This window comes from Bufo bufo, chromosome 2 (assembly GCF_905171765.1).
Source record: "Bufo bufo chromosome 2, aBufBuf1.1, whole genome shotgun sequence".
NCBI lineage: Eukaryota > Metazoa > Chordata > Amphibia > Anura > Bufonidae > Bufo > Bufo bufo.
Window position 1 is genome coordinate 462,207,215 of NC_053390.1, and position 288,358 is coordinate 462,495,572.

The window sequence follows — 288,358 nt, forward strand, 5'->3', positions numbered from 1 at the left end:
AACAAAAACATGAAAGGTAGCACAGACAAAACATGAGCTCTATGTACCGTCAGCACAGTGGGAGAAAACCCCCACTGCGCCACTGTCTAGTAATACTCCAGAGGGGCATGACTAAGCAACTCCTGGTTTTCACAAGAGCCCTAGATGGTAGGGTTAGACTTTGCCGCAGGAAGTTGCCAGGGTCCACTCTGGAGCGTGAACTAGACAGTGACAGCAGGAGCGAATGGACAACAGGTACCAGAAGGTACCGACGGCACATAGGCATACATAACATACAGGCAAATACAAAACAGGGCAACTAATAATACAAGCAGGAGTTCACGCAAGGGAGCAGGAGTGGCAATGAGCAGAGAAGGACTTGCTCCACCAGTAGTAAACTGCATGGCCTTGTCATGCCACTCTGCTGCAAAGGCTTGCTGAACACAGACATATGAATACAAAACAGGGCAACTAATAGTACAAGCAGGAGTTCACGCAAGGGAGCAGGAGTGGCAATGAGCAGAGAAGGACTTGCTCCACCAGTAGTAAACTGCATGGCCTTGTCATGCCACTCTGCTGCAAAGGCTTGCTGAACACAGACATATGAATACAAAACAGGGCAACTAATAATACAAGCAGGAGTTCACGCAAGGGAGCAGGAGTGGCAATGAGCAGAGAAGGACTTGCTCCACCAGTAGTAAACTGCATGGCCTTGTCATGCCACTCTGCTGCAAAAGCTTGCTGAACACAGACATCAGAATAAACATAAAGTAACTAAAACATAACTGGCAGAACAGATATCAGAAAGACAGGAAAGAGGACATCAGAGAACGTAAATGAACAAGTAGGGAAACCCACAGAGCACAGGCAGACAGACACGGATCCCATGGGTCAGCAGCATGGGAGAGAGAGTACAAACCAGGAGCAGGACAGGATAACACACACCAGGAGAGCTGACACAGAACTGAGGAAACCTCAGCCTTATATACAGGTTCCATGGGTGCAGCAGAGAGACCACACCCATGGAGCAGACAGAGGATTAACTCCTAATAGGAACACAGGGGAGTTAACCCATACAGAACCACAAATAATACAGAGGAACGGAGCTGCAGCGAGAGCATAGACAGAAGGTCACAGCCAGCGGTAATGACTGTGACACTGCCGTGCTAAACATACTCCTGTTTAATCTGGAGGAAACTAAACTACTGTATGGGAAGAGATCCCTAAGGGGGATATACAAGTAGCCAAGGTGGCCAAAAAAAAACACAATTCCGTTTGAGGACTCATCTCAGATGAGAGATTCAATGGATAGGAAGATTGATGGATTTTTAAAGAAAGCGTGGAAGTCCTTGGCAGTGGCGATAAACACTAATATTGCAGCCACTTCTGTAGCAAGGGCAATGAACCTCTGGCTAGACCAGCTTGAAAATCATCTTAAATTAAAGACATCTAGAGATGAGAATCTAAGATCATTACCGCTGTTGAAAATGGCCACAGCTTTTATGGTGGATGCTTCGGCAGAAACAATTCGCTTCTCAGCAAGGAATGAAACATTGACCAACACCGAAAGGCGAGCTGTGTGGATAAAATCATGGTCAGGGGACATTGCTTCTAAAAATAAACTTTGCGCAATTCACTTTTCTGGATCTTATCTATTTGGACCTATTCTGGATACTATTCTGGAGAAGGCGGCGGACAAGAAGAAGGGGTTTCCAGAAGAAAAACCAAAGAAGCTGCAGCCATTTTGGAGGTCATCCAGACCATTTCAGAATACAACGCCCAGAGGTAAAGGCAAGACAAGGAGATGGAGCTATCCAAAAGGTGGAAGAGGAAGAGGATTCTTCCTTAACCCGAACTCCAGTAACGCCAGGCCAAGAGGAGGAATACTTCAGTTCTTGTGGCAGAAGTGGATGCGGATTACGTGCAACCAGTGGATACTAGATTCTATCCGCAAGGGATTCAGGCTGGAATTTTGCTCTCCTCCTCCTCACAAATTTCAGATTACGGAATTCCAGTCCCCGACTCTACAGAATCAGCCGATAACAGATGTACAGAAGCTGAGCAATCTAGGAGCAATAATTCCGGTCCCTTATCCCCAGGAGTTCAAGAAGCATTATTCAAGGCTGTTCCTGATAAAAATAAAAAAAAGCCAGATAGTTCATTCAGGATGATAATAAACTTGAAGGCCCTGAACAGATGGATTGTATACCACCAGTTCAAGATGGAGTCGATAAGATCTACAACTCCTCATGTGCACCATAGATCTGAACGATGCATACAATCAGATCCCCATCCATCAGCAATTCCAACAATACTTAAGGTTAGAGCAGAAGGATAGTCTTCCATTAACAATTTCAGTGCCTTCCATTTAGTATATCCATTGCTCCTCGGATATTTACAAAGGTGATTGCAGAAATGATGACATTGAGTCATATAGTAATAGTCCCCTACTTGGATGATTTTCTTCTTATAGGAGGATCAGAAGAGCTTCTGAAGATTTATCTTCAACAAACCCTCTCTCTACTAGAGGAGTTGGGGTGGATGTTAAATTAGGAGAAATCAGACCTTAACCCAGATACCAAGAAAATATTTCTGGGGGCACTGCTAAACTCAGAAGAGCAACGATCCTACCTACCTCCAGTAAAACAGGACAAGATAATACAAAGGATAGTCTCCTTCAGGACAAAAAGGAGATGCACCTTAAGAGAGTCCATGCAGATTCTCAGATTAATGACGTTCTGCATTCCAGTAGTTCCACGGGCGTAGTTCCATTCAAGGCCATTACAGGAGATAATTCTATCATCATGGGACAGAGATCACCATTCCCTAAATTTCTAATTCAGTCTTCCAGAGAAAGTAAAGAACTCCCTATCTTAGTGGTTGGTTCCAAGGTACCTTCAGAAATGGGTTCCCTGGAATTTGACTCCAGCTTCTGTGATAACCACGTATGCCAGTCAGGAAGGTTGGGGGGCCCATTTAAAAGGCTCCTTTCTTCAGGGAACGTGGTCCATCCAGGACAGTCAAAGATCTTTAAATTTCAGAGAACTAAAGGCGGTCCTGGAAACCCTGAAGGCAACAGGGCATTTACTGGAAAACCAACACATAAGAATTATTTTAGACAATATGATGGCTGTCTGTTATCTCAAGCGTCAAGGGGGGACAATGAGTCCTCTTCTTCAGGGTCTGGCAGACCAGATCTTTACATGGGCGGAGAAGAAAGTACTGTTCATATCGGCCATCCATTTAAAAGGGACGTGCAACATGACAGTGGAATTTTTAAACTGACACAAGTTCAATCCGGGGGAGTGGATGCTCAACAAGGAGATATTCCATCTGATTTGTCTCAGGTGGGGCATCCCACAAGTGGACCTATTTGCATCAAGAAAGAATGTGCAGACTAAATATTTCTTCTCTCTAGAGACAAAACCATTGGGGGTAGACCCTCTCTCCCAAATGGAATATGGACCTGGGGTATGCATTCCCCTCTTTCCACTAATTCCGGCAGTGTTAAGGAAGTTAAGATCAAGTCCTACAACCCTAATCTTAATAGCACCAGCATGGCCCAAGAGGTGTTAGTTCCCAGTGCTGAGGGACATTGGTGCTGATAAGACAGGATCTCCTTCTTTGGGGTCCACTGAGTCATCCAGACCTTAACAGACTGAAGCTGACATCCTGGATCCTGAGAGGCAGATGTTAAAGAGACAGGATTTCTCAGACAAGGTAATATCGACTTTACAGTACAGTTGTAAACCAGTAACTTCAACCATTTACAAAAAGATATGGAAGAAGTTTATGTCTTGGCTATCTCTTTAATGTAAAAGAAATCTGCAGCATACGCCAGTATGAAAAATCCAATAGTGGTTTTATTCCAAAAACATCAGGACAATGCCTGATGTTTTTGGAATAAAACCACTATTGGATTTTTCATACTGGCGAGTGCTGCAGATTTCTTTTACATTGAATTGACGCTGGGACCATTTGCCAAGATCCCCATCTGCTCTGCACCACCACTACCTGTAAGGTATTTATTCATGGTTGACCCTATTCTTGGGTTCAGTAGTGCTGCCAAACCTTTGCATATATTGGCTATCTCTCTATCATCCAGAAATCTCTTCCCCTCAATTGGCCAGATTCTGGATTTTCTTCAGAGAGGTTTTGACATGGGGTTAAGACCTAGTACCCTAAAGATTCAAATTTCGGCTTTATCCTGTTTCCTAGATACTCCATTGGCTGAGCATAAGTGGATAAGAAGATTTGTTAAAACAGTATCTAGGATGAGACCTACTCTGAGGCAATCTGTTCCAGCCTGGGATTTAAACCTAGTCCTAAATGCTCTGTGTAATTCACCATTTGAACCAGTAGAGCAAATATCAGAAATATTTCTGTCCTTCAAAGCCTCGTTCCTAGTTGCTATAACCACAGCCCGTAGAATAGGAGTGATCCAGGCCCTTTCCATTTCTGAACCATACTTAAAGATCTTAGATGACCGTATAGTACTTAGACGATCCATTCTTTTTACAAAAAGTGGTTTCCACATTTCATAGAGAACAGGAAATAATTCTTCCCTCTTTTTGTGCCTCCGCCAAAAAGGTTCTGGAGGAGCGGTTCCATTGTTTAGATGTCAGAAGAATAATCTAGGTTTATCTTCAGAGAACAGAGTCCTGGAGGAATTCTTCTAATCTTTTTCTGCAGTTCAGGGGAAGGAACAGAGGCAACAAGGCATCGAAACAGACTTTGGCTAGGTGGATAAAAGGCAATCGAGGAAGCATACAGACTTCAGGATGTAGTATGCCCTTTGACTGTAAGAGCCCATTCGACCAGAGCCATGGCCACTTCTTGGGCAGAGAGAGCGGAGGTCTCGGTAGATCAGATCTGCAAGGCAGCTATATGGTCAAGCTTTCACACATTCTTCAGACATTATAGGCTAGATGTTTTAGGCAAAGACCTGGCATTTGGATAAAAAATCCAACAGGCAGTGGTCCCTCCCTAAGTTCTGTCTACTTTGGTAGTTCTCCAGTGGTGCTGTCATGCAGGAACATCCTGGAAACTAGATTTTTTTTTCCTACCGGTAAATGGTTTTCCAGGATTCTGACATGACAGCACCTGGTATTACCATTGTGATGTTAAACATTGTGAGTCTATAATAAATAAGTTGCATTAATCCGGTGTAGTAATTTGGAAGACACTGGAGAGTGGGGGTGGGGAGTAGTGATGAGCAGCATAGGCAATATTCATTTTTCACGACATTTCGCAAATTTTTGGCCTAATATTCGCAAATTCTAGAATTCGTGATCTCCAGTCATTTTCTTGATTGCGAAAATCGTCAATGTAATATGCATCTATTGCACACACAATACAGGCGTGGCTCACTTTTGCAAAATTTTTCAAGCTGCTAAAAGTTTCCTGAGACTGGAGAAAATGCACAGTACAGTAATTCCTATCACACTACCTAACACCCTGCACTGAAATCTAACAGCTAAACTATATCACTATCTAACCTACACTAACTATCCGTATATATATATATATATATATATATATATATATATATATATGAGCTAACTATCTAATGTAATTGGATAAGGAATAGGATCCAGATGAAAGCAAAGAGCACAGCAATGTCACTGCTCTCTCTCTCAGAACTGCAAAAAACAGCAGAAAATGGATGCTGGGGAGTTTCTTATATAGTAAGGAGTAAGCAACTTTCCTATTGGTTGCTAGGGATGTTGCTAAGCTCAGACAAAGATATTGCAGCCTTCTCATTGGCCCACAAGCAAGAAGCAGTGAGGCTACTGATGAAAAAAAAATCTAGAATATTCTCGATTACAAAGATATAGCAATATATTCTACATCTTTGCGAATTCTCGAAGTGCCGATATTCGCGATCAATACTAGTGGGGAGGGGCCTTTTAATCTCTCTCTCGCTTCCTGTCCCTACACAGATGAATAGGACATCCTCCAGTGGTGCTGTCATGTCGGACTCCTGGAAAACCATTTACCAGTAGGACTAAATCCTATTTTTTTCAATTTATCAAAACAAAACTGCATTACAAAGCATCTGTCTGTGAAATGAACATATATAACACAGATATAAAGGTCATGTACCAGTGTTCCAACCCACAAACCAAAAATCACATAGTGATGATGTGCATGTTGTACACCGTATTTGATGTGTATGCAGGGACTGGGACTGCAATGTGTGAGTGTGGTGGCCTGATGGGTGTAGTAATTGTGCAGCATCCTGGACCGGCGTGCAGTGATGGGAAGGATAGCGCTAGATTCCTTTAGGGCACACTCTGGTGTTGAGGGTTCTCCTGCCAGATGTTAGTTAAGGAGTCTATTTAAATAAATAACTGGAACATTTACTGGTAGGGGCAGGTTCACATCAGCATTATGAATTCTGTAATTGTTTTCCAGGACTATAACGGAAATTAATGGAATTTGTAAGACGGAATTCAAAACGGAAACCTTTAGAGGCATTCTGTTTTGATCCGTCATAATAGAGGTCTATGGGAAAGCATAGCGGATCCATCTGGTTTCCATTATCCAAGACGGAAAACAAAGTCCTGTTGAGCCTCCTTCTTTCACACCATATGCCAAGGGGTTGGTATGACAACCAGGGGCCTAACGATGACCCAAAGAGGCTTAATAGTGCTTTTACTTTAACTGATATTCAGCAACACGTCAGTATTTAGACCTTCAAAACCAGGCAAAGCTTCGTTGTACCTGTTAGTTTAACAGTTTTTTTTTGTTACATTAATAACATATTTGCTTTTTTTTCTTTTATGACCAATATTGCCTTATTTTCTAATAATTTCCATACAAGGTTTCCCTTTTTTTTTTTTTTTAAACCCTGGCAGTTCTGTAAACATAGTAACATCAACTGTTCCATACACTTTTATGTGGTTTTTGTAAAGATACTAGCCGCATTCCTGTGTTGTCCTCGGCTGTCAGCCTCCACCATTGTGAGAATCTCTTTGGGTCCGATACTAGAAATGGGCGAAGTTCTGAAAAATTTGATTCGGCAACTTCGACAAAGCTAGCCAAGAAATTCCATTTTTTACGAATTAATTCATCAGAAATCACTATAATTCAGGTATACCCAGGCCACTCTGCCTGGAATCGCATGGCTAATTAGCCCGCAGCTGCCTTTCATGCAATAATGAAGACCCCACTGTATAGTCGGTCTTCATTGTTAATGGCTGTGCAGCACCTTTAATGCACCTTTAAACAGGGGCTGTTGATGGTATGGGGTTTGGCTGGATAGGTCGGGGACAATATGTATATTATTGCTGTTTGGCTTGCAGTCTCAGGTTATTTGACAGTAAACACAGAATATTAATCACCTCTGGCATACCCACTTCTCCAACCCCAGTGCTCTCCTGCCCTATAGGTGGGAGCCCTTCTCCCATCTGCTTTTCCTCCTTTTCCGCATCATCTAATATTGATGTGAATATGTCATCAGGGACATCCAGCTCCTCCTCTCTGCATCTTGCTGACTTTTCTAGGACATGGAGACTTTGAAGGATGATTTGGAAGAGATAAAGCCAGCAAAAGATGAGGACCTGCCCCCCTAAGAGGTACAGACTGGATAGTATTGGTTGACACGCTGGCACTGGAATAATAAAAGCTTCCATCTTATTGGTATTGAAAAACATATCTTAGTTTAGGGCTGATGTAGGAATAAGTAAATGTTGGAATAAATAAATAAATAAAACTGCCGCAGCATAAGTCTCCTTGCACTCTCCCTCTCCAATTGTTACGACTATGGTTATGGTCGTGAGTCCTAGATCCGCATGCAGTTGCCAGCGGCCAGGATTGTTGGTTTGCCGCAGGTGAGGGCTGTGAGCTTGTTGCCTCATGTGTGGTTGCCGCTGGCAACATGATGTTGTTGGCAGTGTAGCAGCCTGAGCTGGTTGCTAGGCGGCTCGCTGTCAATGCATGCAGTTGCCTCTATTAACCTGCAGTCCTTGTTGTACTGGCTCCAGTGTATGCTGGTCTGGGATGCATGCTGGCAGCGACTTGGGCTGAACCGTGGCTGAGAGTGGACGCAGTGATCAGTGCGGTCTCTCCGGGCTGTTTGTTGGCTGGCGCCCTGGTTCCTGTGTGTTGCTCCAGGGGCTGGCAGCTGGCAACCTGGTTCCTGTGTGTTGCTCCAGGGGCTGGCAGCAGTTCTGGGGAGACTTGCTTGCACTGACACTGGTTCTGCTACTTTTTCCCTTCTCCCATCCCTGTTTTTGCTTTCCTCACTAGTTTCCCTTCTTTTTTTTTTTTTGGTGGGGGGGCTTTGAGGGGTGGGAGTGTCACGACTATGGTTATGGTCGTGACTCCTAGATCCGCATGCAGTTGCCAGCGGCCAGGATTGTTGGTTTGCCGCAGGTGAGTGCTGTGAGCTTATTGCCTCACGTGTGGTTGCCGCTGGCAACATGATGTTGTTGGCAGTGTAGCAGCCTGAGCTGGTTGCTAGGTGGCTCGCTGTCAATGCATGTGGTTGCCTCTATTAACCTGTGTTTGTATGTGTGCACTTTCCCTGTTTGGTGTGCACGGGGCTTTAGTTGTGTGTTGCTTCCCCTTTAAGTGGCTTCACTACTCTGTTTGTTTGGTGTTGGAAGGGTTAACTCCCTTCCTAGTGTGTCTGAGTGGGTGTGGCTGCTTGGGCTATTTAGCTTCCTCTGGAGACCTGATGCTGAGGGGTACTCCAGCCATGATGTATGCTGGAGTCATCCTCCTGGTCTTCTTATCCCAACTGTCCAGTGTGGGCCACCCTTGTGGTCATAAGTAATGTTTAGATGTTAAGATTATGTTCCTGTTATGTCTCACCTTATTGCAGCTATGGTGTCCTGGTTTCCTGTGTGATTTGTGGTGTGTGCTGTGTCCTTTTGTGTTGGTGTGGACATCAGCACTTGTGCACGGGTTCCAGTCTGTGTGTCTGTGGCAGGTAGGAGTGGAACTGCTTTCACTTACCTGCCATATCCATATGCTGTATATGTACTCCTCTCCTTGCAGCTTGGCCAGTTGAGACTCCTGTTCACCCGTGATGTGGAGGAACAGGTCGTCTTACTCTGCTCCTACTCCAGGGATTTCCAGAGGGCTAGTAGGGACCCGAGGTGTCAGAGTATGAGTCCTCCTACCATCTGGGTTGGCTCATACGGTTAGGAGTCAGGGTCAGAATTAGGGACGTATTAGGAGGTGACCTGCTCCCTGATCCTGTCGTCCTGGCCTAGCAGCTTCCCTTTATCCCTTTATCCCTTTAACATCGCACGGTGGGGGGTTTCCCCCACTCTCCGACGTGACACCAATATTCTTCTATTAAATCGTATTAATCAGCAAAACACTGTCCCTGGCGCATGAGCGCTTGCCATGTCTCTCCCTATGCTCAGCTCACAAGACAATGGTGCACGGGATGAGGGTTTTATAGACTTGTGACATCACAGGGGATGGCTATCTGTGGATTAGCTGTCTGCATGGCATTATGGGTGATCTTGTGTTCCTAGGCTTCTTAATTTCACTTTGTAACTCATGCAGCTAGGGAAATCCATTTTAGGAAAAACTCATTCGTTACCATGAGGAAATTCGGATTCATTGAGAATCGAAGTTTTCATAAACTTTGGACCGAATTCCACTTCGAATGCTTTGCTCAATACTAGCCGATACCATGGTTGGGCAGTGCGCGGGCAGAATGCATGGCCTCTCGGCTAATCACAGAGCTCAGGCGCTCAGTCAATCAGGATGTCTGTCTATCAGCCAATCAGACGTCTAGATGTTCTATATGATCTCCCTGTGCAGGGACAGTACAGTCTAGATATTGGTACGGTACATTGTGCTCTGTGCTATTTTTCTCTGACTCATCTTGATTTACATAGTCTCCACTCATCAGTTTAGCCTGCAGAATCCATTACAGAGATCCGCTGTTGTTCTCTACTAGGCCTCAACTGAAGCCTGTGCTGCCATAACACCTGAGTGCTTCACAGTCAGTATAAGAAATATATGCAGACAGCAATGATGACTACCAGTATATTAACAGGACACCAGTGATCATGAGGTTTGGATAAAATTAAATAAAGATGGAAAATTACCTCAGATTTATAACTCTCGGGCTCCACGGTGCATTTCCAACTCCAGTTCACATTTTAACATCCATGGGAGGGGTTTAGTTGACATCTATATACTGAGGTTTAATTGCTATACAAATGACTCAATTTCTGGCCTTGGAGTCATTGAGATATCAGCTGCTTGATGCTGCAATGTGGAAAATATGTATTAATAAGAAATAAAGGGGAGTAGAAAGCCTGTGTAATGTAAATGTAAAAAAAACAACAACACATAAATACCGAGTGATGGCTGATTTTTCATTTTCGACCAGAGAGGTCCCTTATTATACAGGTGAACAAGTGTTGCAGCACATGTACAAAACCAACCTCATTCAGATGTATAGAACATATTTTTAGTTGCACAAATTTCTGCAACAGATCTGACACATGAAAATACCCTTAAGGTTGCACTGGCCTCCAGGGTCTATCTATAGTACACACAGCAAAGTTTTACAATGAAAAATTAAAGCAACAGTTTTTGAAGTGACCATACCTCCTAGTAAGAAGACCTTAATAGATGTTGACGATGCCACTCAACATACTTGAACTGTAATATGCAGGGCTTTGTAATTCACAATTAAATATTTACAAGGACATATTTGCATAGTTTTTCAGTTTAAATCATGTGGCTATTTAGTTCACTGTAATTATTATAACCATTGTATTATAAAAAAGTCCCTGGTAGTCCAAAACACTCCCTCAGTCTCATCTACTGTCGTCCCTCATGGGGTGCTGCTCTGATTCTTCAGATCTACAGTGTTGCAAAATGTACCCCAAAAGGCATCATCAAAAAGAAAAATGTGCCAACCGAGCAGACAATTATCGGTAAGCACTGTTCCTTGCTGAGACCTGCCTGCTCATCAATAGAGGAAAGAGCTACATTTACATGAATTCACATGAAGAAAGAGCCTTTTGCTCGTTCACTGGGTTATCTGAGTCATCTTTACATGAGCGTTCATATTAACATTCATTCCAGATATTCAGTCAGACATCTTATCTGTGTAAATCTGGCTCAACGTAAAAAAATAAATAAATCAAGGCAGTATAGTTGTGTAGAATGTATAGGCCACCCAGAGAGTTTCGCTTGGGGGGCACATGGGGGCAATGGCACCATTAGTTTAGATAGGTAGGGTTATTCTCCCCCCCCCCCCTCACCTTTCTGTTGTCTCCCCCATTTCCCGCCATTTATTTCAGATTTACCTCAAAGAAGAAGTTATGGACTGGTTCCAGCTGGTTTATCCAGGCTCTTCTCAAGCATTTTTAGCTCCATTTCTGATTGGAGGACGCCGTTGCTGGGGGAGAATTCCTGTCCCTGATTTGTTGTCCTGCATATGGCGGGAAAACATTTGCCCTTTAAATTGTGGAGTTTGGCGGCGCTTGTGGGCCAGTTTGAAAAGACCAGATCATCGCCCTGCCCTCCCTCCCCATTTATTTGCATTCTATCTGTCGCTTTACTTTATTAGTGAGACTGTATCACTCAGTGTTTCTGAGAGGATTTCGGTAATTAACTGACGATTTCTGATGGTTCTTTAATTTATGATGCTTGATGATTTTAATTATTTATTAATGTATTTATTATGGATTTAACCTTAATAAAGCATTGCGGCCATTTTATTCCAATGGAGAAGTTGTTGTGTGTTTATTATTAGTGCAGCGTCCCACTATCCTCGTGGGTACTGCAAAGTTGTCGTATTGTACTTTTTATGCCTTTTATATAGCCTGTTGTTAAGCTGCAATATGTCCTTATGCATCATCCCTGCTAACAGGTGTATTAGAATGCATTTACACTTAGCTTACCACTAGGGGGAGATAATACCTCCCATATATATAGTCCAGCTCAGGCCTAGCCAGTAGATTCTAGTTCAGTCTAGTTTCCAGACAACTTCCTATTGAGACTAGAGTTACAGTTGAGCACAGCCTAGTAGTGTATGCAGCCTGTTATCCTCATCCCTCAGCCATATCTCAGCCCAGAGCTGAAGTACTTTATCTATTCAGAGAATACTACAGAAAGGAGACCCCCAAAGGGTTATTGGACACTTCTTCTTGGTGCCTTAGGACCTTTGGACTCCACCGTGAAGGATTTACTAGTTTTGGCGATTTCACAAGCCTGAACCAGGATTACCAGGACCATTCCTGAAATCATCTAACAGTAAGGCTACAATTTCCTATTACTTAACATCGAGAGAGGGACATCTTACTGGATGTGTTATTATCAAAAGTCATCTTCAGTAAAGTTCCCTTCTGAGTTCCATCCTGCTTGCCTCAGACTCAGTTCCTCTATTAACACTATAGTAAATGGTTGTACCTCCATACAAAAGGTACTGGCGTCACGACTACAGGGAACCTTGCCGCTAGCACATTATTACAGACCACCGAGGGCACCTCAAACCAACATCTGGCCAGTGTCCCTTACACCAGAGTGTGCCCCAGAGAATCCTTGTGCCGTTCTCCTTTTCACTTTTATGCGAGCCTGCCCAGGGACGACATAACCATGAGTAACCAGAACTGTATTTACCTCGGCCCACCTATTGCTCACACTGTGACCTCACACATAATACCCCTGCAAGGTCTGGCATACCGCATTAGTTTTAAGTTATGGTAAGTTTAAAGGGTGCCATTTGCCTCCATGAAAAATAACTTCTAGTCAATACATGATGCTGCACAGGGGATACATATGGCAGCACACAGCCATGTTTTGGGGCCTTACAGTGTGTTTTTTATCTTTTATTACATTTAGGAATAATTAAGAACAGTCCAATATTTACAGCAAATGCTTTGCTCTTCAGATATTGACTAATCTTGCTTTAAGATGTCTCCTTTATTAATCGTGCTGTGAAGCACCTAATAATAACTGAATAAGAAAAATAGTCACAGCCATGTCCTTCAAATTATGTAACAATTGAGAAAAAGAACATTTCTATTATAGCCCCTCTCCTAGGTACTTTAAGAGCACAGAATGGTAATGCTATGATTAATGAGCAGACACGAGGTTGATGTACAATGTTAGACTTCAAGTGACAGAAGAAAATAAAAATAGTCTGTGGGGAGGTATTGAGAGCTCCTGGCAGCATTACAACAGCATAAATTAATCAACAGTTCCAGTAATAAGAAATCCAGAGCGAGCACAGTGGGACTTTGTTTCCTTATTATTCAAATGTTCTGAGATGTAGTATTCATGCATTGGATGTTTCCAGAATACAATTTAAAAATAATTGAAAAAGAGAAGCAATGAGTTTCTGTACAATTTTGTCTTCCCAATACTAATTCTCTGTTTCCTTTCTGTGTAGGTTGTAATGGTATCAAGCCTGGCTAAGTGGCCTATATTCTATCGTAGTGGATGACTTGAAAGTGCTATTTGTTTTCTAAAAACAAACTATCTACATATTATGCCCTGTATACATAAACACATGTATTTTTAAAAGATATATGTTTTTGACTTTATATTTCAAGAAAAAGCTGTTGGGAATCGAAGGAATTAATGCTAACACTAATTTGGCAAGTTAAAAGGGTTTTCTGAGATTTTACTTCTGATTATCTATCCTCAGGATAGGTCATCAGTATCTGATCGTGGGGGGTCCAAAAGCCGGGACCCCTGTCGATCAGATGTTTGAGAAGGCTTTTCCTAGGCCAGTCACGAAACGTTCATTGGTCATGTGGCCAGCGCAGCCCCATAGAAGTGATTGGAGCTGAGCTGCGATACCAAGCACAGCCTCTATACAAAGTACGACGCTATACTTGGTAAGCGCAGAGAAGGCAGCAGTACTCACAGGAGAGCCGCGATAGGTCATCAGTTGTAAGGTCTTAGAAAACCTTTTAATGGCGACCTGAGTAAGGCTTTGTCTACAAGGAACCCTTTGTAGTCAGAATAAATTATGATAAAGTGGAAATGTAGAATTAGGTATACTTTCTTTTGGTATATATCTACTTTGGCATTTGTGTGCTTGGGTGCTTTTTAGAGGTGATAGACTTTTTAGGATAGATAAGATCAAAGGTAAGCTTACAATGCCAGATATAAATACTGTCATAAAAAAAATCATCACTCTTTGATGATTTTAGAAGCTGTTGCTAAGGTTGATTGTACACCTTAGATAGCTGTTGGCCAAATGCTCATTTGGATGACCGTTATTTATTCTAATCCTCCCACACACATATATTGGTTGGCTTGGTCAAGACGCTTACTCATGATTAAGGATGAAACTGAAACTGAAATGCATTATAAGCGTCTGTTTTGCTGATTGCATGTTTTTTAAAAAGTATTTAATAAAGGATTATTTTTCTGACGAGTTCAGATTAATTATCTTGAACTAGAACTCTATTATGGTAGAGCTGACACAGCAAGTTCCCTTTGGAGCACCATTCATATGGGCAGGATAAAGTGAGCGTCAACGGTGAACCAGTCTTTACCTGTGAGTTTCTCTGATATTTGGGGGATAAAAAAAAATATAGTTTTTTTTAATACTAAAGCTAATTGCCTTTGTAATTAGCACTTAGCAACCAATGAATGAATATGTACATCATTGGTTACCAAGTAATATATGAAGGGGGCCCAGGAGTACTACACTGCTGTCATCTGCCGACTGCTATCTCCAATCTCATCCATGCAACCCCTCAGATGCCACAGTCTTTCTGTAGACCAGTAGAATTTAATCCCATGGCGCAAAAAACAGCCAATTGTTCCATAAGTATTGTTGGAAAGACCGGTATTTATTAGCAGGTAATACAATGCATTTCGGGGAGTGACTCCCCTTCTTTAGGTATAGACTGCTTGTACACAACATAACATATCATATACAGACATATAGTGATGAGCGGCAAAGGCAATATTTGAATTTGCAATATTTCGCTAATTTTTTGCTGAATATTCGCCATAAATTCGCAAATTCAAGAATTTATGATTGAAAGAAAATTTGGTAATGTAATATATGCATATTGCACGTGCAATTTCATAACCTATAACAAACAAACACACAAAGGCTGTATGCAAAAAGCCAGGTATGTACAAGCCAACAACCTATCCATGAGACAGGTACAGTCAGCATACCTTACAATGGCAGCCTTGTGCATTATGAGACATAGAAGACCAGCTCTCTATCCAAAAGGAGAAAGCCAGCACGCCTCAAAGTTGCTTGATTTGCGTTGGATGGCTTGGGGGACCTGCGCACCCAGATCATTATCATTAGGGTGACAAAAATGTAAAAAAAAATTGGGATGCCAGCTAACTCTCACTGCTTAGGAAGGCTGCATTAAAATTTTCAGTTTTCTAATTGTCATAACATTATATTCAATAACCTTTCTAAACTGTTTTGTCATGTAAACTCATTTGCATAAACTTGGGTATATGGGAAAGACATGCAAATTAACAGAATCTGCCTTGTTTTTCAGCTGAAACACTATTTGCATGTCTTTCCCATATGTCCAAGTTTATGAAGATCTATAGAGGTGATATCACCGTTACATATGAAAATCAAATCATCGATATACAGACGATAAAATGCAATTTTTTTTTTCCAGTACCCAGAACCATAGATGAAAGTCTTCTCAAACACCCCCATAAATACGTTTGCAAAACTTGGCGTAAATCCCGTGCCCATTGGGGTACCCTTGGTCTGCAAATATAGGGAATCCTCAAACCTGAACATGTTGTGAGTCAGGATGAATCTAATAGATTTCAGAAGAACAGAAAAGGTTCATTTTGGAATGTGAGTGTCCATTTAGTGCACTCGATTTCCAGGTTATGCTGAATGTTTAAATATAAAGCAGTCACCTCCAGAGTCAACAAATCGTAAGTATCCTTCTATTCAATGTCTTTCAATAACTGTATCAGGGAAGTGGAATCTTTGAGGTAAGATAGTAGTTGAACGACGTGTTCTTGTAAAAAGATGTCAACATAGTGAGACAAATTGCAGGTGAGAGAGGATATCCCTGAGATGATCGGTCGGTCTGGTGGATTAATGGTATCTTTATGAGTTTTTGGCAAATGATAAAAAATAGCAGTTACCTGATTCGTAATTGTCATATATTCTTGTTCTTTCTTATTCAATATATGGGAGGCGGAGTTAATGAGGGTCTTAAAGGTTGCTTGGTGCTCTATCATTGGGTTCTCTGTGAGCGGTTGGTAGTACTCAGTATCAGACAGTATACGGAGTGCCTCTTTAATGTAATCATCCCTATTTTGAATGACAATCCCACCTCCTTTATCTGCCTTCTAAATAACTAATTCAGTGTTTTCCAATCTTGTGTTTATTAACACCGAAAAAGATAGCAACGTTTCGACACCAAAGTCTTTTTCAAGCTATTGATAATGTTACAAGTGAACACTAATACATATATATATATATACACCCTATTCAAACAGGATTGGTTGGGGGGCTGTCCCAAGGGACCAAAAGTAACCCCTCCCCTTAGAAAATTCCACCAGTGATATCCACAGTGACCTCATTACCAAAAACCTACATATGTGACAAGAATCCAAGTATAAATTAGCACTTGCATCGCAGCTGAGCCCAAGGAAAAGACTAATTGAGTGAGGTGAACAGCGTCGCGAGCATGCTACTGCGCATGCGTGACTCTCATTTCCTGGTTTCCGCAGCAGGCCGGCATCTTCAGCGATCATGTGCTCGATCCTGTTTGAATAGGGTATATATATATATGTATTAGTGTTCACTTGTAACATTATCTATATCTTGAAAAAGACTTTGGTGTCGAAACGTTGCTATCTTTTTTGGTGTTAATAAACACAAGATTGGATTTAAGACTGGGAGTGCTGCAGTTTTTCATATCTTCTTTGGTTACCAAGGGGGCCCTTAGGTCGGGGCCTGACACTGCGAGCACCGCCGCCATTTTTTTTATTGAAATCGACTAACAAGTGGTGCTGTCCTGTCTTCACTAAATCATAAAAAGTACCGTATTTTTCACTTTATAAGACGCACCTGATGATAAGTCGCACCTAGGTTTTAGAGGAGGAAGATAGGGGAAAAAATATTTTTAACCAAAAGGTGTGCTAAAATATTTAATAAAATAACAGTTCACACTGTTATGGGAGATCTACGGATGACACACTGTAATGAGGATATTTGGGAGATCTTTGGATGATGCACTGTTGTGACTATAACCCCACTCATCCTTTAGATTAGAATACACCCATGTACTGCAGTACATTGGTGTATTCTTAAAGATGAGGGGGGTTATAGTCCCATTTAATATTAGCACTGTCCAGAGACAGTAATGTAATTGGCCTGTGTTGATATAAAAATAACTATAACCCTCCTCATACATAAGAATGCATCTATTTACTGAAGTACATGGGTGTATGAGGGGGGGTTATAGTCCTGTTTTACACACAGTAATTTTTTTAGGTCAGTCCCTGAGCTGTCACTTGCCAGGGACTTTAGGTGACAGGGAATAGAACAGGGCGATGGTCTCACAGCAGTTCCACTGGTGGTCTGTGGCAATGGCGCTCATGGCCGCACTGGAGGGAGGGGGTAAGCTTATTGGTGGAGGCAGCAGTTCCCGCCACGCTCACCACCAAACAGCGCGACATGCAGGGCGGCAGTGCAGAGGAGAGGGAGAATGACTTTCGTCTCTCTTCCTCCTGTGGAACGGACATGTAGATAGACGTGTGGCCTGGCGGCATTCAGCTGAATGTTTCACTGCTGCCGCCCACTCCTGAGTGCTTCATACCCGCTGTCTGCCCCACACTTCTTCCTTCTAGGTGGCCGGCTCATTATTAAAGCTCCTGCAATGTGCCAGCCACCTTGATTTTGGCACATGCGCTTTATAGAATTGTACTTCAGGTGTCCTAGGTGGATGGCTACGGTAGTAGCAGGTGTGGTGGGTATAGAATGGAGTAGCTTGGAGTTGGATTGATGTTTGGGTGTGTGAGTGTGATGTCTCTGTGTCTTTTGAGGACAACGTCTACTGCTATGAGTGAATGTAACACTATGCTTGGCTCTGGACTGGACAGGACGTAGTAGTTGCTCAATTGTGCTAAAAGAGGTCGGCAATGTACGCTTGGACCCTGGCTCGGCGTTTATAGCCCTTGATTCCTCCATAAGTGGAGAATCGGCAGTGGTACGTTCTTTGAGCCAGAACTTAATATTGTTGGTATTGAAATCTGTCCTGTCTCTGGATAGTTTGCCTGCCTTCTTATTCAAAATGTCTTTCTCATGTGATATAACCCGTGTGGTGATCATACGGTCAAGTTTGAGAAATTAATGATGCTCCTTGTGAGAAAGGATGTTATTGTAACAATCTGTGATTTTAGTCCCTTAGTTCAAAGCTATAGCTTTTCTTTTAGTAAGTAGTCTAGACATAAGAACTTTAGCACAATCAAGAAGATAGTTGTCCCAATCCTTACAAAAGTCTATGTCATCTTCAAACGAATGTTTATACCGCAGACATAGACCACTATGGACGAGGTTTTCTGCAAGATATATTTCAAGGAATTTGGCATCGAGTTGATGTTGGATCTCGATGATCATATTCCTTTCAAGTTCAAAAAACAGTGATGTTTCGTCAATACCTACATAAGCAGGATTCGCTTCTAATGCGGTGTCGGTGGTAGTTTGAGCTTGAGCTTGTACACATTGTGTGACGAGTCACTCTCTGTTCGAGGCGATTATGGACGTATTCCATATTGCTGGGTGATCACCTGTCCTTATGTGCTGCCGTAATGTCCGGAAAAACGGGTATAAGAGTCAAAACCGCAGGCAGTGTTTACTCGAAAACACAAAATAGGCGCACCATAGGGTAATAACGTATGGATAATAATAAAATGTAGCCAAATGGAGGCTCACCTTGTTAGGTTGTGCTAAACATAGACACAACAGTAGTGTAGATTCATCAGGGTGTAATCTCAAACCCAAAGGCTGATTGGTATGCAGCCACGGATACAGGTACTTCTTGCACGGGATGCCTGGGGTCTTCAAGAAGTAAGTAGATCAGTAGAATTTCATCCCACGGTGCAAAAACAAGCCGATTGTTCTGTAAATATTGTTGAAAAGACTTCGGTATTTATTAGCAGGAAATAAAACGCGTTTCGGGGACTGCTTGTACACAAAATAACATACCATATACAGACATATATAATAACATAGTAACATAGTATATAAGGCCGATAAAAGACATTTGTCCATCCAGTTCGGCCTGTTATCCTGCCAGTTGATCCAGAGGAAGGCAAAAAAAAAAAAGGGTGAGGTAGAAGCCAATTTTCCCCACTTAAGGGGGAAAAAATTCCTTCCCGACTCCTTTTAGGCAATTAGATAACTCCCTGGATCAACGACCCATGTCTACTAGCTATAGCCTGTAATATTATTACACTCTAGAAATACATTCAGGCCCAGCTTGAACTCTTTTAGTGAACTTACCATCACCACCTCCTCAGGCAGAGAATTCCATAGTCTCACTGCTCTTACCGTAAAGAAACCTCTTCTATGTTTGTGTACAAATCTTCTTTCCTCCAGACGCAGAGTATGTCCTCTTGTCACAGTCACAGTCCTGGGGATAAATAGATGATGGGAGAGATCTCTGTACTGACCCCTGATATATTTATGCATAGTAATTAAATCTCCCCTCAGTCGTCCTTTTTCTAAAGTGAATAACCCTAATTTTGATAATCTTTCAGGGTACTGTTATTCCCTCATTGCCGTAATTACTTTAGTTGCCCTCCTCTGAAACTTCTCCAGCTCTGCTATGTCTGCCTTGTTCACAGGAGCCCAGAACTGTACACAGTACTCCATGGGTGGTTTGACCAGTGATTTGTAAAGTGGTAGGACTATGTTCTCATCACGGGCATCTATGCCCCTTTTGATGCAACCCATTATCTTATTGGCCTTCGCAGCAGCTGCCTGACACTGGTTTTTACAGCTTAGTTTGCTGTTCACTAAAATTCCTAGGTCCTTTTCCATGTCAGTGCTACCCAGTGTTTTACCATTTGTCAGTGTTAAACCTCATCTGCCACTTCTCTGTCCAAGTCTTCAATCTATCCAAATCCATTTGTAGCAGTATACTGTCCTCTTCCGTGTCAATTACTTTGCACAGTTTAGTGTCATCTGCAAAAATGTATATTTTACTGTGCAAGCCTTCTACAAGATCATTAATAAATATATTGAAAAGGATAGGGCCCTGAGGTACTCCACTAGTGACAGTGACCCAATCTGAGTGTCTACCATTAATAACCACCCTCTGTTTTATATTACTGAGCCAGTTACTTACCCACATACAGACATTTTCTCCCAGTCTGAGCATTTTCATTTTATATACTAACCTATTATGCGGTACTGTGTCAAATGCTTTGGAGAAGTCCATATATACGACATCCATTGATTTGCCGCTGTCAAGTCTAGAACTTACCTCCTCATAGAAACTGATTTAATTAGTTTGACATGACCGATCTCTCATGAAGCCATGATGATAGGGCGTTGTTTGCTTATTTTCATTGAGGTGCTCCAAGATAGCATCTCTTAGAAAACCTTCAAACAGTTTACCCACGACAGATGGTAAACTTACCGGCCTATAGTTTCCGTGCTCTGTTTTTGGACCCTTTAAATATTGGCACCACATTTGCTATGCGCCAATCCTGTGGAACACTCCCTGTCAGTATAGAGTCCCTAAATATCAGAAATAAGGGTCTGGCTATGACATTACTTAATTCTCTTAGAATACGGGGGGTGTGCCATCTGGTCCTGGCGATTTGTCTATTTTATTATTTTTAAGACGCCGCTGTACTTCTTCCTGGGTCAGACAGGGCACTTTTAATGGGAAATTCACTTTTACATTCTGCATTTCATCTGACAGTCTATTTTCCTCAGTGAATACAGTGGAGAAAAAAATATTTAATAGCTTTGCTTTCTCCATCACTCGCTCTCTGCAACTCCCCCCTTATCACTCTGTAAAGGGCCGACACCTACAGAATTAAACTTTTTACCATTTTTATAATTGAAGAACATTTTAGAAGTAAATAACAGGAATAGCTCACTCCTAAGCAATCAGGACCAGGTGCTCTAAGCCAAAAACTGTATCACCCATACAGGAGAAAATTGGATTAAGTGAATGGACTAGGCTGGCACTCTGTATGTGTGGAGTAATATGGATAAATACAATAAAATGAAAATAAAATCAATATAAAGTGATCACACAATTTAATTCAAATAACAATAATAAAATCACCAAAAATACATGGCTAAAAATGAACGCTGCGCGGCAAAATAAGACACTGCAATGACAATCATAAAATAATCATAGAAAATGTTCCCATAAAAAGTCTTTAAAATCGATGGTATTTGATAATATTCCTATATATATGGGTCTAATGATAGAAAAAATGAATGAAAAAATGCAGATAATGTGTCCTTCCTTTCAGCTGCTGTATGGAGAGGAATGCCGCATTAGGTGTGCGGTAATAGATTGTATCTATATTTTGAAAAGGACTTTTAAAAGAAACAGGTTCCCAAAGCGACTTAATACATTGTCTCTAGTCCAATTTGATGTACAGGTGAAATGCTGTATGCTCTAAGGTAACAGTAAGTCTTACCTTTGCCCAGATGGTATTTAAAGTAAGTGTAGATGCCGCATACCTGATTATGCACGGTCTTGTATTTGTATGTGGGGACAAACGCTGGAGTAGCGTGGTCTATGGCGTGCTCCTGGCTTGGTCCGCAGCAGAGTATCGTAGAGACTGATGACCGGACTGTTCGTATCCCAGGACGCCGCCTCTAACGTGATCTCTGACGTGTCTCTAGTCCGTGACTATGTCCGGGTATCACGAGAACTATGCTCGGCGGTTTCTGTGTAGAAAGATTTACGTGCTGGAGCGCTCCAATTTTTAAGAAAAGATCACAGACTTTGTGTCATCTGAATCATCTGTAGAAAAGGCCTTTAGGTTAAGTGGGAGCTATCAGCTGGTTACGCCAAACGCGTTTCGGGGACCTCCCCTTCTTCAGTGGCAGCTGATCTCCCAATCCTAAGTTAGCTTTATATAGGTCCATCAGAGAAATCCAAAACCTGGCCTGGATTTAAAATTTCCAAATAACCAGTTGTTTGTGGGAAATTTTTGTATGCGGTTTCAATGCGTTATTTCCACTCCTTTTGCGTTTTTCTAATATAACATACATAATATTTGATCTAGTTCACCCAATGAAAAAGAAATAAATATTGCAGCTCATATGTTTTAATAAAATTGCACAAATAGTGACTAAAACAATAAATATATATAATGATAAAACTTCATATTAAAATATAAATAAATAAAACATATTTGTAGATACATTTATTCGATGCAATGCATAGTAAAAAGATATTCTGTGATGGTAGAAAGTGTTGCTGGATGGTAAAATGTTGTGTGGTGAAAAAGGGGATGTATGTCCGATTCCAAAAGAGAGACTCAGTGCTGGTAAACAGCCTAACATGAGGCTCTCTGTCGAAAACCGGACATGCAGCCCATGTCTTATAGAAAACCAAAAATTTCTAGGTCAGCATTTAAGACCATCGGAATCAGGCTCCCAAAGTCAAAAATCATTCGTGATTCGGCCCTGGACATCTTGTCTATATGTTTGCCTCCTCGCCAATGTGTATCAATTTTTTGCAATGCCATGAAAAACATGCCTTTTGGGTCTTTGTTGTGAACTTCTTTAAAATGTTTTGATAATGAATGTTTCATGTATCCATTCCTAATATTGCGTAAATGTTCGCTTATTCTTATTTTCAGGCACCGTTTTGTCCTACCAATGTACTGTTTTCCACAGGGACATTGGATAAGATAAACTACACTGGAGGTATCACAGCTAAGGAAACTCTTGATGGTCAAAGAGAAATTATTTTGGGATGATTTAATTTCAATAGTTCTTTTCGGAAATTTTGTTATTTTGCATCTTTGGCATTTGCCACATCTATAGAATCCCTTGAGGCTCATCCAATTTCCAATAAACGAAGGTTTTTTAGGATTAGATTTTATTGAAGGTGCAATTTTCAAACCTAAGTTTTGTGCTCGTGTGTAAGTGATCTGTGCTTTTGTCGGTAATAGCGGACCGATTATCTTATCTTGTGTTAATAAGTGCCAGTATTTGTTAATAATTCGTTCAATATTTTTATGTTGAGTAGAAAAAGGTAGTATGATCCTAAAGTCTGTTTGTTTATGGCTTTTTATATTATTCTCCTCTGAGTCTTTGGAATCTTTTTTACACAACATTTTACCATCCAGCAACACTTTCTACCATCACAGAATATCTTTTTACTATGCATTGCATCGAATAAATGTATCTACAAATATGTTTTATTTATTTATATTTTAATATGAAGTTTTATCATTATATATATTTATTGTTTTAGTCACTATTTGTGCAATTTTATTAAAACATATGAGCTGCAATATTTATTTCTTTTTCATTGGGTGAACTAGATCAAATATTATGTATGTTATATTAGAAAAACGCAAAAGGAGTGGAAATAACGCATTGAAACCGCATACAAAAATTTCCCACAAACAACTGGTTATTTGGAAATTTTAAATCCAGGCCAGGTTTTGGATTTCTCTGATGGACCTATATAAAGCTAACTTAGGATTGGGAGATCAGCTGCCACTGAAGAAGGGGAAGAGGTCCCCGAAACGCGTTTGGCGTAACCAGCTGATAGCTCCCACTTCACCTAAAGGCCTTTTCTACAGATGATTCAGATGACACAAAGTCTGTGATCTTTTCTTAAAAATTGGAGCGCTCCAGCACGTAAATCTTTCTACACAGAAACCGCCGAGCATAGTTCTCGTGATACCCGGACATAGTCACGGACTAGAGACACGTCAGAGATCACGTGAGAGGCGGCGTCCTGGGATACGAACAGTCCGGTCATCAGTCTCTACGATACTCTGCTGCGGACCAAGCCAGGAGCACGCCATAGACCACGCTACTCCAGCGTTTGTCCCCACATACAAATACAAGACCGTGCATAATCAGGTATGCGGCATCTACACTTACTTTAAATACCATCTGGGCAAAGGTAAGACTTACTGTTACCTTAGAGCATACAGCATTTCACCTGTACATCAAATTGGACTAGAGACAATGTATTAAGTCGCTTTGGGAACCTGTTTCTTTTAAAAGTCCTTTTCAAAATATAGATACAATCTATTACCGCACACCTAATGCGGCATTCCTCTCCATACAGCAGCTGAAAGGAAGGACACATTATCTGCATTTTTTCATTCATTTTTTCTATCATTAGACCCATATATATAGGAATATTATCAAATACCATCGATTTTAAAGACTTTTTATGGGAACATTTTCTATGATTATTTTATGATTGTCATTGCAGTGTCTTATTTTGCCGCGCAGCGTTCATTTTTAGCCATGTATTTTTGGTGATTTTATTATTGTTATTTGAATTAAATTGTGTGATCACTTTATATTGATTTTATTTTAATTTTATTGTATTTATCCATATTACTCCACACATACAGAGTGCCAGCCTAGTCCATTCACTTAATCCAATTTTCTCCTGTATGGGTGATACAGTTTTTGGCTTAGAGCACCTGGTCCTGATTGCTTAGGAGTGAGCTATTCCTGTTATTTACTTCTATTTAGTCCACTTTGGTTCACCCTATTTGGAATTTAGCCCCTCCAACCGCAAATATGGATGTGTGGAATCATATGGAGCATAAAATTAAGAAAGTGGATACATTTATATTTGATGTTTTGGATGATTTTAGTTCACCACCAACTAGAGAAAAATCCACATCTGAGATTTTTAGAGAACTAGAGACTTTACTGTTAAAACAATTGAGACAGTATTGGGAGATCAAATCCCTAAAGCAGTATTTGAGCCAAAATACAATACCAAAAGGTTTACAACTGACAAAAATACCAGCTCAAGACTTATGGAATGAAGAATTTAATCAAGAATGGGATAATTTTTTAAATATACAATCACGGGGATTAATCGAATTAATAATCAAACGCAGAACACAAATTTTAGCCACAATAGCTGAAAAAATCAACCAAATAAAAGGGAATATGGAACATCTGGTAAAAGATGAACTATATAATAGTTGGCAAGACAAAATTTGTAGGAGTTTAGATAAAACTGAACAAGATATTATATACAAAAAAAGTAAAAAATTAAGAAAATTCGATACGCAAGAATCTAAAACAAAACCAAATGAGATAATAACAGATATTGAAAGCACTGCAGAAACAATTCCCATTGAAAGACAAAGATATAATATACCAGTGAGAAATCGATTTGAAAATTTCGCAGAACAAGCTTTTTTAGACCGGACTCCACCTCACCATTCAACACGAATAAGACACAAAAGATCAGTATCTCCGACACACAAGAAAACTCCCCCTCCACCACCAAAACACTCTTACAACCTGAGACATCACAACCCACACTTAGAGAATTATCACCAACAAAGACACTCTCGAGCACCGAGATACGCAGAACAACAGTTCACAACACCGATACACCAACAACATCATTTGGATCAAAGAGACCAAAGAAAACACTATAGAGGACGGAAAAGACACAAAGACTACAGGAGAGACTACTAGATAACAATGATAACATCATGAATTTAAGTGATGTAGATCTCACACAAACACAAATTTCACTTTTAAACAAAGGGCTGAAATTTGCCCCATCTGCGAAATTGAACAAATTCGATACCTACATTGGTATACAAAAATTTATAAAAAACATTTGTCTAAAAAAATATTTTTTAAAAAACCCTCTAGTTCCACAAATACAGACAATCGAAAAATTCCCACATACCAATCTTAAAAATAAGTCCAAAAAATTTCCTAGAAACGAAATAGGTCCAGAAATGGCAGGATTTCAAAAATGCGTTGAGATGGACTTAAGGAAGCTAAAAGAAAAACAAATATATAACAATAATCTATCAAAGAAAGAAATTTTGGCAATAAGGGAATTTCAGGATAAAAAAGAAATCACCATACGCCCTGCAGATAAGGGGGGCGCTATAGTGATCCTGAATACCCAAGATTATAATAGAGAATGCTTAAGACATCTATCCGACACAGACACCTACAAGATACTCAAGGGAGACCCAACTGTTCTGTTTAAAGAAAAATTGTTAGAATATAGCACGAAAGGATTATATTCAGAAATCCTGAATAAAACAGAATTTAACTTCATTATGGGAACACCTGGTAGACTTCCACTATTATATTGCCTACCAAAAGTTCATAAGAACGCCACATGTCCACCAGGTCGTCCCATAATATCTGGCATAGGATCTCTAACTGCAAATCTTTCAAAATATATAGACTCATGGCTGCAACCGCTAGTTAAAAAAACAAAATCATACCTGAAGGATACAACAGAAGTTATTGAAATATTGGAGAAATTAAAAGTCGAAGATGATTGGATTTTAGCCACCTTAGATATAAAATCATTATATACAGTGATCAACCATGATCAAGGCATTCATGCCCTTAAAGTTTAATTAGAAAAAGAAAATTTTAAACAGGAACAATTAGATTTTATTACGGAAGGAGTAAGACATATATTAGAACATAATTATTTCTTCTTTGAAGATAATTATTATCTCCAGATCATGGGGACCGCCATGGGCACCAGGTTCGCCCCCAGCTATGCAAATTTATTTTTGGCATATTGGGAAGATCTATTTATTGATCCCAATATAGGGGGCAACCTGGTGCTCTGGCGTAGATATATTGATGACGTCATCTTGATCTGGAGAGGTAACGAAACTAGCCTACACTCCTTTATTTCAGAATTAAATAATAATATCTATAATTTGAACTTTACAGCAAATATAAATCAACTCGAAACCGAATTTCTAGACTTAAATATAACTAAAAAGGAAAGCAAATATATATGTCGTACTTTTCAGAAAACAACCGCGAAAAACGGTTACATATTATATTCAAGTTGCCACCTGCCCCAATGGCTGATAAATGTTCCCTTTGGACAATTCCGCCGTTTAAAAAGAAATTGTACTGAAGAATCACAATATCAGAAAGAAGCCGAATCATTAAAAAATAAATTCATAGAGAAAAAATATCCTACACATATTTTGGAAACAGCATCCCAGAAGGTTAATAAAATATCTAGAGAAACCTTTTTTAAAAAAGATTCCAAAGACTCAGAGGAGAATAATATAAAAAGCCATAAACAAACAGACTTTAGGATCATACTACCTTTTTCTACTCAACATAAAAATATTGAACGAATTATTAACAAATACTGGCACTTATTAACACAAGATAAGATAATCGGTCCGCTATTACCGACAAAAGCACAGATCACTTACACACGAGCACAAAACTTAGGTTTGAAAATTGCACCTTCAATAAAATCTAATCCTAAAAAACCTTCGTTTATTGGAAATTGGATGAGCCTCAAGGGATTCTATAGATGTGGCAAATGCCAAGGATGCAAAATAACAAAATTTCCGAAAAGAACTATTGAAATTAAATCATCCCAAAATAATTTCTCTTTGACCATCAAGAGTTTCCTTAGCTGTGATACCTCCAGTGTAGTTTATCTTATCCAATGTCCCTGTGGAAAACAGTACATTGGTAGGACAAAACGGTGCCTGAAAATAAGAATAAGCGAACATTTACGCAATATTAGGAATGGATACATGAAACATTCATTATCAAAACATTTTAAAGAAGTTCACAACAAAGACCCAAAAGGCATGTTTTTCATGGCATTGCAAAAAATTGATACACATTGGCGAGGAGGCAAACATATAGACAAGATGTCCAGGGCCGAATCACGAATGATTTTTGACTTTGGGAGCCTGATTCCGATGGGCTTAAATGCTGACCTAGAAATTTTTGGTTTTCTATAAGACATGGGCTGCATGTCCGGTTTTCGACAGAGAGCCTCATGTTAGGCTGTTTACCAGCACTGAGTCTCTCTTTTGGAATCGGACATACATCCCCTTTTTCACCACACAACATTTTACCATCCAGCAACACTTTCTACCATCACAGAATATCTTTTTACTATGCATTGCATCGAATAAATGTATCTACAAATATGTTTTATTTATTTATATTTTAATATGAAGTTTTATCATTATATATATTTATTGTTTTAGTCACTATTTGTGCAATTTTATTAAAACATATGAGCTGCAATATTTATTTCTTTTTCATTGGGTGAACTAGATCAAATATTATGTATGTTATATTAGAAAAACGCAAAAGGAGTGGAAATAACGCATTGAAACCGCATACAAAAATTTCCCACAAACAACTGGTTATTTGGAAATTTTTAATCCAGGCCAGGTTTTGGATTTCTCTGATGGACCTATATAAAGCTAACTTAGGATTGGGAGATCAGCTGCCACTGAAGAAGGGGAAGAGGTCCCCGAAACGCGTTTGGCGTAACCAGCTGATAGCTCCCACTTCACCTAAAGGCCTTTTCTACAGATGATTCAGATGACACAAAGTCTGTGATCTTTTCTTAAAAATTGGAGCGCTCCAGCACGTAAATCTTTCTACACAGAAACCGCCGAGCATAGTTCTCGTGATACCCGGACATAGTCACGGACTAGAGACACGTCAGAGATCACGTGAGAGGCGGCGTCCTGGGATACGAACAGTCCGGTCATCAGTCTCTACGATACTCTGCTGCGGACCAAGCCAGGAGCACGCCATAGACCACGCTACTCCAGCGTTTGTCCCCACATACAAATACAAGACCGTGCATAATCAGGTATGCGGCATCTACACTTACTTTAAATACCATCTGGGCAAAGGTAAGACTTACTGTTACCTTAGAGCATACAGCATTTCACCTGTACATCAAATTGGACTAGAGACAATGTATTAAGTCGCTTTGGGAACCTGTTTCTTTTAAAAGTCCTTTTCAAAATATAGATACAATCTATTACCGCACACCTAATGCGGCATTCCTCTCCATACAGCAGCTGAAAGGAAGGACACATTATCTGCATTTTTTCATTCATTTTTTCTATCATTAGACCCATATATATAGGAATATTATCAAATACCATCGATTTTAAAGACTTTTTATGGGAACATTTTCTATGATTATTTTTTGATTGTCATTGCAGTGTCTTATTTTGCCGCGCAGCGTTCATTTTTAGCCATGTATTTTTGGTGATTTTATTATTGTTATTTGAATTAAATTGTGTGATCACTTTATATTGATTTTATTTTCATTTTATTGTATTTATCCATATTACTCCACACATACAGAGTGCCAGCCTAGTCCATTCACTTAATCCAATTTTCTCCTGTATGGGTGATACAGTTTTTGGCTTAGAGCACCTGGTCCTGATTGCTTAGGAGTGAGCTATTCCTGTTATTTACTTCTATTTAGTCCACTTTGGTTCACCCTATTTGGAATTTAGCCCCTCCAACCGCAAATATGGATGTGTGGAATCATATGGAGCATAAAATTAAGAAAGTGGATACATTTATATTTGATGTTTTGGATGATTTTAGTTCACCACCAACTAGAGAAAAATCCACATCTGAGATTTTTAGAGAACTAGAGACTTTACTGTTAAAACAATTGAGACAGTATTGGGAGATCAAATCCCTAAAGCAGTATTTGAGCCAAAATACAATACCAAAAGGTTTACAACTGACAAAAATACCAGCTCAAGACTTATGGAATGAAGAATTTAATCAAGAATGGGATAATTTTTTAAATATACAATCACGGGGATTAATCGAATTAATAATCAAACGCAGAACACAAATTTTAGCCACAATAGCTGAAAAAATCAACCAAATAAAAGGGAATATGGAACATCTGGTAAAAGATGAACTATATAATAGTTGGCAAGACAAAATTTGTAGGAGTTTAGATAAAACTGAACAAGATATTATATACAAAAAAAGTAAAAAATTAAGAAAATTCGATACGCAAGAATCTAAAACAAAACCAAATGAGATAATAACAGATATTGAAAGCACTGCAGAAACAATTCCCATTGAAAGACAAAGATATAATATACCAGTGAGAAATCGATTTGAAAATTTCGCAGAACAAGCTTTTTTAGACCGGACTCCACCTCACCATTCAACACGAATAAGACACAAAAGATCAGTATCTCCGACACACAAGAAAACTCCCCCTCCACCACCAAAACACTCTTACAACCTGAGACATCACAACCCACACTTAGAGAATTATCACCAACAAAGACACTCTCGAGCACCGAGATACGCAGAACAACAGTTCACAACACCGATACACCAACAACATCATTTGGATCAAAGAGACCAAAGAAAACACTATAGAGGACGGAAAAGACACAAAGACTACAGGAGAGACTACTAGATAACAATGATAACATCATGAATTTAAGTGATGTAGATCTCACACAAACACAAATTTCACTTTTAAACAAAGGGCTGAAATTTGCCCCATCTGCGAAATTGAACAAATTCGATACCTACATTGGTATACAAAAATTTATAAAAAACATTTGTCTAAAAAAATATTTTTTAAAAAACCCTCTAGTTCCACAAATACAGACAATCGAAAAATTCCCACATACCAATCTTAAAAATAAGTCCAAAAAATTTCCTAGAAACGAAATAGGTCCAGAAATGGCAGGATTTCAAAAATGCGTTGAGATGGACTTAAGGAAGCTAAAAGAAAAACAAATATATAACAATAATCTATCAAAGAAAGAAATTTTGGCAATAAGGGAATTTCAGGATAAAAAAGAAATCACCATACGCCCTGCAGATAAGGGGGGCGCTATAGTGATCCTGAATACCCAAGATTATAATAGAGAATGCTTAAGACATCTATCCGACACAGACACCTACAAGATACTCAAGGGAGACCCAACTGTTCTGTTTAAAGAAAAATTGTTAGAATATAGCACGAAAGGATTATATTCAGAAATCCTGAATAAGACAGAATTTAACTTCATTATGGGAACACCTGGTAGACTTCCGGTATTATATTGCCTACCAAAAGTTCATAAGAACGCCACATGTCCACCAGGTCGTCCCATAATATCTGGCATAGGATCTCTAACTGCAAATCTTTCAAAATATATAGACTCATGGCTGCAACCGCTAGTTAAAAAAACAAAATCATACCTGAAGGATACAACAGAAGTTATTGAAATATTGGAGAAATTAAAAGTCGAAGATGATTGGATTTTAGCCACCTTAGATATAAAATCATTATATACAGTGATCAACCATGATCAAGGCATTCATGCCCTTAAAGTTTAATTAGAAAAAGAAAATTTTAAACAGGAACAATTAGATTTTATTACGGAAGGAGTAAGACATATATTAGAACATAATTATTTCTTCTTTGAAGATAATTATTATCTCCAGATCATGGGGACCGCCATGGGCACCAGGTTCGCCCCCAGCTATGCAAATTTATTTTTGGCATATTGGGAAGATCTATTTATTGATCCCAATATAGGGGGCAACCTGGTGCTCTGGCGTAGATATATTGATGACGTCATCTTGATCTGGAGAGGTAACGAAACTAGCCTACACTCCTTTATTTCAGAATTAAATAATAATATCTATAATTTGAACTTTACAGCAAATATAAATCAACTCGAAACCGAATTTCTAGACTTAAATATAACTAAAAAGGAAAGCAAATATATATGTCGTACTTTTCAGAAAACAACCGCGAAAAACGGTTACATATTATATTCAAGTTGCCACCTGCCCCAATGGCTGATAAATGTTCCCTTTGGACAATTCCGTCGTTTAAAAAGAAATTGTACTGAAGAATCACAATATCAGAAAGAAGCCGAATCATTAAAAAATAAATTCATAGAGAAAAAATATCCTACACATATTTTGGAAACAGCATCCCAGAAGGTTAATAAAATATCTAGAGAAACCTTTTTTAAAAAAGATTCCAAAGACTCAGAGGAGAATAATATAAAAAGCCATAAACAAACAGACTTTAGGATCATACTACCTTTTTCTACTCAACATAAAAATATTGAACGAATTATTAACAAATACTGGCACTTATTAACACAAGATAAGATAATCGGTCCGCTATTACCGACAAAAGCACAGATCACTTACACACGAGCACAAAACTTAGGTTTGAAAATTGCACCTTCAATAAAATCTAATCCTAAAAAACCTTCGTTTATTGGAAATTGGATGAGCCTCAAGGGATTCTATAGATGTGGCAAATGCCAAGGATGCAAAATAACAAAATTTCCGAAAAGAACTATTGAAATTAAATCATCCCAAAATAATTTCTCTTTGACCATCAAGAGTTTCCTTAGCTGTGATACCTCCAGTGTAGTTTATCTTATCCAATGTCCCTGTGGAAAACAGTACATTGGTAGGACAAAACGGTGCCTGAAAATAAGAATAAGCGAACATTTACGCAATATTAGGAATGGATACATGAAACATTCATTATCAAAACATTTTAAAGAAGTTCACAACAAAGACCCAAAAGGCATGTTTTTCATGGCATTGCAAAAAATTGATACACATTGGCGAGGAGGCAAACATATAGACAAGATGTCCAGGGCCGAATCACGAATGATTTTTGACTTTGGGAGCCTGATTCCGATGGGCTTAAATGCTGACCTAGAAATTTTTGGTTTTCTATAAGACATGGGCTGCATGTCCGGTTTTCGACAGAGAGCCTCATGTTAGGCTGTTTACCAGCACTGAGTCTCTCTTTTGGAATCGGACATACATCCCCTTTTTCACCACACAACATTTTACCATCCAGCAACACTTTCTACCATCACAGAATATCTTTTTACTATGCATTGCATCGAATAAATGTATCTACAAATATGTTTTATTTATTTATATTTTAATATGAAGTTTTATCATTATATATATTTATTGTTTTAGTCACTATTTGTGCAATTTTATTAAAACATATGAGCTGCAATATTTATTTCTTTTTCATTGGGTGAACTAGATCAAATATTATGTATGTTATATTAGAAAAACGCAAAAGGAGTGGAAATAACGCATTGAAACCGCATACAAAAATTTCCCACAAACAACTGGTTATTTGGAAATTTTTAATCCAGGCCAGGTTTTGGATTTCTCTGATGGACCTATATAAAGCTAACTTAGGATTGGGAGATCAGCTGCCACTGAAGAAGGGGAAGAGGTCCCCGAAACGCGTTTGGCGTAACCAGCTGATAGCTCCCACTTCACCTAAAGGCCTTTTCTACAGATGATTCAGATGACACAAAGTCTGTGATCTTTTCTTAAAAATTGGAGCGCTCCAGCACGTAAATCTTTCTACACAGAAACCGCCGAGCATAGTTCTCGTGATACCCGGACATAGTCACGGACTAGAGACACGTCAGAGATCACGTGAGAGGCGGCGTCCTGGGATACGAACAGTCCGGTCATCAGTCTCTACGATACTCTGCTGCGGACCAAGCCAGGAGCACGCCATAGACCACGCTACTCCAGCGTTTGTCCCCACATACAAATACAAGACCGTGCATAATCAGGTATGCGGCATCTACACTTACTTTAAATACCATCTGGGCAAAGGTAAGACTTACTGTTACCTTAGAGCATACAGCATTTCACCTGTACATCAAATTGGACTAGAGACAATGTATTAAGTCGCTTTGGGAACCTGTTTCTTTTAAAAGTCCTTTTCAAAATATAGATACAATCTATTACCGCACACCTAATGCGGCATTCCTCTCCATACAGCAGCTGAAAGGAAGGACACATTATCTGCATTTTTTCATTCATTTTTTCTATCATTAGACCCATATATATAGGAATATTATCAAATACCATCGATTTTAAAGACTTTTTATGGGAACATTTTCTATGATTATTTTATGATTGTCATTGCAGTGTCTTATTTTGCCGCGCAGCGTTCATTTTTAGCCATGTATTTTTGGTGATTTTATTATTGTTATTTGAATTAAATTGTGTGATCACTTTATATTGATTTTATTTTCATTTTATTGTATTTATCCATATTACTCCACACATACAGAGTGCCAGCCTAGTCCATTCACTTAATCGAAGAACATTTTAGGGTTAGTTTTACTCTCTTTGTCAATTAATCTCTCGGTCTCTAGTTTGGCCGCTTTTATTTGTTTTTTACATATTCAATTTTTTTCCTTATAGTTTTTCAGTGCTTCCTTACTACCCTCCTGTTTTAGTGATTTAAATGCTTTCTTTTTGTCATTTATTGCCTTCTTTACAGTTCTATTTATCCACATTGGTTTCTTCTTGTTCTTTAACCTTTTATTCCCATAAGGTATGTACCTCTCACAATTAGATTTTAGGATGTTTTTAAAAATATCCAATTTTGTGGCTGTATTTTTATTTTTGAGGACTTTGTCCCAGTTAGTTAGGCCTATGGCCTCTCTTAGTTAGCTAAATTTAGCTTTTTTGAAGTTTGGTATTTTTGTTCTTCACTGAAGAAACACTCTTTTGACTGATAATTGGAAGGTTATTACTTTATGGTCGCTATTTCCCAGGTGTCCCCCAACCTGCACATCTGTTGTTCTGTCAGGTCTATTTGTTAATACTAAGTCCAGTATGGTCGTCCCTCTAGTCGGGTCCTGGGAAAGGTAATTGTCTTTGGTTATTGCCAAGAACCTGTTTCCTTTATGAGATGTACAGGTTTCAGTTTCTCAGTCTATATCTCGGTAGTTGAAGTCCCCCATAATAACAACCTTATGATTTGCCGCCTCGTCTATCTCGTTTAGTAGCAGATTTTCTGTGGACTCTGGTATATTAGGTGGTTTATAATAAACTCCTATTAATAATTTATTATTGTTTTTGCCTCCAGGCATTTCTACCCACAGTGACTCCACATGTTCATGTCCCTCACTTATATCTTCTGGGACTTTCGGCTTTAGACAGGACTTTACATAAAGGCAGACCCCTCCCCCTCTCCGGTTTTGGCGATCCTTTCTAAACAGACTGTAACCCTGTACATTAACCGCCCAACCATAGCTATCATCCAGCCATGTCTCAGTTATTCCCACTATGTCATAGTCCTCCTCACACATCACTAATTCCAGTTCCCCAGTTTTATTAGTAAGGCTTCTGGCATTAGTATACATACATTTAAGAGGTTTATGTATATTTTTTACGCTACAACATTCCTTCTGAACTGTTCTAGTCCCTCCATCCATTCCTTCCCCAGTCCCATTACCTTGAACCCGGTCTCTATCTGCACTATCTTCCCCTCCTATAATGTAATTACCTCCCTAGTCCCTATTTTAAACACTCCTCCAACCTTCTAGCCATCTTCTGCCCCAACACAGCTGCCCCTTTCCCCATTGGGGCGCAGCCCATCCCTACGATAGAGCCTGTAGCCGAGAAAGAAGTCGGCCCAGTTCTCCAGGTACCCAAACCCCTCCTTCCTACACCAGTTCTTGAGCCACTTGTTTACCTCCATAATCTCCCGCTGCCTTTCTTGTGTGGCTCGTGGTACTGGCAGTATTTTGGAAAATACTACCTTTGAGGTCCTTGCCCTAAGCTTTTGACCTAAATACCTAAAATCTTTTTTAAGGACGCTCCACCTACCTCTAACTTTGTCATTGGTTCCAATATGGACCATTACCGCTCAATCTTCTCTAGCCCCTCCCAATAATCTGTCAACCCAATCTGCGATTTGTCGAACTCGAGTGCCAGGAAGACATCACACCATTCGATGATCCGGGTCTTTGTGACAGATTGCCCTATCTGTACCCCTAAAAAACGAGTTTCCAACTTCCTCCACCTGTCTGGCCTGCCCTGCTCTTCTGGTCCCCTGCTTACTGGAGCCGACATTCCCCTGACTGGCAGAGGAAGTGTCCAGCTGCAGCAGTGCTCTCTCTGAACTGACATCCCCCTCATCTGCCAACCCTGCAAACTTGTTGGGGTGTGTCAGATCAGGGCTAGCCTCCCTGGCACTCTTCCCTCTATCCCACTTTCTAACTGTTACCCAGCTAGCTACCTCTCTTTCCTCAGCCTCCTCGCTACCACCCTCCCCCCATCTACCCCAAAGAGTGCTTGCTCAGTGAGCAGCAAACTCTTTTCCAAATTGTCAATGCCTCTCAGTGTTGAAACTCGCCCGTTTAGATACTCAATGTGCGATTCCAAACTAGCAATTTGCTCACATTTTGAACAAATATATGCACCCTCAAACGGCTGTTCCAGGACTACATACATTAGACACAATGTGCACTGGACTGCACTGTCAATAATGGAACATATACTAAATGGGGATTATGCAAGAAAAATAAAATACAATATAGTGCATTGATAATAAATCAAATTTACTGTAGTCCCCTCCTAAAGTCCCTGAATCTGAAGTCACGTAATCTAAAGTCACACACTTAATACAAACACACACTGGAAATCAAACACGCGAACGTTCACAAACTCGCGTTATTTGCTTGTATAAAAGGAGCTCTTTAACCAGTCTGCTTTTTTTCTCTGGATTCAAAGGATTGAGCTGCCCTCAAGGCTGGATATTTAACTTCTCTTAATTAGATAGCCACACCCTAATTACTCACCTTTGCAAGACTCTGGACAAGGAAGAAAAAAAAAAGAAAAAAAAAAGAAATTTAAAACACAGAATACTCTCAGTTGCTTTGCAATAAACAGCAAAAGCAATGCACACAAATAAGTTAGCTCTCACAGATACTCCCTTACGTAATCTAAAGTCACACACTTAATATAAACACACTTGAAATAAAACACTCGAACGAACAAACTTGCGTTATTTGCCTGCTTGTATAAATGGAGCTCTCAAACCAGTCTGCTTCTTTTTCTCTGGATACACAAAAAAAAACGCCAAAACAAAGGTCAGTCCCCTTACCCCCTGACCTTTGTTTTGGATTTTTGTTTTTGTGTATATATGTCTGTAAATGGTATGATATGTTGTGTACAAGCAGTCTATACCTGAAGAAGGGGAGTCACACCTTGAAACGCGGTGTGACTCTGCATTGAATAACTAACTACACTACTCCCAAAAAGTTAGGGATATTTGGCTTTCGGGTGAAATTTATGGAAAACTTAAAAAGTTAACTCTACACTAATATTATATCATGAAAGTAGGGGTTCCTTCCTTGTCCATTTTCACCCAGGCAGCCCCCCTGACTTGAGCATCGGAGCAGTTCATGCTCCGATGCTCTCCTTTGTCCTGCGCTAAATTGCGCAGGGCAAAGGCATTTTTAGGAGTTCCGGTGACGAACTGAACCGGGCTCTCCATGGGGCTGCCAGGAAGACCGGTGATGTCACCGGCACTGATGTGAGGGCTTTAGTGCTGCCCTAGCCAGTAAAACAGCTAAAGCAGCGCTAAAGCACGCCCATCTGAAGCTTCCGCCCGGCAGTGTGTTATTGTAAACAAAAGAGCCCTTGCTCTGCGTGATGTAGCGCAGCGCAAGGCAGTTCATCGGAGCATGAGATGCTCCGATGCTAACATCAGGGGGGCTGCCTGGGTGAAAATATTGGTATGTCCGGGTTCAGCTCTGAACCCGGACAACCCCTTTAAGTATAAGCATACAATGGTGAATTCCTCATCTTAAACAATTTATTGAAATAAAAGCCAACATCGGTGGGTGTACCCCCACAAAAAATGTCAATGTCTCAATAACTTGTCATGAGGCCTTGAGCATCAATTACAGCTTGACAACAACGTGTCATGCTTTTCACAAGTTGACTTTTTTTCTGCTGAGGCATGACATCACACTTTTCTTGAAGGGCAGCCCTAAGGTCATTAAGGTTCTGGGCTACAGAGTTGCAGACCTCTACTCGGAGACTTACAGTAGTTGATCCCATAGGTTTTCAATGGGATTCAGGTCTGGAGAATCGATAGAGGTATCTGGTCCAAGAAAATTGCCAAACAGCATCATGAGAGTGCCATGACAGTTTGAAGAATATGAAATGAAGTCCACACATCCATTCTAAATCCAAGAAATGGACATCCAGGCCAAATATCGGCATCAATAATTTAGCTCATCACAAGGTCTATCAGTTCTAGCACGACAAACACGGCAGTGGAGGTTGCCCATATTTTTCGTAATAGGGAGATCACAGATGTCCATGCAAGCATCGCATTAAACAAGTCTGGAATGGTGAAGAAGCCTCAACTTCAATATCGTCATAAGAAGTGCCGGCTCGAGTTTGCAAAAAAGTACGAACACCGGACAATAGAAGATTGGAAATGCGTGATTAGGAGCGATGAGACAAAAGTCAATAGACTGGGCTCTGTTGGGTGCAAATGGATCTGAAAGAAACAAGGGAAAAGGGTTCTAACAGATCGAGAAATTGAAGGAACTGTTAAGTTCTGTGGAGGAAGCCTGATGATATGGGGTTGTTTCACAGCCAAAGGCGTTAGATACTTGAAAAGGATCGATGGTGGTCTCAATGTTGGTACAGTAATGTGGGCACACAGGGCAGCAGCAGACACAGTATTGGTGGAAGCTGCAGGGTGGCAGTGGGGGGTTCTTTGCTATAGAGGGTTGAGATGGACTGCAGAACCAATGAAACAAGTCAGAGGTGTAACCTAATCTCCTGGGCCCTAATGAAAATCTGTAACAGCCCCGATCTACCAATTGCTATTTATAAGTGATGGCCAGTTCACCATGTTCGCCCGCGAACACATGCGGGCTGCCATCTTAACTCACAATTCCGGCGATGCACAGGTAAGCCCTTACCTGTGCCTGTGCCGCGAGCCGGTCTGAAACAAATGCGGTCACCGGGAGCAGGCAATTCCGAGAACAGTCGCCGGGGGTCTTCATCGAGCTGTTCTCGGAACTCTCTGCTCCCGGTGACCGCCTTTGTTTCAGACCAGCTCGCGGAACAGGCACAGGTAAGGGCTCACCTGTGCATCGCCGGACTTGTGAGTTAAGATGGCAGCCCACATGCGTTCGCGGTCGAACATGGCGAACTGGCCATCACTGCTATTTATTAATACTGGTGTCTTCTTATATAGCAGAGGGGGTAGTATACCCCTGGCCACCCCTCTGTACTGCACACCTATCAATAGTACACCTATACCAGTCCTTAAAAGGACTTTTGTGGACCTATTTGATAGCGTTTTTGTCCCTAACAGTCTGTCCCTGCTCCACACAACAACCTTTCCCTACACTGACAAAAGACTGAATGTAAAATGGCGGCCAGATCGGGTCTATTTATAAGGTAGGGGGTATGTCCATGTGCTGAAACTTTTCAATTGGCTGTACTGTACCAGCTGATGGATGTGTCATGGGTCAAAGTTCTTCACAATGTAAAAGAATATGGCGGGCACGAATATCGCCATATGTTCACGAGTTCGGCGAATCGCGAACTAGCAAAATTTGCCGTGAACCGACTGCCAGGCAAACCGCAAGGCCATCACTAATCACAGGCTGTTACCATGCATTCCACACTTCCAACACTAGAGGTCACTATAACATCATTTATATAGGTCGGCCATAGGAAGTTAGATAGGAGAGGAGTTGAGGGAGGAGAGGAGTGAGGAGTCTAGGAGACAGACTCTGTCTCTGTCCTCCTGGGCCTTGCCCCAGGAGTTAATCTACTTGAACTTGTGGAGATTAGAGCAGTCCCAGCTTATGGACTCCACAGCATTAAGTGACCGGGAGAAGCCTAAAAGCACCTGGATACAGCCTGACAACTAAGTACAAAGTTGTGAGTTATCATTCTTCCTTTATGGACTATAGTTTAGACAACCTTTTCAAAGAATGGAGCAGAAGACTGATGCCTGCCATTGGAAAGAACGCCCTTGGGTTGTATACTATTAGTACCAGAGGATCTATATTATTGCAAGACTAGAAAGCCTGAGCAAGTTCAGGAACCAAGTAGAGTATTATTACCACTCCTGCATAAGTTCAGCTGAAACCTATATACTGCACTTCACAAAGCCTGCTAATTGGGATTTGCAGCTTTATCATTTTTGACAACTTCATGTAACACAAAGTACTGCTATCAATTGCTATTTACTGCAAGACTACAATTGACAAGTAAAGTTCCTGTTTGGTTCAACTACTGCCTCCCTCACCATTCCATTTCATCTCCTCATTGCACCTCACGATGCTGGCGTCATGAACACAGGGTTCCAGCCGCCAAAGCACCCTATGCGTTACCCAATTACCATCAAGGACACCTCAACCAACAACTGGCTGGTGTTCCCTGCAACAGAGAGTGCCCCGGAGGATTTAGTGCTGTCTTCCCATCCACTGCACGCCGGCCCAGGGGACAACTGAACTGTGGGAATTACTATCCTCGGCACCTCATCACTAGTACGCTCACACTATACCCCTAGGGTGTCCGGTCTGCTGCAAAAATTGGCATCACGAACAGGATGCTAAATCCCTTGCTCCTTATATGAACAGGATACGAACAGGATTAAAAATCCCTTGCGCCTTATGCGAACGGTATATGAACAGGTTTTCAAAATGCCTCTGTGCCTTTAAGAGAACCGTGTTAGCATAAACCTACATCTTACATAGCAGAAGAAAAATTTATGACACTGTGTATTGAAAATATCGATGAGAGAAACTTTAAGTGCCTTTAATCCACTGAATACCCTGTTTGCATTAAAAAGTACATGTGGACATTATACAAGACCTTTATTATTAATTTGCATGGCCAAAAGTGAGAAAACTGAATATTTTTGTGTCAATAGCTCTGATTGCTGTCACTAACTGGACTTTTCTTATGTACCTAAAATGGCCGCCTGACGCTTCTTTATTAATTTTACTGCGCCATCACTGTGCAGAAGGCCCCATTCGGTGGGGAAATTAGGTGCCACCCCTTTTGAAAGTGCAGGAAAAGAATTACTGCTGCGCCACCATAGACCTTGCATCATGCCTCTCGGTCTTGGTCTCGCCCACTCTCTGCCAGTGAACCTTGGGGGTGGACCGGAAGGAGGAGTTTGCAGGGGCCAAATCGAGAGGGAGGATGTGCGCTACTGTGAAGAGATTTTTGAAGGACCGGTGCCCAAAAATATGGCTGACCGTCCTACTGTCACGGATGGTGTACCGGAAACAAGACAATGCAATACAATCAATGACTCACTGGATCCACAACTAAGGAACAAAAGGGAGACCCCTGCATGAGACCTGCCACTCTCCCTGACTGCTCAGCCTATGCGAACACCCCAAAGGTGGATGGGCGCATATCCACGTACCTCGGCTATCTAATACCTGAAGACCCTACAATAGTGAGGGGACACGACCACCGGCTCCCTACACTAGACACGGAGGGAGTCAGGGTCTCCTGAGATCCAGCAGACAGAAAATCACAAATAAAGGAACAGCACTTATCTTGCAGAGGACTGGGAAATAGGAACAGCATGCACACACACTCCAGGAAGTTGTATAAGCCGCACACTACTGCATTATGAGGAGGAACTTAAAGGGAAGCAATCAGTCCAACTGCATGACAGCTGAGATAGACTAACGAGATGAGGAACTGAAACCAAAACAAAGAAACTCAAGGAGGAGGATCTGAAAGGCTCCTGTCAGAGCTTCTCAGCTGTCTGGTTGTGACAGTACCCCTCCCTCTACGAGTGGACTCAGGACACTCAGTGCCCACCTTCTTAGGATGGGACCTATGGAAAGCCCTGATGAGACGAGTGGCCTTAATGTCCGTCACTGGGACCCACATCCTCTCCTCAGGACCATAACCCTCCCAATGAACGAGGTACTGGAGGGAACCGCGGACAAGACGAGAATCCACAATCCTAGAGACCTGAAATTCAAGATTTCTATCAACCATAATCGGAGGAGGAGGCAAAGGCGAGGGTACAATAGGTTGAACATAAGGTTTCAATAAGGACTTATGGAAAACATTATGGATCTTCCAAGTCTGAGGAAGATCAAGACGGTAGGCAACAGGATTGATGACAGACAGGATCTTGTAAGGCCCAATAAACCTAGGACCCAACTTCCAGGAGGGAACCTTCAATTTGATATTTTTGGTAGACAACCACACCAGATCACCAACATTCAGGTCCGGACCAGGCACACGTCTCTTATCTGCCACACGCTTATATCTCTCACTCATGCTCTTTAGATTATCCTGAATCTTTTGCCAAATAGATGACAAAGACGAGGAGAATCTGTCCTCATCAGGTTAACCAGAAGACCCCTCTCCCGAGAAAGTCCCAAACTGCGGATGAAACCCATATGCACCAAAAAATGGTGACTTATCAGAGGACTCCTGACGACGGTTATTTAAAGCAAACTCAGCAAGGGACAAAAAAGAACACCAATCCTCCTGATTCTCCGCCACAAAACAGCGCAGATATGTCTCCAGATTCTGATTGACGCGCTCTGTCTGGCCATTCGACTGCGGGTGGAAAGCAGAAGAGAATGACAACCGAACCCCCAAGCGAGAACAGAAAGCCTTCCAGAATCTGGAAACAAACTGCGTGCCCCTATCAGAGACTATGTCTGAAGGAATACCATGCAATTTGACAATGTGGTCAATAAATGCCTGCGCCAGCGTCTTAGCATTGGGCAAACCAGGAAAAGGGATGAAATGCACCATTTTGCTAAAACGGTCCACCACCACCAGAATCACAGTCTTCCCCGAGGAACGAGGCAAGCCCGTTATGAAGTCCATGGACAGATGTGTCCAAGGACGGGAAGGAATGGGTAAGGGAAGGAGAGGACCTGATGGCCGTGAATGAGGGACTTTGGCACGAGCGCAAGTCTCGCAAGCTGCCACAAAACCCTCAACCGACTTACGAAGCGCAGGCCACCAGAATCTCTGAGCGATGAGATCCAGGGTGGCTCTTGCCCCCGGGTGCCCAGCAAGGACCGTATCGTGGTGTTCCTTAAAAATCTTGTGTCTCAAAGCGAGAGGCACAAACAACCTCCCAGGAGGACAAAGATCAGGAGCCTCTGACTGGGCTGCCTGCACCTCTGCCTCCAATTCAGGAAAAAGAGCATAGACCACCACACCTTCAGCCAAAATGGGACCCGGGTCTTCAAAATTCCCACCTCCCGGAAAACAACGTGACAGGGCATCTGCCTTCACATTCTTAACCCGAGGGCGGAACGTGACAACAAAATTAAACCTTGAAAAGAACAAAGATCATCTGGCCTGTCTCGGGTTCAGACGCTTGGCTGACTCCAAGTAGGCCAGATTTTTATGGTCAGTAAACACGGTAATAGGGTGTCTGGCTCCCTCTAGCCAATGGCACCATTCCTCAAAAGCCAACTTGATGGCCAACAATTCCCTATCTCCCACATCATAATTTCTCTCTGCGGAGGAGAGTTTCTTCGAGAAAAAGGCACATGGTTGCCATTTGGCAGGAGAGGAACCCTGAGACAAGACCGCACCCACCCCTACCTCAGAAGCATCAACCTCAACTATAAAGGGTAACGAAATATCAGGTTGTACCAGGATGGGAGCGGAAGCAAAACTCTCCTTGATATTAGAAAAGGCCTTACGCGCCTCTACCGACCAGGAAGAAAAATCTACCCCCTTTCTGGTCATATCGGTGAGTGGTTTAACAACAGAGGAATAATTCAAAATAAATTTCCTGTAATAATTGGCAAAGCCCAAAAAACGCATCAGCGCCTTCTGATTCTCAGGAAGCTCCCACTCAAGCACAGCGCGGACCTTCTCGGGGTCAATGCGAAAACCAGAAGCGGAGAGAAGAAACCCCAGAAATTGAATTTCTGGAACCGCAAACACACATTTTTCCAGTTTCGCGTACAATTTATTCTCCCGCAGGATGAGCAAGACCTGACGTAAGTGTTCCTTATGAGTCTTGAAATCAGGAGAAAAAATCAAAATGTCATCCAAATACACTAATACAAATTTTCCCATTAAATGATAAAAAATGCTGTTCACGAAATGCTGAAAAACGGCTGGGGCATTCATCAAACCAAAAGGCATAACCAAATTCTCAAAATGGCCCTTAGGAGTATTGAAAGCCGTCTTCCATTCTTCTCCTTCTCTGACCCTGACCAAGTTGTATGCCCCTCTTAGGTCTAATTTGGAAAAGACTTTAGCCCCAACAACCTGGTTAAACAGGTCCGCGATCAGAGGAAGTGGATAAGGGTCACGAATAGTGATACTGTTCAGCTCCCTGAAATCCAGACAAGGTCTTAAAGAACCATCTTTTTTCTTAACAAAGAAAAAACCAGCGGCAACAGGTGACTTCGAGGGTCGTATGTGTCCTTTTCTCAGACTCTCAGAGATATAAGCACGCATAGCGACCCTCTAAGGTTGGGAAAGATTGTATAAACGAGATTAAGGCAGCTTGGCGCCTGGGATGAGATTAATAGGGCAATCGTACTCCCTGTGCGGACGCAAATCCTGAACTCCACTCTCAGAGAAGACATCCGAAAATTCAGAGAGGAAAGGTGGTACAGTCTTAGTAGAAACCTCAGAAACAGATGTCATGAGGCAATTCTCTCTGCAAAAGTCACTCCAACCATTTATTTGCCTCGCTTGCCAATCAATGGTGGGGTTATGTTTAGTGAGCCAGGGTAGCCCCAACACTAGAGGAGTAGGCAAACCGCTAAGGACGAAACATGACACATCCTCAACATGAGCATCACTCACAATTAAACGGATATTGTGAACTATGCCCTTTAATGATTTCTGAGAAAGTGGAGCGGAATCAATAGCAAAAACAAGAATATCCTTTCCCAAAGTGCATACCTGGAAACCATGAGTTATTGCAAATTGATTATCAATGAGATTGACAGCTGCTCCACTATCCACAAAAATCTCACAAAAAATGCTCTTGCTCAGGCAGGACAAAACGGGAACTACAAGCAAACGGAAAACCTTCAATTTCCGCCTCAACCCTGCCAATAGTAACAGACGGAGCATTTTTAAAAGATTTTTTCCTTTTGGTTTCTTTATTACTCCCAGAAGACTGCCTGAATCTCCTAGAGGGACAAACATTTGCCAAATGATTTATACCTCCACAACAAAAACAAACCCTCCCATGCGGGCTGAATCCTCTATTGTCAGAGGCAATCAACCCCAGCTGCATGGGCTCCTGCTCAGAAAAGGCTGACAGCGACTGAGGCCCCTGCGCACAGAATTAGACCGCTGCACTGTCCCGGGACTGAGTATGACAGGAAGGAGAGATCTCTCCTCTCTCTCTAAGACGCCTGTCAATACGAACGGCCTGAGACATAGCAGAATCCAAAGAGGTAGGTCTCTCATGAAAGGCAAATGCATCCTTCAATCCCTCTGAAAGATCATGGCAAAATTGACTTCAGAGTGCAGCATCATTCCAACCAGTATCAGCTGCCCATCTCCGAAATTCTGAGCAGTATATCTCTGCGGATTGTTTACCCTGGCATAACAGACGTAGTCTAGACTCAGCCAGAGCAATACGATCCGAATCATCATATATCTGACCCAGGGCTAAAAAGAATTCATCCACTGAACGGAGGGGCCGTGCCCCCTCCGGCAGCGAAAAGGCCCAGGACTGAGCGTTACCCCTGAGCAGCGATATAATGATCCCCACCCTCCGTTCCTCATCACCAGAGGAATGGGGAAGAAGGCGAAAATGGAGTTTGCAAGCCTCTCTAAAACGCTCAAAATACTCACTACCCCCGGAGAACGTATCCGGGAGCGAGATCTTAGGCTCAGAACAAACTCCATGAACGCAAGCTGAACCGGTCACTTGAAACTGAGAAAAAGTCTTACGGAGATCAGCTACCTCCAATGAAAGACCCTGGAAGCGTTCAGCCAAAAGTGAAACCGGATCCATGCTTGAGACGGTTTAGGCGGCTTATAATGTCACGGATGGTGTACCGGAAACAAGACAATGCAATACAATCAATGACTCACTGGATCCACAACTAAGGAACAAAAGGGAGACCCCTGCATGAGACCTGCCACTCTCCCTGACTGCTCAGCCTATGCGAACACCCCAAAGGTGGATGGGCGCATATCCACGTACCTCGGCTATCTAATACCTGAAGACCCTACAATAGTGAGGGGACACGACCACCGGCTCCCTACACTAGACACGGAGGGAGTCAGGGTCTCCTGAGATCCAGCAGACAGAAAATCACAAATAAAGGAACAGCACTTATCTTGCAGAGGACTGGGAAATAGGAACAGCATGCACACACACTCCAGGAAGTTGTATAAGCCGCACACTACTGCATTATGAGGAGGAACTTAAAGGGAAGCAATCAGTCCAACTGCATGACAGCTGAGATAGACTAACGAGATGAGGAACTGAAACCAAAACAAAGAAACTCAAGGAGGAGGATCTGAAAGGCTCCTGTCAGAGCTTCTCAGCTGTCTGGTTGTGACACCTACTCCCCAGCCTGACAGAGGCAAGAACGAGGCTGAGAGAAGTCTGCTCTGACAGTCAGATCTGTGCCGACGCTCCGGAGATATGGAAGTCACAGAGGCGCAACGGAACTATCAGGATTACCAGGAAGGGCAATGCCAGTTAGCTGTGCAGCAGCAAATGGGTGCTGGGCGTGGCTGCCCAGAACATGACAACGATCCCCAAGGGCTGGCGCCTATACCTCCTAAGCCGAAGCAAGAGCCGGATTCCGCCACAGCCGATGTAACTGAACCGAAACTGAGCGCAAGTGGAGACCGGAGAGACTGTCCTATTTCCTGAGCTCTGTGACTCGTGCTCAGTTGGGTGAATTGGCGGCGTTCCTGACAAACTACAAGCCATAGCCTCCATCTGATGATCTCCCATGGTGGATGATACCTATCGCCATCCAACTTGAGGAAGACGATGCTGAGGAGGATACTTATCTGTAAGTAGGCCGGATGGCCACTTCTAAGAAAAGTATATGTGTTTTCTGCCCACGTAGAACTTGTGCTTGTTGCACCCCCTAGTGGCAGTTACTCAGGTCACTACAGAGACTACTGGGCCCTCCACAGCATTATCCAGGTGGACATTAGCAGGATAATATATCCCAGTTGCGCCTTTTTTTTTGCGCCATTTCCCTTTTTACCTCCTTCTCAGGTTGTCTGGGACTTTAAATACAAAAGTTCTAAGCAATGTACCCAGAAGGACATTTTCTGTGCCTATTTTATGCAATACTCATGTTTAGTGATGGACGAACATCGTCCGAGATTATTCGCAAACTCGCGCTCGCAATCAAATGTTCGCGAACCCTGTGTTTGCGGCGGGCCCCATTCACTTTAATGGCAGGCGAACTTGAAAAACCTTCAGGTCATATTTGCAGCCAGCAAACACTTACTAGAAGTACACAAATAGTCCCACAACATGGACAGTGATATACCAGAGGGGGATCATTGGAAAAAATTCCCACAAAAAGTATGTATTTTAATCATGGGCCATTTGTATGCGTCTTAAAGGGAAACTCTCAAAAATGTGCCCTGCTGGAGCCTAGAAAATTTTTATTTCCTATCAGGTTTGATGTATACAAATGTGCAGCACTCCACGTTTTAGTATCCTACAGAGTCCATTAAGAAAATGACCACGTTAATGTAATTATTTTTTATACCATGGAACTGTATGGTGAATGGACGCCACTGTACGGCATCAGTCTGAGGCATCTGTTAACGCATACATTTTTGGAGCATTAAATGAATGGAAAAAATAGGATGTGAACCCAGCCCTAGTGTCAGAATAAGCACAAGTACACAGCGGAGCGGTGTGGAGGAGAGGGGAGGCCGCCATGTACTGACAGAGCGCTACCTAGTCCTGGTGGTCAGGGATGAGGACTGTGTTTCCCAAGGATCATTTTCTACTGGGAAATACAGTGCACAGTATAATACACTAGAATCTACAAACCGGATTCCAAAAAAGTTGGGACACTATACAAATGGTGAATAAAAACTGAATGCAATGATGTGGAGGTGCCAACTTCTAATATTTCATTCAGAATAGAACATAAATCACGGAACAAAAGTTTAAACTGAGAAAATGTACCATTTTAAGGGAAAAGTATGTTGAATCAGAATTTCATGGTGTCAACAAATCCCCAAAAAGTTGGGACAAGGCAATTTTCACCACTGTGTGGCATCTCCCCTTCTTCTTACAACACTCATGTCGTCGCAATTCATGCGACTCTCCTTCTTCTTTGTGTGGTGCCAAATCAATTAGAAGAATAAGTATGTGTACAGCATACTGCTTTATAATGAGACCAGACACTAGGTGGTTTCATGAAAGCATCTTCTCATCCTCTTTACATTGTAGTCGCTGAACCAGTTCCCAAAACATTATTCTGGCCATGATATTAATTTCAGAATCAGTTCATTTGATAAAGTTCATCAGTTTCTTCAGATCCTTGGTGATCCTTCCATCAGTTTCTTCAGATCCTTGGTGATCCTTCCATCAGGGGCAGTGTTGTCCGGGATGTAGATGCAGCAGTTCCTGTTGACCCCTCCTTTTTCTGCTGTCAAGGACCAGTCGGTTCTGTAGAGTCATCACTGGAAAAGAGCTCAGTTGTTCCACCATTCCCTTAACAGCATCACAGATATAATTCACAAATCTCTGTTGATGACAATAGAGATGTTAATCCAATCAAAAAAATTATTATTATTTTTATTTTTTTTTATACTACTAATCATGGGAATTAATGACTCGAATCCTGCAACTATCTGACTTTTTGCTTTAAATTAATCAGAAACTCTACTACAGACTCCTATGGCATCCATGTATCCATGTATAAACGTGAGTCAAAGGATGTAGGCAGTGACCTCCTTAGTCGTGACCAGACAATGTTTTCTGATTTGATCCCACTCAGGAGGTGAGAATAGAACAAATGGCATCAGTACCCGATCAGGACTTGATCAGGGTACATTGACCACTTCATTCCACCTGCATCCTGGGTCAGAGTTTCAAATCTCCACACAATCACCAGATATCTGCGTTTTGATAATTTTGGTTGATAAGCCAACTGTCAGAGTAAACGTTAGAGTCACTACTTGTCTTCTTCAGCTGAATTATGTAAGAACAATATCCTGGAGGGAAAACACCAAAGGGCTTTCCTGTATAAATCCTGTCTCTAAGGTCAGTTTGTCATTATATTTTAAATTTGGCCAAATATTTAATGTCAATTATAGGTAAGGATGTAGGAGCCACAGAAGCAACTAAACTTTGAGGTTTCTCCCTTACCAACATTCTAAATTTGCCTAGGGGATCTTGGTCACTTACACATGCTCCTAACACATATATCCCCGAATCCTGTTGTATAGGATTTCTAATGGACAGGAACATAGGATTACACTCATCATGTTTACAACTGTTTGGTGGGGTTCCCTTCAGAATAGTCATTCTATGGGACAAACCTTCACCTTTACTGACTCTAGAAGTAGTTTCCACTGGTATATATTCACAACACTTCAGATTAGTACTCCATTCTGTTAATTTCCAATATCCACAGTTGGTATGGTCATATTTAAATACAATTACCATAGACTGGGTCAGTTCCAGTCACACAGATGTACTTATCAGACCAAAACCAAGTGTCCTATCTGTCATCTGTCTTACAGTCCACTATACTGCAAAAGTCAACTTAGTTGTTCCTGACTCATCTTGATAATATAACACCGTTGGAATTTGATATGACTGTGATTTTCCCTTTGTACAATATGGAACAAACAATAAGGCATGAAACAACATTATGGCTCTTATAGTCCTGGCACTTGATTGCAATACGATCAGTTTTTCCTTGCAATTCGACAGCAGTGGCGGCGGTTATCAGGACTTGATGTAGATCTTCAAACCGTAGTTCTAGGACTTTCCGCCCGTCTCTTGTTTCACCACTATCCAATCTCCTGATTGTGAAGAATGAATCGCTTCTATACAGTCTGGATTCTAGGAAACAACTAAAACTTGGAAATACACATTAGACAATAATTTGTGTAACAGACAACATAATTTGGAAAACTACTATGCTGCATCTGGAACTATTGGGGAAATAGACACCTAATCCAGGAGCATTCCCAAAGAGTACTTCATAAGGACTTAGGCCTATCTTCCGGTTAGATGTATATCGGAGGAAGAAAAACCCCAGGGATAGGTACTCTCACCTCAGTCAGTATCTTTTAGCTGTAGCCTTTGCTACAGGCCAAATCTCTGAATATCCTGGAAAGAGATCAATATAGACACAGACATATTCACACTGTTCCAACTTTGTTCTGAATGTAGTCAATCCGCAGTCTCTGAAATGGGTAAGATGACCTTGGCATATGCCTTCCTGGAACTCCCATAGTTCTCCCATCATTATTACAGCATTTACCTAGTGGCAGCATTGTTGAACCCAGGAGCCGTCCACCACAGAACCCAATCACACCTTCTCTCTCTCGATTTGCCCATGTTCTAAATCCATCCTCTTTAGGTAGAGTGCCCTCTGAAGGAAGAGTTTATTACCAACTCTCCAGAGTCCTATTATCACTTCTACCTTTATCCTTTGATGTTTCCTTTCAGCCTCTGTAACCTGTATCTGAAAAAGGCAAACTTTTTGGAAGTCCACTGGCCCTAAGCCATCCTATATCACACAGATTTCCACTTAGGGTAGACTTCAGGTAATAATGTAGCCTCTACCTCCTCAGGCAGTATCAGGGCATCAAACATCTTTCATACACTCAGCATTCATTATTGATGGGCTTACCAATGGATCAAACAAAATCTCTGCTTCACTAGATTAGACTATAATAACGAGTGATACCAAAGGCATACCTGGATGTTAGCAGTCTTACCCTCAGCCATCTTACCAACCTCAGCGAGTGTCTTCAGCTCTGTCTCCTGCACTACCATTGCTGGACGGAGTGGTTCTTTCTTGACAACATCGGATTAAGTAGGAACAGCATATCCTGTCCGAAATGATCCATCTTCCAGGAACCTGAAATGATCTACCAGAAACTCAAAAATGTGGTTATTAATTGGAGATATTAAATTTGAATTTGAATTTTTATATTTGTATTTACTACTCCCAGACTCCCCCCTTCCAGATGCAGCAGAGTGATCGGATCTAATTTTGCACACCCTTAAGACGGTGATTAATTGGTGAGAGGAGTAGGAAATGCATTACTAGATGCTCCTATACATGTGATACTACCCTTAGCCATGAGAGATCATCGAACATGTTTGCTATGAGGCAATGTAATTAGATCCTAAGGATTATATAAATAATAGGGATCCAGTATTTGATTCTGGGTTGTTAATTTCCTATGGGTGTTTCATTTGAAGGGGCTGAACATTTGTCTTCCTCCCACAGGCGAGGAAGTGGGCAAGTACATACAAAGTCTTCCTCCCCCCCCTTGTGGGGAGGACTGATAGGCAGCCACCCCCGCCTTAGGTCTTTGTTTGATTTAACTTTAACAATATGACAAAATAGGGACAAAATTAACTTCTCTCAAGCCTAGCCAACACTAGACCTTTCTAGATGATTCTCAAGATCATACACAAAGGCAGCACTTAGGATTTTCTCATGCATAGCTAAAGTAATCTCAAAAATCCAAATCCACCCAACTTTTCTGGAGTCTAGTGAAAACTTTCTCCACACTCTCTGTACTGATGACAATGTGACTGACTGATGATCTAAACACTTCATCACAGACTCACTGATCTTCACTATGCATTAAATCCCCAGCTCTACATTGGACTCAATTTTCCAAATCTCATACATAATATGAGAAAACTCTCCATATTTTAACTAATTTTCTATAAAGCAGCATAAGTAAGTCCTCTGAATTGGGAATTCTATTCATCATGGCAAAATTGATGTTACTACTGGGTGTAATATATGTCATATATCATATAATGATGCAGATATCCCTACACTTTCACTCATACCTGAATAAGAACTTAGAATGGGTGCATCCTTAGATTGATAGGACACTTCCAACTAGCATCATGGGAATAATTACTGCAGGTACATTTTTAACTGATGGGACATACAATTGGGAAGGGTTATTTTCAGACATCACTGGATATAATCCAGTGTTGGAAACTGATAGGATTGTGTCCTGTCTTTGGAATCCACAAACAAACAACATGTTACTCGTGCTTGCACACACACTCCCATCCCCCATAAGGCCTAAGGAAAGAGTTTTTGGAGGATGGGGAAAGGCTAGAGGGAGCAGAAAGGCACTCTGGGTGGTGCTGATTAGCACATTCCAGCACCTGGTGTAGAGGAGTGGCTGACAGAAAAAGCAATAGGTAGTCTTTGATGGACCACAAGACCCAGGATTACTTAGTTACAACACATGTGGTGGGGGGAAGGGAATGCCGCATGGCCAACTCTCTTTGTTCCCTTACCACACCCAAATCCTCCATTTTACTATAGCAATATTGTCCATTATTCTCAATTACTTTCAACTTTCCATCTACACTTTTCCACAACTTTAATTTAATCTATTTCCTACTGCATTTGCAACATCTAGGGGGAACTTTTACACAAAACTGCATATTTACGGATAATACCGGAAATCGCTGCTACTTAGTATGACAGAATGCTTTCAACTTTTATTTTCTAACTGAAACTTTTCCTTTCTTTTTCTCTCATCAACTGAGCCGCTGTTAATATCTCTTTTCACTCTGTCCTGCAACATTAGAATTTCCCATTATTGTAGTTGCACAAAGCTCTAACAATTGCTACTTATCAAACCCGCAAACTTAAGTGTAGTTGCACAAAGATCAAACGGAATCCGATTACTATAAGTAATCGCCACCGAACCCACAAACTTAAGCGCAGTTGCACACAGCTCAAATGATATAATAGTATTGACCCCACAATCTCTCAAAGTGAAGACCCCTAGTCAATTCACCGGGATACAAAATCTTAATAACTTCCAATTGCCTATGGCAATTGGTATTAACCCTTTCTCCAAATATTCTCGTCAGAATATTGGCTGGGAAACAATTCTACGTCACAGGATATCCGGCTCAGCTGTCTAACAATTTCCGTTTAGTTTCAGCACGTTCTACCACACAAAGAAGGAATATTTCAATAGGTTCTTTCTAACAGACAGATCAGCTATAATTTGAACCCTTATATCGCGATAACACCAATTCAACTCTTGAGAACCCACAAAAGCGGAAGTTTCAGAGGAGATTCGTAAGAAATAAAGCTTTCTTACCTTGCCGGCATGTGATCTCGTCTGATGGTTCCGTTTAAGTCGCTCTCGTGGCGTTTGAATCGGAAGTTACACAAGCTGTCTGCCCCACGTTGGGCGCCATTTTGTCGTCGCAATTCATGCGACTCTCCTTCTTCTTTGTGTGGTGCCAAATCAATTAGAAGAATAAGTATGTGTACAGCATACTGCTTTATAATGAGACCAGACACTAGGTGGTTTCATGAAAGCATCTTCTCATCCTCTTTGAGCCATGGTAGAAGAGAGCAGGTGAGAGCGCCTTTTATTCACAGTACATTCACTTAAATAGCAGACATGACATCACAAAAGGGGTGTTCCTTAAGAAGAGACTATTGGCTCCTTAACCTGATAGGAGTGGTTTCAGAATCCCCTCTCCCCCCCCCCCCTTATTGACCTTCTCATACATATGGTTTGCGGCCATCTAGTGGACAAAAATGTGTACTATAGAATGTTCTAATTATATATGGATAAAACAATAAATCCTTCTCTCACACTCAACAGACGTCTGGGGACCGAGGAGACCAGTTTCTCAAGTTTAGAAATAGGAATGCTCTCCCATTCTTGTCTAATACAGGCCTCTAACTGTTCAATCGTCTTGGGCCTTCTTTGTTGCACCTTCCTCTTTATGATGCGCCAAATGTTCTCTATAGGTGAAAGATCTGGACTGCAGACTGGCCATTTCAGTACCCGGATCCTTCTCCTACGCAGCCATGATGTTGTGATTGATGCAGAATGTGGTCTGGCATTATCTTGTTGAAAAATGCAGGGTCTTCCCTGAAAGAGATGAGTCTGGATGGGAGCATATGTTGTTCTAGAACCTGAATATATTTTTCTGCATTGATGGTGCCTTTCCAGACATGCAAGCTGCCCATGCCACACGCACTCATGCAACCCCATACCATCAGAGATGCAGGCTTCTGAACTGAGCGTTGATAACAACTTGGGTTCTCCTTGTCCTCTTTGGTCGGGATGACATGGCGTCCCAGATTTCCAAAAAGAACTTCGAATCGTGACTCGTCTGACCACAGAACAGTTTTCCATTTTGCCACACTCCATTTTAAATGATCCCTGGCCCAGTGAAAACGCCTGAGCTTGTGGATCTTGCTTAGAAATGGCTTCTTCTTTGCACTGTAGAGTTTCAGCTGGCAACGGAGGATGGCACGGTGGATTGTGTTCACTGACAATGGTTTCTGGAAGTATTCCTGAGCCCATTCTGTGATTTCCTTTACAGTAGCATTCCTGTTTGTGGTGCAGTGTCGTTTAAGGGCCCGGAGATCACGGGCATCCAGTATGGTTTTACGGCCTTGACCCTTACGCACAGAGATTGTTCCAGATTCTCTGAATCTTCGGATGATGTTATGAACAGTTGATGATGATAGATGCAAAGTCTTTGCAATTTTTCGCTGGGTAACACCTTTCTGATATTGCTCCACTATATTTCTGCGCAACATTGTGGGAATTGGTGATCCTCTAACCATCTTGGCTTCTGAGAGACACTGCCACTCTGAGAAGCTCTTTTTATACCCAATCATGTTGCCAATTGACCGAATTAGTGTTAATTGGTCTTCCAGCTCTTCGTTATGCTCAAATTTACTTTTTCCAGCCTCTTATTGCTACTTGTCCCAACTTTTTGGGGATTTGTTGACACCGTGAAAATTGGAATCAACGTATTTTTCCTTTAAAATGATAAATTTACTCGGATTAAACGTTTGATCTGTCATGTACGTTCTATTACAAATAAAATATTGACATTTGCCATCTCCTCATCATTGCATTCAGTTTTTATTCACAATTTGTTTAGTGTCCCAACTTTTTTGGAATCCGGTTTGTATATAATTTAAAGATATTAGCCCTACCCCTGAATAATAATACAATTAGGTGGTCATTTATTATATAGAAATACATCTATGTTAGGCGTATTTCTGACACAGATTGTGGTGCAAAGGTCCTTAGCACCGCAATCTGCATATTTTTCACGCTCATGCCAGGTCTAAAAAAGGATGGCGTGGGCAGGGAAAGGGATACAGTTATGGCCATCCAGCTATTGGATACCACCATCATACATTCACTTTAATGGCAGGCGAACCTGAAAAACCTTCAGCTCATATTTGCAGCCACCAAATACTTAGTAGAAGTGCACAAATAGTCCCACAACATGGACAGTGACATACTAAAGGGGGATTAATGACAAAAATTCCAACAAAAAATATGTATCTTAATCAGGGGACATTTTTATGCGTCTTAAAAGGGAAATTCTCTGAAATATGCCCTGTCGGAGCCTAGAAAATTTATATTTTAGGCCACAGGAGTACGGGCCTTAAAAATTAGGCATTCACCTGACAAAAAAAGAAATTCTGATTATGTGGCTCGAGGTACAATATGCGGTCAATGGATAACAATTTTACTGTAGGCCACTGGACTACAGGCCCCAAACATTAGGCATTCACCGGACAGAAAAGATCAAGTGATTATGTGGCCGGAGGTATATTACACGGTCAATGGATATCAATTTTACAGCAGGCCAGTACAAATACAGGTTTATTTTCTGTCCGCCGCCACAAAACAATGGTGCTTATAGAACAGACTACACAGTGTAGAGGTATACTGTATATTGTGTGGCACTGTGTATGCTATATGTGTATAACAAACATATTTCACATGAAAACTTACAATTACTTGGCTTGGCCCTTGGGAATCTCGGACACCACTTCAACACTTTGGCTGGGGGGCTCACCGGAGCTAATGTTGTGTTTTATCCTAATGAGAAATATTTCATAATAAGGATTTGGAGAAGGGGCAGAGGGATAGCAGAGCAGGGAGAGACTGGTGCTGCTACTAGGGGGCTCATACCATGGGGGAGTAATAAAGCCCACCATAATGCCCCCCCAGTAAAAATAATACTCCATATAATGTGACAGTGCAAAAAATACCCCCTTGTAATGCCCCCAGGTGAGCTAATGTCGCCATAGTGCCCCCATAATGTGCCAGTATAAAATAACCCTATACAATGCCCCAAGTAAATTCCCCCATAGTGCTCCTCTCCCCCCCTAATGTACCAGTATAAAATGCCCCATATATAGTGCCCCAGTAGATGCCCTCAGTGTCCCCCATAATTTGCAAGTATAAAATACCCCTTCTTAGTGCCCCCCCGTAGATGACCCCATAGTACTCCTCTCCCCCCTTCCCCATAGTACCCACCATAATGTGTCCCAGTATAAAATGCTACTGTACAGAGCCCCCCATATAAAATATCCCTTCTTTGTGGCCTCAGTAGATGCCCCTATAGTGCCCACCAATAATGTGCCAAGTGCCCCCAATCATGTGCCAGTAAAATGTGCCCCCATAGATGCCCCCAATCATGTGCCAGTAATAAGAGCCCCCAATCATGTGCCAGTAATAATAGCCCCCCCATTATGTGCCAGTAATAAGAGCCACCCCATCATGTGCCAGTAATAAGAGCCCCCCCAATGTGCCAGTAAAAAGAGGCTCCCCCCCCAATGTGCCAGTAAAACTATTGTACACAAATGAAAAAAAAACCGACATATATACTTACCTCCATGTCAGCAATGTGATGCACGCCTCTTCCGGCCCGTGTCCCGCGCTGTACGGCTCAGGAGGCGTGATGACGTCATTGCGCCACCTGCGTCGGCCTAGTACCTGCAGTTGTCACGGGTGAAGTTTGCAGATAGCTGGAACTTATGAATAAACGAGCGACTGGCTTGATCCCAAACTAAGGAGCTTATAGGTGAGCCCTATAAAACCCTAAGAGCTCTCCCTGACTGCTATGCACATGCAAGGTTCTCGATGGTAGACGATTGCATGCCTACGTACCTAAGTCTGTGTGACACCTGAAAACCCTATGCACTTAATACGGATGGAGTCAGGGTCACCTAGAATCAAGCCAGCAAGGAAACACAATAAAGTAAAGGACTTATCTGAGCAAACAGCAGAAGCAGCCTCCAGCAGTGAACACTTCATCCAGGAAGTAGTATAAACCGCAAAGTGAGGCAGTATGGGAGGGAATATAAAGGAAGACGATTAGTCTAAATAAGTGACACCTGGCAGAAGGAAAGGAGATGAGAAAGTGAAACCAAAACAAAGAACATCATACAAGAGGTAGAGAAGAACGTCTGCCAGACCTTCTCACAGAACTGGCGGTGACAGCAGTCTATCAGAGGAAGGGACACGCCTCTCCCTCCCCTGCCCCACAGCACAGGCATCTGTATCGCTGTCCTGAGGACGGCGATACAGATGACTATGGAGATGAGCGCTTCCACAATTAAAGCGCTCATCTCCCTGTGGCCTGCCGCCGCAGCCCCCCACTTCTGAGCATCTTGGGGGGGGGGCAATTGCCCCATTGCCCCCCTTCCCCCCGGATCCACCAGTGGCTGGAGATAGATTAAACGGTCATTGGATATCAGTTTTCCAGCAGGCCAGTGTATTACGGGCCCCAAAAATTATGCATTCAGCTTACAGAAAAGATCAAGTGATTATATGGCTGGAGGTCTATTAGACGGTCAATGGATATCAATTTTACTGAAGGACAGTACAAATACAGGTCAAATACATATGTTTAAAAGAAATAAAAATATAAAATTGGATTAAAAACATGGCTAACGAAATGCCCCCTCTTGAAAAAAACCCTAATGATAATAGTTGAAATTCGATAACACTTGGTCATCACTGGTGTTGAATACCTCCGAGGCCTAAAACATTAGGCATTCACCGGACAGAAAAGGCCTTTTATGCCGCTGTATTTGCCTAAAACAGGGACCATTATTTGTTCTGGGTGGTGGCGGATATTTGTGGGCTGTCATGAGGAAATAAATTTAAACGTGGTCGTCACATGTGATGAATTCCTCCGAGATCCATGCCTCATTCATTTTTAGAAATGTGAGGTAGTCCACACTGTCTTGAACTACGCAAGTGCGCTTATCGGTCACGATCCCCCCTGCTGCGCTGAACGTCCTTTCGGACAGGACACTGGACGAAGGGCAAGCCAAAAGTTCCATGGCAAATTGTGCCAGCTCTGGCCACAGGTCAAGCCTGCTCACCCAGTAGTCCAGGGGTTTCTCGCTTCTCAGAGCGTCCACATCGGCCGTTAACCCGATGTAGTCGGTCACCTGTCGGTCTAGGCATTCCCTGAGGCTGGATCCGGAGGACACTGTCGATGGGTTGGCGGCAAGAATGATCTCATATCTGAAGTAACCAACACATCTTCAAACCGCCCTCTTCTTGCATGCGCTGTTGGATTGGTACCCGCAACTGATTCTTTGTGAGTGGAAATTCCTCTGCCAGCACCCGCAAAAGCAGAATGCAGCATTTCTCGAAGCAACGCCTGGAAGTGCTGCATTCTGACAGCCCTCTGTGATGCTGGTAACATGTCCACCATTTTGTGTTTGTACCGGGGGTCTAAGTACGTTGCCACCCAGTACTGGTCCTTGCCCTTTATACATTTTATACGGGGGTCGCTCTTCAAACACTGGAGCATGAAGGCCCCCAAACTGGAAGCAGTGGAGTGGCCTGGCTCCTGCTCATCGTCCAGGATAATGTCGTCCTCGGTCTTCTCCCCCCAGTCACGGACAATACAAGGGATCCCCGAAAAGTTTAAAGCATGCTCTTCTTGATCCTCCTCCGCCCCGGCACCATCATCCTCTGACTCCTCTTCAGACTCCTGTTGACTTGTCTCAGGTGGAGTAGTTCCCCTGGGAAGTCATCCAGCATTGCGACTTCCTCATCTTCCTGCTGCTGCTCTTCGACGACTTGATCATTGACACGACGCAATGCACGCTCCAGAAAGAAGCCGTAAGGTATGATGTCACTGATGGCTGCGACTGACCAGTTTGGTGATCTCATCAAATGGCCGCAGAAGTCTGCATGTGTCGTGCATGAGCAGCCACTGGCACGGTGAAAAAAAAACAAGCTCCCAGAAACTGTCCTGCCGCAGAGTTCGTACAGGTAGTCGTTACCGACACGTTTCTGCTGGAGCAGCCGATCAAACATATACAAGGTGGAGTTCTAGCGCGTCGGGCTGTCACAAATCAGATGTCTGACGGGCAGGTGGTGTCGCCGCTGAACCTCAGCAAGGCGAGCCATGGCCGTGTAAGATCTTCTAAAATGGCCAGAGATTTTCCTGGCCTGCCGCAAGACGTCCTGAACCCCGGGGTATTTGACAATGAATCGCTGCATAACTATGTCCAGGACATGTGCCATGCACGTCACGTGTGTCATTTTGCCCTGTTTCAGCAGATTTGCACCGTTGTCACACACCACTTTACCAACTGTCAAATTGAGCCGGGTTAGCCACTGATTGGCCTGTGACCGCAAAGCTGAAAAGAGTGCAGGACCGGTGTGGCTCTTGGCTTCCAGGCACAACAGCTGCAGCACAGCATGGCAACATCTCACCTGGCACGTCGAATAGGTTCTGGGGAGCTTGAGGGGCGCAGCGGAAGAAGCGTAGCAGTGGAAAAGGAGGAGTCAGCCGAGGAGGAGATGAAGGATGGAGTAGGAGGAGGAGAAGAAGAGGCAGGACTGCATGCAATCCGTGGCAGTAACACCAAATCCACACGGGTGCCACGGGTTGCATGCTTGATGGCAGTCAGAAGGTTCACCCAGTGGGCAGAAAAATTTATGTACCTTCCCTGCCCGTGTTTGCTAGACCACGTGTCTGGTCAGATGTATCTTGGCACCGACACTGTGCGCCAGAGATACATTCACTTGCCGCTGAACGTGGGATGCCCTTCTGGGAGAAATATTTCCTTCCGGGGACCTTCCATTGCGGTGTATCACTGGCCACAAATTTTCTAAAGTCCTCACAGTCCACCAGTTTATATGCCAGTAGTTGGCGAGCTAGCAGTTCCGAAAAGCCAGCGGTCAGCCGTTGGGCAAGAGGGTTATCCGGCGTCATCATGTTTTTACGCTCGAACATTTGGCCTCGTAAACCGGCCTTTTGCGAGATGAACGCGACGACGGCACGGTGGAAGGTAGAGTAGACACATGGGAGAAGGAAAAGAGGCAGGACGTAGAGCGCTAGGAGTGTGGCTTTGTGGGTTCTGATGGTGTTTCTCCCGCTCAGCTCGGTGATGGGAAGCCAGGTGCCTTCTTAAGGCGGTCGTCCCTAGGTGGGTTTTGGGCTTACCGCGACTTATGTGTTGACAGCACAGGCTGCAGATGGCAACACTATTGTTAGCAGTGCACACATAAAAAAAAAAACACACTGCAGAGCCATGTGCCAGCGTCCTGGGAGCGCCAGATGTGACCGTGCATGGTGGATGGCTCGTTCCAGATACATTAGCAGTCTGCTTTTTGCCTCTTGTGCCTCCTCCTTCTGCCTTCTTCTCCTCCTTCTCCTCCCTGTCTGCTACTCCATCTCTCCCTGTGAACTCCCCTCCTCTTCCTCTCTTGTGGGAACCCACGTGACATCCATCGACATGTCACCATCGTCACCTTCACCACCACTGACATTAGAGATCTTGGAGGAGGCAGCAACAGCGGGGACCACCCTCCTCGGGCTGATCTGGGCACTGTCGTCAGACTGCTGGGTGGCGACCATTGATACCTCCTTTTCATGATCCAATGCCAAGAATGGCTGCGCATCGGTAAGGTCTTGGAATAGATGGGGAAATAATTCCTATGACTCGAGTGGAGGGGATATGGTGGTGATGGTGGTGGTGTCTTTGGAGGTGCACACAGCAGAGAGTGAAGAGGGTGCAGATAAAGAGGATGAGGAGGCTGCAGAAGCGGAAGACTGAGTGAGCCACTCAACCAACTCTGGTGCGTCCTTTGACGTAATCGCACGCACCTTCTGCAACTTCCCACTTAGGCTCCAGCCTGGTGCATCTGTCCAACCCCTACCACCCCTGTGGAATGGCCTGCCTCTTCCTCTGCCTGTCATTTTCAAAATGACCCTGTGACAAAAGTCCCTATAGAAGAGCAGTATTTGTGGAAGAAGGTATATCACACCCCTGCCTCAATCAGTATTTTTGGGGGGCAACTGGTATATCACACCAGTAGAAATGATTTGTTCCAATAGAGTTTGTCACTCTGTGTCGCTGCGGTAATGCAGCAAAACGCAAACAAATGCTGCACTATCCAAATGCACTATATAGAAAGTATACTATTGGTATATCACACCCCTGCCTCAATCAGTTTTTTTGGGGGGCAACTGGTATATCACACCAATTGAAATTATTTGTTCCAATAGCATTTGTCACTCTGTATAGCTGCAGTATCACAGCAGAAACACACACAAGTGCTGCACAATACAAATGCACCATAATATACTTATAAGTATAAGTATATCACACCCCTCTGTAAGTCACACCTATAGATAGCACACCTATACCAGTCTTTAAAAGGACTTTTGTGGCCCTTTTAGCTAGCGTTTTGTGTCCCTAATAGTCCGTCCCTGCTCCACACAGCAACCTCTCCCTACACTAGCAAAAAACTGAATTTAAAATGGCGGCCAGATCAGGTTTATTTATAAGGTAGAGGGGTATGTCCATGTGCTAAAACATCTCAATTGGCTGTCCTGTACCACCTGATGGATGTGTCATGGGTCAAAGTTCTTCACAATGTAAAAGAATATGGCGCCGGCGGACATCGCCATATGTTCGCCCGTCCGGCAAACCGCAAACAAGCAAAGTTTGCCACAAAATGACCGTCGGGCGAACCGCAAGGCCATCTCTAGGCACCGTTACAGGCGACTGACCTGTGCAATAGGTGGGTGGCCTAGGTGGCGGATCCACTCCGCGTTCCCTCCAGTAGCGCTCCCACACCTCCTGGATGTGGGCCTGCAGCTCCTTTTCATCATGGGCCACAGTTGAGACCAGCCTGACAACTACGAGGGGTGCAGCGAGTGGCATTCCTTCCGCTCTCCGTAGCGCTGCCTCAGGCGTGAGGTTCACGCTCTCCTCCGGCGCTGTTTCAGGGCTCCACTCCGCCATGCTGTCTTTTTCTCTCAGTTCAGCGTCTCTAGGCGTGTTCAGCGTGCGCATGTACGTCACGCTCTTCTGGAGCGTGACCCTCCCCCTGGGTTCACTTTGCTTAGAGGAGGCGCCGGCTCTTGGGCAATACGACATTGGAGGTAGGTACATTATCAATCACTTTCCAAAAAGGGGGTGGCACAATAGATTTTCCCGACGCTAGCAGCGCATAACTCAAAGCAATGGCACAGTAAATTAATCAAGAAGGCCTCCTGCAGCCATTTTAGGTTCAATCCAAAAGTCCATTCACTGACAGCAAACAGTGGTAGTAACACAAACATGCAATTTTTCCACTTTTGATACAGCAATTCCGTAGCACGTGACTTGTATCATACATCCATGCAATTTTAAGCAATTGAAACAGTTCTGGACTATAGTTTAGACAACCTTTTCAAAGAATGGAGCAGAAGACAAGAAGATCTATGTTATTGCAACACTAGAAAGCCTGAGCAAGTTCAGGAACCAAGTAGAGTATTATTACCACTACTGCATAAGTGGAGCTGGAACCTACATACTGCACCTCACAAAGCCTGCTAATTGGGATTTGCAGATTTATAATTTTTGACAACTTCATGTAACACAAAGTACTACAATTGACAAGTAAAATTCCTGTTTGGTTCAACTACTGCCTCCCTCTTCATTCCATTTCATTTCCTCATTGCACCTCATGGTGCTGGCGTTACGAACACAGGGGTCCAGCCGCCAAAGCACCCTATGCGTTACCCAATTACCATCAAGGACACCTCAACCAACAACTGGCTGGTGTTCCCTGCAACAGAGAGTGCCCCGGAGGATTTAGTGCTGTCTTCCCATCCACTGCACGCCGGCCCAGGGGACAACTGAACTGTGAGTACTACTATCCTCGGCACCTCATCACTAGTACACTCACACTATACCCCGGTCCGCTGCAGAAGGAGCAAGAGAAGTCACTTGTGCAGGACGACAAGGCTTTTAAAGAGGATGACGATGACACTGGCTATGAAGACAAATCATTGCAGTGGGTGGGTGGAGCCAGAAAGAACTGGGGCACATTGGCAAGCATTGGAAACTGTTTGCTTGCTTATGTATTTCCAGGTGTATCATTAGCATGAAGCAAGCTTATGATTACTGGTTAACCATGCTTTCTGGCTGCCGAAATCGCTGTATTACCAGGATAAACCGTCTACACAGCTTGCTGCAGCTCTTGGCAAGCAGACACTTGCTGCGTGTCTCACCAGTAGGCACCTCTCCACCCCACACCTCTCACTGTTCTGCTACCACAAGTGGCTGCAACCAGTTCAGTCTCATTAACACGGTGGAGCAGGTTATTCATGTGCCAGACTGACTCAAATCAGCAAACAGAGGTGTGCAGCAACCCATGGGGAGGAGAGCAGGAGAGGGGATAGAAATAATAGTAGCAATAATGGAAGTTGTAGTGAAGCTGTAGATGTCAGTGCATTGCAGCAATGCAGGAATTATGAAGCCAGAATAACAGCAAAATGGTTCTTTATATTTATGCAAGAATGGGGGTGGGGGGCAGAGCTGTAAAGGAAATATGACTTACCTGCTTCCCGTTGTCGGTGATCGCTGGTCACTTGACGCAAGGGGACCCGTCACCGCCATGGCCAATGATTGGCTGTGCTAATGTCAAACTGTATGTTGACATCAAGGAGCCCAGCAGAGCATCACAAGCCTGGAAGAAAAGAAGTGGGGAATTGGCACTGGGAAGCAAGCAAGTCATCTTTCCTTTACAGGTCTGTCTGAGTTGAGAGGTTTACCCAAACTACCCCTTCATTCTTTCACAACCCCTATAAGTATTTCAGTTACAGTTCTCAGTAGACAATGGTCTGGCAGATGTTACACAAATGCACTTTCCACAGTTCTTATAGGTGACACAACTGCACAGGTAGTTAATATGTAAAGATATTCATTTAAAGCAATTCTCCTTACAGTGCATTTCTTTAGCTGAATCTTGCACAAGTATCCAGGCATGGGGTGTAACACTTCTTTTTCTGCAATGCAACCTGAGGACAGACCATATTTTCAGACTATGCACTGCACCTTTTTTGTACAGGTTGCGATACTTACACTGCATGCATCCACAATGTCCTCTGCGGGACGTGGATATTTTTATCCAGGTGATCAATTGTCCTCTCAAGTATGTCCAGGCACCGGAAGACTTTAATCTCCTTAACACATAGCAGTGGAGACTCTGTGAATTCCGACAGCAATTCTCCAAATACTTTCTCTCTAGAACTCCTCTCATACATTTGGCCTTCTTTGGACCTGGCCCTGGTTGATGTCTAGCCCAGAGGTGGCTCTTCTGTCAGCTACCCTTACCATGTGCTCACCCTTCAGAGTCTAAGCTCAGACTGCTCTAGATCTATGCTACAGAAGGGAAACATTCCTCCCTGTTTGTTGTTAGGTCTTACTATGAACTCCTTGATCAGATTAAAACAGTAAATGCACAAACCACACAAAAGTGCATTTGAATCCCTTTGCAGTGGGATGTATGCCTGAACAACCAGGTTTAGTCGTACCTGGACTGTGGCCTTTTTCTGGAAAATACCATGTTTCAATGGGCTTCTGGGCAGGCAGGTTAGAACTGTGGCTGGAACTGGCCCAGTTTGCTCTTGCTGTAGTGTCCTTTACTGTCCAACCTACAGTCAGGGGTGGACCTAGCCTTTCTGCTGCCTGCACCAAAAATTGAAATTCCCCCTTCCCCCAATGCCAAATTCTCAACCTAACCCCCTCCCTACAGCCCTGTTAAATACATACTTAAAAAACATTACATCATTACATATAGTGCTACAAAACATAAAGGAGAATGCAGCTCTACATACCTATTAAATGTACATCTAGTGAAGTCTCATCTGACATTCTCTTTCCTCATCTTCTTCATTTGGAGCAGACCACCATAATACTTTATTTCATCCATCTCTTGTCTCAGTGCACACAGACATCTACTTTTCCATCATCCTCCCACATTCTAAACACCCCATCCTGCCACCTCCAATGCAGTGCTCCCCAATACTATACAGATAATCCCCCTGAAAATATTAGTACCACACAGATAGTGCCACTTCCAATAATTATTGGCATACAGCGTCCTAAAAAATAACTGCCCCAGGCAAATTGTGTCCCTGACACAAAACATACCGTACCTCAAAAATAATTGTGCTAAACTAATACTGTCTGTGCCAGGTTGCCACCCACAGTATTAGTGCTCCCAAAAGTCTCACCAATAGAAATAGTTCTCTAAATTAAAAATATTTATTCATTTATTACAATCATATAAACCCATCATACATAAAAAAAATTGACAAAAAATAAATATATGCATATGTAAATATGCAGTCACGGTTCCTTTAATTGCAGATTAGCAGAGCTTGAGCATATTCAGCTATATTATATACGACAAGACAGCTATTACTTGCATCAGCATTACTTACATTCTGTATTTGAGGTCTATATACTTTACTGCATGCGTTAATTATGAAATGCTGAATACATTAGATTGTATTAGATTGTCGTTTTGCCTAGATATTAGTTTGTTGCAAATTAAGTATCCATCCCTCTTATAGGGCAACCAAGTGATACAGTACCACAGAGCATTGATACAAGTGACACAGTTCTTATTCATCCGCTTGCATATACAGCCTCCTTGTTATTCACTTGTTATGTCCCGTATACCGTCCGACTTCACCGGGTATCTCAGTATGTATATTGCAACTTTTGTACTAACAGCACGCCTTACCCACCTCAATAGTTTTCTGTGGTCTGCTGTGTACTGTAGTTCCATGGATCGCTGGCTCAATTCTCTTCAGATCGCTGGCTTCTTGGATTTAGGCGTGGTATCTTGTAAGTTGGATCTTCATACTTGAAAGATACCTCCTCACAGTTATCTTATCGTCTTTACACCAGACACATTTCAGAACAGAAGTTCCTTCCTCAGTGGTGGCCACTGATTGCCACCTAATTGTTTATTCCTTAGAAATATTTCTCTGCCAGAGTGCCATTGGTGTTAACAGTGCTCTCAATATTAATAATGTACCCCTTTGCCGAGCAATGGTCTAATGTCACTCAAAAGGGAGTCAGTTGTGTGGCACATCAGGCTTCCACTCTTGGACAAAAGCTCAGTCCTAATTTATTTCTTGAAAAAATAAAAACCCCACCCACCTGGTTACACTATCCCGGCAGCTATAAATGTGGACATAATATTTGCATTTGTTGTCAGTATATGCGACCTGAGCAGTCTATGCGGTCCACAGTGAACAGACAGGAATTTCAGATTAAATAATACATGAACTATAATACTTCATATGTCATTTACTGTGTTACATGCACAGCCTGTAACCTTCAAAACATTGGTTGTACTACCAACGAGTTGAAGGTTAGAATCAGGAAACACTTATCTGACATACCCCACTATACACTATGTTTCTGCGGCCAGTCTGCACTTCGCGGTAGTCCATCAGGGCAATACCGCTCATTTCTCAGTGCAGGTGGTGGAACATGTGTCATTACCGATCTAGGGAGGAGATCAAAATTTTGAATCGTGAATCCTTCTGGACTTTTGAGCTTGATACTCGCACACCCAATGGGATGAATAAAAGACAAGACATAATGTTATATTATCTGGTGTTTATTTAATTGTCTTTTTTCTCTACCAATGTTGTGTTTTTATTTTTGCTCTTTGTATGTGCATGTTGCTTTAAATCACAGGTGCTTGTTTCAGAGGTGCTTGTTATACATATCTTGAAATAAACTCACAACAACCCATCCACGTATAATTGGTGGGTGGTTGTATTTAAACACCTGTTTAATCTGTAACCATTGTGTCATGAGTAAGGGCTTCCATAAATGGTGCAGGTGAGCTCAGCTATTTTTTTCTTTTCTACTTATCACAATGTCCCCCTTTGTGTCCCAGAATTAATAGTGCCCCCATGGTACCCATATCAGTAATCGTGTTCCCCATTGCCCTCCAGTAGTAATAAAGCCCACCATAATGCCATCAGTAGTAATAATTCACCTTATAATGTGTGGAAGTACAGAAAATACCCCCTGGTAATGTATGCCAGTCTAAAAAAAATGTCTCCTTACCTGTACCAGTATACAAAATAACCCTAATATGTGCTGGTACAAAAATACCCCCTTACAATGGGTGCCAGTACAAAAAATACCCCTGCACAATGTGTGCCAATACAAAAAACCCTTACATTGTGTACCAGTACAAAAAATACTAATTTACAATGTGTGCCAGTACAAAAATACTACCTTACAATGTGTGCCAATACAAGAAATATCCCCTAATATTTACCCATAGCTTTATATGTCAGTGTCACTCTGACACTATTTACCATTACTGTCATTGCATTAAATAACTTAAAGGGGGAGAGCGCAAAAATTCGAAAAAGTAAAAACATAAAAGAAAAATGTGAGTCCTAGGAGACCTCAGAGTGTCATATACCTATTTTCAGGCCAATCAGAGCACTTTTGGATTTAGACCTGAATCACATTTTTTGACCCAGTGATTCCTAAGAAGATACAAAACGAATTTCAAGAAATTCGCTCATCTCTAACCTAAGTATATCTGCATAATCTTACAACCAAAGGTAAACTAATTGTAAATCATCTAAACTATCACTGAAGTATATAGTGTGGTCACTTAAATACATTGAGGTTTTCTGCAGAAAAGCTTAAATGCATTTGAAAGAAGTTGCTGCCACTGTCCTGAGCCTGGATCCTTATCTCAGCAGAATCATGATCTTTAGTTTCCGCTCTGTTGAGTATGTCAGAAAAACTCTGAATTAAAAAAACTGGATACAAACTACAAAATAGAAAACATTGCAGTTGTAGAGGTGACCACTAGCTGAGGAAGCACAAAGCTACATTAAAGAAGCCTGACAGGTGGAGGACATGTGTTCAGTTCCCTTCTGCTGGAAAAAGAGAAGAGGTAGAACTTAAAGGACTTTTTTTTTACCAGTTGTAACTAGATATTGACACCTATCCTTTCTTGTAATCTGTTTTTATTTTCTGATTGCAGATTTTAATTATATTTCTTGGACATTTTTATGGGGGCTTCCATCTTGCCTGAGCTCTTCTTGACAGCATTTAGAAGCATTAGGAAAATTGCTATACGGCAACCCCATGGGCCATAGACATGCAGCGTCCCACTAGCGTACATGGGCACTGCAAAAGCTTGTTTTGTCATCTGTAATGTCATGCTGTATTTCATCCTATTGTGAAATCCCTGTTACCAGGCTGTCAGGTGCACTACATACATTCCACCACTAGATGGGGTAGCACCACAGTATATATAGGACAGTTCAGGCCTAGTTGGTCAGTTGAGAGAAGGAGTAGGAGGTGAAGGAGTGAGAGTGCAGCTGGTAGCTGTGTTTAATGCAAGTCAGTTCATGGGAAAAAGAGTGGATAAAGACACAAAGGACAACAGCCATTTTACCAGGCTTTGGGGAACTTTGGATTCAGGTAAAAGGATTTATTCAGTGATGACCAGTTCGCAGTGTTCGCCGACGAACACATGCGATCTGCCATCTTCACTCCCAAGTCCGGCGATGCAGAGGTAAGTCCTTACCTGTGCCTGCGCGGCGAGCCGCTCTGAAACACATGCGGTCTCCGGGAGCAGGCAGTTCCGAGAACAGCCCGATGAAGGCCATCACTGGATTTATTAGCTTCCGGCAGCCTCACCATTAAAGAGCTGGAGAAACAGAACCAGGCAAGGAGCTGAATATCAGTGAGTACCTAACTAACTACCCTAGCCTGACACATTACCACCAGCACAGCCTGTTACTGGGATTTATCACATCCAACTTGCATGTGTATCAGAGACTGCTTTATTACTGGATGTAAACTGTTATCAAGAACCTGGTTATGGTAAAGTTTACAGTTAGATTCAAACCTGCCTCATTCTTCTAACTTCATACTACTACCATTCTCAACATTTTGCACCATCAAGGTGCTGGCGTCACAACATTACTTAATTCAGGGGCCCAGCCACACAAGCACTCAGAAACAGAAATCCAATCACCATTAAGGGCACCTCAATCACCACCTGGCCGGTGTCCCCTGTAATCAAGTGTGCCCTGGAGAATCCAGTGCAGTTCTCCCCTTCACTGCACTGCTGGCCCAGGGAGGCGACTGCTAAACCGTGAGTAACCGATGAACTGTTTGTACACTTCAGCCCACCGTGAACCTCACGTGTTCTACCCCTGCGGAATGGCATGTTGCAGACACAATGGTCAGGACCTCATTGACTTCTATGAGAGAGTTTTCTAGGCTGTGACCTGTGTAGAGGTCATTGTACAAGGAAAGAATAGATATGCTTTGAATGGTGGATCTTGTCTTAACTTTCATTCTAATCTTGCCTGTAATTATATCACCTCTGTGTATATATAAGTAGGAAACTGCAGTAATGTGATCTGTATAGACCAAGAGGTGGAACCTATTATTAGGCTTAGTGCCCAATACAAAAACGACAGGATTTTATGTTTTTTGTTAAAAAAAATAGACATTGACATAATGCACAAAGTGAAGACCAATATAATAATAACTTTTTAATTTGATTAGCTTTCATGAAAATAGGTTCAATATGTTTGCCTATAGGGATAACATGATAAAATTTTATGACACTGACAAATATTGTTTCCCTCTCGTGGGAAAAATCAAAACAGTATATGTTGCTTAAATGAGAGTATGTAGGAACTCACTATATCTTCTTTGATAAATGTGCTTCTTCTGCAGATTCAGAAAATTATGTGTAGTGATTAATGTTGGCTAGAGCCATCAAGGCCAGTAAACTCAGTTCCTAATACCGTATCTGAAATTTTCTACAAGTAATGGTGTCCATACATATTAGTCTAAAGTTGCTGGAAAAAAAATGGATGAATTCTACCAAAATTATTTCTTATTTGGTGGAATTTAGCAACTAACAATAGTTTAAGTCAGGCATGCTCAACCTGCGGCCCTCCAGCTGTTGGAAAACTACAACTCCCATAATTCCCAGACAGACTACAGCTATAAGCCTACAGAAGGACATGGTGGGAGTTGTAGTTTTACAACAGCTGGAGAGCCGCAGGTTGAGCATCTCTGGTTTAAGTCAACAGATGACAGTGTTGTCAGTGTTTAAGATTTTCAACAAGTAGTCAGGATAAAGTTCTTTCAAAGAAAGATCTTACAAACATGAATTATTTCTTGAAAGAATGTTCACTGAAAGAGGATTCATTTTGACTTTTAACATGACTTTCACTTGACTGATTGTTACAGCTAAAATTAGTATGACTGCACCTTCCAAGCAATTGTTCATGAGACGATTGTTTGTTTAACAGCAGTCCAACTATGAACCTACTTTATCTAATGTGTATGCCCACCATGTCTCGGTATACCCATCTTTGTAACTATGCAATTCATCCTCTGCCAGTCCCCACAAATAGCGATACTTTCTGGCAGACCTCTGGTCTTCATTCTTTAACCCCTATACAGGGATCTGGACTCTGCTGCAGTAACTGCTGACTCATGGAGAACAAGAAATACCAGTTGCTGAGTGTCAAGGGATCCGGCAAAACCATAGTCAGTGACAAGCTGAGGTTAGGGCAGGTAGAGTTCATGTAATCCAGTTATCAGTCCAAGGGTGATGGCAGGCAGCTCAGGGTCAAATCAGGAAACAAGCAGAGTTCAGAACGTGGAAAGGCAAACTGGGCAATGGATCATCTTTGCAGAACACTAGACAACTAAAACCTATTGCTCAGGCACCTTCTAAAAAGGGGAAGGTGCCTTAAATACCCTAAGGCAGACTGAGACACATGTACATTGGCCCTTTAAGAGCCAGAAGAGGCATGTGCAAGCATTATACGTGGAAAGAGGCAGACCAAACAAGCAGGAGGCCTCAACATGTGTGAAGTGGACAGAGCTGTACTGCTTTAGTGGTGGGAGCATGGAACATGGTAGCAGAGAGAGGCGGCAGCAGGCACAGACCAAGGGCAAATTCTCTCTGAATTGCCTGTCAGTTTAAAAGTATTCTAAGACCAGTTGTCCTCTTTTTTTTTAAGGCCTTCAATTATATATCTAAGTTGAAGTACTTTTCTTTGTTGATAGTGGCACTAGAACGCCTTCATAACTTGTTTTATTGTGTTCGGCTGTACTTTGAAAACTGTTCATAAATACTAGTGATGAGCGAGCATGCTCGGCCAAATACCTGTTCGGCTCGAGCATCGCTATGCTCGGCACATGGCGGTACTCGGCCAAGTACCGCATGTGCTCGAGCGCCATGCTCGAGTCTCCTTCCCGCACGTTTCGTGGCTGCTAAGCAGCCAATAAACATGCAGGTAAGTACTGCCATCACTGAAATACCAGTAGCCATGTTGGTTACTGGCATTACAGTGATTGGCTGGCCGGAACGCATCATTGGGTGCTATATAGCACCCGATGATGCCGGTTCGGTTCATTGCGAGTCAGTGAGAGCTGCGCTTAGGAAGGGACAGATAGTGTAGGGAGATTGTGATCGCAATATATTCCAGTGAATAGAGTTTCAAAGAACCAAAAGTCCTTTTAAGGACTATTGTGTGTGGTGGCAACAATTTAATTGTGCAAAGTAGTACTCAATTTTTTTTTTTAATACTTTGCGAAATAGCGATTCCTTTGCTATATAGAAGGTGTCTGCAGTGATTTGTGACATCTGTGCAGCAATACCTTCTATGTGTCAGGGGCAGAGATAGGAAGAATCATAGTGAAAACACCATTTTTTTTCCCCATAATCTATCCACATTTTTGCTGTCAACTGTATAATCCGTAAATTGCTTGATCTGTGCTTCAACACCTTGTGTGGTTGTCAGACCCATATATAGGGAAAAAAAATTAATACAGAAAGCCGGTAATTACTCACCCGTAATTCTGTTTCCTCATAGTCACGGCAGCACCACCAGAGAGATGGACTCCTCCCCTAGGAACAGGAAACATAGAGTACAAAAGGAAGTACTTCCCTCCTATACATCAGTGAATTACAGAGATCTAGGAAGCCTTCCAGTTAGTTAGCATCTGAAATAATACAACTTAAGCAAGACAAGAATATAACAAACATCTTTTTTTTTTTTTTTGCAACACCCCGTGAACACCAATTATTATAATCAAGGTACAAAGGGTGGGAAGCCGTGGTGCTGTCGTGACCATGAGGAAACAGAATTACCGGTGAGAAAATTCCCGGCTTTCCCCCATGTCACGACAGCACCACCAGAGAGAATACCAGAGAAGAAATTTAGGGTGGGACCATGGCCTGAAGCACCTTACGCCCAAAAGCTAAGGAAGAAAAAGAGCCCACATCAAGTCTATAGTGACGAAAAATAAGTGTGTGGAGACGACCAAGTAGCCGCCTTACAAATCTGATCAATGGAGGCACCTCTCCTTTCTGCCCAGGAAGATGCCACCGCCCGTGTTGAATGGGCTTTCAGATTATCTGAGGGAGATAAACCTGCTGAAACATAAGCAGCAGAAATACCCTGCCTGATCCATCTAGAGATGGTATCTCCCCTCACTTTATCCCCTTTATTTGGCCCAGACACCTGAATAAAGAGTCTATCAGATTTCCTGAAGTCTTTAGTCCTGTCTATGTACTCCAGAACACATCTGTGTACATTCAACATATGAAATTTCCTTTCTCCGTCAGAAGAGGGATTAGCACAGAAAGAGGGCAGCACAACCTCTTAGGACATATGGAAGGTGTCAACCACTTTGGGTAAAAATGCTGGATCCAGCTTAAGGATAATTCTATGCTCTAAAAACTGGGTATAGGGCTCCCTAACGGATAAGGCTGCTAACTCCCCTATCCTACGCGCTGATGTTATAGCAACTAACAGGGCAGTTTTCTGAGCCAACACTTTGAGGGGTATATCAGATAAGGGTTCAAAGGGAACTATACATAAGGACTGGAGAACAACTGAAAGGTCCCAAGATGGAGAACACATTGGTACGGATAACTGCAGTCTCTTGGCAGACTTAAGGAATCTGATGATCCAGGGATGATCAGCAATCTTCTGGCCAAACAATGCCCCTAAGGCTGACACATGAACTTTGAGTGTGGCCCCTTTCAACCCCTTCTCCAGACCTTTCTGCAGAAAGTCCAAGATGTCCGCCATGTTAGGTCTGTCTAGGTCAAGGTAAGCAAGATTTATCATAGAAAAGATTTTTTTCCAAATTCTAAATTAAATTTTAGACTTAACATCTCTCTTACTGGCTTGTAAGGTGGAGATTAGAGTTAAGCGTACACCTGGATGTTCGGGTTCGACTGGTTCGGCCGAACTTCACAAAAAAGTTCGAGTTTGGAACCCTAAATTGACCCCGAACCCCATTGAAGTCAATAGGGACCCGAACTTTTGAGCACTATAATGGCTCTAAAAATGTCATGGAAAGGGCTAGAGGGCTGCAAATGCCAGCAAAATGTGGTTAAGAGCATGGCAAGTGCTCTGCAAACAAATGTGGATAGGGAAATGACTTCAAATAACATAAAATACGTAAAAAAATTAAATAATCTTGATCTAGGAGGACAAGGTCCATATGGAGTAGGAGGTTGAGGAGGCAGTGGATGTGGCGGTGTAGGTGGAAGCGGCAGTGGAGGAGGAGGAGGAAGTAGCCTACACTGGTTTTTGGTTTTACATTTTTTATTTTATTTTAACATTAGGGTACACCCTAAAACATTGGTAAATATAACCTGTGATAACCCCCTCCAGCCGTGTTAAACAAACGTTCAGACAATACACTGCTTGCAGGGCAGGCCAGCACCTCCAAGGTGTAAAGGGCAAGCTCAGGCCATGTGCCCAATTTGGAGACCCAGAAGTTGAAGGGGGCAGACCCGTCATTCAGTACGTGTAGGCGTGTGCACACATACTGCCCCACCATGTTGCTGAAATGCTGCCTCCTGCTAAGACGTTCCTGGTGGACGTTGCTGTGGCATGCTGACAAAGCTTTTCCACATTTCGGCCATGCGAACCCTGCCTTCTGAGGTGCTGGTGGTGCCTCAGCTGCGTTGGCGACCTCTTCCTCCTCCTCTGCCTTTGCCTTGTGCTTCCACTGTGCCCCCGCTGTCAGGTGGGAATGCAACCAGCAGCGCGTCTACCAGCGTGCGCTTGTACTCGCGCATCTTACGATCACGCTCCAGTGACGGAATTAAGGACAGTACGTTGTCCTTGTAACGGGGATCCAACAGCGTGGCCACCCAGTAATCAGCACAAGTTAAAATGTGGGCAACTCAGCGGTCATTGCGGAGACACTGCAGCATGTAATGGCTCATGTGTGCCAGGCTGCCCAGGGGCAACAAAAAGCTGTCCTCTGTGGGAGGTGTATCGTCTGTGTCCTCTGTATACCCCCAGCCACGCACCACTGATGGCCATGAGCTGGTTTAGATGCCACCCTGCTGTGAACACGGTTCCTCCTCCTCCATCTCCTTGTCATGCCGTGCTCAGGCTATGTGCGGAGCTCTGCCAGATTAGCAGCACGTGTGTAGCCTTTTGTCTTTGTTTGGAGTTGAGCTATATCCGCCTCCCTTCAGGTGCACTGGGTGGGGTCGTTGGGTTGAGTTTAAATTACGCCCACTCCCAGTGTCCTGTGCGGGTTATAGCTTCTGTCTGGCTCTGTGAAAGGAAGGAAGGAAGGATTTGCTGTTCCTACTCAGAAAAGATAAGTTGTTTTTTGTTTTCTTGTGGTTGGCTGTCTGGGCTGTTAGAGAGACGCCTGCCCCCTCCAGGTTCTGAGGGAGCAGGCTGCCTCTTTCCCCCTTTCACCATCTTAGGGATTTTAGGGAATTTTTAGCCCAGGCACGAGGACACGTTATTCCCATCTTCAGGGTCTGAATGTGGGCATAGAAGTATAGGGAGAGCTGGTAGGGATTTGTCAGGAGGTGACCTTGATCCCCAGCTTCTCGCCTAGACACTTGTTTGCTTATTTTTTGTGTATCTGGTATCCTGTCTGCCGTGACATTATAACCCGCCAATACTTTGACTGCCATTTCTCAGCTGTTTTGAGATGGAGTCAATTGATGCGCTAGTTGATCGCATGCAGGGATTATCCCTAGAGGTTGCAGATCTGCGTAATTCAGTCACACAGTGTCAGAATGCGCTGGCATCAGGTGCAATAGGAGGAAGTAAAATTTATGGGGAGCCTAAGCTCGCTCTCCCTGATAGATTTGCAAGGGGGTGTGGATGACTTTATCCGCTTTAAAGAGTCATGCAAGTTGTATTTTCGGCTGCGTCCATCTTCGTCTGGTGATGAGAGTCAGAGGGTAGGGATAATCATTTCCCTGCTTAAAGGGGATGTGCAATCCTGGACCTTTTCTCTGCCGTCCGGTTCTCTGGCCCTCCGGTCGGTGGAAGAATTTTTTAAAGCCTTGGGATTAATTTATGATGACCCAGATCGGGTCTCGATGGCGGAATCTAAATTGCGGCTTACTGCGTTGAGTTTAGGAGATGGGCAACCGAGTCAGAGTGGAATGACCCCGCGTTACGTAGTCAGTTTTGTCAGGGGATATGCTTTTTATGAGTACCCGGATACATTGGAGAATGCTATGTCTTTGGCAATACGGTTAGATAGACGTATTAGAGAGAGGTGTAAGGTTCCCTCCGCGCAAGGGATCCCTTCTGCAAGTGGTTTCGTCTCACCTGCTCCCCAGGGTGATATGACATGTAACTCTGGGGTAGGGGAGGAACCCATGCAGCTGGGTCAGGTATCTATCCGTTCTGGTAGTAGGAACTTTTGGAGGTTGCATAAACTATGTTATTACTGTGGAAAAAGTGTTCATTTTATTTTTGCTTGTCCTTTTGTTAAACCGCATGTTGATGAGAAAGAATCCCAAAGAGGTTTACTTAAAGAAAAAAAAACATCCCTGACTCTTGGTAGTGTGAATAGGGTGGTGGAGCAAGCAGGTATGCAAGCTCCCTGTAATACTCGTTTTCTCCTTCCAGCTATGGTGGCGCTAGACTCAAGAATTTTTTGTTGTTGAAGTATTCATTGACTGTGGTGCTGGGGTAAACCTTATTGATTTTCTTTTTCTTCAAAATCTGGGTCTTAGTACGTGCACTTTAGAAAGAGAGATTCCGGTTTTCACAATTGATTCTTCCCCTCTTTCTCAAAGGAGTCTCACTCATATTGCTCACGGTATTCTGTTAAGGGTGGGTGATTCACATGTTGAGATCATGTCTTGTTTTGTCATGATGGACTTGCCCGCTCCTATAGTCTTAGGGTTACCGTGGTTGACAAAACATAACCCAATTATAGATTGGCAAGCAAGACAGATCATTGGTTGGAGTGAATTTTGTTCGGACAATTGTCTTGGCACATCTATCTCTGGTGTGTCTACTTCGGCCTTACCTCAGTATCTCTCAGATTTTGCGGATGTCTTTTCGGAGGGTGGGGCTCAGGAATTGCCCCCTCATCGTGACTATGATTGTCCAGTTAATCTCATCCCAGGGGCTAAATTGCCAAAGTCTCGGCTCTACAATCTTTCTCAACCTGAAAGAGAGGTCATGCAGAAGTATATTGCCGAGAGTTTGGCAAAAGGTCATATTAGGCCATCTAAGTCTCCGATTGCAGTGGGTTTATTCTTTGTAAAGAAAAAGGATGGATCGCTGAGACCTTGTTTGGATTTCCGGGAATTGAACCGTATTACGGTCCGTGATCCGTATGCCCTTCCTTTGATCTTCGATCTTTTTGATCAGATTGCTGGAGCCAAAGTGTTCTCCAAGTTGGATTTAAGAGGGGCCTACAATCTGATCAGAATCAAGGAAGGGGATGAGTGGAAAACGGCCTTCAACATGCATGAGGGTCATTTCGAGAATCTGGTTATGCCTTTTGGGTTAACTAATGACATTTTCCATCATTTTGTGGGGAGGTTCGTGGTATTTTACTTGGATGACATTCTAATTTACTCTCCTGATCTGAAGACCCATCAGGATCACGTGAGACAGGTTTTGTCAATCCTTCGGGAGAATAAATTATATGCCAAATTGGAGAAATGTGTGTTTTCTGTGCAGGAGCTTCCGTTTCTAGGTTATCTGCTTTCTGACTCTGGTTTTCGTATGGACCCCGGAAAAGGTCCGGGCAGTTCTGGAATGGGACCGACCGGAGAATCAGAAAGCTTTGATGCGGTTTTTGGGGTTTACTAATTATTATAGAAAATTTATCTTGAACTATTCTACTATTGTAAAACCTCTGAACGATATGAGTAAGAAGGGCGCCGACGTCTCTGTCTGGTCGGATGAGGCATTGCAGGCCTTTTTCGGCTATTAAGGAATGTTTTGCGTCTGCTCCCATTCTGGTGCAGCCCGATGTCTCAACCATTCGTGGTGGAGGTTGATGCATTAGAAGTGGGGGTTGGAGCAGTGCTGTCGCAGGGTTCATCTCCTGGCAAATGGGTTCCGTGCGCTTTTTTTTCCAAGAAGCTCTCGGTCGCCGAGAGGAATTATGATGTAGGAGATAGGGAATTGCTGGCCATCAAATTGGCCTTTGAGGAATGGCGTCACTGGTTGGAGGGGGCGTCTCATCCCGTTACAGTATATACGGATCATAAGAATTTGGCTTATCTACAATCTGCCAAGCGTCTGAATCCTAGACAGGCCAGATGGTCACTGTTCTTTACCAAGTTCAATTTCGTGGTTACTTTTCGCCCAGGGGTTAAAAAAACATCAAGGCTGATGCGTTGTCTCAGTTTTCCTGGGGGATGTGATTCAGAGGATCCTGCTCCGATTTTGGCTGATGGGGTGGTGGTCTCCGCTCTGTACCCCGAATTGGAGATGGAGGTGTTGGGAGCCCAGGAGGGGGCTCCTGGTTCTTGTCCCCCAGGGAGGTTGTTTGTTCCTGATGGACTGCGATACAAGGTATTCAAAGAACATCACGATACTGTCCTTGCTGGACATCCTGGTGGTAAGTCCACCTTTGATCTTGTGTCCCGGAGATTCTGGTGGCCCGGGTTACGTAAGAGTGTTAAGGATTACGTAGCAGCTTGTGAAACCTGTGCACGGTCAAAGGTTGCTCACACTCAACATGCTGGTTCACTGCTTCCTTTGTCTATTCCGTCTCGTCCTTGGACGCACTTGTCTATGGACTTTATTACGGATCTGCCGAGTTCCTCCGGGGAAACAGTTATTTTATGTGGTTGTTGACCGTTTTAGTATGGTTAGCCAGTCTGCCCAATGCCAAGGCTCAGATTTTTGTTGATAATATCGTGAAATTGCATGGCATTCCCTCGGATGTGGTTTCTGATAGGGGCACGCAGTTTGTCTCCAGGTTTTGGAGGGCATTCTGCTCTCGGCTTGGCATTCAACTTTCGTTCTCTTCGGCTTTTCGTCCGCAGTCGAATGGGCAGAGCGTACTAATCAAAACCTGAAGACCTACTTGAGGTGCTTTGTGGCTGAGAATCAGGAGGACTGGTCCTCATTCTTGTCCCTAGCAGAGTTTGCTTTGAATAACCGTAGGCAGGAGTCCACGGGTAAGTCGCCATTTTTTGGCGCATATGGTTTTCATCCTCAGTTTGGTACCTTTTCTGGGACTGGTTCCTCTGGGATGACAGAGGAGGAGAGATTTTCTTCTGCCTTGTCTTCTATCTGGCGGAAGATCAAAGTGAATTTGGAGAAGATGGGAGAGAGGTATAGGCGAATGGCTGACAAGAGACGTGTGACTGGTCCGGACCTGTGTGTGTGGGTGATCTGGTGTGGTTGTCTTCTAAAAATATTAAACTGAGAGTACCATCTTGGAAACTGGGTCCAAGATTTATTGGACCTTACAAAATATCTGCGGTGGTCAATCCAGTAGCGTTTCGTCTGGATCTTCCGCAGACTTGGAGGATCCATGATGTGTTCCACAGGTCTTTACTGAAGAAATGTGTGAGACCGGTGGAATCATCCCCATTGCCTCCTCCCCCTGTTCTGGTTGATGGAAATTTAGAGTTCGAGATCTCCAGGGTTCTCGACTCAAGAGTTCTTCGGGGTTCCCTTCATTACCTGGTACACTGGAGGGAATATGGCCCTGAGGAGAGGATGTGGGTTCCGGCTATGGATGTTAGTGCCAGCCGACTGGTGAGGGCTTTTCACAGATCCCACCTGGATAAAGTTGGGCCGGGGTGTCCGGAGGTCACCCGTAGAAGGGGGGTACTGTCATGCCCTGATCAGGCTATGTGCGGAGGTCTGCCAGATTAGCAGCACGTGTGTAGCCTTTTGTTTTTGTTTGGAGTTGAGCTATATCCGCCTCCCTTCAGGTGCACTGGGTGGGGTTGTTGGGTTGAGTTTAAATTACGCCCACTCCCAGTGTCCTGTGCGGGTTATAGCTTCTGTCTGGCTCTGTGAAAGGAAGGAAGGATTTGCTGTTCCTGCTCAGAAAAGATAAGTTGGTTTTTGTTTTCTTGTGGTTGGCTGTCTGGGCTGTTTGGGTAGACGCCTGCCCCCTCCAGGGAATTTTCAGCCCAGGCACGAGGACACATTATTTCCACCTTCAGGGTCTGAACGTGGACATAGAAGTATAGGGAGAGCTGGTAGGGATTTGTCAGGAGGTGAACATGATCCCCAGCTTCTCGTCTAGACACTTGTTTGCTTATTTTCTGTGTATCTGGTATCCTGTCCGCCGTGACCCTCCTCCTCCTCATTCTCCACCTCATAATCCTCCAGAACTGTGCCCTGGCTGGACAATTGTGTACCTGGCGTTTGTTGGTTTAGGAACCCACCCTCGGAGCCACTTGTGAATGACTGGCCGGAAACCCTATGAAATGATCCCACTTCCTCCTCCTCCTCCTGTGCCACATCCTCTTCCATCATCTTCCATCATCACCAGAAGCGTTTTTTCAATGAGGCATAGAAGTGGTATAGTAACGCTGAGAACGGCATTATCGGCACTGGCCATGTTGGTGGAGTACTCAAAACAGCCTGTTCCGCAGAGCGACTCACCCGTGCGTGCTGCAGCTGAAACTCCACTATCGCCTGCTGTTGCTCGCACAGTCATGCCAGCATGTGCAAGATGGGGTTCCACCTTGTGGGCACGTCGCATACGAGGCGATGAGCTGTAAGTTACGCTGCAGCGCTGACAGGCAATCAGCAGCAGGGTGAGAACTCTGAAAGTGAGCACAGCCGGCCCGCACTTTATGCAGCAGCTCAGACATATCGGGGTAATTTCTAAGGAACCTCTGCACCACCAAATCCAGCACATGCGCCAGGCAAGGGATGTGCGTCAAACCGGCTAGTCCCAGAGCTGCTACGAGATTTCGCCCATTATCGCACACCACCAGGCCAGGGTTGAGACTCACTGGCACCAACCACTCATTGGTCTGTTGTTCAAGGCCCACCCATAGCTCCTGCAATCCTCTGTGTGGAAGGACATGCGCCAAACTGCTACCCGCCTCAGGCCCAGCCACCACTGCATTTACCCAGTGTGCTGTTCGGGAGATATAACGTCCCTGACCGTGCTTACTGGTCCACGTATCGATAGTTAGGTGGACCTTGCCACAGATGGCGTTGCGCAGTGCACACCTGATTTTGTCCCCCACTTGGTTGAGCAGGGAAGGGGTGGCACACCTGGAAAAGTAGTGGCGGCTGGGCACGACATACTGTGGGACAGCCACTGCCATAAGGCTTTTAAAACTCTCTGTCTCCACCAGACAGAATGACAGCATTTCAAAGGCCAGTAATTTAGAAATGCTGGCATTCAGGGCTAGGGATCGCGGGTGGGTAGGGGGGTACTTCCTCTTCCTCTCCAGTGTTTGGAGATGGAGAGCTGAACGCTTCCGTGGGACATTGTGGAGGCGCTTGGTGACCCAGATGGTGGTGTTACTGGCAGTTCAATATAACAAAACAATAACAAACATAGGTGCACTCTGCAGTCTCACTAATTCTCAAACTGATTTTAAAATTGAGAGATTAGTCAACATGTCCTACGGTGTAGAACATGTCTTAAGCCCGGACACCACGACAAGGTTTCTCAAGTAGCCCGGGACCCTACACTCTCCTACCTGAGCCATATGGGCAATACCAGGAGCCAGTGGGCAAATTACAGGAGCATAGGGCCGACTCGCAAACAACTCACCAGTTACCTCCAGCATGTGGCCATGCTTGCAATGGGAGGAGGGAGGAGTCTGTGAGTCCCACTCAAGACTTGCTGATATAGCCCAGGCTTCACAGGTGCACCTAAATGTGACCTGTAGATGGAAAACAGGCACATTTAAATAGGAGTTTATACACCTCCAGGAATCTATATATACAAACTAAGAAGACAGGTTGGCATCAGCAGGAGCTGCTCAAACCCACATGCAGTTGTGCATATATATAGGGGAGCAAATCCTGCACTTGTGGCCCGTTGCTAATGGCAATCCCCAGCAAAATGCATACAATGGAGGATGCCCGCGGCGAACCACAAGTACCACAATAGACATCCTACACAAGGTAACAAGTGCGGATGTGATAATTAATATAACAATATAACAAAACAATAACAAACATAGGTGCACTCTGCAGTCTCACTAATTCTCAAACTGATTTAAAATTGAGAGATTAGTCAACATGTCCTACGGTGTAGAACATGTCTTAAGCCCGGACACCACGACAAGGTTTCTCAAGTAGCCCGGGACCCTACACTCTCCTACCTGAGCCATATGGGCAATACCAGGAGCCAGTGGGCAAATTACAGGAGCATAGGGCCGACTCGCAAACAACTCACCAGTTACCTCCAGCATGTGGCCATGCTTGCAATGGGAGGAGGGAGGAGTCTGTGAGTCCCACTCAAGACTTGCTGATATAGCCCAGGCTTCACAGGTGCACCTAAATGTGACCTGTAGATGGAAAACAGGCACATTTAAATAGGAGTTTATACACCTCCAGGAATCTATATATACAAACTAAGAAGACAGGTTGGCATCAGCAGGAGCTGCTCAAACCCACATGCAGTTGTGCATATATATAGGGGAGCAAATCCTGCACTTGTGGCCCGTTGCTAATGGCAATCCCCAGCAAAATGCATACAATGGAGGATGCCCGCGGCGAACCACAAGTACCACAATAGACATCCTACACAAGGTAACAAGTGCGGATGTGATAATTAATATAACAATATAACAAAACAATAACAAACATAGGTGCACTCTGCAGTCTCACTAATTCTCAAACTGATTTTAAAATTGAGAGATTAGTCAACATGTCCTACGGTGTAGAACATGTCTTAAGCCCGGACACCACGACAAGGTTTCTCAAGTAGCCCGGGACCCTACACTCTCCTACCTGAGCCATATGGGCAATACCAGGAGCCAGTGGGCAAATTACAGGAGCATAGGGCCGACTCGCAAACAACTCACCAGTTACCTCCAGCATGTGGCCATGCTTGCAATGGGAGGAGGGAGGAGTCTGTGAGTCCCACTCAAGACTTGCTGATATAGCCCAGGCTTCACAGGTGCACCTAAATGTGACCTGTAGATGGAAAACAGGCACATTTAAATAGGAGTTTATACACCTCCAGGAATCTATATATACAAACTAAGAAGACAGGTTGGCATCAGCAGGAGCTGCTCAAACCCACATGCAGTTGTGCATATATATAGGGGAGCAAATCCTGCACTTGTGGCCCGTTGCTAATGGCAATCCCCAGCAAAATGCATACAATGGAGGATGCCCGCGGCGAACCACAAGTACCACAATAGACATCCTACACAAGGTAACAAGTGCGGATGTGATAATTAATATAACAATATAACAAAACAATAACAAACATAGGTGCACTCTGCAGTCTCACTAATTCTCAAACTGATTTTAAAATTGAGAGATTAGTCAACATGTCCTACGGTGTAGAACATGTCTTAAGCCCGGACACCACGACAAGGTTTCTCAAGTAGCCCGGGACCCTACACTCTCCTACCTGAGCCATATGGGCAATACCAGGAGCCAGTGGGCAAATTACAGGAGCATAGGGCCGACTCGCAAACAACTCACCAGGGCGAGTCGGCCCTATGCTCCTGTAATTTGCCCACTGGCTCCTGGTATTGCCCATATGGCTCAGGTAGGAGAGTGTAGGGTCCCGGGCTACTTGAGAAACCTTGTCGTGGTGTCCGGGCTTAAGACATGTTCTACACCGTAGGACATGTTGACTAATCTCTCAATTTTAAAATCAGTTTGAGAATTAGTGAGACTGCAGAGTGCACCTATGTTTGTTATTGTTTTGTTATATTGTTATATTAATTATCACATCCGCACTTGTTACCTTGTGTAGGATGTCTATTGTGGTTCGCCGCGGGCATCCTCCATTGTATGCATTTTGCTGGGGATTGCCATTAGCAACGGGCCACAAGTGCAGGATTTGCTCCCCTATATATATGCACAACTGCATGTGGGTTTGAGCAGCTCCTGCTGATGCCAACCTGTCTTCTTAGTTTGTATATATAGATTCCTGGAGGTGTATAAACTCCTATTTAAATGTGCCTGTTTTCCATCTACAGGTCACATTTAGGTGCACCTGTGAAGCCTGGGCTATATCAGCAAGTCTTGAGTGGGACTCACAGACTCCTCCCTCCTCCCATTGCAAGCATGGCCACATGCTGGAGGTAACTGGTGAGTTGTTTGCGAGTCGGCCCTATGCTCCTGTAATTTGCCCACTGGCTCCTGGTATTGCCCATATGGCTCAGGTAGGAGAGTGTAGGGTCCCGGGCTACTTGAGAAACCTTGTCGTGGTGTCCGGGCTTAAGACATGTTCTACACCGTAGGACATGTTGACTAATCTCTCAATTTTAAAATCAGTTTGAGAATTAGTGAGACTGCAGAGTGCACCTATGTTTGTTATTGTTTTGTTATATTGTTATATTAATTATCACATCCGCACTTGTTACCTTGTGTAGGATGTCTATTGTGGTACTTGTGGTTCGCCGCGGGCATCCTCCATTGTATGCATTTTGCTGGGGATTGCCATTAGCAACGGGCCACAAGTGCAGGATTTGCTCCCCTATATATATGCACAACTGCATGTGGGTTTGAGCAGCTCCTGCTGATGCCAACCTGTCTTCTTAGTTTGTATATATAGATTCCTGGAGGTGTATAAACTCCTATTTAAATGTGCCTGTTTTCCATCTACAGGTCACATTTAGGTGCACCTGTGAAGCCTGGGCTATATCAGCAAGTCTTGAGTGGGACTCACAGACTCCTCCCTCCTCCCATTGCAAGCATGGCCACATGCTGGAGGTAACTGGTGAGTTGTTTGCGAGTCGGCCCTATGCTCCTGTAATTTGCCCACTGGCTCCTGGTATTGCCCATATGGCTCAGGTAGGAGAGTGTAGGGTCCCGGGCTACTTGAGAAACCTTGTCGTGGTGTCCGGGCTTAAGACATGTTCTACACCGTAGGACATGTTGACTAATCTCTCAATTTTAAAATCAGTTTGAGAATTAGTGAGACTGCAGAGTGCACCTATGTTTGTTATTGGTTTGTTATATTGTTATATTAATTATCACATCCGCACTTGTTACCTTGTGTAGGATGTCTATTGTGGTACTTGTGGTTCGCCGCGGGCATCCTCCATTGTATGCATTTTGCTGGGGATTGCCATTAGCAACGGGCCACAAGTGCAGGATTTGCTCCCCTATATATATGCACAACTGCATGTGGGTTTGAGCAGCTCCTGCTGATGCCAACCTGTCTTCTTAGTTTGTATATATAGATTCCTGGAGGTGTATAAACTCCTATTTAAATGTGCCTGTTTTCCATCTACAGGTCACATTTAGGTGCACCTGTGAAGCCTGGGCTATATCAGCAAGTCTTGAGTGGGACTCACAGACTCCTCCCTCCTCCCATTGCAAGCATGGCCACATGCTGGAGGTAACTGGTGAGTTGTTTGCGAGTCGGCCCTATGCTCCTGTAATTTGCCCACTGGCTCCTGGTATTGCCCATATGGCTCAGGTAGGAGAGTGTAGGGTCCCGGGCTACTTGAGAAACCTTGTCGTGGTGTCCGGGCTTAAGACATGTTCTACACCGTAGGACATGTTGACTAATCTCTCAATTTTAAAATCAGTTTGAGAATTAGTGAGACTGCAGAGTGCACCTATGTTTGTTATTGTTTTGTTATATTGTTATATTAATTATCACATCCGCACTTGTTACCTTGTGTAGGATGTCTATTGTGGTACTTGTGGTTCGCCGCGGGCATCCTCCATTGTATGCATTTTGCTGGGGATTGCCATTAGCAACGGGCCACAAGTGCAGGATTTGCTCCCCTATATATATGCACAACTGCATGTGGGTTTGAGCAGCTCCTGCTGATGCCAACCTGTCTTCTTAGTTTGTATATATAGATTCCTGGAGGTGTATAAACTCCTATTTAAATGTGCCTGTTTTCCATCTACAGGTCACATTTAGGTGCACCTGTGAAGCCTGGGCTATATCAGCAAGTCTTGAGTGGGACTCACAGACTCCTCCCTCCTCCCATTGCAAGCATGGCCACATGCTGGAGGTAACTGGTGAGTTGTTTGCGAGTCGGCCCTATGCTCCTGTAATTTGCCCACTGGCTCCTGGTATTGCCCATATGGCTCAGGTAGGAGAGTGTAGGGTCCCGGGCTACTTGAGAAACCTTGTCGTGGTGTCCGGACTTAAGACATGTTCTACACCGTAGGACATGTTGACTAATCTCTCAATTTTAAAATCAGTTTGAGAATTAGTGAGACTGCAGAGTGCACCTATGTTTGTTATTGTATTGTTATATTAATTATCACATCCGCACTTGTTACCTTGTGTAGGATGTCTATTGTGGTACTTGTGGTTCGCCGCGGGCATCCTCCATTGTATGCATTTTGCTGGGGATTGCCATTAGCAACGGGCCACAAGTGCAGGATTTGCTCCCCTATATATATGCACAACTGCATGTGGGTTTGAGCAGCTCCTGCTGATGCCAACCTGTCTTCTTAGTTTGTTACTGGCAGTTCCTCTGTTTGCGGGGTGGCAGGTGGCACTGTCACTCCAGAGGTGGATGAAGAGGCCGAGACTGCAGCAGAAGAGGAAGCAGGAGGAGCCAGAGACCTTTATTGGTTTTTGAGGTGTCTACTCCACTGCAGCTCGTGCTTTGCACTTAGATGCCTGGTCATCCAGGTTGTGCTCAAGTTGAGAATGGTTATGCCTCGCTTCAGGCTCTGATTGCACAGCGTGCAAACCACTCGTGTCTTGTCATCAGCACATTGTCTGAAGAAATGCCACGCCAGGGAACTCCTTGTACCTGGCTTTGGTGTGCTCGGTCCCTTGGTGTGGTGGGCAGTAGCAGACGTACTGTCTAGGGGACGGCCGCTCCGCCTTTGCACCCTACTCCCTCTTCTGCTATGCTTGTGGCTCTGTTCGACCACTGCCTCTTCCTCCGAACTACAGAGGTCACTCGCATGACCCTGATTCCATGTGGGGTCGAGGACCTCATTGTCTTCCACATCATCTTCCACCCAGCCTTTACGCCTGCCCTCCTTGTCGGTCTGCACACTTTCGAAAGCCACAGCAGTTGGCACCTGTGTTTCGTCATCATCCGAGATGTTCTGCAGTGGTCCTCCCATGTACTCATCTTGAAAAATAAGTGGTTGGGCATCGGTGCACTCAATCTCTTCCACTTCTGGGGCAGGGCTAGGTGGATGACCCTGGGAAACCCTGCTAGCAGAGTCATCAAAACGCAGAAGAGACTGCTGCATGACTTGGGGCTCAGACTGCTTGGCTGATTTGCAAGGGGGTGAGATGAAAGACTGATGGACATTGGCTGCAGGTGCCAACTCTGATCTTTCAGCAGGAGACTGGGTGGGAGACAATGTAAATGAACTGCAGGCACTGTCAGCAACCCAATCTACTATTGCCTGTACTTTTTCTGGCCTCACCATTCGTAGAGCCGCATTAGGCCCGACCAAATACCGCTGAAAGTTATGTTGCCTACTTGCACTTGAGGAAGGTGTTTCACTTGTGTGTGTAGCTGGCACAGATCAACCACGTCTTCTCCCTGCAACAGGAGCTCCACCAGCAGCACCACGATCGGGCCACGTCCGTTATTTGACGCTCTCCTAATGTTTCTCAAATTTAGGATCTTGCCCAAATTGGGTGTTTTTTTAATAACAGAATAATTAACCAGTATCTAACGCGTGTATCTCACACTGACAGATGCAACAAATGCTGCAAATTTAGTTTTTTGCACAAAATGGGTGTTTTTTTAATAACAGAATAGAACACCAGTATCTAATGCATGTATTTCACACTGACAGATGCAGCAAAGGCCGCAGATTAATTTTTTTGCCCAAAATGGGTGTTTTTTTAATAACATAATAGAACACCAGTATCTAGTGCGTGTATCTCACACTGACAGATGAAGCATAGGCCTCTGATGTAGGGTATTGCCAAAAATGGGTGTTTTATTAAACCCAGAATATTATTGCAGTATTTCAAGCTTTTATGTCACACTAACAAATGCAGCATAGGCTCCAGATGTAGGGGATTGCCAAAAATGGGTGGTTTTTTTAGACCCAGAATATTATTGCAGTATTTCAAGCTTGTATCTCACACTGACAGATGCAGCAAAGGCAGCAAGTTTTGTTTTTTGTCCAAAATTGGTGTTTTTTCAAACAGAAAATTATTGTATATAGTATTTCAAGCTTGTCTTTCACACTGACAAATGCTGCAAAGGCACCAGATGTAGGATATTGCCAAAAATGGGTGTTTTTTTAAACCCAGATTATTATTGCAGTATTTCAAGCTTGTATTTCACACAAAAAAAATGCAGCATAGGCCCCAGATCAAGGGTATTGCCAAAAATTGGTGTTTTTTAAACCCAGAAAATTATTGCAGTATTTCAAGATCGGATTTCACACTGACAAATGCTGCAAAAAATTGGTGATTTTTTAAACCCAGAAAATTATTGTATAAAGTATTGCAAGCTTCTATTTGACACTGACAAATGCTGCAAAGGCACCAGATGTAAGATATTGCCAAAAATGGGTGTTTTTTTAAACACAGATTATTATTGCAGTATTTCAAGCTTGGATTTGAATGTCACAAAAGCACATATGTTATGCTACTGCACTGAGCTTGCATAAAATGGCCGCCGCCCACCTAACTAACAGACGGATAAAAGTTATTTTTCTGTGTCACTGGGCTCAGGGCAGGGTAAAAAGATTGTGCACTGCACCCACAAAACTAAATCTAGGTAGATCGCTGAGTTAACAAGCACTTCTGATTAAAGATTATTTTCTATTTTCTCCCTCACAGCAGCAGCATCCTCTCCCTACACTAGTAACGGCAGAGTGACGTGCAGCGCTACATGACTCCAGCTTATATAGAGGCTGGGTCACATGCTGCACTGGCCAATCACAACCATGCCATTAGTAGGCATCAGGGGCGTAACTAGAAGTGACTGGGCCCCACAGCAAATATTTGTAAGGGCCCCTCCAGCGCGCTTCGCACCTCCCTCCTCCTGTGTAAACCCCACTCCTTTGGCACAGTGTAGAGGTATACTGTATATTGTGTGGCACAGTGGATGCTATATGCTATATAACCCTTGGGGATCTCGGACACCACTTCAACACTTGGCTGGGGGGCTCGGCGGAGCTGATGTTGTGCTTTATCCTAATGAGAAAGATTGCATAATAAGGATTTGGAGAAGGGGCAGAGGGATAGCAGAGCAGGGAGAGGCTGGTGCTGCTACTAGGGGGTCATACCATGGGGGAGTAATAAAGCCCACTATAATGCCCCCCCCCAGTAGTAATAATTCTCCTTATAATGTGACAGTGCAAAAATACCCCCTTGTAATGCCCCCAGTTGAGCTAATGTCCCCATAGTGCCCCCATAATGTCCCAGTATCAAATAACCCTATATAGTGCCCCCAGTAAATTCCCCCATAGTGCTCCTCTCCCCCCTTCCTGCTAGTGCCCCCCATAATGTACCAGTATAAAATGCCCCATATATAGTGCCCCAGTAGATGCCCCTCAGTGTCCGGCCTCTGATAGGCTGCCGGCCTAGTGTCCCCCATAATGCCCCCCAATAATGTGCCAGTAAGTGTCCCCATATATGCCCCCCCATCATGTGCCAGTATCAAGTGCCTCTCTCCTCCCCCCCACATGTCCCAGTATCATAGTGCCATCTCCCCCCCCAATGTGCCAGTATCAAGTGCCTCTCTCCTTCCCACCCCCCATGTGCCAGTATCATAGTGCCAAACCCCCCCATGTGCCAGTATCAAGTGCCTCTCTCTTCCCCCCCATGTCCCAGTATCATAGTGCCATCTCCCCCCCAAAAAAGTGGCATTATCAAGTGCCTTTCCCCCATGTGCCAGTATCATAGTGCCAAACCCACCCATGTGCCAGTATCAAGTGCCAAACCTCCCCCCCCACATGCCAGTATCAAGTGCCTCTCTCCTCCCCCCCCATGTCCCAGTATCATAGTGCCATCTCCCCCCCAATGTGCCAGTATCAAGTGCCTCTCTCCTTCTCACCCCCCATGTGCCAGTATCATAGTGCCAAACCCCCCCATGTGCCAGTATCAAGTGCCTCTCTCTTCCCCCCATGTCCCAGTATCATAGTGCCATCTCCCCCCCAAAAAAAGTTCCAGTATCAAGTGCCTCTCCCCCCCCCATGTGCCAGTATCATAGTGCCAAACCCACCCATGTGCCAGTATCAAGTGCCAACCCCCCCCCCACATGTCAGTATCAAGTGCCTCTCTCCTCCCCCCCCCCATGTCCCAGTATCATAGTGCCATCTCCTCCCCCCCACAAAAAAAGTGCCAGTATCAAGTGCCTCTCTCCCTCCCCCCCCCATGGGCCAGTATCAGGTGCCAACCCCTCTCCCCCCCCCCCTCATGTGCCAGTATCAGGTGCCTCCCCCCCATGTGCCAGTATCAGGTGCCAACCCCCCTCCCCCCCAGGTGCCAGTATCAGGTGCCTCTCCCCCCCCATGTGCCAGTATCAGGTGCCAACCCCCCCCTCCCCCCCAGGTGTCAGTATCAAGTGCCTCTCTCCTCCCCCCCATGTCCCAGTATCATAGTGCCATCTCCCCCCCCCCCCCCACAAAAAAAAGTGCCAGTATCAAGTGCCTCTCTCCCTCCCCCCCATGTGCCAGTATCAGGTGCCTCTCTCCCCCCCATGTGCCAGTATCAGGTGCCAACCCCCCCCTCCAGGTGCCAGTATCAGGTGCCAACCCCTCTCCCCCACCCCATGTGCCAGTATCAGGTGCCTCTCTCCCCCCCCCATGTGCCAGTATCAGGTGCCAACCCCCCTCCCCCTGGTGCCAGTATCAGGTGCCAACCCCCCTCCCCCCATGTGCCAGTATCAAATGCCTCCCGCTCCCCCCATGGCAGTAACAGTCGGGTATTAAAAAATAAAATAAACACTTCTACTTACCTCCATGTCAGCGATGCGATGCAGCCTCTTCCTGTGTCCCGCCCTGTATGTCCATATATGGAGTCAGTGCTTGTATTTCAGAAAAGTTTCTGCTGAGATTCGAACCCATGACCTTCTGTATCAGAGGCAAAGCACTTAACCACAAGACCATAAGAGCTGTCTTGCTGCTGCTGACTGAAAAAATATGAGACGTCTACTGTTATAGCTGGCTAAGTGTACATCTATACACATGACAGCTGCTCATATATAGAGATATAGCAGAGCTGAGTGTGCTGGGACAGCAGTCATATAGAGATATAGTAGTGCTGGGTGTGTTGGGGCAGCTGTCATGTGTATAGATGTACACTTAGCCAGCTATAACAGTAGAAGTCTCATATTTTTTCAATCAGTTCCAAGCTAAACTCATTATCAGCGACCCACTTAAAAGGAGATCTGAACTTCAGGGCGGACTATCTCAGCAGACATCTGATCCGTCAAGGAGAGTGGCAGTTAAATCCAGAAGTGTTCCGGAAGATCTCGGCCTTATGGGGCAGGCCTCAAGTTGATCTTTTCGTAACAAGGAGAAACAGACAGGTCAGCAATTTCTACTCCTTATTGCCAGCAGACAGGCCTCTAGCAGTGGACGTTCTATCTCAAAGTTGGGATTGGGTAAATGCTTTGCCTCTGATACACTGATACATTGGAGGTTGTGGGTTCGAATCCCAGACACATCAGGAGACTTTAGGAGACAGTAAGATTAGATCACATTAGCGAGGGCTGCTGCTGCTGTGAAGGGGCCCTGAACATTAAGACAAGAATCGATATTTAACTAACTTGAAAATAATCTGTCACACACGCTGCCGGGGCGCCGAGCCCCGAGGCAGCTGCTTCCCCGGTAGTTACGCCACTGGTAGGCATGGCTGTGATGGCTTCTAAGGGCACAGAGTTAAACGCTTGATGATTGGCTGCTCTGCAGCCTTTCAAAAAGCACCATAAAATAGCCGAATACCGAACCCGAACTTTTACTGAAAACTTTACAGTTCGGTATCGCTCAACCCTAGTAGAGATAACAGCATCAGACAACCCTTTAGCCCTCAAAGTCAACCTCTCAAAAGCCAAGCAGTCAAATGGAGATTTCGTACCTCTGGATGACATATTGGGCCCTGCATGAGTAGATTGGGAAGCTCCGGAAGGACCCAGGGATCCCCCAGAGACATGACCCTCAGACAGGAGAACCAAGCCTCCCGCGGCCAGAAGGGAGCCACCAGGATGACTCTTGCTCTCTCTTCCTTTATCTTCTTGATTACCCTGGGAATAAGTGCCAGCAGGGGAAGAAGGCGTACGCTAGGTCCCAATCCCAACTTTGAGATAGAGCGTCCACTGCTAGAGGCCTGTCTGCTGGCGATAAGGAGTAGAAATTGCTGACCTGTCTGTTTCTCCTTGTTACGAAAAGATCCACTTAAGGCCTGCCCCATAAGGCCGAGATCTTCCGGAACACTTCTGGATTTAACTGCCACTCTCCTTGACGGATCAGATGTCTGCTGAGATAGTCCGCCCTGAAGTTCAGATCTCCTTTTAAGTGGGTCGCTGATAATGAGTTTAGCTGGGATTCTGCCGGAAAGAAAAACTGAAAAGACAACAACATTAGACTTGGACACCTGGTAGTTCCTTGTCTGTTGATCAGGGATACTGTAGTGGTATTATCGGACAAAATCCTTACATCTTTTCCCTGGATAGAAGAGGCTAAGGACTGAAGGGCCCATAAACTGCAAGGGTTTCTTTGTAATTTGAGGATCTAGCTCGAACCTCTGGTTCCCAGGACCCCTGGCAATCTAAACTGCCCATGTGCGCCCCCCAACCATAGGGGATAGCATCTGTGGTTATTGCCACTGAACACTGGGGGCTCCAATCAAGACCCCTGGATACATTATCTTCCTGTAACCACCAATCTAAGGACGAGATTACATCATTAGACAACCTACTGTAATTTCCCTATCCAGGTCTAGCTGAGTACCAACCCAGGTATTTAACAATTCTAATTGCAATCTCCTAGAATGCAGCTGACCCCATGGAACTGCAGGGAAAGCGGCGGTAAAAAGACCCAACAGAGACATCCCTTTCCTAATAGTAATAAACTGGGCAGAGGAAACTTACTGAATTAAAGTAAAAATCTTTTAAATTTTCTGCCTGGGAAGGAAGGACTTCTAAGCCGCAGAATCTAATAAGATTCCCCAAAAAAACGTTTGTTTTGTAGGGAGAAGAGAAGATTTTTCCCAGTTGATTACCCAACTCAGCTTTTCTACAATTCCCTGGGCATGAACTAGGAAATTTTGTACTTTTTCCTTGGATTCTGCCACCAGCAAAAAATCGTACAAGTACGGGATAAAGATGCCATCTCCTTCCCTGATGTGAGCCGCCATCTCGGCTATGATCATTGTGAAGACTCTTGGAGCGACAGCAATCCCAAATGGCAGGGCACAATATTGTAGGTGCATCAGACGGGAATTTATATGAACTGCTAACCTCAGGAACTTTTGGAAGTCTTTGTGGATGGGTAGATGGAAATAAGCGTTTCAAGTCTAGAGACGCCATATAACAGTTCTTTGTCAATAGATTTATTGCTGACCTTAGGGACTCCATTTTGAACCTATGGTAAACAAGAAACTGATTCAAAGGTTTCAGGTTTATAATGACTCTGAACGTTCCATTTGTTTTTTTTTTACAAGCAAAAGAGTGGAATAAAACCCTTGACCTATTTCCTCTACTGGAACCGGAAACAGAACCGCCTTTTTTATCAGGGACAAAACCTCCGACTCCAGAGAAGACTGACCTGAGGGGCCCGAAGAGCATTTTGTGACTATGTAACGGGTAGGTGGCAGACTGATGAATTTGAGACAGAGACCCTCTTTTATGGTCTCTAGAACCCACGAACTTCCTGCTATCAACTGCCACTCTGCAAAGAAGTTTTTCAGTCTGCCACCCACCCGCAAGGCCCCGTCATTGGGAACTGGGTTTCTTGAAGGCCCCTGCTTGGCCTTTGTCTCTAGCCTGACCCCCCCCCCCCCCCCCTTCCCTTAGCACGAAAGGGCCGATACTGTCTAGAGGACTGCGGGACAGGGAATCCTTTATTTTTATCTCCTGCTTTCTCCAATAAATCAGTGAGTACGAACCAAAAAGGAACTCGCCCTCACATGGGATAGAGCATAATTTATTCTTGGAGCTGAGATCCCCTGACCAGCTCTTCACCCAGAGAGCTCGCCTAGCAGAGTTCGTTAAGGCCACAGCCCTAGCTGACAGTCTCAAGGTATCAGATGAGGCATTTGCCATAAAAGCGGCTGCCTTCATAATTGCAGGGAGGGAGGCCAACAGCTGATCCCCAGGCACATTATTTCGGATATCTGTTGAGAGCTGATCAATCCATAACATCATGGACCTAACCACTGAGGTACCTGCTATGCTTGGTTTAAGAGCTGCCCCAGCGGTCTCCTAAGCTCTCTTAAGGAACCCTTCCACCTTCTTATCCAAGGGCTCTTTAAGAGTCCCCAAGTCTTCAAAAGGCAAGGAACCCTTTCTAGAAATTTTGGCTATTGCCACATCAATTTTAGGCGGATGATCCCAAGTTTTGGTCTCCATTTCATCAAAGGGATATTTCCTTTTGATGGCCCTGGGGATAAACAACTTCCTGTCTGGGTTCTCCCATTCTGATTTAATAAGCTGGGACACAGTCCGGTAAATAGGAAAAACTTTCCTTTTCTTTATCTCGAGTCCTTCAAACATGATGTCCTGGATAGACCTCTGTTCCCTAGCTTCTTCTAGCCCCATAGCTGATCTTACTGCCTTGACCAACTGATCCGTATCTTCCTACTGAAATAACGGTCTTCCTGATAAATCATCCTCGGACCCATCAGACCCCTCTTCTGAATCTGAATGAACCATAATTAAACTGTCTTCTTCAACGTCAGATTGTACTGCGACAGAGGGAGCAACCACCGGCTGAGGTGTATATGTTACAGTCGCTGACCGTAAACCTCTTAAGGAGGCCTCCACCAGATTTTTGACCATCTCCTGCAGCACCAGTGAAGGAGTTTCTTGTGCCATAACCTTATTAGTACAACTGATACAATTAGGCTTGCTATAGTCAGCAGCAAGACTGACTCCGCACATGGCGCACTCCTTACTTCTAGACCTTTTAGATTTTCTGGAAACCTCATCTGTAGATGGGACCTTGGAAGAATATTCAGAGCGAACCTTCTTGGAGCTTGTATCCTCACTGGAAGCACGATCTGGCCGCGGCGGTGGAAAGGAGCAGCCGGAGGGGGCAGGAGGCAGGCGGCAAGTACTAGGACCTGCTGGGGTTGAAGGAACCGACTCCTCACCGGGAGCCATACAGGGGACCCAGCCACCCTGAACCACAGGGATTTCCTGCCTCCCAGGTCCCCCAGCCATATACTAAACACAGTCACCAGGACAGGAAACCACTGATGTATAGGAGTAAAAAGAGAAAAAGGTCCAGCTCGGTCAAAATGTTACCTTTATTTTCAGTGCAGATAAAAGCCAATTACAGTCCAGTCTACATGTTTCGGATCAGAGACAATAGCGATCCTTGCTGATGACATACACATACTGAGGAGGGGGTTAGATATATAGCGCCTCCACTTGAAAGCAGGTGGACACACTAACTACAAGCCCCTCCTTCAAATGAAATTGACAACATGTGCTAAAAAGCATGGTTAATTAAAACAAAAGAACACACACAAGTCATGGATCAAAAATTCAATAATGTAATATCAGGTCATGTTTCCGATTTAGTCCACTTGGTGTAGTGGACCCCATTTTAAAGATCCAAAAGGACTCACGATTCAAAAGCTTCTTCTTGTAATTACCACCCCTAGGTGGCAGAGTAACCCTTTCCAGGCCTTGCACTGTTAAACCCTCTGTGTTGCCACCATGCACCACTGAAAAATGCAGGCTAACTGCAGACACATTTCTGGCATGTGAATGAGGAATGTCAGAGATGTGCCTGCACAGTCTAACCTTAAGGCCATTGGTGGTGCAACCAATATGCTGGAGGGAACAAAGAGTACATGAAATACAATACACCACATGAGTGGTGTTACAGTTGATGTATTGTTTGATGGAAAAACTTTCATTCATGGCATAGGAAAAAACTTCCTTGCCAGGTCGCATATAAGAGCAACACATACAAATTTTATGCCCACATTTGTAGCTTCCGAGAAACCGCAACCACACTGGAGAGGCTCGTGCCCCCTCAGAATACAAAGAGGGGCAGAGTCTGTTGCCACCCTTCAAGACACTGCGCCATTGGTCATATGTTGAAAGTACAGGTAAGTGTTTTCTTACCATATTACAGATCTGCGAGTATTGTGCACTATAAGTAGTGACAAAAACAGGCAGGCGGGAATGCCGTGACTGATCTAAGTTCTCAGAGCGACGTGTGCGGTTGTGGTGGGTAAATAATACATCACCCGACCATATGAACAGCAGGTTGTCGATGTAACGACCATACCACTCCAGTGAGGATAGAGTTAAGTAGTGGCGGAACTGCTGTAAAGGGTAGCCTAAAGGGGCGAAAAATACAAGACACGGTAGTAAAGAAAACAACGAACTGTATTACAAACACATTATGACAGCAAATTCTGAAAAGCCAAAGACATCTCTCATTTAGGGTTGGGTATGTAACGAGCATAACACATGGATTTCCAACGACCCAGTTTCTTTATGATGTGAACCGGTACGTTGTTCTTTGAGGCGGCTGAGGCGGCTCCTATTCTGAATGAATGGCCAGTTATGCTTAATGGATCGACATCTAGTTTAGGCAGTAAGACACGTATGTACTTTAAGAATGTTTGAATGCTTAGTGGGCCGGAGTTGTATGCTAAAAGAGGGGAGTCGGGTGGAGAGCATTTGATCAACACCGACCATTGGTTGAAGACTGCCACTGGACACCACTCATTACCCGTAGGGAAATATTTTACCTTTGTAGTCTCACCTGATCTTGTGGTCTTAGTATGATCAAGTGTAAGGACATAGCGGGAGCCTTGGCATTTTAGTTGTTGTTTCTGCACGAAGCCACTGCTAGTGATAGGGCACGTAAATTCCCCAGGTTGTAGGAACCCGCAAAAACATAAATACAGGGCTGTTTTGATCAAAGCGCTAGTCTTCAAACCGAAGGGGTTTGCACTTAACAGCTTCGAAATGGATTTAAACATTTCGCCTGAGAATGGTTTCCTGGAAATCTTACTAACAGCTGATGTATTATGTATTCCTTTCAGAATCGCTTTAATAGGGTGCGCTAAGAATAAAGATGACCTGTCTGGATAGGAAATATGCCAATAGTGTTGTATACTGGCTAAATATAACTTGATCGTCCCGTGGGAAATTTTTAAATTGAGTGGCAAAATGCTATGAACGCTAGTAGGTATGTGATGTGATCCAAACCCTGTTGCGGACAAGACTGCTGAAACCTAGTGAAATGGGACCAAGCCGTCTAGTAACTACTTGCCGTGTTCTTGGATAATGACTTCTGAATAAGAACCCTGGCTGTATCCAGGTGCACCCTCAATCCATGACTAACAGGTTGTGCGATGGTGTTGGAGTTGGTGTTGGGTCCGCTTCTGGTGAAATCTGAAAGAAAAACTGAAACTTAGTGCGTCTGCTGCTAAATTTACCTTCCCGGGAATGTGTACACATTCAAAATGGAATTGGTGTTCCAAAGCCAACCAGATGAATCGCCTCATGAAGGACGTGATCTCTCTGGACGCTGATCTACCCTTATTTAGCAGGGTGGCCAGACCTGCATTATCAGTTAAGATTAATACTGTGTGCTTGCTCCAGTAAGCTCCCCATGCCTGTGCTGCAGCGACAATAGGGTAGATTTTGAATAATGAGGAAGATCGGGAAAACCCAGGAATGGTCGTGACCTCGGACGGCCAAGAGCTGCCTGTGCACATGAATCGAAGGTAGCTGACAGGGGGGAGGGCGCAGCGGTGCTTTAAATAGGACGTGCGGGAGCCTCCCCTCCCACAAATACGGCAACTGCGTTGCCTACACTAACCATGCTTTTTAGCACATGTTGTCAATTTCATGAAGGAGGGGCTTGTAGTTAGTGTGTTCACCTGCTTTCAAGTGGAGGCGCTATATATCTAACCCCCTCCTCAGGATGTGTATGTCATGAGGAAGGATCGCTATTGTCTCTGATCCGAAACATGTAGACTGGACTGTAACTGGCTTTTATCTGCACTGAAAAATAAAGGTAACATTTTAACCGAGCTGGACCTTTTTCTCTTTTTACTTAAGCAACGCGTGGTCCGTGCTTGATGTGACAGGGTTTGAGCACGCCTATACTCTCTCTTTGCCTACTGATGTATAGGAGGGAAGTATTTTCCTTTGTACTCTAGGTTTCCTGTCCCTAGGGGAGGAGTCCATCTCTCTGGTGGTGCTGTCATGACATGGGGGAAAACAATTTTTCTCCCATAATCTGTCCACATTTTTTATGTCAATGGTGTAATCCGTGAATTGCGTGATCTGTGCTTCTACACCTTGTGTGGTTGTCAGGCCCAGATATAGTGAAAAATATAAATATAAACGACATCAGAAAACAGTGTCTGTACTGCAGACTCCAATAATCTGGGCCTAAAATAGTGTCCATATTATGTGGTGTTCTGTGACATATACTGTCCTGCATCCGAAAACGGTGTCTTTAGCGTACAGTAAACAAATCTGCGCCACATCTAGTGACAAAACCATTAATATGAAGAAGGCAAGCATTAAGGGATAGGGAATTGGGCGTGATGCTGATGGTGCGCACAGAGCCCGTGGCCCTGGGGGCAATGAAACTGTGCCTGCTGCCAGTGCACCAGAAAAAATAATAATAATTCACCGTACCCTGCTTCATGTCCAACTTAGTTGGGCGGCACAGGACAACACTGTCCAAGTGGAACCAGTGCGAACAGTTGGTCGGTTGGATTGCTGAAGATAATGCTTCCAGTGCGTTAAGCACCACTCTCTCTTCCACCAAGTCCAGTCTCTGTAGCCAAGAGTCTGGTCAACCGAATCCTCACTCTGATCATCCTTCCTCCCACCATGGAGAGGCTTGCCAAACGAGTGATCCCACACTCGGATATTCTGAGGAGCTCTTTCCAGCGCCACTATTACATTTGGCCCTCGCGACCAGCACGCTTGAAGAGGAACCTGAGATATTGTGCCCCGATTCCCAACCTCTTGAGCCTTCACAGTCTCAAGAAGATGACGGTGGTGAACGGCAATCATTCGTTCACGAGGTGGATGATGATGAGACACAGTTGTCAATCACTGAGGTTGTGGTTAGGTCAAGTCAGAAGGATGAGCAGAGTGAGGAAGTGAAAGAGGAGGTGGTTGATGATGAGGTCACTGACCCAACATGGGAAGGTGAAAAGCCAAGCGAGGACAGCAGTACAGAGGGGGAGGGATCCGCAGCACCGCAACAGGCTGAAAGAGGCAGTGGGGTTGCAAAAGGGAGAAGTCGGCCAACACCAAACAGGCCCGCAACTTTTACACCGAGCACCCCTATGCGTAAATCTACCTTGCCAAGGAGTAGGTGTTCCGCAGTATGGCGCTTTTTTGATGAAAAAAGAGTGGTAGTTTGCAACCTGTGCCGTACCAAAATAGGCCGGGGCGTGAACACTAGCAACCTCATAACCACTAACATGATCCACCACATGGCATCCAAGCACCCTAAGAAGTGGGCCGAACACCTGGGTCCACAATCTGGGTCTGTGGGTCACACCACTGCCTCCTCTTCCCCTGTGTTACGCACTGCTGGCCAATCCCCTGTCAAAGGTGCAGGCCTGGATTCCCCTCGCCCTGCACCTGGACCTTCGCATGAACCATCAGCAACAACATCCACTTCCCTGTCCCAGAGCAGCATCCAAATGTCCATAACACAGTCATTTAAACGTAAGCGCAAATACCCACCCACCCACAGGCCATAGCACTAAATGTGCAACTTGAAATGTTGCCATTTAGGCTTGTGGACACTGAGGCCTTCCGCAGCCTGATGTCGGCGGCCGTCCCTCGGTACGCAGTCCCCAGCCGCCACTATTTTTCACTGTGTGCCGTGCCCGCCATACACCAGCATGTTTCCCAGAACATCACCCATGCCCTAACCAGCGCAGTTACTGGGAAGGTCCACTTAACCACGGACACATGGACAAGTTCTGGTGGCCAGGGACGCTACATTTCCCTGACCGCACACTAGGTGAATGTTGGAGGCCAGGAGTGAGTCGTACCCTGGGATGGCACAGTTGCTAGCCACGCCCAGCTATGTTACTGGCTCCGACCCCCATTTCTCCTCCTCCGCCGCCTCCTCCTCCACTTCCACCTCCAGCAGCAGTCAGTCATCAGTCGCTAGCTGAAAGCAGTGTAGCACTGCTGTGAGTAAGCGTCAACAGGCCGTGCTGAAGCTGATCTGCTTAGGGGACAAACAGCACACCAAGGCAGAGCTGTGGCAGGGTATAAGGGACCAGACCGAGCTGTGGCTCTAGCCACTCAACCAACAACCAGGCATGGTTGTGTCTGACAATGGCCGTAACTTGGTGGCAGCTTTGGAGCTCGGCAACCTTACACACATCCCATGCCTAGCCCACGTCTTAAACTTAGTGGTTCAGTGGTTAATCAAAACCTACCCCAATTTGCTAGAGCTACTAGTGAAGGCGCGCTGCGTGTGTGCCCATTTCCGCAAGTCGTCCACAGCTTCAGCCGGTCTGTCAATGCTGCAGCAGTGCTTGCGGCTTTCAGCTCACCGACTGTTGTGCGACGTGATCACGCACTGGAACTCTACGTTCCACATGTTGGCCAGGCTTTGTGAGCAGCAGAGGGCAGTTGTGGAATACCAGCTGCAACATGGTCGTCGCCTTTCGAGTCAACTGCCACTATTCACAAGCGAGGAGTGTGCATTGATGTCAGACCTCTGTGAGGTTTTAAAAAACTTTGAATCAACACAGATGGTTAGTGGCGATAACGCTATTATCAGCGTAACCATCCCACTGATGTGTCTACTCAAACGATCGCTGCTCACAATTAAGGACGACGCTCTGAATGTGGCAGATGAGGAAATGAGGGAGGACACTACACAGGGTGATAGCCAGCACACCCTCAGTTAGTCTTCTCAGCGTGAATTGGACCATGAAGAGGAGGAGGAGGAGGAGCTGGAGACAGTTGCCTCTGCTACAAAGGGTAATACCCATGGAACTTTAATTCCATCTGTTCAGCGTGGATGGGCAGAAGAGGAGGAGGAGGAGGAGGAGGAGGAGATGGAGAGTCATCCTGATGTCAACATTGACATCTTGCCTGTTGGTACTCTGGCACACATGGCTGACTTCATGTTAGGCTGCCTTTCCAGCGACACTTGCGTTATACGCATTTTAGATAACACGGATTACTGGGTGTTCACCCTTCTCGACCCCCGCTACAAAGAGAACTTCTCATGTCTCATTCCTCTAGTGGAGAGGATGAGCAAAATGGTGCATTACCAGAAGATCCTTGTTGGAAAATTGATCCAAAATTTTCCATCTGACAACTCTGGCGGCAGAGTCCGTACTTCCTTGGCCAACCGAGGAGACAAGGGGAACACACAGCAGTTCCAATAGAGGCAGGGCAACACTCTACAAAGCCTGGGACAGTTTCATGACACCCTGCCAGCACCAGATGTGCGGCCTACTGCCACAAGGAGAGAAAATTTTTGGAAGATGGTGAAGCAGTACATGGCAGACCGTGTCAGCGTCCTCAATAATCCCTCAGTGCCTTACAATTACTGGGTGTCCAAGCTGGACACGTGGCACGAACTTGCGATCTATGCTTTGGAGGTGCTGGCCTGCCCTGCCGTCAGCGTTTTGTCTGAGTGTGTTTTTAGTGCTGCTAGTGGCATTATAACATAAGCGTATCCGCCTGTCAACTGAAAATGCTGACAGGTTGACTCATAAAAATGAACAAGGCTTGGATTGACCATGACTTCTCGACTCCACCAGAGGAATTTTGATAAACATAAAGGCACTTTACATGTGTTGTTTTTAATGTAGTTAATAGACTGTATTCCCATGCACCCATTCCACCACAAACAAGGGTATATGGTTGAATCTTCCTTTTCTCATCCTCATCCATCATATCAACATGCATTGCTTATTCGTCACATATAATGCCCTCGCATATATGGCCTTCAAATATAATTTTTTAGAGGGTCAGCTCACCAGCAGGCCCGCAACTCAATGTGAATAAGGCCCTCCTTTATGTGGTATACAGGTTGTATCGGAGTGCCTCTTCCTTGTAATTTTTGGCAGCACTTGCACTTTAAATACAAGTAAATATACAGGAAAGAATGTTTTCAATCAATTTTTCCTATAAAATCCATTTTTTGCTTTGGTTTTGTGCATAAAACCTTAATTAGATTGTGGGCCTGGTGATCATTTTAAGCCCTTTTAAGCTGCATCAGCAGCAGCATGGTAATAAAAATGAGTGGCAAGGTGACATGGGGTGGAGATGGCAGCATGAGGAGGCCACATAGTGGCACAATGACTGAGTCTGGATAAAAGACTAAGGCCACAGATTGTTGAGAAAGATGCAGATGGAAAGAAATCTGTGGAGCTGTATGATGGTCATCTGCAGATTAATGCAGGGGAAGCTGCAGCTTTGGGGCCCTGACCCAGAAGGGACCTATCCAGGAGGAGGAGGACTAAAGGATTTGGTCAGGGGCCCCTCAACAGTATTACACAATGAAAATATATACAGTGACAGTATAGACAGTGTATAAAATGGATGGAACAGCTGTCGGCCCTGGTCTGAGAGAGCAATCTTTACTAGCCACAGAAATGGGGGCGGCATGAAAGGAAGGGGGCACTAAAAAAATTTCTGTGGGATGGTGCCCCATTCAAAAATTTGCTGTAGGGCCCAGTCATTTCTAGCTACGCCGCTGATGCAGCCCACAAAAGCAAGTTGGGTTTATCGATTACAAAACCATATTTAGCTTGTGGGCCTGGTGATCACTTTAAGCCCTTTTAAGCTGCATCAGCAGCAGCATGGTGATAAAAATGAGTGGCAAGGTGACATGGTGTGGAGTTTGCAGCATGAGGAGGCCACATAGTGGCACAATGACTGAGTCTGGATAAAACACTAAGGCCACAGATTGTTGAGAAAGATGCAGATGGAAACAAATCTGTAGAGCTGTATGACGGTCACCTGCAAATTAATCCAGCCATCAAAATCAAGTTGGGTTTGTCGGTTCCACCTCAGCTCACCAGCAGCCCCGCAACTCAAATATTTTACTGGGTCACATGCAGGCCCTCGTATACAATCTTTTACAGGGTCAGCTCACCCGCAGGCACTAGCATATAATATTTTACAGGGTCAGCTCACCAGCAGGCCCGAACCTAAAATCTTTTACAGGGTCAGCTCACTTGCAGGCCCGCAACTCAAATCTTTCACATGGTCAGCTCACTTGCAGGCCCACAACTCATGCTGCCTTGCTTTGAAGTAGTAGCTGTAGCCATTTATAAGGCTCCCTCTCCGAAATCGAACAATGATTCCCCGTTACCGGTGGTCACCATGTTAGGCGCATAAAAGAACATCGAACGTTGATAGGGAAGATATCCAAATGGATCGTGGACGTCACGGGAACGTGCTATCAGGCAGAAGTTATCTAGAGTCAACAAAGCGGCAGCAGAGCCTGTAATAGTGACATTCCCTGTAATATTTTAGCACTCATTCCAATAACAGGGCATCTTAAGAGTCCTGTATTGTTATTTATCGTCACTACCTCCACAAGTCGGGAGTGTGTGACTTGAGCGACACCCGCTTACCCTCCTTGGATTAACCGAAATAGATACCTCAACCGTTAATTGAATCCACATTTAAGTAATGCCCTAGCCTATGGCAATAAATACATATAAATAACCTACATAGAAAATGCCAGACCGCTGGTACTAAATAGTTCTTTATTACAAAATCACATTAAACACATACATGATTAAAAGAATCAGTGCAGGAGATAAAAAGCAACATCACTGGAGGAGACATACAATGAACGGGGTCCCTATCCTTCAACAAGTTAGTTCAGAGAAATGGTTATGCATACATGAAATCATACAAAGTGGGGGAAAAAGGGACATTTACCCATACAGAGTCTCCTCCAGGTTGCGGCAGCCGGCAGGGGAGGGAGAGGTGTGTCCCCTCCCTGTTCCTCTGATTGGCTGCCAGCACTAGGCCGGCAGCCTATCAGAGGCCGGTGCAGGCGGCGCGATAACGTCATCGTGCAGTCTGAGCCAGCGAGGGACACAGGCCGGAAGAGGCCTGCATCGCATCCTGGAGGAGGTAAGTATAATTATTTTTATTATATATATATATATATATATATATATATATATATATATGTACAAATTACAATACTGGCACATAAGGGGGGCTGCTGGCACATAAGGGGGGCTACTGGCACATAAGGGGGGCTACTGGCACATGATAGGAGGCTACTGGCATATAAGGGGGGCTACTGGCACTTGATAGGGGGGCTGCTGGCACATGATAGGGGGGTGACTGGCACATAAGGGGGGGCTACTGGCACATAAGGGGGGCTACTGGCACTTGATAGGGGGGGGCGACTGGCACATAAGGGGGCTACTGGCACATGATAGGGGGGCACTCTGACTACTGGCACAGGATGGTGGGGGGGCTCTTATTACTGGCACATGATTGGGGGGCATCTATGGGGGCTCTTATTACTGGCACATGATTGGGGGCATCTATGGGAGCACATCTTACTGGCACATGATTAGGGGGCATCTATGGGGGCACATCTTACTGGCACATTATTGGGTGGCACTATAGGGGCATCTACTGAGGCTAAAAAGAAGGGGTATTTTATATGGGGGGCTCTGTATAGGGGCATTTTATACTGGGACACATTATAGTGGGTACTATGGGGAAGGGGGGAGAGGAGCACTATGGGGTCATCTACGGGGGCACTAAGAAGGGGTATTTTATATTGGCACATTATGGGAACATTAGCTCAACTATGGGCATTACAAGGGGGTATGTTTTGCACATTATAAGGAGAATTATTTCTACTGGGGGGGGCATTATGGTGGGCTTTATTACTCCCCCATGGTATGACCCTCTAGTAGCAGCACCAGCCTCTCCCTGCTCTGCTATCCCTCTGCCCATTCTCCAAATCCTTATTATGAAATCTTTCTCATTAGGATAAAACACAACATCAGCTCCGCCGAGCCCTCGGCCAAAGTGTTGAAGTGGTGTCCGAGATCCCCAAGGGCCAAGCCAAGTAACTGTAAGTTTTCATGTAAAATATGTTTATGTTATACACATATAGCCTATACTGTGCCCCACAATATACAGTATACGTCTACACTGTGCCACACAATGTACAGTATACCGCTATGCTGTGCCACACAATGCACAGTATACCTCTACACTGTGCCCCACAATATACAGTATACCTCTACACTGTGCTACACAATATACAGTATACCTCTACACTGTGCCACACAATATACAGTATACCTCTACACTGTGTAGGGGTTATACTGTTTATTGTACAGCATGGCACAGAGGTTATATTGTCCGGCATGGTGTAACCTCCATACATTTTATGTACAGTATACAGTAATCCGCCTTGCCATCTATGCTTTGAATCTGGTTTTATATGTTACTTGGTTTTTGTACATTTACTTGCGTGTGCTAGTTGAGACGTGCTGTGATTGGGTTTTAGTTAGTTATTAAATGCTAACATGACAGTTTTTTGGTTTTGCACATTATTGATGATTGTATTTCATGACTACTCTTCTAAGGGTATTGCTTTCCTTTATACTGCAGTTCTCCTGTACCACTCTGCCTGAGACTTTTAGCAGTTTAACCGCCTCCGGACCGCCTAAGGTGGAGGTGGCAGCTGGAGGCACAGTCACGCATATATGCGTCATCTCGCGAGACGCGAGATTTCCTGTGAACGCGCGCACACAGGCGCTCGCGTTCACAGGATCGGAAGGTAAGCAAGTGGATCTCCAGCCTGCCAGCGGCGATCGTTCGCTGGCAGGCTGGAGATGCAATTTTTTTAACCCCTAACAGGTATATTAGACGCTGTTTTGATAACAGCCTCTAATATACCTGCTACCTGGTCCTCTGGTGGTCCCTTTTGCTTGGATCGAGCACCAGAGGACACAGGTAGCTCAGTAAACACCACTACAGTAATAAGTAGCACCAAACACCACTACACTACACCACTACCCCTTATTAACCCCTGATCACCCCTGATCACCCCATATAGACTCCCTGATCACCCAACTGTCATTGATCACCCCCTTGTAAGGCTCCATTCAGAGGTCCGTATGTTTTTTACGGATCACGGATACATGGATCGGATCCGCAAAACACATACGGACGTCTGAATGGAGCCTTACAGGGGGGTGATCAATGACAGGGGGGTGATCACCCCATATAGACTCCCTGATCACCCCCTGTCATTGATCACCCCCCTGTCATTGATCACCCCCCTGTAAGGCTCCATTCAGACGTCCGTATGTGTTTTGCGGATCCGTGGATCCGCAAAATATGGACACAGCGGATCCGCAAAACACATACGGACATCTGAATGGAGCCTTACAGGGGGGTGATCAATGAGAGGGGGGTGATAACCCCATATACACTCCCTGATCACCCCCCTGTCATTGATCACCCCCCTGTAAGGCTCCATTCAGACTTTTTTTGGGCCCAAGTTAGCAGAAATTATTTTTATTTTTTTCTTATATAGTCTCATATTCCACTAACTTGAGACAAAAAATTAAATCTCACATGAACTCACCCTACCCCTCACGGAATCCAAATGCGTAAAATTTTTTAGACATTTATATTCCAGACTTCTTCTCACGCTTTAGGGCCGCTAAAATGCCAGGGCAGTATAAATACCCCACATGTGACCCCATTTCGGAAAGAAGACACCCCAAGGTATTCCGTGAGGGGCATATTGAGTCCATGAAAGATTGAAATTTTTGTCCCAAGTTAGCGGAAAGGGAGACTTTGTGAGAAAAAATAAAAAATAAAAAATTTCCGTTAACTTGTGGCAAAAATTTTGTTTTTCTATGAACTCGCCATGCCCCTCATTGAATACCTTGGGGTGTCTTCTTTCCAAAATGGGGTCACTTGTGGGGTATTTATACTGCCCTGGCATTTTAGGGGCCCTAAAGCGTGAGAAGAAGTCTGGGATCCAAATGTCTAAAAATGCCCTCCTAAAAGGAATTTGGCCCCCTTTGCGCATCTAGGCTGCAAAAAAGTGTCACACATCTGGTATCGCCGTACTCAGGAGAAGTTGGGCAATGTGTTTTGGGGTGTCATTTTACATATACCCATGCTGGGTGAGATAAATATCTTGGTCAAATGCTAACTTTGTATAAAAAAATGGGAAAAGTTGTCTTTTGCCGAGATATTTCTCTCACTCAGCATGGGTATATGTAAAAAGACACCCCAAAACACATTGCCCTACTTCTTCTGAGTACGGCGATACCAGATGTGTGGCACTTTTTTGCAGCCTAGGTGGGCAAAGGGGCCCACATTCCAAAGAGCACCTTTCGAATTTCACAGGGCATTTTTTACAGATTTTGATTTCAAACTACTTCTCACACATTAGGGCCCCTAAAATGCCAGGGCAGTATAACTACCCCACAAGTGACCCCATTTTGGAAATAAGACACCCCAAGGAATTCCGTGAGGGGCATGGCGAGTTCCTAGAATTTTTATTTTTTTGTCAAAAGTTAGTGGAAAATTATGATTTTTATATATTTTTTTTCTTACAAAGTCTCATATTCCACTAACTTGTGACAAAAAATAAAAACTTCCATGAACTCACTATGCCCATCACGAAATACCTTGGGGTGTCTTCTTTCCAAAATGGGTCACTTGTGGGGAAGTTATACTGCCCTGGCATTCTAGGGGCCCTAATGTGTGGTAAGTAGTTTGAAATCAAAATCTGTAAAAAAAATTACCTGTGATATCCTAAAGGTGCTCTTTTGAATGTGGGCCCCTTTGCCCACCTAGGCTGCAAAAAAGTGTCACACATCTGGTATCGCCGTACTCAGGGGAAGTTGGGCAATGTGTTTTGGGGTGTCATTTTACATATACCCATCCTGGGTGAGAGAAATATCTTGGTCAAATGCCAACTTTGTATAAAAAAATGGGAAAAGTTGTCTTTTGCCGAGATATTTCTCTCACCCAGCATGGGTATATGTAAAAAGACACCCCAAAACACATTGCCCAACTTCTCCTGAGTACGGCGATACCAGATGTGTGACACTTTTTTGCAGCCTAGGTGGGCAAAGGGGCCCACATTCCAAAGAGCACCTTTCGGATTTCACAGGTCATTTTTTACACATTTTGATTTCAAACTACTTACCACACATTAGGGCCCCTAGAATGCCAGGGCAGTATAACTACCCCACAAGTGACCCCATTTTGGAAAGAAGACACCCCAAGGTATTTGGTGATGGGCATAGTGAGTTCATGGAAGTTTTTATTTTTTGTCACAAGTTAGTGGAATATGAGACTTTGTAAGGAAATAAAAAAAATCATCATTTTCCGCTAACTTGTGACAAAAAATACAAAGTTCTATGAACTCACTATGCCAATCAGTGAATACCTTAGGGTGTCTACTTTCCGAAATGGGGTCATTTGTGAGGTTTTTCTACTGTCTGGGCATTGTAGAACCTCAGGAAACATGACAGGTGCTCAGAAAGTCAGAGATGCTTCAAAAAGCGGAAATTCACATTTTTGTACCATAGTTTGTAAACGCTATAACTTTTACCCAAACCATTTTTTTTTACCCAAAAATTTTTTTTTTATCAAAGACATGTAGAACAATAAATTTAGAGAAAAATGTATATATGGATGTTGTTTTTTTAAAAAAAAAATTACAACTGAAAGTGAAAAATGAAATTTTTTTACAAAAATTTCGTTAAATTTCGATTAATAACAAAAAAAGTAAAAATGTCAGCAGCAATGAAATACCACCAAATGAAAGCTCTATTAGTGAGAAGAAAATGAGGTAAAATTCATTTGGGTGGTAAGTTGCATGACCGAGCAATAAACGGTGAAAGTAGTGTAGTGCAGAAGTGTAAAAAGTGTCCTGGTCATTAAGGGTGTTTAAGCTAGGGGGGCTGAGGTGGTTAAGCAGTAATTTATGATTTTCTTTTGCTCTCAATAAATCTTGTGTTGAGCATAAAAAAAAAGAAAAAAATATGGTGAGACGGTTGCAAGTACTCTTCTGATAAGATTTTATCGAGCAGTTTTGATGGGGGGGGGGGGGAGTTTTTTTGACACTTGCCCTGAGAGAAATTTTACCTAGAAACTGCACTGAGTGTGTATATAGATATACAGTTGCAAGAAAAAGTATGTGAACCCTTTGGAATTATATGGATTTCTGCACAAATTGGTCATAAAATGTGATCTGATCTTCATCTAAGTCACAAAAATAGACAATCACAGTCTGCTTAAACTAATAACACACAAAGAATTAAATGTTACCATGTTTTTATTGAACACACTATGTAAACATTCACAGGGCAGGTGGAAAAAGTATGTGAACCCCTAGACTAATGACATCTCCAAGAGTTAATTGGAGTGAGGTGTCAGCCAACTGGAGTCCAATCAATGAGATCAGATTGGAGATATTGGTTACAGCTGACCTGCCCTATAAAAAACACACACACCAGTTCTGGGTTTGCTTTTCACAAGAAGCATTGCCTGATGTGAATGATGCCTCACACAAAGGAGCTTTCAGAAGACCTACGATTAAGAATTGTTGACTTGCATAAAGCTGGAAAGGGTTATAAAACTATCTCCAAAAGCCTTGCTGTTCATCAGTCCACGGTAAGAGAAATTGTCTATAACTGTAGAAAGTTCAGCATTGCTGATACTCTCCCTAGGAGTGGCCATCCTGTAAATATGATTGCAAGAGCACAGCGCAGACTGCTCAATGAGGTGAAGAAGAATCCTAGAGTGTCAGCTTAAGACTTACAAAAGTCTCTGGCATATGCTAACATCCCTGTTAGCGAGTCTACGATACGTAAAACACTAAACAAGAATGGATTTCATAGGAGGATACCACAGAGGAAGCCACTGCTGTGCAAAAAAAAACATTGCTGCAGATTTACAGTTTGCACAAGAGCACCTGGATGTAGGGATGACCGAACCCGAACTGGTTATTTTTTGGCCATATACTACATCAGCTGCAGGCTGAGCCTGCCTGTGTCACCGAAGTGCATTTAACCATCAACAGTCTGATTATTTTTTGGCCATATACTACATCTGGTGCAGGCTGAGCCTGTGTCACCCAAGTGCATTTAACCATCAACAGTGTGGTTATTTTTTGGCCATATACTACATCAGGGGCAAGTTGAGCCTGTCACCCAGCGCCTAAAAAATAGACCTGACATTTCTATTCAACCAAATCTGTACTGTTTTAGCTGGTCAAGTTATTTGTAGTGACCGTAAAAGCACACTTTTTGTTCTGGGTTGAAAAACTATTCCCAAATTTGCCATTCTCAAAATAACTAGTTTCTGGTATATGAGGCCTACTTGAAATCTATCCCAAAAAGGATATCTTACATTGAAGGTGCTGATAGTGTCATTCAGAAAAACCTAAGACACACGCTAGCGTGCAGATAGAAGTCTGATTCTGTGATTAAACCTATACCTGTCACACAGCGCAAAAAAAAAACAGGCCTCACATCTCTATTCAACCAAATCTGTACTGTTTTAGCTGGTCAAGTTATTTGTAGTGACCGTAAAAGCACACTTTTTTTTCTGCATTGAAAAACTATTCCCAAATTTGCCATTCTCAAAATAACTAGTTTGTGGTATTTGAGGCCTACTTGAAATCCATCCCAAAAAGGATATCTTACATTGAAGGTACTGATAGTGTCATTCAGAAAAACCTAAGACACACGCTAGCGTGCAGATAGAAGTCTGATTCTGTGATTAAACCTATACCTGTCACACAGCGCAAAAAAAAAACAGGCCTCACATCTCTATTCAACCAAATCTGTACTGTTTTAGCTGGTCAAGTTATTTGTAGTGACCGTAAAAGCACTTTTTTATTTTCTGGATTGAAAAACTATTCCCAAATTTGCCATTCTCAAAATAACTAGTTTGTGGTATTTGAGGCCTACTTGAAATCTATCCCAAAAAGGATATCTTACATTGAAGGTACTGATAGTGTCATTCAGAAAAACCTAAGACACACGCTAGCGTGCAGATAGAAGTCTGATTCTGTGATTAAACCTATACCTGTCACACAGCGCAAAAAAAAAACAGGCCTCACATCTCTATTCAACCAAATCTGTACTGCTTTAGCTGGTCAAGTTATTTGTAGTGACCGTAAAAGCACACTTTTTGTTCTGGGTTGAAAAACTATTACCAAATTTGCCATTCTCAAAATTGTGGTGAACGGGAACAATGAGGAAAACATCTAAAAAAGGGACGCGAACGCGGACGTGGACATGGTCGTGGTGGTGTTAGTGGACCATCTGGTGCTGGGAGAGGACGTGGCCATTCTGCCACACGTCCTAGTGTACCAACTACCTCAGGTCCCAGTAGCCGCCAGAATTTACAGGGATATTTGGTGGGGCCCAATGCCGTTCTAAGGATGGTAAGGCCTGAGCAGGTACAGGCATTAGTCAATTGGGTGGCCGACAGTGCATCCAGCACGTTCACATTATCTCCCACCCAGTCTTCTGCAGAAAGCGCACAGATGGCGCATGAAAACCAAGCCCATCAGTCTGTCACATCACCCCCATGCATATCAGGGAAACTGTCTGAGCCTCAAGTTATGCAGCAGTCTCTTATGCTGTTTGAAGACTCTGCTGCCAGGGTTTCCCAAGGGCATCCACCTAGCCCTTCACTAGGGCTGGAAGAGATAGAATGCACTAACGCACAACCACTTATGTTTCCTGATGATGAGGACATGGGAATACCACCTCAGCACGTCTCTGATGATGATGAAACACAGGTGCCAACTGCTGCGTCTTTCTGCAGTGTGCAGACTGAACAGGAGGTCAGGGGTCAAGACTGGGTGGAAGACGATGCAGGGGACGATGAGGTCCTAGACCCCACATGGAATGAAGGTCGTGCCACTGACTTTCAGAGTTCGGAGGAAGAGGCAGTGGTGAGACCGAGCCAACAGCGTAGCAAAAGAGGGAGCAGTGGGCAAAATCAGAACACCCGCCGCCAAGAGACTCCGCCTGCTACCTACCGCCGCCATCTGGGACCGAGCACCCCAAAGGCAGCTTCAAGGAGTTCCCTGGCATGGCACTTCTTCAAACAATGTGCTGACGACAAGACCCGAGTGGTTTGCACGCTGTGCCATTAGAGCCTGAAGCGAGGCATTAACGTTCTGAACCTTAGCACAACCTGCATGATCAGGCACCTGCATGCAAAGCATGAACTGCAGTGGAGTAAACACCTTAAAAACAAGGAAGTCACTCAGGCTCCCCCTGCTGCCTCTTCTGCTGCTGCCGCCTAGGCCTCTTCTGCTGCTGCCGCCGCCTCGGCCTCTTCCGCTGCTGCTGCCGCCGCCTCGGCCTCTTCCTCTGCCTCTGGAGGAACGTTGGCACCTGCCGCCCAGCAAACATGGGATGTACCACCAACACCACCACCTGCGTCACCAAGCATCTCAACCATGTCACACGGCAGCGTTCAGCTCTCCATCTCACAAACATTTGAGAGAAAGCGTAAATTCCAACCTAGCCACCCTCGATCCCTGGCCCTGAATGCCAGCATTTCTAAACTACTGGCCTATGAAATGTTGTCATTTAGGCTGGTGGACACACACAGCTTCAAACAGCTCATGTCACTTGCTGTCCCACAGTATGTTGTTCCCAGCCGCCACTACTTCTCCAAGAGAGCCGTGCCTTCCCTGCACAAACAAGTGTCCGATAAAATCAAGTGTGCACTGCGCAACGCCATCTGTGGCAAGGTCCACCTAACCACAGATACGTGGACCAGTAAGCACGGCCAGGGACGCTATATCTCCCTAACTGCACACTGGGTAAATGTAGTGGCGGCTGGGCCCCAGGCGAGAGCTGTTTGGCGCCCGTCCTTCCGCCGCCAAGGATCGCAGGGCAACATTCTTTGCCTCCTGTCTCCTCCTCCTCCTACTCAGCTTCCTCCTCCTCTTCTTCGACCTGCTCATCCAGTCAGCCACACACCTTCACCACCAACTTCAGCACAGCACGGGGTAAACGTCAGCAGGCCATTCTGAAACTCATATGTTTGGGGGACAGGCCCCACACCGCACAGGAGTTGTGGCGGGGTATAGAACAACAGACCGACGAGTGGTTGCTGCCGGTGAGCCTCAAGCCCGGCCTCGTGGTGTGCGATAATGGCCGAAATCTCGTTTCAGCTCTGGGACTAGCCGGTTTGACGCACATCCCTTGCCTGGCGCATGTGCTGAATTTGGTGGTGCAGAAGTTCATTCGCAACTACCCCGACATGTCAGAGCTGCTGCATAAAGTGCGGGCCGTCTGTTCGCGCTTCCGGCGTTCACACCCTGCCGCTGCTCGCCTGTCTGCGCTACAGTGTAACTTCGGCCTTCCCGCTCACCGCCTCATATGCGACGTACCCACCAGGTGGAACTCCACCTTGCATATGCTGGACAGACTGTGCGAGCAGCAGCAGGCCATAGTGGAGTTTCAGCTGCAGCACGCACGGGTCAGTCGCACTGTGGATCAGACACACTTCACCACCAATGACTGGGCCTCCATGCGAGACCTGTGTGCCCTGTTGCGCTGTTTCGAGTACTCCACCAACATGGCCAGTGTCGATGACGCCGTTATCAGCGTTACAATACCACTTCTATGTCTCCTTGAGAAAACACTTAGGGCGATGATGGAAGAGGAGGTGGCCCAGGAGTAAGAGGAGGAAGAGGGGTCATTTTTAGCACTTTCAGGCCAGTCTCTTCGAAGTGACTCAGAGGGAGGTTTTTTGCAACACCAGAGGCCAGGTACAAATGTGGCCAGACAGGGCCCACTACTGGAGGACGAGGAGGACGAGGATGAGGAGGAGGTGGAGGAGGATGAGGATGAAGCATGTTCACAGCGGGGTGGCACCCAAAGCAGCTCGGGCCCATCACTGGTGCGTGGCTGGGGGGAAACACAGGACGATGACGATACGCCTCCCACAGAGGACAGCTTGTCCTGACCTCTGGGCAGCCTGGCACACATGAGCGACTACATGCTGCAGTGCCTGCGCAACGACAGCAGAGTTGCCCACATTTTAACGTGTGCGGACTACTGGGTTGCCACCCTGCTGGATCCCCGGTACAAAGACAATGTGCCCACCTTACTTCCTACACTGGAGCGTGATAGGAAGATGCGCGAGTACAAGCGCACGTTGGTAGACGCGCTACTGAGAGCATTCCCAAATGTCACAGGGGAACCAGTGGAAGCCCAAGGCGAAGGCAGAGGAGGAGCAAGAGGTCGCCAACACAGCTGTGTCACGCCCAGCTCCTCTGAGGGCAGGGTTAGCATGGCAGAGATGAGGAAAAGTTTTGTCAACACGCCACAGCTAAGTGCACCACCACCTGATACGGAACGTGTTAGCAGGAGGCAACATTTCACTAACATGGTGGAACAGTACCTGTGCACACCCCTCCACGTACTGACTGATGGTTCGGCCCCATTCAACTTCTGGGTCTCCAAATTGTCCACGTGGCCAGAGCTAGCCTTTTATGCCTTGGAGGTGCTGGCCTGCCCGGCGGCCAGCGTTTTGCCTGAACGTGTATTCAGCACGGCAGGGGGCGTCATTACAGACAAACGCAGCCGCCTGTCTACAGCCAATGTGGACAAGCTGACGTTCATAAAAATGAACCAGGCATGGATCCCACAGGACCTGTCCATCCCTTGTGCAGATTAGATATTAACTACCTCCCCTTAACAATATATTATTCTACTCCAGGGCACTTCCTCATTCAATACTATTTTTAATTTCATTTTACCATTATATTGCGGGGCAACCCAAAGTTGAATGAACCTCTCCTCTGTCTTGGTGCCGGGGCCTAAATGTGTGACAGTGGCCTGTTCCAGTGGTGGGTGACGTGAAGCCTGATTCTCTGCTATGACATGAAGACTGATTCTGCGCTGACATAAGGCCAGATTCTCTGTTACGGGACCTCTCTCCTCTGCCTGGGTGCCTGGGCCTAAATGTGTGACAGTGGCCTGTTCCAGTGGTGGGTGACGTGATGCCTGATTCTCTGATATGACATGAAGACAGATTCTGTGCTGACATAAGGCCAGATTCTCTGTTACAGGACCTCTCTCCTCTGTCTGGGTGCCTGGGCCTAAATGTGTGACAGTGGCCTGTTCCAGTGGTGGGTGACGTGAAGCCTGATTCTCTGCTATGACATGAAGACTTATTCTGTGCTGACATGAAGCCAGATTCTCTGTTACGCGATCTCTCTCCTGTGCCTGGGTGCCTGGGCCTAAATATGTGACAGTGGCCTGTTCCAGTGGTGGGTGACGTGAAGCCTGATTCTCTGCTATGACATGAAGACTGATTCTGCGCTGACATAAGGCCAGATTCTCTGTTACGGGACCTCTCTCCTCTGCCTGTGTGCCTGGGCCTAAATGTGTGACAGTGGCCTGTTCCAGTGGTGGGTGACGTGATGCCTGATTCTCTGCTATGACATGAAGACTTATTCTGTGCTGACATGAAGCCAGATTCTCTGTTACGCGACCTCTCTCCTCGGCCTGGGTGCCTGGGCCTAAATATGGGACAGTGGCCTGTTCCAGTGGTGGGTGACGTGAAGCCTGATTCTCTGCTATGACATGAAGACTGATTCTGCGCTGACATAAGGCCAGATTCTCTGTTACGGGACCTCTCTCCTCTGCCTGGGTACCTGGGCCTAAATGTGTGACAGTGGCCTGTTATAGTGGTGGGTGACGTGATGCCTTATTCTCTGCTATGACATGAAGACAGATTCTGTGCTGACATAAGGCCAGATTCTCTGTTACAGGACCTCTCTCCTCTGTCTGGGTGCCGAGGCCTAAATGTGTGACAGTGGCCTGTTCCAGTGGTGGGTGACGTGAAGCCTGATTCTCTGCTATGACATGAAGACAGATTCTGCGCTGACATAAGGCCAGATTCTCTGTTACGGGACCGCTCTTCTCTGTCTGGGTGCCGGGGCCTAAATGTGTAACAGTGGCCTGTTCCAGTGGTGGGTGACGTGAAGCCTGATTCTCTGCTATGACATGAAGACTGATTCTGCGCTGACATAAGGCCAGATTCTCTGTTACGGGACCTCTCTCCTCTGTCTGGGTGCCGGGGCCTAAATGTGTGACAGTGGCCTGTTCCAGTGGTGGGTGACGTGAAGCCTGATTCTGTGCTATGACATGAAGACAGATTCTGCGCTGACATAAGGCCAGATTCTCTGTTACGGGACCGCTCTCCTCTGTCTGGGTGCCGGGGCCTAAATGTGTGACAGTGGCCTGTTCCAGTGGTGGGTGACGTGAAGCCTGATTCTCTGCTATGACATGAAGACTGATTCTGCGCTGACATAAGGCCAGATTCTCTGTTACGGGACCTCTCTCCTCTGCCTGGGTGCCTGGGCCTAAATGTGTGACAGTGGCCTGTTCCAGTGGTGGGTGACGTGATGCCTGATTCTCTGATATGACATGAAGACAGATTCTGTGCTGACATAAGGCCAGATTCTCTGTTACAGGACCTCTCTCCTCTGTCTGGGTGCCGGGGCCTAAATGTGTGACAGTGGCCTGTTCCTTTGGTGGGTGACGTGAAGCCTGATTCTCTGCTATGACATGAAGACAGATTCTGCGCTGACATAAGGCCAGATTCTCTCTTACGGGACCGCTCTCCTCTGTCTGGGTGCCGGGGCCTAAATGTGTGACAGTGGCCTGTTCCAGTGGTGGGTGACGTGAAGCCTGATTCTCTGCTATGACATGAAGACTGATTCTGCGCTGACATAAGGCCAGATTCTCTGTTACGGGACCTCTCTCCTCTGCCTGGGTGCCTGGGCCTAAATGTGTGACAGTGGCCTGTTCCAGTGGTGGGTGACGTGATGCCTGATTCTCTGCTATGACATGAAGACAGATTCTGTGCTGACATAAGGCCAGATTCTCTGTTACGGGACCTCTCTCCTCTGCCTGGGTGCCTGGGCCTAAATGTGTGACAGTGGCCTGTTCCAGTGGTGGGTGACGTGAAGCCTGATTCTCTGCTATGACATGAAGACTGATTCTGTGCTGACATAAGGCCAGATTCTCTGTTACGGGACCTCTCTCCTCTGCCTGGGTGCCCGGGCCTAAATGTGTGACAGTGGCCTGTTCCAGTGGTGGGTGACGTGAAGCCTGATTCTCTGCTATGACATGAAGACTGATTCTGCGCTGACATAAGGCCAGATTCTCTGTTACGGGACCTCTCTCCTCTGCCTGGGTGCCTGGGCCTAAATGTGTGACAGTGGCCTGTTCCAGTGGTGGGTGACGTGAAGCCTGATTCTCTGCTATGACATGAAGACAGATTCTGCGCTGACATAAGGCCAGATTCTCTGTTACGGGACCGCTCTCCTCTGTCTGGGTGCCGGGGCCTAAATGTGTGACAGTGGCCTGTTTCAGTGGTGGGTGACGTGAAGCCTGATTCTCTGCTATGACATGAAGACTGATTCTGCGCTGACATAAGGCCAGATTCTCTGTTACGGGACCTCTCTCCTCTGCCTGGGTACCTGGGCCTAAATGTGTGACAGTGGCCTGTTATAGTGGTGGGTGACGTGATGCCTGATTCTCTGCTATGACATGAAGACAGATTCTGTGCTGACATAAGGCCAGATTCTCTGTTACAGGACCTCTCTCCTCTGTCTGGGTGCCGGGGCCTAAATGTGTGACAGTGGCCTGTTCCAGTGGTGGGTGACGTGAAGCCTGATTCTCTGCTATGACATGAAGACAGATTCTGCGCTCACATAAGGCCAGATTCTCTGTTACGGGACCGCTCTTCTCTGTCTGGGTGCCGGGGCCTAAATGTGTGACAGTGGCCTGTTCCAGTGGTGGGTGACGTGAATCCTGATTCTCTGCTATGACATGAAGACTGATTCTGCGCTGACATAAGGCCAGATTCTCTGTTACGGGACCTCTCTCCTCTGTCTGGGTGCCGGGGCCTAAATGTGTGACAGTGGCCTGTTCCAGTGGTGGGTGACGTGAAGCCTGATTCTGTGCTATGACATGAAGACAGATTCTGCGCTGACATAAGGCCAGATTCTCTGTTACGGGACCGCTCTCCTCTGTCTGGGTGCCGGGGCCTAAATGTGTGACAGTGGCCTGTTCCAGTGGTGGGTGACGTGAAGCCTGATTCTCTGCTATGACATGAAGACTGATTCTGCGCTGACATACGGCCAGATTCTCTGTTACGGGACCTCTCTCCTCTGCCTGGGTGCCTGGGCGCCTGGGCCTAAATGTGTGACAGTGGCCTGTTCCAGTGGTGGGTGACGTGATGCCTGATTCTCTGCTATGACATGAAGACAGATTCTGTGCTGACATAAGGCCAGATTCTCTGTTACAGGACCTCTCTCCTCTGTCTGGGTGCCGGGGCCTAAATGTGTGACAGTGGCCTGTTCCTTTGGTGGGTGACGTGAAGCCTGATTCTCTGCTATGACATGAAGACAGATTCTGTGCTGACATAAGGCCAGATTCTCTGTTACGTGACCTCTCTCCTCTGCCTGGGTGCCTGGGCCTAAATGTGTGACAGTGGCCTGTTCCAGTGGTGGGTGACGTGAAGCCTGATTCTCTGCTATGACATGAAGACTGATTCTGTGCTGACATAAGGCCAGATTCTCTCTTACGGGACCGCTCTCCTCTGTCTGGGTGCCGGGGCCTAAATGTGTGACAGTGGCCTGTTCCAGTGGTGGGTGACGTGAAGCCTGATTCTCTGCTATGACATGAAGACTGATTCTGCGCTGACATAAGGCCAGATTCTCTGTTACGGGACCTCTCTCCTCTGCCTGGGTGCCTGGGCCTAAATGTGTGACAGTGGCCTGTGACAGTGGTGGGTGACGTGATGCCTGATTCTCTGCTATGACATGAAGACAGATTCTGTGCTGACATAAGGCCAGATTCTCTGTTACGTGACCTCTCTCCTCTGCCTGGGTGCCTGGGCCTAAATGTGTGACAGTGGCCTGTTCCAGTGGTGGGTGACGTGAAGCCTGATTCTCTGCTATGACATGAAGACTGATTCTGTGCTGACATAAGGCCAGATTCTCTGTTACGGGACCTCTCTCCTCTGCCTGGGTGCCCGGGCCTATATGTGTGACAGTGGCCTGTTCCAGTGGTGGGTGACGTGAAGCCTGATTCTCTGCTATGACATGAAGACTGATTCTGCGCTGACATAAGGCCAGATTCTCTGTTACGGGACCTCTCTCCTCTGCCTGGGTGCCTGGGCCTAAATGTGTGACAGTGGCCTGTTCCAGTGGTGGGTGACGTGAAGCCTGATTCTCTGCTATGACATGAAGACAGATTCTGCGCTGACATAAGGCCAGATTCTCTGTTACGGGACCGCTCTCCTCTGTCTGGGTGCCGGGGCCTAAATGTGTGACAGTGGCCTGTTCCAGTGGTGGGTGACGTGAAGCCTGATTCTCTGCTATGACATGAAGACTGATTCTGCGCTGACATAAGGCCAGATTCTCTGTTACGGGACCTCTCTCCTCTGCCTGGGTGCCTGGGCCTAAATGTGTGACAGTGGCCTGTTCCAGTGGTGGGTGACTTGATGCCTGATTCTCTGCTATGACATGAAGACAGATTCTGTGCTGACATAAGGCCAGATTCTCTGTTACAGGACCTCTCTCCTCTGTCTGGGTGCCGGGGCCTAAATGTGTGACAGTGGCCTGTTCCAGTGGTGGGTGACGTGATGCCTGATTCTCTGCTATGACATGAAGACAGATTCTGTGCTGACATAAGGCCAGATTCTCTGTTACAGGACCTCTCTCCTCTGTCTGGGTGCCGGGGCCTAAATGTGTGACAGTGGCCTGTTCCAGTGGTGGGTGACGTGAAGCCTGATTCTCTGCTATGACATGAAGACAGATTCTGCGCTGACATAAGGCCAGATTCTCTGTTACGGGACCGCTCTCCTCTGTCTGGGTGCCGGGGCCTAAATGTGTGACAGTGGCCTGTTCCAGTGGTGGGTGACGTGAAGCCTGATTCTCTGCTATGACATGAAGACTGATTCTGCGCTGACATAAGGCTAGATTCTCTGTTACAGGACCTCTCTCCTCTGTCTGGGTGCCGGGGCCTAAATGTGTGACAGTGGCCTGTTCCAGTGGTGGGTGACGTGAAGCCTGATTCTCTGCTATGACATGAAGACTGATTCTGCGCTGACATAAGGCCAGATTCTCTGTTACGGGACCTCTCTCCTCTGCCTGGGTGCCTGGGCCTAAATGTGTGACAGTGGCCTGTTCCAGTGGTGGGTGACGTGATGCCTGATTCTCTGATATGACATGAAGACAGATTCTGTGCTGACATAAGGCCAGATTCTCTGTTACAGGACCTCTCTCCTCTGTCTGGGTGCCGGGGCCTAAATGTGTGACAGTGGCCTGTTCCTTTGGTGGGTGACGTGAAGCCTGATTCTCTGCTATGACATGAAGACAGATTCTGCGCTGACATAAGGCCAGATTCTCTGTTACGCGATCTCTCTCCTCTGCCTGGGTGCCTGGGCCTAAATGTGTGACAGTGGCCTGTTCCAGTGGTGGGTGACGTGAATCCTGATTCTCTGCTATGATATGAAGACTGATTCTGCGCTGACATAAGGCCAGATTTTCTGTTACGGGACCTCTCTCCTCTGCCTGGGTGCCTGGGCCTAAATGTGTGACATTGGACTGTTCCAGTGGTGGGTGACGTGATGCCTGATTCTGTGCTATGACATGAAGACTGATTCTGCGCTGACATAAGGCCAGATTCTCTGTTACGGGACCTCTCTCCTCTGCCTGGGTGCCTGGGCCTAAATGTGTGACAGTGGCCTGTTCCAGTGGTGGGTGACGTGAAGCCTGATTCTCTGCTATGACATGAAGACTGATTCTGCGCTGACATAAGGCCAGATTCTCTGTTACGGGACCTCTCTCCTCTGCCTGGGTGCCTGGGCCTAAATGTGTGACAGTGGCCTGTTCCAGTGGTGGGTGACGTGATGCCTGATTCTCTGCTATGACATGAAGACAGATTCTGTGCTGACATAAGGCCAGATTCTCGGTTACAGGACCTCTCTCCTCTGTCTGGGTGCCTGAGCCTAAATGTGTGACAGTGGCCTGTTCCAGTGGTGGGTGACGTGAAGCCTGATTCTCTGCTATGACATGAAGACTGATTCTGCGCTGACATAAGGCCATATTCTCTGTTACGGGACCTCTCTCCTCTGCCTGGGTGCCTGGGCCTAAATGTGTGACAGTGGCCTGTTCCAGTGGTGGGTGACGTGAAGCCTGATTCTCTGCTATGACATGAAGACTGATTCTGCGCTGACATAAGGCCAGATTCTCTGTTACGGGACCTCTCTCCTCTGTCTGGGTGCCTGGGCCTAAATGTGTGACAGTGGCCTGTTCCAGTGGTGGGTGACGTGATGCCTGATTCTCTGCTATGACATGATGACAGATTCTGTGCTGACATAAGGCCAGATTCTCTGTTACAGGACCTCTCTCCTCTGTCTGGGTTCTGGGGCCTAAATGTGTGACAGTGGCCTGTTCCAGTGGTGGGTGACGTGATGCCTGATTCTCTGCTATGACATGAAGACAGATTCTGTGCTGACATAAGGCCAGATTCTCTGTTACAGGACCTCTCTCCTCTGTCTGGGTGCCGGGGCCTAAATGTGTGACAGTGGCCTGTTCCAGTGGTGGGTGACGTGAAGCCTGATTCTCTGCTATGACATGAAGACAGATTCTGTGCTGACATAAGGCCAGATTCTCTGTTACGGGACCGCTCTCCTCTGTCTGGGTGCCGGGGCCTAAATGTGTGACAGTGGCCTGTTCCAGTGGTGGGTGACGTGAAGCCTGATTCTCTGCTATGACATGAAGACTGATTCTGTGCTGACATGAAGCCAGATTCTCTGCTATGGCATGAAGAGACTGATTCTGTGCTGACATGAAGCCAGATTCTTTGCTATGGCATGAAGAGACTGATTCTCTGCTGACGTGAAGCCAGATTCTCTGCTATGGGACCTCTGTCCAATTGATATTGGGTCATTTTTATTTTTTTTATTTTAATTTTAATTCATTTCCCTATCCACATTTGTTTGCAGGGGATTTACCTACATGTTGCTGCCTTTTGCGGCCCTCTAGCTCTTTCCTGGGCTGTTTTACTGCCTTTTTAGTGCCCAAAAGTTCGGGTCCCCATTGACTTCAATGGGGTTCGGGTTCGGGACGAAGTTCGGTTCGGGTTCGGATCCCGAACCCGAACATTTCCGCGAAGTTCGGCCGAACTTCTCGAACCCGAACATCCAGGTGTTCGCTCAACTCTACCTGGATGTTTCCCAGCAGTACTGGCAAAATATTCTGTGGACAGATGAAACCAAAGTTGAGTTGTTTGGAAGAAACACACAACACTATGTGTGAAGAAAAAGAGGCACAGCACACCAACATCAAAACCTCATCCCAACTGTGAGGTATGGTGGTGGGGGCATCATGGTTTGGGGCTGCTTTGCTGCATCAGGGCCTGGATGGATTGCTATCATCGAAGGAAAAATGAATTCCCTAGTTTATCAAGACATTTTGCAGGAGAACTTAAGGCCACCTGTCCACCAGCTGAAGCTCAACAGAAGATGGGTGTTGCAACAGGACAACGACCCAAACCATAGAAGTAAATCAACAACAGAATGGCTTTTTTTTTTTAAATTAATTATCTTTATTAATTAATATATCAAACAAGTTACAATACAAGAAAGAATATAGAAAATAATTTTTTCCCTTCCCTTTTACCCACCCCCCTCCACCTACCTGTGGTGCGACAAAAAAAAATAAAAATATATATATATATATATATATAAAATATAATAATAATAATAATAGTTATCACAGCTAATCTAATCAAATCAAATCCTCCAACCACCCCATATCTTAGTCCACTTCTCATCAGCTTCCCTCTGTTTATACATGATTTTCTCATAGTTTTTTACCTTATCAATTAGATTTATCCATATATTTACATCTGGAGTATATCGAGCAAACCAGGTCCGACTGACCAAAACTCTGGCCAACATCAGTATCCTACCTAGGAAGATCTTTTGGTACTTATGGTTATTTATTTTGGAAAGATCATTAAGCAAGAATACTTGTGGTTCAAAAGGGATTCGTATTTTTAGTTTATACGTAATAAAATTATTAATGGTATTCCAATAATTTATGAGTTCTGGGCAGGTCCAGATCATATGAAGGTAGTCCGCTCCTGGGGTATCGCATTTAGGGCAGTTAGACGTGTCTCTTAGTCCACATTTATTCATCCATAAAGGGGTGATATATAATCTGTGGCAAATATTAAAATGTACTAGAATATGGTTAAAGTTCTGGGATAGTGAGCCTAAATTCCCAAAAATATTCTCCCACCCTTCTGATTGTAAATTCGGACAATCCATCTCCCATGCTCTTTGTCCTGGTGACTGTATATCACTAAACCGTGCCTTGAGTAATAGCTTATATATATTTGAAATCTTCATTCTAGACGGTGTCCCCCCTACCCAGTCATTCAAGAAAGATGAACTGTCTATATCCAACACCAGTTTATCGTCCAGACTAGATAGTGCTGAACGCAATTGAAAATATCTAAGCCATGAAAAGTTTTCTATATTATGTGTCATCTCTATAAATGGCTTAATGTCTCTATCCTTAACTACCTGTGAAATATAGAGAATTTTATTCTTTTGCCAAAATGTGTCAACTGCAATATCATCTAACCTATGTAAGTGCACATTGTGCCAAAGAGGCGTGAATGTAAGTGAACCCTTTACCTTCAACCATGTCCTAGTAGTAGCCCACATTTTCAGGAGAAGTTTTATAGTCTCTCCGTAGCCCGGCTCATAGCTCTCCAGTAGCCCGGATTCCAACAAAGTGAATATGTTATTATGAGCATGGCTACCTACCAACTTCCCCAACAGTGCACTATTTTCTGATTCGTAGCACATCAATAGCTGGGCAGCAAAAAAATACCCTTTAAAGTAAGGGAGATTTAAACCCCCGCACTCCAATGATTTATACAAGTATTCCAACTTTATCCGAACTCGTTTTCTTCCCCATATTAAATCATTAATTATTCTTTCCATGAGTTTAAAGTATTTATCTTGTATCCAGATAGGTGTATTTCTAAGCACATAGAGAAGTTGTGGTAGTATCACCATTTTGACCAGTGAAACTCGGTCAGCTCTAGATAAGGGAAGTCTCAGCCAGATTCCTATTTTAGCTCTAATCTTTGCCATTATGGGGATCAAATTAAGTTGTACAAAATTTTCAACCCGGGGTGATATAATCAAACCCAAGTATTGAAAAGTGTCAACGATATCCAACTGTGTCACAAGAGCCTCTTTCTGTGGCAGGGGGTCTATTGGCATCAAACTGGTCTTAGACCAGTTTATAAGAAGACCGGACACCTCACCAAATGCTTTAACCATTTGAATAATTCTAGGAAGAGTTATTTCCGTTTGGTCTATAAAAAAAAGAATATCATCCGCATATAAAGAGATACGGTCTTGCACTCCTAGCGTACCAAATCCTTTAACCCGATCGTCCTGCCTGATGGCCATCGCAAGGGGTTCAATGTAAATATCAAATAACAATGGGGATAGTGGGCAACCCTGCCGCGTGCCTCTATTTAAATCAAAACTAGTAGTCAGGGGGGGCGGAGCTTGCGCCGGATGAAGATGGTCGCATAGCTCTGTGCTCTGTGAAGAGATTCGTCCCTAACGCCAGCTAAAATAAGCTTACAGAGGCAGAGATGGTGAAGATCGGGACTGCCAGACACGGTGACACCCCTGCTCCCTCCAAAACACAGATTGCTGGAGGAGATATGGAGAAATTTCTAAAGAAAGCCGCCGCAACGGTTGCTGCCAGGGAACCCAAGATGGCGCCGACACCACAGGCTAAAGCGCCGAAGCGCGCCCCTGCACAGTCTGATGCAGAAAGCGATTCAGACGACGCACAAGCCAGTTCTGACCTGCCGGTCACAAGAAAATACCTTGACCGTGCTCTCAGCAGGATAATGGAGCCGATTCTTGCAGAGTTATCAGCATGCAGGAACGAGGTGAGACATATTGGGGACCGTGTAGAGGGCCTTGAACAACACCAAGCGGAAATCTTGAATCACCAGTCTGCGGTGTCAGATTCCTTTCGCCACTGCGCCCTATATTTAAACGACCTTCACTGTTCACTAGAAGATCAAGAAAACAGGGGGCGCCGTAACAATCTGAGATTCAGGGGTGTACCTGAGTCGATTTCCCCTGGAGATATCTCAGCTTCCATTATTGAAATATGCGAAACACTGCTGGGCCCTAACTTTCCCCAAGAAATAATCATAGAACGTGCACATAGAGCCCTCAGACCTAAGCCTAAACCGGCCGAACCACCCAGGGACATCATTTGCAAGTTTCTGAACTTTCAAGTGAAATCTGCCATCCTGGAAGCCGCACGTAACCATCCTGATTTAACACATGAAGAATCCAAGATTGAAATATTTCAGGATTTGGCCCCCTCAACTCTGAAGAAGCGTAGAGCCCTCAAGCCCCTCACAGATTGGCTACGCTCCAAAAAAGTTTTATACCGGTGGTCCTTTCCATTTGGCTTATCCTTTTCATATGCGGGCAAGAGAGTGAATATATCGTCATTTACAGATCTCACATCTGGTTTTGAAGTTCTAAACGTGCCGCCTATGCCGATTGAAAATTGGGAACTTTTCCAAGACCTCAGCACCCTGCCTGAAATACCCAAGGTGGCTCCCTTTGAAATATTACGCACTCCAAAGTCCTCCCGTTCCAAGAAGAGGGGTCTCCAGCTCACCCCAAGAAGCCTGTCACAAGAACAGTAGAAGGTCTTATGTGTCTATAATATGTTAGCCTTAGGCTATGCTGATATTTTGAGATCTTATTCTATTAATCGCCTATAGTCTTTGATTCTACTGTTACTATGATCCCTAATAGTATACGCATATGTCTCTGAATGCTTCCTTCACATTTCTGCCTTACTATTGCCCCTTTCCGGGCGTTATACGATCTCAAAAACGGTCTACAGACCAATTAACCCCCTCCTGTCTATGGCATATTATACTATGTCTATGTTTATATTTTTTGTTGGTTTTATAAGTTGTGCTCTGTTCTTTTCCCCTACCCCTAACACAAGGTATTCGCCTATCACTTTGAAATGGATCGATTCTTATAAGTGCACAACCTCCATGGTACACGAGATCGGGGACTACAATAAACCTGATACACCTCTTAAAAAGAGTCTACACCAGCTACAAGGTAAACCCACACACAACACAAATAATGGCTGATTTGTTTGTGGCCTCTTACAATGTCATGGGTTTTCACTTTCCATCTAAACGGAGTCAAATCTTTGCCATTCTGAGAAAAGCTAAAGCAAATGTCATATTTCTACAAGAGACCCACTTCCGCTTCAATCATTACCCAGATATGCGGTTTTCTCACTTTTCCAATTGGTACCACTGTGGGAGTAACTCCTCGGCTTCTAGTGGGGTTAGTATAGGGCTACAGAGGAAAATCCCCTTCAAATTTGTCAGCCAAACCTTAGACCCAGACGGCAGGTATATCCTACTCAAAGGCACCATAGGGCCACAAACATACACCTTTGTTAATTTATATGCCCCTAATTCCAATCAATCCCGCTGGCTGGCTGATGTCTCCCCTATTATAGATTCCTTTAAGGAGGGCATAGTAATCGCTGGGGGCGACTTAAATGTGGCTCTATATCCTCAACTAGATGTCTCCTCCCATAAATCGTCTCATTCTAGAAGGTTTTTAAAAAGTGTCAGAAACACCCTTTGGGGTCTACACCTTATTGATGTTTGGCGATCTTTTCACCCGAATTCACTAGACTTCACTTTTTACTCCCCAACACATAAAACTTACCACAGATTAGACTATCTGTTTATCTCCAAAGAACACATACACTTGTGTAGAGAAGCATCTATCGGTGCCATTCATATATCAGACCACTCCCCAATATATATTGCAGTTTCGGCCCCTAGTGAAGCGCCCTCATGCTTCAATTGGCGGCTAAATGAAACCCTCCTGGGATATCAGGATTCGGTCGAGCGAATTTCCAAGCATATTAAAGAATATTTCTCCCTAAATAAAAGTTCTGATATAACGGCTAATACTCTCTGGGATGCTCATAAGCCTGTTGTCAGAGGACAATTTATTAGCATTGGCACGCACCTCAAGAGAGAGAGAGACAGAGAAATAGATGATACACTTAAAAACATTCAGAAGTTAGAATCACATCACAAAACTAAACCCACGGACACACAATTCCAAAAGCTTTCAGAATACAGGGCCAAATTAAGATCTCTCTTAGCTACTAGAGCTGCCAAATATCACATGAGCTCTCAATACAAATTTTTTGCACATGGGGATAAGGCCACCAGATTTGTAATGAACAGGATTAAGGGGAGAAGGTCCACAAATTTTGTTCACAAACTATCCTCACAAGATGGGTCTTCTATTTTCTCTGTCAATCAGATTGCCGCCCAATTTCGATCATTCTATAATGATTTATACAATATCCCCTCAACAATTGAGCCGAAAACTCGGGCTTCTGTCATATCTTCCTTCCTGGAAGCCGCTAAACTTCCTAGCATAGATCCGGAACAGAAGTCGGGCCTTACAGCTCCCTTTTCCTTAAATGAACTAAAGAAAGCAATGAATCAAATGCCGACAGGCAAGAGTCCAGGCCCCGACGGTCTCCCACTAGCATATTACAAAATGTTCCAGGAATTACTTCTTCCCTATCTTCTAGAAGTTTGCAACCAGACCCTTGAGGGAGTTCCTCTTTCAAGAGATATGACGGTAGCTCATATTACTCTCATCCCCAAAGAAGGGAAAGACGTCAGCTTATGCTCCAATTACAGACCCATTTCCCTCCTAAACATAGACCTCAAACTCCTGGCCAAGATGCTAGCAAATAGATTAGCTATTCTCCTCCCTCAAATTGTTCATGGGGATCAGGTAGGCTTTGTCCGCAACAGAGAAGGCAAAGACAATACCACGAGGGTGATTAATACTCTTTGCCATGCTAAAAGAATTTCCTCCCCTTTGCTTTTACTCAGCACAGATGCTGAAAAAGCATTTGATAGAGTTAATTGGCCATACTTAAAACAAGTGCTACTGGGATTTGGCATACCTGATCCCTATGTTAAAGCAGTCTTCTCGATGTATGAACAAGCAACAGCTTCAGTCTTAGTTAATGGTATTAAATCCGCCCCTTTCCCTATTAGAAATGGGACTCGCCAGGGTTGCCCCCTGTCTCCCCTTTTATTTATCCTGGCTCTTGAGCCTTTTCTAGCAAACATAAGACTGGACCAGGAGGTAATGGGTCTATGTTTGGGAGGCAGGGAACAGAAAATTGCCGCATTCGCGGACGATGTACTTATAATGACGACCAACCCAAAAACGTCCCTACCCCGAATCCAGTCTCACTTGGAAACATATAGCATAATGTCAGATTTCAAAATCAATGCTAATAAATCACTAGTCCTATGCAGGGGTATTCCCCAGGCATCCAAAAGCCTCTTAATGATAGATTCCCCATTCAATTGGTCCTCCCCCAATATTACATACTTAGGGGTCAAAATTAGCCCAGAAATAACAGAACTTTTCTCTCTTAACTATGTTCCCCTGAAAGAGTCTATTTTCGAATCTATTGACAATTTGGCCAAATCCAATCCAATTCTGTCCTGGTTTGGCCGGAAAAACCTTCTTTCCTCCCTAATACTTCCCAGACTTACATATTTACAGCAAGTTCTCCCCATTCCTGTCCCCAAACACTATTATGACTTGATTATGAAAAAATTTAGGTCCTTTATCTGGAACGGGAAGAGGGCGCGACTTTCTTCCAATCTCCTCACTAGACCTAGACACCCCGAGCTGTATGGGAAGGCCATTCTTTTATCACGTTCATTGGCTTGGCTAAGCGCCTCTCCACCTTCCGCTGTGGTCCGGATGGAACTAGATATTCTGAAAGGACCAGCTAGAGCACTTCTCTTGGGTCACGAGACGGTCTTCTCTAGCCATATGTCTCATTATCCGATTGTCCGAGCCACATTGGAAGCATGGAAATGGCTATCCTCCACACATTGTTCTATCCCTTTTCCTTCGCCTTTATTGACGGTAGCGGATGTACTAAACACAGGCCCTCCCACATTAAGAGAATCCACCTCAGTAGGACTATTGTCTTCCTCAACCCCATTAATCTCTCTAGCTCTTCCTACTAGAATATGGATGGACTCAAGGGACACAAATACACTGCTCAACCCCCACCCACGAGATTTTATTTCAGTTGCTTACCTTAGGGCCTATCTAAAACAACATATTATAGTAGGAGATCTCCTCCGCCCCTTAGTTTGGCTAGAAGCTATGATTTCTCTACAAACATTACCCAAAAAACTCATCTCACGGATATACAGCAAACTGCGACTACCCTCTATGATGGCTAAACCACATTTTGTTATGCAATGGGAATCAGACCTAAATACCACATTTCCTCTTGAAATTCTGCCTAAATTACTTGATTCCCCACATGGGGCCTCCCGCTGCGTCAGAATCCAGGAAAATAGCTACAAAATACTGACAAGATGGTACAATACGCCAGATAAGATATCGAGATTCTGCTGGATCCGCTTCTGACGTGTGCTGGAGGTGCCTTGAAGAGAGAGGAACCTTCCTACATATCTGGTGGGCATGCCCTCTCATCCAAAAATGGTGGCGTGAAATTTTTTCTATTGCTAATAGTGTTTGTGGTACAATGATTCAACCCTCTCCGCAAATTGCCCTTCTCTCTATTAATCAAGAAAAGGCGAATGCCAAACCTCCATTTATATTTACACAGATGATTTTGGCGGCTCGTCTTCAACTCCCTAAATTTTGGCTCTTGACTACTGTGCCATCCCTAGACCAATGGATTCAAAAAATTGATCAGATCCACAGGTTCGAGGAATTATCTTCTTGGGAATCTCGTACACATCTGGCTTTCCTCAAAAAATGGTCATTATGGTCTGAATAAAGATCTCCTAAACCTTAGCTTATCTTCCGGAACTCAATTCAACTGGGATACCTTTGTAACCTTAGTAACTTCTGTAACTATTTTACACAAACATGCATCTTGTCATATGCCTGCTCTGATAACTTCACACCCCAAACAATAAATTACAATGCCTCCCCTTATGGTCTTAAAACCCGGTTTAGGCTTGGATTTCCAAGCCTCACAAATGTCTTATGTATAGGATACCTTCTCTCTGATGATAGAAATGATTTGTATCCCAGTTTGTGTACTGTGCATTATTCTGGAATCTAATTTGTATCCACTCTATGCTCATTTGTACTTCGGTACGGCCTGCGAGCCTATACCTTTGAAACGTTGTAATTCCCTGTTATACCTTGAAAATTTACAATAAAAATATAATAAAAATAATAAAAAATAAAAAAACTAGTAGTCAGGATCCCATTGAGACTTAGTTTTGCCCTGGGAGATCCATACAAAAGTTTGAGAATGCCTATAAATCTCTCCCCAAAGCCCATCCTTGCCAGAACCTTCCAGAGGAAGCGCCACTCCACCCTGTCAAAGGCCTTAGAGGCATCCAGTGACAGGATGGAGCGAGCGGTCCCCCCAGGGGCCTGTATATTGGCAAAGAGCCGATGCAGATTATGATGGGTGCCCTTGTTTTAAATAAAGCCATTCTGATCTGGGTGGACAATGGAGGAAATAACCCTAGACAGCCTTGTGGCTAAAACCCTCGCAAGAAGCTTTACATCTGCATTAAGCAGTGAGATTGGTCTATACGATTCTAGATCTACAGGATCCTTGCCTTTTTTTGGAATTAATGTTATTACGGCTTCCATCATTGAATCTGGCAGCTTCCCATCCTCCACTGATTCAGAAAAAACCTCCAGCAATCTGGGGAGAATACAATCCCCATATTTACTATAGAATTCATATGGGAGTCCATCTGAACCAGGGGTGGAGTTGGCCGAGCATAGTTTAATAGCTCCCTCAAGTTCCTGAATTGAAACCTCCACTTCAAGTGCTTTCTTTTGCGCCTCAGTAATAGTTGGAAAAACAATCCCATCAAGATAAGAATCCATCTTATCATCTGTGATCTTAGATTCAGCTTTATACAGATCCAGGAAGTAGTCCACAAAGGCCTTCTCTACCGGACCCTGTCCCCTAACCATCCTACCATTAATCAGTCGAACATTATCTATATATTTTTTAGATTGTTGGCTTGAGATCACTCTGGACAGAAGTTTACCAGGTCGCCCTGACTCCGTAAAGTGTTTTTGCCCTTTAAAAAAAAGGCTCTGTTGGGCCTTATCCAATAGGAAGTTAGAGTATACTTGTGTGGCCCTTTGCATACTTTCCCTATTCTCCTCCGTCTTATTCATATAGAAGGATTCTGTCGCCAGTGATGCAAGTTCTTCTAGGTTTTTCTGTTTTTTCCCATACTCCTTTCTAAGGTTTGCGATATTACTGACCATCATTCCCCTCATATACGCCTTAAAGGTGTCCCATACCACTTGAATTTTTGCTGAGCCATAGTTGTTATCCAAAAATCGGCCAATTTCATTCTGGATTATTTCATGTGTCTTTATTACTGATAACCAATAAGGGTTTAATCTAAAAGGGGGTTTTTGTATATGTCTTTCCTGGGTTAAGCAGAGTTCAAGGAGTAACGGTGAATGGTCCGATATTGACCTTGTTTCATATTTCATTCGCTTTACCATTTTCACATATTTACTACTTATCAATGCAAGATCTATTCTAGACATGGATTTACCTGCTTTACTAAAACATGAAAAAGCCCTTTTCCCCTGTCCTAAGTATCCCCAAACATCTTCAAAACCAGCCTCCAAGCAAAACCGTGCCAGGGGAGACCCCTGAACCCGACTATCTCCCTTGACGCTCGTAGAGACCCTATCACATAGAGGATCAATGACACAGTTGAAATCACCAATAATCAATGTTGGACACTCTGGCCATCTATCCATAAATAATAACAAAGATTTAAGAACCGAAAAGGAAAATGGCGGTGGAATATAGACAAAGGCCAAAATACATGTCTTCCCCCTTAACCTACAATATAGGAAGATAAATCTCCCCTGCTGGTCGACAGAGGATGCCTCGCAGACAAAGTCAATCAGTCTATGTATCAAGACAGTAACACCTCTGGAGTGGCTGGAAAAAGTAGAATGATACTTATGCGCAGCCCATCCCCTGCCGACCATCCTAGTGGTCTCTTCAGTAAGATGGGTTTCTAACAAACATACTATTGCTGGTAAGTGGACCTGTGTAAAATCGAAAACTGCTTGTCTTTTTCCTCTGTCCCCCAAACCGCGTATATTCCAAGCAATAATTCTAGTCGACATTATCAAAAGCGGTTAGGTGGGACAAGGAAAAAAAATAAATAAAAAATTTAGACGCACCACAGCCTAACTCCCACCCCAAACCCCCCCCCCCCCCCCATACAGGTAATCCACCACATATTGTAGTAGATTTCTCTCCTATGACCATCCCTCCCACACTCCCCCCACTCGGCCCTCCCTATTAAGAAGCAGAAAAAGAAAAAAAGAGAATTGGGGGCATAAGCCCTTAATAGCAGTTATTGTTCCCACCAAATCTCAAAAAAATAAAAATAAAAATTAAGTCACAGATCATTTCGTTCGAGCCAGTCCACGGCTTCATCCGAGGTATCGAAAAAAAGGATTTTGTCATTGAAAATAATCCGCAATTTTGCTGGGAACATAAGGGAGTATTTAATGTCCCTTTCTCTTAGCTTCTTTTTAACCGTCACAAATGTGCGTCTCTTTTCTTGTATATCTTTTGAGAAATCCGGAAAAAAAGCCAATCTATTATCATTATATACAACCGGTGAGCATTCCCTCGCGCTTCTCAATAACATATCTTTGTCCCCTATGGCCAGTAACTTAACAAGAAATGTCCGAGGTTGTCTCCCTGGGATTGGTTTGCCCCCTGGGACCCGATGAGCTTTTTCTATCATAAATAGTGGGGAGAACGAGTCCTTTCCAAAATTCTCAAAAATTAGCTTCTGTATGAATTGAGTAGAATTCTTCTCTTCAGCACCCTCTGGGATCCCAATTATTCTCACATTGTATCTTCGCGATCTATCCTCAAGGTCCGCCACCTTTTTCTTCAGAAAGTTGCACTCTAATTTCAGTGTGGAAACTTCAGAGTTTGTTTTTTGGGATCCGTTCTCTATCAGGGCGACAGAGCTCTCAAGATTGTTAACTCTGTCTCGCATTTTTGACAAATCGTCTCTTATTAATCCCACATCAGCTTGGATAAACCCGAGTTGGGTTGTAACACCTGTATTAAATCCCCATTTTATTTGACCGCTAACAATATTTCTTCTAGCGGGGAGGAATTGTCATTAGGCATAACTTCCCCCATTATACCCTCTTCCTCTTCAGGGTGTCTACACTGCGTGCAGAATTATTAGGCAAATGAGTATTTTGACCACATCATCCTCTTTATGCATGTTGTCTTACTCCAAGCTGTATAGGCTCGAAAGCCTACTACCAATTAAGCATATTAGGTGATGTGCATCTCTGTAATGAGAAGGGGTGTGGTCTAATGACATCAACACCCTATATCAGGGGTGCATAATTATTAGGCAACTTCCTTTCCTTTGGCAAAATGGGTCAAAAGAAGGACTTGACAGGCTCAGAAAAGTCAAAAATAGTGAGATATCTTGCAGAGGGATGCAGCACTCTTAAAATTGCAAAGCTTCTGAAGCGTGATCATCGAACAATCAAGCGTTTCATTCAAAATAGTCAACAGGGTCGCAAGAAGCGTGTGGAAAAACCAAGGCGCAAAATAACTGCCCATGAACTGAGAAAAGTCAAGCGTGCAGCTGCCAAGATGCCACTTGCCACCAGTTTGGCCATATTTCAGAGCTGCAACATCACTGGAGTGCCCAAAAGCACAAGGTGTGCAATACTCAGAGACATGGCCAAGGTAAGAAAGGCTGAAAGACGACCACCACTGAACAAGACACACAAGCTGAAATGTCAAGACTGGGCCAAGAAATATCTCAAGACTGATTTTTCTAAGGTTTTATGGACTGATGAAATGAGAGTGAGTCTTGATGGGCCAGATGGATGGGCCCGTGGCTGGATTGGTAAAGGGCAGAGAGCTCCAGTCCGACTCAGACGCCAGCAAGGTGGAGGTGGAGTACTGGTTTGGGCTGGTATCATCAAAGATGAGCTTGTGGGGCCTTTTCGGGTTGAGGATGGAGTCAAGCTCAACTCCCAGTCCTACTGCCAGTTTCTGGAAGACACCTTCTTCAAGCAGTGGTACAGGAAGAAGTCTGCATCCTTCAAGAAAAACATGATTTTCATGCAGGACAATGCTCCATCACACGCGTCCAAGTACTCCACAGCGTGGCTGGCAAGAAAGGGTATAAAAGAAGAAAATCTAATGACATGGCCTCCTTGTTCACCTGATCTGAACCCCATTGAGAACCTGTGGTCCATCATCAAATGTGAGATTTACAAGGAGGGAAAACAGTACACCTCTCTGAACAGTGTCTGGGAGGCTGTGGTTGCTGCTGCACGCAATGTTGATGGTGAACAGATCAAAACACTGACAGAATCCATGGATGGCAGGCTTTTGAGTGTCCTTGCAAAGAAAGGTGGCTATATTGGTCACTGATTTGTTTTTGTTTTGTTTTTGAATGTCAGAAATGTATATTTGTGAATGTTGAGATGTTATATTGGTTTCACTGGTAAAAATAAATAATTGAAATGGGTATATATTTGTTTTTTGTTAAGTTGCCTAATAATTATGTACAGTAATAGTCACCTGCACACACAGATATCCCCCTAAAATAGCTAAAACTAAAAACAAACTAAAAACTACTTCCAAAAATATTCAGCTTTGATATTAATGAGTTTTTTGGGTTCATTGAGAACATGGTTGTTGTTCAATAATAAAATTAATCCTCAAAAATACAACTTGCCTAATAATTCTGCACTCCCTGTAGAGGCTTTTTGTGTTTCTATCTCAGTCACCTCAGAGTCGTCATTTTTTTTAGAGGCAAAGTCCTTTTGTCCGCCCCTCGTAATCACCCTCGGAGACCTCAGGAACTGGTCTATTTTTGTTGTTTCAAAAGTTTTTGGCCCCGGTTTCTGACCGGACAGGTCGACCGAGCGCCTACTAGCTTTTGGAGCCATGCCCTGTTCCTGTATTTCCCTTTTCTTTTTTTTTTTTCTCCTCTTTCCCCCTTTCCTTCCTCCTCTTTTCCTGCTTTCCTCTTTACCTTTCACCTTTTTCTCTTATATATTTGTTGTTTTCTTTATTTTTTTTTTCTCTGCCCCTTTCTTCCTTTCTCTCCTCTCCTCTTTTCCCCTTTCTTCTTCGTCTTATTTCCTTCACCTTTTTCTTCTTTGTCCCCTTTTTTTTTCTTTTTTTTCTCTCCTTTTCTTCTCTTTCTTCCCTTTTTTTAACTTTGTGCTTGTAGTTTGTTCCTTTTATATTTATGTTTGTAGTTTACTTTTATTTTGCATTTTTAGCCACCTCACTTTTTTCCTCAACAGTAAGGGCGAGCAACAACAAACCTTTAAATATGTTTTAGAATGCTGGAACAGTTTTGATTAGTAATTGATATCAGAGGGAGAGGACATAGGGGACGCAAGGGGGGCAAAAAAAAGGGAACAGTCTCACCAGCTCCAACGCTTTAACGCTCCCCGACACATGGAAAGCTCCGTCGCCGACCAGGGCCGGAGAGCCAGGAAACGCACCGGCAGCCAAAAAGGAGAGACCGCAATCTCAGACACAGCGGAAACCAGCCGACCGCACCTGGCCCGCCACCCACACAGCAGACGAAGACAGAACTGCCGACACACGAGGAGAAGGCCAGGCAGAGCCCCTAGGCAAAGTCCAGCAGCCCATCAGCCGAAGCGATCACAGCAAGGTTAATCGCGATGGTGCACTAGAGGAGGGAAGAAGGGTCGACAGAGGTTGGAGACACGAGGAGGAGGTCAGGTATGACAAGGGGATCAGGCAAAGCCCCCAGGCGAAGTTCATCCAGCAACCCGTCAGTCGCAGCGGAGTTAGTCACAATCACAGCGAAGTTAGTCAACAACAGAATGGCTTAAACAGAAGAAAATACGCCTTCTGGAGTGGCCCAGTCAGAGTCCTGACCTCAACCCGATTAAGATGCTGTGGCATGACCTCAAGAAAGCAATTCACACCAGACATCCCAAGAATATTGCTGAACTAAAACAGTTCTGTAAAGAGGAATGAATTACTCCTGACCGTTGTGCACATCTGATCTGCAACTACAGGAAATGTTTAGTTGAAGTTATTGCTGCCAAAGGAGGTTCAACCAGTTATTAAATCCAAGGGTTCACATACTTTTTCTACCTGCACTGTGAATGTTTACATGGTGTGTTCAATAAAAACATGGTAACATTTAATTCTTTGTGCATTATTAGTTTAAGCAGACTGTGATTGTCTATTGTTGTGACTTAGATGAAGATCAGATCACATTTTATGACCAATTTGTGCAGAAATCCATATAATTCCAAAGGGTTCACATACTTTTTCTTGCAACTATATATATATATATATATATATATATATATATATATATATACAGTACAGTCCAAAAGTTTGGACACACCTTCTCATTCAAAGAGTTTTCTTTATTTTCATGACTATGAAGGCATCAAAACTATGAATTAACACATGTGGAATTATATACATAACAAACAAGTGTGAAACAACTGAAAATATGTCATATTCTAGGTTCTTCAAGTAGCCACCTTTTGCTTTGATTACTGCTTTGCACACTCTTGGCATTCTCTTGATGAGCTTCAAGAGGTAGTCCCCTGAAATGGTCTTCCAACAGTCTTGAAGGAGTTCCCAGAGATGCTTAGCACTTGTTGGCCCTTTTGCCTTCACTCTGCGGTCCAGCTCACCCCAAACCATCTCGATTGGGTTCAGGTCCGGTGACTGTGGAGGCCAGGTCATCTGGCGCAGCACCCCATCACTCTCCTTCATGGTCAAATAGCCCTTACTTTCAAAGTTTTCCTAATTTTTCGGCTGACTGACTGACCTTTATTTCTTAAAGTAATGATGGCCACTCGTTTTTCTTTACTTAGCTGCTTTTTTCTTGCCATAATACAAATTCTAACAGTCTATTCAGTAGGACTATCAGCTGTGTATCCACCTGACTTCTCCTCAACGCAACTGATGGTCCCAACCCCATTTATAAGGCAAGAAATCCCACTTATTAAACCTGACAGGGCACACCTGTGAAGTGAAAACCATTTCAGGGGACTACCTCTTGAAGCTCATCAAGAGAATGCCAAGAGTGTGCAAAGCAGTATTCAAAGCAAAAGGTGGCTACTTTGAAGAACCTAGAATATTACATATTTTCAGTTGTTTCACACTTGTTTGTTATGTATATAATTCCATATGTGTTAATTCATAGTTTTGATGCCTTCATAGTCATGAAAATAAAGAAAATAAAGAAAACTCTTGAATGAGAAGGTGTGTCCAAACTTTTGGTCTGTACTGTATATATTGTGGGGATTCACTCTGGTAGACAGGTTAGCGGACACAGTATACAGGCAATCACAAAGTCTTTAACTTAAATAGTTCACTGTTTATTCACACAGAAGGCAAAACAAAATAACAGATCGCAGTCTTGGTGTTTGTTCACACCATGGAAAGTCCACAGAACGCAAACATTCACCTTGTTAGCAGTTTTTAATCAGCGGTCCCCAGCAGGCTTTAGGGGCCTGATTTCCAGCATGCGGCTCTCAGCCCTTTTGCACGGCACACACCTTAAGATCCCAAACCACAGAGACTCCACGGCTTCACTGTGAGATGGAGGATAATCCACCACACCTGACAGTGCTGACTGCTTTTTATAAGCCTCCCAAGACCCGGCCTGGGAGTAGCCACCCACCCAGCACTTTGGCTACTCCCAGTAAGAGTCATCCCGGATCAGCTTTACAGCCATACTAACCAGCTGAAGTGTCAGACTGCAATCTGCAATACTGACACTTCAGGGGAAAAAAACTGCATTTACCTCACCGAGGCCAGGAACCTCGGTGACACGTATCGACCGTATCCTACCATCAATTATGGCCCCTTGTTCCTTCCTACATACCTCCCCCTTTGTTCAACCCTGAGGGGGTGGACACACATTAAACAGTGTACCTGGGACAGGGCATCCGCGTTTCCTAGTAACCGGCCTGCCCTGTGTTCCACCGATAACTTGAAATTTTGTAAAGACAGAAACCACTGGGTGACCGGGGCATTTCTGTCCTTGGCCTGGCTTATCCATTTGAGAGGGGAGTGGTCGGTCACCAGACAAAACTTTCTCCCCAACAGATAGCGGAGAGACTCGAGTGCCCACTTGATAGCCAGGCACTCTCTCTCCATTATACTATACCTGGTCTCGGCTGGGGTAAGCTTCCAGCTGAGGAAGACAACGGGATGCTCCTCCTTCTCGTTGACTTCCTGAGACAGTACAGCACCGAGACCTCACTTCGGAGGCATCGGTCTGTACTATAAACTCCCTTTTGAAGTCAGGCATCACCAAAACTGGAGACCCTTACAGGGCCAACTTCAAAGCGGAGAAAGCCTTTTCCGCCTGCTCATTCCGGTGGACCGTTACTGACTTGCATCCCTTCAAAAGGCCTGTTAATGGTGCAGCCATTGTAGCAAAGTGGGGGACAAACCTCATAGTATCCCACCATTCCAAGGAACAACTTTACTTGCCGAGTAGGTGACAGATCGGGGCCAATTCCGAATTGCCTCAATTTTGTTCACCTGAGGTTTGATAACTCTGCGTCCAACTACCCCAGGTATTCCCATCATAACAAGGCTTCATCCTTCATATCCGTGCACCTTGCAAGAAAAGGCGGGTGAGCTGGAATCCAATTACCTAGAGACTATACCCCAGGTACTTGGTCTCTAACACTATCGCGCACTTTTTTGGGTTTGCGGTCAAGCCAGCCTTCCTAAGGTAGTCCACTACAGCCTGTACTTTAGGTAGGTGACTTTCCCATTTGGTGCTGTGGATAACGATATCGTCCAGGTACGCCGAAGCGTACCGATGATGTGGACGGAGTACAATGTCCATTAGCCTTTGAAACGTGGTGGGAGCGCCATATAGACCAAATGGTAATGATGCTGTGATGAAAGCTGTTTTTTCCTTGGCAGCCTCCATCAAGGGTACCTGCCAGTACCCTTTGGTCAGGTCCAATACAGAAAAATACCGGGCTTGGCCTAACTTCTCAATAAGCTCCTCCACACGGGGCATGGGACTTTGCGTCAAACTTGGAAACCTCATTAAGTTTGCGGAAGTCGTTATAGAATCGTAATGTCCCGTCCGACTTGGGTATTAAGACTATCGGACTGGCCCATTCACTTTTTGACTCCTCGATGACACCTAGCTGTAACATCAGCTGCACTTCTTCCGAGATGGCTTGTACTCAGGTACTCAGGCATGGTTTCAACCGGATTCTGGCCTGGGGCTCAGTGACAATGTCATGTCAGATGATAGAAGTGTGTCCAGGGAGGTCCGAAAACACATCCGTGTTTCTGCTTATGAACTCCCTGACCTCCTATGTTTAGAGGAAAGGTTGTCAGCAATATTTACTGTGGCAACTGCTTCCCTCATATCAGACTGCGGGACTGGAAACTCTACCCCCAGAAAACCTGGCCAGGGGCTGTTGTCCGTACTCTCTGGTGGGCCCAGGCTCTGGTACCATAATGGGCCCCAAAGATCCAGAAGCATTTGGCTGCTTTTTTAGCAAGTGACTTGCCACTAGGGTCTATTTCTTTGATTTAAAACCTATTCGATTATATTGAGCCTCAAAAATAATTTCCTTTGGAAGCCCCAAAGGAGACAAGTTCCACACAGATTAGTGTGTTGAGTTACTGGCTGCACAGGGTTATAGTATTATGTCTTATGAGCCACAGTTCTGGGTGGAGCTCAGTTTTACTTTTACTTCTCCCCACCTGGCTTAGGTACGGGTTGGGTTAAGAATTTGGCAGCGGGTGTTGCAGTTTCAATTTTCGCCAGCAGAAAGGCTAGGAGGATCCCTGCAAGCCCAGGCTAAGCCCATTTGGCTCTGGGCCACACCACACCAAAGGCAAGAACAGCTATGAAGTACTGTGCCATGTGAAGAGATCACAAAAGCTAACCTTTCCATGTGGTAATCAAGTATTAATCCATATGCAGTTTCCTACTAATTCAAAATGTCTGTGACAAATGGGTGGGGGGCTAATACCATGAAAAAAAGAGGAGACAGAGGCCTAGGTTTACAAACCGGATTCCAAAAAAGTTGGGACACTAAACAAATTGTGAATAAAAACTGAATGCAATGATGTGGAGATGGCAAATGTCAATATTTTATTTGTAATAGAACGTAGATGACAGATCAAACGTTTAATCCGAGTAAATGTATCATTTTAAAGGAAAAATACGTTGATTCAAAATTTCACGGTGTCAACAAATCCCAAAAAAGTTGGGACAAGTAGCAATAAGAGGCTGGAAAAAGTAAATTTGAGCATAACGAAGAGCTGGAAGACCAATTAACACTAATTTGTGGTCGTGGCTAAAATACGAACTTGGGCAGCGCGCCTGCCTAGAACCTAAACCGGCTGGTGTGTGCCTGGAGCCGGGTACGAGAGCAGCCTAAAAGGGGGCTGCCCTAAGGAGGACCCTTGGAATGAAGGGAATGGGTGGGTGGGTCCATGAACCGGAACGCCTACTAAGGTGAGGGAAGAGGGGTTTATAAAGGCTCAAGCCCCTCCCACAAATGCAGGCTGAACTTCAGCCTTACCAACTTGTGGTCGTGGCTAAAATACGAACTTGGGCAGCGCGCCTGCCTAGAACCTAAACCGGCTGGTGTGTGCCTGGAGCCGGGTACGAGAGCAGCCTAAAAGGGGGCAAAAAGGAAATCAACATAGTTAAGGTACAAGACTTTATTACCTTATAATACCAATGACCGAAACGCCAGCGAAATCTCCACCTGTGGGTTAGGTATGTATCTGGTGAAGCAAGACGAACGCCACCTTCCCATCTTTCGGATGACATGGGAGGGGACCCCATGCCGGGAAGCCGCGGAAGCGGCTCCAATGCGGAAGGAATGGCCGGATATAGCGCCGGGGTCAAACCCCAAGCCAGCAGCAACCGTGCGGATGTGGCTGATGAACTGCGCCGCGGTGAGAGCGCCATCGAGATGTGGTAGTAGAGGGCTGTGAGGTGGAGCATCCTGGAGGGCGAGCATGAGCTGGCCAAACACCTGTACCGGGCACCATTTATTACCAGTCGGGAAAAACTGAACCTCCACCGGGGGGCCTGTTTGACTAGTCTTGGTGGAAATTAACTTCAGCATGTAATGGTCTAGATTCCGCACCAGCTGTTCTCTGTGCAGACTGCACCGCCCTGCCGTACTGCAAGTGAACTCGCCTGGCCTAAGGAAGCCGTAAAAGCCCAAATACATGGCAGCTTTAAAGACCAAGCTGGAGAAGGACCCAAAAGGAGCACCATCCAGGGCTGAAGACAATCTCCGGAACATCTCCCCAGTGACGCCCTGTCTAGGGGGAAAGGGGATTGGGCCTACCCTTCTGGACCCCTCGCAAGGTGGCCTTAATCGCGTGCGCATAAAAAATGGATCCTGGGTTGCGGAGCATGGTGTGGTGTTGGACGCCCGCCAGGTACAACTTAATGGTATTGTAGGAGAGGTGTAACTGGTGGTGGCAATGAAGGCCATGATGAAAGGAATGTCCGCTAGACCACCCTGCGGGTGCAGACGCGAAGACTCCTGGAAGGTTCTCAGGCCTGAAAGATAGTTCCTGGCCCTACTGGGGGCGAGGGACTGCTGCGCCAGGTCTCTTGCCGAAGAGACGAGCATGCCTAGTCCATTGTCAGGGAACTGAAAGCCGGGGTGGGATATCTGAGCGGCTCGGCCTCTGGCATGACCTGAAAAAAGAGTGTGAAATTAAACCGGGATAGTGCGTCAGCTGCCACATTTTGCTGACCCAGAATGTGGCTACAATGCACATGAAAGTTGTGTGACAGGGCCAGCCAAAACAGCTGGCGCAATAGTGCCATGATTTTGGGGGACTTGGCCCTGCCCTTGGCTAAGATGTCGACCAAGGCCTGGTTGTCTGTCACGAACATCACTGGCAAGTTAGCCCAGAGGTGACCCCATGCCTGGGCTGCTGCAACGATGGGGTACAACTCCAACAGGGAGGAGGTGCGGATGGACTCGGCCTCCTCTAGGATAGAAGTGAGCCAACGGTTCGCTAGCCAACGGGGACCCCAAATAGCCGCGTAGCCGCAAGATGCAGCAGCGTCCGAAAAAATTGTCGGGCAGGAGGGAGACCAAGGAGACACAAAAAAGGAGATGCCGTTCCATCGGGACAGGAACAATTCCCACATGGGCAGGTCTGCTATGGCCTGGCCGTCCAACCGGATGACGCTGTCCTGCTTGGGTGCTGAGGGAAGAAGCTGGAGCAGCCTCGACACGAAAGTACTCCCCTGGTGCATGATCCCAGAGGCAAAATTGAGCCGCCCCAGAAGAGATTGCAACTCGACTCTAGTGAGGCACCCCGTGGAAGCCGCCTGGGAAATGACCTCCCGACACTGAGCGAGTTTCTCTTCTGGGAGGCTGGCCTGCAATAGAACCAAATCTAGGACGATGCCCAGGAACGAGACCCTCGTGGCGGGACCCTCAGTCTTTGACTCCGCGACCGGAATAGCCAGACTGGCGAAGATCTCCAGGAGGACGGTGAGAATGCCAGACCCGCCCTGCGGGTCCTCCACGACTAGAAAGTCATCGAGGTAGTGGATGACTGACCTGAGGCCCCCGTGATGGACCAAGATCCAATGTAGCGCCTTGGCCAGTTGGTCGAATAACCAGGGGCTACTCTTGGATCCAAACGTGAGTCTGTTGGCGAAAATATATTGCCCGGCCCACTCAATGCCGTAGAACTGCCACAACTGAGGTTGGATGGGAAGGAGCTTAAACGCATCGGCGATGTCCACCTTTGCCAACCAAGCGCCCTTACCATGCAACAGGATGGCCTGAATTGCGTCGTCCACTGAGGAGTAACGCATGGCAAATTCCTCTGAGGGAATCAGGGAATTAAGGCTAGGGATTCCGGAAACATGAGGGGCGGACAGGTCATAAATCAACCTTTTTTTATTGGTATTTTTCTTCGATACTAAGCCGATGGGGTTGATTCGCCATGAAGAAAACGGGATGAGCGGGAAAGGGCCTATGAGAAACCCTTTAGCCACTTCCGACTGGAGCAACTCGCTAGTTGCTGGAGGGTCCAGGGTGGCCGACAGCAGATTCCTGCCTTCCCAGGGAACCTGTGGCAGCGCGATGAGCCCTGTGTGGAACCCCTGGCGGAAGCCCGCCAACAGGAACGCCACAAAGTCCTGATCATGGTGATCCTGAAGGAGCGCAGCCAAGAGGTCCACATTAATGTCGGCTAGTCAGGACCCATTAGCAGACTTTTTGGGGCAGGCGGACCGTGGATGGGCCCTGAAGCACAGGGAGCAGATGTGGAGGGATCTGCAGCTGGCATAAGAGCACCCCCCTGAGTTGAAATTGTTGCAGACCTGGCTTTTTCCCAAGTAGACAATGGGTCTGCCCAGTTTGTCAGTGGAGGGATTAGACGGAAAAGACCCGGAGGTGCCCGGGAGGGCCCTGTCCTGAGACGGGTGGGCGCTATTTGGGCACCATTCAGAAGAGTGGAAGATTGATTGACACGTCGCACAGTTGGGTGCCCTGAGGCCAGCGAAGTGACGACAGAAGAGCTCCGTGTCAATCAAAGACCAGCTGGTGACATACTGGAATTGCGCGAACGCTGCCACCGCCTTAGCCGAAAGTGAACGATGGTAGTCGTTGAAGGCCGACCCACCATACTTGTGCCCCAGGTCAGTGACCAGGTACAAGTAGCTGTCCAGCTCTTCTCTCCTCTCCGGCTGTGCGGTGCAGATGATGTCTCTGAAGAGGCTGAAAGCCAAGACAAACTCAGGGATTGTCAACTTGCGGTTAAGCCGCGAGTCCTTGGCCCGGAGGACCACCGACACATCGCCACAGTTGATGACCCTGTTCTCGGGTACGTCTTGAGCGGCAATGAGGATTGACGCCAGGTTGACATCTTTCCCTGCCAGAATGTCTCTTTTGAGGTTGTCGGGAATGAAGTGAGAGGGGGACACCTGGGGAATGGGCCTTGGCGTACCTGTAGCCAGCCAACCCGATGTAGATGGTGCCATCAGCGGGACGGGTGCCGGGGGTGCCATGGGTGGCCGGGATTCCAGCTCTGAAACCCTTGCCCGAACGTCTGCTACCGAGTCGACCAAGGAGTTTAGGGTCGACTGTAGCTGCACCAGTGACAACTGGATGGATGACGCCTCCTGCTGCACTGCCGAAGTGCTGGGGCTGGTCATGAGCAGCTTGTACAGCTCTGCCTTCCTTGCGGTGGCCGGGTGCGGAATGCCTCTTCGGTTCAGCTCAGCCAATAGCTTTGGTATGGTCCAGCTCCGAAGGGATGATGGACCCGCCTGGCCTGATATGATCGAGCCGGAGACGGACAGGCCGTCCTCCATATCCGAAGCACGAGACATGGCAGTGCTGCTAGAAAACAAAAGGCATGACAAAAAAAAAACAGAGGGTGATGACGGAATGGTATTTGAATTGGTGCACGATAGAGAAACACGTACCAGAATAAGAACCCGTAGGATGGCTCAGTAGAACCTGACCTAGCCGGACAGATAAAGGGACAATTAAAAGCGTGAACATGATCTGACCGGGACCCCGGCGGAGTCAGTACGAACTTACCTGAATAGGACCGATTGGAACGGAAAAATAGAAAAAACCCCTGTAAATAAAGTAACAGGCGAGAATTTGAAAGTGCAGAGGAAACGAGTGACCTCAAACCTGTTGAAACCAGGCGAACTGGCCAGGATGGGGCGCACCCCTAGGTCAAGTAACCATCTGAGCGCATCGGACCAGATACTTGACCGGAGAGAGCCGCCTGAGCGTACCAGGCGGTTTGACAGAAGAGAAGGCACGTAGCCATGAGATATAAGCTGCGCGTAGCAGCGGCCCGCGGAGGGCGGCAGACTGACATGGTAACTTGGAGCCATGGTAAGCAAAGAACGACCGGGGGAGCCGCCGAAGGATGGCCCCTTAGAAAGACTCGGATAAGACAAAGGACAGATGCGTGAAACCCATGTGTTAGAGAGGAAACATGAAGACCTGGGCGTACCAGGAATGTACCATGCCCTGGGCGAACCAGGGGAGACAATGTGACAAAACCAGAACCGTGACAAGACCACCGACAGTGCCCTGGCGACAAAATAAGCGGCTATGACATGACAACAACAGTGGCCTGGGCGAACCAGGAAGACGAGACAATCCTGGGCGTGACCAGGTGCCAGAAAGCGCGAGGGAAGCCGAGCGAGTCCTGCGCAGGATACCCACCCTGCTAGGTTACAGATGGTGCACCCCAATGCGGTGCCCCTGTTTTCTTTTTTTTTTTACTGATATTGCGGGTTTTGTACTTCCATTGTTTTTTTTGTTTTTTTACTAATGCAGGTTTTTTTTTTGTTTTTTTTACTGATATTGCGTTTTTTTTTTACTGATATTGCGGGTTTTGTACTTCCATGTTTTTGTTTTTTTTTTCTACTGATATTGCGTTTTTTTGTTTTTTTTTTACCATGACAGGGATGGTCGGACTGGGAGACTCATGCCCAGGGGCCCACCCCTAGCGGGACCAGGACCGCGCAGCGACCTGGAGATCGTAAACCCTCATGCCTGGGTGTTTGCTAGCAGACTGGCTACCAGCTTGTGTGGTCCGAGCGAAGGACTGTACAGGGACCCATGGGTGGTATGAAGACCTACGTGGAATGATAACATGAGGGCCAGCATGCGGGGAGAAGCCCGACAAGTACCAGTTATTCTCCCCCCTTTCCCTATCAGGCCTGGCTGCCTGTGAGCCTGCGCTCCACGTGGAACGCAAGCCGACATAGCAGACAAGGAGCCCGGCCAGGGGGTGAGTGACAGCAATGCCTGTGCCGGAAGGCGAGTGCGCCGTCCTCTTGGCAGAAGGAGCGAGCCGGCCAACCAGCCTCCCCCACGAATTTCCCCCCCCCCCCCGAGGATGGAGAAAGCCGAGCCAGCTCCAAGGTGCGTCCCCCACCGCCGAGCTGCCAGCCGCCGGAAGGCAGGGGGAACGGGCGGTGACCAGAACCAGGAAGCGCGTGCTGTCCTCTACTCCGCGAAAGTGCCTCATACTTACCCACTAGAAGAGAAGAACTCTGCGCGAGGCGGCCGGAGGAACAAGGAGACACACGTAGCAAACACAAGTGCAAAATCCATGAACCGGAATGCCTACTAAGGTGAGGGAAGAGGGGTTTATAAAGGCTCAAGCCCCTCCCACAAATGCAGGCTGAACTTCAGTCTTACCAACTAGGTCAATTGGCAACATGATTGGGTATAAAAAGAGCTTCTTAGAGTGTCAGTGTCTCTCAGAAGCCAAGATGGGTAGAGGATCACCAATTCCCACAATGTTGCACAGAAAGATAGTGGAGCAATATCAGAAAGGTGTTACCCAGCGAAAAATTGCAAAAACTTTGCATCTATCATCATCAACTGTGCATAACATCATCCGAAGATTCAGACAATCTGGAACAATCTCTGTGCGTAAGGGTCAAGGCCGTAAAACCATACTGGATGCCCGTGATCTCCGGGCCCTTAAACGACACTGCACCACAAACAGGAATGCTACTGTAAAGGAAATCACAGAATGGGCTCAGGAATACTTCCAGAAACCATTGTCAGTGAACACAATCCCCCGTGCCATCCGCAGTTGCCAGCTGAAACTCTACAGTGCAATGAAGAAGCCATTTCTAAGCAAGATCCACAAGCTCAGGCGTTTTCACTGGGCCAGGGATCATTTAAAATGGAGTGTGGCAAAATGGAAGACTGTTCTGTGGTCAGACGAGTCACGATTCGAAGTTCTTTTTGGAAATCTGGGACGCCATGTCATCCGGACCAAAGAGGACAAGGACAACCCAAGTTGTTATCAACGCTCAGTTCAGAAGCCTGCATCTCTGATGGTATGGGGTTGCATGAGTGCGTGTAGCATGGGCAGCTTGCATGTCTGGAAAGGCACCATCAATGCAGAAAAATATATTCAGGTTCTAGAACAACATATGCTCCCATCCAGACGTCATCTCTTTCAGGGAAGACCCTGCATTTTTTAACAAGATAATGCCAGACCACATTCTGCATCAATCACAACATCATGGCTGCGTAGGAGAAGGATCCGGGTACTGAAATGGCCAGTCTTCAGTCCAGATCTTTCACCTATAGAGAACATTTGGCGCATCATAAAGAGGAAGGTGCAACAAAGAAGGCCCAAGACGGTTGAACAGTTAGAGGCCTGTATTAGACAAGAATGGGAGAGCATTCTTATTTCTAAACTTGAGAAACTGGTCTCCTCGGTCCCCAGACGTCTGTTGAGTGTTGTAAGAAGAAGGGGAGATGCCACACAGTGGTGAAAATGGCCTTGTCCCAACTTTTGGGGGATTTGTTGACACCATGAAATTCTGATTCAACATATTTTTCCCTTAAAATGGTAAATTTTCTCAGTTTAAACTTTTGTTCCGTGATTTATGTTCTATTCTGAATAAAATATTAGAAGTTGGCACCTCCACATTATTGCATTCAGTTTTTATTCACGATTTGTATAGTGTCCCAACTTTTTTGGAATCCGGTTTGTACTATTCGTAAAGATGGCAAAGCTTTGACACTTTTCTCTGACTCTATACCAAATATTGGTTGGCTTACTTTGAGACAGAGTTTTATGCCAGAATTGTGGCAAGGTGGCTGATCTTACCCTCCTTCCCTTTCATCAAAGCTCCACGCCCTTCCACTAAGTCCTGCCTCCTCCAAATTGTGCCAATTTGAGCCACTTTTAAGACAGTTTTTTGTTGCAGAGTCACATTAGTAAGTCTGAACCAGAACGTACAAATGCAACAACTGTAAATAAAAAAAATGAGCATCCACATTATTCAAGTAAAGGGGTTGGCCAGTTTATATTACTAGCTGCACATGTGCTGGGTACAGCACATACAAACAGTTAGTAATAACTATTATTAAACTATTGTCACTAATTTCTGATAATTTAATATGAATACTTCCGCTGACCTGCATGACAGCGCTGTGCTAGGAATCTGCCCACCCATGGAGGATTCCATCCATCAGCGGCCTCTATTCATTTACACTGGGGATGGACTGTGCATGCTATAGTTTCCCTGTCAATTCCCAGTTTAAAATGAACAGAAGTCACGGAAGGACAGAATTCAGTGGCCATGTTCCGAGCACAGCTTCAGCATGCAGGTCAGTGGACCTATGTGTAAACATGAATTATTCATATTATACTGTCAGACATCAGTGCCAATAGTCTAATATTACTTATTAATATCTGCACATGTGCACCTCGTAACAAACTGGCTGAACTCTTGAATATTTAAAGGGTTTCTGTCACCCTGCAAAACTCATTATTTTTTTTTTGGATAGTTAGATTGCTCATAGTGCGATATAGCAGAATATAAGTCTCTTACTTACTTTCATGCGGCCGATTCTTTATAAAACGAACTTTTATAATATGTAAATGAGGGCTCTACCAGCAAGTAGGGCGTCTACTTGCTGGTAGCTGCTGCAGAAATCCGCCCCCTCGCCGTGTTGATTGACAGGGCCAGCCGTGATCTCCTCCTCCGGCCGGCCCTGTCAGTAATTCAAAAATCGCGCGCCTCGCGTCATTCGGCGCAGGCGCTCTGAGATGAGGAGGCTCGTATCCTCAGCACTCCCTCAGTGCGCCTGCGCCGATGACATCACCGAAAGAGAAGACGTCATCGGCGCAGGCGCACTGAGTGAGTGCTGAGGAGACGAGCCTCCTCATCTCAGAGCGCCTGCGCCGAATGACGCGAGGCGCGCGATTTTTGAATTACTGACAGGGCCGGCCGGAGGAGGAGATCACGGCTGGCCCTGTCAATCAACACGGCGAGGGGGCGGATTTCTGCAGCAGCTACCAGCAAGTAGACGCCCTACTTGCTGGTAGAGCCCTCATTTACATATTATAAAAGTTCGTTTTATAAAGAATCGGCCGCATGAAAGTAAGTAAGAGCATTATATTCTGCTATATCGCACTATGAGCAATCTAACTATCCAAAAAAAAAATAATGAGTTTTGCAGGGTGACAGAAACCCTTTAACTTTTTTTACATAATAAAAATGCTTGTTAAAAAAAAACATTTTGTGTCATGGGGGATTAACTGGCAAGTTTTTGTTTTCTGCACTGTGCAGAATAAGTAACATGAATGGGTCATTAGTGTTGCAGCTATACCAATTGTGTGTAGGTTTTTTTTTTTTTTCCTTTTTTTCAGTATAATAAAAGGGAAGACTTTTTTCTTAGATTTTTTATATAGTATATAACTTTTCTGCTACTTTTTTAGTCCCACTCAGGGACATGATCCTCTTATTGCTTCATTAATACATCACCATATGTCTTTATTGCAGTGTACTATGCCTTTCAGTCTTATACTGATAGCCTATTAGGTCCTAACTCAGTCCATATTATGGTATAACTGGAAACCATTGTAAGGCTCCTGGCTGCCATGGCAACCCATCAGCACCACACGATCGCATCGCAGGGCCCTGATGGGCTTACAGAAGGAGCGCCCTCCCTCTGTAACATCACTTAGATGCTTAACCTCTTTTGCCGTGTCATCAGAGGGATTAAATGTCTAGGATCAAAGTTACTTCAGATGACAGCTATTACTGTGGGGGGTCAGATGTATAATGTAGCCAGGACCTACCTGTAATGGTACAGGCACAGTTCCATAACGGTACTGTAACCTGCTCACCGCGACTCACTATTAAAAGTCAGGGTGCTGAGAGGTTAAAGATATTACTGTTCAATCATTATTTTATTAAAGCATATAAATGAATAATGAATAAGTATATCCAATACATGTACAAAAGAAATACAGAGGCCGACAACTGGCCATACAAATAAATCGGAGGTAGTAATACAGTCTATAATTAGCTATACAAAACATGACTGGCAAGTAACAAGCCAATGGGGACTTCTGGAATTGAGGATAAGAGCACATATGGTATACATTCTCTAATTCCTAGACAAACAACCACATAAGACAAGGACGAACATCACAAGACATGACAGACCAAGACATGACATAGACAAAAGGAAGGGGAGAGGAGGGGTATAGAATAGAAGGGCCCTACCGTGTGTATTACTTCAGGAACCACTACCCGGAATGATACCCGTTGTCAACCAATCATGGAAGGACGTGGAGGTGCGAAACTGAGTCCATGGGTCCCAAATCCTCCAGAAAAGGTTAAAGATATTAATATCAACAGCCTATATTCCATGAATGGAAAGGCCTAGAAGCTCTTTAACCTGCCTGCTAGCACTTTTATCGTTTTCCATGATAAGGCAAGCATTTACTACTGCACGGATGTTGTAATATATGTATACAAACTTATCTACATACAGATTTCTTTCATTATCTGGGCTAAATGTCCTAACAGTTATCTCAGTTTTATGTAACTTTGTGCACACCGTTGAACTGCATCATAATATTAGTAATTGTGTTCCGATCTTTGCCACTAGTTAGTTCTGATCATGACGAATGAGAACTCTTATCAATCTAGAAGATTCTGCTGCATTTTATTAACACATGGAGATAAAGGATAAGCATGTAAAGTATGATTAACCCCTTATTACCCATGTTATTTTGGGCCTTAATGACCAAATCTTTTTTCATTGTACTTGTATTGTACATGTATTGGTCAAATGGCTATGAATTTTTTATTGAAGTGCTGTTGTGTCTTTTTTCATGACAAATAAACGTTATTTTTTTTACATATGTTACCAAAAAGCAATTGCGAACAGGACTACCCAATGACAGGGGTCACTGTCAGGGTGGCTGGGCCTAATTGCCATCAATAGGCATATTAGTTTTTGTAGGGGGGCTGGAGAGAGCCTACGGCTAGCATGCAGACTGCATAAACACACAGGATCAACAAGTGTCATGTTGTAGGGCGTCATTAGCTATTATGGCCATTCCCGTCTGGTATTCGTAGAAGGAAAATTGGCCAGACAGAATATTTGGGACTGGATGGGGCAACAGATCTTCCATGCACAGGAGCCAACAACCACCTTGGCTGAGCTAAGGGTCCAAGTTGAAAGAGCTTGGAATGACATACTGTCACGGCCTTTGGTGTGCGCTGTGACACTTATGCCACACTTGCTGTTGCCTGTGGCAACATGTTGCTGTTTCAGCATGCGGGGGCAGTGTCACAGCCTTTGTGGTGTGTGCCGTGACATGGTTGCCTTGCATGTTGTTGCCTGCGGCAACGTGTAGCTTTTTATGCTGGTGTGTGCACTTCCCCTGTCAGTTGTTTCCTCCTCTGTCTGGTGCTGGAGGGGTTAACCACCTTGTTGGGCGTGGTCACTAGGTGCTTCATCTTACCTGTGGCTTGAGGCCACGAGTCAGTGGTACTTCAGCCATGGTGTGTGCTGGAGTAATGCTCCTGGTCTTCATGTTCCATCTCCCAGAGTGAGGGCCTCCTAGTGGGACATCGAGGTCTCCAGCGATGTCTTCCCTCCCTTACATGTGTTGTATGTCTGGGAGTTTGTAGGCATCCTTCTCAGGTAAGTCCTGTCTGCCACTCCCAGCTACTATATTAGTTTCACTTTCACTTGCAGTCATTGCCAGATATAGTCCTTACTTCCAGTTCTATTCTGACCTTTGAAGGAGATCGTTTGATGGTGTTGCTGTGGAGCTCTTGTCCGGCGTGGACTGTCGTGATTGGGATCGCCTTCTCTGCTCGTGACTGGATAAGTCTATCTCTGATATAGTTTGTTTGTTGCTGTCTTCCCCTGCTGTTCTCCTAGACATGAGTGATGGTGACTAGTGCTCCCATCGGCCTTTCCCCACTCTAGGCCTTTTTAGGGTGACTGAGGGTTTAGGCATCCTGCTCGCCGCACGGGTTCACACCCCTTCTAGGGTATCAGGGCAGACAGGTGCCAGCTTAGGGTTAGTCAGGGGTGGCCATACTATTCCCATCCGTAGATAAGGGTCCCCCTTCCCCTCCGTCTGGTGCGACACGACTGCTGCTGGGGTAGCGGTCATGACAGTATATCTGGCCTTTTAAAAAAAAATATATATATATATAAAAAAAAAAAAAAAAGTGACATTTCCTTTTTTTTTTTTTTTTTGCTTGCTGTTTTGCTTTGTATTTTTCTGTTCCACTATGGATCCGGTTACGGTTTTGGCGAAACAATTACAGGGATTATCCCTTGAAGTGGCAGGATTAAATGCAACAGTGCTGCAGCAGCAGCATCCATCCTTGGGTTCCACCGTTGCTACGGGAAACCAAGGTACTCCTGAGCCAAAAGTGGCTTTACCTGATAGGTTCTCAGGAGGGAGAGACCAATTTGTAACCTTCAGAGAAGCTTGCAAATTGTTCTTCAGGTTACGCCCTAGATCCGCCGGCGGTGAAGAACAACGGGTGGGTATTGTAATTTCTCTCCTGCAAGGAGATCCGCAGGCTTGGGCTTTCTCCCTACCATCAGACTCTCTGGCCTTACGATCAGTGGAGGAGTTTTTTGAAGCCCTGGGTCTCGTATATGATGACCCAGACAGGGTCTCACTGGCTGAGTCTAAGCTACGTAGACTTCGGCAAGAGAACCGGTCTGCTGAACTATATTGTTCCGAATTCCGTAGGTGGGCTACTGATACGTTATGGAACGACTCGGCCCTTAGGAGTCAGTTCTGCCAGGGGTTGTCTGAAAAATTAAAAGACGCGCTGGCGGTATACGAGGTCCCTGGGTCTCTGGAGGCTGCTATGTCTCTGTCCATAAGAATCGACAGACGACTCAGGGAGAGACTATTACATTTTACGGAGGCCTCTATAGGGCAGGGATCGGTTTGTTATGATCCAGTCGAACCAATGCAAATAGGGGGCGCCACTAGACGGGTGAATCCTCCTAAGTTCCTCTGTAGGTCAGAGGTTTGTTTTCGTTGTGAGGGGAGGGGTCATTTTGTAAAGGTTTGTCCCTCAGAACCCAAGAGACCACAAACAAAGGAGCCGCCGGAAAACTAGAGTCCCCAGATTGTGCGGAGGATAACAGTCTGGGCGTATTCATTTCCTCCATACGCATGTCTCAGTTTTTGTTGTCCGCTACCGTTGAGGCGGGCAATAAGACTGAGATCTGTTCCGTCTTTTTGGACAGTGGGGCGGGGGTCAACTTGGTGGATTCACGGTTTGCTCAGGCTCTGGGTTTTACTCCAGAACCGATACGCAGAACTATTGCTGTTTTTGCCATCGACTCCTCCCCTCTTACTCAGAAAGAGTTAACTCAGATCATTCATAATATCCATCTGCAGGTAGGGGACCTCCATAAAGAGCATATCTCGTGTTATGTCCTGGACGGTCTTCCGGCTCCTATGGTATTGGGGCTTCCCTGGCTGGTGACTCACAATCCAGTGGTGGATTGGCAGGCCGGGGAGATTATGGAGTGGAGTGAACATTGTAAGGACAACTGCTTGAGTAGTAGGTGCTCTACACTCTCTGTAACATCTTTACCTGCCTTTCTGTCAGATTTTATGGATGTGTTCTCTGAGAAGTGTTGTCAGGGGTTACCACCTCATCGTCCATATGATTGCCCAATTAATCTACTACCTGGGGCCAAACTACCTAAAACCCAGTTATACAATCTTTCCGGCCCGGAGAGGAAGGCTATGAAAGATTATATTTCGGAGAGTTTGGCTAAGGGACACATCAGACCCTCTTCTTCACCTGTGGCTGCAGGGTTCTTTTTCGTTAAAAAGAAAGATGGGGGCCTACGTCCTTGCCTGGATTTCCGGGAATTAAACCGGATAACTATCCGAGATCCCCATCCTCTTCCTCTCATTCCCGACCTCTTTAATCAGGTTGCTGGTGCTAAATGGTTCTCCAAAATGGATCTCAGAGGAGCCTATAACCTGGTTCGCATCAAAGAGGGGGATGAGTGGAAGACGGCTTTTAATACTCCGGAAGGGCATTATGAAAATCTGGTCATGCCATTTGGTCTTACTAATGCGCCTGCGGTATTCCAACATTTTGTCAACGATATTTTTAGTCACCTTATCGGGAGATTTGTTGTGATATATCTTGATGACATCCTGGTCTATTCCCCGGATCTGGATACACATAAGATCCATGTGATACAAGTGCTGCAGATATTAAGGGCCAACAAATTGTTTGCTAAGTTAGAAAAATGTGTGTTCGCCGTAAAAGAACTGCCATTTCTGGGGTATGTGTTGTCAGATTCAGGTTTCCGCATGGATCCAGAGAAAGTCCGGGCGATTATAGACTGGGATCTGCCTGAGAACCTGAAGGCATTGCAATGCTTCCTGGGGTTTGCCAATTTTTATAGAAAGTTTATAAAAAACTATTCCTTGGTGGTCAAACCACTGACGGACATGACCCGAAAGGGATCCGATTTTTCCAAATGGTCACATGCAGCCAAAACTGCCTTCGCATCTCTGAAGGAGAGATTCACCTCGGCCCCTATTCTCGTACAGCCAGATGTCTCGCTTCCTTTTATTGTAGAGGTTGACGCATCAGAGGTGGGGGTGGGAGCGGTACTATCTCAGGGCCCGTCCCCTGGTGAATGGCGTCCGTGTGCTTTCTTTTCGAAGAAATTGTCTACTGCAGAAAGGAACTATGATATTGGCAACAGGGAACTTTTGGCTATTAAGTTGGCTTTTGAGGAGTGGCGTCATTTTTTGGAGGGGGCGGTTCATCCCGTCACGGTGATTACTGATCACAAAAACTTATTATATCTAGAGTCTGCTAAACGTCTCACCCCTAGACAGGCTCGGTGGTCGTTATTTTTTACTAGGTTTAATTTTGTAATAACCTATCGCCCGGGGGCAAAAAATACTAAGGCGGATGCATTGTCTCGAAGTTTTCCTGGAGGGGGTGATGTTGAGGTACCAGAGCCCATTTTGCAAAAGGGGGTGGTGGTCTCAGCATTACACTCAGGTTTGGAGGGGAGGGTGTTGGAAGCTCAGGGGGACGCCCCGGCCTCCTGCCCCTCGGGTAAACTGTTTGTGCCAGAAAATTTACGACTGGAGATACTAAAAGAACACCATAACTTCACACTGGCAGGACACCCAGGTAGTAGGGCAACCTCTGAGTTAGTGTCTCGTCGGTTCTGGTGGCCTAACTGGCGCCAGGAGGTGTTGAATTTTGTGTCTGCATGTGCTACCTGTGCTCGTTCTAAGGTAGATCATACTCGTCCGGCAGGGCGTCTTTTACCTCTGGCCATCCCCAACAGGCCTTGGACGCACCTGTCAATGGATTTCATTACGGATCTACCAGTATCAGCGGGGAAGACTGTTATTCTTGAAGTTGTTGACAGATTCAGTAAAATGGTGCACTTTATTGCTCTTGCCGCATTGCCTAATGCTAACACACTGGCTCAGGTTTTTATTGACCACATCGTGAAGCTTCACGGGGTCCCTTCCGATATTGTTTCGGATCGTGGTACCCAATTCGTTTCTAAATTTTGGAAAGCTTTTTGTTCTTGTTTAGGGGTTCATCTGTCGTTTTCTTCATCTTTCCATCCACAGTCCAACGGTCAGACTGAACGTACCAATCAAAACCTAGAGACATATTTGAGATGCTTTGTTTCCGAAAATCAGGAGGAATGGTCATCTTATTTACCGTTAGCCGAGTTTGTCATTAATAATCGTCGTCAAGAATCCACCGATAAGTCACCATTTTTTGGTGCGTATGGTTTCCATCCTCAGTTTTGTACGTTTAGTGAGGGGGGGCCGTCTGCGATTCCCGAGGAGGAACGATTTGCGTCTTCACTTTCTTCAGTGTGGCAGAGTGTGCAAGAAAGTTTGAAGAGAATTGGTGGTAGATACAAACGTGCGGCTGATAGGAAGCGCTCTGAAGGTCCGGACCTTGGGGTGAATGACTTGGTGTGGTTGTCTACCAGAAATATCAAGTTGAAGGTTCCCTCGTGGAAATTAGGTCCGAGATTTATTGGTCCTTATAGGCCAATTAAGATCATTAACCCGATGGCTTTTCGTCTGGAGCTACCTCAGACTCTAAGGATCCATAATGTCTTCCACAGATCTCTGCTTAAGAGATATGTAGAACCTCCTGAACCATTGCCACTACCGCCTCCACCGGTGGTTGTTGATGGCAGTCTTGAGTTTCAGGTAGAAAAGATTGTTGATTCACGATATGTTCGCCGCTCTCTTCAGTACCTGGTGCACTGGAAAGGTTATGGTTCCGAAGAGAGAATGTGGGTTCCAGCATCAGAGATAAAAGCGGACAGACTCATTCGGGCTTTTCATAGCTCCCATCCGGAGAGGCCTGGTCTTGAGGGTCCAGGGGCCCCTCGTAGAAAGGGGGGTACTGTCACGACTGTGACTGATCCAGACAGGTCTGGGAGGAGAAGGTCGCAGCGACTTGCTACTCGCGATAGCTTGTGAGTTTGCTCCGTGGTTCAGGGTATGTCATCTGGGTTTTGCCTTGTGAACCTTTTTGTCCTGACTGGGAGTTTGTAGGCATCCTTCTCAGGTGAGTCCTGTCTGCCATTCCCAGCTACTATATTAGTTTCACTTTCACTTGCAGTCATTGCCAGATATAGTCCTTACTTCCAGTTCTATTCTGACCTTTGAAGGAGATCGTTTGATGGTGTTGCTGTGGAGCTCTTGTCCGGCGTGGACTGTCGTGATTGGGATCGCCTTCTCTGCTCGTGACTGGATAAGTCTATCTCTGATATAGTTTGTTTGTTGCTGTCTTCCCCTGCTGTTCTCCTAGACATGAGTGATGGTGACTAGTGCTCCCATCGGCCTTTCCCCACTCTAGGCCTTTTTAGGGTGACTGAGGGTTTAGGCATCCTGCTCGCCGCACGGGTTCACACCCCGTCTAGGGTATCAGGGCAGACAGGTGCCAGCTTAGGGTTAGTCAGGGGTGGCCATACTATTCCCATCCGTAGATAAGGGTCCCCCTTCCCCTCCGTCTGGTGCGACACGACTGCTGCTGGGGTAGCGGTCGTGACAGGTAGTAGTTGAAATGATGATATAAAATAAGGGAGACTAGAGCTTTTAACAAACACCCAGTACTTTACTGAATCTGTTCCACATATCATCAAGGTATGTAACAGTCATTTACATAAAGGCAGCTTTCACAGTGATTCACATTAGTTCCCAGAAGTTGCATAAGGAATTGTCTTCTATAACAATCGGTCTTTCTCCCTCTTGTTTCTCCAGGCTGGAGGGATGAATTATCTCTGCTGTCCAGTATAATCCTATACTTCTGTATCCTCCTCTAGGAATACTATACCAAAACAAATGGCCTTTTTGTCTTTAATTATGGTGGATAGCTTGTAGCTTGAGATCTCTCCACCTGATGCAAAGGAATCTGGAGTCTGATAAATGACAGTTACCTTCCTTTGTCAATATCCTCATCCCTCTCTGGGTTGCCTGTAGATACTGTAATCTTTTCCCTTTTATGGGCTGGTACATGGAACTAAGTATGGAGTTTGGATAACTCTCCGCAATGGCTGCTAAGGTTCAGTTTGTCCTCAGACATCACACACTGACCTTCTTCCTGCAATGTGCACTAAGTGAGTGGCGGATTTAGCCCTGGGAGGCTTGTTAGAACCTCCCCCTCCCTATACAACTTTATAAGAACACATTTACAAGTACAGTATACATGAAACACAATCACAACATTAAGCAGTGTGTTTCAGGACACTGCACATATCCAAAAGCCTTTTTCCCTTTGTTAGATGATCCCTTTTCAATATGTAAAATATGAAACCATGAATCAGATTCAAACTGTTGTCCCCTTCCCAGAATGTCTGGCCATAGGCCATTTACCTCAGCACACTTGGAGCACTGTTGTACAAAACCCCTAATATACTTTTCAAGCCGTAGATTAAAGGCATAAACAGCTTAATGTACACTGCTCAAAAAAATAAAGGGAACACAAAAATAACACATCCTAGATCTGAATTAATTAAATATTCTTCTGAAATACTTTGTTCTTTACATAGTTGAATGTGCTGACAACAAAATCACACGAAAATAAAAAAATGGAAATCAAATTTTTCAACCCATGGAGGTCTGGATTTGGAGTCACACTCAAAATTAAAGTGGAAAAACACACTACAGGCTGATCCAACTTTGATGTAATGTCCTTAAAACAAGTCAAAATGAGGCTCAGTAGTGTGTGTGGCCTCCACGTGCCTGTATGACCTCCCTACAACGCCTGTGCATGCTCCTGATGAGGTGGCAGATGGTCTCCTGAGGGATCTCCTCCCAGACCTGGACTAAAGTATCTGCCAACTCCTGGACAGTCTGTGGTGCAACGTGACGTTGGTGGATAGAGTGAGACATGATGTCCCAGATGTGCTCAATTGGATTCAGGTCTGGGGAACGGGCGGGCCAGTCCATAGCATCAATACTTTCGTCTTGCAGGAACTGCTGACACACTCCAGCCACATGAGGTCTAGCATTGTCTTGCATTAGGAGGAACCCAGGGCCAACCGCACCAGCACATGGTCTCACAAGGGGTCTGAGGATCTCATCTCACTACCTAATGGCAGTCAGGCTACCTCTGGCGAGCACATGGAGGGCTGTGCGGCCCTCCAAAGAAATGCCACCCCACACCATTACTGACCCAATGCCAAACCGGTCATGCTGGAGGATGTTTCAGGCAGCAAAACGTTCTCCATGGCGTCTCCAGACTCTGTCACGTCTGTCACATGTGCTCAGTGTGAACCTGCTTTCATCTGTGAAGAGCACAGGGTGCCAGTGGCGAATTTGCCAATCTTGGTGTTCTCTGGCAAATGCCAAACGTCCTGCACGGTGTTGGGCTGTAAGCACAACCCCCACCTGTGGACGTCGGGCCCTCATATCACCCTCATGGAGTCTGTTTCTGACCGTTTGAGCAGACACATGCACATTTGTGGCCTGCTGAAGGTCATTTTGCAGGGCTCTGGCAGTGCTCCTCCTGTTCCTCCTTGCACAAAGGTGGAGGTAGCGGTTCTGCTGCTGGGTTGTTGCCCTCCTATGGCCTCCTCCACGTCTCCTGATGTACTGGCCTGTCTCCTGGTAGCGCCTCCATGCTCTGGACACTACGCTGACAGACACAGCAAACCTTCTTGCCACAGCTCGCATTGATGTGCCATCCTGGATAAGCTGCACTACCTGAGCCACTTGTGTGGGTTGTAGACTCCGTCTCATGCTTCCACTAGAGTGAAAGCACCGCCAGCATTCAAAAGTGACCAAAACATCAGCCAGGAAGCATAGGAACTGAGAAGTGGTCTGGTCTGCAGAACCACTACTTTATTGGGGGTATCTTGCTAATTGCCTATAATTTCCACCTGTTGTCTATTCCATTTGCACAACAGCATGTGAAATTGATTGTCACTCAGTGTTGCTTCCTAAGTGGACAGTTTGATTTCACAGAAGTGTGATTGACTTGGAGTTACATTGTGTTGTTTAAGTGTTCCCTTTATTTTTTTGAGAAGTGTATTATTCTCCAATACATCTCTCTCCAGGTTTAAGTTGACATTCAGAATTTTTGCTTGTATTTCTTCAGTTGCTACCTACTACTCCCTTAAAACTTTTTCTTGTATATCATGTCTAAAGTGTTTATATCAATGTGATATTTTGGGTTAATGTCTTGCTCCTCCCGTCTATGACAGACGATAAATCATTAGTAAATCACACTAATATATAAACTCCTACTATAAAGGAGTGCACAACCACTAGGTAAGGGTTCATGAACACGAAAGTATTTTCTTTCCGTGTACGTTACGTTTCTTTTTAGGACCGTATGCAGAACCATCCATTTCAATGGGCAAAAAAACGGAAGTTACTCCATGTACATTTCATTTCCATATGTCCGCATTTACTGGATTGACTTATATGGAGAGTTTTCAAGGCATGTTCTGTGACTTGTGCAGAAGACAAGAAGAAGATGATGGATCATTTCTTATCAATATAGAGATATTAGGGCTCTTTCACACTTGCGCTTTTGTTTTCCGGCATAGAGTTCCGTCGTCGGGGCTCTATGCCGGAAAAATCCTGATCAGGATTATCCCAATGCATTCTGAATGGAGAGAAATCCGTTCAGGATGCATCAGGATGTCTTCAGTTCAGGACCGCAACGTTTTTGCGCTTTTTGCTCCGGTTAAAAATCCTGAACACTTGCCACATCGCCGGATCTGGAATAATAGCCCATTGAAATGTATTATTCCGGATCCGTCCTAACATCTTCAATTGTTACGACGCAACAACGGATCCGGAAGTTGCGTCTGCGCCTGCGCCAGGAAGTAGGAAGGACTTGGCTGGCGCGAAAAGAGACTGATCTGGAAATCCTGAAGCCAACATCAACGTTTTTTTTTTCCAGATCCGTCGTACGGATCCGTCCCCATACCGGATCCGTGCGACGAATCCGGAAAAAAAAGTTGATGTTGGCTTCAGGATTTTCAGATCAGTCTCTTACCAAAAAAGCAGATAAGATGCATCCGGAAAGAAAAAATTATGCGTTCTTACACGTTTTCCGGATCCGGCGTGTAATTCCGGCAAATGGAGTACACGACGGATCCGGACAACGCAAGTGTGAAAGAGCCCACTTGTCATTGTAGTTCTGCTTGTGGCAATAATGATAATAGCTTGTCACTAGCCGGCAGAGGCGCCCTGATAGCAGGAAGAGACACTGGCACTTCGGTCTGAATGCAATAGCAGATGCACTCTCTTGGTCCTGTGCTGCCGGTGTCCCATTGCCAATTAACTATCTTTCCTGCATTCTGCTTGTTACCACTCTGCCGGCCTTTCAATCCTACTATGTATTGCTGGCAGGTGTGCTCCACTGCAGGCTGTGCTGCTGGTATCTTGTTGCCTAGCAATGGGCCAGGCTCCATGAACTGGAGCGTTGGCCAATCAGGGGTGTTGGGGTCTGTGTATGATGTCACAGGTCACATGGGTCGATATCCCATGTGAGATAGGAAGTACCCTAGTTAAACAGGCAACTGCTGGCCATAGTTGTCTATGATTAAGGTGTTATTCTGTTACTCTGCTTATTGTGTTTTTGACCTCTGGATTCCATGGACCTTGGCATGTTCTGTATACAACCCTTTTGCCTGAAGATTTGGACGTGACTTCCCGGTTTGACATCTTGGAGTGGTACGTTTCTGCATCCTGGATTCTGATTTGGCTTTTGATTTGATTCTCCTGGTGTTCACTTTGGTTTGTACAACTGCTTTTATCCGTTTGGCTCCATTCTAATCCATTCCGTCAGCATCTGCTGTGTCACTACGTTTGTTATTTTCTCACAATTTTTTTCCCTGTTGGCCCCTGCACTTAGTAAAGAAGAGATTACCATCCAGTTTCGGGCCATCATTTATGGCGGATTGTGCAAGCAGGTAGGGACAGTGGTGCGGGCAAAGTTCAGGGCCTTATAGATCCCTAATGTGACATAGCAACTGAAATCAAAAATATGGGTGGACAGCACTCCTAAGTAATGATGTGTCGGGTGCTCGTCTCCAGGAGGGGTGGTAACAGGCCCCTAGTAAAGCAACTTGTAGATATCCAGAAAAATAAAAAAATGGAGACAGCACGTCCAAAAGGTGCAGAAAGTGGACCCCGGAAGGCACCCGGAATAAATTCCACCTTCTGCACCTTTTGGACGTGCTGTCTCCATTTTTTTATTTTTCTGGATAGCAACTGAAATGTCACCTGTACAGAACAGGAAATCATGACCTATTATTAGGCCTAGTGGCCTTTTATTTAAACATAGATAGTGACATGTAAAAAAAAAAACAACTCACAAACAATCTTAAAAAAAAAAAAATATGTTCAACATAAAGCATGATTTACACAATGGGTCATTTTCTGATGACACATTCCCAAACTGTGACACATCTCACATGAAAAATGGGCCTGCCATGAAAGCCAAAACTGGCTGTACCGTCAAGCTGTAAACAATGTACCGTATATTTTTTATTCCACAGTATGTCAACGCCAGTTCTGTGAGAAGGTCTGACAGACGTTCTTCTCTACCTCTTGTATGACGTTCTTTGTTTTGGTTTCACTTTGTCATCTCCTTTCCTTCTGCCAGGTGTCACTTATTTAGACTAATCGTCTTCCTTTATATTCCCTCCCATACTGCCTCACTTTGCGGTTTATACTAGTTCCTGGATGAAGTGTTCACTGCTGGAGGCTGCTGCTGCTGTTTGCTCAGATAAGTCTTTCCCCTTTTTGTGTTACCTTGCTGGCTTGATTCTAGGTGACCCTGACTCCGTCAATATTAAGTGCAGGGAGCCGGTGGTCGTGTCCCCTCACTAGTATAGGGTTTTCAGGTGACACACAGTCTTAGGTACGTGGGCATGCAATCGTCTACCATTGAGACCCTTGCATGTGCATAGCAGTCAGGGAGAGCTCTTAGGCCCCTTTCACACGGGTGAGTATTCCGCGCAGACGCGATGCGTGAGGTGAACGCATTGCACCCGCATCGAATACCGACCCATTCATTTCTATGGGGCTGTTCAGATGAGCGATGATTTTCACGCATCACTTATGCGTTGCGTGAAAATCGCAGCATGTTCTATATTCTGCGTTTTTCACGCAACGCAGGCCACATAGAAGTGAATGGGGTTGCGTGAAAATCGCAAGCATCCGCAAGCAAGTGCGAATGCGGTGCGATTTTCACGCACGGTTGCTAGGAGACGATCGGGATGGAGACCCGATCATTATTATTTTCCCTTATAACATGGTTATAACGGAAAATAATAGCATTCTGAATACAGAATGCAAAGTAAAATAGGGCTGGAGGGGTTAAAAAAAATAAAATAAATGTAACGTACCTTAATCCACTTGATCGCGTAGCCCGGCATCTCCTTGTTTCTCCTTTGTTGAATAGGACCTGTGGTGAGCATTAAATACAGTTACAGGACCTTTGATGACGTCACTCCGGTCATCACATGGTTCATCACATGATCTTTTACCATAGTGATGGATCATGTGATGACCGGAGTGATGTCATCAAAGGTCCTGTAACTGTATTTAATGCTCACCACAGGTCCTATTCAACAAAGGAGACAGAAGTAGATGCCGGGCCGCGATCAAGTGGACTAAGGTGAGTTAAATAATTTATTTATTTATTTTTAACCCTTCCAGCGCTGTTTTACTTTGCATTCTGTATTCAGAATGCTTTTATTTTCCCTTATAACCATGTTATAAGGGAAAATAATACAATCTACAGAACACCGATCCCAAGCCCGAACTTCTGTGAAGAAGTTCGGGTTTGGGTACCAAACATGCGTGATTTTTCTCACGCGCGTGCAAAACGCATTACAATGTTTTGCACTCGCGCGGAAAAATCGCGGGTGTCCCCGCAATGCACCCGCAACGCACCCGCACATTTTCCCGCAATGCCCGTGTGAAACCAGCCTTAGGGTTTTAAAGGGCTCACCTATATGCTCCTTAGTTTGGGATTAAGCCAGTCAGTCGTTTATTTATAAGTTCCAGCAATCTGCAACTTCACCCGTGACATTATAAACCGCCAAAACCATCTTAAGCATGGATCAGGTTATAGCCTTGATTGACCGCATGCAAGGTCTTTCGCTGGAGGTAGCAGATCTCCGTAAAACTGTGTCTCAGTTTCAGGTAACCGGTTCTGCTGGCATTCATGGAGTTTGTTCCGAGCCTAAGATCTCGCTTCCAGATACGTTCTCCGGGGGTAGTGAGAATTTTGTTCGCTTTAGAGAGGCTTGCAAACTCCATTTTCGCCTACTTCCCCATTCCTCTGGTGATGAGGAGCAAAGGGTGGGGATCATCATCTCGCTGCTCAGGGATAACGCTCAGTCTTGGGCCTTTTCGCTGCTGGTGGGGGCACTGCCCCTCCGATCGGTAGATGAATTTTTTGTAGCCCTGGGGCAGATATATGATGACCCGGATCGTATTGCTCTGGCTGAATCTAAACTGCGTCTTTTATGCCAGGGTAAACAGTCCGCAGAGATATATTGTTCTGAATTTCGGAGATGGGCAGCTGATACTGGTTGGAATGATGCTGCACTCCATCAATTTTGCCATGGTCTTTCGGAAAGATTGAAAGATGCATTTGCTTTTCATGAGAGACCAGCGTCTTTAGAGTCTGCCATGTCTCTAGCTGTTCGTATTGACAGGTGTCTTAGAGAGAGAGAGGAGACTACTCTTTCCTGTCATATTCAGCCCAAGGACAGTGGGGCTGTCTCATTCAGTGCGCAGGGGTCTCAGTCTGTCTCAATCCCCTCTGAGGAGGAGGCCATGCAGCTGGGTTTGCTTGCCTCTAATAGTAGAGGATTCAGCTCTCAGAGGAGGGTTTGTTTCTGTTGTGGGGGTATAAATCATTTGGCTAATGTTTGCCCCTCTAGGAGGTTCATGGAGTTTTCTGAGGGTAATAAAAAAAAAAAAGAAACCCTCTAAAAACTTTCCATTTGCTACTATTGGCAAGGTTGATGCGGAAATTGAAGGTTTGCCATTTGCTTGTAGTTCCCGTTTTCTCCTACCTGCCAGGGTGGCGCTAGACAGCAAGAACATTGTTTGTGAGATTTTTGTAGATAGTGGAGCAGCTGTCAATCTCATTGATAATCAATTTGCAACAACGCATGGTTTCCAGGTGTGAATTTTGGAAAAGGATATACCTGTTTTTGCTATCGATTCCGCTCCACTTTCTCAAAGATAGTTAAAGGGCATAGTTCACAATATCCGTTTGACTGTGGGTGACGCTCATGTTGAGGATATGTCATGTTTCATCTTAAGCGGATTACCTACTCCTCTAGTGTTGGGGCTACCCTGGCTCACTAAACATAACCCCACCATTGATTGGCAAGCAAGGCAAATAAATGGTTGGAGTGAGTTTTGCAGAGAGAATTGCCTCACAGCATCTCTTTCAGAGGTTTCTACCAGGACTGTGCCATCTTTTCTCTCTGAATTTTCGCATGTGTTTTCCAAGAGTGGTGTCCAGGAGTTGCCCCCTCACCGGGAGTACGACTGCCCTATTAATCTCATCCCAGGCTCCAAGGTGCCAAAATCACGATTATACAATCTCTCCCAACCTGAAAGAGTCGCTATGCGTACTTATATCTGTGAGAGCCTGAGAAAGGGACACATCTGACCCTCAAAGTCACCTGTTGCCGCTGTTTTTTTTTTTTGTTAAGAAAAAAGATGCTTCTTTAAGACCTTGTCTGGATTTCAGGGAGCTTTACCATATGACGATTCGTGACCCATATCCGCTTCCTCTGATCCCGGACCTGTTTAACCAGATTGTTGGGGCTAAAGTTTTTTCTAAGTTGGATTTAAGAGGGGCATACAACCTAGTCAGGGTCAGGGAAGGGGATGAATGGAAGACGGCCTTCAATACCCCTGAGGGTCATTTCGAGAATTTGGTTATGCCCTTTGGTTTGATGAATGCTCCGGCCGTCTTCCAACATTTTGTGAACAGCATTTTTTATCATTTAATGGGGAAATTTGTACTGGTGTATCTAGATGACATTTAGATTTTTTCTCCTGATTTCAAGACTCATCGGGACCACCTATGTCAGGTCTTGCTGATTCTGCTGGAGAATAAATTGTACGCTAAACTGGAAGATTCAATTTCTTGATTTTCTTCTCTCCGCTTCTGGTTTTCGGATGGACCCTGAGAAGGTTCGCACTGTGCTTGATTGGGAGCTTCCTGAGAATCAGAAGGCACTGATGCGGTTTTTGGGTTTTGCCAATTATTACAGAAAGTTCATTTTGAATTATTCCTCTGTTGTTAAGCCACTCACTGATATGACTAAAAAGGGGGTGGATTTTTCCTCGTGGTCGGTAGATACGCTTAAAGCCTTTCTAGTATTAAAGAGTGTTTTGCTTCCGCTCCCATTTTGGTACAACCTGAAGTCTCTCTACCTTTTATTGTTGAGGTGGATGCTTCTGAGGTGGGTGTGGGTGCGGTCTTATCTCAGGGTCCCTCTCCTGCCAAATGGCAACCGTGTGCCTTTTTCTCAAGGAGACTCTCCTCTGCAGAGAGAAATAATTAAAATGTGGGAGATAGGGAGTTGTTGGCCATCAAATTAGCTTTTGAGGAATGGTGCCATTGGTTAGAGGGAACCAGACATCCTATTACCATGTTTACCGACCTGGCCTACTTGGAATTGGCCAAGCGTCTGAACCCGAGACAGGCCAGATGGTCTTTGTTCTTTTCTAGGTTTAATTTTGTTGTTACGTTCCGCCCTGGGGTTAAAAATGTGAAGGCGGATGCCCTGTCACGTTGTTTTCCGGGAGGGGGGAACTTTGAAGACCCGGGTCCCATTTTAGCTGATGGGGTGGTCGTCTCTGCTCTTTATCCTGATTTGGAGGCAGAGGTTTAGGCAGCCCAGGCAGAGGCTCCTGATCTTTGTCCTCCTGGGAGGTTGTTTGTGCCTCTCGCTTTACGACACAAGGTTTTTAAGGAGCACCACGATACTGTCCTTGCTGGGCACCCGGGGAGTAGAGCCACAGTGGATCTCATTGCTCAGAGATTCTGGTGGCCGGCTCTTCGTAAGACGGTTGAGGGTTTTGTGGCAGCCTGCGAGACCTGCGCTCGTGCCAAGGTCCCTCATTCACGGCCATCGGGTTCTCTCCTCCCGTTACCCATTCCTTCCCGTCCTTAGACGCATCTGTCCATGGACTTCATTACGGACCTGCCTCGTTCCTCGGGGAAGACTGTGATTCTGGTGGTAGTGGACCGTTTTAGCAAAATGGCGCATTTCATTCCCTTTCCTGGGTTACTCAATGCTAAGAGGCTGGCGCAAGCGTTTGTTGATCACATTGTTAAATTGCATGGCATTCCTTCAGACATCGTTTCTGATAGGGGCACGCAATTTGTTTCCAGATTCTGGAAGACCTTCTGTTCTCGCTTTGGGGTTCGGTTGTCGTTCTCTTCTGCTTTTCACCCGCAGTCGAATGGTCAGACCGAACGCGTCAATCAGAATCTGGAGACATATCTGCGCTGTTTTGTGGCGGAGAATCAGGAGGATTGGTATTCTTTTTTGTCCCTTGCTAAGTTTGCTTAAAATAACCGTCGCCAGGAGTCCTCTGATAAGTCACCATTTTCTGGTGCATATGGGTTTCATCCGCAGTTTGGGGCATTCTCTGGAGAGGGCTCTTCTGGTTTACCTGATGAAGAGAGATTTTCCTCGTCTTTGTCATTTATTTGGCAAAACATTCAGGGTAATCTGAAGAGGATGAGTGAGAGATATAAGCGTGTGGCGGATAAGAGACGTGTGCCTGGTCCGGACCTGAATGTGGGTGATCTGGTGTGGTTGTCTACAAAGAATATCAAACTGAAGGTTCCATCCTGGAAGTTGGGTCCTAAGTTTATTGGGCCTGACAAGATCTTGTCCGTCATCAATCCCATTGCCTTCCGTCTTGATCTTCCTCAGACTTGGAAGATCCATAATGTTTTTCACAGGTCCCTATTAAAGCCTTATGTCCAACCCACTGTACCATCCTCTTTGCCTCCTCCTCCGATTTTTGTTGATGGTAATCTTGAATTTCAGGTCTCTAGGATTGCGGATTCTCGCATTATCCGCAGTTCTCTTCAGTACCTCGTTCATTGGGAGGGTTATGGTCCTGAGGAGAGGCGGACATTAAGGCCACTCGTCTCATCAGGGCTTTCTATAGGTCTCATCCTGAGAAGGTGGGCTCTGAGTGTCCGGAGTCCACCCGTAGAGGGAGGGGTACTGTCACCGCCAGTTCTGTGAGACACAGTCTTAGGTACGTGGGCATGCAATCATCTACTATTGAGACCCTTGCATGTGCATAGCAGTCAGGGAGAGCTCTTAGGGTTTTTATATGCTCCTTAGTTTGGGATCAAGCCAGTCAGTCGTTTATTTATAAGTTCCAGCTATCTGCAACTTCACCCGTGACACAGTAACAGTTTGGACTATTTTGTCAGGGCCATTACATAAAATCTAAATTAAAATCAATTTTACTTCCAGGTTGTAGTGCTACAAAATAAAAAAACACCAAGAGGGTGTGGATACCATTACATGATACTGTATACAGTATGTGCGATTTTCTACCCCTTTACTAAATAAGATCACTTTTTTATGATAGAAAATGGATAATTTTTTTCATTTCTAAACTTTATAAAAATGTACTTAATGTTTTTTTATTACTCCTACTAGGGTACTTCACTATGTAATATAATGCTTTTGTGTGCATACACTGGTCAGGCTCATTGAAAGCATTTTGGGCCTAGAGTTATCCTTGATCTCAGCTGTTACAGCCAGACTCCAGCTGTCAGTGAATGCTCGGCTCCCTCAGTACATCAGGATGGCTTAAGGGATTAATGTCTGGTCAGGTTTTTTCTTATTATCATGGGCAACCGATAGTTTAAATTTATAGGTATGCTTTAATATTGAATGTAGATAGGCAGAGATTTATTATGGCTTTACAATAGTTTTCTGGTGTCCAAAATGTGCAAATTTTCTTGCAAGTGCAGGTTTCGGAGAAAAGTTCTGACTTTTTAGCTTTCTCCAACACCCTCACCACTTTTCCAAAAACTGGGCAGGGCATGGGTGAGAGGAGGTGTATTGTGGGAGGAATCTCTGCAGCCTGATTCATTTAACAATATGTACACAAAAAACTGGCCAACATTACCCCAGGAATCTACTCCAGCTGCTGACTGGCATGGATTTCAGTTCTTACTGCATTGGTTCCTAACATGCACCACACAAGCATGAGCCTCCTAATATTTGGGGCCTATTTCACACCAGCGCAGGAAAACCTAAGGCCAGAGTACTAAATTTCAGTCGCAATAATTCTCTTCTATAGTGTATCGTAAATTTATGTATGTCTCATTTTTATCTTTATTACATGCTCTATAAATGAGAAAAGTTTCTAAGTTGTAAACATTTTTTACCTGATATCTTTTTTTACTGTTAACAAGGTTTCAATATTGGAGATTATGCTCAAGATTACACTTCAATGGGAACTGGAATTCTAACTGTATCTGGGAAATTAAATTTTAATGGGGGAAATCTATCATTCCACTTTCTTTACGGGAGTAAGATTGCAACAATTTTTGCAACTTTGAAAAGAATTTCAGTTGAACAATCTGGCTTAAATGACCTCAACAGGCTAAACATGCCCATTTCCCACCCACTTTCTAAAACTGGAGTAAATGGTTTAAAAAAATAAAATGTTGCAAAATTTTATTTTCACATTTTAACTAGAGATGTCGTGAAACTTCCGCGAATGTTCGCGAACAGGCGAACCGCCATAGACTTCAATAGACAGGCGAATTTTAAAACCCACAGGGACTCTTTCTGGCCACAATAGTGATGGAAAAGTTGTTTCAAGGGGACCAACACCTGGACTGTGGCATGCCGGAGGGGGATCCATGGCAAAACTCCCATGGAAAATTACGTAGTTGATGCAGAGTGTGGTAAGTTGAATTCGCAATGTGATTAATATAACCTGCATTAATCGCATTGCGAATTCAACTTAGAGCTAAGTTCCTAATGGTTGTATTGCGAGAATTGACGAATATAACGAATATAGCACTTTATTTTCAATCTTCGTTATATTCTAGCAATACAACCATTAGGAACCCAGCTCTAAGTTGAATTCGCAATGCGATTAATATAACCTGTATTAATCGCATTGCGATTACAACTTAGATCTGAGTTCCTAATGGTTGTATTGCTAGAATTGACGAATATAACGAATATAGCACTATATTCTCAATCTTCGTTATATTCTAGCAATACAACCATTAGGAACCCAGCTCTAAGTTGAATTCGCAATGTGATTGATATAACCTGTATTAATCGCATTGCGATTACAACTTAGTCAAATTTGTGACACTGCAGCTTCAGAATGAATCTAAGATGGATGCTGTCCTTGCTTTTTGATAGGAGGTGGGAGGGTCTGGGAGGGTATGCTGATTGGCTGGAATGTGTCTGCTGACTGTGAGGTACAGGGTCAAAGTTTTCTCAATGATGATGTATAGGGGACGGACCGAACATCGCATATGTTCGCCCGCCGGGGCGAACACGAACAAGCTATGTTTGCCGGGAACTTTTCGCCGGCGAATAGTTCGGGACATCTCTAATGTTAACCCAAAAAGTTACAAATCCAATGTTAAAGTAATAAATGTTAACATTTTTATCACCGACACCTTGCAGCACTGATGTCCTGGGTTCAAATCCAATTCATGAAAACATCTTTATTCTTATATGTTCTCCTTGTTTTTGTGTGGGTTTCCTCCTAGGACACCAGTTTACTGTCACATTCCAAAACATGTTTACCACAACGCCCTGAAGGTCTAGTGCTTAGTAAGGTGACTTGTTAGGGTGGAGTTAGGTGCTAGTAATAAAATTACACATACACATTTATTATTGACAACCCTCTCCTCTGAACCCCATTACCACACCAGACTTAAAGGCTGTGTACACCGTCGGAGGCAATTTTTGCTTATGATTGCATTTTACTAATTTTTGGCTACAAATCATATTTTGGAATTGGCCTTTATTAAAAATATTAAGCCATTCTGTCACAAAGGGTTAACTGTTTTTCTAGCTGTGTGAATGGTACTTTCACTTTGTGCTGGTCATTTAATAACTCTTATCTCTAAACTACTAAGAGGTCATAAACGCTTCTTTAATAGCCACATTCTTATCTGTCAGATAAGAACTGAGCTTTAATGAGTATTAATGTCCAGAGCAGAGATAAGGAGTCTGTCTGCTCCTCAGATGACGGAAAAGACAGAAAATCCACAGGCTGCTTCTAGTGCATCTCAGCTCTGTACAGAAAAATTCTAGATTCTATACTTTCAATAAAGACCAATTGAAAAAAATATTTTTTGCTCAAAATAAGGACAATGCAGTAATAAAAAAAAAAAAGTGTACATAGCCCTTAATATTAAAAACAGCATTTTTGAGGGTATGGAAATAAGAGAAACAGAGAAGAGGTGCCATGTTGAGAGCTAGTGACTGAACAAGCCATATTTAGCTTCAGCCCAGATCACTCCCAGACTGCTATCGGTCCTGCGAGCTGCCAGGTGTTGATTGTTAGAGATAGTTACATAGTAACATAGTTAATACGGTTTAAAAATGACACAAGTCCATCAAGTTCAACCAAGGGATAGGTGGGGACGCAAATCCCAGAAGGAAGTGAGACTCAGATTTCTACACATTTTTAAAGAGGACCTTTCACTTGTAAAAACTATGTGAACTAAGTATGCTGCCATGTAGAGCGGCGCCCGGGAATCTCACTGCACTTACTATTATCCCCGGGCGTCGCTCCGTTCTCCCGTTATGCCCTCCAGTACCTTTGCTCCTTAAGTTATAGTAGGCGGGTCTACCCTTGTCCTGTGGGCGTCTCCTTCTCCTAGGCTGCAGCGCTGGCCAATCGTAGCGCACAGCTCACAGCCTGGGAGGTTTTTTTCTCCCAGGCTGTGAGCTGTGCACTGCGATTGGCCAGCGCTGCAGCCTAGGAGAAGGAGACGCCCACAGGACAAGGGTAGACCGGCCTACTATAACTTAAGGAGCAAAGATACCGGAGGGCATAACGGGAGAACGGAGCGGCGCCCGGGGATAATAGTAAGTGCAGTGAGATCCCCGGGCGCCGCTCTACATGGCAGCATACTTAGTTCACATAGTTTTTACAAGTGAAAGGTCCTCTTTAATGTCATTTACTTTGAAGATTTCATCTAAGCCCTTTTGTCCACTGTTCCTGCTGTGACCACGTCCTGAGGAAGTCTGTTCCACAGATTCACAGTTGAGCGAAGTTCTCTAATATTTGCTTCGGCTGCTTTGCCAAATTTTACTTTGAATTACTGTCACAAAGCACGTTTATTTGTAAATAGAGGGTGCTATAACAGGGAATGGTGATTGCATGTCCTGTGGTCATTGATCCACTGAGATGCCATGTTCATCGCTGATCGCAGCATCTAAGAACCATACTAAAGCATAGTGTGTGCTAATTAAAAATTTAATTGTACTTACCTCATCCATTCGTCACAGCGAAGGAGATTTTGCGCAGGATCCCCAAGCAAGATGGCCGCGGAAGCCTCTTTGCACTCAAATGGATGAAGTATGATTTTTTTTTTTATTCATACCACCATTTCAGGTGAAATTGATTCGTTATCACGAAGAAAAAGGAAATTTGGTTTTTGTGGCAAATCAAATTTTTCCTGAAATTCTCATCAAAGTCAACTTCAATTCGCTCAAAACTATTGGTGGCGCATGCTGAGGAAAAGGTGCCCATTGTCATGTAGCGCAGCTAGGGAAGGGTGCAGATATAGGAGGATGAGAAGCCCGGAACAGTAAGTGGGATGTGCCTGAAGCACATGGATATTATTATCTGAAATACATGTGCCACAATGGAAACCTCTGCCTATGCAATAGTGCAGCCAGGCCAATTCCTTTCAGTAAACCAAATACAGAGCAGCCTCACTGCCTAATTGCAGGACCACCAGCCCTCCCCTTCTCTAAGGTAAATGCAACCAGAGTCAATTGTTATCTATGGGGACCCCCAGAGCTGCTCTCCAACCCCTGCACTCTAGAACACCATAACCACCCCAGGAACCCCTAGGTCCCTCTGTCGCAGAGGTGTACAACTTGGAATCAGCTGTCATTTTTGCGGGCTACAGGTTCTACCACCTAAACTCCTGCCAACCATACCCTACCCCTGACCAACAAGAAGCCACATGTACCCCTTCTTCATTGTACAAATGAGTCTGGAGTCAGGTGGCATGTTTAGGGCCCTGCAATTTGCTACAATCCCAACCACACTGGAAATTCTTAAGAACCACCATCATGCTCAAAGGGGACCTTTTAAGTATGTTTGGGAAACTATTTTAGGGAAGCTGGTTCTGTGTGATAGGGAATTGTGCAGTGTCTGTTTGTTAGAAGGGGGCTGTGATATCATTAATAGTTCATTTAAAATCTTTATATCAATTACTTCAACCCTACAGACCAGGGGCGGACATACCGCTAGGGTTGCCACCTTTTCTTAAAGCCAAACCCGAACAGAAGGAAGAGAGGGTGGGCATGTCCAGGGGCGTAACTAGAACTGACTGGGCCCCAGTGCTAACTTTGGAATGCCCCCTCCCCCCCCCCATTTTTACAAAGAGGTGTCAGATTTTCTTTACACTAAGGGCTCTTTCACACAAGTGGAGCCGTTCGGGTAATCTGCTGAGTGAAGGAGAGCCAAGCCCCGTTCCTGAAAGCAGAGACATGCAGCACTAACATGATTGATAATGCTCTTTGCCTCCCTGTGATCTTTTTACTACAAAATCACAGTGAGATAAAGTTGCCACAGTAATTTTGTAGTAAAAAGATAACAGAGAGGCACGGAGCATTATCAATCATGTTAAAGGGTTTCTACCACTTTGTTTTCACATAATTAGCTTTCAGACACTAGCGATCCGCTAGTGTCTGCTCTACCGAACCATCCTAATATAATTGCTTTTGGGGCAGCCATTTCGCTAAAAAAAGAACTTATATTGATATGCTAATGAGCCTCTAGGTGCTATGGGGGCGTCATTAGCACCTAGAGGCTCGGTCTACCTTCACAAAATGCCGCCGCCCAGCGCGTCCCTCCAGCCTGCCCATCTCCTCCAGAATGCGATCCTCCCTGTGAGCGTATGTATTCGGCGCATGCGCAGTGAATGTCTGACCGCTTTCTGCACAGACATCTCCACTGCGCCTGTTCCTCAGAGCACTATGACGTCATCGGCGCAGGCGCAGTGGAGATGTCCGAGCAGGGAAGCGGTCAGACATTCACTGCGCATGCGCCGAATACATACGCTCACAGGGAGGATCGCATTCCGGAGGAGATGGGCGGGCTGGAGGGACGCGCTGGGCGGCGGCATTTTGTGAAGGTAGACCGAGCCTTTAGGTGCTAATGACGCCCCCATAGCACCTAGAGGCTCATTAGCATATCAATATAAGTTCTTTTTTTAGCGAAACGGCTGCCCCAAAAGCAATTATATTAGGATGGTTCGGTAGAGCAGACACTAGCGGATCGCTAGTGTCTGAAAGCTAATTATGTGAAAACGAAGTGGTAGAAACCCTTTAATGCTCAGTTTTCTGCTGTCTCTTTCACACAGCGGATTACCTGCACAGGATCCGCTCATGTTAAAGAGCCCTAAGCCCAATGCATGGCTACACTCACTCAGTGTCATGCCCTGCACGGACGGTGTGCGGAGGTCTGTCAGATTGGCAGCACGTGTCTAACCATTTGTTTTGTTTTGTTTTGGAATCATGCTGGATCCGCCAGGTGCTCTGGGTGGGGTCATTGGCTTAAATTGCCTTCACTCCCACAGGGCCGCGCGGGTTATAGAATTCAGTCTGGCCTTGGATTCAAGGAAGTAAGGATTGTCTGTTCCAGCTCAGATAAGTTTGGTTTCTGTTTTTGTTATTTGCGGTCTAGGCTGTTTGTGTGTCTTCTGCTCCTTCTCCCCTTTCACCATCTCAGGGATTCTAGGGTGTTTGCAGTCCAGGCACGAGGACACATTATTACTACCATCAAGGTCTGAATGTGGGCTTAGCAGCGTAGGGACAGAAGTCAGGGATATGCTAGGAGGTGACCATTTCCCAGCATCTCGCCTAGACACTTGTTTATTTGGTTGTCTGTATATCTGAGATACTGTCCGCCGTGACATTATAAGCCACCATACTGTGACTGCCATTACTCAGCGGTTTTGTGATGGCGTCAATTGATGCACTGGTTGACCGCATGCAGGGATTATCCCTAGAGGTTGCGGATCTGCGTAGTTCGGTCACACGGTGTCAGAGTGTTCTGGCATCAGGTGCAGGTCAAATTGGTGGGGAGCCTAAAGTCGCTCTTCCCGAGAAATTTACAGGGGGTGCAGATGATTTTTTTTGCTTTAAAGAGTTATGCAAATTGTATTTTCGACTGCGTCCATTTTCATCAGATGATGAAAGTCAGAGGGTTGGTATAATCATGTCTCTGTTAAAAGGGGACGCGCAATCCTGGGCTTTTTCTTTGCCGCCTGGTTCTCTAGCCCTCCGGTCGGTGGAGGAATTTTTCAAAGCCCTGGGATTGATTTACGATGACCCAGATCAGGTCTCGATGGCAGAATCTAAATTGCGTAACTTATTACAGGGTAAACATACTGCAGAGGTTTACTGCATAGAGTTTAGGAGATGGGCTACTGAGTCAGGGTGGAACGACCCCGCGTTACGTAGTCAGTTTTGTCAGGGGTTATCTGAGAAGTTGAAAGATGTCCTGGCTTTTCATGAGTACCCGGATACTCTAGAGAATGCTATGTCTTTGGCTATACGGTTGGATAGACGTATCAGAGAGAGGTGTAAGGGTCCCTTCGTGCAAGGGATCCCTTCTGCGTGTGGTTTTGTCTCACCTGCTGCCGATAGTGTCTTTTCGGAGGGTGGGACTCAGGAATTGCCCCCTCATCGTGACTATGATTGTCCTGTTAATCTCATCCCAGGAGCTAAGTTGCCAAAGTTTCGCTTTTACAATCTTTCCCAACTTGAAAGAGAGGTCATGCGAAAGTATATCGCCGAGAGTTTGGCAAAAGGTCATATTAGGCCATCGAAGTCTCCGGTGGCAGTAGGTTTTTTCTTTGTTAAGAAAAAGGATGGATCACTGAGACCGTGTTTGGATTTTCGGGAATTGAACCGTATTACGGTCCGGGATCCGTATCCCCTTCCTTTGATCTCTGACCTTTTTGATCAGATTGTTGGTGCCAGGGTGTTCTCCAAGTTGGATTTGAGAGGGGCCTACAATCTTATCAGAATCAAGGAAGGGGATGAGTGGAAGACGGCCTTCAATACGCACGAGGGTCATTTTGAGAATCTGGTTATGCCTTTTGGGTTGACGAACGTGCCAGCGGTATTTCAGAGATTCGTCAATGACATTTTTCATCACTTGGTGGGGAGGTTCGTGGTAGTTTACTTAGATGACATTTTAATTTACTCTCCTGATCTGAAGACCCATCAGGATCATGTGAGACAGATTTTGACGGTCCTTCAGGAGAATAAATTATATGCCAAATTGGAAAAATGTGTGTTTTCGGTGCAGGAGCTTCCGTTTTTGGGATATCTGCTTTCCCACTCTGGTTTCCGTATGGACCCCGAAAAGGTCCGGGCGGTTCTGGAATGGGACCAACCAGAGAATCAGAAAGCTTTGATGCGGTTTTTGGGGTTTACTGACTATTATAGAAAATTTATTCTGAACTATTCCACCATTGTTAAACCTCTGACTGATATGACAAAGAAGGGCACTGACGTCTCTGTTTGGTCGGAGGAGGCATTACAGGGCTTTTCGACTATTAAGGAGTGTTTTGCGTCTGCTCCCATTCTGGTGCAGCCTGATGTGTCTCAGCCATTCGTGGTGGAGGTGGATGCATCAGAGGTGGGGGTGGGAGCGGTGCTGTCGCAGGGTTCTTCTCCTGGCAAGTGGGTCCCGTGCGCTTTTTTTTTCTAAGAAGCTCTCGGTCGCCGAGAGGAACTATGATGTGGGAGATAGAGAGTTGCTGGCTATAAAGTTGGCCTTTGAGGAATGGCGTCACTGGTTGGAGGGGGCTTCTCACCCCGTTACTGTTTATACGGATCATAAGAATTTGGCTTACCTGCAATCTGCCAAGCGTCTGAATCCTAGGCAGGCCAGATGGTCACTGTTTTTACCAGGTTCAATTTTGTTGTTACTTTTCGTCCGGGGGTCAAAAACATCAAGGCAGATGCTCGCAGTTGTCTCGCAGTTTTCCTGCGGGAGGTGATTCAGAGGATCCTGCTCCGATTTTGGCTGACGGTGTTGTGGTTTCAGCTCTGTATCCCGAATTGGAGATGGAGGTGTTGGGAGCTCAGAAGGGGGCTCCTGGTTCTTGTCCCCCAGGGAGGTTGTTTGTTCCCGAAGAACTGCGAAACAAGGTTTTCAAGGAACATCACGATACTGTCCTTGCTGGACATCCTGGTGGTAAGTCCACCTGTGACCTTGTGTCCCGGAGGTTCTGGTGGCCCGGGTTATGTAGGAGCATTGAGGATTACGTGGCAGCTTGTGAGACCTGTGCACGATCTACGGTTGCTCATACTCGACCGGCTGGTTCACTCCTTCCTTTATCTATTCCGTCTCGTCCTTGGACGCACTTGTCCATGGACTTTATTACGGATCTACCGAGTTACTCGGGGAAAACAGTAATTTTGGTGGTAGTTGACCGTTTTAGTAAGATGACTCATTTTATATCGTTAACTAGTCTGCCTAATGCCAAGACTCTTGCGCAAATTTTTGTTGATAATATCGTGAAATTGCATGGTATTCCTTCGGATGTGGTTTCTGATAGGGGCACGCAGTTTGTCTCCAGGTTCTGGAGGGCGTTCTGCTCTTGGCTTGGCATTCAACTTTTGTTCTCTTCGGCTTTCCATCCGCAGTCGAATACAGACGGAGCATACTAATCAGAACCTGGAGACCTACTTGAGGTGCTTAGTGGCGGAGAATCAGGAGGACTGGTCCTCATTCCTGCCCCTAGTTGAGTTTGCTTTGAATAACCGTAGGCAGGAATCCACAGGTAAGTCGCCATTTTTGGTGCATATGGTTTTCATCCTCAGTTTGGTACCTTTTCGGGGACTAGTTCCTCTGGGATGCCAGAGGAGGAAAAGTTTTCTTCTACCTTATCTTCTATCTGGCGGAGGATACAAGTGAATTTGGAGACGATGGGTCAAGATATAAGCGAATGGCTGACAGGAGACGTGTGACTGGTCCGGACCTGTGTGTGGGTGATCTGGTGTGGTTGTCTACTAAAAATATTAAATTGAGAGTGCCATCTTGGAAACTGGGCCCAAGATTTATCGGCCCGTACAAAATATCTGCGGTGGTCAATCCAGTAGCGTTTCGGCTGGATCTTCCGCAGACTTGGAGGATCCATGATGTGTTCCATAGATCTTTATTGAAAAAATATGTGAGACCGGTGGAACCATTGCCATTGCCTCCTCCTCCTGTTCTGGTCGATGGGAATTTAGAGTTCGAGATCTCCAGGATTCTTGACTCTAGAGTTCTTCGGGGTTCCCTTCAGTACCTGGTACACTAGAGGGGATACGCCCCGAGGAGAGGATGTGGGTTCCGGCGCTGGAGGTCAGCGCCAGCCGACTGGTTAGGGCTTTTCACAGAGCCCACCTGGATAAGGTTGGTCCGGGGTGCCCGGAGGTCACCCGTAGAAGGGGGGGTACTGTCATGCCCTGCTCGGACGGTGTGCGGAAGTCTGTCAGATTGGCAGCACGTGTCTAACCATTTGTTTTGTTTTGTTTTGGAATCATGCTGGATCCGCCTTCCTTCAGGTGCTCTGGGTGGGGTCATTGGCTTAAATTGCCTTCACTCCCAGAGGGCCGCGCGGGTTATAGAATTCAGTCTGGCCTTGGATTCAAGGAAGGAAGGATTGTCTGTTCCAGCTCAGATAAGTTTGGTTTCTGTTTTTGTTATTTGCGGCCTAGGCTGTTTGTGTGTCTTCTGCCCCTTCTCCCCTTTCACCATCTCAGGGATTCTAGGGTGTTTGCAGTCCAGGCACGAGGACACATTATTACTACCATCAAGGTCTGAATTGGGCTTAGCAGCGTAGGGACAGAAGTCAGGGATATGCTAGGAGGTGACCATTCCCCAGCATCTCGCCTAGACACTTGTTTATTTGGTTGTCTGTATATCTGAGATACTGTCCGCCGTGACACTCAGTCCTAATGAAATCTGGTCCTACCTTATCCAGGGTGTCGCTGGCGTTGGCGTGATGTCCACTGGATCCAAAACAAGGTCCCTGTGGTGATAGAGAAAAAAAGAATAATGACATAAGGAACGGATGGTGACTGTCCCTGTGAAATCACCAGCAGGGGGCGCTGTGCTCGCCTGTAAGACTGAGCCATGCCAATGTATAGCAGGGTAATCTAGGACATTTTCCCTAGGATAATGCCCACCTTGTGGTGTCATGCCCTGCTCTGACTATGTGCGGAGGTCGGCCAGAATAGCAGCACGGGTTTAGTTTTTGTTTTGTTTTGGAGTCGTGCTGGACCCGCCTCCCATCAGGTGCACTGGGTGGGGTCATTGGTTTAAATATCACTCTAGTCCAGTGTTCTGAGCGGGTTATAGAAATCAGTCTGGCCTTGGAAGCAAGGAAGGAAGGTTGTCTGTTCCAGCTCAGAAAAGATAAGTGTGGTTTCAGTTTTTGTTGATTGCTGTCTAGGTTGTGTTTGTGTCATCTTTCCCATCCAGGTTCTGTGCGAGCAGGCTGCTCCTTTTCCCCTTTTCACTATCTCAGGGAATCTAGGGTGTTTTAGCCCAGGCACGAGGACACATCATTCCTACCTTCTAGGTCTGAATGTGGGCTGAGCAGTGCAGGGAGAGAGGTCAGGGTTTAGCTAGGAGGTGACCCTTCCCCTGCTTCTCGCCTAGAGCCTGGTTGTTGGTTTATCGGTGTGTCTGAGTTCCCCGTCCGTCTTGACATGTGGTCCCTTCAAAATAGTTATGTCCTCCTTGTGGCCCCTCACAGCAGTTATGCCCACCTTTGTTCCTGTCACAGTAGTTATGCCTACTTTTGTGCCCCTGTAGTTGTAGTTATGGGCATAACTTTCGTTGTAGTTATGTCCAGATATGTGCCCCCTCGCTGTAATTATGCCCAGATATGTGCCCCCTCACAGTAGTTATGCCCAGATATGTGCCCCCTCACTGTAGTTATGCCCAGATATGTGCCCCTCACAGTAGTTATGCCTACTTTTATGCCCCCTCGCTGTAATTATACCCAGATATGTGCCCCCTCACAGTAGTTATGCCCAGATATGTGCCCCTCGCAGTAGTTATGCCCAGATAGGTGCCCCTCACAGGATCTGAGAACCTGCTGCTGGAGATTTCTGAAGTCGCAACCTTCCAAGAGCAGGCCTCCAAGGCTGAAGTGAGCCGGGCAAGCTCTATTATGGCATAACAGTCATTTAATAAACTGGAAGATGGTAACAATCTTACTAGGTGGAGGATAGAAAGAACTCTCAGTATAATGATACCAGGAACATCCATGGTGTGCAATTATTCAGATGCTAAGCACAGAATTCAGGGCCAGGATGTACTGGACATCACTATGGCATACAAGTTACCAGACAGTGGCCAGCAGTTCTTACTGCAATGTAAGCTCCTCTGATCAGGAACAGGATGGGAGGAGAAGTCTTCTTATGATGTCTTTAGGCTGCTGTGTGCCGGACCGCAGGGCTGGCAGCATGATTAGACGTCACCACCAGCACTGTTGTTCATTGGCTACCTGCTACAGAATTCGGGAGAGTAAAGAGATCGCTATGCCCGGGTCTGAGAAAGGCTTGTACCTGGGCACAGGATTAAAAACCCGGACTGGCCGGGTCATTCCCGTACTGGTGGCAACCCTACATACCGCCTGTGCAGCTGGTATAGCTGCACAGGGGCCCAGAAAGAGAGGGAGCCCTTTTCAGTGCCAGCAGAGGTGGGGGGTTTTTCACTCCCTTCCTCCAGCAACATGGTAACCTGGTCATCTTAATGTCTAAACACCATGCACACTGTATCTGCTGCCCATTGTGCCTAAACTTCATAGCTGAAGCACCTGCGATTACATCATAGTCATGTGATCTTTTCAACAGTGGAAGTGGTGGTAGGACCTGTGATGAGGTGACCATCATGTGACCAGTGCAGAAAAAGGCAGCGCTCAGCAGTGGAGACCTGTGATGCCATGGAATGAATGTAAGTGCCAGAGAAATGCTGGGAGATGTAGTTCTCCCTTATTAATCCTCCTCCCTCCTTAGTGGAGGGAAATATGTTATTTAAAGGGAACCTGTCACCGGGATTCTGTGTATAGAGCATATGTATCAAATCGTTTTTTTTACACAATAAAAGCACACAGAGCTATGGGGACTGGATATTGCGGATGTGCTAGCGGCCATCTAGCAACCCATGTCCTCAGCTCTATACACAAAATCCAGGTGACAGGTTCCCTTTAACTGGGATTGTATGTTAGAAGGGCTGAAGGATGGAGAGGGGTGCTATTTACATGGGACTGTATGTTATAGAAGACTGTAAGAAAGAGATGTGTTTACATGGGGGTGTATGTTATAGAATATTGGAAGGAGATGACTGGTGTTATTTACATGGGACTGGATGTTATAGAAGACTGGAGGGCAAGGAGTGATGTTATTTACATGGGACTATGTGTTGGAGGGGGCTGAAGAAGGGGATTAAAGTTATTTAAATGAGACTGTATGTTAAAGAATATTGGAAGGAGACAACTGGTGTTATTTACATGGGACTGAATGTTATACAAGACTGGAGGGCAAGGAGTGATGTTATTTACATGGGACTGCATGGTATAGAAGATTGGAGGAAGAGTAGTGATGTTATTTACATGGGACTGCATGGTATAGAAGATGGGAGGGAGAGGACAGGCATTATAATTTATGGGGGCACCACAGAGAAGATTATAACTCCAGGAGGTACTGCAGAGGGCATTATAATTACAGGGGGCTCTGCAGAGAACATTATAAATACAGTGGCCAGTGGTGGGGGGCATTACTACTACTGAGGGCTCTATGGGAGTCCCTTATAGATTGCCATATAGGGGGGCCTTATTAGTACTGAGGGCACTATAGGGAGCCTTATGACCACTGGGAGTACTATGGGGGGCGTATTTCTATTGAGGGCTCTATGGGGCATTATTATTATTATTATTATTTATTATTGGGCACAATATGGAGAGCATTACTACTAAAGGAGGCACTCTTGAAGAGCATTATGACTATTGGGGCAGTGGAGGGGGCTCTATTACTAATAAGGTTACTCTGGGAGGGAATTACTATTGGTAGGACTTTGAGGACCACTATTACTATTGACAGCAATCTGGTAGGACTATTACTATGGGGGAGACTATCTGTATGGCACTATTATTTCTGCAGTATAATGTATGTGAGCATTGGGGAGCACAGCGGGCACAGTATTGGCGGTAGTAGCTGGATAAACATGTCAGGGCACCAGGAAAGGGGGAGGGGGTGATGGACAATGAGGAATCTAAAATATCTGTGTTGCAAACTCTGCAGAGACAAGACATGGCTCAAAGATGGTGGTCTGGTCCAAATGGAGAAAATGAGGAAAGTGAACTGAACATCTGCATGTAAGAAGTATGTGGTGCTGAATGGTCGAGCAGCAGTGAGCGGAGGATGCATGGAAGCAGTATGTGAAGTGACACACTGTTACTGACAAAGGTCATACTACATTTTTTTCCGATCCCCTGAAGACGCCTGGTCTCCGGCTAAACATGTCGGGGGGCAGAGTTTGAGCATGCCATTTTTTAGCACAGTTAGTGGTACAGAGAGAAGTTATATATTTGAGACTATGTATAGGGGAGCAGTAGACTAAAGACAGTGTCATACTTGTTGCAGTGAAAGCGCCGGTGGTGGCTCGCAGCCACCAACACTGCAGCAAGTGGAATTGTTACCACACTATATTGTAGAGGATAGACAAAAACAGCGGCATCTTTAGATAATTATTAACCATTATTAACCAAGTTTTAATTCTGCAGTGACACAGGTGCTAAAAGAGCATATGTAGTCTTATGACTAATTGTGAAATGCTCCAATGCTCATGTCAGAGGGGCTGAGTGGGGGAAGAAGGGGTTATGTCCTCGTTCAGCTCTGAACCAAGACAATCCCTTTAAAGGGCATGTGTCAGCAGATTTGTACCTATGATACTGGCTGACCTGTTGTATGTGCACTTAGCAGCTTAAGGCATCTCTGTTGGTCCCATGATATATGTGCCCACATTGCTGAGAAAAATTAAGTTTTAATATCTGCAAATAAGCCTCTAGGAGTAATGGGGGCATTTGTTACACCTAGAGGCTCTACTCTCTCTGCAACTGCCGCTCCCTGTCTACTTTGACAGGGCCTGGCAGTGAAAATGTCATCACAGCTGGACCTGTCAAAGTGCAGAGGGCATGGCAGTTACAAAGAGAGCGGAGTCTCTAGGTGTAATGGGAAGGCCCTCGTTTGCATATAATAAATCAATTTTTAACAAGATGTTTTTTATTTGCACGTATATATTTCTATCTGTATTTGTGGTTTTGGAGGGAGGGACAGGTACATTCGTTGCACAGGGGCCCTCTGCTGTCTGTGTCCACTCCTGCTACAGACTGTGTTCACATATAGGCTAATGACTTCCATTCACCTGTCCATCACAGGAGCAGAACAACGAAAATGATGGCCAAATCACTATCTCCATCACACAGTGTCCAACAATATGGCGTTTCATGTCTGGAATTTCTGACAAAATGTGCCATAGAGGCTCCTAATGGAGTCTACAACACAGATTTTATAACACCCTTAACAGTTTTGAAATTATGTAATATTTGGGTTTATTTACAATAAATATTGAAATCACCATTAGGGCTCATGCACACGACCGTATGTATTTTGCGGTCCGCAAAACACGGATCCACAAAAAATATAGATAACGTCCGTGTGCATTTGGTATTTAGCGGAACGGAACAGCTAGCCCCTAATAGGACAGTACTATCCTTGTCCGTAATGCGGACTATAATAGGACATGGAAATATATATATAAGACTGGCACTCAATATGTGGGTCATATAAACACAATTTAATATTGCAGCAAAAGATTAAATGACAACACTATAAAAATTTATACTCAATAAGTCTGCTTAGGCCAACTCTAACCATCCACAGACACAGGCGGTATGACGTAGCGACGTAGCTACGTAGGTGTGCCGCGCGTCCGTTTGGGCCCCGCCCCCCCCCCCGCCACTTCCCTGCCCGGTCTCCTACTCTTGGCGTCTCGGCGTTCGACTGGCTACAATGAGCATGGAGCGCTGGAGGGGCAGACAGCTGTGACCGCAGCAAGGTGCTCAGGAGCGCGCTTACCAGCAATCGAGTAGCGGAACACAGCAGCCGCAGGACCGCGACCAGGCAGCACGATACAGCAGCCACAGGACCGCGAGGACCGAGTGAGGACCGAGTGAGCCGAGGAATGGCAGCACGTGGCCCGCCATTGCAGTAAGGAAGAGCCGATTGGGGAAGCTACAATGGGGGGCCACGTGCTGCCAATCAGCCTGATAATTGTTGCATTGTGCTGATATGGTGATATAACAGCGCCTGCTAAAACCACTGGGCAGTCCACTAGCTGAAGAGTTAACGCCGGGGCCCCTGTTCTAACAGGGGGAGAGCCGTTAGGTGTTGCAGAGGCCTCCCCTATTTTCTACTTTTAACTCCTCACATAGATATTGACCCCCTGGACCGCTTACCGGAACTAACCCATTTCCCGACTGAAATTTGTTGGGCCACATATAAGCGGGAACATTATTACAGGGGACGCGATGGAGACTACTACTATCAACATCATGTATTAACTATTCACATTGACATTTGGGTGAACACCCACCCTTAGACATTACTCAAAAGTACCCATAGAACATTGGTCTACACTGAACTTTGGTCTGAATGTCTTAACATTTTGGGTTTCCGGTTCAACTGGGGGAGAGGTGATGTGTGCTGCGGGGGTCTTTCACCTTTCTTTTTTACCTTACCTCAAATACTAGGCCTGGATACACACACCAACCCCCCGGGTAGATTGGGAAAACCAACAGGGGATTAATATATAATCCAATTAACCGATTAACCGACTGAAACCTGTTGGTTTGTAAAGAAGTTGTATGTTTACGGTGGGTGATGCGGTGGGGACCGGTATAGCCATCGCCACGGTAGTAATCGTTGTATTGGATACTCCTGTGAATAACTGCTCCATAGATTGGTCTAACTCATCTGCGGGTGGGGGTATTGTGGTCTTGCATGTTTTTATGTGTTTGGACTGAGTTACTGCGAGGCAGCATATTCTGGGGAGATCCTGTGGTTTTCTTTTGGGTTTCTGAGATATCATTTGTTATTAGTACAAAGTTGCCTACATAATGCCGCCTAAATATAATAGGAAATCAGTGGGCACTGGATCACCCAAAGCTGGGGGTGGAAGTAGCCCACAGGCTAGAATTGAAAAATACCTTAAATCACCCTTAGCTAAGCCTAGAGGGGCAAAAAAAAACGACGGAGTCGGTAGAGGGTCAGGCGGAACCTCCGCCACAGACGGAGCCGCCAACACATAAGTTGAGGGAACTTGACACAGACAGATTAGATACCATAGATAGTAAGTTGGTGGATATACTGGCGGTAGTTCAGACTACGAACCAATCAGTGATAGACATCTCCACCTCTGTGAAGACACTACAGATGGACATAACCCTTATTAGAGACGACATGAACAAAATCAGGTCCAGTATCAAACATGTAGAATCCGGATTGGTGGAGGTCCAAACAGAGCAGCGACAAATGGCTAAGACAATAGATGACTTAGACAGGGAAAACAAGCGGGTTAGTATGAAGTTGACAGACCTGGAAGACAGAGCACGCAGGAATAACTTGAGAATAGTGGGTTTCCCTGAAGGCGCAGAGGGGGAGAATTCCGCCGAATTCTTACAAAAATGGCTAATAGAGGTATTGGGAACTGGAGGGGACTCACCCACGTTCTGCGTGGAGCGAGCCCACAGAATCCCCTTCAAAAAACCTCCACCAGGCGGCCCCCCTCGCCCCTTCCTGATTAGAATACTACGCTCAAGTGACAGAGCCCATTGGCAGATGGGGGTAACGTAAGAGGTTGACAGGATGTTATTCATCAGTGAACCAGTTTGGGGGAATGATGGGGGCGGGTAGGGTAGGGGGGGAGGGGCTGGGGTTGGGCTCTAAAACGTATGAATGACAAAGTCTTAACATGGAATGTACGCGGGCTTGGTGATAGAATAAAACGGGTTATAGTTTTTGATTTGATTTCTTGACACCTCCCCGCAATAGTTGCATTATTGGAAACACATGCAGCGCCTGAGATTCCCGTTTATCTAAACAAAAAATGGGCGGGTCATCAGTTCCACTCCAGCTTCTCGTCATACTCCCGCGGGGTCAGCGTATATGTCCACAGAAACGTTGATTACGTTCCTTTGGAACATCAGATTGACCCCGACGGGAGATATATCTTTCTCTATGGTCGATGGAACGGACGAAACTGTATATTGGCCTTCGTGTATGACCCCCCCCCCCCGTTTGATATGACAGTCTTGAACCACTTGATCACGTTTATTTATAGTAGAGAGGGGTGCCCGGTGCTAGTATCCGGGGATTTTAACTGTGTCCTAGACCCCCAATTGGATAGAATATCTAATGCGGTAAAATATAATCAGGGAAAACAAGCACTACTCTGAGGTTTCTGTGAGGATACAGGGCTAATGGTCATCTGGCGGGCGCTGTATGGTAATAAACAGGCTTTTTCATGTTTCAGTAAGACATACAGCGCCATGTCCAGAATTGACATTGCCCTGGCCAATAGTGAGATGATTTCTCTTACCTCAAAAATGAAATACGAGATCCATGGAATTTCAGACCACTCACCCCTATTTTTAGTCATCAAGATAGGGGCACAACCTGCCATTGTCAGACCTTTTAGATTGAACCCACATTGGTTAACTATCATAAAAGATCAAGAGAAGATAAACAAGGAGCTAACCCAATTTTGGCGAGAAAATATTGGCACAACACACATCCACTTTGTGTGGGACGCAATGAAGGCATACCTCCGTGGGCTATATTATGATTATAATTAAATCTAAAAGAACAGAGTTTTTCAAAGAGGAAAAAAGACTGGAAGAAAAAGATATTTAGAAGGTAGGATCAGAACAAATAATGATGTAAATATGAGGGACAAGCTCAAAACAGCTAATGACCACTACATAAACTATATCATGAAAAAGGCACAGAATAAACTGTTCTTCAAGGATATGACCGTTTTTGTGAGGCAGGAACTCCAGGAAAATTGTTAGCCTCTATAGTATCCAATCAAAAGGCTTGTTCAAAGATTAGACAAATTCAAACTTGTGATGGTCATAAATTAGATAAAGCAGTAGAAATTGAGGGAGAATTTGTAAAATACTTTAACAACCTATATCGCTCTGAGGCAAATGACATAGAGAACCCCATAGATGATTTCTTGGACCAAATTAAGATCCCAGCACTTTCCGAATTGGATTCGTCCCTCCTAAACTCCCCCATTCTTTTAGGGGAGTTACAGGAGGTTATATTAGCAATTCAGGGGTCCTCAGCTCCCGGGTCGGACGGGCTTCCGTTGGGCATATACAAGTGCCACGCGAAGATCCTACTACCTAGGTTACTGGAGGTTCTGAACGAATCTTGCATTATTGGGAAATTGCCCCCGTCTCTAATGGAGGCAACCATCACACTTATTTTGAAGAAAGGGAAGGATGGAAATAAAGTAGAGGCATACAGACCTATATCATTACTCAACACAGATTATAAAACAGTTGCTAAAGTCCTAGCAAACAGATTTAAAAAGGTAATTTCGGGGTTAGTACACATAGACCAGACCGGATTTATCCCCGGGAGACAAATTCTGACAAATATACGGCGGGCCTTTTTAAACGTGCAGACGGGGGGGGGGAGAGGACCGCTCCTGTCCATAGACGCCGCCAAGTCCTTTGACAGGGTGGAGTGGTCCTTTCTCTGGCAGACCATGTATAAAATGAACCTGGGGGTGCACCCACACAAAACACGCTAAAGGTTAAAGTAATATCCCCATTGGACCACTTGGAATATTTAGGGATTAAGATTAGTAGCTCAATAAGGGACTATAATAAATTAAATATCATCCCTTTGGTAAATAAAGTAAAGGAGAAGGTTAGGGTGTGGCAGAAACTCCCCCTCTCGCAGATTAATAGAATTGCATTGATTAAAATGATTCTGCTGCCCTGGATATTGTACGTGATCGGCCCCTGCCCCATATGGATCGAGGATGGTCTCTTTAACTGGATTGATAGACTGGTCAACGATCTAATATGGGGCAGGAAAAGGGTCCGTATCAAGTTACGATACTTATGTTTGGCCGAAATTGAGGGTGGCCTTGGTCTTCCATAGGCTACTATCTTGCCTCACAACTACAATGGTGCATCAATGTGGGAGATGGTAGGTTGATATCCTATCTCACTAAACAACAGATGCGCCCTATAGCGAATATTTTTAGTATACTAGAGATTGGATTCTTAGGTTGCAGTGCATACATCTGTCCTATAAGTTCAATGTTACAGAAAGTATGGGATAAAACCAAGTCTATTCTGCAGATCACGTGCGCCCAGGAATTCACCCCGTGATGGGATAACCCCTTTCTAAACGTATTCCTTGCTCTAAATGATAACAACTATTGGACCCGGAGAGGGATTACGATGTTGTCACATATTTGTAGTTTTGGTAAATTAAAACCTATAGGGGACATATTTCACGAGACACCAATTACAACATTAAGTTATTATAGATACGCTCAACTTAAACATGCACTCGCATATACCCGAAATAAAATTTCTCAAACACCCGTTACGCAAGCACTGTTAGGGTTTTGCTATACTTCCTATGGGAAAAAAGTTAGGATTTCACAAATTTACACTAAATTTAGAAAATAATTAAGCACCGTTCTTAAATTTAAGAGTGTCGGTAAATGGGAAGCGGATTTGGGGGTAAGTAACTCGTTACAATGGCGGGAGGCATATCAAAATATTAAGAAGGCCTCTCTCTCACGTCAGCACCTGTTGACACAATTTAAAATAATACATTGGTTATACCTCACCCCGGGCCTCCTCTCCAAAATGTACGGGAAAAAAGCAAAAGAATTTTGTTGTCTGAAATGCCGCTGCCCTGCAGCCGGATATGTCCATATGTTATGGAGTTGTCCGGCCATAAAAACTTTTTGGCAAAGCATACTACAGGGCATGGAGTTATTAACAGAGAATAGCCCCCCTTTAACTATCAAATTTGCTATACTAGGGATAATCCCTCTGGAGTTCAAATCTAAAACATTGAAAAGTGAACAGCGTCGCTGGCTGACTGGATTTTTGGTGGCATTGGGTGATGGATAGGGCCCCTATATTATTAGAGTGGGAACGATTAATGCACAGAGTAAAGGAATTTGAGGATATTAAATACAAAAGGGAGAAATAATAGACATAGGTGAAGGAAGATGGCTGGAGTGGAGCTGATGACAACATAACAACTAGTGAACCACAGGTAGAAGCACGCTCATACATATGTCGAGAATGACACGTTTTTATAGTGTACTAAGTGATAATAAGAAACAACCTGGAATGGTAGCGGGAGCCGTCTACCGCTCCTGTGGCAGCCGTGGCCTGGCCTGGGGGGCGCAGAATGGGGGTGGAGGTGGGGTAGGGATGTTGTTTACGGAAGGTGGGAGATGAGTATCTATTCTGGCTTCTTTTTTTATAGGCCGGTTTGTCCGGCAATTTAATGTACGTCTGGAGGAGAAAAACATTCCATAGACTATACACATTGGACGTGTAGCAGTTCAGTCCGGCAGAGAACAGTCACCGTTATCAGAGATAAAGATTTGCCAAATGTATCGCTGACAGTTCGATGTGGGTGGTGGGTAGTGCGGGATTAAATATCTTACCGGTAGGAAGTCAAGACTGGCAATTGGAAGTCCCGTCCAGCAAATTTCTACTCACCATACCGTGCGGCTATGTCTCTTTCCCTCGGCGTCTTCGCTCGCCAGTGCGTCTCACGAAATTGCCTTTGGGAAATCGCGAGAGTAGCCTTTCAGTCCCGCTTCATAGATAGAACAGTACTCGAGAGGAAAATAAATTTTGGAGCGCTCCAATCTTTGTTATTTCTTAGGTAATCCACGGTATATCCAGTTTGGTACAAATGCAGGGGTATAGCGCCAGACGCGTTTCGGGGACTTCTTTCCCCTTCCTCAGTGGCTCTACCCCCGCTAATCCATCACATCCTTTTATAGTCCCGTCAGTAATCCTCAAAAGCTGGACCGGAACAGAAATTTGCTCCTTGCGATACCATTGCGTCTTCTGTGCGGTTTTTGATGTACATATGCGTTTTCTACATATTATCTCCACATTATTGTGATTAGACTAGGTAATGAAGGAGAAAGTGCTGCGACATTGCTTTCTTAAAAAACATCCAAAAATTTAAATAACTAATGATAAAAAAGGGGGGAAATTATTACCACATAGAATAATAAAACTCATACCTATTCATGGAGAAACATAGCTCTAGATATCATATATAGCCCAAGAAAAATACTTCAAAGATGGCAGATATGTAAAATATAACAAAATATAACTCAGTAGTCTTACATACTATGTTTCATAACTTGAACTTGCCACCTACATCCAAAAGTAGCTGGGGGCATGTGAGCCTATCTCCAAGGAGAGATCACAGTGCCGATAAAACGGCCAAACATGTGATCTCCCATTGGATGAGAGGCACACAGCCCTAGATCTAAAGGAAGCCGAAAATTTCCAACTCAGCATTCAGACCTGCTGGGACCACCAAAGTCATAGATATGTCTCGATTCCCCTCTGGACATTCGCTCAATATGTTTGCCACCTCTCCAGTGTCTGTCTATCCTCTCCAAGGCCATAAACGTCAACCCTATAGGGTCCTGGTTATGAACTTCTTAACTTTTAAATTGATCGATCATCTTTGTTGCTTCCTCCTCAAAGGTGGTATTGTCAGTACAGTTCTGTTTAATACGACGAAGCTGACCAACCAAAATATTTAGTAACCACCTTGGGAGGTGGCAGCTTGTAAAGAGAATGAAACTGTTTTTAGCTGTTGACTTCTGATAGGTGTTACACACACATTTTTCTCCCTCTACTTTAATTTGTATATCTAAGAATTCGGTGTGATCTTTATTGATGTTTGATGTAAAGATCAATCCATCTGGATTAACATTGATGTTTTCCCAAAAAGTTTTCAGGTGGGACTCCCCACTGTTCCAAATGAACAGTACGTCGTCTATATAACGACGCCATAGGACCAGGTCCGTCCCCAGTTTGGGATTGATGTTAGAATGTTCCCATTGGGCCAAATAAAGATTAGCATTACTGGGGGCGAACCTGGTCCCCATGGCGGTCCCACACTGTTGTAAATAATGATCACCCTCAAAATAAAAATAGTTATGATTCAAAATGTACCTGGCTCCCTCTCTACCAAGAAATTGATTTGTTTATCGCATAGTTCACCATTCATCTCAAGTTGTGTTTTCATTGCAGAGGTACCACGTCCATGTTCAATTATAGTATAGAGGGACTGAACGTCCAAAGTCCCCACAATCCAGTGGGGTTGGACAGTCAGGCCCTCCAATGCCTGAATAATGTGCGTGGTATCTCTGATATAGGATTTGATCTTTTTAACCACTGGTCTTAAGAGGGTGTCAATGTAGTGGGATAAATTAGAACTCAGGGAACCTATTCCCGAAATTATGGGGCGTCCAGGGGGGTTTTTCAGGTCCTTATGGATCTTGGGCAGGCAATAGAATGCTGGTAATCTGCAGGACCCCTTATTTTAAACCCCTATCACAAAGACTGGTCAGTTCACTGTTAAACTTATCCAGGGGGTCTGCCCTTAGTTTCAGATAGGTGGTCTCGTCTGAGAGTTGTCTTAGGCACTCACTATTATATTGTTGAGTATCCAAGACAACTATAGTGCCACCTTTATCTGCGGGTCGTATTGCAATGTTGCCCTGTTGTTGTATCTGTTTTATCGCTTGAATTTCCCTACATGACAAATTTCCTCTATATATCCTTGGGAACTTCCTCTTGGGAACTTCCTAGATTTATTTTTCAATTCAGTATGTCGAAACATTCCATCTCCAGGTTCCATTGGGTCGTTGGGTATTGGATTTTTTAGAAAATAATTCTTTAGACACATTTTCCTGACAAATTTTTGGACACCTATATCTGTGTCAAACTTATTAATGTTTACCGTTGGTGCAAATTTTAGGCCTTTACTAAGTAGTGTGGCTTGAGCCTCAGTCAACACCACAGAGCTTAGGTTGACTATGGGGCTCGAATTTTGATCTAGTGATACTTTTTGTGGTCTGCCCTTCTTTCTCAGTCCTCTCCTTGTCTTTTTGAATCGTGGTTGTGATTGAAGTGATTTTGGTGATTTTGGTGATATTTTCTTGAATCCGACCGAGTGCGGTTCGATATTGGTAGTGGGGGTAATTGGTGAGGTGTTGGATATGGTGATATTTCCCTCTCTTGGTCTTGGTATGTGTGCTTTTGTCTTAAGTTGTAAGGATGAGTCGGTGATGACCGGGCATAATGGTCTAGTTGTGGTGAATGTGTTGATCTGTTCCTTATACGTGGCTTGTGATGTGGGGGGGTCCGGTCTAAAAAATGCTGCTCAGATAAGATCTCATATTTATTATTCACCGGTACATTATATTTATTTTGAACATGTGATTTGTCTCGGTTATCACTTGGTTGATCTATCATATTCGTGTGTCCAGGTCGTTTATCAATTGATTTTTGTGGTGGATTATGATGTTTTTTAGTTTTTTTATTTATTATGCCTAATTCTGTCTTATCCAAACCTCTACATATTCTCTCCTGCCAGGAGTCATATTCACTATTTTTCGGTAACTTCTCTATCAGATGTTCCATTTAATCTATTTCAGTATTTATATCTTCTAACATTTGTACCCTCCTGCTGATAATCAAGTTGATCAGAGCAACTGATTGTGTGAATAATAATGCTTCCCATTCTTTGTTAAAAGCCTCATTACAGAGGTCTTGTGCAGGATTTTTTGACAGCATCAGGCCCTATGGGATTTTTCTTTGTTCAATATATTGTTTTAAAGAACGTATCTCCCAAAACTGCCTCAGCTGTTTTTGTAGTAATCCTTCTAATTTCCCAAAAGATTCTGATATAGATTTTTCCCTTTCACTTGGGTCAGTATCTATATGATCCCCATTGAAAAGGAATGTCTCCGCTATCTTGCGTTTAGTCTCAGCGTGACTCCAAATGTCCATGTTATATAGTAGAGGAGCTCAGTCCACAGCTGGGTGAATAAGCAAAATCAAGTAAATGAGAGAAAATGGGATGGCTCACTCTTGATATACACGGATTGGTGCCAATGTCCAAAATAGAATCACCCCTTCAAAACAGTAAAAATCTAAATAGTATTGGACCGGCACTCAAACATATGGGTTCACACAGAGAACCAGTATAGTATGGTAAAATAGTGCAATTTAATAAAACATCAAATACATAAAAAACATACATACATGTAATAGTGGAGTGGATGAGGTAATAGGTAAATTAACTCATAGAAAGTCCATACAATGCAAATTATTGAGAGGAATTAATGTCCCATGTTTGTACGAATATTTTCTGGAAAATCGACTATCCAAATGGTGAATAGGAAAAATTGATAGGAAAAAATCGATAGCAAACAGTCTTCAACTGTAATGAGTACGATACTCACTTTTTGCGCAGTTCTGTGGCGTCCCACGTGTAAAAGCGCTTACCTTGGTGTCGGTTTAATTAGATACAGACGGCGAAGTATGGTTACTTAGCTGACTTCATAAAATCGGATCTCCGTATGATCGCTTCAATTATCGCGAGATGAGCTGTTTCCTTTTTCTTTCTCTTTTGGATAATACAGACTCTGTCAATCGCGGTTAGAATCGTAATGAAGCTTCAATCTTTTGAGTCATGGATTATTGTCAGTCGCCAGCCGGTTTGCTTACATTAATTTCAGATGATAATTTCCAAGGTCTCTTTCAATATTGCATGGCCATGCTTCAAATTTCGGACTCTTTATGAATAGCCCATCGATCCCAGACGCGTTTCGAAATAGATCCCTATTTCTTCCTCAGTGGGTTTGTCCATATTCAAGAGTCCTAGACCTTATATACTTGTCTGTTGATTGCTGGGGCGGAACCCAGCAAATCAAGCAGAAAGCACAACACATGGGTCAGGGGTGGCTCACCACCTCTTTTCTGTCCAAAAATCGCATTGCAGTAATAATGCGTTTTTAATGCGATTTTTTCGCATACATGCGTTTTTTGGGGAATAGTTGCAAAATATCATATTAATAACAACCAATGTTTCAAAATCGCAATACCACATTTAGTTTTTAAAATAACAATTAAATACAATGCATTGCACATAGTCTTGAGAACTATCAATAAAATCAATATATGCACATATCCTATACTGGTTTGCAAGTCTTCCTACATACAGAATAATATGATAAAATTGCATGAAATGCCATAAAATGTAATAACATTTATTAAAATGTTTTCTAAAATTTGGAGTCACTTCTACGATGGAGCTATGTGGGGGTGCCCATCACCAAGGGGACATCCCACGTTCTTTAAAACAATATATTGAACAAAGAAAAATCCCATAGGGCCTGATGCTGTCAAAAAATCCTGCACAAGACCTCTGTAATGAGGCTTTTAACAAAGAATGGGAAGCATTATTATTCACACAATCAGTTGCTCTGATCAATTGATTATCAGCAGGAGGGTACAAATGTTAGAAGATATAAATACTGAAATAGATTAAATGGAACATCTGATAGAGAAGTTACCGAAAAATAGTGAATATGACTCCTGGCAGGAGAGAATATCTAGAGGTTTGGATAAGACAGAATTAGACATAATAAATAAAAAAACTAAAAAACATCATAATCCACCACAAAAATCAATTGATAAACGACCTGGACACACGAATATGATAGATCAACCAAGTGATAACCGAGACAAATCACATGTTCAAAATAAATATAATGTACCGGTGAATAATAAATATGAGATCTTATCTGAGCAGCATTTTTTAGACCGGACCCCCCCCCCACATCACAAGTCACGTATAAGGAACAGATCAACACATTCACCACAACTAGACCATTATGCCCGATCATCACCGACTCATCCTTACAACTTAAGACAAAAGCACACATACCGAGACCAAGAGAGAGAAAAATCACCATATCCAACACCTCACCAATTACCCCCACAACCAATATCGAACCGCACTCGTTCGGATTCAAGAAAATATCACCAAAATCACCAAAATCACCAAAATCACAACCACGATTAGAAAAGACAAGGAGAGGACCGAGAAAGAAGGGCAGACCACAAAAAGTATCACTAGATCAAAATTCGAGCCCCATAGTCAACCTAAGCTCTGTGGTGTTGACTGAGGCTCAAGCCACACTACTTAGTAAAGGCCTAAAATTTGCACCAACGATGAACATTAATAAGTTTGACACAGATATAGGTGTCCAAAAATTTGTCAGGAAGATGTGTCTAAAGAAATATTTTCTAATAAATCCAATACCCAACGACCCAATGGAACCTGGAGATGGAATGTTTCGACATACTGAATTGAAAAATAAATCTAGGAAGTTCCCAAGAAATTAGATCAGCCATGAAATAGCTACATTCCAAAGATGTGTAGAAAATGACTTACGAAAAATCAAAGATAAAAGGATATATAGAGGAAATTTGTCATGTAGGGAAATTCAAGCGATAAAACAGATACAACAACAGGGCAACATTACAATACGACCCGCAGATAAAGGTGGCGCTATAGTTGTCTTGGATACTCAACAATATAATAGTGAGTGCCTAAGACAACTCTCAGACGAGACCACCTATCTGAAACTAAGGGCAGACCCCCTGGATAAGTTTAACAGTGAACTGACCAGTCTTTGTGATAGGGGTTTAAAACAAGGGATCCTGTCGAAACAAGAATATATGTTTATCTTGGGCACGGCATGCAGATTACCAGCATTCTATTGCCTGCCCAAGATCCATAAGGACCTGAAAAACCCCCCTGGACGCCCCATAATTTCGGGAATAGGTTCCCTGAGTTCTAATTTATCCCACTACATTGACACCCTCTTAAGACCAGTGGTTAAAAAGATCAAATCCTATATCAGAGATACCACGCACATTATTCAGGCATTGGAGGGCCTGACTGTCCAACCCCACTGGATTGTGGGGACTTTGGACGTTCAGTCCCTCTATACTATAATTGAACATGGACGTGGTACCTCTGCAATGAAAACACAACTTGAGATGAATGGTGAACTATGCGATAAACAAATCAATTTCTTGGTAGAGAGGGAGCCAGGTACATTTTGAATCATAACTATTTTTATTTTGCGGGTGATCATTATTTACAACAGCGTGGGACCGCCATGGGGACCAGGTTCGCCCCCAGTTATGCTAATCTTTATTTGGCCCAATGGGAACATTCTAACATCAATCCCAAACTGGGGACGGACCTGGTCCTATGGCGTCGTTATATAGACGACGTACTGTTCATTTGGAACAGTGGGGAGTCCCACCTGAAAACTTTTTTGGAAAACATCAATGTTAATCCAGATGGATTGATCTTTACATCAAACATCAATAAAGATCACACCGAATTCTTAGATATACAAATTAAAGTAGAGGGAGAAAAATTTGTGTGTAACACCTATCAGAAGTCAACAGCTAAAAACAGTTTTATTCTCTTTACAAGCTGCCACCTCTCAAGGTGGTTACTAAATATTTTGGTTGGTCAGCTTCGTCGTATTAAACGGAACTGTACCGACAATACCACCTTTGAGGAGGAAGCAACAAAGATGATCGATCAATTCAAAAGTAAGAATTACCCGGAGAATATCTTATATAATGCACTGGAGAAAGTGAGAAAGATGGAGAGACAATCTCTCTTACATTAACATCTACACTAAGTGAAAAGAAACCAACAGAGGCAGAATTGAAGATGATTTTACCACATAGTGCACAGTCGAAACAAATACGACATATTAATAATCGACATTGGCACTTTGTGCTAAAGGATAAAGTTATAGGACCCCTACTAAACACATCTCCCCTCATAACATTTACAAAGGAACCCAATTTAGCGCTTAAATTAGCACCTACCGTAAAAAAATCATATAAAAAAGACAGTTTCACTTCAAAATTGGGTACAAATGAAGGGTTTCTACAGATGTGGTAGGTGGGTCGGCTGTAGAAGCACTATATTTAGTAAGAAGTCTACCAGATTCACGTCTACTCAGAATGACTTCACCCTTGACATTAAAGACTGCCTCACTTGTAATTCCTCCGGTGTTATCTACATTATCCAGGGTCCGTGTCAAAAACAATATATCGGCAGAACAAAGCGACTCTTGAGTTCCATCATCAGGATCCAAGGGGATTGACATTTGCGGCACTGGAGAAGGTGGATAAACACGGAGGGAGTCCAGGAGAATATTTGAGTTTGGCAGTGTATCACCTGCAGGATTAAACGCCGAATTGGAGATTTTCGGCTTTTTGTGAAAAATATGGTAAAGGTTTGTGGCGGTGCCCCTTGCCGAAGGGATATCCCATGTCTGGCTGTCTATCAGCACTGGGATGTCCCCTTGGTGATAGGCATCCCCACATACCTCCATCGTAGAAGTGACTCCAAATTTTAGAAAACATTTTAATAAATTTTATTACATTTTATGGCATTTCATGCAATTTTATCATATTATTCTGTATGTAGGAAGACTTGCAAACCAGTATAGGATATGTGCATATATTGATTTTATTGATAGTTCTCAAGACTATGTGCAATGCATTGTATTTAATTGTTATTTTAAAAACTGGTATTGCGATTTTGAAACATTGGTTGTTATTAATATGATAATTTGCAACTATTCCCCAAAAAACGCATGTATGCGAAAAAATTGCATTAAAAACGCATTATTACCGCAATGTGATTTTTGGACAAAAAAGAGGTGGTGAGCATGTGTTGACCCACCCCTGACCCATGTGTTGCGCTTTCTGCTTGATTTGCTGGGTTCCGCCCCAGCAATCAACAGACAAGTATATAAGGTCTAGGACTCTTGAATATGGACAAACCCACTGAGGAAGAAATAGGGATCTATTTCGAAACGCGTCTGGGATCGATGGGCTATTCATAAAGAGTCCGAAATTTGAAGCATGGCCATGCAATATTGAAAGAGACCTTGGAAATTATCATCTGAAATTAATGTAAGCAAACCAACAGGTGGTCGATTTAATTAATGGCTGGCGACTGACAATAATCCATGACTCAAAAGATTGAAGCTTCATTACGATTCTAACCGCGATTGACAGAGTCTGTATTATCCGAAAGAGAAAGAAAAAGGAAACAGCTCATCTCGCGATAATTGAAGCGATCATACGGAGATCCGATTTTATGAAGTCAGCTAAGTAACCATACTTCGCTGACACCAAGGTAAGCGCTTTTACATGTGGGACGCCACAGAACTGCGCAAAAAGTGAGTATCATACTCATTACAGTTGAAGACTGTTTGCTAACGATTTTTTCCTATAAATTTTTCCTATTCATCATTTGGATAGTCGATTTTCCAGAAAATATTCGTACAAACATGGGAAATTAATTCCTCTCAATAATTTGCATTGTATGGACTTTCTATGAGTTAATTTACCTATTACCTCATCCACCCCACTATTACGTGTATGTATGTTTTATGTATTTTATGTTTTACTTTTGGATGTAGGTGGCAAGTTCAAGTTATGAAACATAGTATGTAAGACTATTGAGTTATATTTTATTATATTTTACATATCTGCCATCTTTGAAGTATTTTTCTTGGGCTGTATATGATATCTAGAGCTATGTTTCTCCATGAATAGGTATGAGTTTTATTATTCAATGTGGTGATAATTTCCCCCCTTTTTTATCATTATTTATTTACATTTTTGGATGTTTTTTAAGAAAGCAATGTCGCAGCACTTTCTCCTTCATTACCTAGTCTAATCACTAGGGATGTCCCGATACCATTTTTTTAAGACCAAATACGAGTACCGATACTTTTATTTAAGTACTGTCACGGCCACCGTTTTGGCCGTGACTCCTTGGGAGCCGCATACAGTTGCCCGCGGTTTGGGTTGTTGTTTCAACCGCAGCTTGAGGCTTGATGTTGTTTGCCTCAAGTGCGGTTGCCGCGGACAACAGGTATGTGTGCGGTCCCTTTGGAGTTTGTGTGTGTGTATGTATGCACTGTCGTTTGTCTGTGTGCACTCTGTGTAGTGTGTGGTGTGCACGGACACCTTTCCTGCACTGTGGTTGCCTGTGGCAACGTTTATTGTTGTGTACATGTGGTGGCAGTGTCCCGGCCTTGGGGCTGACTCCCAGGACACGGTTGCCACCAATGTCGTTGCCTGCGGCAACAACCACAGTGTGTTTGTTGTGTTGGACACTTTCCCTTTAAGTTTGTGTTTCCCTTCCCTGGTGCTGGAAGGGTTAACTCCCTTCCCAGTGTGTGTGTGACTCACTGGGTGTGTCTGACTGCTGGGTGTGGCTTCTTGGCCTATAAAGCCTCACTGTTAGCATATGTCTGTGGGTTGCTTCAGCCATGCTTAGCTGGAGCAGCCTCCTGTGTTTACCAACTGCCAGTGAGAGCCACCCTTGTGGTTCATAAGCATTATGTCACATTTACTTTATGTTATGTTGCGTGTGATGTCTATATGATGTTTTGTTGGGACTTTCCTATGTTGTTTTGTGCAGCTTATGGATCTGGGATCCAGTCAGCAAGGATGTGGCAGGTAGGTGGAACTATTTAGTTCGCCTGCCATATCCGTAAGTCTGTTTTAGTTCCCTTGTTCCTTGCAGCTTGGCCATTGAGACCCCTGTTCCTCCGTATTCAGAAGGAACAGGTTGTCTTATCTTGACTCCTAGTCCAGGGACCTGCCGGAGGGTGAGACAGGGATCCGAGGTTCCTGCGCATGGGTCCTCCTACCTTAAAGGTCGGCCCGTGCAGCTAGGAGTTAGGGTCAGGTTAGGGACGCTGTAGGAGGTGACCTGCCCCCTAATCCTCTTGTCCTGGCCGAGCAGCCATAACATCATCTGGCATCGCACAGCTGAGGGTTTTCCCCATCCTCAGCCGTGACAGTATGAACCACAAAGGCTCCTCACGTGGTCTTCCCTCGAAAGAGGGGGCAGCATGTACTGCCATCTACGGATGGGGTGCATGCGCGTTCTCCGTAGGGAGAGCGTTATAGGGGTATCACCAGTTACGGCGCGGTGAATGGCATTCCCCGCCATTCCTTTCTCACCGTGTCCGTGTTGGTGTCTCCTTGTTTGTCATTCCCCTCCCCCCCTCCCATTGTTTTTTGTGCCTCACCAACCTTCCCCTTTTGTTGTTGGGAGGGGCTTTGAGGGGTGGGAGTATCCGTCCCTCGAAAGAGGGTGAAGCATGTACCGCCGTCTGCGGAAGGGGTACATGCGCGCTCTTCGGAGGGAGAGCATTCTGGGGGTTTCGCCTCTGACGGCGCGGTGAGTGGCGTTTCCCCGCCATCCCTTCACCATTGCCTCGTTTGGCGTCCCCCTGATTTTATGGCACCGGTGTGTTTGTTTGGTGTGCGGGTGCACACCTTCGAATGAGGGTGCAGCATGCAGTGCCATCCCCTTGTGGCCTGCATGCGCGTTCTCCGAAGGGAGAGCGTTCCGGGGGGATCACCGTTAACGGCACGGTTGGTGGCTTATTCCCCGCCACCTTACCTTCCGTGTCCGTGTTGGTGATCCCTCGTCCCTCTCCATGTTCCCATCTCTGGTCGTTTGCTGGCAGCACTCCGTAAGTGGTACGGCTGCGTGCTGGTTAGGAGTGTCTGCTGGCAGCGACTGGAGTGGGGACGTGTGTGGAGAGTCCTCTTGTTCATCTCTCTGTGGTTCTCCCCCCTGTGTGGCTGGTGCGGGCTGCAGGCCTCGTCGGACTGGCTGAGTTGTGTGCTGGGAGAGGATGCAGCTGACAGCGACTTTTTGGAAACCGTGTCTGAGAGTGGACGTCCCCTTCTCCCATCCCCTTGTGTGAGTCCCTCACGTGTTTTTTTTTGGTGGGGGGGCTTTGAGGGGTGGGAGTGTCACGGCCACGGTTTTGGCCGTGACTCCTTGGGAGCCGCATACAGTTGCCCGCGGTTTGGGTTGTTGTTTCAACCGCAGCTTGAGGCTTGATGTTGTTTGCCTCAAGTGCGGTTGCCGCGGACAACAGGTATGTGTGCGGTCCCTTTGGAGTTTGTGTGCGTGTATGTATGCACTGTCGTTTGTCTGTGTGCACTCTGTGTAGTGTGTGGTGTGCACGGACACCTTTCCTGCACTGTGGTTGCCCGTGGCAACGTTTGTCGTTGTGTACATGTGGTGGCAGTGTCCCGGCCTTGGGGCTGACTCCCAGGACACTGTTGCCACCCATGTCGTTGCCTGCGGCAACAACCACAGTGTGTTTGTTGTGTTGGACACTTTCCCTTTAAGTTTGTGTTTCCCTTCCCTGGTGCTGGAAGGGTTAACTCCCTTCCCAGTGTGTGTGTGACTCACTGGGTGTGTCTGACTGCTGGGTGTGGCTTCTTGGCCTATAAAGCCTCACTGTTAGCATATATCTGTGGGTTGCTTCAGCCATGCTTAGCTGGAGCAGCCTTCTGTGTTTACCAACCGCCAGTGAGAGCCACCCTTGTGGTTCATAAGCATTATGTCACATTTACTTTATGTTATATTGTGTGTGATGTCTATATGATGTTTTGTTGGGACTTTCCTATGTTGTTTTGTGCAGCTTATGGATCTGGATTCCTATGTGCACAGGGATCCAGTCAGCAAGGCTGTGGCAGGTAGGTGGAACTATTTAGTTCGCCTGCCATATCCGTAAGTCTGTTTTAGTTCCCTTGTTCCTTGCAGCTTGGCCATTGAGACCCCTGTTCCTCCGTATTCATAAGGAACAGGTTGTCTTATCTTGACTCCCAGTCCAGGGACCTGCCGGAGGGTGAGACAGGGATCCGAGGTTCCTGCGCACGGGTCCACCTACCTTAAAGGTCGGCCCGTGCAGCTAGGAGTTAGGGTCAGGTTAGGGACGCTGTAGGAGGTGACCTGCTACCTAATCCTGTTGTCCTGGCCGAGCAGCCATAACATCATCTGGCATCACACGGCTGAGGGTTTTCCCCATCCTCAGCCGTGACAAGTACTCACCGATACCAATTACCGATACCAATTATGGTGTGGTAATGTTTTTACAGCAAATTTAAATTTAATTTAGTCATAGGGGAGATTTATCAAACCTTGTACAAAGAAATAGCGGCGCAGTTGCTGATAGCAATGAAAAAATCTAAAGCTGGAATTTGGTTGCTATGGACAACTGCTTTACTTTTCCTTTGGATCCGGCATTGCGGTCAGATCGCAAAAAAAATGTGAAAAAAAATAAATGCCAGATCCGTTTTTCCGGGTGACACCGGAAAGGCGGATCCGGCATTTCAATGCATTTGTAAGACGGATCAGGATCCTGATCCATCTGACAAATGCCATCAGTTGGTATGCGTTTTGACGGATGCGGCAGGCAGTTCCGGCGCCAGCATAATGAAGCGTACTGAGTAGTCACAGACTGTACGAGTGCTCCCAGTCTGGTAGATCCTTGGTGACAACCACAGCAGCCATCATCACAGCAGTCACAGGGGTTGTCACCCACTTTCCCTGAAGTTCTCTATGCCAGATCCTCCCACTTCTGCTCTGGATGGCTCCGCTTATGAGAGGCGGCCATATTGGCTGTCACCCAGCTTTCTCAGAATCTGATGCGGCTGGCAGACATAAGAATGGACTGCAGTACCTGGGCTCCGGCAGCTCCTGCCATCTCGCCCAGCTTCTTGCAGTCCCCTGAAGATAATATCCAGAACCCCAGCCAGAGGCGGCCTCCTCCTGCTGCTGTCGAGCCAGCACGTCCCTAGGTGGATAATATCTGCTGCCATCCCCAGGTCTGTGCGTAGTTGACATGAAACCGCATGGAACTTGAAACACCACCGCAAAGAAGTCCCGCCCACACGCCAAGCAGCTGGGAGCAGCGCCACCGCCGCCCGGAAGAAGATAGGACAAGCCGCCACCACCGCTAATCTGGGCCATGAGGTATCGGCCGTGGTATCGGCGACATTCGCACGAGTACAAGTACTCGTGCAAATGTCCGGTATCGGCCTCGATACTGGTATCGGTATCGGGACATCCCTACTAATCACAATAATGTGGAGATAATATGTAGAAAACGCATATGTACATCAAAAACCGCACAGAAGACGCAATGGTATCGCAATGAGCAAATTTCTGTTCCGGTCCATCTTTTGAGGATTACTGATGGGACTATAAAAGGATGTGATGGATTAGCGGGGGTAGAGCCACTGAGGAAGGGGAGAGAAGTCCCCGAAACGCGTCTGGCGCTATACCCCTGCATTTGTACCAAACTGATTACCTAAGAAATAACAAAGATTGGAGCGCTCCAAAATTTATTTTCCTCTCGAGTACTGTTCTATCTATTAAGCGGGACTGAAAGGCTACTCTCGCGATTTCCCAAAGGCAATCTCGTGAGAAGCACTGGCGAGCGAAGACGCCGAGGGAAAGAGAAATAGCCACGGTGTGGTGAGTAGAAATTTGCTGGACGGGACTTCCAACTGCCGGTCTTGACTTCGTACCGGTAAGATATTTAATCCTGCACTACCCACCACCCACATCGAACTGTCAGCGATACATTTGGCAAATCTTTATCTCTGATAACGGTGACTGTTCTCTGCCGGACTGAACTGCTACACGTCCAGTGTGTATAGTCTATGGAATGTTTTTCCCCTCCAGACGTACATTCGGGGATTTAAATATACTGCTGTGGATTTAGTGTCATTTTTCAAGCAGATATTATCAGGATTAAAAGGACGTTCTTTGCATGATAATTATAAGACCCCTCCGCTACAGTGATTCAAGGAACTTTATGCATAGGGCCCTGTATTCTACTGCGACTACATTGTGTTTTTTATTGCGTTTTATATTGTGATTGATTGGCATTTTATTTGCTGCTTCCACTCCATTTCATCCACAGGCATACATTTATCTGGAACTGTGGATGGTTAGAGTTGGCCTAAGCAGACTTATTGAGTATGAATTTTTATAGTGTTGTTATTTAATCTTTTGCTGCAATATTAAATTGTGTTTATATGACCCACATATTGAGTGCAGTCTTATATATATTTCCTACTTTCCATTTTTTACTGATTGGGTGATCAGTTAAGACTAGAGCACCTTTTTCATTCTGAGAAGGTTGTGAGCTATCCACGTTAACCATTTTATTTATTCAAGGACATGTTCTATTTTTTGCGGAACGTACATGCGGACATACGGAAACGGAATGCACACGGAGTAACTTCAGGGTTTTTTTGCGGGCCCACTGAAATTATACGGTCCGCAAAAAAAAAAAAAAAAACAAGGAAAGAAAATACCTTAACTTGTTACATGTATATCACAACGCAACTCTTAATAAACCCAGGATGCTATGATTCATCTATTATGGTGGTTACATTTTTATGTTGGTTTCTTTATTATTTCAGAGTTCTAAATTTACCATTTCATGCATCATAGAATATTTATTGAATAAGTAGAATTCTTGAATTTTGATGAATAATAACTATAACCACCACCATCATCTATCACATGTTGATGGTAATATACATTTGCTGCATCTTTGCTCTGAACTTCTGGTGATTCAATGCAGCACAAGGCCTTATTCACACGTCAGTGATCTGATCGGTGATTTCCATCAGGGATTGTGAGCCAAAACCATTAGTGGTGGCTATACAGAGGTACAGTATAATGGAAATATCTACTCTTGATAGAAATCACTGACTGTGTGAATAAGGCCTAAGGGTGCGGCTACACACAGACTCTGGTCGAGCGACAGCCATTGTGGCAAGGCTCGCTGAGTAGCGTTGATCCCATAGAAATTAATGGGATCGCCACACCAGTCTCAAGTGATGCAGCAGTATTGAATGCACTAAAAGGACCTGATGCCCCAGGGTTCAGTACTGTACGTCAGGTCCTTCCAGCTCCCTCCAGTGCAGTACTAGTGTCAGTTCGTTCAAGTGGATGAGGTAAGTATTTTTTTAATAGATGCACACATGGATGTAGAATGGTCATGAAACAGTGAGTACGTTTTTAATAGCTATTTTTTTCCGAGACATGCGAATGTAGCCTCAGTCTTCGGTCAGTGATTTATTTTTCATCAGTGATAGTGAGCCAAAACCTGGTGCGCCTCTAAACACAGAACAGGTGCAGATCTCTCTATTATACCTTATCTCTGTGTAGCCTCCACTTCTGGTTTTGGCTCACAATCACTGATCAAACACGGATCAGACACAGACGTGTGAATAAGGCCTAAAACTGACAAATCTGTCTCTGCCACAATTGTCAAAATCAAAACTGGGTGAACCTACCGCACATGCTGACAGTCAATGTACACACGTACACCAGCACAATCTCACTATCATAAATGAGTGTCTTGTTTGATCTTGCTTGTTTCTTTGCTTCACTGGTGCCTTGCCACATGTTGATGCAACCTTAGAGCTTTGTATTTTATTTTATTGTTGGTTTAATTCCGCTCTGACTCATCTTGTCTGACGATTATGAACTTTGCCTTTCTCGACCAACAAGAAACATTCCCCGATTTTCTGACCTCTCATCCGTACTGCCTGCCCTTGAACTCATCCAGCATTTTCACCACCATCTATCACGTAGTCATCTGGTGGATATAATCTAACTGGTCATGATCCAAGAACTCTACAGAGGACATTCCTTATAGTGCGGATCTGCTGGGGCATGGTTATTCACTAAGGACACAAAGGGTACCCTTGGTTGGGGCCACTATACTGCATATTGCCAGCAAGACCAGCTTAGCCATTCAGGAAAGTAAAGACGTTCTGTACTTAATTCTGCTGGTTAACCCATTTTATTTTATAACTTATTGTTCCTATTGCAGTTGTCAGCTCCAGTCTCTATACAAATTAGGTGCTGGCCTATTTTTAGGCTCTAATTCAAACACTTGGAGAGATTTATCAAAACATTTGTAACAAAACACTGGCTTAGTTGCCCATAACAACCAATTAGCTTCCACCAATCATTTTTCAGGGCTCCTTCAGAAAATGAAAGGTAGAATTTGATTGGTTGCTCTGGGCAACTAAGCCAGTTTTCTGATGCTGATGCCAACTACTATGCCACAGAGAGTTTGCAGATTCTAAGTGGGAGATTTATCAATCAATCTGCACCAATAAAGCAATGCAAAATGCGCCAAAATGACAAGTAAACTACATTGCACCAAAAAGGATTTACGCCAAAATAGAAATCTGCTATGAAAAGTGGGCACTGGGCACAGTTAATAAAGTAGTGTTAGAACTATCACATTTCTGAATGTGTTATCAGAGCAAAGGTGCAAATATAGGTGATATTGTAAGCATACCACAGACAAGCATAAACTCATAAAAAGTTGCATACTGTAAGTGAAATTGTGACTTTTTGTTAAAAAGTTCCTGCAGAGCTGGCCATATTCAGTAAATCCTGCTCTTCTCCCACAAAGTGGCATAAGAAAATGTTGCGGTATGTAGAAAATAGTCTCATTTATTATGCCCTGTACTACATTTGATAAATTTGGCCTCAACTTTCACCACTTTCATCTCCAGCCCTAAGGCCTCCTGCACACAACTGCATCTGTTTTGCGCTCTGTGTGCATACTGCACTTTTTTCAGGCTCCATTGTAGGAATGCTTCTTGTTAATTTTGATAATTTGTTTTTCCATCATTTTGCAGCACGGTCGCATGGATGCGGACAGCACACGGATGACATCCGTGTGCTGTCCGCAATTTTAGCGGCCCCATAGAAATGAATACGGTTGTGTGCACAAGGGGAGAGATTTATCATGTATCTGTACTGGTCTTGATATCCCCTGTGCTGCCAGAGGGTGCACATAATTTATGATGAGGCGCATGCCTTGTCATATATTAGGTGCATTCTCCAGCAATACATGCACCGAAATGGACAGCAACTCAGCATTCCGTAGATTTTGGTCTTCATTTGTGCTAGAAAACTGGTGAAAATAAAGATAGATTTGTCACAGCCGCTGGCCATGCCCCCTTCCCACCCTCACCATGCTCCCTTTTGGAAAAGGCAAGGGATACTTAAGAACGCCACTTGCAACACTATTTTTACACTAGAAATCAGGCGCAGGGAGATGAAAAGTTAGCTATTATGCAAATTGCGCAAAAAAAAGTTTTTGTATACATTTCCCCCTAAATGCCTGGCTATAACCATTATTAATATAATATAAGTGGCGTTTATTATGTAGAGAAAGTTAATACAAACCACTTACTAATATATTGTGATATTGCTTTATCTGCTGGCTGGATTCATTTTTCCATCACAATATGCTGCTCGTTTCCATGGTTACATTCCACCCTGCATTCCATCAGTGGTGGTCATGCTTGCACACTAAAGGAGAAAGCATCAGCCTCTCTGGTGGACGGGACAATGGGATCTCACATAGGCTAGTGTTTTTTCCTATATTGTGCAGGCATGACCACCAGTGATGGATTGCAGGGTGGTCTGTAACCATGGAAATGAATAGTGTATAAGGTGATTGAAAAATTCATCCAGTCAGCAAAGGAAGCAATATGGATAATAACAATACATTAGTAAGTGGCTTGTATTAACTTTCTCTACATGATAAATGCCACTTACAGAAGTGAGACATCCCCTTTAACCCCTTAGGGACCCATGACGTATCGGTACGGCATGGTTCCCGAGTCCTTAAGGACCCATGAGGTACGTCATGTGTTTTTCCGATCACCGCCGGCACCTCGGCTAAATGCGCGGGGGGGTCCCGTGACCCCCCCGTGTCGGCGATCGCAGACCTGCGGTTTGCGGCTTTTACCTGTTGCGGTGGTGCCATTGGGTCCCCATGGGGCTGTGGGGGGGACCCGAAGGCATCTGCGCTGCCTTCCGGTGACGAGCCTGTGAGATCCAGCCCCCTGGATCTCACAGGCAGGAAGCTGTATGAGTAATACACACTGTGGGGGTCTAATCCTTTACAATGCATTCCAATACTTCTGTATTGGAATGCATTGTAAAGGATTAGACCCCCAAAAGTTCAAGTCCCAAAGTGGGGAAAAAAATTAAGTGAAAAAAAAGTTGAAAAAATTACATTTTCCCCCAAAAAAAAGTTTCAAGTAAAAATAAACAAAAACGTTATTTTCCCCAAATAAAGTTAAAAAAAATTGGTAAAAAATAGGGGGGGGAAAAAAGTATACATATTAGGTATCGCCGCATCCGTATCGACCGGCTCTATAAAAATATCACATGACGTAACCCCTCAGATGAACACCGTAAAAAATGTAAAATAAAAACTGTGCTAAATAAACCATTGTGTAATAGTGTAAGCAGCGATCAAAAAGTCACACGCACCCCAATATAGTGCCAATAAAACAGTCATCTCATCCCGCAAAAATCATACCCTACCCAAGGTAATCGCCCAAAAACTGAAAAAATTATGGCTCTCAGACTATGGAAACACTAAAACATGATTTTTTTGCTTCAAAAATGAAATAATTGTGTAAAACTTACATAAATAAAAAAAGTATACATATTAGGTGTCGCCGCGTCTGTATCGACCGGCTCTATAAAAATATCACATGATCTAACCTGTCAGCCTGTCAGATGAATGTTGTAAATAGCAAAATAAAAACGATGCCAAAACAGCTATTTCTTGTTATCTTGCCTCGCAAAAAGTGTAATAAAGAGCAACCAAAAATCATATGTACCCTAAACTAGTACCAAAAATACTGCAGGCCTATCCCGTAGTTTCTAAAATGGAAAATCTGCCAAAAATGTGAAATTATGAAATTGTATCTCTATTTTCCATGAATTCTTGTGGAACACCTAAAGGGTTAACGACATTTGTAAAATCAGTTTTGAATACCTTGAGGGGTGTAGTTTCTTCACTTTTATGGAGTTTGTACTCTAGGGGTGCATCAGGGGGGCTTCAAATGGGACATGGTGTCAAAAAAACCAGTCCAGCAAAATCTGCCTTCCAAAAACCGTATGGCATTCCTTTCCTTCTGCGCCCTGCCGTGTGCCCGTACAGTAGTTTACGACCACATATGGGGTGTTTCTGTAAACTACAGAATTAGGGCCATAAATATTGAGTTTGGTTTGGCTGTTAACCCTTGCTTTGTAGCTGAAAAAAATATATTAAAATGGAAAATCTGCCAAAAAAGGGAAATTTTGAAATTGTATCTCTATTTTCCATTAATTCTTGTGGAACACCTAAAGGGTTAACAAAGTTTGTAAAATCTGTTTTGAATACCTTGAGGGGTGTAGTTTATGGAATGGGGTCATTTTTGGGTGGTTTCTATTATGTAAGCCTCGCAAAGTGACTTCAGACCTGAACTGGTCCCTAAAAATTGGGTTTTTTAAAATTTCTGAAAAATTTAAAAATTTCAAGATCTCAGAATGGCCTGGATAAGTCAAAGCGTTTTAAAGTTATCAGCATTTAAAGTGACACTGGTCAGCTTTGCAAAAAATGGCCAAGTCCAGAAGGTGAAATAGGGCCGAGTCCTTAAAGGGTTAAGTAAAGCATTTCTTTAAAGGGAACCTGTCAGGTTGAATACGGTGTCTGAGCCGTTATAGAGCAGGAGTAGCTGAGCAGAATGATATATAATTTTTTGTTAAAGGGAATATCCAGGTAAAGATAATGATCACCTATCCTCAGGATAGGTCATCGTTATCACATCAGCAAGTGTCTGGGTCCCGACACCTCTGCCGATCAGCTATTTCAGGGAGCCACAGTGCTGATTTGAATGGTGCTGAGCTGCAACTAGGCCATGTGACCAATAAACGGTGATGTCAAATGGCCTAGGAAGAGGCCACGGGGCTCATGGAGCACTGGCCTCTAACAGCTGGGACCCCCGCCGATCTGGCATTGATGACCTGTCCAGAGCAGCTCTCAGCGCATACTTCAAATATGCCTCTAGACTCCCATTCACCTGATGTAGGCCAAAATAGTGTTCTTTTGTCCTCTGCCAGCACATGTTGAAGATTCTATATGTTTGATATACAGTATATATATATATATATATATACACTGCTCAAAAAAATAAAGGGAACACTTAAACAACACAATGTAACTCCAAGTCAATCACACTTCTGTAAAATCAAACTGTCCACTTAGGAAGCAACACTGAGTGACAATCAATTTCACATGCTGTCGTGCAAATGGGATAGACAACAGGGGGAAATTGTAGGCAATTAGCAAGACACCCCCAATTAAGGAGTGGTTCTACAGGTGGTCACCACAGATCACTTCTCAGTTCCTATGCTTCCTGGCTGATGTTTTGGTCACTTTTGAATGCTGGCGGTGCTTTCACTCTAGTGGTAGCATGAGACGGAGTCTACAACCCACACAAGTGGCTCAGGTAGTGCAGCTTATCCAGGATGGCACATCAATGCGAGCTGTGGCAAGAAGGTTTGCTGTGTCTGTCAGCATAGTGTCCAGAGCATAGAGGCGCTACCAGGAGACAGGCCAGTACATCAGGAGACGTGGAGGAGGCCGTAGGAGGGCAACAACCCAGCAGCAGGACCGCTACCTCCGCCTTTGTGCAAGGAGGAACAGGAGGAGCACTGCCAGAGCCCTGCAAAATGACCTCCAGCAGGCCACAAATGTTCATGTGTCTGCTCAAACGGTCAGAAACAGACTCCATGAGGGTGATATGAGGGCCCAACGTCCACAGGTGGGGGTTGTGCTTACAGCCCAACACCGTGCAGGACGTTTGGCATTTGCCAGAGAACACCAAGATTGGCAAATTCGCCACTGGCGCCCTGTGCTCTTCACAGATGAAAGCAGGTTCACACTGAGCACATGTGACAGACGTGACAGAGTCTGGAGACGCCGTGGAGAACGTTCTGCTGCCTGCAACATCCTCCAGCATGACCGGTTTGGCATTGGGTCAGTAATGGTGTGGGGTGGCATTTCTTTGGAGGGCCGCACAGCCCTCCATGTGCTCGCCAGAGGTAGCCTGACTGCCATTAGGTACCGAGATGAGATCCTCAGACCCCTTGTGAGACCATATGCTGGTGCGGTTGGCCCTGGGTTCCTCCTAATGCAAGACAATGCTAGACCTCATGTGGCTGGAGTGTGTCAGCAGTTCCTGCAAGACGAAGGCATTGATGCTATGGACTGGCCCGCCCGTTCCCCAGACCTGAATCCAATTGAGCACATCTGGGACATCATGTCTCGCTCTATCCCCCAACGTCACGTTGCACCACAGACTGTCCAGGAGTTGGCAGATGCTTTAGTCCAGGTCTGGGAGTAGATCCCTCAGGAGACCTTCCGCCACCTCATCAGGAGCATGCACAGGCATTGTAGGGAGGTCATACAGGCACGTGGAGGCCACACACACTACTGAGCCTCATTTTGACTTGTTTTAAGGACATTACATCAAAGTTGGATCAGCCTGTAGTGTGTTTTTCCACTTTCATTTTGAGTGTGACTCCAAATCCAGACCTCCATGGGTTGAAAAATTAGATTTCCATTTTTAATTTTTGTGTGATTTTGTTGTCAGCACATTCAACTATGTAAAGAACAAAGTATTTCAGAAGAATATTTAATTAATTCAGAACTAGGATGTGTTATTTTTGTGTTCCTTTATTTTTTTGAGCAGTGCATATATATATATATATATATATATATATATATATTAGTGCAAAAAAAAACTAAAAAAGTTAATACTGGGCAGTATACATTTCTAACCTGGGAACAACTAAGGGCATCCAAACATATATGTCTTTATTGGAAAACATTCCATTTGAAAAGGAATCAATAAACATTTTATTTGTATCATTTCTACATTGTTCTGACATGGTTAGGCTACGGTCACATCTTGCATTGGAGCTCCATTTGGGGCCTCCATCACAGAATTCGTTGGAGATAGCGGAGAAAATAACTGCATGTGTTCTCCTGAATGGATCCCATTACAGGGCTCCATTTGCTTCAGTTATGTGCTGAATCTGGTACTTCCATTATTGACACAAAAAAGATGGCCAGGACAGGCAGGGCACATTTTTAATGAGGCAATGTCAGGCAGCGCTGAGCTAGGACTGCAGGGGGACAGCAATTTAGTCTCCAGCCTTGCACTCTTGCAAAGCTCTGCCAACACATCTGTGTCTTTGGGAATTATTGTACATCTCGGTTTTAAAACAGACATTTGGGGATAATATAATTTGAGGATAAATGTCCTTTTCCTTAAAGAGGTTGTCCAGGTTCAGAACTGAACCAGATATAACCTGTTCTTCACTCTGGAAACAAGCAATGTATATATAATGCGATGAAAAAAAGAAATCAAGCCAGCAAGGGAAGCAATATGGAACACTCAAAATACATTAGAAAATGCATTGTTTTAACTGTGTCTACATGATAAATGCCATTAGCTGAAGTGAGACAACCCTTTTCATTTTAGATAGTGGAAAATGTTTCACTAAGCACAACAAAGTAGCCATGTGGCAGGGAGTAGATGCAATGGTCAATGATTATACACAAGTTGCTCTATTGTACTGGTCTTTTTTGCCATCTAGTGACTGGACAAGTTACTGCATTCATAAATTGACAACAAGCAATTAAAAGATAGATATCTATAGCTTATATTCAACGTTACATTTATTAAATTTACTTGTATTAAATAGGTTTAACGAGACTTTAACTGATGGGTTGGGGGTCTGACACCTGGAACCCCCGCCAATCAGCTCCTGGTCTTCTCATAGTTTACCAAGCACAGCGTAGGACATTGTATAGTGGCTGTGCTTTGTATAGCAGTTTAGCCCCATTCACTTGGTCTTCACTGATGAGTCACAATTTTAAATATTCTGCTATAACAGAAGGCAGTTTATTAGTTGAAGGGCTGTAGAGCAGTACAACAGTGAAGTATGGTGGAGGATGCTTGCAAGTTTGGGACAGCATTTTCTGCAAATTGAGTTGAGGATTTGGTGGAGATCAGAACCAGACCGACAGCGCAGTAACGAAGACTAGCCGGGGTTAGAGGAACGAGCAATTCAATACGCACAGGAACCAGGCACACAGTTAATGAGTCATAGACCATCACTGGCACTGGTATATGGCCAGGAAGGGGTTTAAATAGAGCACCGAGTCCAAGGATCAGAACCCGATTGGTAATGAAATGAATAGAGCAGCTGAGCATTCAACCGACTGCCAATCTCCGCCAGCAAATGCCCGCTGCAGGAAGAAAGAGCATTGTATTCTGTTGCTAAGGATGCTGTCGCGTCACCAAGGGTTGTGGCTTAACAGCGTGACTCTCCTGGCACAGTCGCGCCAAAGCTGGAGATCTCGGCACCTGGGCCCAGACAGGTAAGTTTGTGACAAATACTTTGCAAGACTAGCGACAAACCTATGGCCTGACCGATTGCCTAGGTGCACCGAAGTCGGTAAGTAGAGGTGAAGTTTTATAGGTCACCGGACCCTCAACATGGGGAGTAGGCTTCGATGGAAACTCAAGATTAAACTTCCTAATCAGACGAGGAGCATAAACATCTCGAGCTGCAACCCATGTTCTCTCCTCAACACCATTTCCCTTCCAATGGATAAAGTACTGCAGAGAGTCCTGAACTCTGCAGGAGTCAAGAATATTCTCCACCTCGTACTCTAGTTCAACTTGGATAACAACTGGATCAGGAGGTTTAGATCAAGGAATCACAGGAGGAATGTATTTCTTAACCCCTTAAGGTCCTTGCCATTTTTCACCTTAAGGACCAGGCCGTTTTTGGGAATTTGACACGTGTCACTTTATGTGGTAGTAACTTCGAAATGGTTTTACTAGGGATGAGCAAACCCGTGGATGTTCGGGTTCGAAGGATTCGACCGAACTTTGTTTCAAAGTTCAGTTCGGGTTCCGAACTTGACCCCGAACCCCATTGAAGTCAATGGGGACCTGAACTTTGGGGCTGGAAAACGGCTGTAAATAAGTCATAGAAAGGTCTAGAGGGCTGCAAAAGGATACAAAATGGTGGTAAGAGCAGGACAATTTCCCTGCAAACAAATGTGGATAGAGAAATTACTTAAAATACATTAAAAAAAAAATCTGGAACCAGGAGGCAGAGGTCCAAGTGGAGTAAGAAGTTGAGGAGGCTGTAAACGTGGCGGTGTAAGTGGAAGATGCAGAGGAGGAAACCAACACTGTTTTTGTGGGGGGGGTTCTTAAATTTTTTTTTATTTGCCTGTTAATTCTGTGAGCCATTTTTTGGTGTGTGGACGGTATATTTCTCTACTCTGCCAATATAACAAATAATAATCTTGAGCCAGGAGGTGGAGGTCTGAGTAGAAGAGGAGGAGGTGGATGTGGCGGTGTAGGTAGAAGAGGCAGAGGAGGCAGGGGAGGAAGCAGACACTGTTTTGGTTTTGTTTTTTAAATGTGTCTGTCAGTTCTGTGTGTGACCTTTAGCCATTTTTTGGGGTTCAGCAGGTATACTTTGTTACTCTGCCAATATAAGAAATAATAACTTGAGCCTGGTGGTGGAGGTCTCAGTGGAGGAGGAGGTGGGCATAGTGATGTAGGCAAAAGAGGCAGAGGAGATAGCCAACACATTTTATTTTCTTAAATTTTTCGTTTGTTTTTTGGTTTGTGGGGGCTCCAAAACATTGGGAAATAGCAAAGAGAACGCACAAAGTGCTCTGGAGTATAACAATGGCTGGGTGCGGCCAGTATACCTCTCTAATCTGCCCAAGATATGGACAAGTCCTGTGGGATCCATGCCTCGTTTATTAAGCCCCCACTGTCAGGTGGGAATGCTATCAGTAGCACATCTACCAGCGCACGCTTGTACTCGTACATGTGTGCCAGGCTGCCCAGAGGCAACGACAAGCTGTCCTCGGTAGGAGATGTATTGTTTGTGTCCTCTGTATCCCCCCCAGCCACACTTCAGTGATGCCCGTGGGCTGATTTGGGTGCCACCCTGCTGTGAACAAAGATCCTCCAACTCCTCATCATCATCCTCCAAAACTGTGCTCTGGCTGGACAGTGGTGTGCCTAGCCACTGTTGGTGCAGAAACCCACCCTCTGAGCCACCTGTGAACAATTGGCCTGATAACCGTGGGAATGATCCCTGTTCCTCCTCCTCTTACTCCTGTGCTGCATCCTCATCCATAATAGCCTAAAGAGGAGACACAGAAGTAGGATAGCAACGCTGAGGATGGCATCATTGGCACTGGTCATGTTGGTGGAGTGTTCGAAACAGCGCAACACGGCACACACGTCCAGCATGGAGACACACTCTCTGGTGTTTAAGTGGTGCTGTTCAGCAGAACAACTCACCCATGTGTGCTGCAGCTGAAACTCCAGTATTGCCTGCTGCTGCTCGTGGGCACATCGCATATGAGGTGGTGAGCGGGAAAGTACAAGTTACACTGCAGCGCAGACAGGCCAACAGCAGCAAGGTGAGAAAGCCAAAAGCGTGCACAGATGGCCCGCACTTTCCAGAGCAGCTCTGACATATTGGGGTAATTTTTCAGGAACCTCTGAACCACCAAATTGAGCACATGCACCAGGTAAAAGATGTGCATCAAACTGGCTAGGCCCAGAGCTACTACGAGATTTCGCCTATTGTCGCACACCACTTGAGGCCCAACCACTCATCGATCTGTTCTTCCATGCCCGCCCACTTCTCTTCCGCTCTGTCATTTCCCCCTGGCTGTGCTGAAGTTGGTTGTGCAGGTGTTGCGCTGACGTGATGAGGATGCAGTAGAAGAGGAGGAGGCACCGAGAAACGTCCAGCAATCCTCTATGGTGGTAGGATGTGCTCCAAACTGCTTTCCGCCTCAGGCCCAGCAGCCACTACATTTACCCAATGGGCAGTTAGGAAGATATAACGTACCTGCCCATGCTTACTGGTCCATAGAGATGTCGCGAACATAAAATTTTCCGTTCGCGGACAGCGAACGCGAATTTCCGCAAATGTTCGCGAACGGGCGAACCGCCATAGACTTCAATAGGCAGGCGAATTTTAAAACCCACAGGGACTCTTTCTGGCCACAATAGTGATGGAAAAGTTGTTTCAAGGGGACTAACACCTGGACTGTGGCATGCCGGAGGGGGATCCATGGCAAAACTCTGATGGAAAATTACGTAGTTGACGCAGAGTCGGGTTTTAATCCATAAAGGGCATAAATCACCTAACATTCCTAAATTGTTTGGAATAACGTGCTTTAAAACATCCAGTGTGTGTATACGATCAGGTATGATGTTGTATCGATCAGGTAGTGTAAGGGTTATGCCCGCTTCACAGTGACAGACCAAACTCCCCTTTTAACGCACCGCAAACAACCGCAAACAGTCCATTTGCACAACCGCAAACTCCCCATTTGCACAAGGTTGGATAATACCAAGCTAGCCATGTCCCGTTCCTTGTCCTCACTGACGTCATTGAAGGTCTCTTCCTGCACCCAGCCACGTACAACACCAAGGGTCCCCGAAAGGTGACAACAAGCCCCCTGGGACGCCTGCTGTGGTTGGTCTTCCACCTCCTCAAAGCCACCTTCCTCCTCTGACTCCTCTTCTTCAGACTCCTCTCTCTGCGTTGCCGCAGGTCCAGCAATCGACGACGACAAGGCTGCTTCTGGTGGTGATGGTGACCACAACTCTTCCTCTTTATGCTCATCTACGGCCTGATCCAGCACTCTTCGCAGGGCACGCGCCAGAAAAAATGCATATGGGATGAGGTCGATGATGTTGCCTTGGGTTTGACTGACCAGGTTTGTCACCTCCGCAAAAGGACGCATGAGCCTACAGCCATTGTGCATGAGCGTTCAGTAATGCGGCCAAAAAATACCCAGCTCCGCAGAGGCTGTCCTCTTTTTTTTTTTTTAATCTGTTCTTACCAGTTTAATCTCTGTTTTGTCCCCTATCAGGGGCCGGTGTATGGAATAGATTTTAGGAACCGGGAGATGGAAAAAGATGGTTGATCGGTCCTCTTACTTCCAATCTGGGGCACTGCGCGTGCGCCGTGCAATGTGCTGTGCCACCCTATATGAGTGGTGTGTTAAGTAGTACTATTCCTATCAGTTTAATCCCTGTTACGTCCCCTATCAGGGGCCGGGGTATGGAATAGATTTTAGGAACCGGGAGATGGAAAAAGATGGTTGGTCGGTCCTCTTACTTCCAATCTGGGGCACTGCGCGTGCGCCGTGCAATGTGCTGTGCCACCCTATATGAGTGGTGTGTTAAGTAGTACTATTCCTATCTGTTTAATCCCTGTTACGTCCCCTATCAGGGGCCGGGGTATGGAATAGATTTTAGGAACCGGGAGATGGAAAAAGATGGTTGGTCGGTCCTCTTACTTCCAATTTGGGGCACTGCGCGTGCGCCGTGCAATGTACTGTGCCACCCTATATGAGTGGTGTGTTAAGTAGTACTATTCTTATCAGTTTAATCCCTGTTACGTCCCCTATCAGGGGACGTGTATCGAATAGATTTTAGACAACCGCAAAGAGTTGTCAATAGTTGACACACTCATGACATAAATTTTATTCCTCTATGCGTCAATATTGGTGTAGTGATGACTGTGCTCGTGCGGACGTTTGGGAGATTGCAGGCGATGGCGGTTTTTCAAAGCCTATGGTCGTGCTGAGGTAGTTCAGTGACAGTTAAGTGACCCAGAAAACAATGATTCTGCAGTGTGGGCCCATTGTTGGCCTAGTAGGTTTTAATGATCACCTTAGATGATCACAAAGAAAATTAATGTTTTTTCTATGAAAAATTATCCAGCCGACCGCTTTTGGTCTGTTGACAATGAAGCAACGACCTTATCATCTGGGGTGTGCCAACATTGCCAACACACTCATAGAGGTGATCGCTTCATTGTGATACGCAAGGCCCCTGTTGATAAATAAAACCTTGTTGATGGTTGCGGGGCAAATAGGACAAGGTGAAGGCAAACCCGAAAGGGAGTTGAGGGGACCTGGTGAAGCAAAAAGGAAAGTCCAGCTCTTCGCTGTTTAGGGCGTTGGGAGAGTACCTCACTTTGCCTGTTCACCTTTGGTCTATATCCTGCAAAAGGAGGGATATGTGAGAGATGGGCTTTATATCTCTATATAATGTGGTGTGAACATTCTGTAGTACACATTTTTGTCCACTAGATGGCCGCAAACCATATGTATGAGAAGGTCAATAAGGGAGGTGGAAAATGGGGATTACATTACAGTTTTCAAATATACCTATGAACTCATTTGAAGATGCTGAAACCACTCCTATCAGGTTAAGGAGCCAATAGTCTCTCCTTTAAGGAACACCCCTTTTGTGATGTCATGTCTGCTATTTAAGTCAATGTAATGTGAATAAAGTGCGCCTCTTCTACCATGGCTCAGGGAAGATGAGAAGATGCTTTCATGAAACCACCTAGTGTGTCTGGTCTCATTATAAAGCAGTATGGTGTAGACATACTTATACTTCTAATTGATTTGGCACCACACAAACAAGATGAGAAGCGCATGAATTGACACAGGCCAGTGCAAAGTGACTGGGGAGGAATGATCACTACCACAGTCATTCCGCCTTTATTTAGTTATATTGATTATTGGTAGCTCATCCCTGATTACACAGAGAGATGTGCTGCAGATAATCGTACATCTTTCATCCTGATAAAATATGCGAATCAGCCGCCAAACAAGCAATTCTTTGTTTATCGACTGATCAGCTGCACGATTATACCGGCCAGATATAAGATATGAACCTTCCTATAAAGACTTGTTCCCAGTAATTGTCCCGAATATCGTGCTGCAGCATAGCCCCTGAAACCAAATAGTTATACTTACCACCGCTCCGGTCCTTCGCACTGCCCCAGCTGTTTACACCTGGCAGTGCATGGACATGGTCATACACCACTCCAGCCAATGACTGGCTTACGTGGTGATGTGGCCACAAGCAGCATGTCACTTCTGAAGCCAGTCATTGACTGGAGCCGTGCAAGTGACCATGGCCATGCACTGCCAGGTGTAAACAGCGCAGGAACCGGAAGATCGAGGCAGCGGGGGCAGTGCAGAGGACCAGGGCGGAGTGGAGCAGGTAATTATGAATCTTCTATTTCAGAGGCCATGCTGCAGTTGCTGTTAAAAATCATTTTTACCAGAAAAAGGACAGAGCTCACTGGTTATTAACAGTTTTGGACACTTACTGAGGAAGGAGCCTGAAAGCTCCAAAATGCGTCTGAGGGATCTTATTAAGCCAACATGCCCGACTTCCACTAATAAGTATTCATAGAATTGGCCATTCTTGGATTCATTGAGAAAACGTGCATCCCAGACTCTAAGCTTTCCATGCCCTCCTGGAGCCCCACATACACGTTGCAGGCCACACACTAACTAGCTGAACCCGACCCCCAGAGTACCACAACGTCGCTGACCAACTACTACGGGAGCATCGCAGAGCAAGCGCATAACAAGCAGAGCAAGCACATAGCAAGCAGAGCAAGCGCATAGCAAGCAGTGAATACAAGTCTGCCAAGGCGAACCACGTGGATGGGACGCCACGTGGGATGCTGACACCAGCGGGGATCGGCCTCAGCGTGCGGACATGCCGGCATGGAATAGCAAACAGGGAGCGGTAATGTATGATCTTGCATGTTACTACTGACGTGTACATCGATAAGTTCTTCTAACTCTTAGAACTGTGATTTCATGAAAACAGGCACTTTGGAACTTTATTTGATATAAGAGTTTCTGCACTTACCCCACAGGGAGGATTGACTTTTGGGGCGAGCACAGACCACCATTATTTTTATTTTTTATTTTTTACTTTTATTTTTATCGAAGGGGATAAGCTTTTTTTCATATTAAGCGGATATTATCATTGACTATTTACCTGACTGTATCATCTGATTTAACCTATATCCAAGTCTGTTTAACATATACTTGTTCACCCGAACAGCTGGATCACATGATTATCTGATTGTCCTAAGCGGTGAGATAGTTAGATGGTCGGACAACTGGATTGTTTGATCATTTCACTATCTGATCACCTGATTGCCTGATCGATACATCCGATTAATTTATTATCTATAGGCCACAAGTGACTGAATGTTATAGCAGCTGTACTATATTTCATTTGTTTATGTTGCTTCTCCTGAAGAAGAGACAATATAACAATCCAACTGCCACTTGGCTGTTATATTTATATAATACCGCTATTAAATAATACCACAATTGCAGATCACAATCAGCTTAATAGCCGCTAACTTATCGTACAGGCGGCAATCCAGTCTATAACTTTATACCTATGTGTTATAATCCCAGTACATTGCTTCTTTTACACTGACGTCGAGTTACATGTAATTTTTTATAAATAAATTGTTATAATTATTTATTAACCTCTGATCCAATCCATGCCTCTCCATTAACACGAGTGCCCTCCATTATCCTGTAATATTATCATCTCCTGCCAATCCAGTTATAGGGCCATATAATAAACAGTAAGCACTTTATCTTGCTAGGCGCTTATTGGTCAACGATTGAATGACCAGTCCTGAAAAGGCTCAATGACCAGACACTTTTTTGTGATTTTTGTTGGGCTACCAAAATAATTTTTGCAACAATTTTTATTTGGGTGAAACAGTACAAAATGTTTTTAAAAAGTATTTTTTTTTCAAACTATAGCTCCTTATTCTTTAAATATGGAAACTCACACCAAAATAAATAATTATAATTAGTTCCCTATTTTGTTTCAGTCGTTTTGTTATATAATATGTATAGTTTCACGTGAATGGGGTGGTAATGGTAACGGTTATGGTTGGTGTGGGTGTTTTGTTTTTTTATGTATTAAATTTTTTTTATCTTTTTTTTTACTTGATTTTTAATTTATTTCTGCTACATAATATGTCCCCCAAGAAGTCATAAAAAGACCTTGGGGGACACCGTCACTTTTTTAAATATTGCACTTTTTCCTTTTTATTTTTTGTTTATTTGTATTTATTTTTTATATTTTTATTTTCTATTATTTTTTTTAATGTATTTTTGCCACATAATATGTCCCCCAAGGGGTCATAAAAAGACTGTTGAGGGACAGTGAACACTCTTTTATTTAGCACGTTTTCCTTTTTATTGTATTTTTTTTTTTTTATAATTTTCAATGTTTTTGGCCACATAACATTTTCTCTTTTATTTTAATTTTATTTAGTTTTCAATTTTTTTTTAAAGAATTTTTTTAACTTATTTTTTTATATATTTCTTCTATATAATTTGTCCCCAAGAGGTCACTGACAGACCTTTGGGAGACAATAAGAGAATTTTTTTTGTACTATTTCCACTGTAACTGGAGCATCCAAAGAAGCCCCAGTTACAGGGAAACCAGCCTACTGGGGGGCTTTATACCAGGGCGGAGCTGATCAGGGTCTACTGACCCTGCAGCTCTGCGCACCTCTGCCCCCGAGACATACAGCGATCACGTGATCGCCGGGTCCACACTGCAGAGCGCTCATAGAGGAGAAGGCAGAAGCTCTGATAAAGTGCTTCTGTCTTCTCCTCGGCTTCACGTGCTCTCACTAACAGCTGGGGACCGTTTCCACTCCTGCTACAGTGCAGGAGCAGGAGATGTCGTCCATTGCTGTGCGGCGCTCTGGGCAGAAACACAGCTGATCACAGAATCAGCTGTGTTTCTGCCAAGCAAGATGGGGGCCGCAAAGCATGGCTCTAGGGTTCGCATGCGGCCTGCAGGTTGTGCACCCCTGATCTATGCATTCAGGAAAAATCAAAGCATATTCTATATTGTGTGTTTTTCACGCTGCCCTGACCCTATGGAAGTGAATGGGGCTTGTGTGAAAAACAAAAGGCATCCGGATGCAATCCGATTTTTACTGATGGTTGCTAGGAGATATGAAGTGTTATTCCTCAGTTTTTTTTCACAAGTGTGAAAAATGCATGCAATCCGTACAGACAAAATGCAAACCATGAATACAAGAGCAGACAAAACTGAGTAAACCTGCTTGTAAAACCATCAGTTTTTTACTGAACAGATAGAAACATAGAAACATAGAATGTGTCGGCAGATAAGAACCATTTGGCCCATCTAGTCTGCCCAATATACTGAATACTATGGATAGCCCCTGGCGCTATCTTATATGAAGGATGGCCTTATGCCTATCCCATGCATGCTTAACCCCTTAAGGACGCAGGGCGTATCGGTACGCCCTATTTCCAGAGTCCTTAAGGACTCAGGGCGTACCGGTACGTCCTAACTTGAACTCAGTATTCCGGCACCCGAGGGGTTAAACGGAACGGGATTTCGGCTGAAATCCTTCAGCCGGCATCCTGTGACAACGCCAGGGGGGTCATGTGACCCCCCCGTGTCGGCGATCGCAGCAAACCGCAGGTCAATTCAGACCTGCGGTTTGCTGCGCTTTTTGCAGTTTCTGATGCCCGCGGTCCCTGACCGCGGGGATCAGAAACTTTTGAGTGCCTATAATCAATTTTTTTCACCCCCCCTGCACCCCTGCACGATTTTATGCCGGCGGGTGGTGCGGGGGGGGTGTCGCATGCGGTGGGGGCGGTGCGGGAGGCGGGCGGTGCGGCAGGCGGGATCGCGATCCCCCGCCCGCCTCCCCATGAATGATCGTTGGCTTCTAGTGGTTATACCAGGGTGCCAGCACATTGCTGGCACCCTGGTATAAACGGCTGACATCTGTACAGATGTCAGCCGTTTAACCCTTTCCATACCGCGGTCCGTACGGACCGCTGTATGGAAAAAGTTAACTGTCGTCGGTCAGGGAGCTCCCTCCCTCTCCATCGGGGGGCTGCTGTGCCTTTGCAGCCCCCCGATGGAGAGGGAGAGAGCCCCCAGAGAGCCCCCCTCAGCCCTGTGCTTACCCTTCCCCGTCTGCGAAGTTCTGAGGGTTCCCATGGCAACAGGACGCCTGCTCAGGCGTCCTGCTGTCCATGGTGCTGAACAGATCTGTGCTAAAAGCATAGATCTGTTCAGTGTAAGTAAAATACAGTATAGAACAATATATATTGTACTGTACTGTATTATACAGACATCAGACCCACTGGATCTTCCAGAACCAAGTGGGTCTGGGTCAAAAAAAAAGTTAAAAAAAGTGAAAAAAGTTAAGATAAAAAAATAAAACATTCATCACTGAATAAAAATTAAAAAAATAAAATACACTACACATATTAGGTATCGCCGCGTCCGTAACGACCTGATCTATAAAACGGTCATGTTACTTTCCCCGCACGGTGAACACCATAAAAATAAAAAAATAAAAACTATGAGAAAATTGAAATTTTGCCCACCTTACTTCCCAAAAAAGGTAATAAAAGTGATCAAAAAAGTCACATGTACGCCAAAATAGTACCAATCAAACCGTCATCTCATCCCGCAAAAATCATACCTTACCCAAGATAATCGCCCAAAAACTAATAAAACTATGGCTCTCAGACTAAAGAAACACTAAAACATGATTTTTTTTGTTTCAAAAATGAAATCATTGTGTAAAACTTACATAAATAAAAATAAAGTATACATATTAGGTATCGCCGCGTCCGTATCGACCGGCTCTATAAGAATATCACATGATCTAACCCCTCAGGTGACCACCGTAAAAAATAAAAAATAAAAACGGTGTAAAAAAAGCCATTTTTTGTCATTTTACGTCACAAAAAGTGTAATAACAAGCGATCAAAAAGTCATATGCACCCCAAAATAGTGCCAATTAAACCGTCATCTCATCCCGCAAAAAATGAGACCCTACTCAAGACAATCTCCTAAAAACTGAAAAAACTATGGCTCTTAGACTATGGAGACACTAAAACTTTTTTTGGTTTTAAAAATGAAGTTATTGTATAAAACTTACATAAATAAAAAAAAAGGTATACATATTAGGTATCACCGCGTCCGTGACAACCTGCTCTATAAAATTACCACATGATCTAACCTGTCAGATGAATGTTGTAAATAACAAAAAAAAAGTGCCAAAAAAGCTATTTCTTGTTACCTTGCCGCACAAAAAGTGTAATATAGAGCAACCAAAAATCATATGTACCCTAAACTAGTACCAACAAAGCTGCCACCTTATTCCGTACTTTCTAAAATGGGGTCACTTTTTTGGAGTTTCTACTCTAGGGGTGCATCAGGGGGGCTTCAAATGGGACATGGTGTCAAAAAAAACAGTCCAGCAAAACCTGCCTTCCAAAAACCGTATGGCATTCCTTTCCTTCTGCGCCCTGCCGTGTGCCCGTACAGCGGTTTACCACCACATATGGGGTGTTTCTGTAAACTACAGAATAAGGGCCATAAATAATGAGTTTTGTTTGGCTGTTAACCCTTGCTTTGTTACTGGAAAAAAAATATTAAAATGGAAAATCTGCCAAAAAAGTGAAATTTTGAAATTGTATCTCTATTTTCCATGACATCTTGTGCAACACCTAAAGGGTTAACAAAGTTTGTAAAATCAGTTTTGAATACCTTGAGGGGTGTAGTTTCTTAGATGGGGTCACTTTTATGGAGTTTCTACTCTAGGGGTGCATCAGGGGGGCTTCAAATGGGACATGGTGTCAAAAAAACAGTCCAGCAAAATCTGGCTTCCAAAAACCATACGGCGCACCTTTCACTCTACGCCCCGCTGTGTGGCCGTACAGTAGTTTACGGCCACATATGGGGTGTTTCTGTAAACGGCAGAGTCAGGGCAATAAAGATACAGTCTTGTTTGGCTGTTAACCCTTGCTTTGTTAGTGGAAAAAATGGGTTAAAATGGAAAATTAGGCAAAAAAATGAAATTCTCAAATTTCATCCCCATTTGCCAATAACTCTTGTGCAACACCTAAAGGGTTAACAAAGTTTGTAAAATCAGTTTTGAATACCTTGAGGGGTGTAGTTTCTTAGATGGGGTCACTTTTATGGAGTTTCTACTCTAGGGGTGCATCAGGGGGCTTCAAATGGGACATGGTGTCAAAAAAACAGTCCAGCAAAATCAGCCCTCCAAAAACCAAACGGCGCACCTTTCACTCTACGCCCTACTGTGTGCCCGTACAGTAGTTTACGGCCACATATGGGGTGTTTCTGTAAACGGCAGAGTCAGGGCAATAAAGATACAGTTTTGTTTAGCTGTTAACCCTTGCTTTGTTAGTGGAAAAAATGGGTTAAAATGGAAAATTAGGCAAAAAAATGAAATTCTCAAATTTCATCCCCATTTGCCAATAACTCTTGTGCAATACCTAAAGGGTTAACGAAGCTTGTAAAATCAGTTTTGAATACCTTGAGGGGTGTAGTTTATAGAATGGGGTCATTTTTGGGCGGTTTCTATTATGTAAGCCTCGCAAAGTGACTTCAGACCTGTAGTGGTCCCTAAAAATTTGGTTTTTGTAAATTTCTGAAAAATTTCAAGATTTGCTTCTAAACTTCTAAGCCTTATAACATCCCCAAAAAATAAAATATCAATCCCAAAATGCTACAAACATGAAGTAGACATATGGGGAATGTAAAGTCATCAAAATTTTTGGGGGTATTACTATGTATTACAGAAGTAGAGAAACTGAAACTTTGAAATTTGCTAATTTTTCAAAATTTTTGGTAAATATGGTATTTTTTTATGCAAAAAAATTAACTTTTTTGACCCAATTTTAGCAGTGTCATGAAGTACAATATGTGACGAAAAAACAATCTCAGAACGGCCTGGATAAGTCAAAGCGTTTTAAAGTTATCAGCACTTAAAGTGACACTGGTCAGATTTGCAAAAAATGGCCAAGTCCTTAAGGTGAAATAGGGCTGAGTCCTTAAGGGGTTAAACTCCTTCACTGTATTTGCAGCTACCACTTCTGCAGGAAGGCTATTCCATTGTCACAACCAGACAGCTGAGAAGCTCTGACAGGAGCCTTCCAGATCCTCCTCCTTGAGTTTCTTTGTTTTGGTTTCAGTTCCTCATCTCGTTAGTCTATCTCAGCTGTCATGCAGTTGGACTGATTGCTTCCCTTTAAGTTCCTCCCCATAATGCAGTAGTGTGCGGCTTATACAACTTCCTGGAGTGTGTGTGCATGCTGTTCCTATTTACCAGTCCTCTGCAAGATAAGTGCTGTTCCTTTATTTTCTGTCTGCTGGATTTCAGGAGACCCTGACTCCCTCCGTGTCTAGTGTAGGGAGCCGGTGGTCGTGTCCCCTCACTATTGTAGGGTCTTCAGGTATTAGATAGCCGAGGTACATGGATATGCGCCCATCCACCTTTGGGGTGTTCGCATAGGCTGAGCAGTCAGGGAGAGTGGCAGGTCTCATGCAGGGGTCTCCCTTTTGTTCCTTAGTTGTGGATCCAGTGAGTCATTGAATATATTGCATTGTCTTGTTTCCTGTACACCATCCGTGACATTATAAGCCGCCAAAACCGTCTCAAGCATGGATCCGGTTTCACTTTTGGCTGAACGCTTCCAGGGTCTTTCATTGGAGGTAGCTGATCTCCGTAAGACTTTTTCTCAGTTTCAAGTGACCGGTTCAGCTTGCGTTCATGGAGTTTGTTCTGAGCCTAAGATCTCGCTCCCGGATACGTTCTCCGGGGGTAGTGAGTATTTTGTGCGTTTTAGAGAGGCTTGCAAACTCCATTTTCGCCTTCTTCCCCATTCCTCTAGTGATGAGGAACGGAGGGTGGGGATCATTATATCGCTGCTCAGGGGTAACGCTCAGTCCTGGGCCTTTTCGCTGCCGGAGGGGCCACGGCCCCTTGGTTCAGTGGATGAATTATTTTTAGCCCTGGGTCAGATATATGATGATCCGGATCGTATTGCTCTGGCTGAGTCTAGATTACGTCTGTTAGGCCAGGGTAAACAATCCGCAGAGATATACTGCTCAGAATTTCGGAGATGGGCAGCTGATACTGGTTGGAATGATGCTGCACTCTGAAGTCAATTTTGCTATGGTCTTTCAGAGGGATTGAAAGATGCATTTGCCTTTCATGAGAGACCTACCTCCTTGGATTCTGCTATGTCTCAGGCCGTTCGTATTGACAGGCGTCTTAGAGAGAGAGGAGAGATCTCTCCTTCCTGTCATACTCAGTCCCGGGACAGTGCAGCGGTCTCATTCTGTGCGCAGGGGTCTCAGTCGCTGTCAGCCCCTTCTGAGCAGGAGTCCATGCAGCTGGGGTTGATTGCCTCTGACAATAGAAGATTCAGCCCGCATGGGAGGGTTTGTTTTTGTTGTGGAGGTATAAATCATTTGGCAAATGTTTGTCCCTCTAGGAGATTCAGGCAGTCTTCTGGGAGTAATAAAGAAACAAAAAGGAAAAAATCTTTTAAAAATGTTCCGTCTGTTACTATTGGCAGGGTTGAGGCGGAAATTGAAGGTTTTCCGTTTGCTTGTAGTTCCCGTTTTGTCCTGCCTGCTAGGGTGGCGCTAGAGAGCAAGAGCATTTTTTGTGAGATTTTTGTGGATAGTGGAGCAGCTGTCAATCTCATTGATAATCAATTTGCAATAACTCATGGTTTCCAGGTATGCACTTTGGGAAAGGATATTCCTGTTTTTGCTATTGATTCCGCTCCACTTTCTCAGAAATCATTAAAGAGCATAGTTCACAATATCCGTTTAATTGTGAGTGATGCTCATGTTGAGGATGTGTCATGTTTCGTCCTTAGCGGTTTGCCTACTCCTCTAGTGTTGGGGCTACCCTGGCTCACTAAACATAACCCCACCATTGATTGGCAAGCGAGGCAAATAAATGGTTGGAGTGACTTTTGCAGAGAGAATTGCCTCATGACATCTGTTTCTGAGGTTTCTACTAAGACTGTACCACCTTTCCTCTCTGAATTTTCGGATGTCTTCTCTGAGAGTGGAGTTCAGGATTTGCCTCCGCACAGGGAGTACGATTGCCCTATTAATCTCATCCCAGGCGCCAAGCTGCCTAAATCTCGTTTATACAATCTTTCCCAACCTGAGAGGGTCGCTATGCGTGCTTATATCTCTGAGAGTCTGAGAAAAGGACACATACGACCCTCGAAGTCACCTGTTGCCGCTGTTTTTTTCTTTGTTAAGAAAAAAGATGGTTCTTTAAGACCTTGTCTGGATTTCAGGGAGCTGAACAGTATCACTATTCGTGACCCTTATCCACTTCCTCTGATCGCGGACCTGTTTAACCAGGTTGTTGGGGCTAAAGTCTTTTCCAAATTAGACCTAAGAGGGGCATACAACCTGGTCAGGGTCAGAGAAGGAGACGAATGGAAGGCGGCTTTCAATACCCCTGAGGGCCATTTTGAGAATTTGGTTATGCCTTTTGGTTTGATGAATGCTCCAGCCGTTTTTCAGCATTTTGTGAACAGCATTTTTTATCATTTAATGGGAAAATTTGTATTAGTGTATTTGGATGACATTTTGATTTTTTCTCCTGATTTCAAGACTCATAAGGAACACTTACGTCAGGTCTTGCTCATCCTGCGGGAGAATAAATTATACGCGAAACTGGAAAAATGTGTGTTTGCGGTTCCAGAAATTCAATTTCTGGGGTTTCTTCTCTCCGCTTCTGGTTTTCGCATGGACCCCGAGAAGGTCCGCGCTGTGCTTGAATGGGAGCTTCCTGAGAATCAGAAGGCGCTGATGCGTTTTTTGGGCTTTGCCAATTATTACAGGAAATTTATTTTGAATTATTCCTCTGTTGTTAAACCACTCACTGATATGACCAGAAAGGGGGTAGACCGTGTGCCTTTTTCTCGAAGAAACTCTCCTCCGCAGAGAGAAATTATGATGTGGGAGATAGGGAATTGTTGGCCATCAAGTTGGCTTTTGAGGAATGGCGCCATTGGCTAGAGGGAGCCAGACACCCTATTACCGTGTTTACTGACCATAAAAATCTGGCCTACTTGGAGTCAGCCAAGCGTCTGAACCCGAGACAGGCCAGATGGTCTTTGTTCTTTTCAAGGTTTGATTTTGTTGTTACGTTCCGCCCTGGGGTTAAGAATGTCAAGGCAGATGCCCTGTCACGTTGTTTTCCGGGAGGTGGGAATTTTGAAGACCCGGGTCCCATTTTGGCTGAAGGTGTGGTGGTCTCTGCTCTTTTTCCTGAATTGGAGGCAGAGGTGCAGGCAGCCCAGTCAGAGGCTCCTGATCTTTGTCCTCCTGGGAGGTTGTTTGTGCCTCTCGCTTTGAGACACAAGATTTTTAAGGAACACCACGATACGGTCCTTGCTGGGCACCCGGGGGCAAGAGCCACACTGGATCTCACCGCTCGGAGATTCTGGTGGCCTGCGCTTCGTAAGTCGGTTGAGGGTTTTGTGGCAGCTTGCTAGACTTGCGCTCGTGCCAAAGTCCCTCATTCACGGCCATCAGGTCCTCTCCTTCCCTTACCCATTCCTTCCCGTCCTTGGACACATCATAACGGACTTGCCTCGTTCCTCGGGGAAGACTGTGATTCTGGTGGTGGTGGACCGTTTTAGCAAAATGGTGCATTTCATCACTTTTCCTGGATTGCCCAATGCTAAGACGCTGGCGCAGGCATTTATTGACCACATTGTCAAATTGCATGGTATTCCTTCAGACGCAGTCGAATGGCCAGACAGAGCGCGTCAATCAGAATCTGGAGACATATCTGCGCTGTTTTGTGGCGGAGAATCAGGAGGATTGGTGTTCTTTTTTGTCCCTTGCTGAGTTTGCTTTAAATAACCGTCGTCAGGAGTCCTTTGATAAGTCATATGGGTTTCATCCGCAGTTTGGGACTTTCTCGGGAGAGGGGTCTTCTGGTTTACCTGATGAGGACAGATTCTCCTCGTCTTTGTCATCTATTTGGCAAAAGATTCATGATAATCTAAAGAGCATGAGTCAGAGATATAAGCGTGTGGCAGATAAGAGACGTGTGCCTGGTCCGGACCTGAATGTTGGTGATCTGGTGTGGTTGTCTACCAAAAATATCAAATTGAAGGTTCCCTCCTGGAAGTTGGGTCCTAGGTTTATTGGGCCTTACAAGATCCTGTCTGTCATCAATCCTGTTGCCTACCGTCTTGATCTTCCTCAGACTTGGAAGATCCATAATGTTTTTCATAAGTCCTTATTGAAACCTTATGTTCAACCTATTGTACCCTCGCCTTTGCCTCCTCCTCCGATTATGGTTGATGGAAATCTTGAATTTCAGGTCTCTAGGATTGTGGATTCTCGTCTTGTCCGCGGTTCCCTCCAGTACCTCGTTCATTGGGAGGGTTATGGTCCTGAGGAGAGGATGTGGGTCCCAGTGACGGACATTAAGGCCACTCGTCTCATCAGGGCTTTCCATAGGTCCCATCCTGAGAAGGTGGGCTCTGAGTGTCCGGAGTCCACTCGTAGAGGGAGGGGTACTGTCACAACCAGACAGCTGAGAAGCTCTGATAGGAGCCTTCCAGATCCTCCTCCTTGAGTTTCTTTGTTTTGGTTTCAGTTCCTCATCTCGTTAGTCTATCTCAGCTGTCATGCAGTTGGACTGATTGCTTCCCTTTAAGTTCCTCCCCATAATGCAGTAGTGTGCGGCTTATACAACTTCCTGGAGTGTGTGTGCATGCTGTTCCTATTTCCCAGTCCTCTGCAAGATAAGTGCTGTTCCTTTATTTGTGATTTTCTGTCTGCTGGATTTCAGGAGACCCTGACTCCCTCCATGTCTAGTGTAGGGAGCCGGTGGTCGTGTCCCCTCACTATTGTAGGGTCTTCAGGTATTAGATAGCCGAGGTACATGGATATGCGCCCATCCACCTTTGGGGTGTTCGAATAGGCTGAGCAGTCAGGGAGAGTGGCAGGTCTCATGCAGGGGTCTCCCTTTTGTTCCTTAGTTGTGGATCCAGTGAGTCATTGAATATATTGCATTGTCTTGTTTCCTGTACACCATCCATGACATTCATGCATCCACTATTCTCTCAGTAAAGTAATACTTCCTGATATTACTTTTAAACCTTTGCCCCTCTAATTTAAAACTATGTCCTCTTGTAGCAGTTTTTCTTCTTTTAAATATATTCTCCTCTTTTACCTTGTTGATTCCCTTTATGTATTTAAAAGTTTCTATCATATCCCCTCTGTCTCGTCTTTCTTCCAAGCTATACATGTTAAGGTCCTTTAATATTTCCTGGTAAGTATTATCCTGCAATCCATGTAATAGTTTAGTAGTTCTTCTCTGAACTATCTCCAAAGTATCAATATCCTTCTGGAGATATGGTCTCCAGTACTGAGCACAATACTCCAAATGAGGTCTCACTAGTGCTCTGTAGAGCGGCATGAACCCCTCCCTCTTTCTACTGGTAATGCCTCTCCCTATACACCCAAGCATTCTGCTAGCATTTCCTGCTGCTCTATGACATTGTCTGCCTACCTTTAAGTCTTCTGAAATAATGACCCCTAAATCCCTTTCCTCAGATACTGAGGTTAGGACTGTATCACTGATTTCATATTCTGCTCTTGGGTTTTTACGCCCCAGGTGCATTATCTTCGACTTATCAACATTACATTTTAGTTGCCAGATTTTTGACCATTCCTCTAGTTTTCCTAAATCTTTTTCCATTTGGTGTATCCCTCCAGGAACATCAACCCTGCTACAAATCTTTGCGTCATCAGCAAAAAGACACACCTTACCATCGAGGCCTTCTGCAATTTCGCTGATAAAGATATTAAACAATATGGGTGTCCAGAACAGATCCCTGAGGTACCCCACTGGTAACAAAACTATGGTCTGAATATACTCCATTGACTACAACCCTCTGTTGTCTGTCCCTAAGCCACTGCCTAATCCATTCAACAATATGGGAGTCCAAGCACAGAGACTGCAATTTATTGATAAGCCTTCTATGTGGGACAGTATCAAAAGCCTTACTAAAGTCTAGATAAGCGATGTCTACTGCACCTCCACCATCTATTATTTTAGTCACCCAATCAAAAAAATCAATAAGATTAGTTTGACATGATCTCCCTGAAGTAAACCCATGCTGTTTTTCATCTTCCAATCCATGGGATTTTAGATGTTCCACAATCTTCTCCTTAAGTATGGTTTCCATTAATTTCCCCACTATTGATGTCAGGCTTACTGGCCTATAGTTGCCCGATTCCTCCCTACTACCTTTCTTGTGAATGTGCACAACAATTGCTAATTTCCAATCTTCTGGGACGACTCCTGTTACCAGTCATTGGTTAAATAAATCTGTTAATGGTTTTGCTAGTTCACCGCTAAGCTCTTTTAATAGCTTTGGGTATATCCCATCAGGCCCCTGTGACTTATTTGTATTAATTTTAGACAGCTGACTTTAGAACATCTTTCTCTGTAAAGACACATGCATCAAAATATTCAACAGTCTTCCTTCCTAACTGAGGTCCCTTTCCTTTATTTTCCTTTGTAACAACTGAACAGAAGTATTCATTGAGGCAGTCAGCTAGTTCTTTATCTTCTTCCATATACCTTCCTTCTTTTGTTTTTAATTTGGTAATTCCTTATTTTAGTTTCCTTTTTTCATTTATATATCTGAAAAATGTCTTATCGCCTTTTTTCACTGACTGAGCTAATTTCTCTTCTGCCTGTGCTTTAGAAGCTCTTATAACTTGCTTGGCCTCTCTCTGCCTAATCTTATAAATTTGCCTGTCATCCTCGTTTTTGTTTTTTTTTGCTTGTTTTTTATAATTACTAAATGCTATCTTTTAGTTTTTTATGATTTTGGCCACTTCTGCTGAGTACCACAGTGGTCTCTTCCTTTTTTGCTTTTACTGACAAGCCTAATGCAATTATCTGTTGCCTTCAATAGTGCCACTTTTAAGTAGTCCCATTTCTCCTGGACTCCATTGAAACTGTTCCAATCTAATAGGGACTCGTAAACCACTAATCTGATTTTAGAAAAGTCAGTTTTTCTAAAATCTAAAACTTTTGTTTTTGTGTGGTGTGACTCAGTCACTGTACTTATAGTAAACCACACTGACTGGTGATCACTAGATCCTAAGCTTTCCCCTACAGTAATATCAGATACCAAATTCTCATTTGTGAATACTAAATCTAAAATGGCCCCCTTCCGGGTTGGCTCCTCAACTACTTGCTGTAGAGATAATGCCAGTAGGAAGTTTAGAATATCTGTACTCCTGGCAGAACTAGCTATTTTGGTTTTCCAGTTTTGATCAGTAAGATTAAAGTCTCCCATAATGATAACTTCCCCTTTCAATGTCATTTTAGCTATTTCCTCAACTGGTAGATCATCTAATTCTTTGACTTGGCTAGGTGGTCTATATATCACACCTACACCTACACTACACCTACACCACACCTTATGATTATCAAGCTGCAACGTAACCCAAACTGACTCTAAATTGGTCTCACTAACTTGTATTAAATTAGATTTTATGCTATCTTTCACATACAGGGCCACCCCTCCCCCTTCTTGCCTTTTCTGTCTTTCCTATATAGAGAGAACCCTGGTATTGTTATATCCCAGTCATTACTCCCATTGAACCATGTCTCAGTAACAGCCACTAAATCTATATTCTCAGATGCCATTATAGACTCAAGTTCTTTGATCTTATTCCCTAAACTGCAAGCATTTGTAGACAAGACTCTGAGCTTGTCATTTCTTAACCTATGTGCTACTGGCAGTCGGACTGCTGGATTATCATTTTTTTGCCCCCCTTTCCTAGTTTAAATGCTCCTTAGCAAATACTTTGAACTGTTCACTGAGGACATCCGTTCCCTTGAGAGAAATATGCAAACCATCTTTCTTGTACAGTTCTTTTCCATTCCAACGAGAGCTAACATGAGACACAAAGCCAAACCCTTGGTTCAGACACCATTCACCAAGCCGTACATTTAATTCCTTAATGCGCATCTTCCTGTCATGCTGAAGGTTATGCACAGGCAAAACTGCAGAGAATGAAACAGTCGATGCAACCTCCCGTATATCATTACTAAGTGTGTGAAAAGCTTCCTTCACCTTTGAAACCTCATTGCAATCCAGATAATTTATCCCAAGATGGACAATAACATCCATCTCCCTTTCCTGCTTTGTTTGCCCAACATTATTAAGGATATGTCATCTGTTCCTGCTAGCGGTAGCACCAGGGAGACATGTCACAAAACCATTTTCCTCAAACTTCACACCTCTTATGATAGAATCGCCCACCAACAGCTGCTTACTATCAGTCCTCACCTTATCCTTTTTGTCTTTGGCTGCAGTCTTGCATACTTTAGGCATGGGAGATGATTGTTCCTCACCCACTGTACCTGAGCCATCCTCCATGTTGCTCTTGCACTCTAAAAGTGCTGCAAATGAATTATGGAGAGCCACAGACTGTGGTACATGTCTTCTATCAACAACTCTCAGTCTACCAGAACCTGCAGTAACCCATCTTGCAACATTCCCAGCCTGAGTTTGTTTAACAGTTAATTTACAAATCTCAGATTTCAAAAATGAAATTTCCTGCTGCATTTTGGAGAGCTGTCTACAGATCAGACAGCATCCAAACCTCCGAAGAGTGGAACCTGAAATAAAAGCACAACAATTCCTGCACAGAACCAGGTCTGCCATTTTAAAGAGATCCTGACACAATCTAAATCTCTCATGTGAAAGAGGTTTTAGGGTCCCTACACACATGAATTTGATTAGATATTTTTTTTATATATTTTTTTGCCACACTTGTTCCAGTTTTTCTGGTGTTTTTCTGCACACAGTGTGTCTTGCCACTAGCATTTTCTTTATAGCGCTTTATCCCCTATGAATAAGGTTTTGCCAAAGTGCCTGAAAAAACACAAAGAGCCACAGATAGACTAAGTTAGACAAAAAAGCCACCTAAATTCTGGATCAGTTCCCATTTTTCTGATTCTCTCAGGTATTCTTCCGCTTGATAAGTAGTCTAATAGTTCTCCAGCAACTCTGCCCTAAGTCTGGAGATGGATCCAGAGTCTTTTCTCTAGCACTTTTTCAAAAGTGGCTGTGGAGAATTGACAGCTCTAAGAGTTTTGTGTTTGGCATCTTCCTGGGCAAATCTGCAGAAGAATGATGGCATTTCTACATCTTCCCAGTAATCATCTGCAGATGTAAGTTATTCCTTTGCAGGTTGTCTGAACAAAACACCACCATTGTCATTAGATTTGCCAGCACAGTACTTAATTGTGAAGTCAAACTTTGCAAGCCTGGAGACCTACTTTTGCTCTAGGACTCATAGACGAGTGAGCAAATGGATTATTGTCTGTGTAGACTGTGAAAGGTGAGGTCGTTAAGTAGTCCTTGAACCTCTCTGTTACGGCTCAAACTAAAGGTACCTTCACACTTGCGGCAGGACGGCTGTTCACCCTGTCGGATCCGTCCTTCCACTATTTCACCGTGCCGCCGCTCCGTCCCCTTTGACTATAATGGGAGGGTTATGGTCCTGAGGAGAGGATGTGGGTCCCAGTGACGGACATTAAGGCCACTCATCTCATCAGGGCTTTCCATAGGTCCCATCCTGAGAAGGTGGGCTCTGAGTGTCCGGAGTCCACTCGTAGAGGGAGGGGTACTGTCACAACCAGACAGCTGAGAAGCTCTGATAGGAGCCTTCCAGATCCTCCTCCTTGAGTTTCTTTGTTTTGGTTTCAGTTCCTCATCTCGTTAGTCTATCTCAGCTGTCATGCAGTTGGACTGATTGCTTCCCTTTAAGTTCCTCCCCATAATGCAGTAGTGTGCGGCTTATACAACTTCCTGGAGTGTGTGTGCATGCTGTTCCTATTTCCCAGTCCTCTGCAAGATAAGTGCTGTTCCTTTATTTGTGATTTTCTGTCTGCTGGATTTCAGGAGACCCTGACTCCCTCCATGTCTAGTGTAGGGAGCCGGTGGTCGTGTCCCCTCACTATTGTAGGGTCTTCAGGTATTAGATAGCCGAGGTACATGGATATGCGCCCATCCACCTTTGGGGTGTTCGAATAGGCTGAGCAGTCAGGGAGAGTGGCAGGTCTCATGCAGGGGTCTCCCTTTTGTTCCTTAGTTGTGGATCCAGTGAGTCATTGAATATATTGCATTGTCTTGTTTCCTGTACACCATCCATGACATTCATGCATCCACTACTCTCTCAGTAAAGTAATACTTCCTGATATTACTTTTAAACCTTTGCCCCTCTAATTTAAAACTATGTCCTCTTGTAGCAGTTTTTCTTCTTTTAAATATATTCTCCTCTTTTACCTTGTTGATTCCCTTTATGTATTTAAAAGTTTCTATCATATCCCCTCTGTCTCGTCTTTCTTCCAAGCTATACATGTTAAGGTCCTTTAATATTTCCTGGTAAGTATTATCCTGCAATCCATGTAATAGTTTAGTAGTTCTTCTCTGAACTATCTCCAAAGTATCAATATCCTTCTGGAGATATGGTCTCCAGTACTGAGCACAATACTCCAAATGAGGTCTCACTAGTGCTCTGTAGAGCGGCATGAACCCCTCCCTCTTTCTACTGGTAATGCCTCTCCCTATACACCCAAGCATTCTGCTAGCATTTCCTGCTGCTCTATGACATTGTCTGCCTACCTTTAAGTCTTCTGAAATAATGACCCCTAAATCCCTTTCCTCAGATACTGAGGTTAGGACTGTATCACTGATTTCATATTCTGCTCTTGGGTTTTTACGCCCCAGGTGCATTATCTTCGACTTATCAACATTACATTTTAGTTGCCAGATTTTTGACCATTCCTCTAGTTTTCCTAAATCTTTTTCCATTTGGTGTATCCCTCCAGGAACATCAACCCTGCTACAAATCTTTGCGTCATCAGCAAAAAGACACACCTTACCATCGAGGCCTTCTGCAATTTCGCTGATAAAGATATTAAACAATATGGGTGTCCAGAACAGATCCCTGAGGTACCCCACTGGTAACAAAACTATGGTCTGAATATACTCCATTGACTACAACCCTCTGTTGTCTGTCCCTAAGCCACTGCCTAATCCATTCAACAATATGGGAGTCCAAGCACAGAGACTGCAATTTATTGATAAGCCTTCTATGTGGGACAGTATCAAAAGCCTTACTAAAGTCTAGATAAGCGATGTCTACTGCACCTCCACCATCTATTATTTTAGTCACCCAATCAAAAAAATCAATAAGATTAGTTTGACATGATCTCCCTGAAGTAAACCCATGCTGTTTTTCATCTTCCAATCCATGGGATTTTAGATGTTCCACAATCTTCTCCTTAAGTATGGTTTCCATTAATTTCCCCACTATTGATGTCAGGCTTACTGGCCTATAGTTGCCCGATTCCTCCCTACTACCTTTCTTGTGAATGTGCACAACAATTGCTAATTTCCAATCTTCTGGGACGACTCCTGTTACCAGTCATTGGTTAAATAAATCTGTTAATGGTTTTGCTAGTTCACCGCTAAGCTCTTTTAATAGCTTTGGGTATATCCCATCAGGCCCCTGTGACTTATTTGTATTAATTTTAGACAGCTGACTTTAGAACATCTTTCTCTGTAAAGACACATGCATCAAAATATTCAACAGTCTTCCTTCCTAACTGAGGTCCCTTTCCTTTATTTTCCTTTGTAACAACTGAACAGAAGTATTCATTGAGGCAGTCAGCTAGTTCTTTATCTTCTTCCATATACCTTCCTTCTTTTGTTTTTAATTTGGTAATTCCTTATTTTAGTTTCCTTTTTTCATTTATATATCTGAAAAATGTCTTATCGCCTTTTTTCACTGACTGAGCTAATTTCTCTTCTGCCTGTGCTTTAGAAGCTCTTATAACTTGCTTGGCCTCTCTCTGCCTAATCTTATAAATTTGCCTGTCATCCTCGTTTTTGTTTTTTTTTGCTTGTTTTTTATAATTACTAAATGCTATCTTTTAGTTTTTTATGATTTTGGCCACTTCTGCTGAGTACCACAGTGGTCTCTTCCTTTTTTGCTTTTACTGACAAGCCTAATGCAATTATCTGTTGCCTTCAATAGTGCCACTTTTAAGTAGTCCCATTTCATCTGGACTCCATTGAAACTGTTCCAATCTAATAGGGACTCGTAAACCACTAATCTGATTTTAGAAAAGTCAGTTTTTCTAAAATCTAAAACTTTTGTTTTTGTGTGGTGTGACTCAGTCACTGTACTTATAGTAAACCACACTGACTGGTGATCACTAGATCCTAAGCTTTCCCCTACAGTAATATCAGATACCAAATTCTCATTTGTGAATACTAAATCTAAAATGGCCCCCTTCCGGGTTGGCTCCTCAACTACTTGCTGTAGAGATAATGCCAGTAGGAAGTTTAGAATATCTGTACTCCTGGCAGAACTAGCTATTTTGGTTTTCCAGTTTTCATCAGTAAGATTAAAGTCTCCCATAATGATAACTTCCCCTTTCAATGTCATTTTAGCTATTTCCTCAACTGGTAGATCATCTAATTCTTTGACTTGGCTAGGTGGTCTATATATCACACCTACACCTACACTACACCTACACCACACCTTATGATTATCAAGCTGCAACGTAACCCAAACTGACTCTAAATTGGTCTCACTAACTTGTATTAAATTAGATTTTATGCTATCTTTCACATACAGGGCCACCCCTCCCCCTTCTTGCCTTTTCTGTCTTTCCTATATAGAGAGAACCCTGGTATTGTTATATCCCAGTCATTACTCCCATTGAACCATGTCTCAGTAACAGCCACTAAATCTATATTCTCAGATGCCATTATAGACTCAAGTTCTTTGATCTTATTCCCTAAACTGCAAGCATTTGTAGACAAGACTCTGAGCTTGTCATTTCTTAACCTATGTGCTACCGGCAGTCGGACTGCTGGATTATCATTTTTTTGCCCCCCTTTCCTAGTTTAAATGCTCCTTAGCAAATACTTTGAACTGTTCACTGAGGACATCCGTTCCCTTGAGAGAAATATGCAAACCATCTTTCTTGTACAGTTCTTTTCTATTCCAACGAGTCCTAACATGAGACACAAAGCCAAACCCTTGGTTCAGACACCATTCACCAAGCCGTACATTTAATTCCTTAATGCGCATCTTCCTGTCATGCTGAAGGTTATGCACAGGCAAAACTGCAGAGAATGAAACAGTCGATGCAACCTCCCGTATATCATTACTAAGTGTGTGAAAAGCTTCCTTCACCTTTGAAACCTCATTGCAATCCAGATAATTTATCCCAAGATGGACAATAACATCCATCTCCCTTTCCTGCTTTGTTTGCCCAACATTATTAAGGATATGTCATCTGTTCCTGCTAGCGGTAGCACCAGGGAGACATGTCACAAAACCATTTTCCTCAAACTTCACACCTCTTATGATAGAATCGCCCACCAACAGCTGCTTACTATCAGTCCTCACCTTATCCTTTTTGTCTTTGGCTGCAGTCTTGCATACTTTAGGCATGGGAGATGATTGTTCCTCACCCACTGTACCTGAGCCATCCTCCATGTTGCTCTTGCACTCTAAAAGTGCTGCAAATGAATTATGGAGAGCCACAGACTGTGGTACATGTCTTCTATCAACAACTCTCAGTCTACCAGAACCTGCAGTAACCCATCTTGCAACATTCCCAGCCTGAGTTTGTTTAACAGTTAATTTACAAATCTCAGATTTCAAAAATGAAATTTCCTGCTGCATTTTGGAGAGCTGTCTACAGATCAGACAGCATCCAAACCTCCGAAGAGTGGAACCTGAAATAAAAGCACAACAATTCCTGCACAGAACCAGGTCTGCCATTTTAAAGAGATCCTGACACAATCTAAATCTCTCATGTGAAAGAGGTTTTAGGGTCCCTACACACATGAATTTGATTAGATTTTTTTTTTATATATTTTTTTGCCACACTTGTTCCAGTTTTTCTGGTGTTTTTCTGCACACAGTGTGTCTTGCCACTAGCATTTTCTTTATAGCGCTTTATCCCCTATGAATAAGGTTTTGCCAAAGTGCCTGAAAAAACACAAAGAGCCACAGATAGACTAAGTTAGACAAAAAAGCCACCTAAATTCTGGATCAGTTCCCATTTTTCTGATTCTCTCAGGTATTCTTCCGCTTAAAAGTAGTAGTCTAATAGTTCTCCAGCAACTCTGCCCTAAGTCTGGAGATGGATCCAGAGTCTTTTCTCTAGCACTTTTTCAAAAGTGGCTGTGGAGAATTGACAGCTCTAAGAGTTTTGTGTTTGGCATCTTCCTGGGCAAATCTGCAGAAGAATGATGGCATTTCTACATCTTCCCAGTAATCATCTGCAGATGTAAGTTATTCCTTTGCAGGTTGTCTGAACAAAACACCACCATTGTCATTAGATTTGCCAGCACAGTACTTAATTGTGAAGTCAAACTTTGCAAGCCTGGAGACCTACTTTTGCTCTAGGACTCATAGACGAGTGAGCAAATGGATTATTGTCTGTGTAGACTGTGAAAGGTGAGGTCGTTAAGTAGTCCTTGAACCTCTCTGTTACGGCTCAAACTAAAGGTACCTTCACACTTGCGGCAGGACGGCTGTTCACCCTGTCGGATCCGTCCTTCCACTATTTCACCGTGCCGCCGCTCCGTCCCCTTTGACTATAATGGGGACGGGGCGGAGCGCCGGCGCAGTACGGCAGTTCGCGGTGAGAGGCCGTCAGACTGAAAAGTCGGATATGCAGGACTTTTAGTCCAGCAGCCTTTCGCCGTGCACTGCCGTGCTGTGCCGGAGCTCCGCCCCGGTCCCCATTATAGTCAATGGGGACGGAGTGGCGGTCTGGCGGCACGACGAAATAGCGGAAGGACGGATCCGACAGGGTGAACAGCCTGTCGGATCCGTCCTGCCACAAGTCTGAAAGTACCCTAAACCCTGTATTACACTGGCTGACAATCGCCCAGTTCATCCTTAACAAGCATTCGCAGGAATGCTCGTTAACGATGATTTGGCAGTGTAATATTGCCGCCGATTACCCGATTAACGAGCAAATGTTTGTTCAATGGGCAATCCAGACTTTTAAACATGCTTAAAAATCGTTGTTTGCTGGCGGCAGATTGTGCTGTCTAAGGGTTTTTTCACACTTGTGGCAGAGGATTCTGCCAGAACTGCCTGCCACATCCATCAAAATGTATGCAAACTGATGGCATTTGTCAGACGGATCAGGATCCTAATCCGTATGACAAATGCATTGAAATGCCGGATCTGTCTCTCCGGTGTCATCTGGAACAACGGATCTGGCATTTTATTTTTTCAAATTTTATTGCGGTCTGAGAATACGCAGACTGCAAAAACGGATACGTTTTGCCGGAACACTCGGGGCTGGATCCGGTATTAATGCATTTCAATGGGAAAAAATGCCTGATCCGGCATTCCGGCAAATGTTCCGGAATTTTGGACGGAGATAAAACCGCAGCATGCTGTGGTATTATCTCCGTCCTGAAAAGGCAAAAAGACTGAACTGAAGGCACCCTGATGCATCCTGAATGTATTGCTCTCCATTCAGAATGCATTAGGATAAAACTGATCAGTTCTTTTCCCGTATTGAGCACCTAGGATGGAACTCAATGCCGGAAAAGAATAACGCTAGTGTGAAAGTACCCTAATCATGATTTGCTGTCAGCAAACAACTAGTCAGTATGGGGACGAGCCATGGCACAATGGTTACTCTTTCCCAAGCTGTGGAGGAGATCAATGCATGTAATAGCAGTGGTCTCCTTCGCTAGCGAGCAGGCAATTGCTGAGAACGGACACTTCTCTCCTGACAGTCACCTGCTAGATTGTTTAATCTAATACAGCCCTAAGGAACTCTAGTTTGAATGAGCTGTAATTTGGAGCATTTCTTTTCCTTACAGCTCCTACTATAGCCCTTTCTTTCTGGCATCTGTGTACAGACAAAATGGTTGGTCGTAGTCAGGATAGTCAAGAATTTGTGATATTGTAGGCTTCTTTTTGAGAAGTTGGAAGGCTAGTTCATGCTCTTCATTCCTTTCATTATACCTTGGCATTGTGGCAGGCCTTTGGATGACTCTTTAGGAGTTTTTGAAGAGGCTCTGGAATTTGAGCAAAATATTGTATGAATTTTCTATAATAGCTTGCAAAACCAACAAAGCTCCTTACTGCTTCTAGTCTTCATGGTTGGCTAGTTTTGAACTGCAGCTATTTTGTCAGGGTCTGGCTTCACACCTTCGCCACTTACAAACTGTCCCAAATATTTTACTTGAGGCTTATGTTGAGTGTTTTCTGAATACTTGGTGATGTTTCTTCCCCACATTAAGGTGAATTTGTCCAGCTGAGGTAGTTATATCTCATATATGGAGTTCTGCCCACCACAGTAAATTTTAAATCTCTGCTGCAGTACTTGATTTTTGTATTGACTGATGGGTGGTGATAGCAGGCAATTCAAAAATGTCTTGAAAGTTGACCTGAAGCAGCTGGGCAACTGGATAGTGTTTCTGGAGCTCAAGTTGACAAGGCAAATGGATACTCTTCCTTGAGAGACAGTGACCAAACATCTTGCTGCAATGATAATAGGATGATCCTCCATATGAATAGGCTCCACTAAGGTCTGATAGTTTGGCCTTGTATATGCAATGAGCAGGACACTGGGTCATTGGGGCTGCTATGCAGTGGGTCAGATTTAGATGTGAATAAGTTTGTGACGCCAGTTGCAGCTTGCGCAGGTACTGTAGAAGGGCCCTTTAAGATGGTATGAGCACACGTACTAGGTGAGGAATGCCAGAGGGGGATATTCTCTCTGTATTGTGTCAACGGTGTCTCCTACCTGTAGTACGGCTGGACTCCTGTATCCTGGCTCACATGCAACAAAATTGAGTGTTGTCAATAGGAGTAATGGAGGAATGATGGGATTCCACACAGAAAATAGGGTCCAACTTGTCTTTACTTGATGTTATTATATGCAGCTATAGATCCACACAATGTACAGCAGTAGTCTAGGATCCCAGCAGGTATTGGCAATATGTGGCAGGAATTATATATATATATTCTGCATCTAGTACATACGCCTTTAAGAATCTGGCAGGTATCTGTCTTCTGCTCTGTCTTGGGTTCTGCTTGATATGGGCCTGACTAGCTGTGGAGGTACTTATCTTCTCCTTGATCTGGAATCTGTACTTACAGGACTGCTTGCAGCGAATGGTGGTTTCTTCCTGGAGATCTGATAGTTCTGAAGATGGCTGCTTTTCTTTGTCATCCAGCTGAGGTAAGGGACTCAGGCTGGGAAGGTTGATCTTGGGCCTCAGGGAGGCTTGGATCCCTGTTTGGGGTCCCTATTTCTGGGAGCTCCTATTCACACAGCCTACCCCAACAGGGGGTGGCTGGTACACTGCTAGAACTTTCTTTCCTCCCTCTGAAGTAGGATGTGGGAACATTCCACTCCTCCTCAGAAAGGGGGGAGCTAGCCTGGAATGGTCTGTTCCAGTCTAGAAGCTATTAACTAACTATGTTCTGCCTACATATTGCTGCCACCTGCTGGTATAAATTAAGAACTACAGCAAATATATACAATACAGACATAGAAATGACAATGCACAGTTATATTACATCAGATGGAAACACATTAACACTTTAACATAATATAGCAGGGTGACCAGAAGTTTAGTGACATACTTCAGGATGTTACATACCCCGTTACTTTAAGTGAAGCCGTCCTCGGCGCAAGATAGGTGGGTGAGGAGTGAGCTCTGGGTACCCAATTAATACAAAGTGCTGCATGAATATACATATAAATGACGTACAAAGACAAAACACATAACGGTTTCCTCGAGGTTCCTGCCCGCTAGCATAAGGTGTACAACACACAGTTTCCTTATCTTGGTATAACCAGGTAACCTATAACTGCACAAAGCATGCATCGCTGACTGACTTTGTGTGTTCTGGCCATGAACATCAAAGAGATCATGGAGGTGTCTCTACTCCGTAATCCCACCATTATGTAATGCAAAGCCCGCAAATAGAAAGGGTGGCTTTATCCTGTATTCCCTTCCCTGCATCATAGCCTGAAGAAATTTGGCTTATAGCACGATTACTATGATGTCTAAGAGGAAGATAAAGTTGTGGCTCTAAGGTTTGAGGCACCTTACCTTAGGCAAAAGGCTCAGAAGGGGAGGTATTTATCGTCTCCGTGTCTTCTGGCTATGTCACAGGAGGAGGGCAGTACGTTCCCATGGATCTCCTGGAAATAAGACACCTCTGGATGGGAACAATCCGGAACATTTAACAAGCGGGAAGGAGCAGCCTAGGGCTTCTAACGATTCCCGAAGCAGCAGGGGTACCTGTGAAGTTACTAGACCTGTCAGGACTTACCATTTGGTCCTACCTTGGGTACCTATGGGTATATATCACCGGGTGTAAGCCATTGGTGTAGAACGTCCGTATATGTAGACAGTCCGTATGAAGGGGGGAAGAGAACAAGATCTGTGAAAAGGCACACTTTAAGTAAGTTGCTACAATTTTGTTAAGTGCAATGATAAGTGCAATAATTTTGGACAGTGCATAAATTCACATTGTGGCACCTAGAAAGATAATACACACAATGGGCAGGATATCTTGAATGTTGCATAACATTTGTAAACTGGTTACAATGACATAAATTATTAAATAGCATGACAATAAAGTGCAAGCTTTTATGTTGCAAACATTTTATAAAATAGTGCAAATTTTATAAGTGCAAATGTCAATGTCAGGTGAGGCTCAACAATACCTTGAGTCCTTTTTCCTGAAAGTGCTTAAAGTTGTAGAAAAGTCCTTTGCAATCCACAGGGCAAAAGTTAATTGTAATCCAAAGGGTTAAAAGTGTTATAAAATAAGCTATGCAATCTACCATAGAAACGATCACATGGTCTGACCACACCCCTGTTACCTTAATAATCGATGAAACCATAAACAGACCCCCTTACTCTCCCTGGCGTAATAATACTTTTTTACTGGAGCAATCCAAATATAAAACATTCTTGCAAGAGGGTTTAAAAGAATTTTTTTATATTAATGACGGATCGGTTTTCCCTCTGGAATGCTCACAAGGCATTCATCCGAGGGTTGTTTATCCAGGTCGGCTCTAGAGCAAAGAAAGATAGAGAGGAGCGGATAACTAGCTTGACTACAGAGATTAAGTTCCTAGAGTCTAGCAATAAAACAGACCCCTCTTCCATTATAACAACTCAAATACAAAATCTCCGCCTCCAACTAAAAGCACATCTCCTTTATAAATATGAAAAGGATTTAAAAACTATTCGTGCAACATATTATGCACAGGATAACAAATCGGGGAAACTGCTCGCTCGTAGATTGAAAGAGAGAACTGCTAGGACTAAGATTCCGTTTATCACGTCGAAATCGGCGGATAAAAGGATCATAGATCCGCAAGGAATTGCAAACTCCTTCCAAAACTTCTATAGAACCCTATATAATTTGGAACCACCATCAGATAAACCCCCTTTAACATCAGCAGCTATAGATCAGTTCCTGAATTCCCTTGATCTCCCACACCTCACTGAGGCCCAATTAGCGAAACTAAATTCCCCAGTGACAGAACAAGAAATTCTTGATGTCATTGTGAAATTACCTAATAACAAAGCTCCAGGACCAGACGGGTTCTCAAACGAGTACTATAAGGTATTTCAAAAAGAACTTTCTCCCTACCTGTGTCAATTCTTTTTATTTTTTTAAATCAGATGTTTCTTTATTAACAATTTTCAGTCTTATTTTATCACATTAACATGATATTTTTGTAGACCACAGATGTATACATTATCCGTCATATATAATATATAATATATACATTATATTACACATATCTACATAAGACATGGCATAAATCCACATAGAAACTCCGGTATCAAAAGTATTTTCAATGTGAGTACAATTATCCATCCTAAACAAATAAACCCATACCCCCCTCCCCCCCCCCCCAATCCCTTTAAGGCAGGACACATTCTAAAACACCTTCCTTAATCATCACTCTCGGGGTGTCTGCACCACAATACTCCTAAATAAGCCATCCACCATCATCTAATTCCAATCAGCGATGCTTCATATAACATCACATTCCATCATCAATCTTCCCATACAGCCACATTCCAATTCCAGGTACCCCCCTCACCATCAAGCTTCTATAAATGCACCACACACCTGCTACCATCCAATATTCTATATGTATCATCCATCCTTACTGCATTCACCTTGTCATAGAAAAAGTCCTTGTAAGTGCCAGCCAAGAGCTACAGCACCCAGAATTATCAATCCAACTGCCCCAGATTGCTTCGAATTTGGACAGACACTTCCTTTTTTGATATACTCCTCTTTCTAAGCGAATCACAATATTTAATCTAGCAACATATTCTAATATATCAGGAGGTATGGGCTGGATCCACTTTGCTGCCAATGTTTTCCTAGCTTGATATAGCATTCTCCCTATTCCAGTAATTATAACAGACTGCAAATTATTGTCTGGTAACAGGCCTAATACGCACAGTTTGGGATCCAACTTAAAACTAGCACTATATACTTTATTCACCAGATGTAGTATTGCTTTCCAATAAGGTGTCAGATATGAGCATGACCACATCATATGTAAAAGGTCAGCTTCATCATTTCCACACTTTGGACAGGCTGGACTATCTCTGTAGCCTATTTTATGCAAGAACACTGGGGTCTTATATACCCTATGTATTAAATATAGATGGGATAAACGTGCTGCCTCACTAAGGGATAAAGTAGGGGTAAGTTCCACCACCTCAGTCCACTGCTCATCCGTGAGTTCCCCTAGATCTCTTTCCCACTGACGTCTACTTGTTAATGGATACCCCTTAAGAAAGTCCTCTAAAAGGGCCTGATACACCATGGAGATTGCTCCCTTCACTGAACCAGCTGCAACCACCATATTCAATGTCTGGCTTGACATAAATGTCACTGGGGCTATCTTAGATTGAGCTTCTAAAGCATGTCTAAGTTGTAAGTATCGATAGAACTGTGAAGAGGGCAGCCCATATTCAGAGCACAATTGTTGGTATTGTTTTAAAGTTCCTTTAAAATAAATATGGCTCAGATTCCACACCCCTTTTTTATTCCACTGGGAGAATCCATTCAGGTTTTCCAATTCCTGAAGTGCGGGGTTATGCCATAAAGGCGAGATGTTTATCAACCCTGTTATCCCTAAAATGCTCTTTGCCTTATTCCATACTTTCCTCATAAGAATCAAGGTCAGAATATTTCCCATTTCTCCTTTTATTTCTCCTTTAATGACTACCAGCGGGGGAGACCTATTTGCAGTCCACCTTATCAGCTGACCACTCTTCCCTCCCATGTCATCTATTACCCCCCACCCTTTAAAATGTTGGAGTTGGGCCGACAGAAAATAAAGCATAGGATTAGGCAAAGCCAGACCACCGGCTTCTTTATTCCTCTGCAGAATTTCGTATCTTATTCTTCCTCTATTATTTTTCCAAATAAAAAACCGGAACAGCTGCTGTATTTTATGGAAGAAATGCACTGGGATCCATATGGGGGAATTATGCAGAATGTAAAGCAACTGAGGCATGAATATCATTTTAAGCAAATTGCCCCTACCGATCATAGAGAGAGGCAATTTATGCCAGACAGCAACCTTGCTTCTAAACCTCCCTAACAAGGGTATTAAATTATTAGGAATATAATCTGCAGGGTTCATTGACACAGTCACTCCAAGATATTTAAAAGATTGCACCACCTTGAGTTCAGAGAAAGTAGCATGAGTGTTATGCATTCGAGAAGATACCGGGAGAATTACTGACTTATCCCAGTTTATGCGAAGTCCAGACTGATCACCAAACTGCGATATTATAGAGATTATGGAATCTATGGAGTCCACCAAATTACCTACATAAATTAGCATATCATCTGCGTATAAAGATACGCGCTCCTCACTAGAGCCCCTCCCTAGCCCTCTCATCAGTGGAGTAGATCGTAAAAGGCATGCTAATGGCTCAATCGCTATTGCAAATAGCAAGGGAGACAACGGGCAGCCCTGTCTCGTCCCCCTCTCCAATGCAACTGAGGGTGATAATTGACCATTCACTCTAATTCTGGCTCTGGGCTCACTGTACAGAAGCTTAACCCATTTTAGAAAACTTATTCCAAAGCCCACCCTAGTCATGACTGCCCACAAATACTCCCACTCAACGCTGTCAAAAGCTTTGGCAGCGTCAAGTGAGATCACAGCAGCTTCACTATCTTGACCTTCCCTCCCCTCCAACTGCAGGTTTATGAACAAGCGCCTAAGATTCAATGCCGTGGATTTTCCAGGCATGAACCCAGATTGATCATCATGAATAATAGACTGAATGACCCTAGACAAACGATTAGCCAAGACTTTGGCCAGAATTTTCACATCCACCGTTAGGAGTGAGATGGGCCTATATGAATCCACGAGTGAAGGGTCTTTTCCCGGCTTGGGTATCACTACAACTATGGCTTCTCTCATGGAACATGGCAATTTACCTTCGCAGTATGCATCTTTAAAAACCGTTAATAAATGTGGAAGTAATATCTCCCCATGCCTTTTATAAAATTCCCCAGGAAGACCATCTCCACCGGGTGCTTTTTCATTGGGCAAAGAATTCAGGGCCATCTCCAGTTCTTCCAGAGTTATATCTTCCTCAAGAAGTGAGCTATTCTCCATAGATAAGGTAGGGATACTAATCCTTTCAAGATAACCAGCTCTATCAGAAGTAGTGGTGATCAGTCTGGACCTATATACCTCTCCAAAGTGGGCATAAAATTCTCCCAGGATATTCTCGTCTCCTGTTATTAATTGTCCATCTATTCTTCTGAGCGAGGCTATGCAGGAGGGACCATTCTGTGCTTTAGTTATTGTAGCCAGCAGATGCCCCACACTTTCCCCTTCAGCAAAGTACCTCTGGGCCATAAATAGACGTTTATCATCTGCTCTGGTCTGTATATGTTCCCTCAATTATTTTTAGAAATAGTGAGAACTAGCTGTCCCCCAAAGGAGACGTTGGAGGCAATTATAGTCGCCATACCGAAAACCGACCCCCCTTCAGATGATGTGGGGAGCTATCGCCCGATCTCGCTGTTAAATACAGATGCAAAAATATATGCAAAAATTTTGGCGGGTCGTATAGCTCCTTACATCACAACTCTCACTCATGTAGACCAAGTGGGATTTGTAAGAGGTAGGCAACTACAGGATAATACTAGGCGGACATTAAATATTATGGATTATGTTCAGAAGCTGAAAATTCCTGCTCTTTTGGTCACTCTGGATGCCGAGAAGGCATTCGACCGTATTAACTGGCAGTTCGCCTTCTCAGTATTGTCAAGGATGGGATTTTCTGGGGCCATCCTGGCGGCTATCAGAGCACTTTATACTCAACCTAGCGCTAGAGTGTGGGTTAATGGGGCGCTCTCAGATTCCTTTGGTATATCTAATGGTACCCGCCAGGGTTGCCCCTTATCCCCCTTGATATTCATTTTGACCATAGAGCCGTTAGCCCAAGCCCTACGCCAATCCTCAGAGATAGAGGGAATTAATATAGGAGACATGGAACATAAAGTTAGTCTATATGCAGATGACATTATCTTGACGTTGTCAAATCCCCAGGTGTCCCTTACAGCTGCTATAGATATTATATCCAGATTTGGAGACCTTTCTTTTTATAAATTAAATCCTGCCAAATCCCAGGCTCTTCCAATAAATATTTCTGTTACCCAGATGAAGATACTTAAAGATACCTTTGATTTAGACTGGCAGGATACCCAGATTAACTACCTGGGAATAAAGCTGACAGACTCATTTAAGAAGTTATATGCTGCAAATTATCTTCCACTCTTGGGGGTTCTAGAGAAGGATCTTGACAATTTGGGTAAATTTGAGATGTCCTGGGTAGGTCGTATTGCATCCTTCCAGATGTTTACCCTTCCTAAACTACTGTATATATTTAAGGCATTGCCCATTACCCCTCCAATTAGTTTTTTTAGGAAGTGTACTCAGCTAATTAATGCTTTGATTTGGAAAAGGTACAAGCCCAGGATAGCAACTACAATAATGCAGAGAGCTAAAGTCCGAGGTGGGCTGGGCCTTCCGAATATTTATGAGTATTTTTTGGCCACACAGATATCCCAGCTAAGAGAATGGTGGATGGATAACTATACTAAACAGTGGGTACATATTGAAACAACTCTATCTCCCGGTAATAGCCTTAAAACTTTTTTATTGGCAGTTCTTTACCCGACATTCAACGGCCCACCGCTTCCGACATTAGTATCCATGGCATTGGACAATTGGTCCCAATACCATAAAACATGCTTATGCGAATCTGGACCATTCCCACCCTTTACCCCTATAACGGTACTTAATTACCTTATCCCAAACATTTCGATTTCCTCTTGGGCGTTGAAAGGACTAGATCTTTTATCTAAGCTTTTTGTTTCAGACACCCTTTGCTCTTTTGAATACCTTCATAGATAGTTTCTGATTCCACATACAGATTTTTATAAATACCTATGTATTAGGCATTTTTTTATTGCTAATGCTCCTCTAAGTCTTGTGTGTAATCGGGAAGTCTTTAAACTTTGGTCACTTCCTTCCCCACAAGGTACACGATTGCGGCCTGTGTATATGATGCTCGGAGATAAGGGATCCTTTGTTAAAACGACTCCACTGCTCACTTGGGAAAAAGAACTGGGGTTGGTTTTCTCTGATGAGCAGTGGTCTTCGGCTTTTTCCTTTATTTCTAAGAATACTCGATGAGTCCCTGATGAAAACCATACTGAGGTGGTATTATACCCCTGACCGTCTAAGTCATTTGTTCCCTGGCTCCTCATCCTTATGCTGGAGGGGATGTGGACAGAGAGGCACGTTATACCATGTCCTGTGGTCCTGCCCTAGGCTACAGGCTATAGGGAGTGCTATATTCTCTATTGCCTCAGACCTGTCGGGTCTCCGGCTCCTGCCCTCCCCTTCACTGGCCCTTTTATGGATCGATTTGACTAAGATACCCTGTGATTCAAGGGTGGTACTCGGTCATCTTTTCCTCTCAACTAAACTGGCTATAGCAAAAAATTGGAAATCCCGGAATGTCCCTAGTCTGATGGAGGTTATTCGGAAATTAAACTCTACCTATATACATGAGATGGTGGTGGCGGGATCCGGAGACTCATCAGTGAGGTTCGAGAGGGATTGGAGCAACTGGAGGTCTTCTCCTCTCGCAGTATCATATCCTAATTAAGATGTTTGTAAAGATATACTGATGACCTGTTGTACAAGATGATACTAGAATAGATATTCTTTAAACGACTGCACTGTATTCTTTTAAATTTATTTTGTTTGTTGTATATCTACTGCTGTATTGGCCTCGGCTTAGTCAGTGCTGCCAATGTGGCTATGAAAAGCATCAATTGTGTAGCTGTTTTTCTTTTGCTTTATTTATAATCATGTATGTTTTTAAAATCAATAAAAAACTATTGACATAAAAGTGTTATAAAATAGCAGCAGGCTATCAAGTAAATTGAGAAAGGGGATAAAACGGTAAACTTGAATTTGAAGAGGTTAAGTGCTGATGGGGGGAGTCCTTACTGACATGACCATCTGGATGAGGACAGAACAATGGCAACCTGGAACAAAATAGTTAAAACATCACACAACAATGCCAACAGGTCCTCACCCGTCAGGTATTCAGTCCATGGCGTGGCTCCCAAACAATGTCACTTGTTGGTTATTATGATGGGGGACACCCTACAGTTAGGTATCCAGCTCTTCATCACTACTGGAACTACTGAAGTGCATCAGAGGTAATTCCTGCCTCTGCTGGTGGCTGAGGGTAGTGTTGGTGGTTGTGCGCCAGAGCCCTCTACCGGTAACAGTAGGGATTGGCTGTACAGCCAACTTGGAAAATGTAGCTGTTGCTTGCTGCAGACCGGGATCCACAGCCGGTGCAGGAAGAGGCAGAACTTCTGGCTGCATTGGTGCAGGGAGAGCTGGAACAGCTTGTGCAGACTGCTTCCAGGGGAGCATATAAGGAGGCAAGAAACATGGCTGGACCTTAGGGTTAAAGGTCAAGATACTATTGTTAATTTGTCCTACCCTCAGGGTTGGTGGCGGTGATAGGTCAGAAATGAGAGGTGCAGGGGCTGGTTGCGCCTTTTCCTTGAAGATCAGGCGACCGTCTGGGGTTTCCTGCAGGCACCTGGTCCTAGCCGCAGAGCCTGGATCCTCCTGCCAGGTTTCTGGGGTGATGGCAGGGGAGAGCAGTTTCAGCAGCAGGGTGACTCCAGCCGCAAAGAGTCCTTGCATTGACCGAATAGGTGTGTATTCCACCTGATCTCCAATGTATAGGTTGTGCCTCTCCTGGGGCAGATAATGTCTCTTTACAGACCGGCGGCCTACAAATACTTCAGTGCCTGAGTGGTTATCCTGGAGGAATCCCACACCGCGCTTCACAGAAAACCATAGTACAGTTCCTGTACGCCGGGTCAGGATGGGGTCTCCGGACTGGGGGCTGTCAATAACCTGCTTGACCCACTCCTCTACAGCCGACTTGTATTCCCAGGCCGTCTGGGCAAATGCTGTGATTTTGTGGGGTACTTCAGGGTTTAGGCTGCTCAACTGGCTATAGCTGGGCGGTGGAGTGGAATCTCCAGCCGCCTCCACCACACCAGTAGGGGGCTGTGGCTTGGTAGGCCTCAGGTTGATGACCGGTGATGGGGTCTCTGGACATGGCGGCGGGACGGACACGGACCGGGCCTGGGTCTCAGGGAGCTGGGTTGCTCCTACCTGCTGTCGCAGCCAGGCGGCCGGTTCTGGTGCCTTCCGCTGGTCCTCTCGGGATTCAGGCGCCATCTGGATCACGGCCTTCTTCTCATCAGGTGCGGTGACGTCCACCTCCATCTGGGTAGGGATGTCGCCTTCCGCTGGTGCACCACACGAGGCGGAGGGATCCGCAGCCTCCTGGAACTCTATCATCAGGTCCGGAACACCGATGGCAGGAGCTGGAACTTCAGCAGTCATCCTCTCTGGCATTTTCGGTGTAGCAGGCAGGGTAGGTACGGTGGTGCTCTTGTGCGCGGAGGTATCCACAGCCTCCGGTTTGGCATCCAAAGTTGTTGGGCCGCGTCTCTGCATAAGTTGGGTGACACAGATCTCCAGTGGCTGATCGGGGTAAACATCCTCTCCATCGCTGGCCATCTGGTTCCACTTTGGACGCGGGTGTGCCATTCTTGCTGCTGTCCGGCATACACTGATGGCTAATACTAGAGGAGGGGCGCAGAGGGTGGAGCTTTTATCACCTCTGGCCAGATCAGTGACAAGTCCATGGAGGGCGTTCTCTATTTTCCCCGCTCCTGAAGGGGCGTATTCGACATCTTTGCGCCTTTCGTGAGGGGGTGTCGCTAGATTTTCCCGCTTCTGAGGGGCGTAGACAGCATTTTCGCGCTCCTGAGAGGGCGTTCTTTTGTTTCTTTGTTCTTTGGCATGAAGATGAAGCGCCATCTTAAAACGAATATGGCGAATCTCCACAATACCGAATTAACTCTTCAAGTGCTGCAGCGCACGTGCAGCGCTCTCTTGGCACAGCAACACAAGTAAGAAAGTCAATTTTTCTAGCGATTTCTGTACAATCTTCAGCCTTACTAATATTATGAAACATGCAGTTTTAGGTCCGTTTTTGCGCACAATTAGATGCGGTTCTGTTAGCAGGGATGGACACACAATATAATCCGATCCTGTTCGTGACACCACTTGATGCAATGAGCAGGACACTGGGTCATTGGGGCTGCTATGCAGTGGGTCAGATTTAGATGTGAATAAGTTCGTGACGCCAGTTGCAGCTTGCGCAGGTACTGTAGAAGGGCCCTTTAAGATGGTATGAGCACACGTACTAGGTGAGGAATGCCAGAGGGGGATATTCTCTCTGTATTGTGTCAACGGTGTCTCCTACCTGTAGTACGGCTGGACTCCTGTATCCTGGCTCACATGCAACAAAATTGAGTGTTGTCAATAGGAGTAATGGAGGAATGATGGGATTCCACACAGAAAATAGGGTCCAACTTGTCTTTACTTGATGTTATTATATGCAGCTTTAGATCCACACAATGTACAGCAGTAGTCTAGGATCCCAGCAGGTATTGGCAATATGTGGCAGGAATTATATATATATATATATATTCTGCATCTAGTACATACGCCTTTAAGAATCTGGCAGGTATCTGTCTTCTGCTCTGTCTTGGGTTCTGCTTGACATGGGCCTGACTAGCTGTGGAGGTACTTATCTTCTCCTTGATCTGGAATCTGTACTTACAGGACTGCTCGCAGCGAATGGTGGTTTCTTCCTGGAGATCTGATAGTTCTGAAGATGGCTGCTTTTCTTTGTCATCCAGCTGAGGCTGGGAAGGTTGATCTTGGGCCTCAGGGAGGCTTGGATCCCTGGTTGGGGTCCCTATTTCTGGGAGCTCCTATTCACACAGCCTACCCCAACAGGGGGTGGCTGGTACACTGCTAGAACTTTCTTTCCTCCCTCTGAAGTAGGATGTGGGAACATTCCACTCCTCCTCAGAAAGGGGGGAGCTAGCCTGGAATGGTCTGCTCCAGTCTAGAAGCTATTAACTAATTATGTTCTGCCTACATATTGCTGCCACCTGCTGGTGTACATTAAGAACTACAGCAAATATATACAATACAGACATAGAAATGACAATGCATAGTTATATTACATCAGATGGAAACACATTAACACTTTAACATCATATAGCAGGGTGACCAGAAGTTTAGTGACATACTTCAGGATGTTACATATACACTCACCTAAAGAATTATTAGGAACACCATACTAATACGGTGTTGGACCCCCTTTTGCCTTCAGAACTGCCTTAATTCTACGTGGCATTGATTCCACAAGGTGCTGATAGCATTCTTTAGAAATGTTGGCCCATATTGATAGGATAGCATCTTGCAGTTGATGGAGATCTGAGGGATGCACATCCAGGGCACGAAGCTCCCGTTCCACCACATCCCAAAGATGCTCTATTGGGTTGAGATCTGGTGAATGTGGGGGCCATTTTAGTACAGTGAACTCATTGTCATGTTCAAGAAACCAATTTGAAATGATTCGAGCTTTGTGACATGGTGCATTATCCTGCTGGAAGTAGCCATCAGAGGATGGGTACATGGTGGTCATGAAGGGATGGACATGGTCAGAAACAATGCTCAGGTAGCCCGTGGCATTTAAACGATGCCCAATTGGCACTAAGGGGCCTAAAGTGTGCCCAGAAAACATCCCCCACACCATTACACCACTACCACCACCAGCCTGCACAGTGGTAACAAGGCATGATGGATACATGTTCTCATTCTGTTTATGCCAAATTTGGACTCTACCATTTGAATGCCTCAACAGAAATCGAGACTCATCAGACCAGGCAACATTTTTCCAATCTTCAACAGTCCAATTTTGGTGAGCTCGTGCAAATTGTAGCCTCTTTTTCCTATTTGTAGTGGAGATGAGTGGTACCCGGTAGGGTCTTCTGCTGTTGTAGCCCATCCACCTCAAGGTTGTGCGTGTTGTGGCTTCACAAATGCTTTGCTGCATACCTCGGTTGTAACGAGTGGTTATTTCAGTCAACGTTGCTCTTCTATCAGCTTGAATCAGTCGGCCCATTCTCCTCTGACCTCTAGCATCCACAAGGCATTTTTGCCCACAGGACTGCCGCATACTGGATGTTTTTTCCATTTTTACACCATTCTTTGTAAACCCTAGAAATGGTTGTGCGTGAAAATCCCAGTAACTGAGCAGATTGTGAAATACTCAGACCGGTCCGTCTGGCACCAACAACCATGCCACGCTCAAAATTGCTTAAATCACCTTTCTTTCCCATTCTGACATTCAGTTTGGAGTTCAGGAGATTGTCTTGACCAGGACCACACCCCTAAATGAATTGAAGCAACTGCCATGTGATTGGTTGACTAGATAATTGCATTAATGAGAAATAGAACAGGTGTTCCTAATAATTCTTTAGGTGAGTGTACCTATACAGGCATGATACTATACAAAAGTCACTCCCATCTCCCCACCATTGTCTGCGATGCAGACCACAGTTTTATCTGCGGCTTGTGTTACTGCGTCCTGATGCATGCCGCCCCAATGACATCACCGCTCTTGCTCTGGGTCTCACGTGATCATGTTATCATGCGAGACCCAGTGCAGGAGGTTGCGTTGATATCATTGCGGCTTCTTGCGCTGTTCTAATGCCTCACAGGCTTTAGGCCTAGCGGCCTGAGGCTTGTGAGGTTGGACGACCATGAGTGCGCCCCCCTTTATGGGAGACGAATTGGCGCCTTAGTCAGATGACTACCCTCGCCTAGCCATCGTACCGGCCCTAATTCAGAGCATATTACCACAGAAGGTATAAAAGGAGAGGACTATAACTCCCAGCATGTCTAAGCCGTTATTATGTAATATCAGAGTACATTACAAGAGGAGGTATAAGAGAAGACTACAACTCCCAGCATGTCCAAGCAGTTATTAGGTAATATCAGAGTACATTATAAGAGGAGGTATAAAAGGAGAGGACTACAACTCCCAGCATATCCAGGGTGTTGTAATGTACCTTGATATTACATAATAATGGCCTGGACATGCTGAGAGATGTAGTCCTCTCCTCTTATACCTCCTCTTGTAATGTACTCTGATATTACATAACAAGATGAGCATGCTGGGCATTGTAGTTCTCTCCCCTTGTAATGTACTGTGATATTACATAACAAGCTGGACATGCTGAGAGTTGTAGTCCTCTCCTCCTATACCTCCTCTTGTAATGTACTATGATATTACATAACAGGAGGTATAAGAGGAGAGGACTACAACTTTCAGCATTTCCCTGACTCCTACATTGAATCCTTCACTTCTTCCCATGCATCATTGGTCTTCTTCTTCATTAATTTACTGCACTGCTGAGCTCTCCCTCCTGTTCTAGTGACATGATAGTGAGGTCATCTCAGGTCCTTCACCCCCCTCTTCTCTGCTGAGCTCCGCCTCCTGCATCTGACATCATGGCAGGTCCTACAGCTCCAGTAGAATAGTGCTGCTGATGTCCGGAGCTGTCAGCACTAGGTGATTTCTCTTATATGTGATGGAGGGGACCTTATACTGCATTGTGAAGTGCAGCTTTTCAGCTGTCCGCCCGTTTACTTTCACGGACGTTCAGCTAACAGCATTTTCAAATGACTCTTTAGAATCCCAATGGCAACACCTCCTATGAATAGCTCCCATAGGGTTTGGTCCTGGTTTTTAGCCTCACTTGGGTCTATGTGGATGATAGCACTCAGGGCTTCTTGCAAGGACAGAGCAAAGTTGCTAAGTGACTCCCTGTGCTGTTGTCATTTCCCAAAGAAGTGTATTTCCAATTGTGGTGCAGTTTACATTTCAAAGGTGATTCTAAGTCTATCTAAGATGTACTCTACTGTATTCTTCCCTGGTCATGGCCAGGACTTGACTTCACAGTGCAGCTCCCTCTAACTGGCCAATTAAGATCTCTACTTTCTGGTCTTAGACTACAGGGTACAGCTTAAAGGTAGCCAACCATCTTGTCACCGAAGTCTCTTAATGTATGGGGCTCTCCAGTGTAGCATGGGAGCCAGGGTGTCCCAAAGTAGTATGGCATAGTTAGAGGCATGATGCAGGGAGCTACAGTGGCAGTTGCTGAGTTGCTGCAGCTTGACTGAGCATTGTCTTCACAGTTAGACATTGTTGTGGATGGGCTCTTCCAATTGCTTAGGTCAACGGGAGGCAATTTTGGAATTTTTTTGCACTTTGCTATAAGCAACAGCAAAATAGGGAGTGCATGGCCCCTTTACGAGTCAAGGTGACAGCCCAGTGTAGAGGGGTATGGTGCTCTGCAGTATTAGTTGCCCCCAGACAGTCTCTTAAGTTTAATTTCTAAAGTGGTACTCACTCAGACTTTTTGTTGTACCGGATCTCTGGGTCTTGTGGTGCTGGAGATGTATGAGTTCCATGCTTCTATTTCCAAAATGGCAGTGGCCTCTTCTTCTGAAGGGGTACAGTTGCTTTTGTCTGCATAGATAGAATTCTAATTATTGGATCTGGTAATACCTGAAAATATGTGGAATAGTTTCCATCCCATGTCTTTAGTTAGAGCACAGCTATGGTGACGACTTAAGCTTCTAAGACAAGTATAGATTTAATTGTGTTTCACTGGTGCCAATGTAATTTAATTGGTCTGCTCTGGGCATTCTTTTGCTATAATGGCCTGGGCTTTTTATCAGATTTATTTTCAGAAAATGCTAATATTATTATAATAAAAGCTGGCTATCACATAAAAAATGTTTCATAGAGCTGCATAAAGATTGACTTAGAGGGGTTTGCCACTTTCTGGTTACTGTTGATTAGCGGTGTTGGCAAGATACCTATATATCACTTACTAATATAGTCATTGTTAATATTCTGTACTATTTTCTATATTACATAAGGTATGCCTCCTTGTTGGCCAAGTCTTTTGTGCTGTCCACATAAAGGTCCTGTCCATAAAAAGGCTACTGATGGAGGATCATGTGACCAGGAAAACCACTCAGACTCCTCCATTCATATACACTGCGTTTGCCATCTGCACTTACACTGTTTGGAGTTTATTCCAGGTGTAGTGTTTTGGAGAAGGCTAAATGATGTTTCTGGTGACATGACCCTCCATCAGCAGTCGTCTTATGGACAGGACCATGAGGCAGACAGCACAGAGTATTTGAACTAAAGAAGGGACATGAAGGGTAACGAAAGTCACAGAATATGAACAAAGGCTATATTAGTAAGTGACATAGTCATCTTATAGCAAAAAAAAGTGGGCCAGTCAGCACATCCCAATGCGCAGATGCACACTGCCATGGCTAGAAACACACACAAAAAAAAAAACACAATGCAACAGCACTCTGCAAACCAAATAAAGTACAAAAATGCCATAGTAATAGAAAATATTCTGCAGCTGATGCTACGCTTATTTTGTAAAATTGAGATTCTTGGCAAATACATTTTGTACAAAATTTGAGCCCATCTGTCACACGTCAAGGTGATCTCTGTAAGACAGGAACCTAACACTAAATGCTACCTGTTATGTGCCATGACGGCTACCATAAAATTCAGGGAGTGCAGGTTCCACATGCTGGGTCCACTCTGCTTTTTATCATTTTTGGTGCCAAAATGGCCTCCATTAAATTCAGAGAATGTAGGTACCAACATGCATGCTGAGCCCACTCAATACCTCTGCTGGTGCCAGACAGCTTCCAATGAATGCAATGAGAGTTCACTCTATACCTCTCCTGGTGCCAAAAGGCTTCAAATAAATGCAATGAGAGTCCACTCTATACCTCTCCTGGTGCCAAAAGGTTTCCAGGGAGAGCAGGCTACAGCTTTATACTTACACTAATTAAAATCAGCCTATGGGGCAGACAGGCTGGTCAGGGGTGCAAGACTAAATGGAGTCAGCCACAACTCCAGTACAAACTGCAAAAAAAGGGGGGTCAGTCAGCACATCCCAATGCGCAGGTGCGCGCTGCCATGGCTAGAAACACAAAGAAAAAAAATACAATGCAACAGCACTCTGCAAACTAAATAAAGTACAACAATGCCATAGATCAGTGGTGTCCAACCATTTTTTGTCTGAGGGCTGCACTAGACGGTGGTATAAATTTTGCGGGCCAGAACCAGGTAGCTTTACCAGAAACAAATGCAAACACTGTGAGAGGGCACGTGTGAGCAGTGGCGCACCTACAGGGGGGGGGGGGTCCAGCGGGTCTGGACCCCCCCTAGAACAACCAGCCAATATATTTTTTTTATCCTTCAGGGCCGCACCGCCGATCACCACAGGCGGCGTGGCCCTGGATGTAATTGCGGCAACGGTGGGGGGAGGCCGGGGGGGGCAGTAGGAGATGAGCGCTTCCATTGTGGAAGCGCTTATCTCCATATCCATCTGTATCGCGGTCCTCAGGCCTGCGATACAGATGCCTGTGCTGCGGCAGGGGAGGGAGAGGTGTGTCCCTCCCCTGTTCTTCTGATAGGCCGCAGGCACTAATGCCTGCAGCCTATCAGAGGCCGGCTCAGGCGGTGCGATGACGTCATCATCACGCCGCCTGAGTCGGGCAGCACACAGCAGGGACACAGGGCGGAAGAGGCCTGCTTCACATCGCTGCTGATGGAGGTAAGTATCAGGGTTTTCTTTTTCTTTTTTTGGGGGGGAGGGGGGGAGCTGGCACTATGGGGGCATCTGAGAATTCTTACAGCCCAATTTTTTTTAGGGGTGGCACTTCTTACTGGCACATTATGGGGGGGCACCATGGGGGAGAGGAGCACTATGGGGGCATCTGGGGGCTCTAAAGGGGCTTTTTTTTTTACACATTATGGGGGGCACTTTAGGGGAGAACCGCACTATGGGGCATCTGGTGGCACTATAGGGGCATTATTTGGGGGCACTATGGGGAAGTGGGGGTTCTAAAGGGGCCTTTTTTTCTTATTGGCACATTATGGAGGGCATTATGGCATCTGGTGGCACTAAGGGGGCATTTTTTACTGGCACATTATGGGAGGCACTATAGGGGAGAGCGGCACTATGGGGAGTGGAGCACTATTGGGGCATATGGTGGCACTTCGAAGGGCCATCCTCTGATCCAGGCTGTCTGCCACACTCTGAATTGGCTTTCTGAAACACAAACCTTCTTTTCCAACTATTCCCTAGGAGATTTACTTGTGTGCTTTGGGTCAATGTCTTGTTACATCACCAGACTGTCTTTTCAGCTTGAGGTCATTCACTGCTGCTCTTATAGTCTCCTTTGAAAGGCTTTGTTAAACCTTACAATTTATTGTTTCCTCAATAATTACAAGGTGTCCAAGCCCTAGGACAGCAAGAAGACCTAAACCATGTTTTCTTTACAAATTGTCACAATTAGCTTGAGGTTTTGATGTTAGTGCAGTATTCTTTTTTCTTCAAACATAATTTTCTGCATTTGTACTAAAATTGTCCACTTTGTCACTCATCTGTCCACAGAAAATATCCTATAAGCATTGTGGAACATCCAGATGGCCTCAGGAAAACTTGTGACATGCTGCAATACTTTTTTTGACAGCAGCATCTTTCTTCACAACACTATATTTGGGAGAAAAAGAACGCTGCACATCAACACAAAAAAAAACTCAAACCAGCTATGAATCATGGTGGAGGCAGCATCATGGTGTGAGGCTGCTTTGCTGCCTCAGAACCTGAATATGTTGCGGTTATAGAGACACCAATGAATTGTAGGATTTATCAAAACATTTTACAGGAAAATGTAAGGGCAGCAATCCATACAAGACAAAGCAAACAAATAAATCAGCTAAAAATGGTTGAAAAAGAAGAGCTGTGTTAAGGAATAGATAAGTCAGAATCCTGACCTTAACCATATCTACATGTAGATGCTGAGGCAATGCCAGAAATTGGCTGTGCATGCAGAAATATTAAAGGGGTTGTCTGGGCTTTTAATATTGATGACCTATCCTCAAGATAGGTCATCAATATCAGATTGGTCTGTCTATGGAAAAGCAGCGGCGAGCAGGAAGAGAGAAGGGAGCCGTCGCCTCATGCTGTTGATTGGCAGGGGTTCTGGGGCCCCTGCCAATCCAATTGGATATGATATCCTGTGGATAGGTCATCAATATTAAAAGCCCGGACAACCCCTTTAATGAACTAACACATATTTGCAGAGAGCAATAGTCCAAAATTCCCCCCTCAACCATGTGTAAAATTTAAGAGGGATTTACAGGTTTTACAGGATTTACAGGTTTTTAAATTCAATAGTTCATTTACGTTTTCCTCCTGCACCACATTTTATTAGTAATCAATGCAAAAATCAAGGTCATTCCAAAGAATTCACTCACTTTTCTTGCTAATGAATATACAATGTGTCCGGAAAGTCAGACTTTTTCACTTTTTCACATTTTGATAAGTTGCGGCCTTGTGCTAAAATTAAAAAATTAAAAAATGTTGTCCCCATTCTGCATTCAATGCCCCATAATGACAAAGTTCAAATATAATGTTCAAAATCTTTGGTAATTTACTGACAAGGAAAAATTTAAATATTGCATTAACATAAGAATTTAAATAAGATTCTTTTCTTAGTACTCAGTAGAAACAGCTTAGATAGTCTTCTTGCCACTCCTTTGTTTTTTGGTTGTGTGCTTAGAGTCATTGTCTTGTTAGATGGTAAACCTTCCAATCAGTCTAATGTCCAGGTTTTCATTAACAATATCTCTGTAATTTGCTATATTCAGCTTTCCCTGAATCCTAACTAGTCTCACTGTCTCAGTGCTGAAACTGCCACCACCATGCTTCAGAGCTGGTATTGGGCAGGTGGTGAGCAGTTCCTGGTTTCCTCCAGACATGACACTTAGAATTGAGGACAAAAAGTTCATTCTTGGTTTCATCAGATGAGAGAATCTTGTTTCTCAAAGTCTGAGAGTACTTTAGGTGCTTTTTTTTTATTTTTTAACACCAGGCAAGCTTTCATGTGTCTTTTACTGAGGGGGGTCTTTTTTCTCATCACTCTGCCATGAAGCCCAGATTGGGGAAGTTCTACAGTGATGGTGAACCTTCTGGAAGTTATCCCGTCTGCCCACAGGATGTTTGGAGATCAGCCAAAGTGACCACTGGGTTTTTGGTCACCGCCCTTACTAAGGCCCTTCTCCCTCAATTACTTAGTTTGGTGGAGTGGACAGTTCTATAAAGAGTTCTAACTTCTTCAATTTAAGATTTATGGCGTCCATCTGGAATTGAAGGTGCTGGCGGCTTCACAGACAGCGTAGGAGTGTAGCTGCTGGTAGAATCAAAAAGCCAGCTTTGTCTTCTTCCCATATATCACTCTCTCCCTTCTCCTAAGGCTCTTATGACACCAATTAATACCAGCATACAACTAGTGGAATGCATGATTTTACTAAAACACAATGACACCAATGACTTAATACACCAAATTAACATTGGACCACCAATGACTAAGTGAGCTACAGCACAGGCACAGTGAGCCAGGTCTAGAATCTTGTCTATCTCTGTCAATGAAAGGGGAGGGGAGTACACAGAGCACATTGGCGTAGCAGAAGCGGCACCTGGTTTAATAGGGTTGATCATGCTCAGAGATGCTTTTTAAACTGCCCAGTTAACAATATAAAAAAATGCATCAAATAGCAATGGAATTGTAAATGTAAATCAGTAATTTCCATGCACCCAAAAATTGTACAAGTAAAAACTACATCTTGTCCATTAAAAAACAAGCCCACACACGGCTACATGGGCAGAAAAATGAATATGTTATATGTTGGAAAACACTGACCAACACACTGATGTGTGAATGAGGCTTTACTCATGTTTACTTCCCAAAACCTCCCCTAATCTACACAGGCTCAACTATTCCTCCGACTCACAAGTATTTGCTGTATACTGCTGTTTAGGCCATGAATTTCAAGGTCTTTGATCCTTCTATTCCTCCCTCACACCAGTTCACTCAGTCAAGATATGCTTAATGAGTCTGACAATAAGTCCTATGCTGTAGCTCCTCCACAACACCCCCAAAGTTTTTTACATGTCATATCCCCAACTTGACCCACTAGCAGGCTCACCTGGTTTTGAGCCAAGCACCTCAGTCACTTTCCTGTGCTTCCCTCCAGGCAAACAGAAACCATGGTCTTAGATGCCTACAATACTTATACAGCAGTCTACACAGTAAGCTGGCAAACAGTAAACCTGCAAACCTCCCTCCTCAATGATTATCTTACTTAGCTATTAGCAGTTGGTGATGACTCGATCTAGCTTGGTAGAATAGTATCAACGTTCCCCATCAGAGGTTCACCTTCGTGTGCCATAAAATCTCTTTGTGCAACCTTCTGCAGACCACAGTCACGTCTTCCCTTATGTCAACTGGCTACATCCATTCCAATCACATAAAAACTTCTATATATCCTTTAATCTTGCTAACATTAGAGTTTGCATTGCTTTTAGGCACTTCAGACTCATGTATTTCTTTGAAGATTCTTGTTGACCTTTTTGGTAATCTTATGAATGTACAGATATATACCTGTTCAAATACAGTTTGTATGGTTTCCTGGCCTATCCAACATGAACTTGCATGTTAGGCTTAAAATTTATTTGGTTTAGCTGTCAAAACATTAAAGTAAATAATGGAATATTTAAGGCTCAACACTGTAGTTTTAAAGGTCTGCGTCATCATTACCACTAAGTGTAAAGTGGTAAATAGCTGCAGCATGTCACGTTAAGCATGTCAGGTCATAATTTATTTGGGCAATGGGTAGGACATATAGATAATAGTACATGTTCATGAAATGTAGTCAGTAATATTTCATCAATAGCTGACACCCTCTGTTCACTACAAGCTTATTCACTCTACCTTTTCCATCTGTAAATTTAAGCACAAATGTGATCTTATTGTAGTGTTTCATTGGGCATCTTAGCCCTATTACTTTATTTCCTTTTGACACACTTAATGAACTCTTTTATTCATGTAAAATCCATGTTGACTCCCAATTCGGCCCCAATATCAATCAAAACATAGCAAAGAAAATGCCCAGAAATAAGCTATAAGGATGGTGAACTGTACTAGCGGTTACTTCTTTCTTTGATCAGACTGTTCGCTTAGGCTAGGTTCACATCTGTGCTATAATTTCTGTATTCTTATAGCAAAAAAAGGAGGAAAATCCAGCTTCAAATCACAGCAGGAAAAAATTATTTATTCACGGTTAAAATCTTAATGTACAGGACAATGTGTCAACGCATTTCAGACCATATAACAATTGCGGTTCTTCCTCATGACATATAAAACCTTCAAGTGACTGCAACTTATAGGTTCCCCACTCAGCTGCAATCAGTCGCACGCACAGCCCGGAAAAACATACAAAGTGCAATCAGTAACAGCTGTCACCATCTGAAAACTTACAAATCATGCAAAACTAACTATCATAAAACAGTGGGGGAAAAAACTGATAATAAGAAAAACATACAAATGATCTCAATAAAATGCACATAAAAATAGCAAGTCATAAATCCCCTTAGTATTGTAATATAAGATTGTGCCTTTTGTTTAAGCCAGTTGGTTGACGGGAGTCTAACTGAAAAATCCAGAAATTTTCCCTATTTAATAGTTTTCTTCGATGGTCCCCCCCCCCTAACAGGTATCCTAACTCTCTCAATGCCCTGGGCCACTAAGCTAGATGTATATCCTCCATGGACTGTCGCAAAATGTAGACTAGCCGCAGATACATTGCAGCTTTTATAGAAAGAGATGTCATCAGAGATGTGCTTGCGGATTCTAGACTTGATCTCATTAGTGGTACACCCAACATATTGTAGGTTGCAAGCCTCACATGTTATCAAATACACTGCAAATTTGGTATTACAGTTTAAATAAGACTGAATGCTATACTCATTATTATTAGCGGTGGATTTAAAATGTTTGCTGACCTTAGTGTGTTCGCAACATATGCATTTGTAACTGCCCTTATTAGCAAACCAAGTTTGTTCTTATTTTTATTTTTATCCTGAAACAAGCTAGGGCTTACTATATTTCCTATGGTGGGAGCTCTTCGTGCTGCACATGTTATTCCACTGGAAACTATGTCCATCCACTGTCTGTCACAGGCCAGTAAGGGTAAGTATTTTTTAATAATTCTACAACTATCTGAAAACTCCTCACTGTACTGTGTCACAAAGGGGATCACGGCTTGTTTGCGATGGGAGGAATTGGTATGATAGCCTGAAGATTTTACTGAGGGGAAGACTAAGGATTTTCTATCCATAGCTAGCACTGAGTTTTTTGAGCTGGATACATGCTTATGTGAATAGGATCTACACAGGAGTCTATTGGTTATACTGGTAGCTTCATGAGTAAATGACGCTAAGTCCGAACAGTTGCGGCGAGCCCTGATTAACTCTCCCTTTGGAATGTTATATATTGTATTAGGCGGGTGGCAAGAAGATGCATGTAAGATGGTATTGCCAGCTTACTCCTTTCTGAAAGTAGCTGTCAAGACCCGGGAAGTGGCAACATCACCCCTCAGGCACAAATCAAGAAAATAGACCTCATGAACATGCCAGAACCTCTGTCACAAATGTGATTTAGCTGAAAGACTTCAGACTATCATTTAAATATGCACATACATATATGTGATTGTAAATGTGTTGCGTTGTTCTTATGTTTTTGCTTTTTAGGTTGTCCAGAGGGTGATTAGCAATGCCATGTGGGGCCACCATGACAGCATATGGTAGTTGGCTGCAGTTTTCTTCTCTGTTAGCCACAAGGGAAGATTTGTGCAGTAATGCCAGTGTGCCACACCATCTCAATGGCTGTATGATGATAAAATTTGGGGGGGGTTGAAAACTAACTCCGTATGGATTTATACAGCATCACAATATGTTATATGTGTATGTATCTGTAGCTTTTAGTTTGTAACAAAACGGAGAAGCTATATTGATACATCCATATTTTCATTTTACATTAGTCAATATCCAATGAAATAAAAAGGCCTTCTCAACCAAACACTGGCTTAGTGGTGATCCATTTCACTAACTGAGTGGTTTCGCAGGGCTCTCTGGACAGGATGTGGAGAGCAATGGGAACCAGAGCAATGTTGGAGTGGAGGAAGATCAGTGAGGCTTAATATCCGTTCTTTTATGGTTTTAAGTCCGCCTGAGCCCACAGCCATTAATTTCTATTTGGCTGGAAAACGCCTATGATTATTAATCATTCCGTTTCTTTTCCTAGCTTTTGAGCAGGAGACAAATTTGGATTAATTTATCTTTTATAATTATAAAACAAAATCATATTCTGAAAAGTGAATATATATACAGTATATTTAAAAAACAACTTTAGTAAAGCTATTAAAGATTACATTTACATGCTATCCCACAATGGCAGGGGGCCAAACACTCACCATCTATTGCAAACATATACATGGCGTGGTGGGAGCGACATTTTTTGTTTCTTGATGACAACCCCTTTGCTGGCTCTATTAAATGGTATGGACGTTAAATAGATGATATGCTGTGGGTTTGGCAGGGGGGGAGAATAGGGTGACCCAGTGCATCAAGTATCTTAATAACTGTACAGATTCCATCGAACTTACTTATATTAGCGATTCAGCTAAAATTGATTTTCTTGATTTACATTTGGAATCGGACCTCTCTGAGGGATTGGTCACTACCTGTACCTTTAGAAAAAAGACATCTGGGAACACCATTCTTCTTGCCTCCTCCTGCCACCCACCGCATGTCATAAATAACATACCAAAGGGGGAAATGATTAGTGCTAGACGTAATTGCTCTACAGAGGGGTTGTTCTTAAAAGAAACAGAGATTATTACACAGACTCCTGAGCAGAGGCTATACACTCCAGAACATTAATAAAGGCGTTGAGTTTGCTAGATTGAAAGATAGGGAATCTCTGATCTTTCCTCAGACCTTGAAAAAATCCTATAGATGTCAAAAAAGTAAAAAAAAGTGAAGACCTTGCTGAGGAGGACAAAAAAGCTACTGATTTTATTACTAACTACAGTAGAGAATATCCACACATATGCAGAATTATCCGTAAACATCTCCCTGTTCTCAATTACGATGAGGTGTGGAGAGATGTGGTGTCTGCGGGTATCAGGTGCATATCCAAGAAAGCACCTACGGTGGGAAAAAAAACTGAGCCCCAGCCTGTTTATTGATACCATTCCTCGGGCATGTTCCTGGCCAAAAACTACTGGCAATTATAAATGTGGAAGTAAGAAATGCATATGCTGCCGATACATGTGTGTCACTAAGGAGGTTACATCTACAGTTAAAAACAACAGATACACTCTAAAACAATATATCAATTGTAATACGGAGTTTGAATCTGTAAAGTCCAATATGTTGGATGCACTGTAAATGAGCTGAAAATACGTATCAGAAAACATCTTAGTGATATTCCTCATTTTCAGACTCGCAATGTATCGGCAGCGACTTTCCACTTTGCCACTGTTCACAGAGGTGATGCATCTGCATTTTGTGCACAGGGTATTGAAGTGGTTTTATTGCCTTTAAGAGGAGGGGACCGCAGACAAAAACTCCTTAGCAGGGAAACTTTTGGATGTTTTCACTTGATACCTGCATGCCAAAGGGGTTAAAGGGCTTCTGTCAGCCCACTAAACCGTTTTTTTTTTTTTTTGCTTAATAATAACCCATACACTGCGATTTATCCATACATAAGTAAAATAAGAATTTTGGTTCAGTAGAATTTGCTAAAACCCTATTTTTATAATATGTAAATTACCTTGCTACCAGCAAGTAGGGCGGCTACTTGCTGGTAGCAGCCGCATCCTCCGATGGTAATGACGCCCCCTCTGCTTGTTGATTGACAGGGCCAGCGGACGGGATCTTTCTCCGCTGGCCCTGCCTGTTTTCATTCAATATCTGGCGCCTGCGCCGCGGCCGTACCTATCTTCAATCGGCGCAGGCGCACTGAGAGGCGGCCACTCACTCGGCCGCTTCATCCTCAATGCGCCTGCGCCGGGTGTAGATGTGACATCATCGGCGCAGGCGCATTGAGGATGAAGCGGCCGAGTGAGTGGCCGCCTCTCAGTGCGCCTGCGCCGATTGAAGATAGGTACGGCCGCGGCGCAGGCGCCAGATATTGAATGAAAACAGGCAGGGCCAGCGGAGAAAGATCCCGTCCGCTGGCCCTGTCAATCAACAAGCAGAGGGGGCATCATTACCATCGGAGGATGCGGCTGCTACCAGCAAGTAGCCGCCCTACTTGCTGGTAGCAAGGTAATTTACATATTATAAAAATAGGGTTTTAGCAAATTCTACTGAACCAAAATTCTTATTTTACTTATGTATGGATAAATCGCAGTGTAGGGGTTATTATTAAGCAAAAAAAAACAGTTTAGTGGGCTGACAGAAGCCCTTTAAATAGAAAACATGACCTCACTCTGCAATACAACTAAGCTATGTTCATTATGTATATGTATGCATCACCTGTGATGCTGGATCTCCTCCCCTGGACCGCTGAATGGTTCCCATTTCAGGCTCCAGGTGCGGACACTTTGCTGATTAGAGGGGGTTGGACCTTGTGCTACATAAAAAGGAATGGTTTGTTATGTCTTGATGAAGGGCTGGATTCTGTAGCCCGAAACATGTTACTGTACACCTTTTTTCCTGTGATTTTGGTGGATTTTATACGATGAGCCAATAAAGAACTATTTTTTACTCCACAAGAAGCTGGATTCTCTATTTCTATTGGATACAATGGCAGGTATGTACCAAACATTGTAGACAGTAAAATATAGAACAATAGAACATATTGCAGCTGTAGAGTCTCTCCACTCCTTTGTTGATTTAGAAAACAGTTATTCCGACACATCAAGTATTTTTTAAGCTGAATATATTTCTGTGATGAGACGCAGACCAACAAGAAGTGTTTTACAAAACGCTTGATGCTTTGCACAAACCTGAATCACATTATTTATGGTTTCCTGCATGTAAAAAATGTCAGCAGAGATTACATTCATAGGATTTTATTCAGTTGACACAGGTTGGACAAATAGAAAATTACTCATTGTGCTCCGGCAGCACTGAAGGAATATTTTGATTCCTGGTCTCCTTCCTAGGACTGCCACTTCGAAAAATACTGAGAAGTCTCCTTCCTAGGACTGCCACTTAGAAAAATACTGAGAAAATTAACCAATTAACCAGCTGTCATAATTCTATATTTGTACATAAATTTGACCAAAAACTACATAACATTTTCACAAAAGTCCTAAAAGTAGATAAAGATAATCAAATCAAACAAATTTGTCAAAAATATTACACTTGGTCATTTATTTAAGGAAAATGATCCAATATCTTTTAGGATTGGCAGATAATTTGAAAGTTAAATTAGAGTCAGGTGCTTTCAGTCAATGAAATGACAGGTGATAGTTTTTTTAAAGAACAGGGATATATCAAAGCCTGATCTTCACACCACATGTTTGTGGAAGTGTATCATGACATGAACAAAGTAAATTTGTAAGGAGTGAGGACTGGAAGAGGTTACAAAATCATGTCTAAAGAGTTTGGACACCACCAATTCACAGTCAGGCAGATATTTGTACAAATGAAGGAAATTAAAGACCATTATTACCTTCCCTAGGAGTAGTCGACCAACAAATATCATGCCACTGGCAAGGAGTGTCATGGTCCATGAGGTCACAAAGTAACCCAAGGTAATTTCTGAGCAAATGAAGGCTTTCTCACATAAGCTAATGCTAATGTTTATGAGTCCACCAACAAGAGGACACTGAGCAACAATGGTGTGCATGGCAAGACTATAAGCTACTGTTTTCCAAAAGGAACATTGCTACCCATCTGCAGTTTGCTAAAGATCACCTTGCGAGCCAGAAGGCTATTGGAGCAATGTTTTGAGGATGGAAGAGACCAAAATAGAACTTCTTGGTTTTAAATTAGTGTAATGTTTGGAGAAAGAAAAATACAACATTCCAGCATAAATATCTCATCGCATTTGTGAAACACAATGGTAGCAGTATCAAGATTTGGGCCTGTTTTGCTGCATCTGGACCAGGACAGCTTGTCATCATTGATGGAACAGTGAATTTGGAATGATACCAGTGATTTCTAATGTAACATGTCAGGACATCTGTCAATGAGCTAAATCTCAAGGGAATATAGGTCATGCAGCAAGGCAAGGACCCTAAACACACAAGTCAAAGACTGGTTAAGCCCTTCAAGACTATGCGACTTTCTGTTTTTGCATGTTTGTTTTTTACTCCCTGACTTCATAGAGCCATAACTTTTTTATTTTTCCATTAATTTGAGGCTTGTTTTTTTGTGGAAGAAGTTGTACATGCAATGTAGTGAGAAGCTGGAAAAAATTCCAAATGGGGTGGAATAAAAAATAAAAACGCTATTCTGCCCCAGTTTTAGGGGTTTCATTTTTATGGCGTTCCCTATGCAGTAAAACAGATATGTTACCTTCATTCTCTGGGTCAGTACAATTATAGCAATGCCCCATTTATATAGTTTTTCTTTTGCTTTAATACTTAAAAAAATATATAATGTATTTGCATCACCATATTCTGACCCTCATAACTTTTTGATATTTACATGTAAGGAGCTGTGTGGGGACTCGTATTTTTGCATGGTGATCTGTAGTTTTCATTTACCCCATATCATTCAGTGTGTATCTCTTTTTGATCACTTTTCAAACAGCTGATCGGAAGGGGGGGTATCGGGTGTCAGAACTCAGTCAATCTGATATTGATCAGAATAAATCCCAGCAGCGTATTGATTTTTTTCTTCAATGCTTTATTGATCCATACACAGGACTTGTTTCGGCCTGTCCAGCCTTCCTCAACTGCATGTTTAACAACTGAAGATATCACATATTTATAGGCTTAGTCATCTGACCCTGCCAATCAATTTAAACAGGAAATGACATCCCATCACAATTAGTATCAACACATTTGTAACACGCTTGCGAATACTACGATGAACAGGTGCCCTTATAAATATTTATAACAAGAGTCTCCTCCCATCATGATCGTGTCGTAGTAGTCTGCAAGGAAACATATAAAAAATCTACCGTATTTTTCGCTTTATAAGACGCACCTGATGATAAGACGCACCTAGATTTTTGAGGAGGAAAATAAGAAAAAAAAAATTTGAACCAAAAGGTGTGCTTTTGGAGGGGTTTTGAACTAATGGTGTGCTTTTGGAGGGGTTTTGAACTAATGGTGGTCTGTGGATGACGCACTGTTATGGGGGGGACCTGTGGGTGACGCACTGTTATGGGGGGACCTGTGGGTGACGTACTGTTATGGGGGGGACCTGTGGGTGACGCACTGTTATGGGGGGACCTGTGGGTGACGCACTGTTATGGGGGGACCTGTGGGTGACGCACTGTTATGGGGGGACCTGTGGGTGACGCACTGTTATGGGGGACCTTTGGGTGACGCACTACTACGGGGGATGTAGCATCATATATAGCATCTTATGTAATGGGGGTCACTATTCACACAGGGACAATATACTGTGACACATATGATACTGTGACCAGCATAAGATGATCTTATGCTGGTCACAGTATCATGTGTCACAGTATATTGTCCCTGTGTGAATAGTGACCCCCATTACACCACAGGGCACACAGTAGACTTTATATGTAAAATCTTTTAATGGCTCTGCTTTCTTCTATACCAGTACTCACTATAAAAGCAGCAGTCCGGCCAGCACGTGACATCACTCACTCAGTCAGTCACGCTCCTGCCAGCTTCATTAATGAAGTGGGAGGAGCATGACCGAGTGAGTGACGTCACGCGCCGGCAGGACCGCTGCTTTCATAGTGAGTACTGGTATAGAAGAAAGCAGAGTGTAATGAAGCCGTTTTTATATGTAAAGTCTATAATCTTCAAGCAGTGTCCTAGGGCAATCCTCTGTAGTGCAACTCACTATGAAAGCGGCAGGCAGAGCGGCAGCGTAACCACGCGATTCTCACTCATTAATGCTCCTCCCACTTCCTTCCCATGAATGAGTGAGAATCGCGAGGTTACGCTGCCGTTCTGCCTGCCGCTTTCATAGTGAGTTACACTACAGAGGATTGCCCTAGTTTAAAGCAGAGACACTGCTTGAAGATTATAGACTTTACATGTGATAATTACCGTGAGCGGGGTCCGATGTATTACAGTACAGTGACTGCATCGGGCCCCGCCGCGAGTGTTGCCAGCCTCCGTCCCCTCCTCCCACCCCTCTGATACATTGCGGCTTGCGATGTATCAGCGTCAGCAAAGTAAACATGGCAGTGTTCGCTTTATAAGACGCCTGCAGCCTATCAGAGGCCGGCGCAGGCGGCACGATGACATCATCGCGCCGCCTGAGCCATACAGCGTGGGACACAGGCCAGAAGAGGCCTGCATCGCATCGCTGACATGGAGGTAAGTATGTATTGTTTATTTTTTTTTATATATATATACAATGCTGTTATAACTGGCACAGAGGGGCTGTTATTACTGGCGGGGGGGGCTGTTATTACTGGCAGGGGGGCTGTTATTACTGGCAGGGGGGCCTGTTATTACTGGCAGGGGGGCTGTTATTACTGGCAGGGGGGCCTGTTATTACTGGCAGGGGGGCTGTTATTACTGGCAGGGGGGCTGTTATTTCTGGCACAGAGGGGCTGTTATTACTGGCAGCGGGGCTGTTATTTCTGGTGGGGGGGCTGTTATTTCTGGTGGGGGGGCTGTTATTACTGGCAGGGGGGCCTGTTATTACTGGCAGGGGGGCTGTTATTACTGGCAGGGGGGCCTGTTATTACTGGCAGGGGGGCCTGTTATTACTGGCAGGGGGGCTGTTATTACTGGCAGGGGGGCTGTTATTACTGGCAGGGGGGCTGTTATTTCTGGCACAGAGGGGCTGTTATTACTGGCAGGCTGGTACAGAAAAGTGAGGAAGCTAAAATGTCCCACTCTGCAGAGACGAGTTGTCCAGACCGAATGGAAGGGGCGGTTGTTCGACTTAGAGAATTGGGCCATATTCATTGTGCTTGTGCCCCGGATCTTTTGAGACCCTAGCACCGCCCCTGCTGGGCGTAATAACACATGCTTCCTGCATGGCCCACATCATCAACCTAGTGGTGCAGCGCATTCCAAATAAGTACATTGGCTTGTGCAAGGTGCTGGCAAAGTCCAGGAAACTGTCCAAGCACTATAGCCACTCTTACGTGGCGAGGAACACTCTCCTGGGCCAGCAGCGTCAGAACGCCTGCCACTACATCGCTTAATCCGCAATGTGCAACTCAATTGAATTTAACATTGCATATGGTCGAGCGTCTGTACGAGCAGCAGAAAGCCATGAGTGATATTGTCAAGCACCAGGCAGCCTCAGCAGCAGGGATCATGTGTTGCTTTGAGGTCAGGCAGTGGCTATACGGCTGCATGCTGATGTCTGCATCATGCCATTAATGCCTCAAATGTCCATTTACGTGTATTCCTTTCCACACAGTTGAAATTTTAACATTTTTTTGGGGGAAAATTTAATTTCTTTAAGCAGCATAAATGTACATTATTTAATTACTGGATCAATACTGACATTTTCTCACAGTCCAGACAGGCTGATTGCAATGTATAGACCTTGCCATGCCGGCGTTGTCCCATCTTGCCACTGTTGCGGTCTGTCTGCCTAACTACTATCATGTTCTGTTTGGCTGCATCCTGCAACCTGCATCATGCTACCAATGCCTCTCAATCGTCAGTTTATGTGTACTGTTGAAATTTTTAAAACTTTATTTTATATTTATTTTTTATTTTTTTTGGGGGGGGGGTTACATTTCTTTAAGCATCGTAAATTTACATTATTAATTACTGCATCAATGCTGGCATTTTCTCACAGTCCAGACAGGCTGATTCCTATGAACAGACCTTTCCTTGCTGCCGGTGCCCCATCTTGCCACTGTTGGTGTCTTTTTGTCTTCCTAACTACCGTCATGTTCTGTATGTTTGCTGCATGCTGTGGCCTGCATCATGCCACCAATGCCTCTCAATAGTGTTGAGTGTAGTGAAGCATGCAAAGTGGAATTCGGTCCAAAGTTTAGGAAAACTAAACGAATCCGAATTTACTTACTCTTAGTTTTCCTAAAATGGCGGCTGCACGTGTTAGAAAGTGAAAGTAAGTGTAGAGGAGACAAGACTGGGACTGCAAGATCACCCATAATGCCGTGCAGCCAGCCAATCCGCAAATAGCCAGCCACTCTGTGATGTCACAGCTAGGTAGAGCCCTAAAAAACCCGGATCCTGCGTGGTCGCCCCATGTTTCTGTGAGCTGACCATAGGGACAGACGTGACAAGTTTCTCATGCACTAGGGACAGTGTTGCTGCAAACTCTTAACAGAGAGTGTAGGACAATATTGGAGAGGGAGAGTGCAGGGAGACTGCAGGGAAAGCGTAGGAGACTGCTAAACTACAGACTAATTGCTACAAATTATCACCATGTACATAACTGTACAGTACACCAAGAGTCATAGCTAATCCATTCTGTTACCTGTATAGTTACTGTGCCGTCAGTATTATAAGCAGGTCCAATTTATCGCCATGTACGTAAGTGTGCAGTGCACCAATATTCATAGTTAATCCGTTCTGTTAGCTGTAGAGTTACTGTGTGTCAGTATTACAGGCCACTGTTAGTTTTAGGCAGATTGGCCTGGGTATGCCTGATTGATAGCGATTTGGGACAATCTAATTCATAACTAATCAAATTTCTTGTTGAACTTCGGCAAAGCTAGCGAATCGAATTTTTCAAACTTCGCTCACCTCTACCTCCCAATCGTGAGTTTAGGTTTACTGTATTCAGTTTCTGCACAGTTGAAATAAATTTAAATTTTTTTTCCGGATTTACATTTCTTTAACATAGTAACATAGTACATAAGGCCGAAAAAAGACATTTGTCCATCCAGTTCGGCCTGTTATCCTGCAAGTTGATCCAGAGGAAGGCCAAAAACCCTGTGAGGTAGAAGCCAATTTTCTCCACTTTAGGGGAATAAAAAAATTCCTTCCCGACTCCAATCATGCAATCAGAATAACTCCCTGGATCAACGACCCCTCTCTAGTAGCTATAGCCTGTAATATTATTAAGCTCCAGAAATACGTCCAGGCCCCTCTTGAATTCCTTTATTGTACTCACCATCACCACCTCCTCAGGCAGAGAGTTCCATAGTCTCACTGCTCTTACCGTAAAGAATCCTCTTCTATGTTTGTGTAAAAACCTTCTTTCCTCCAGACGCAGAGGATGTCCCCTCGTCACAGTCACAGTCCTGGGGATAAATAGCTGATGGGATAGATCTCTGTACTGACCCCTGATATATTTATACATATTAATTAGATCTCCCCTCAGTCGTCTTTTTTCTAAAGTGAATAACCCTAATTTTGATAATCTTTCAGGGTACTGTAGTTGCCCCATTCCAGTTATTACTTTAGTTGCCCTCCTCTGAACCCTCTCCAGCTCTGCTATGTCTGCCTTGTTTACAGGAGCCCAGAACTGTACACAGTACTCCATGTGTGGTCTGACTAGCGATTTGTAAAGTGGTAGGACTATGTTCCTATCACGGGAATCTATGCCCCTTCTGATGCAACCCATTATCTTGTTGGCCTTGGCAGCAGCTGCCTGACACTGGTTTTTGCAGCTTAGTTTGCTGTTTATTAAAATTCCTAGATCCTTTTCCATGTCAGTGTTACCCAGTGTTTTACCATTTAGTATGTATGGGTGACTTGCATTTTTCCTTCCCATGTGCATAACTTTACATTTATCAGTGTTAAACCTCATCTGCCACTTATCTGCCCAAGCCTCCAATCTATCCAGATCCCTCTGTAGTAGTATACTGTCCTCATCAGTGTAAATTACTTTACACAGTTTAGTGTCATCTGCGAAAATTGATACTTTACTATGCAAGCCTTCTACAAGATCATTAATAAATATATTGAAGAGAATAGGGCCCAATACTGACCCCTGAGGTACTCCACTAGTGACAGTGACCCAATCTGAGTGTGTACCGTTAATAACCACCCTCTGTTTTCTATCACTCAGCCAGTTACTTACCCACATACAGATGTTTTCTCCCAGTCCGAGCATTCTCATTTTATATACTAACCTTTTATGTGGTACAGTGTCAAATGCTTTGGAGAAGTCCAGATATACGACATCCATTGATTCGCCGCTGTCAAGTCTATAACTTACCTCCTCATAGAAACTGATTAAATTAGTCTGACATGACCGATCCCTCACGAAGCCATGCTGATATGGCGTTATTTGCTTATTTCCGTTGAGATGCTCTAATATAGCATCTCTCAGAAAACCTTCAAACAGTTTACCCACAACAGATGTTAAACTTACCGGCCTATAGTTTCCCGGCTCTGTTTTTGGCCCCTTTTTGAATATTGGCACCACATATGCCACGCGCCAATCCTGTGGGACATTCCCTGTCAGTATAGAGTCTGCAAATATCAGAAATAAGGGTCTGGCTATGACATTACTTAATTCATCCGGTCCTGGCGATTTGTCTATTTTAATCTTTTTAAGTCGCTGATGTACTTCTTTCTGGGTCAGACAGGACACTTTTAATGGGGAATTTATTTTTACATTCTGCATGTCATCTGACAGTTTATTTTCCTCAGTGAATACATTGGAGAAAAAAATATTTAACAGCTTTGCTTTCTCCTCGTCGCTCTCTGCGACTCCCCCCTCATTACTCTTTAAAGGGCCAACACCTTCAGATTTATACTTTTTAACATTTATATAATTGAAGAACATTTTAGGGTTAGTTTTACTCTCTTTGGCAATTAATCTCTCGGTCTCTAGTTTGGCCGCTTTTATTTGTTTTTTACATGTTTTATTTTTTTCCTTATAGTTTTTCAGTGCTTCCGTGCTACCCTCCTGTTTTAGTGTTTTATATGCTTTCTTTTTGTCATTTATTGCTTTCTTTACAGTTCTATTTATCCACATTGGTTTCTTTTTGTTCCTTAACCTTTTATTACCATACGGTATGTACCTCTCACAATGAGTTTTTAGGATGTTTTTAAAGATATCCCATTTTGTGTCTGTATTTGTGAGGACTTTGTCCCAGTTAGTTTGGCCTATGGCCTCTCTTAGTTGGCTAAATTTAGCTTTTTTGAAGTTTGGTATTTTTGTTCCTCCCTTTAGAAACGCTCTTTTGAATGATAATTGGAAGGTTATTACTTTATGGTCACTATTTCCCAGGTGTCCCCCAACCTGCACGTCTGTTGTTCTGTCAGGTCTATTGGTTAATACTAAGTCCAGTATGGCCGTCCCTCTAGTCGGGTCCTGAACCAGTTGGGAGAGGTAATTGTCTTTGGTTATTGCCACGAACCTGTTTCCCTTATGAGATATACAAGTTTCAGTTTCCCAGTCTATATCTGGGTAGTTGAAGTCCCCCATAATAACCACCTCATTATGATTTGCCGCCTCGTCTATCTCGTTTAGTAGTAGATTTTCTGTGGACTCTGGTATATTCGGTGGTTTATAGTAAACTCCTATTAGTAATTTATTGTTGTTTTTAGCTCCATGTATCTCTACCCACAGTGACTCCACATGTTCATGTCCCTCACTTATATTTTCTCGGACTGTGGGCTTTAGACAGGACTTTATATAAAGGCAGACCCCTCCCCCTCTCCGGTTTTGACGATCCTTTCTAAACAGACTGTAACCTTGTACATTAACTGCCCAGTCATAGCTTTCATCCAGCCATGTCTCAGTTATTCCCACTATGTCATTGTCCTCCTCACACATCACTAATTCCAGTTCACCAGTTTTATTAGTCAGGCTTCTGGCATTGGTATACATACATTTGAGAGGTTTATGTATATTTTTTACCCTACACCTTTCCTTCTGAACTGTTCTAGTCCCTCCTTCCATTCCTTCCCCATTCTTATTACCTTGCCCCTGGTCTCTATCTGCACTATCTTCTCCTCCTATAACGTAATTACCCTCCCCCCCAGTCCCTAGTTTAAACACTCCTCCAACCTTCTAGCCATCTTTCTCCCCAGCACAGCTGCCCCTTCCCCATTGAGGTGCAGCCCGTCCCTACGATAGAGCCTGTAGCCGATAGAAAAATCGGCCCAGTTCTCCAGGAACCCAAACCCCTCCTTCCTACACCAGTTCTTGAGCCACTTGTTAATCTCCCTAATCTCCCATTGCCTTTCTTATGTGGCTCGTGGTACAGGCAGTATTTTGGAAAATACTACCTTTGAGGTCCTTGCCCTCAGCTTTTGACCTAAATCCCTGAAATCATTTTTAAGGACTCTCCACCTACCTCTAACTTTGTTATTGGTTCCGATATGGACCATGACCGCTGGATCATCTCCAGCCCCTCCCAGTAATCTGTCAACCCGATCCGCGATGTGTCGAACTCTAGCGCCAGGAAGACAGCACACTGTTCGGCGATCACGGTCTTTGTGACAGATTTCCCTATCTGTTTCCCTATGGAGTCTCCCACTACCAGCACCTGTCTGGCCTGCCCTGCTCTCCTGGTTCCCTGCTTACTGGAGCTGACATTCCCCTGACTGGCAGAGGAAGTGTCTGGCTGCAGCAGTGCCGTCCCCGGACTGACATCCCCCTCATCTGCCAAACGTGCAAACTTGTTGGGGTGTGTCAGATCAGGGCTAGCCTCCCTGGCACTCTTCCCTCTACCCCGCTTTCTAACTGTTACCCAGCTAGCTACCTCACTTTCCTCAGCCTCCTCTCTGTCACCCTCCCCCTCATCTACCCCAAAGAGTGCTTGCTCGGTGAGAAGCAAACTCTTTTGCAAATTATCAATGCCTCTCAGTGTTGCAACTTGCCCATTTAGAGACTCGATGTGCGATTCCAAACGGGTAATTTGCTCACATCTAGAACAAAGATATACACCCTTGAACTCCTGTTCCAGGACTGCATACATCATGCAAGATGTGCACTGGACTGCGTTGTAAATTGTGCAACACATACTAAATGGGGATTACAACAGTAAAAAAGTAAAACAGTATAAATGATTTAGATCCTGTCTGCTGTAGTCGAAGGACCACGTAAAATTAAGCCAACAACACACAAGGAAATTATATCCAACCTTAGTTCCCAAACTCCTTTTCTTAAACTCCTTGTTTTTTAACTCCACTTAATAAGAAGCCACTTAGTAGAGCAAGCCTCAGAAAGAGCAGGCTCTGAAGAGTGTAAGTGGTTCAATTTATAGCACCTGGTTGCCCCAGGCACTCGCCTTAATTAAGCAGAGAGAAAAAAAAAAAAAAAAGCAATTTTAAATGCAAGTACTAGAATACAAACACCTAACTTTCAATGATCTCTGCTGCAATCCACACTCAGCCACCTGCAATCACTCCCACAAAACCACACACAGCTCTAGAACTCCTTGTTTAAGCAGCATAAATGTACATTATTACTATATTAATATTGAAATTTTTTCGCAGCTCATTCCGGATGAATAGACCTGCCCTTGCCGGTGGCCTATCTTGCCACTGTTCTCGTCTGTCTGCCTACTATTACATTCTGTACGGCTGCATGCAGCGGCATGCATCATGCCACTAATGCGTAAATTATCAGTTTACGTGTGTTCACTTTCCACACAGTTGAATTTTTTTTTTTTTGGGAAGGAATGCAATTGCATCAAGCAGCATACATAAGTGAATACTGCATCAATACCAACATTTTCGCACAGCTCAGGCTGATTCCAATGATAGATCTACCCTTGCTGGCAGTGCCCCATCCTGCGACTGTTGCTGGCTGTCTGTCTACCTAACTACCATCACATTCTGTATGGCTGCTGCGGCCTGCATCATGCCATTTATGTGTATTCAGTTTCCACACAGTTGAAATTTAAACATTTTTTTGGGGGGTTAAATTTCTTTAACCACTTGCCTACTGCCGCACGACTTTCTACGTTGCGGCGGTGGGCTCTTATCTGTAATCCGACGTATAAAAGCATCGGGTTACATCGCGATTTGCCAGCGGCCTATTCTGCCGCAGAACGCTGTGACCGTGCTGTCATTAGACAGCTGTGGTCACAGGGAGTAGTCCGAAAAACAGCTGGAGCAGCCTGGTTATAATACACGCTTGTAGCACTAATAAATAAAAAAAATGTAAAAGATATAGCAATAGTTACTAGTATTAGCAATAGTAATTAGACTACGTACACATACAAACATCCCGCCCCCTTTTCGCTCATAAAAAATAAAATAAAAAATATATATTTATTATATATTTATTAGATTTAGCAATAGTATAGTGGAATTTTTATGTGTAAAATATACAAACATATACGCATTTGTTTATTTTAAAAATCTAGGTATTTGTTTTAGCTATATTTTGTATAGCAGGGTTTTTTTCTGTGTAAGGCTACTTTCACACTCGCGTTTAGTGCGGATCCGTCAAGGATCTGCACAAACGCTTCCATTCAGATAATACAACCGCATGCATCCGTTCAGAACGGATCCTTTTGTTTTATCTGTAACATAGCCAAAATGTTGAACATGATTAAAAGTCAATGGGGGACGGATCCGTTTTCTATTGTGCCATTGTCACGGCCTATGGTGTACGCTGTGACACTGTTGTCACACTTGCGGTTGCCTGCGGCAATGTGTTGCTGTGAGAGCATGCGGTGGCAGTGTCTCGGCCTTCTGGGTGATTGCCCTGACATGGTTGCCACGCATTCTGTTGCCGGTGGTTACGTGGTTTAGTATGCTTGTGTGTGCACTTCCCCTTTAAGTTGTAGCCTCCCTCTGTCTGGTGCTGTAAGGGTTAACTCCCTGACTGGGTGTGGTCACTTGTCTTATATCTCCTGTGGTTTCCTGGCTGGAGTCTGTTGTACTTCAGCTGTCATTGGTGCTGGAGCTCTGCTCCAGTCCAGGGTGTTCCATCTGTCTAGTGAGGGCCACCCTTGTGGTCATAGATGTTATCCTAGTGTCTTTCCCCTTCCTTCTTGTTGTCTTTTGGTGTTCTCCCCTACTACATCCATGACATTATGAGGGGTGCGGGCAGGTAAGTGTGTTATGGGTTTCGCTTACCTGCCATCTCCATTTGCTGTATGTGTTCCCCTCTCCTTGCAGCCTGGCCTAAGATAGAGACTCCTGTTCCTCCATTACTGGGATGAACAGGTCGCCTCTTCCCTGCTCCTTGGTGAGGGATAACCAGGGCAACTTGGGGTTTCTAGGAATCCTGAGTATGAGTCGTTCTACCATCGGGGTCCGCTCATACGGTGAGGAGTCAGGGAGAGGATTAGGGACACTGTAGGAGGTGACCTGCTCCCTTATTACTCCTTTTGGCCAGGCTGATTCCCCTTTTACACTGCACGGTGGGGGGTTTCCCCCACTTCCCGCCGTGACTGTATGACCACAATGGCTCCTTGCTTGGTGCCTTCGGAAGAGGGCCCAGCATGTGTCGCCTGCCATTTTCTGGCGCACATGCTTATCCTCCGGAGGGAGGGTGAAAGGTGAGACGCTGTTAACAGTGTGGTTCCCTGTGACAGTTGGCTGAAGTTGGTGTGAACCGTCACTGGTGTCTGCGTTTCTCCTCGTCCATTTCTCAGTGGATTCATTCCTGTGGTGTACTGGCTGTGTGCTGGTTGGGGATGCATGCTGGCAGCGACCTGGTGTGAACAGTGTCTGAGGTGGACGCAGTGTTCAGTGCAGTTTCTCTGGGCTGTTTGGTGGCTGGTGCCCTGGTTCCTGTGTGTTGCTCCAGGGGCTGGCGGCAGTCTTAGAGAGACATCCTTGCTCTGACGCTAAATCTTCTTACTTCCCTCTTGTCCATGTCTCAGTGGTTTTGTCACTTGTGTTGTGTGCTGGCTGCATTCCTGTTGTGTACTAGCTGTGTGCTGGTTGGGAATGCTTGCTGGCAGCGACCTTGTGTGAACTGGGTCTGAGGTGGACACAGTGTTCAGTGCGGTCTCTCTGAGCTGTATGGTGGCTGGCTGCCTGGTTAATAGGTGGTTCCGGGGGCTGGCAGCAGTCTTTTAGAGACTTCCTTGCACTGACAATGATCCTGTTACTTCCCTCCCTGTTGTTTTCTGGGTGTTCTGTTTAGTTCCCCTTTTTTTGGGGGGGGGGGGCTTTGAGGGGTGGGAGTGTCAAGGCCTATGGTGTACGCTGTGACACTTTTGTCACACTTGCGGTTGCCCGCGACAACGTGTTGCTGTGAGAGTTTAGTATGCTTGTGTGTGCACTTCCCCTTTAAGTTGTAGCCTCCCTCTGTCTGGTGCTGTAAGGGTTAACTCCCTGACTGGGTGTGGTCACTTGGCTTACATCTTCTGTGGTTTCCTGGCTGGAGTCTGTTGTACTTCAGCTGTCGTTGGTGCTGGAGCTCTGCTCCAGTCCAGGGTGTTCTATCTGTCCAGTGAGGGCCACTTTCCAACCATCACATTCTGTACAGCTTCTGCTGCGGGCTGCATCATGCCACTTATGCCACTTTCCAACCATCATGTTCTGGACGGCTGCTACTGAGGCCTGCATCATGCCACCAATGCCACGTTCCAACCATCAAGTTCCCCCAAGCCACTTTTTTATTTACTTTTTCTCATAACATATGTGATAAGGGATCATTTTTGGAAGCTTTGGAATATGAAAAAGCATGAGACGTGCCGGCGTGATGTGTTTTTAAATACGCTGTATGTTAACACCATGAAATGTGCGTTTACCCATAGCTATGTATGTCAGGGTCACTCAGACATCATTTACTACTGCTGCCATTGCGTTCCAGAGCTTGGGAAGGAGGGTGGGGGGGGGGGGGGGGAATTGTAAAAAATAAATTAACAGAGATGACAAGCTTTCCTAGACTAGAGGGGGTTATATACCAACTTTCAGGGCAATTGGAGCAACTTCAGTTTAGCCTGAACCAATTTGGGTCCAAACCGAAAATTCGGCGAATAGGTCCCCGAAGCAAATCTCGACTGGTTCGCTCATCTCTAGTGAAACTAATTTAAATTCAACTCCTTATTATGCCCTGTCTCCCAATATCCTGGTTCTCAGTACAACAGTACATAGTACACGTATTAGACATACACTGTAATGCCAAATGAAACCACATTCAGGGATGACTATACTTAGCAGACGTGTTACATCTTTTTCCACTTTGATGAGTTGGGGATTTTCATTTTAAATATTTACACTGGCTGTTCCAGACGCAGGTAGTGTGGGCTGTTCCTTGTTGATTTATATTACTCTCTATAATAAAGGAATAAATAAAACCAGTGATTCTTTTAGCATGTGTCATGATCCAAGACAAAAATTGGGCAGGGTAAGAATTTCTGATGTTCCACTGTACTAGTCAGAGCTTGAAAGTGAGGTAATCTGATATTTAAAGTCTGAATTTTTTAGCAACCTGTCTTTGGAAATATCTGATAAGGACAACCTTATCTACAGCCAAGTCCGAAAAGTCAAATTCCATGCGGTTTAAATTGGTTGTCGAGAATTAGAAAAAAAAAGGCTTTAATTTCCCCATTCACTGAAATGAGCCTGGAGCTGCAATACAAAATGCAGCTCATGGAACAAGCATGATGCTGTTTCTGGGAAAAAATTAAGCCTTTTTTGTTACAATCCTGAGCAACCTCTTTTACATGCCTAGTAGTAGAATACCAAGTACATGATAATCTGAGAATATTTCACTCCTAAATATATAGCAAAATAAAAGTTGTATAACCCTACATCTTGATGAATTGTCCTTTATAATATGGTACCTGGACTGGAAGAGCAGGTCAGCTAAAGCTCAGTCCATTTCAGATGTTCCTTGTAAAACTAGTGAACAGCTTTCTGGAACAAAAAGCTATTAAAGATCAAAGCTATGTCCAGGGGTGCACCACCAATGAAGCGAGCTGAGTCGATTGCCTCAGGCAGCACCAGGTAGGGAGGGGCAAGAGGGGGGCAGCAGAAGGGAGATTATCTGTTTTTGCAGTATAGTATGGGTAAGCACAGTATGTGGTGCTGTATTACCTTGCATGTTTTGCAGCTCTGTATGTAATGTTTTCCAAGTATGTCTTCAACAGTAGGGCTGGAGGGAAGGGGTTAGGTTAAGAAATTAGCATTGGGGGTTTGGGGCTCCGTTCCAGTTTTTGCCTCTCATGAAGGTGGTCTCATACACTTTCTATTAAGGCCATCTTCAGCAACAAAGAAAAGACAGCATTCAGCTGAGTGTTTCTAACTCAACATTTTAGTGATCAGTGGGGGTCTCAGCACAGGACCTCCACCAATCAAAACTTTGAATATGTCACTATGATGTTTTAAAGGATTTTGGAAAGTGTAGTAGCATTGCTTCACAGATTATATATTTTTTTTGGAGTTTATAGATTCTTTGAAGCTCAGTGTCTTCTACAATCATCTCACTCTAACATTTCTCTTCACTTTAACACTACTATTTCAAACAGACTTTTTTTTTAATCTGAGTCAGAGATTGATGCACATATCCAGACTTCTGCATTCTTAAAGAACACATTTGAAAACTAAAATACATGCTGACAACCTCACTTTAACAACTGCATCTTACTGTTTGTCTGCAGAAGAGCCCAAAAAACACCATGTACAGTCAGGTCTATAAATATTGGGACATCGACACAATTCTAACATTTTTGGCTCTATACACCACCACAATGGATTTGAAATGAAACAAACAAGATGTGCTTTAACTGCAGAATGTCAGCTTTAATTTGAGGGTATTTACATCCAAATCAGGTGAACGGTGTAGGAATTACAACAGTTTGCATATGTGCCTCCCACTTGTTAAGGGGCCAAAAGTAATGACAATTGGCTTCTCGGCTGTTCCATGGCCAGGTGTGTGTTATTACCTCATTATCCCAATTACAATGAGCAGATAAAAGCTCCAGAGTTCATTACATGTGTGCTATTTGCATTTGGAATCTGTTGCTGTCAACTCTCAAGATGAGATCCAAAGAGCTGTCACTATCAGTGAAGCAAGCCATCATTAGGCTGAAAAAACAAAACAAACCCATCAGAGAGATGGCAAAAACATTAGGTGTGGCCAAAACAACTGTTTGGAACATTCTTAAAAAGAAGGAACGCACCGGTGAGCTCAGCAACACCAAAAGACCCGGAAGACCACGGAAAACAGCTGTGGTGGATGACCGAGGAATTCTTTCCCTGGTGAAGAAAACACTCTTCAACAGTTGCCCAGATCAGGAACACTCTCCAGGAGGTAGGTGTATGTGTGTCAAAGTCAACAATCAAGGGAAGACTTCACCAGAGTGAATACAGAGGGTTCACCACAAGATGTAAACCATTGGTGAGCCTCAAAAACAGGAAGGCCAGATTAGAGTTTGCCAAACGACATCTAAAAAAGCCTTTACAGTTCTGGAACAATATCCTATAGACAGATGATACCAAGATCAACTTGTACCAGAGTGATGGGAAGAGAAGAGTATGGAGAAGGAAAGGAACTGCTCATGATCCTAAGCATACCACCTCATCAGTGAAGCATGGTGGTGGTAGTGTCATGACGTGGGCATGTATGGCTGCCAAAAGCAGCAGGATTAATTCTGAAGTGTTTCGGGCAATATTATCTGCTCATATTCAGCCAAATGCTTCAGAACTCATTGGACAGTGCAGATGGACAATGACCCAAAGCATACTGCAAAAGCAACCAAAGAGTTTTTAAGGGAAAGAAGTGGAATGTTATACAATGGCCAAGTCAATCACCTGACCTGAATACGATTGAGCATGCATTTCACTTGCTGAAGACAAAACTGAAGGGAAAATGCCCCAAGAACAAGCAGGAACTGAAGACAGTTGCAGTAGAGGCCTGGCAGAGCATCACCAGGGATGAAACTCTGCATCTGGTGATGTCTATGCGTTCCAGACTTCAGGTTATAATTGACTGCAAAGGATTTGCAACAGAGTATTAAAAAGTGAATGTTTGTTTGATTTATGATTATTATTCTGTCCCATTACTTTTGGTTCCTTAACAAGTGGGAGGCACATATGCAAACTGTTGTAATTCCTACACCGTTCACCTGATGTGGATGTAAATACCCTCAAATTAAAGCTGACAGTCTGCAGTTAAAGCACATCTTGTTCGTTTCATTTCAAATCTGTTATGGTGGTGTATAGAGTCAATAATGTTAGAATTGTGTCCATGTCCCAATATTTATGGACCTGACTGTATGAACCCCCTCCAACTAAAGTTACAACAATCTTCATCTGACGTCAGATTTATATCCACATACAATAACCAATGGATGCATTTCTCATCCATTTTAAGAAATCACTGGATTCAAAACTAATAATGGGTCTAAAGATCACAGCTAATGGGGTTCATAACCTTAAACATTTTCTGGTTCAGAGCCAATACATGATCCAAAACTTTATAGGGATGAGGGGAGTGACCCTGATTAGTTTTCCTTGTGAGGAATGTGATATTTGACCATAACCATATGTGTTGATATATGCATTGATAAAAAGTGTACAGAAACATTACAATTTGTTATTGAGACCCAAAATAAGGTTTTGGTTTCAGTGTTTTCTCATTTTCTACAATGCCAATTGTCACAAACTTACCTGTCCGGTCTCCAGCAGTGAGATCTCCAGCTTTAGCGCAACTGAGCCAGGAGAGACATGCTGCTAAGCCACACCCCCTGGTTACGTGACCGTGTCATTAGCAACCGGATGCTATGCTCTTTCTCCCCACAGCAGGCGTGTGCTGGTGGAGATTAGTAGTGGGCTGATTATTTAGCTGATCTATTCAGTGTGCAGTGTTCTGACCAATGGAACGCCGAGTCAAGGACCTATCAGGTTCTGATCAAGGGACTCGGCGCTCTATTTAAACCCCTTCTGGCAATACACTCTTGCCAGTTATAGGTTTTCCTTGCTGTGCTCCAGTTACTATTTTGTGGTTTGGATTATTACTATTGGATTTGACTTCAGCTTGACTTGGACCTTTCTCTGTGCTCTATCATTTGGCACTGTATTGACCTCCCGACTTTCACTTTTTCCTGCACAACCTTTCTCTGTGTGTTTGTCTGTTTCTGGGTTCCAGTTGTGTGAACAAGTCCTTGCAGTTTTCACCACGGGTGCTTGGTTTGACTCCCTGCACTTACCAGCAAGGGAGTCGACCAGTTGTGGACTCGCCGCATAGGGCTTGCTCTGCAAGTAGGTTGGGTGCAAGTTAGGGCTCATCGTGTAACTGTGTTTTCCCTGCCTATAGGGCAGGGAATTTTTGAACCCAGTGAGACTAATGAACAACTAACATTTTCTCCCGCTGAGTTTATTATAGGTTTCTATCATTTCCATCATTCTAACTTGGGGAAGGTAGGTGCACTTCACCATTTGGGTGCTTGGTTAGTGGGAATACTATGCCTTCTTTTAGGAATTAATGGGAACAAGCATTTTTATGCATGTTTTTGTGCATTTTTAAGAGGAAAAGGGGCAAGATTTCCCTGTGACTCAACTTATTTTGTTCAATTTTTATTTTAGAAAAAATACTCTCCACTTCATTTATTCCCATGGCTGGTATCTTGCCCTGCTCTGGCATTCCCTCTAAGTCATGCCACTCAGTCTGTGGGCACAAGCATGTGCTGAATCAAGGCCTCGTAAAGGTGGGTGGAATTCAGTCATTTTCTCCTCGATTCAGCCAAACCAAATGTTGAAATTACTATGCATTGTACCACCTACGTATAGCAGTAGATGAGCAGAAAACCTCCTAAGAGGGTTCTGACTTTTGTAGTCCCCTGAACAGAGATTGTGGCTGCCACCTCTTCCATTGACTGAGTAGAGGAAACAATGTACAGGACCTAACTAGATTGTCTTCACCCACTGTCATGTACTCCTGGAGCCACCCTAATGAAATGTTTGACAATATCTGCCAGTACTGACTTATTATAAGTCTTCTACTGGTTGGCAGCATATTATGCCTGAAAAAACTGCTAGCTAATGACAGAAGGTATAGGAGGCATCATATGTTGCATCAGTATTTTCAGAGGGCACCATGGCCTACCCTCTTATCAGGGGTCACAAGAATATTTTTAGGAGGGGCTATGGTCGGCACTGAGGTTTTCAGGGTACTATGGACAGCATTCTTATTATGAGTTGGTAAGGGTGGAGTATTTTCAGGGGAAACAGTATGTGGCATTACTATATTCATGGGCTACTTTGTAATGGGGTTTGTATGACAACGTCATGTTCAGGGGGTATCATGTGAAGTTGCATTATATTTAGGGGGTAATCCAAGTCCTGCACTCCAGAATTCTGGCTTCCAAAAGTCACAATCTGTGAGTCACTGAATGTCAGTGTGGTGTGCAGTGAGATGATGGATGTTGGCATTCCTGCTTGTGAAGCAACAACTTCCAGTACATGAACAAGAATTAGTCTAGCTACTCCCAGCAAAACCTTACTATGGTTGAAATCATGCTGGGAGTTCTAACTTCACATTGTATAAACTT